The sequence below is a fragment of the Rhinoraja longicauda genome, chromosome 14 (assembly GCF_053455715.1).
Source record: "Rhinoraja longicauda isolate Sanriku21f chromosome 14, sRhiLon1.1, whole genome shotgun sequence".
NCBI lineage: Eukaryota > Metazoa > Chordata > Chondrichthyes > Rajiformes > Arhynchobatidae > Rhinoraja > Rhinoraja longicauda.
In genome coordinates, this window is record NC_135966.1 from 38,194,421 (window position 1) to 38,463,281 (window position 268,861).

At 43.7% G+C, this 268,861-nt stretch overlaps 2 protein-coding genes across 4 annotated transcripts in view; both read left to right on the forward strand.

Annotated features, from left to right (window-relative positions):
* The first annotated feature begins 135,122 nt into the window (after window positions 1–135,122).
* On the forward strand, window positions 135,123–243,455 carry stard15 (StAR-related lipid transfer (START) domain containing 15). Of its 2 annotated transcripts, none has more exons than XM_078411735.1 (7): window positions 135,123–135,214; window positions 136,049–136,211; window positions 208,527–208,674; window positions 209,427–209,530; window positions 215,313–215,430; window positions 234,097–234,149; window positions 235,245–243,455. In XM_078411735.1, the coding sequence occupies exons 2-7, from the start codon at window positions 136,050–136,052 to the stop codon at window positions 235,473–235,475; spliced, it is 816 nt and encodes a 271-aa protein (XP_078267861.1). In that variant the 5' UTR covers window positions 135,123–135,214; window position 136,049; the 3' UTR covers window positions 235,476–243,455. The 2 variants fall into 2 exon arrangements, with proteins under 2 accessions (XP_078267861.1, XP_078267860.1); XM_078411734.1 differs by lacking the exon at window positions 135,123–135,214 and adding an exon at window positions 135,601–135,846.
* An 18,513-nt stretch (window positions 243,456–261,968) lies between these two features.
* LOC144600212 (arf-GAP with Rho-GAP domain, ANK repeat and PH domain-containing protein 3-like) overlaps window positions 261,969–268,861 on the forward strand; it is a 169,488-nt gene continuing 162,595 nt past the window's right edge. For both annotated transcript variants that reach the window (XM_078411736.1, XM_078411737.1), the window contains exon 1: window positions 261,969–262,173. The gene's annotated coding sequence lies outside the window, so the exon portion shown is untranslated. The remainder of the gene's footprint in view (window positions 262,174–268,861) is intronic.

Sequence of the window (268,861 nt, forward strand, 5' to 3'; positions counted from 1 at the left end):
AACCCACGCAGGTCACGGGGAGAACGTACAAACTCCTTACAGTGCAGCACCCATAGTCATTGTATTGTATTGTATTGTATTGTATTCTTTTATTGTCATTCGATACCGAGATACCGAGATACCGAACGAAATTACATTTTCCAGCAGTCACAGAACACACAAAAAAAAAGAACACAAGACACACGACCCCAACACAAACATCCATCACAGTGACTCCAAACACCCCCTCACTGTGATGGAAGGCAACAAAACTTCCCCTCTCTACCCCCATGCCCACGGACAGACAGCTCGACCCCTACCGAGGCGACCGACCCGCACAGCCCCCGCAAGGGGATGGAAGTCCCCGTGGCCGAGCCGCATGGAGCGCTGAAACATCCAGCGTCCGTACCGGGTGATTGAGGGCCCCGTGGCTGAGCCGTACCGGGTGATGGAAGGCCCCGCGGCCGAGCCGCACCGGCAATGTTAAGTCCAGCGGCCAAGCCGCGCCGGGCGATGGAAGGCCCCGCGGTCGAGCCGCCCCGGGCGATGTTAAGTCCCGCGGCCGAGCCGCGCCGGGCGATGTTAAGTCCCGCGGCCGAGCCGCCCCGGGCGATGTTAAGTCCTGCGGCTGATCCGCCCCGGGCGATGTTAAATCCCGTGGCCGAGCTACGCCGGCTGTTGGAAGGCCCCGCGGTCGAGCCTCACCCCGACCTAAAAAAAGAAAGGTTTCCCCCACCCCACCACCCCACCACCCCACACGCCCACACCCCCACACCCCCCACACATATACAGCCAAAAACAAAAACAAAAAAACCCACCCCAACACCAACACACAACCAAAAGGGAAAAAAGACAACAGACTGCCAGCTAGCCCGCAGCCGTTAGGCGCCACTCCCACTCCAACAAGGGTGTTTATTCTGCTCTAACAATAGACATGTGATGTTTTGTCCCATGCATGAATGACATTAAAATATTAACCATATGAATTATTTATATAACTCTACATAGGTACATGGAAGAAACAGGAGGCGAAGAGACAAGATTCAAGAGTGTTTCATTGTCATATGTATCAGAAAAGAACAATGAAATTCTTCGGGAAAAAAACCTGCAGATGCTGGTTTAAATGGAAGGTAGACACAAAATGCTGGAGTAACTCAGCGGGTCAGGCAGCTTCTAAGGAGAGAAGGAATGTGTGATGTTTCGGGTCGAGACCCTTCTTCAGAAATTCTTACTTGCAGCAGCGCAACAGGTTTGTAAACAAAAACAGAACTCAATAGATAATATAATAAACAAACCAAAAAAAAACAGATTCAATAAATGATGAACCCAATATAGTGCAAAGACAAAACAAAGCCCAAAGTCCCTAATGCAACGCAAGAAGTTCATAGTTTGGAATTTAGTTGGAAATCATGATGTTCAATAGGCTGATGGGAAGAAGCTGCTCCTGAACCTGGACGTTACAGTTTTCAGGCTCCTATACCTTCTTCCCAATGGCAGGGGTGAAATGAGAGCATGGCTACGTGGTGTGAATCCTTGGTGATGCTCTATGCTTTTTTAAGCTAGCACCTCCTATAGATCGCTTCGATGGTGGGGAGATCAGTAACTGGGATAGACCAGATAGTGTTCATTTGACCCCCCCCCTCTAGCTTGATCTATAATTCAATAATCATGATTGATTATAATAATCAGTTATAATATAATTATCATTGTTAATATACAATGATGTTATTATCATAATATATCATGGATAATCTATTTACTTCATCCAAATTTCTGCTCAATCTCAGAATGAATATAAGAAATGGGAGCATGAGGCACTTTGCAATGTTGCTTTTGTCGCGTGCGAAGTGCAAACTCACAGTGATTTTTCTTTCCTTACAAACAATCCAGTAGAGTATTGCCATGCCCAAGCACGTCCCTGATCAGCAAATTGTACAGAAATATTCCACTGATCCCGCATGCAAGAGCCGCCTTGTTTTGGCACCAAGTCCAGTCCGTGTTCTGGTTGTTATGAGCATTGCCCATTCCAGGCAAGAGCCGCCTTGTTTTGGCCCCAAGTCCAGTCCGTGTTCTGGTTGTTATGAGCATTGCCCGTTCCAGGCAAGCCCCAGGCTGCTGTGGGCCTCCATCCATCGCCTTCCCCTGGACGTTTGGATCGACCAGCAAACCGACATACTTCTCCTCGCTTGTCCACCTGTGTTCCCTGGGGCGCCTCCCACTGCCGACCTTGAGGGCGTGCGTTTCGGCAAACCCCGATCCCTCCCCCACCGGACTTGCTCCTTGCCCGTCGTGTCCATCGTCGCCGGCTCCATCCTCCTGTCCTCTAGTGTTCAGGGCACAAGCAGGAACCGGTTCAGCGGGCACCACCTTCCAGGCCGTGGTCCACTCAGTCTTGCATTCGGCCGTGGGGGACGCCCATTTTAAATTCTTCTAATCAATAACCTTATGCTTTTTCCACTCTATACGGCACCCGCCACTTTAAAAAAAATTATTTCACCAATTTAGTCACTTACTGAATCTCCCACTGCTGACATTGCCTACTTTCAGAAATGGTAGGATATTTCGAAGTTAGATGTTTATGTTGAAATTATGGTGATGGAATATGAATGGGAAATGTTCCTAGGAAACCTCAAGAGATCATCATCCAGAGTGTGGTCCAGACCTCCCATCTACCTCATTGGAGATCTTTGAACTATCTTTAATTGGACTTTGGCAGACTTTATCTTGCACTAAATGTCACACCCTTTATCCTTTATTCATGCACTGTGGACGGCTTGATTGTAATCATGCATAATCTTTTCTTTGACTTGATAACACACAAACAAAAGCTTTTCGCTGTATCTCTTGTACACGTGACAATAATAAACTAAACTGAACAAAACAATCATGTGGTTCTGGTTTTCACTTTTGGTCTCCTGATTTTGTAATATTATACTTCATGGACAGCTAACTTAATGTTTAACTCTAGAGCTTTTGTAACTTTGTCTCCGCCAAAACGTGGTGATGCTTGTGTACTGCCTAGGTGAAGTCTGCTACATGATTTTACCGGGTTGTATGCAAAAAAAAAGCATTTCACTGTACCCAGGTACATGTGACAATAAAGTATAATTGAATCTTTGAATAAAGCATAAAGACTGAATTAGCCTGAAGAAGGGTCCCGACCCGAAATGTCATCCATCCTTTCCCTCCCCAGCTGCTGAGTTACTCCAACATTTGCTCAAGATTCCAGCATCCTTGTGTTTTCTATGCATAGGAATTGGTTTCAAACAGAATTATTTTGTTTCCTCCCTCCATATGCAAAAAATCATGTAGTTGACCAAACATCAACCAGCGCCATCTGTTTCGTAACTAAATTCATAAGAAGAATAAGAAGAAATCACTTAAGTCTAAATGCAAGTTATTATTCAACAGCTTTGTCATAACCTATTCTCCCTGACGTATGTAGGAGTTATCAATGCTCATGTGAAAGAATAGGCTCAGGTGGTTATTGTTTGGAATTATTCAATCATCAACTCAATTTAAGTACAAAAAAATAAACTGCTGGAGGAACTCAGCAGGTCACACAGATATGAACTGACAACATTTTGGGTCGGGACCCTTCTTCAGTCTGAGCTGCTGAGTTCAGACTGCTCTCTCAATCTGAAGAAGGGTCTCAACCCGAAAACGTCACCTATTCCTTTTCTCTAGAGATGGTGTCTGACCCGCTGAGTTACTCCAGCATTTTGTGTTTATCTTCTCTGCTGAGTTTAGTTTAGTATATTTCAGTTTAGATTCGCCCCACTGAATCCATGCCGACCATCGATCGACCGTTCACATTAGTTCTACGTTATCCCACTTTCCCAACCACTTCTTACACATTAGGAGCAATTTACAGTGGCCAATTAATCTACGAACCCGCACTTCTTTGAGACATGGGAGGAAACCAGAGCACCTGGAGGAAACGCGCGCGGTCACAGAGAGAATGTGCACAGACAGCACCCGAAGTAAGGATCGAACCCAAATCTATGTCACTGGGAGGCAGTGGCTCGATGAGCTGCGCACCTCGCCGCTCCCAAGCAGAGTTCCGGCAGTTATCTGTTTGTTCCAAATTCCAGTATCTGCAGTCTCGTGTGTCTCATTTTAAGTACATTTGAGGCAAATCAAACTTAAGTCTGGTTTAAATAAAGAAATGCACAAAGATTCATTGAGGCTAGAGAACTAGTGTTACCAGTCCATTCAACCCCACAGACTGGGGTTTAGAGCACATTGTTTCCTTCAGAATGTCATTCTCTCCTATCGCAACTTTTAAGAAGCATTTAGACAGGTACATGGATAGGGCAGGTTTAGAGGGATATGGGCCAAGCACAAGCACAAACTAATGTAGATGGGACATGTTGGTCAATGTGAGCAAAGTGGACCAAAGGGCCTGTTTCCGCGCTGTCTGACTATGACTATGACTCCTCTCTCTTAATCTACAAATTGGATTCTGCTTCTCATCTTCTGCCAAATCAACAAGAACAACAGCAAGGTCAGAAGTGACAGTTTTGATGTTAATCCACACCCCCATACTCTTGGTAACTATTCTTTCACAATCCAATGCTGCAAAATTCCAAAATGCTCCGACCACTCCTCCTTTCTAATAACTTTATTCATCCATTTAGAGATAGATCCTGTGACAAGCTTCCTCCGTTTCCCTTTGTACCCTGATGTCAAATATAGATGGATGTGACAGGGTCATAAAGTCAGACAGTGTGGAAACAGGGGCTTTGGCCTAACTTGCCCATGCCGACCAAGATACTACATCTGCACTGGTCCAAAATGCCCATGCTTCGCCCATAGCCCTCTAAGCCATTCCTATCCATGCACCTGTCCAAATGTCTTTTAAATGTTATATTATAATAAGCATTTATTTTATATAGCGCTTTACCAGGTGCTCAAAGCGCTTTACAAAAACAATCATAACATAAAAACAAACAGACAAACTATCCTGACGGAGAAGCGGCGAACAAACAGCGCCAGCGTCCTCTCGCGTCAGGGTCCGGCAATAGACAACAAAAAGCACAGGACACACAGATACAATTTTAACACAAACAGCCATCACAGTGATTGCTCCAGGCACACCCTCACTGTGATGGAAGGCAAAGAAAAGTCATTATCTCCTCCTCATTCTTCTCCCATGGCGCCACGAGGCGATCGAGGCTCCCGACTTTTGAAGCCCCCACCGGGCAATGGAAAGTCCCAGGGCCGAGCCGAGCCGAGCAGGCCGATGAAGGTCCTGAGCCCCCACCGGGCGATGGAAAGTGCCGCGGCCAGGCCACGCAGGGCGATGAGGGGCCTGCGAGCGGGTCGATCGTACCTCGCGCTCCGGGGCGGTCGAAGCTGCTACGGTTGGAGCTCCCGAAAGCCGGTCGCCAGCTAGGGACCTGCGAACTCCAGATGTTGCGGTCTGCAGGGCCCACGGCCGAAGCCTCCGAGATGGTAAGTCTTCAAGGTCGATCCCAGCTGGAGGCCGCCAACTCCACGGTGTTAGGCCGTAGCGCGAACGGAGACACGACACGGTAAAGGTTGCATGTCCGTTGAGGAGGAGATTAGAAAAAAGGTTTCCCCCACCCCCCCCACCACCCCCCACATATACAGAGTTAAAAATAGAACAAAACGTACATTAAACGATGACAATAGACAAAAAAAACAAAAAAAAGACAGAGAGACTGCCGGTGAGCCGCAGCTGCAGAACGCAGCCACGCCCCCTTATTACCTGCCTTGACTACCTCTGGCAGCGCATCCCATATACCCACCACCCTCTGTGGGAAAACGTTGCTCCCCAGGTTCCTATTAAATCTTTCCTCTCTCACCTTAAACCTAAAATCTCTGTTTTTTGATTCCCCTATTCTGGGCAAAATATGCAGTGTATCTACCCTATCTCTTCCTATCTATGATGCTGAGATGTTTAGTGGGCGGTTTTGCTACCATAGAAATGCAATATAAATGCAAGAGGCTGTAGCTGTCGGCAACTTTCCTTCCATAGTCTAGAATATCTGAGCATTAGTAAAACCTAAAATGGTGGTCCAAAGATTGTAGTGTGAAAAGAATATAAAAACACAATAATGGAATGATCAAATGGGTTAGTGTTAAGAGTAAGTGCAATATTACATGGAAGCACGTCCAGGAATGGGATGTGAAAGGTTTGATTGGTACAGGAGTTTGACAACAGTGGGGAAGAAGCTGTTTTAAATTCTTCATGTCCAAGCTTTCAAGCTCCTGTATCTTCTCCCAGTAGATAGAAGAGAGAAAAATGAATGCCAAGTCTGGCAGCTATCCTTGATGAAACATCCAGCCTTCCTGATACAACACATCATGAAGATGGACTGGATGGAAGGAAGTGATGAGCCTGTGATGTCAAGTCAAGTCAAGTCAATTTTATTTGTATAGCACATTTAAAAACAACCCACGTTGACCAAAGTGCTGTACATCTGATTAGGTACTAAGGAAAAAAAATGAAACATACAGTAGCACGCAAACAGTTCACAGCGCCTCCTCAATGAGCCTCAAACGCTAGGGAGTAGAAATAGGTTTTGAGCCTGGACTTAAAGGAGTCGATGTACCGGGGCTGTGTTCACCACTCTCTGCAGGTTCAGATAGTCAAGAGCAGAGTGATTGCCGAACTCGGTTGTGATGCATCTCATCAGAAAGCTTCCTATCACACATCTGTAGAAGTTCGAGATAATCCTCATGGACATGCTGAATCTTCAAAGATACATAAGAAAGTAAATATGCTGATACGCTTCCTTGATCACCACCTTTATGTGAAGGAGCCAGGTGAGGTTGCTGGTGAAATGTAGAAACAAGGAATTCCAGCTGCTGGTTAACAAAAGAAGGTACAGAGTTTTGGAGTAGCTCAGCGGGTTGGCGACTGATCAGTCTGAAGAAAGGTCACAACCCAAAATGTCACCTCTCCATGTTCTCCTGAGATGTTGCCTGATCCTCTGAGCTACTCCAGCACTCTGTGTCTCCTTACACTGCTGGTGATATGGGTACCTAGGAACTTGAAGCGGTTGCCTATCTCTGTGGCAGCACCACTGAGAAAGGCAGGGTTGTGTTCACCCCCTCACTTCCTTATGCCAACAAACAAGGAACTGCAAATGCTGGTTTACACAAATGTGCTGGGGTAACTCAGCAGGTCAAGCAGCGTCACTGGAGAACATCGATAGGTGAAGATAGACACAAAAAGCTGGAGTAACGGTGAAGAATGGTCTCGACCCGAAACCTCACATATCCATGTTCTTCAGAGATGCTGCCTGACCCATTGAGTTACTCCAGCACTTTGTGTTCTTTTTACTGCCACAAAACTTATGTTGTTAATAAAACTGTTAAATTTAATTGAGCATTAAAAAAAAGTAAAAATGAGTAAGGTCTTTGTTTTAAATAATTGAATACAGAGCTGTAAATACAAATTATTTTATGAAAGTAACCTACCTCATAAATTTCATCTTGCAGCTGTATATTCACCGTGAGCTCAAAATCCTGCACCCAAGAACGGATGAGTTGATTCCCCTGCACCAGGTCCAGAGATTATCAGCTAATCCATACTCTACCATGACTGCCAGTGACCCGGGTTTGATCCTGACCACAGGTGCTGTCGGTATGGAGTTTGTACGTTCTCCCTGTGACCGCGTGGTTTTCTCCGGGTGCTCTGGTTTCCTCCCACACTCCAAAGAGGTGTCGGCTTTTAGATCAATCGCCTTCTGTAAATTGTTCCTCGTGTGAGGGTAGAATCAGTGTACAGGTGATACTGGTCAGCACGGACCTGGTGGGCCGAAGGGCCTGTTTCCAGGCTGTATCTCTAAACCAAGCTAAACCTGACTAAGTGACCAGTAGTGCCAGATTTGCAAGGGTCCAGTGAGACTATCAGGATAGCTTGCGTTTGAATACACACAGGCCAAAGTTCTCAGCTTGCTGACATTTACACAGACAAAGGTTGACAGTCTGCCATGGAATTACAAACAAAATCCAACGGTATATATAGTTGCAATGGCTTGATCAATTGCTTTGGTACTCTGCAACCTCGCATATGACAGATTTTTTTTATTAGTTGCTTAATGAAAGCAGTGCAGAAAATAATTAAGCTCCATATCCCAAAATTTCTATTAGAAATGCGTGGAGATGCATAATATTTAACGTCCTACAAATCATTGTTGACTGCACAACTATTAAAGGTAATGTTAAGTGTGGGTGTGGGCCAAGTATTACAGTAGATATTACGGTAATAAAACATAATTTCTCATGGCTCCGTTATGTGTGCTTATTGGGTACTGCAAATGATTCAGGTTGCCTGTAACTTAGTGTAATTTAAATTTCATTTAACGGCCTTTATATACAATGCTGCAAATGAGAGTTCAGAGCCTACAGTATTAGTCAATTCAACCTTGTTTGTCTCACATACTCAATCTTGGTATGTAAGTCAGGATATATATAATTATATGAAAATAACAACATAAATCATTGTAGTGACTCACCTGTTACAATAAGACATAATGTGTTTATGGGCTTGGCATATATTAATTGAGTTAAATCCCAGTGCTTCCTAGTCTTTATGGTTGGATGGTCTGGTATAAATCAGATTTTTCTTTGTTTTTCGCAGATAATTGCTCTATCTTTCGATGGATTTGAGAGATTTGGGATTAGACGTGGTCTATAAAATTTCACTGTGAATTTGATATCAAATGAGAACTCAGCTCCCATCCATTATCCTGGAGTGAATTTGGATTAAATTGAGCATTTCCCAATTAATTTTTATTTCACAGTGTCCAAGTTCTAAACCTGTTAAATGTGTTGACTTTTGCAGGCATAGGTGATGATTCTCAGTGAGGCTTTAACTAAAGACACTTATAAGGAGATTGAAGAGTCTTGGAGAGTCTACCAGATAATTGGAGTTGCCTTAGGGAGTATTGACTCATGCTAAGGAGCTAAGAGACCTGCCTTGCTTTATGTAAAACCCACTATAAATCATCTTTGTTCCTATTTCTTCCATTTTGTTTCCAAGACAATTTAAACTCTATGGTGCTTCACAGTGAATAAATTGGTAGGGTGCACAAAGAATATTAATCACATATTTCATGCCTTCGTGTGGCCAAACCATCAATAAAGGGCTTATGGGCTTGAGGTACAAATCAAGAGAAACACATCACTCCTACCAGTAAGAATATATTTTGCTTGGTATTATTTGTTCCCTCTGTAACACAAATTTAGTAAACTGACCGAATGCTATTAGAGTCATAGAGTCATAGAGTGATACAGTGTGGAAACAGGCCCTTCGGCCCAACTTGCCCAGACCGACCAACAAAATGTCCCAGCTACACTAGTCCCACTTCCCTGCGTTTGGTCCATATCCCTCCAAACCTGTGCTATCCATGTACCTGTCCAACTATATCTTAAACATTGGGATAGTCCCAGCCTCAACTACCTCCTCTGGCAGCTCGTTCCATTCACCTACCACCCTTTGTGTGAAAAAGTTAACCCTCAGATTACTATTAAATCTTTTCCCCTTCACCTTGAACCTATGTCTGTTGGGACCTGGACTCCCCTACTCTCAGCAAGAGACTCTGTGCATATACCCAATCTATTCCTCTCATGATTTTATACACCTCTATATGATCTCCCCTCAACCTCCTGCGCTCCAGGGAATAAAGTCACAGCCTACTCAACCTCTCCCTATAGCTCAGACCCTCTACTCCTGGCAACATCCTCGTAAATCTTCTCTGTACCCTTTCCAGCTTGACAACGTCTTTCCTATAACATGGTGCCCAGGTCTGAACACAATACTCAAAATGCGGTCTCACCAACATCTTATACAATTTCTATACTCAATACAATCTCCAATTATGACATGAACATTTTCTCTGGTAAGACCAGTTTAAAAATGAAGTCTATATTGGAAGAACTTCCCATTAGACTGCCTCAATAGGACTGCAAATGAATCAAATGCTTCTTACCATGCAGAAGCTTGATCTTTGTCCCAATGACACATGCCATTATTCTTGCATTCATCATTGTTCGTCCATTGCTTGGGCATTTCATTGTAAGATGCCATTGAACTGAAGGTAATTAGTCAAAAACAACAAACGTTTGCATTTAAAGAGCCTTAAGCACTCCAACAGAATCTGACAACGAGACACTAAGAAGGTCATTTACAGATTAATACTAATTGTAACTTCTCTGTATCTGCTGTTCAGTGATCCAAGCACACTCTCTGATAATTAGACTCAGAGAGTCATGCAGCACAGTTTAGTTTAGTTTATTGTTACATGTACTGAGGTACAGTGAAAAGCTTTTTTGTGCATGGTATCCGGTCAAAGAAAAGACTACACATTATTACAAGCAAACCGTCCACAGTGTACAGATACAGGATAAAGGGTACAACATTTAGTGCAAAATAAAGTCCGATTAAGTCAGATTAAAGATAGTTGAAAGGTCTCCAATGAGGTAGATGGGAGGTCAGCACCGCACTCTGGCTGGTGAGAGGAAGGTATAGTTGCCTGATAACAGTTGGGAAGAAACTATCCCAAAATCTGGAGGTTTTTCAAAACTTCTGTACCTCTCGTCTGATGGGTAAGAGGAAGGAGAGGTAGTGACCAGGGTGAGACTCATCCTTGATTTTGCTGGTGGGTTTGCCGAGGCAGCATCAAGTGTAGATGGAATCAATGAAAGGAAGATTGGCTTGCGTGATGGTCTGGGTTATGGCTCCAGAAATCGTGGACGCATTGGTGATCATTTTCCAATGTTCTGAAGATTCAGGATCAGTTCCTGTGGATTGGAGGGTAACTAATGTTATTCCACTTTTCAAGAAAGGAGCGAGAGAGAAAACGGGGAGTTATAGACCAGTTAGCCTGACATTGGTGGTGGGGAAGATGCTAGAGTCAATTATTAAAGAGGTAATAACGGCGCATTTGGTCCAAGTCAGCATGGATTTATGAAGGGGAAATTCTGCTTGACTAATCTTCTGGAATTTTTTGAGGATGTGGCAAGTAAAATGGATGAAGGAGAGCCAGTGGATTTAGTGCATCTAGACTTTCGGAAAACTTTTGATAATGTCCCACACGGGAGATTGGTGAGCAAAATTAGATAACATGGTATTGGGGGTAGGGTATTGACATGGATAGAGAATCGGTTGGTAGACAGGAAGCAAAGAATAGGAATAAACGGGTCCTTTTCAGAATGGCAGGTAGTGGCGAGTGGAGTGCCGCAAGGCTCGGTTCTGGGGCCGCGACTATTTACAATATATATTAATGATTTGGATGATGGAATTAGAAGTAACACTAGCAAGTTTGCAGATGACACAAAGCTGGGTGGCAGTGTGAACTGCAAAGAGGATGTTAGAAGGTTGCAGGGTGACTTGGACAGGTTGAGTGAGTGGGCAGATGCATGGCAGATGCAGTATAATGTAGATAAATGTGAGGTGGCAAAAACAAGGAGGCAGATTATTATCTCAATGGTGTCAGATTTGGTAAAGGGGAAATGCAATGAGACCTGGGTGTCCTTGTCAAGTCAAGTCAAGTTTATTTACATCAGTCACTGAAAGTAAGCGTGCAGGTACAGCAGGCAGTGAAGAAAGCTAATGGCATGTTGGCCTTCATAATGAGAGGATTTGAGTATAGGAGTAAAGAGGTCCTTCTGCAGTTGTATAGGGCCATGGTGAGGCCACATCTGGAATATTGTGTGCAGTTTTGGTCTCCTAATTTGAGGAAGGACATCCTTGCTATTGAGGCGTGGGTTCACGAGGTTAATCCCTGGGATGGCGGGACTGTCATATGAGGAAAGAATGGAAAGACTGGGCTTGTATTCACTGGAGTTTAGAAGGATGAGAGGGGATCTCATAGAAATGTATAAAATTATAAAAGGAGTGGACAAGCTAGATGCAAGAAAAATGTTCCCAATGTTGGGGGAGTCCAAATCCAGAGGCCACAGTCTAAGAATAAAGGGGAGGCCATTTAAAACTGAGGTGAGAAGAAACTTTTTCACCCAGAGAGTCGTGAATTTGTGGAATTCTCTGCCACAAAAGGCAGTGGAGGCCAATTCACTGGATGAATTTAAAAGAGAGTTAGATAGAGCTCTAGGGTCTAGTGGAATCAAGGGATTTGGGGAGAAGGCAGGCACAGGTTACTGATTGTGGATGATCAGCCATGATCACAATAAATGATGCTGCTGGCTCGAAGGGCCAAATGGCCTCCTCCTGCATCTATTTTCTATGTTTTCTATGTCCACAGCTCTTGCGGTCTTGGGTGGAGCTGTTCCCAAACCATGCTGTGATGCACCCTGATAACATGCTTTGTACGGCACAGCTGTAGAAGTTGGTCATGGTTCTTGGGGACATGCCAAACATCCTAAGTCTTGTGAGAAAGTAGAGGTCCTTTGGCCCAACTCATCCATGCCAATCCAGATCCCCCATCTAAGCTAGTCTCATTTATCCATGTTTGGTCCATATCCCTTTAAACCTTTCCTATCCATGTACCTGTCTAAATGCGTTTTTAATGTTTTTATTGTATCTGCCTCATCTACTTCCTCTGGCTGCTCATTACTATACCTACCACCCTCTCTGTGAACAGGTTGCCCCTCAGATTCCTCTGAAATAATTCTCCTACCTTAAACCTATGCCCTCTAGTTTTTGCTTCCCCTTCCCTGGGGAAAAAATACTCTGTTCCTTCAACCTTTCTACTCACCTCGTGATTTTATATTCTTCCAATGGGTTCTGCCAAAGGACACTCCATGGCGTCCTGAATGTAGAAACAAGGAACTGCAGATGTTGGTTTACAAAAAAAAGGCACAAAGTGTTGGAGTAATCAGCAGGTCAGGCAGCATGCCTGGAGAATATGGATAGCTGACCCTTCTTCAGTCTGTTTGTTAGGGGGGGGGAAGAAAGCTGGAAGAGTGGAGGGGCGGAACAAGGCATGGCAGCCAATAAGCAGAGTGTCGCAGTGGTAGAGTTAATGCCTTACAGCACCAGAGACCCCGGTCCGATCCTAACTACAGGTACTGTCTATACGTTTCTCCGGGTGCTCTGAGTTACTCCCTCACTCCAAAGACGTACAGGTTTGTAGTCAGGGGAAAGGATGACTCTCTGATTCTCAATCTAGAAGAAGGGTCTCGATCCGAAACATTCCTTTTCTCTTGAGATGCTGTTTGACCTGCTGAGTTACTCCACCTTTTTGTGTCTATCTTCGGTTTAAACTAGCATCTGCAGTTCCTTCCTACACACTAGGCTAGAAGGAGTATATGAGTAGATAGTCAGAACCTTTTTTTCCCCAGGGTGGAAATGTCAAAAGCGAGAGGGCATACATTTAAGGTGAGATAGGGCAAAGGTTACAGGAGATGTGTGGGGCAAGTTAGTTTACACAGAGTTTGGTGGTTGCCTGGAATGTATTGCCAAGGGTGGTGGTGGAGGTAGATACGACTGTGATATTTAAGAGGCTCTTATATGCACATCGATATGCAAGAAATAGAGGGATATGGATCATGTGCAGGCAGAAGAGATTTGTTTAACTTAACATCATGTTCTTCAGGCCATCTAAACCAGTCACATTTGCCCATGTTTAGCCCATATCCCTGAAAACCTTTCCTATTCATTTACCTGTCCATGTGTCTTTTAAAAATTGTTGGTGCACCTGCCTCAATAACAAGCAGGAAGATCAAAATATATATTCTGTAGATGTTTCAATGCAACATTAGTGACTGAGTTTGGCAAACTAATTTATGGAATTTTAAATGCACTGAGATGATTTAAAGGAAGGCGACAAAGCTCTTCGTAAATGCAAATAGCCCTTCCTTTCTGGAATGACACAACATCGAATATCTGAGATTTACTCCTACTTTCATCTAATCTTCTCTCTGAGCAAAATGAAGAATTGTGCAATTAGTCTTTAATTTCACAATTACAGAACTAAACATTTCACGACTGGGGAGGGGTGAAGTTCCTACCATTAAAAACTATTGTTTCCACTATATGGAGTAAATGCAAATTGTCCCACTTCAGTAGCTCTTAACACATATAGTCACATAAGCAAAATAACAGCAAATGAGCGTGTCAGAGAAGGATATTCACAGCAGAATTTATTATTCATCAGCTGCAAATAAATTGTTTCACGTTCTTGGAATAAGATTTACTTTCAGTGCATTCATGACAAAAATATAAAACTGGTGCTAATTATGCATAGCATTCCTACCAGAATTGCTGACTGTTTCTTCATAAAGCTTCTTGCTTCTATCAGCTACGCCAAAGGAACAAGTGGAAGAATCCACAATCTAGAATCAAGTGGCCGATGAGTCAGTTTTTTAACAATAAAGGACCATAATGTGCTGGAGTAGCTCAATGGGTCAGGCAGCTTCTCTGGAGAATATGGATAGGTGATGCTTTGGGTTGAGACCCTGCTTAAGACTGATTGTAGGGGGGTGGTGAAGAAAGCTGGAAAAGGGGAGAGGTAGGACTAGTGTGGCTAGTTAAGGATAGCGGAGTCAGGGGGTATGGGGAGAAGGCAGGAACGGGGTACTGATTGAAAATGATCAGCCATGATCACATTAAATGGTGGTGTTGGCTCAAAGGGCCGAATGGCCTCCTCCTGCACCTATTGTCTATTGTCTATTGTCTATTAACAAAGCGACAGAAGCAAGGGGTGGGGTTTGATAGGCAGATGGTTCGAACAATGGCCAGAGAAAAGAAAGGAAGGTGTGAGACAGGTCTGGAGAATGGTGGACTGTAAAGCCAGAGGGAGGAATTTAGGATTGAAGCAGGTGGGGGAGGACGGGAGTGCTGGGGTGGGGGGGGGGGGGGGGGAGTGAGTAGAGGAATGAGTCAGGAGTCCAGGTGGGGCACAGGCGATGGAAGGGGGGGTGAGGATTGGAGGGGTTGGGGTTTGTCTGATGTTTTCTAACATTGGAGAATCCAATGTTCTTACTTTTAGTGAGATACCCAAGCAGAATATGAGGTGCTCTTCCTCCAGTTTGGGTGTGATGTGGACATATTTCTAAAGCGCCCTTCACATCTCTTACACAGCAAAATGCTAGTCTGAAGAAGTGTCCCAACTCAAACCGTCATCTATCCGTATTCTCCAGAGATGCTGCCTGACCCATTGAGTTCGTCCAGCGCTTTGTCTATTTTTTATTCCAAAGTGCTTTGCAGCCACTAATATGCTACTAAAATGTTATTACAATTGTTACATAGGAAACAGTGATCATGTTTACGTAACAAATTCCCACATGTAGGGCAGACCTCATTGATACTTGCCGAATAATGAAAAGCCTGGATAGAGTGAACATGGAGAGGATGTTTCGACCAGTGAAAGAGTCTAAGGCCAGCGGGCACATGCTCATAATAAAAGGATGTACCTTCAGAAAGGATCTGAGGGGGAATTTCTGTAGACAGAGGGTGGTGAATCCGTGGAATTCATTGCCACAGACAGCTGTGGAGGCTGTCAATTGATATTTTTACGGCAAAGATGGATAGATCCCTGATTAGTATGGGTGTCAGGGGTTACGGGGAGAAGGCAGGAGAATGGGGTTGAGAGGGATAGGTCAGCCATGATTAAATGGCAGAGAATGGCCTAATTCTGCTCCGAAAAACTTATGAACTTAAACAACAATGTATAACATCAAATAATTTGTTTTTTATTAATGATTCAATGGGATTCATTTTGGTCAAGATGCCAGGCAAAACCTGCCATACTGTGTTCTAGGAACCATTTAACATCATTCTAAGAGAACAATTAGATCCGCTGTTTAATTATTCAACTAAAAGCCAGCATCCCTGCCTCCACTTCACTTTTCAATGAAAGCCTTTTTTTCTATACAAAATAAATATGTGGCATTCGACCACCGATTCTCCGGCATCCTTAGTCCCAGACGCTTCCTGCATTATCCATTTTGCTGGGCTACCAATGGTCACGGCCTTAATGTGCCGAGATACCGACCTGCAAAGTCAGCTGCAGATGTCAGCTGTGGGAATGGATCTGCCAGCTCCAGCCGGGCCAGAGTTCTAGAGTCCTGGCCGCAGGGGGCAAATTCAACCCGCCGATTGACACGGAAGTCCCAATGAGTTCGGGATCAGCTGCCTAGGCGCCTCATTTTCGGGGGGATTTTTGGGCTTGGCGGATGAGGGGGGGAATTTTGTCTGGATAAAAGGGCGGGTGGGGGGAGTGTAATTGACGGACACAACTAAGTCTTAACTCTGCAATTGCGGATATACAGCATCATTTGCTAGAAAATCAGTGATGGACCTATATTTGGAAGGGATTTCGAGCACTACTTACGTATATCCAGTGAGTAACACATCAGCACGCTAATAAGAAGACCTCAAACTTTACAGAAACATATTCTAAACTTTTCTCATTAAAAAAATTGAAGAAAGGGATATGGGTGATAATATGCCAAATGTCAATCAGAAGACATGGATGGTAGTGGGACTGGAACTAACTATCATTTCTCTTACTGTAAATAGCACACAACAGTATTGGTAATGTTCAGTGATCTCACCAGGAGATTGGATGGCATTGTAACTCAGCGGAAGAGTTGCTGCCTTATCATGCCGGAGACCCGGGTTCGATCCTGGATATGGGCACTGTCAGTTTGTACGTTCTCCCTGTGACTGGATGGGTTTTCTTCGGTTGCTCCGGTTTCCTCCCACATTCCAATGACGTACAGGGTTTGTAGGTTAAGTGACTTATGTAAACTGCCCCTCGTGTGTAGGTTACGGAACTGGAATAACGTAGAACTAGTGGATGGATGAACTTTGGTTGGTGCGGACTCGGTGGGCCGAAAGGCCTGGTTCCACGCAGTATTTCTAAACTAAACTAAGTCTGGAAAGGTGGCATGCTGGACCCCTCTCTCTCACTTACGCAACCAAGTCTCAACTCTGCATTTGCTGATAAACAGCACCAATAGTTGTGGGAACACCAATAAACCCGCTTGGACAGCGCATCAGTCACAAACTCCGCTCAAGGTATGCCTACTTTGAAGAAGTTCTCCTCATCTGAGCCTGAAGAAGGTTCCCTACCTGAACCATTGCCTATCCATGTCCTCTAGAGATGCTGCCTGACTCGTTGAGTTACTCCAGCACTTTGTGCTTTTCGCCGGATTCCAGCGTATGCATTTCCTTGTGTCTTCGTAAGTCTTTTCCTCTCTTTAAAAGCATTGATCTACCGCACCTCATGCTTCATCTGCCCAGTGGCACTTGACAAAAGCTCCTCAAATGTCAGCTATTAACTCAAAAGACAGATTGAAGTCACTTCCCATGAGGTGACCTTAAAACCTTTATGGAGGTTTGACATTCTTTCACTACTTGACATGAGAGATGTCGGCACCAGAACTCCTGTTATTGTGAGACCTACATATAGCATTTTATATTCACAGCCCTGCACTCAACTTTCCTACCTGCTCAGTCATACAGGGTATTGCTATGATGATCTCGAAGCACATGTTGAATATTGGGACATAATCTTACCCCACTGTCTTTGATTCACATCATGTTGATCTACAACTCAATATGCCTGCATCCATTCTTCCAGGCAATAGTGCTTAATCTTTCTTCAAGCACATTTTGAGAGTAACATTAAGGATGCTGCACTGTGTATTTCACAGTGAGACAGGGGGAAGGCTGATGAAATACAATCTTTTACCGGACTCTGATAAAAAAGACCAGAGCCGCTGTCACAACCTTATAAAATCAACCAGAGCAAAAGGCTTATTTTTGAAATGTACTTGCTGGTTTAATGTGGGCAATTCAGCAGCCACCTTGAGCACAGCAAGCTCCCAGAAAAGACAATGTGTTCAGCTGGTGGCAGAGTAGGATTGGGTGGTGGGACTAGGGGGAGGGGGTGACAAGCTGGGAGAGCACCTTTGCCTTTGGATGTTGACAGTAAGCCACTTCTGTTACATTCATCATCAATGGTTTCGGCTGGCTAGGCATATGCCAAAGCAAGCATCATCTCCACACTGCAGCTTGATGACTGAATATCGGATGACTTTTTGTTCTGCAATGTAGATGCAAATAGTTAGTTTCCCATGAGTTGTGATGTTTTGGGTGTCGGGGGTGCCGTACGATGGCTGCCTCGCCAACGGTCTGTCTCGCCTTTTTCCTTCTCTGTGTTTTTAGTTTGTCGTAAAATGTATGTTTTAGTTCATCTTTAGTTTTGTGTTACGTGGAGGGTGGTGGGGGGGGGGGTTGTGGGGTAAACATTTTTCATCTCTTTCCTCGATGGAGATGCGACTTTTTCCGTGTCGTTTCTCCGTCCACACTGTGGCCTAACATCGTGGAGCTAGCGGCCTCTTGCTGGGACCTTGGGAGTTCCAACCACGGGAGCCTGCGGACTTAACACCATGGAGCTTGTGATCCCTTTGTCAGGGATCGACTTCGGGAGCTCCAACCGCGGGAGCCTGCAGATTTTAACATCGTGGAGCTCGCGGTCCCTTGGTTAGGGACCGACTTCGGGAGTTCCAACCGCGGGAGCATCAACCGCCCCGATCGCGGAAGCTTCGATCGCCGGCTGCGGGAGCTTCGATCGTCCCGACTGCGGATGGTTCAACTCCCCCGACCGTGGGAGAAAAAGGAGGAAAGAAGATAAGACTTTATTGCCTTCCATCACAGTGAGGAAGATGGAGGAGCCGCTGTGGTGGATGTTTATGTCAAATTTTATGTAGTTGTGGGTCTTGTTGCTTTTTTAATGTGACTGTATGGCAAATCAAATTCCTCGTATGTTGCAAAACGTAATTGGCTAATAAATTATGATTATGATTATGATTCGCCCCAATCCCAAAGGAAATTTGTTGGAGGTGAAGTGTGATATAAAAGGGAAAGAGAGATCACCCATGATTGAATGACGACGTAAACTCCATGGGCCGAATGGTCTACTTCTGCTCCTCTGACTCATGAGGTTATGAAGAATGAAAACGTTTGTGCATAAGTGTTGGGCAGTGATATCGCCATAGTTGACACTAGTCTTTACTCAGATTGGGTCTGATTTAAACCCATTGATTAGTTTTGTGGCTTGAATGCTATTAAGGAACAAGAAATGTTGGCCAGCAGAGGGCGGCACAGTGGGACAGCTGGAATGTTGCCGCCCTACAGTGCCTAAGACACGGGTTCGATCCTGTCTACGGGTGCTCTCTGTACGGAGCTTGTACGTTCTCCCTGTGATTGCATGGGTTTTATCCGGGTGCTCTGGTTTCTTCTCACATTCCAAAGACGTGTGGATTTTGTAGGTTAATGGCTTCTGTAAATTGCCCCTCGTGTGTAGGATGCGAAACTGGGATAACAGAGAACCGGTGTACAGGTGATTGTTGGGCGTCACGGACTCGGTGGGCCGAGGGGCCTGTTTCCACGCTGTACCTCTAAAACTATAAAAGCTAAAACCTAAATGGAAAAATAGAAATGAATTTATGTGGCCCCAGCAGAGGATGGTGAGGATAGTCTCTCCTGATTGATACAATGCTCTTTGTGTTTCCCTTGGAGGTGGCCCCATTGAAGATCATGTCCACTGGTCCTCAAGAGGGACATAGTCCATGCTGAGATTCAGGAAGCACCTTCTCATACCCTCTTCTCCCCTCTCACATCAGGCAAGAGGTGCAGAAGTGAGAAAATGCACACCTCCTGATTCAAGGTCAGTTTCTTCCCATCTGTTATCAGCCAACTGAACCATCTGCCAACAACCAGAGAGCAGCCCTGAGCTACTATCTACCTCATTGGAGACCCTTGGACTAACTTTAATCGGACTTCACTGGACTTTATCTTGCACTAAACTTTATTTACGTTATTCCCTTTATCATGTATCTGTACACTGTGGATGGCTTGAGTGTAGTGTAGGAAGGTGAAGGGTCTCGACCCAATACGTCACCTATTCCTTCTCTTCAGAGATGCTGTCTGACCTGCTGAGGTACTCCAGTTTTTTGTGTCCATCTTTGGCTAGTAATTATGTATAGCTTGGTTAGCATGCAACAAAGCGTTTCACTGTACCTCGGTACACATGACAATAAACTATACTAAACTAAACTAAACTTAATTTAACTAAACTATAAACTAAATTAAACGAAACTAAGTTAAGTTAAGATAAAGATAGACTCAAAAAGCTGGAGTAACTCAGCGGGACAGGCAGCATCTCTGGAGAGAAGGAATGGGTGATGTTTTGGGTCGAGATCCTTCTTCAGACCTTCCTTCTCTCCAGAGATGCTGCCTGTCCCATTGAGTTACTCCAGGTTTTTGTGTCTATTTTCAGTTTAAACCAGTATCTGCCGTTCCTTCTTACACATTAAGTTAAGATGAACCTTGTAATGATTTTTCCTCTGCCAGACATCAGGGATACAGACACCTCTGAAGTTACTCCTGTTGGACCGTTCTTGAAGATTGTCACATCACGATTACAACAGAATAAACAAATCACTGCCAGCATCCTTTCCCAGGCCAACAACCCCAGCAGTGAGACCCTGCTTGGACTCAGTAGCCTATATTGGACTGACCACATGTTTTACGTGCCTGACACTCTATTCTGAGCTAAATAAGTATCTCTAAACTAATACATTTTCACTTGCTGCAGCATAACAGGTCTGTAGCACTCACACATAGATAATAAATAATAAACAAAGGAAACAATAAATTAATAACGCCAGTGCTAGAGCACCATAGAAGCCAAAAATCCTCAGTGCAACTCAGGACAGTCCATAGTTCATCAGTTAGTGCTGTGTTTGTGTTCAATATACTGATGGTGGTTGGGAAGAAGCTATTCCTGAATCTGGTGGTCACTGTTCACAGACCATCTTCCCCATGGTAGGAGTGAAATGAAGGCAACACATCCTCAAATTATTAAGGACCATTAGAGATAGACAAAAAATGTTGGTCATACTGGCACCAGAAAGAAATTATCTAAAAAAATAAGGCCAACAATGTCCCTTTGATTCTTTTGCCATTTATCTCTAGCCTATGAGCACATATTTGAGGCATGTTGGAAAACAGATTACCTGGTGGAAATACACATGGACACAGATAGATCATGCAAATTCCACATAAACAGCACCCAGGATGGAAACGAAGTCCTTGCATTAGTGGCGCAGTGCAACCAGTGGCTGGAACATGCAGCTAACTGTTCTGCCACCATGCCAGCCAAATCATTTTAGTTTAAAGCCAATTGGGTCCAGAGTGGAGAATGCAGAATGTCAACACAGCTGGTTGTTAGCAAAGTAAAATGTCCTAATGCCGTTCACATTTGACATCAATTTACATTGGGAGATGGAGGATAGACGACTAAAGGACATGAGAGGAATAGATCGGGTAAATGCCCAGAGTCTTTTGCCTAGAGTAGGGGAATAAAGAACTAGAGGACATTGATTTAAGGTGAGGGGGAAAGATTTAATAAGACCCTGAGGGGTAACCTTTTTACACAAAGGGTGGGGGGTGTATGGAACGAGCTGCTGGAGGAGGTAGTTGAGCCAAGTAGTATCGCAGCGTTTGAGAAAGATTTAGACAGGTACATAGATAGGATAGGTTTGGAAGGATATCAGGCAGGTGGGATTAGTGTAGATAGGACATGTTGGTCGATGCGGGCAAGATGGGCTGAAGGACCTGTTTCCATGCTGTATAACTGTGTGACTCTATGACATAAAGGGATAGTTCCAAAAGGACCTATCAAGACATCCAAGTCTTTTACAAACTAGAGATATATTTTTGAAATATGAATGAAGTTGTGAAATGAGAAAGGTAATTTCAACTTGTGAACAGCAAAATCCGAAGAAATTGAAAGTGGTACTGACGAGTACCACGAAAAATCATTTTTTCCCATGTTGACTGAGTCATAAATATGGGTCAGGGCTTTGGGAATAACGCCCTTGCTCTTCTTTGGAAAATATGCTATGTGATCTTTTGTAATTTATAAAAGTTTTGGTTGAAAGTTTTGGGTAATAAAGTCCAATAAAAATTAGAAAGAAGAGTCTAGAATCAGAAGGCACAGAGAATAAAATGACATATCTTTAGAATGGAGATGAGGATACATTTCTTTAGTCAGAGGGTGGTGAATCTGTGGAATTAATTGTGGGGGTCAAGTCAGTGGATATTTTTTAAATGAAGATCGATAGGTCCTTTATTAGTAAGGGTGTCAAAGGTGACAGGGAGAAGGCAGGGGAATGGGGTTGAGAGTGAAAAATAGATCAGCCTTGATTGAATGGCAGAGAATGCTCTGAATCGCATGGCCTAATTCTGCTCCTATGTCTCATGATAAAAGAAGCACCTCCAGCCATGCAGCACTCAGCCAAGTTTTAGTGAAAAACGTGACAGTGAAGGAGAGACACAGAGGTTTCTATTGGTTTTGTAAAAATGTCCTCTTCATTCTAATTGCCATACCTTCAAACTTGCTCTGCTGGATGTCCTACATATCCATTTTCAAGGAGAATGCCTTCTGATTCATTTGGTAAGAGAATGGGCCTCTTATTGCAAGCATGAATGTTTTTTTTTAAATGTAAATGCAGTTGTTAAATAAGAAAGGTGATGACACATTTTGGACAGCAAGCTCTAACAATGCCCCTTTGATTCTTTTATAGACAATAGACAATAGGTGCAGGAGTAGGCCATTCGGCCCTTCGAGCCAGCACCGCCATTCAATGTGATCATGGCTGATCTTTCTCTGTTCTTTCACTGTTTCCTATGTAACAATTGTAATAACATTTTAGTAGCATATTAGTGGCTGTAAAGCACTTTGGAATAAAAAATAGACAAAGGGCTGGACGAACAATGGGTCAGGCAGCATCTCTGGAGAATACGGATAGATGACGGTTTGAGTTGGGACACTTCTTCAGACTAGCATTTTACTGTGGAAGAGATGTGAAGGGCGCTTTAGAAATATGTCCACATCACACCCAAACTGGAGGAAGAGCACTTCATATTCTGCTTGGGTATCTCACTAAAAGTAAGAACATTGGATTCTCCAATAGACAATAGACAATAGACAATTGGTGCAGGAGTAGGCCATTCGGCCCTTCGAGCCAGCACCGCCATTCAATGTGATCATGGCTGATCATTCTCAATCAGTACCCCGTTCCTGCCTTCTCCCCATACCCCCTGACTCCGCTATCCTTAGGAGCTCTATCTAGCTCTCTCTTGAATGCATTCAGAGAATTGGCCTCCACTGCTTTCTGAGGCAGAGAATTCCACAGATTCACAACTCTCTGACTGAAAATGTTTTTCCTCATCTCCGTTCTAAATGGCCTACCCTTTATTCTTAAACTGATGCCCCTTGTACTGGACTCCCCCAACCTTGGGAACATGTTTCCTGCCTCTAACTTGTCCAACCCCTTAATAATCTTATACATTTCGAGAAGATCCCCTCTCATCCTTCTAAATTCCAGTGTATATAAGCCTAGTCGCTCCAGTCTTTCAACATATGACAGTCCCGCCATTCCGGGAATTAACCTAGTAAACCTACGCTGCACGCCCTCAATAGCAAGAATATCCTTCCTCAAATTTGGAGACCAAAACTGCACACAGTACTCCAGGTGCAGTCTCACTAGGGCCCTGTACAACTGCAGAAGGACCTCTTTGCTCCTATACTCAACTCCTCTTGTTATGAAGGCCAACATTCCATTGGCTTTCTTCACTGCCTGCTGTACCTGCATGCTTCCTTTCAGTGACTGATGCACTAGGACACCCAGATCTTGTTGTACGTCCCCTTTTCCTAACTTGACACCATTCAGATAATACTCTGCCTTCCTATTCTTACCACCAAAGTGGATAACCTCACACTTATCCACATTACACTGCATCTGCCATGCATCCGCCCACTCACACAACCTGTACAAGTCACCCTGCAACATAGCATTTTCCTCACAGTTCACACTACCACCCAGCTTTGTAACATCTGCAAATTTGCTAATGGTACTTTTAATCCCTTCATCCAAGTCATTCATGTATATTGTAAATAGCTGCGGTCCCAGCACCAAGCCTTGCGGTACCCCACTAGTCACTGCCTGCCATTCTGAAAGGGACCCATTTATCCCCACTCTTTGCTTTCTGTCTGTCAACCAGTTTTCTATCCATGTCAGTACCCTACCTCCAACACCATGTGCTCTAATTGTGCCCACTAATCTCCTATGTGGAACCTTGTCGAAGGCTTTCTGAAAGTCGAGGTACACCACTTATAATTATCACTTATAATTAACATATTAGGTGGGATCTCATGCAACAAAAAGCTTTTCACTGAACCTTGGTACATGTGACAACATACTGAACTAAACTCAATATCTTTGAAATATATTGGAATACAGATTACCTGGTGGAATTCCAAATGGACACAGAGAGATCATGCAAACTCCTTACAGACAGCAGCTTTGATGGAAAGTGGTATTGAGGAGGTAATCTTCAGTTCGCCAGTCCCCGAGGGAATTAATGTTTAGGATAAAAAGAGACACAAAGTGCTGGAGAAAATTAGCGGGTCAGGCAGCATCTCTGGAGAACATGGATAGGTACGTTTTGGGTCAGGATCCTTCTTCAGACTTCTTTAGGTTAGTTGTTTGGATGAAATTTAACTCTTGGTCATTTTCTATCTGCAGAATATTTTTGTTTATGTTGATGTAACATTATTGTCACCTGTACCCAGGTACACTGAAATTCCTTGTTTGTTGCATACATTCCAGCAAAATCATACTGTAGATAAGCACAATCATGGATAAGTACAAAAGTGCAAGGATTGTAGTGCAATTGTAGGCTTCACCAAGACAGTACACAAAAAGTTGCCATATTACTGGTGACAGGCTATAGAGTTTTAAAGTTAAGAGTGCAGTCTTACCTTGACTTTAAAGGCCTGTTGTCCTGGCAGCCCTGATCCTTATTTATCATTAGTATGTCCATTGTGAGCGAGAATATTTATTGTTAGTGATTGAAAAACTATATAAATATGTATTTCTTTTAGATCTCCCCACAATTGTGCTTATCGATTAATCTGAGCAGAGCCCTGGAAATGAATCAATTGACGGAACACTTTCGATGAACACGAATCTTACAAATGAATGCCAGGCAGACTTCAGGGTCCAAGGGAACTACTCCTCCTTGCCTTTCTTTTATTCTTGTCTGCTGACACATTGTTTAATGTTCTTCACTGACAACCCCTTTTCTTCCTAATGTCCATGCTTAACTTGAACAATTCTGAGAGTAAGCAACTAAGCCACAATCTTGTTTCTAGCTTCGTCACAAAGTTGAGCATTTACAGTAGTTTAGTTTTTAGTTGAGTTTAGAGATACAGCATGGAAACAGGCCCTTCAGTCCATCGAGTCTGTACCGACCAACGATTCCCGCACACTTACACTATCCTACACACTCTCAGGACAATTTACATTTATACCAAGCCAATTGGCCTATAAACCTGTACGTCTTTGGAGTGTGGGAAGAAACCAGAGCACCCGGAGAAAACCCACATGGTCACGGGGAGAACGTACAAACTCCATACAGACAGCACCCATTGTCAGGATTGAACCTGGGTCTCTGGCGCTGTAAGGCAGTAACTCTACCGATGCGCCCATAATCAGAAGCAAATCCAAAATGTCTTAATCACATGCGATTAGACCGAATCTTAATTCTAGGTTTTTGTACATAAGGATAGGGTAACTAATGACAGACTAATTATTTATTGATGTTTCAACGTTCTGCAACGTTCTGCCAGGGAAACAAACAAGACACGATGTCATTGTTCCACATTCCTGTCAACCTTGCGACTATGATAAATTAGTCAGGTCCAATGCCATGGCAGCTCTTAATTAGCACTGGTATCCCAGAGGCTCTTGAATTATAGCAATCTTCAATGGCTCATTGAGTTGGCGATACGCAAGTCACATTTATCAGTACTTTAGTTTGCTTTTCAATGGTGAGCGCAGTGGTCTCTCTCTGAGGAAAAATACATGGCACCTCACTGGGGACAAAGGCTATCCTGCACTTCGGACAAGTAAACCAGGGTTCAGTAAGTCTGACAGTGGTGGCCCAGTTTCAGAAAGGGGATGTTCAATGAGTAATAAGCTCCCTCGCACTGCTCTTATGTAACAGTTGGACGGATGCCTGCACTGCCTAGCAAAGGTCATTATATTGCGAAAATAGCATGATCTGCCTCCTGTTTTGCGCACTAAAATAGGAGCAATGATTGTCAGCTTCTACCCCTAGAGCGATGGAGAACTTTGGAACGAACGGCCAAGGGGAATCAAACAGGGCAAAAAACAAGCAAAAATGATGAATAGCTGAAAAACTGCCTAGGTTTCGTTTTATTTCCATCTTCTTACTTGTTCCATAATTTACTCAGTGGAGTAAAGTAAGATGATTGGTGTTATGGAGAGTTGAGGCAGAGATAAATATTCAGGTCGTTTTTAAATTCTTGAAGCACGGCTTGCATGTGAGATCATGAAAATCAATGCCAGCTTTCATTTATGAAACATTGTTGGAGCTAGCCCAGATAAAGTTACCCTAATGCTACATGCACTGAATTCTAAATGAAAGGTTTTCTCATCTGCTTTGCATTGTATGCCAGGATCTGATGCATGACATATTTTGTGTTGCTTGAGGATACTTTTCCTCTTGCGACTCGTTCTTCCTTTAAATTTGTTGGGGGCATATGAGTGTATGTGGCTTTCTTCCAGTACATTTTCCAATCGCAGTTTTGGCTAGTACTAAGAAAGCTTACAACCCAATGGTATGAGCATTGCATTCTCCAATTTTGAGTAACTCCTCAAAACCCCACCCCCTGCTATCCCCCTGCCCCCATCCCCTTTCTTCCCCACGCCTCCCCATGTACTCCTCCCCTCCCCGTGCCATTCCTTCCTATTTCCCCCCTGCTATCCCCCTGCCCCTCACTCCCCTTCCCTCCTCCTACATTCCTTCCGCTGGCTTCACAATTCGCAACGCGCACCTTCTGCTTTTATCTCTTCCCTTTGCTCCAATCATCTGCCTATCAAACAAAACCCTCACCCATATCCACCTATAACCTGCTGTGCTTGGTCCTGCCTCCCCTCTCTTCCAGCTTTCTTCCCACCTGCCCCCCCCCTCCCCCCCCCCCCCCCCCCACCTCCTCTACTGTCAGTCAAAGTAAGGGTCCAGACCCAAAACATCACCTATTCGTGTTCTCCAGAGATGCTGAGTTACTCCAGCACTTTGTGTCCTTTTAAGAAATTAGCAGCCTGATGTGATGGTCCTTTGTCACAGAGAAGGCATATTAGGATAAGCATCATTTCACTCATGGAATCACAGAGTCATATTGCGTGGAAACAGGCCTTTGGGTCCAACTTGCCCGTACCAACCAACATGTCCCATCTACACTAGTCCCACCTGGCTGCGTTTGGCCCATATACCTCTAAACCTCTACTTTCCATGTACCCACCCAAATGGTTTTTAAACATTGCAATATTACCCGCCTCAACTACCTCCTCCGACAGCTAGTTCCATACATCTACCACCCTCTATGTGAAAATGTTACCCCTCAAGTTCCTACTAAATCTTTCCTCCCTCAGCTTTAACCTATGTCCTCTGATTCTTGATTCCCCAACTTGGGGCAAGAGACTCAGTGCGTCTACCTGATCTATTCTTCTTAGTCTCTCAGACTCTCTTCTCCAGTCATCGTACATAGTTTAAAGTGTCTGAATAACTCACATCCCTTCCCTCTGCCAATAGACTTTGCACGCAGTCGCTGCAATATATTAGAACTCATGTGGAGCACAATCCGCTAAATTATTCATAACACATGGTCACAATTTGCTGCCTCCTGGCAGGATTTCTGATTACCCATTGCCAATCGAAGGGAACTGCACGCTGATAAACCTAATCATCAGCGGCCCTGGCATTTGTCTCCCTGCAAACTAGATGAAGCCAAACTCGGGAAGAAGTTTAAGGAGAGATTTATAATAAAAACCAAAACTGCAGGAGCTGGGAATCTAAAATACAACAGGAAAGACTGAAAACGCTCAGCAGGTCAGGCGGCGACCATGGAGAGTGAAACAGAGTCAACGTTTCTAGTCGAGGTCCCTTTGTCGGAACTGGGATAGAGATAAAAGAAGCTTGCTCAGCTGCGGGGAGAGTGGGTAACCAAAAAGTTAATTCTCTTTCTCTTCCTACAGGTGCAGCTCGAATGCCCAGGAGCAAAGAGGATTGCCAAAAGTGGTGAGCATTGTCCAGTCCATCACCGGTACTGACCACCCTGCCATCGAACGAATGTACAGGAGGCACTGCCTCAAAAAAGCAGCCAGCATCATCAGGAACGACCCTGGCCACCCACTCATTTCACCCCCGGCATCAGGAAGAAGGTATAGGAGCCTGAAAACTGCAACTTCCAGGCTACAGGGCAGCTGCTTCCCAACAACCATCAGGCTTTTGAACATTGCGAATTCCAAATAAACTCTGAACTATAAACTGTCTTGATTGCACAAGGGACTTGGGGAGTTGTTTTTGTCTTTGCGCTGTATTGTTTGACCATTTTTATCCATTTAACTTCTTTTTGTTGCTTGAAATGGTGTCTACTGAGTCCTATGTTTATATATCTGTTGTTGCTGCAAGTCAGAACTTAATTGTTCCTTTTCAGGACATATGAGAATAAAACAGCTGTGGAAGCCAAGTCATTGGATATTTTTAAGGCGCAGATTAACAGATTTTTGATAAGTAAGGGTGTCAGTGGTTACGGGGAGAAGGCAGGAGAATCGGCTTGAGAGGGAAAGATAAATCAGCCATGAATGAATGGCAGAGTAGACTTGATGGGCCAAATGGCCTAATTCTGCTCCAATCATTATTGAATTTATGAAAACTCTCTTGACTTGACTTGATCCGTTGAGTATTTCAAGCATTTTCTGAGATTTAGAATCCGACCATTGAGCAAATCACATTTAGAGTGAATTTCTTTCCCCATGTCCGATTGCATGTCATCTAAATAGATGGCTAGAATTTTAAAAAAACTCCACAGCCACGAATGAGGACATTCATCCCATCATCTCTGGACTGGCTCTTTAAAACTAAATCCAAACTGACCAGTAAGGTCTGCTCTTTTCTCATTAATTTGAAAAGTTTTTTTCTTTTCAAGACAATTTTTATATTGAAACTTGCAATAAAATCCATATATTCTTTCAGACCGGGATTGTAGATAAAAAATCTGAACTGCTTAAAAGTAACTCTCCTCATCGTGTCCATTTGTTAATTAACGTAAATGGACACGGCACCCTTTCCAACTTTACTTGTTCAGTTTTTTTGCTTGAATGTTTTGTCAGTATTTCACACCAGTGCAATAAATATTCAGGAGATTAATTAGAAAATGCTCATTGGAAGTGCCTAATCTTGAAGAGGGGACAAGAGTTACTCAGAGACTTTAACTCAGAGAATGTTCCCAATGTTGGGGGGAGTCCAGAACCAGGGGCCACAGTTTAAGAATAAGGGTAGGCCATTTAGAACGGAGATGAGGAAAAACTTTTTCAGTCAGAGTTGTGAATCTGTGGAATTCTCTGCCTCAGAAGGCAGTGGGGGCCAATTCTCTGAATGCATTCAAGAGAGAGCTAGATAGAGCTCTTAAGGATAGCGGAGTCAGGAGGTGTGGGGAGAAGGCAGGAACGGGGTACTGATTGAGAATGATCAGCCATGATCACATTGAATGGCGGTGCTGGCTCGAAGGGCCGAATGGCCTACTCCTGCACCTATTGTCTATTGTCTATTGTCTAACTCAACTCTAAGCAAAGGCTCCTGTGATGCGCCCAAACGGTGTGGCTTAAGGCTCCTGGGATGTACTGCAGAGCTGAACAAAGGCAGACCCAGTCGGCTACCCACAGTCAGTGCGGCGGCAGACCTGGCCCAGCCCACCACCATGAAGAGAGACCCAGCGGGCCAAGCTCAGCCCCGAAGACCGGAGAGTTGTGGATGACTTTTGAAAAATATAAAAGTGGATAAGTCTCCAGGTCCTGATAGGATATTCCCTAGGACATTGAGGGAAGTTAGTGCAGAAATAGCAGGGGCTATGACGGAAATATTTCAAACTTCATTAGAAACGGGGATGGTGCCGGAAGATTGGCGCATTGCGCATGTTGTGCCTTTGTTTAAAAAAGGTTCTAAAAGTAAAGCTAGCAATTATAGACCTGTTAGTTTGACGTCTGTGGTGGGAAAATTAATGGAAAAGATACTTAGGGACAATATATATAATTATTTGGATAAACAAGGCCTGATTAGAAACAGTCAACATGGATTTGTGCCTGGAAGGTCATGTTTGACTAATCTTCTTGAATTTTTTGAAGAGGTTACCAGGGAAATTGATAAGGGCAAGGCTGTGGATGTTGTCTATATGGACTTCAGTAAGGCATTTGACAAGGTTCCACATGGAAGGTTGATTAAGAAGGTTAAATCGTTGGGTATTAATAGTGAGGTTGCAAGATGGATTCAACAATGGCTGAATGGGAGATACCAGAGGGTAATGGTTGACAATTGTATGTCAGGTTGGAGGCCAGTGTCTAGTGGAGTACCCCAAGGATCTGTGTTGGGTCCACTGTTGTTTGTCATTTACATTAATGATCTGGATGATGGTGTGGCAAATTGGATTAGTAAATATGCAGATGATACTAAGATAGGTGGTGTAGTTAATAATGAAGTAGGGTTTCAAAGTCTACAGAGAGATTTGGGCCTTTTGGAAGGGTGGGCTGAAAGATGGCAGATGGAGTTTAATGCTGATAAGTGTGAGGTGCTGCATTTTGGTAGGACAAATCAAAATAGGACGTACAGGGTAAATGGTAGGGAATTGAGGAATGCAGTGGAACAGAGGGATCTGGGAATAACTGTGCATTGTTCCCTGAAGGTGGAATCTCATGTGGATAGGGTGGTGAAGAAGGCGTTTGGTATGCTTGCCTTTATAAATCAGAGCATCGAATATAGAAGTTGGGATGTAATGTTAAAATTGTACAGGGCATTGGTGAGGCTGAATCTGGAATATGGTGTGCAGTTCTGGTCGCCAAATTATAGGAAGGATGTCGACAAAATGGAGAGGGTACAGAGGAGATTTACTAGAATGTTGCCTGGGTTTCAGCACTTAAGCTACAGAGAGAGGTTGAACAGGTTGGGTCTTTATTCTTTGGAGCGTAGAAGGTTGAGGGGGGACTTGATAGAGGTTTTTAAAATTTTAAGAGGGACGGACAGAGTTGACGTGGGTAGGCTTTTCCCTTTGAGAGTGGGGAAGATTCTAACAAGGGGACATAGCTTCAGAATTGAGGGACAAAAGTTTAGGGGTAACATGAGGGGTAACTTCTTTACTCAGAGGGTGGTGGCTGTATGGAATGGGCTTCCGGTGGAAGTGGTGGAGGCAGGCTCGATTTTATTATTTAAGAGTAAATTGGATAGGTATATGGATAAGAGGGGATTAGAGGGTTATGGTCTGAAAGCAGGTAGATGAGACTAGGTCAGAGAGAGTGGTCGGCGTGGACTGGTAGGGCCGAATGGGCCTGTTTCCGTGCTGTAGTTGTTATATGGTTATATGGTTATATGAGGGAGCCGCTGGTGACGGTGGGCAAGAGGAGTGGACAGGTAGGAGAGGGAGCAGGGTATTGCCTCCAACACCCTCAAGGTCGCTGTAGGAGGCTCCATCGGGACACAGAGGTCGTCGGCGAGGGGAAGGACATTGGTGGGCCAAGCAGTTCGAGGGCGACAGAGGAGCTCCTCCAGCAACCTGGGGCTTATCTGGGCTTACCTTGATCGGGGGGCACTCCAGTACTTCCAGCACGTGGCCCGCACTTTGGACTTTGGACTTTAACTTTGTGTAAATGGCGCCAAATTATGTGCATGTGTAAGCTATGCAAAATTAATTTCACTGTTCAATGCATACGTGACAATAAAGAACCATCGAACCATCCTGCTCACTAGATTCTTGATTGCGTAGGACAGAGCTCCTGAGACCATCAGGCAAAGATATCTCCATTGGGTGCAGTGTAGCATTGCCCTTCTATGGCATCACTCCATCATATGGGACAGGTCACAGAACAAGCCCCAGCCACAAAGCATCTGAAGTTTAGGTAACCTCCAATTTTAGGTCATCGCTAAACCCACCCTCCTCCCCTTTCTCCCCCCCCCCCCCCCCCCCCATCACCATCCCACTCTCCTATGCCCCATCTGGACTGACACCGATTTCTCCACTTCCCTCTTCCCTTCCTCCCACATTCCTTCCTCGAGCTTTCTAATTCACAACTTCTCAAACCTTTTTGTCTCGCGCCTTCTATTTCTTCATCTCTGGCCTTGGTCCAACAATCTGCCTATCACCCCCCCCCCCCCACCCCCCCTTGCCTGTGTTCACCTATTACCTGCCATGCTTTGTCCTGCGCCTCCTCTGTGGAATTCTCTGCCTCAGAAGGCAGTGGAGGCCAATTCTCTGAATGCATTCAAGAGAGAGCTGGATAGAGCTCTTAAGGATAGCGGAGTCAGGGGGTATGGGGAGAAGGCAGGAATGGGGTACTGATTGAGAATGATCAGCCATGATCACATTGAATGGCGGTGCTGGCTCGAAGGACCGAATGGCCTCCTCCTGCACCTATTGTCTATTGTCTATTGTCCTCTCTTCCAGCTTTCTTCCCCAACCCCCTCCCCCCTCCACGTTACAATGAGTCTGAAGAAGGGTCCCGACCCAAAACGTCTTCTATCCATGTTCTCCAAGGACGCTGCCTTACCTGCTGAGTTACTCCAGCACTTTATTATTTCTTTGTAAACCTTCAATCCTTCTTTCTATATCTGAAAATAGTCCCCTCGGCTACTTCCTGACCTTTATTTCAACACCTTTTAAAGATGACAAAAAGCCGTGCAAGTTTCGCTATGTCCATGACATTAAGATACATTCAAAGACAATCAGAAACTATTAGGTGCTATTCAATTTAATGAGATATTGGGGTACAATCCTAACTTAGGGTACAGTCTGACCCCATAGGTTTCCTCCAGGTGCTCCGGTTTTCTCCCACATCCCAAAGATGTGTGAGTTTGCAGATTAATCGGCCTCTGTAAATTGTTCCTGGTGTGTAGGGGAGAGTGGATAAGAATGTGCAATAACTTTGATCTAGCATGAACAAATAATCGATGGTCGGCGTGGACTCAGCGGGATCAAAGGCCTGTGTCCATGGTGTATCTTCAACTAAACTAAAATGTCAAGGGTCTTACCATTCATTAGTCCTCCCAAAGTGCATTATCTTTCCTCGTTGGATGATTTTGTGATCTTGGCAAAACAATATCAGTCAGACTGTGGAGAAATGTATCCTGAATTGCAATGTGATTTTCCCAATCTGACATCTAATCTATTTGTGTCTAAAGAAGATGTATAAATGCGCTCCTTAGCAACAGTCCCTCTGTTAAGTCCAACCTTGTGCCGGTAGCTCAAACAGTCTCCACACCATTGGTGTTAAAAAATATCTACAGCTTAATTGCTGATCTCCAATAGTCCACCATGTGAAGGGAGTCCAGAAAAATACTGCAGACAATATGTCAGCAGTTGCCAGGACCCACGGACCTGAGCTATAGGGAGAGGTTAAACAGGCCAGACTATATTCCTTGGAGAGCAGGAAGATGGGCCACAATGTAAGATTAAAGGGGAGGCCATTTAAAACAGAGATGAGAAAAAACTTTGTGAATTTGTGGAGTTCTCTGCCGCAGAAGGCAGTAGAGGCCAATTCACTGTATGAATTTTAAAGAGAATTAGATCGAGCTCTAGGAGATAGTGGAATCAAGGGACATGGGGAGAAGGCAGGCACGGGTTACTGATTGTGGATGATCAGCCATGATCACAATGAATGGTGGCGCTGGCTTGAAGGTCCAAAGGACCTCCTCCTGCACCTATTTTCTGTTTCTATGAGGGTGATCTTATAGAGGTGTTTCAGATCATGAGAGGAATAGATGCACAGAGTATTTTGCCGAAAGTTGGGGAATCACAGACCAGAGGATGTAGGTTTAATGTGAGAGGTGAACGATTTAATAGGAACCTGAGGGGCAACCTTTTCACGCAAAGGGTGGTGGGTATATGGAACGATCTGCCAGAGGAGGTATTTGAGGCAGGGACTATCACAATGTTTAAAAGACAATTGGACAGATACATGGATAAGATAGGTTTAGAAGGATATGGACCAAACAGGCAGGTGGGACTAGTGTAGATGGGACATGTTGGGCAGTGTGGGCAAGTTGGGCCAAAGGATCTGTTTCCACGCTGTATGACTCCATGACTAATACACACAGAACTTCTTCCTTGCTGTGGAGATCTCAAGGTTCATGCCAGTTCTGCAGGGAGATGGCAGCAGCCAGAAGATCAATACTGATGTTTCCCTGCAGAATCTAGGAAGTTACTTTGAGACTATCTACCGCTTCATTTCCCCCCTGAAAAGTTTTTTTTCCTTCTTCCTGCTTGGCCTGTGAAAATATTCTTTATTTGTTTTTCTCCGATCAATTTAACTTCATTAGCATTTTTCTCATCTCTTGTGCACCTGCATCAAAATAAACCAGATTAAAGTTGAGCGAATATTGTGGTCTACTTGCTATAAATAATTAAAATCTGTTTTCCTTATAATGTTTTATTTAGGATCCCCTACTGCCTAGCAATCGCACCATGCCAGCTCCCCGTCCTTGTAATCTGAATGGTTCTCTGGGTGGTTTTTCCCAATACTTTTCCAAATGAAAATATTAATAACCTTCCCCAAATTATTGCCTGTGGGGTTTTTTTTAAGCAACTGAGTCATTGTTCTGTAATACATCTTTAAAAGAAATAGAAAATGAAGGGAGAATAGATTGCCACATTTACATTGGTAAATAAAGGTTATGGGGAGAAGGCAGGAGAATGGGGTGAGGAGGGACAGATGGATCAGCCATGATTGGATGGCGGAGTAGACTTGATGCGCCGAATGGCATAATTCTACTCCTATCACTTCTGAACTTATGATAACACAGTGGCACAGCAGTAGAGTTGCTGCCTTGCAGTGCCAGAGACCCGGCTTCAATCCTGACTACGGGTGCTGACTGTACGGAGTTTGCACATTCTCCCTGTGACCACGTGGGTTTTCTCCGGGTGCTCCGGTTTCCTCCCACATCCCAAAGACGTGCCGGTTTCTAAGTCAATTGACTTCTGTAAATTGTCCCTGCTGTGCTGGATAGCATTAGTGTACCGGTAATCGTTAGTTGGCGCGGAATCGATGGGCCTGTTTCCACACTGTACCTTAAAAATAAACTGAATGATATTTATTTTCTGCAAAAGTGAAGGGTGTTTTTGTTAAGCTTTTATGAGCAATTGTTTCCAGCATTCACAACTCACCCAGTGTTTTGCAAAGTTAAGTTACTTTCAAATGTATACAGCATGTTGAAGTGGAACATTTTGAAAACCTGCACTTTTAACTCAGCATCATTTAAATGGCTGTGCTTAAATTAACTTCAGTAATCATATTTTAGTCACGTATGCCACATGGTCATAATAATAATAATATATTCCTTTATTCGTCCCACACCGGGGAAATTTACAGATCTTGCTTTATACCTCCATACCCAAATCATGGATGCCAACTAAGATGCCCATCTAAGCTAGTGCACTTGCCCCTGTTTGGTCCATACCCCTCAAAACCTTTTCTGTCCATGTACCTGTCCAAGTGTCTTTTAAATCTGTCATAATACCACATTTGGCCCTTTTCCCTCTAAACCTATGTGATCCATGTACCTGTCCACATGGGTTTTAAATGTTGCCATGGTACCTGGCTCAACTACCTCCTCCAGAAGCTCATTCCATGAAACCACTACATTGTCTCTCAAGCTCCTATTAAATCTACCCCCCCCCCCCCCCCCCCCCCCGTCACTCCGCTGCATCAAACATTTTCCTCTGCCTGTTGATTCCCCTACCCTGGGTAAAAGGCTGTGCACTCACTCGCTATATTCCCTTCATGATTTTATAGACCTCTATCCTCAAATTTCTACAGAACCAGCACAAAGGCAGCACGGTGGCGCAGTGATAGAGTTGCCATCTTACAGCACCAGTGACCCAGATTTGATCCTGACTATGGGTGCTGGCTATATGGAGTTTGCACGTGCTCCCTTTGACCCTGTGGGCTTTCTCCGGGTGCTCTGGTTTCCTCCCACACTCCAAAGACGTGAAGGTTTGTAGGTCAATTGGCTTTGGTAAAATTGTCAAATTGTCCCAAATGTGTAAGGGGTGATCACTGGTTGGTGAGGACCTTGTGGGCTGAGGGGCCTATTTCTGCACTGTATCTCTAAAGTCTAAAGTCTAACTCTCAGACTTGCAAAGCAAACCAAACGTGGAGAACTCTCAGAATAGTAGAAAAGTTTCAAGGTCCAATTTTCCCATTTCAGTCATAGCAGGAGGCCGGAGTTGTCAGAAATCCATGGCAAAAAATGATGCAAATGCTATATTTCACAGCAACGAAATTTCCCATTAGAGAATCTTGGCCTGTGTGTGATGGCAGCAGTGAGACCTCACATAGAGACTCTATACTCTCGCCTTATGGAGCTGCATCTGAAAGATGCTGCTCATAATGTTTCTTCATTTCTCCAGACTTATTCCCATTGAAATGTTCTTTGGATGCCACAGAGTGGCACGGTGGCACAGCTGATAGACCTGCTGCCTCACAGTGCTAGAGACCGGGGATCGATCCTGACCTCAGGTGTCTGTGTGGAGTTTGCATGTTCTCCCTGTGTGATTGGATGGGTATCCTCCGGGTTCTCCGGTTTCCTCCCAAATTCCTAAAACGTGTAGGCTTGTAGATTAATTGGCCTCTGTAAAATTGACCCTTTGGTCTGTAGGGGGCAATATCAACATAGAACTAGTGTGAAGGACTGATCGATGGCCAGTGTGGACTCGGTGGGCCGCCGGGCCCGTTTCCATGCTGTATCTTTAAACTTAAACTAAAACTAAACAGAGCTGTAGCAACTTACCACATGAGATCAAAGGCATTTTAATAAACAGAAAACTGCTGATAATGGAAACCTGAACTAAAAACAGAAAATGATGAAAACACAGGTCATGCCACATCTGGAGAAAGAGAAACAGAGTTAACATTTCAGGTCAAAATTCATTCATCACAAATGGGAAAGAAAGAAAAGAAGTTTGTTTTAAATTGCCGAGAAGATGGGAGAAAGATGGATGGAATGCAGGATAATCTCTAACAGGACAAAGTCAGGGTTGCCATGGCAATAAACTGTTGATGAAGACTGCTGGTTTTATAGGTTGAAGGAATTTTGAAAGAATTACCACATTCTTGAAAATGTGTTAAAGAACTGAACTCCTGAATCTTTCCTTCTGTTATACAATTGGCATTTATGAGTATGGTTTTTTTCTTTACCAATCTAGATTTTCTGTCCGTTTCATAGTTTAGTGAAATACAGCGCAGAAACAGGCCCTTCAACCCATCGAGTCCATGCCGACCGTTCACACTAATTCTGTTATCACATTCGTTCCCTTCACACTGGGGGCAATTTACAGAGGCTAATTTATCTACAGGTCCACACATCTTTGCGATATGGGAGGAAACCGGAGCACCTGGAGGAAATGCACGCGGTCCAAGGTAGAACGTCCCAAATGGCCTGTTCCTGTGCTGTACTTTATGGTCAAACAATAAAACTGTTGTCAGGGAAGTGATGGACAACAAGCCTTTTCCCTGAGATCTTCTACTTCTTGGGCTATTGATAAACTGCACAGCATGGAAGCAAGCCTCCTATCTTACAGATGGTCAACCATTCAAAACACGTTAGTTTATGATTAAAATATTATATTTGCATTGAAATGGGTATATACTAGGAGGAACATGGGGCCAGACAGTGGTGCAAGACCAGAAACCGATTACTTAATCAATGTCTCTCTCCAAAACCCATTCATCTGATTGAACTCTATTGAACCTTTACGGGTTAATGAGAGATAGGTCTGGGGTGAAAATGAATTGGGGAAAATCATCGATGTTTAAATCCTAAAGAAGAGATTTGCTCTTTGCTGGTAAGTGGGTAGATTACTGGAAAAATTCAGTAAGCGCCTCAATGTGAAAGGTTGGGATAAATATATAAAGGTTTCTGTTCCAATCTGCCTCTTTCACCAAAGTGGTGCAGAGTTAGTGCTGCACCTCACAGGTCCAGGAACCTTGGTTCATAAGTCCATAAGTTATGGGAGCAGAATTAGGCCATTCTGCCTATCAATTCAACTCCGCAATTCAATCATGGCTGATCTATCTTTCTCTCTCAACCCCATTCCCTTGCCTTCTCCCCATAATCCCTGACGCCTATCCTGTTCAATCCTATCATTGGACACTGTCTGTGATGAGTATGTACAATCTCCCTGTGACCTTGTTGGTTTCTCTTGGGCGATCCAGTCTTCTCCCACCACAATAAAATGCGCTGACATGTTAATTAGCTTCTGAAAATTATTCCTTAATGTAGATTAATGACAGAGAGAATCAGAGTACCTCAGGGGCTTGTGAGAGAGAATAAATTGTGAGTTACATGGAACTAAATTGTGGGGGAGGGACTGGGATGGAGGGGGAGGAATAGGACTGATGAGATTTCTCGGGTCATAGCTATCATGGATTCAATGGGTAATAAAAAGGAACTGCAGATGCTGGTTTGTACCAAAGATAAACATAAACTGCTAGAGTAACTCAGTGGGTCAGACAGCATCTCTGGAGAAAATGAATCAGTGACATTTCAGACTCAAGAAGGATCTCGACCTGAAATGTCACCAATCCATATTCTCCAGAGATGTTGCCTGACCATTAAATCCATTAATTTCCTCAGTGCCCAATAGCATATTTATGGGTGTCTGGAACGAGCCGCCAGACGAGGTAGTTGAGGCAGGGACTATCACAAAGTCTAAGAAACAATTAGATAGATGCATGGATAGGAAAAGTTTAGAGGGATATGGGCCAAACACAGGCAGATAGGACTAGTGTAGATGGGACATGTTGGCCAGTGTGGGCAGGTTGAGCCGAAGGGCCTGTTTTCACACTATATGACTCTATGACTCTATGACATAAATGGATAATTCAAAAATGGACTATCAAGACATCCAAGCACTTTGCAAGCAAGAGATTTATTTTTGAAATATGAATGTAGGTGTTAAATAAGAAAGGTGATGTCAATTTGTGAACAGCAAAATCAGATGAAATTGAAATTGGTGACGAAGCGATGATTTTCTCATATTGACTATATTGACTGAGTCATAAATATTGGTGAGGAGTTTGGGAAATACACTGGTGTAGATGGGGCATGTTGGTCAGTGTGGGCAAGTTGGGCATGTTTCCCCAGCTCTATGAGTCTATGCCTCTGTGACTCATAAGATTGGCTGCACATCACAAAAATCAATTTAGTGAATCAACACTGCACTGCCTGCAAGACAAGTAAAATCCTTGGTAGGGATCTAAAGCTATGCATACTACTCCAAATATAATCTCAGTAAGGCCTTGTTTAATATCAGGTGGATTTGCTTTTTTTTTTTTGCACTCTAGTTTCTTTATAATAGAGAATTCATAACAATATCCCTTCTAATTGAGTTGCTATGAACTTCCTGCATCTGATGAATCAGAAAATCCAAATCCATCTGTTCAGAAGTGGCTGAATTATTACGGATTGTTCTGATGAACTCATTCACATGTATCTCCGCTCACAGTCTGAAATTCACTGCTTGTGAAAAGGTGCGCATCGTCAATTAGTTCCCCCTGCCGTTGCTATTGAGGGCGTGCAGCGTAGGTTTACTAGGTTAATTCCCGGAATGGCGGGACTGTCATATGTTGAAAGACTGGAGCGACTAGGTTTGTATACACTGGAATTTAGAAGGATGAGAGGGGATCTTATCGAAACGTATAAGATTATTAAGGGGTTGGACACGTTAGAGGCAGGAAACATGTTCCCAATGTTGGGGGAGTCCAGAACAAGGGGCCACAGTTTAAGAATAAGGGGTAGGCCATTTAGAACAGAGATGAGGAAAAACTTTTTTAGTCAGAGAGTTGTGAATCTGTGGAATTCTCTGCCTCAGAGGGCAGTGGAGGCCAATTCTCTGAATACATTCAAGAGAGAGCTAGATAGAGCTCTTAATGATAGCGGAGTCAGGGGGTATGGGGAGAAAGCAGGAACGGGGTACTGATTGAGAATGATCAGCCATGATCACATTGAATTGTGGTGCTGGCTCGAAGGGCCGAATGGCCTACTCCTGCACCTATTGTCTATTGTCTATTGACAGAGTTGGGTTAACTTTAGCGGAAGCTGCAACTTTTTCGACCTCATCCCACAGCTTGTTTCCCACAAGCATTAGTTTTACAGCCAATTAATTAAATGAATTATATCTGTTGATTCCAGGGGTTGAAACCCTCACCCAAAATCAGACACTGTTGTACAATTTATAACCATCATCTATTTTAACTTAGCAATACATGTTTGCCCAGCAGTCGCCTGCTTCCTAATTTATTACACTGCAGTGGAGCGAAGAGTTTCGAAAACCATTTTTTTTAAGATGTCTGGATCTGATTTGTAGCATATTTGTGCAGAAAAGAGAAAATGCCTCTTCACAAACGATACATCAACCACCCAAAGGAATTCACATGAAAATGGAGAATAATTTTCAGTACCACCTTTTGGCAATTAGTGCCATTCATCTAGACCACCACCATGGAAATAGTTAGGTGAGGCAGTGTAACACAGTGGTGCAATAGTAGAATTGCTGCCTTACAGCGACTGAGAACCGGGTTCAGTCCTCACCTCGTGTGCTGTCTGCACGAAGTTTGCAAGTTCTCCCTGTAACCACGTGGATTTTCTCCAGGGGCTCCGGTTTCCTCCCACATCCCAAATATGTGCAGGTGTTCAGGTTAATTGGTCACTGTAAATCGCCCCTAGTACGTAGGATGAAACTAGTGTGTGGGTGATCGTTGGTCAGCACAGACTCGATGGGCTGAAGGGCCTGTAAACGAAATGAAAACTGTGATCTAGCCATCTGAGCAGTATGATACTGAACTAACCAACAACAAATTGTATCAATATAAGCAAAGTTACATACAGGATTACATACATTAAACTAAATTTGAAATGAGACACTAAAGAGATATTAGCACAAAAACCTGGGCTGTGAGGTTGGTCTTAAAGATGGCAAGGCAGAGATTTTGTGGTGGAAATCTAAGGGCTTGGCCATTTCAGATAATAGCATGACTGCCGAAGATGAAATAATTAAATTCAGGTCTTTTTATTGATTGAAATATACAGCAGAAAAACGCATCCTTCAGCCCACAGTCCATGCTTAGCATCGATCACCCACACTAGTTCTATGTTGTCCTATTTTCTCATCCACTCCCTAGAGACTACAGTTTAACATTTCTTGTGGAGCTGATAAGTCGGCATGCATGGGGTATCAAGACAATATGGTCTAATATGTATTCGAGTCATATTGGAGAAATTTTGATGTAGGGATGGCTAGGGTCAATTTTATAGAGGCCAACTAAAGTACAAAATACCCACATCTGCCACAATGGGGAAGTGGCAGAAGCTCCCGGAGAACCATAGCCATACCTCGAATGCAGGTCTAGCACATCCGCCACGGAATCGGGAACCAACCTGGAGTCATCCTAGTCTCCTGATCGACCCTGAAGACAAGGAGAGGACCGGGGAGGAGGATGGAGGGAGTTGGCAAATGTGGCAGACGCTGGTCAAAGGGATGATTTGGCGGTGCATGGAGAAAAGCATCGTTGCTGCCAGGATAATGGGCCTTCAAGGCCGAGAGAACTGCACTCTTAAGAACTTTGAAACTATGTGGGCGCGAGAAACGTGGTAAATCTTTGTGTACTGTCTCGGTGAAGTCTACAATTAAACTGCAAACATTTCTCTTTTGTACTTATCTGTGATTGTGTATATCTACAGTATGATTTTACCAGATTGTCTGCAAAACAAAAAATAGCACTGTACCTGGGTACGTAGGTATATGTGATCATAAAGTATCAGTATCATCATCATCATCATCGTCTTTGAGATGTGGGAGGAAACCCAAGTAGCCCGAGGAAACTCATGCCATCACAGGGAAAAGGTTCAAACTCCACACAGACAACACCAAGGTCAGAATCGAACCCTGGTCTTTGGCACAGTGAGGCAGGCAGCAGCTCTACTAGTCGAGCCACTGTGCCGTCCTTGAGTAGGAAGCTTGTAGAGAGCTTGGTGGGTTGCAAGTTTGGAGGAGTTTTCAGTGATAGCAAAGGCTAAGGGCACAGCAGAGTTTGAAAACAAGAGGGAGGATTTTAACAGCAACACACATTTGTCTGGGGACTGACAAAACTCAAGGCATAGGGTGACTTGTGAATAAGGTCCAATGTGAATTGGGACACACGCAGCAGTGATTCTGATGACGGCACAGCTAATTGAAGTGGGTATGCTAGAGTAATCAAATTTAGATGTAACAAAGGCATGATCACCACAAGTTTCCAGGTCAATCCATTTAGACAAAGATGCTGATACAATTCCAATCCCTGTTGGCGATTGGGACTGACAGGAAGCATGCAATTGTGTTGCATCTAATCTCCAACACAAGGACTGCTGCATTAGATGAATCAGCACAACTAAATCCATCCTTTCTGAAGTGACTGATAGTTTATTATGGATTATTCCTATTAGCTAATTCACACTGGTTGCACAAAATGGTGAGTGTCTTCAATTAGTTTTCCGTGCCGTTGACAATCAGATTAACGCTAACATAAGCTATGATAGGTATGATAGTGGCATTTAAGCTTTAAGATAGGTACATGGATATGCAGGGAATGGAGAGATGTGGATCATGTGCAGGCAGATGAGATTAGTTTATCTTGGATCCATGATTAGCTCAGACATTGTGGACTGAAGGGCCTATTTCTGTGCTGTACATTGGTGCTGAAACGGAGAACTGCAGATAGACACATCATGCTGGAGTAAGTCAGCAGCTCTGGAGAAAAGGAATAGGTGATGTTTCGGGTCAGAACCCTTCTTCAGTCTGAAGAAGGGTTCTGACCCGAAACATCACCTTTTCCTTTTCTCCAGAGATGCTACAACACTCACTGAGTTGCTCCAGCATTTTGTGTCTATCTTTGGTATAAACTAGCATCTGCAGTTCCGTCCTACACAAAGAACTATAGATGCTGGCTTATACCATAAATAGACACAAGGTTCTGTTGTAACACAACAGGCCAGGCAGCATCTCTGGGGAAAAAGGATAGGTGACATTTCGGGTTGGGATCCTATCCTTTTTGTCTATTTGTGCCTATCTTCTATACATTTCTATGTTCTATCTTCTACAAACATCAAGTCATTTTACCTTAGGTGAAGGTTCAGTGTTTGAAGATCAGGATGAAGACTAAATTCAGATTAGCTCCAATAAATACCCCATCAAAAACAGTTTTCAATGATCATGGTGATGAATTAAGTCTGAACCAGTTATAGAACAATTGAACATTTTCCCTAGACTGATTCATTCTTTTCAACAGGTCAGGAACAGAAAGCATTGGGAAGGAACTGGAAACTCAACAAAACATTATATGAGATTAAGTCAAAAATCAAGCCCATAAAACCTCAAAGTATTGTGCATGACCAAATGCATTTTATTTATATTTATACATCAGTAAATAATAATTTAATAGGGAAGTCAAATATTCACTGCATAGGATATGCCTGACTCAGTAAAGAAAATTCAACGGAAAAAAAGACAGGATTAATTAAGGATGGTAATTTCTTGCAGATTGTCTGCAATAATTTGTTTAATGGGGAAATTATGTTTCCTCCTGGCCTTAATACTGTAAAAGGATTATCAAAATTTCATTTAATTTTTTTTCTCCCAAATATGTCATTTAAGCAGAGCACATAATGCAGGATGTCAAAATGGGCACTTAAACATTAAATTATTCACTCTGCTAAGTAATTAACTGCCAGGCAGAATGATGATGCTGCTACTTTCGATGTCACTTTTGTCAACAGTTCAAATGACTGAGACAATCATCTAGCTGATGCTCTATTCGGCCTGACTGCCATCCTCCAACCTACAAAACCAAACCCACCACCCTCTGAATTTTGCGCATGGTGACGCAATTACCTTGCTGCCACTCCCCTGGGTTTCATACCAGTTCTATGACCACAGCAGACTGATCAGCAAAGAGGTCCCAGGGAGCAGATTCTAGGAGTCTAGTGGCACAGTGGTAGAGTTGCTCCCTCACAGCGCCAAAGACCCAGGTTCGATCCTGACTATGGGTGCTGTCTGTGCACAGTTTGTACGTTCTCCCCGTGACCTGCGTGGGTTTTCACCGGCTGCTCCAGTGTCCTCCCACATTCCAAAGGCGTGCAGGTTTGTAGGTTAATAGGCTTCTGCAGTGTGTAGGGTGGGTGAGGGGAGGAGAGGGAGTGACCCTGGTTTTTGATTATGCGGGTGGCTTTGTCGAGGCAGCATTAAGTGTAGCAGTAGTCAATGGAAGGGAGGTCAGTTTGCATGATGGTCTGGGCTACGTCCATAACTTTCTGTAATGTCTTGCGGTCTTGGGTGGAACTGTTCCCAAAACAGGCTGTGATGTCCTTTATTCTGAAGCTATGCCCTATGGTCCTAGACTCTTCCACTCCTGGAAACATTCTCCCCGCATCCATTTTATCTCGGCCTTCCATTATTCGATAAGTTTCAATGAGATTGCACAGGGCCCTGGTGAGACCATGCCTGGAGTACTGTGTGCAGTTTTGGTCTCCAAATTTCAGGAAGGGCATTCTTGCTATTGAGGAAGTGCAGCGTAGGTTCACGAGGTTAATTCCTGGAATGGCGGGACTGTCATATGTTGAAAGACTGGAGCGACTGGGCTTGTATACTCTGGAATTTAGAAGGATGAGAGGGGATCATATTGAAACATATAAGGTTATTAAGGGATTGGACACGCTAGAGGAGGAAAACATGATCCCGATGTTGGCTGAGTCCAGAACCAGGGGTCACAGTTTAGGAATAAGGGGTAGGCCATTTAGAACGGAGATGAGGAAAAACATTTTCACCAAGAGAGTTGTGGATCTGTGGAATTCTCTGCCTCAGAAGGCAGTGGAGGCCAATTCTCTGGATGCTTTCAAGAGAGAGTTAGATAGAGCTCTTAAAGATAGCGGAGTCAAGGGATATGGGGACAAGGCAGGAATAGTGTACTGATTGTGGATGATCAGCCACGATCACAGTGAACGGCGGTGCTGGCTCGAAGGGCCTAATGGCCTACTCCAGCACCTATTGTCTATTGTCTATTATCCCATCTCATCCTTCAAAACTTCATACTCTAGCAAATACAGACTTAGAGCCATCAAACGGTCCTCATACATTAACCCAATCATCTCCGGAATCATAAACCTCCTCTAGACTCTCTCCATAGCCCGCACATCCTTCCTCAGATATGGGGCCCTAAAGTTGTGATTCTGATGAACATTCATTGATGAATCATTAACTATGTTTCCCTCCCCACAGGAGCTGCCTGTCTACGAGAGATGTATCCAGCAAATATAATTGTTATTTTTAGTATGCTAGATATGTGAGATAGTTTAGAACAGCCAATATTTTAAAATTAATTTTATGGCAACTCAGTAATTCCATGGTCACCATAAACCAACCTATTTTTTAAAATTTTATATCATAAGATCAGTTTAGTTTAATTTAGTTTAGAGATATCGCACAGCACGGTGGCACGGTGGCGCAGCGGTAGAGTTGCTGCCTTACAGCGAATGCAGCGCCTGAGACTCAGGTTCGATCCTGACTAAGGGCGCCGTCTGTACGGAGTTTGTAAGTTCTCCCCGTGACCTGCGTGGGTTTTCTCCGAGATCTTCGGTTCCCTCCCACACTCCAAAGACGGAAAGGGGGTATGTAGTTTAATTGACTGGGTAAAATGTAAAAAAATTGTCCCTACTGTGTGTAGGATAGTGTTAATGTGCGGGGATCGCTGGGCGGCGCAGACTCGGTGGGCCGAAGGGCCTGTTTACGCGCTGTATCTCTGAAATCTAAAAATCTAAACAGGCCCTTCGGCCACTGAATCCGCGCCGACCAGTGATCCCCGTACACTAGCACTACCCTACACACTAGGGACAATTTACAATTTTTACTGAAGCCACAAGAACCAACAATACTTGTACGTCTTTGGAAAGTGGGAGGAAACCGGAGCTCCCGGGGAAAACCCACACAGGTCACAGGGAGAATGTACAAACTCCGTACACTGGTAGTCAGGATCAAACTCGGGCCTCTGGCGCTACAAGGCAGCAACTCTACCGCTGTGACCATATCTGTATGCTGCATCTCTAAAAACTAAAACTTCACACTTCCAGCAGCATTAAAATGAGAAGCACATTTCCTTGGTTCTGGTGCCACACACAGGCCAAAGCAGCTTAAAGCAGCAACATACCTCAGGAAACAGCCTTCAGAAAATATTGATCTTGGTGAGCTTTTATGACATTCTCGTTGTTTCATGGTTATCGGTATTGACATTGGCTTTTTATTTCAGATGGCATTACCATCACCCTCACCTTCAGCATCCCCAGAGAGACATCATTGACCAGAAACTGAATACTGTGGCTACAAAGGCAGGCCAGGGGTGAGGTATTCTTGTATTTCATTATTCATCTCCTGAAACTTAAAGGACCTTGCACAAGCTGCAAGGCACAAATCAAGTGGCCTTTAAATTCCCCCACTTGTCCACATGTATAGAACTGCAGGAACTCTCAAGAAGCTTGGACAGCACAGTGGTGCAGTGGCAGAGCAGCTGCCTCACAGCGCCAGAGTCCCGGGTTCAATCCTGACCTTGGGTGCTGTCTGTGTGGAGTTTGTACGTTCTCCCTGTGACCCGAGTGGGTTTCCTCCGGGCGCTCCCACTTCTTCTCACATCCCAAAGACGTGCAGGTTTGTAGGTTAAGTGGCCTCTGTAAAATGCCCCCAGTGTGCAAGGATTGGATGAGAAAGTGGGATAACATAGACCTAATGTGAATGGGTGATGAATAGTTGGCGTGGACTTGGTGAGCAGAAGGGATTATATCCATGCGATATCTTTCAATCAAGTAATCAAAACCATCCATGACAAGGCAGCTCAATTGAATGGTTTCCTGCCTATCCCCCTTCTCCCTACTACTAGCATACACTGGCAGAGATTACTACCCTTACACAATCCACCAGCATTTCCAATTCTGCGATGCCGCCTTTGTAATGAGCAAGTCCCCTTCTAAGTTACTGAATATCCTATCTTGGAAATACATTCATTAGCGGATGGCACAGTGGTGAAGCGGTAGAGTTGCTGCCTAACAGCGGCAGAGATCCCCTGGTTCAATCCTGACTATGGTCACTGTCTGTACGGAGTTTGTACGTTCTCACTGTTTTTGTCCGAGTGTACTCTAAACACGTGCGGGTTTATAGGTTAATTGGCTTGGAAAAATTGTAAATTGTGTCCAGTGTGTATCATTGTGCTCATGTAAGGGGTGATTGCTGGTCAGTGCGGACTCAGGGGGCCAAAGGGTCTGCTTCCCTGCTGTATCTCTAAAGTGTAAAGTCTAATATTCCATTAATGTCATTCATCCAAATCCTAGAATTCCCTCCTCAGCAGCATTATGTGAGTATTATCAGTGGAGGAACTGCAGCAATTTTAGACAGCAGATCACCACCCACCCACCCAAGGGCAATTTGGGAAATGCAACAAATGCTGGCCTTGTCAAAAACACCCAAATCAAAAATGAAATCGTAATTTAGTTAAATGAAGTGGAATTTCCCAGCTATCAAAGTGCTGCCCCTTGAGGCGGTACAGTGGAGCATCTGGTAGAGCTGCTTCCTCACAACGTCAGGGACCCAGGTTCGATCCTGACCTCAGGAGGTGTCTGTGTGGAGTTTGCACGTTCTCTCTGTCATCGCGTGGTGTTCCGTTTTCTTCCCACATCCCAGAGATGTGCGGGTTTGCAAATTGTAAATTGCCCCTAGTGTGTAGGGAGCGGATGTGAAAGTGGGATGACTTAGAACTAGTGTGAAGGGGCAATTGATGGTCAGCATGGACTTGGTGGGTAACCACGACTGTTTCCATGCTGTAGCTCTAAACTAAACCAAGTACCTGCATTCAATCCACACACAAGAGTGCTGAATCTGCGGTATTCTGGCTTCCTTCACGAGTGCCAGTTTCCACCCACATCCCAAGGATGTGCTGGTACGTTCATTGAAATCAATCCTCAGTGTAAGTTAATGTCAAAATATTCAGCATGGAATTAATAGGCATGTGTGTGGAAGAATGTAATAGTGACTGAGGGAGGGCGAGGGAGTGGTAAATGGGACGGCATGTTGCCCATGGGGCAAATGACCTCCTTCTACTTTGTTGGAAGATAGAGTTGCGTTTGAAGTTACATAGAACATACTGTAAAACATATCAAGTTACAGCACAGGAACGGATGGTTGCCACTAAATGTCTGTGCCAAACATGATGCCAAGGTAATCTCTGCCTGCACGTGATCCCTATCCCTCCTTTCTCTACATGTCCATGTGCCAACCTAAATGCCTCCTATCTTAAACACCACTATTGCATCTGCCTCCACCACCACCACTCCAGGCACCCACCCACCATCCTCTGTGATCAAAAAGCTTGCCCCGCATATCTCCTTGAAACTTTGCCCCTTTCACCTTACATGGTGAATTCATTGGATTAGGCCTCTGGATTACTGGTCCAGAGGCATAGTAACCATATCTATTCTCCACAGATTATTGAGCTGTTTGTGCAGCAATGATTGAATAGCTTCAGTAATTAATTTTGAAAGTTGATTGAAGTAAGCAAGTAAATAGCAGATCGGATTTGCTTTATAACGTGTAAGCAGTGTGATTATTCTTGTTTTTGCAATGTGCCTTGGATAGTTTCAGTTGACTCATGCATAATGCACTGTTCGGAAGCACTTTTATTGATCCTTCTGATATCAGTGCTGTGATTTCTTACTTAAACCTCTCGGGAAGCGAACTGCTGCCCCATGGTCCTATCGATAGCTGCATGTCGAACTGTAACTTAAGATCAGAAAAGGTTTCTGTCTGAGTCAGTCAGTTTCCTATGATGGACACGAGGAAGTGCAGATGCTGAAATCTTGTGTGGAATGCAAAGTGCTGGAGGAACTCCGCGGGTCAGGCCGCATCTCTGGAGGACAGGGATAGGTGATAGGTTTCGGGTCGGGATCCTTTCTAAGACTGATTGTAATAGGGGAGAGGAAGCTGGAAAAGAAGTGGGGGGTGGGACAAAGCTCGTCGAGTGATAGGTGGATACAGGCGAGAGGGCCTTTTGATTTGCCTGTGGTAAAGTGAATGCATTTGTAATGGTTGTGTAATGCAAACAGGCATGGATAGGGTATTGTGTGTGTGTGTGTGTGTGTGTGTGTGTGTGTGTGTGTGCGCAATGGGATAGAGTGGTATTACTCTTCCTGAGTTATTGTCTCTTTGAGTCTTTTATTAAGTTGATGGAGCAGAGTAAATCAGGCAACTGAACTATCATTAACTAGAGAGCGGTCCTGACCTTCCATCTACCTTACTGGATACCTTCAAGCTATCTTTAATCCTGCTTTACTGATTTTTATCTAAACATGATTCCCTTTACCCCGTATCTGTAGACCGTGGACACCTTGATTGTAATCATGTATGGTCTCTCAGCTGACTGGATAGCACGCAATTAAAAAAACTCTCCACTCGACCTTTGAAAACTTGACAATAAACTAAACTAAATTGAACTAAACAGTATCTACAACAGTGCACTCAAACTGATTTTTAGTTTAGTTTAGGTTAGAGATACAGCACCTGCAACAGGCCCTTCAGCCCACTGAGTCCGCACCGACCAGGGATCCCTGTACACTAGCACTATCCTACACATTCGGGACAATATACAATCTTTACTGAAGCCAGTTAACCTACAAACCTGTACGTCTTTGGAATATGGGGGTAACCGCAGCACGCAGAATGTGGGAGGAAAACCCACAAAGGTCACGGGGAGAACTTACAAACTCCAGAGAGGCAGCACCCATAGTTAGGATCGAAATGGGTCTCTGTCGCTGTAAGGCAGCAATTCTACCGCTGCACCACTGTGCTGTCCGTAATCATGTCGTCGTCGTGGCTATCCCTCGAGGTCGAGGATGATGGTCTACGTTCCGATGTCGGATCGAAGACGCCTGTGCGTGTGTTTGTTTAACCTGTACTTGATGTTGCACTCCAAGAAGCACACGGTCCTTCATAAATCATTCAACCAATTCCAATGGCAAGGGAACCAAGATGATTGGAGCTGATAGATTTGTTGCAGCCTTAATCCGCCTTCACAGGTGTTGAGTTCAAGATAACTTAATCCGCCTGGTCTGCCATTTATGTCTCATACGTTGGATCGTACAGACAGCCCCCTTAGTCAGGATCGAACCCAGGTCTCATGTATAGTCTTTCCGCTGACTGGATACTCAGAAAAAGGTACAATAAACTAAACTAAACTAAACTAAACTAATTTAAACTAAACTTAACTAAATTAAACTAAACTAAACTAAATTAAACAGTGTCCAAAACAATGGATTTAAATGAAGACAAATGTAGGTCCCTTACAGTCAGAGACAGGTGAATTTATAATGGGAAGTTAAATGAGTACTTTGGTTCTGTCTTCACTAAGGAAGACACAAATAATCTCCCAGAAATACTAAGAGGATCTAGTGGGAGGGAGGAACTGAAGTAAATCCACTTCAGTCAGGAAATGGTGTTAGGTAAACTGTTGGGACTGAAGGCAGATAAATCCCCAGGGCCTGATGGTCTGCATCTCAAAGTACTCAAGGAGATGGCCCTAGAAATCGTGGATGCATTGGTGATCATTTTCCAATGTTCTCTCGACTCTGGATCAGTTCTGTGGACTGCAGGGTAGCCAATGTAACTCCACTTTTTAGGAAAGGAGGGAGAGAGAAAACAGGGAATTATAGACCAGTTAGCCTTACATCGATAGTGGGGAAGATGCTTGAGTCGATTATTAAAGATGTTATAGCAGCGCATTTCAAGGTTCAAGGTCAGTTTATTGTCTCATGTACCAATTAAGATACAGTGAAATTTGAGTTTCCATACAGCCATACTAAGTGAAAAGCAACAAGATACACAAACCACATAAAACTTAACATTAGCATCCACCACAGTGGATTCCACATTCCTCACTGTGATGGAAGGCAATAAAGTTTCATCTACTTCCTCTTTGTTCTCCCGCGGTCGGGGCAAGTCAAACCATCCGCCGTCGGGGCGATCAAAGCCCCCGCAACCGATGATCAAAGCCCCCGTTGGGGAGATTGAAACTCCCGCGTCGGGGCAGTCGAAACTCTCTCCGTGGCATGGAGCTCCCGAATCGGCCTCTTCTTACCAGAGACCGCGGGCTTCACGATGTTAAAGTCCACAGGCCCCGCGGTTGGAGCTTCGATCCCCGACAAAGGGATCGCAAGCTCCGCTATATTAACGTCCCGCAGACTCCCGCGGCTTGGAGAGCCTGTCTGTCTCCAGGAAAGGCCGCCAACTCCACAATGTTAGGCCGCAATGCGGACGGAGATACGGTACGGAAAAATATCGCATCTCCGTCGAGGTAAGAGATTATTTTTTAAATTCACCCAACCCCCCCCCCCCCCCGCCCCAACCCCCCACATAAAACAAACCAAAGAACATTAAAACATACTTTGAACACATACTAAAAATAACAAAAAAAAGAAGAAAGGACAGACAGACTGTTGGCGAGACAGCCACTGCTGGTGGCGCCACCCGGTGTATCACTTGGATACCATCCAAGGCCATCATTTGGAAAGCAGTGACAGGATTGGTCAAAGTCAGCATGGATTTATGAAGGGAAGGTCATGCTTGTCTAATCTTCTGGAATTTTCTGAGGATGTAACAAGTATTTTTCTATGTTTCTAAATTGATTTTTAATGTAGAATATCATCCAACGCCATTTTTAGGATTACTTGCAAAACAATATTTGATACCAAACTATATACTAAGGGAAACCCATGTCTTAATGGAAGAAAGACATATGGAGCTGCAGTGAGCTGGGAAGTATAGGTCGCAGTACAAGGTCCTCCTGATATTTGGACACGAGGACAACACATTGAGAGAAGGGTCTGACAGAAAGAGAGAATTCTTGTGGCATTAGATTCAGGCTGAAACAAATCACAATGAAGACATGTCCCAGATAAGACAATGTTTCCTTGCCTCAGACAGAGCATGGTATAATTGTGGGAAGATTGTGCTCAATATCCTGTAAATAATTCCAGAGTTACTCCCCATTGCTTTGTTAGCAAATACTGTGCTCAATTTGGCACCAAGATCCACGATAAAATGAGCTTGTAATTCATTGTTTGGTGCATGGTTTATAGAATCATAGACATTTACATCATGGAAGGCCATCATTTGGCCCACAGCTCCCAAGCCAAGTCCTATTTGCCTGCATTTGGCCTATATCCCTATAAACCTTTCCTATCCATTAACCTTTAGATTTTGGACTTTAGAGATAGGCTTTACAGTCCACTCGATCAGTGATCACCCCGAACGCTAACACTATCCTACATGCTCGGGACAATTTACAATTTTACCGAAGCCAATTAACCTACAAATCTGTACATCTTTGGAGTGTGTGAGGAAACTGGAGCACCTGGAGAAATCCCATGCAATCATAGAGAGAACATACATATTCTGTACAGACAACATCCATAGTCAGGATCGAACCCAGGTCTCTGGCGCTGTCAGGCAGCAGCTCAATGGCTGCGCTACTTTGCTGCCACACTGAACCTGTCCAAATGTAATTGAAATGTTGTAAATTGTACCTGCCTCTACCACTTCCACATTTGATACTTCAATCAAAAGTTATCTTTTCAGACTCAGTATATTTCTATTCATTTCAAATGTTTCCAATAAATATTTCATTAAGTCGCTAAAGGTTCGATTTCTGTGAGTAAACTGCTCATTGGTACAATTATGTGGCATATTGGAAGCCTAGAGCCAAGGACTGAGTAATGCATGAAATTGTATTTTTGGTTCACACCTCATAGTCAGTATTTTAATAATTGGTCATAAAACTAAAAGGCTACCCAGTTGCAAATCTGCTGTGTCCTACACTGCTGTTGGACACTTGCTGAGCAATATTCGCAAAGTCTTTCATGGTTAAAACAGAAAACATTGAGCGGTTGGATCAGAACACTGAGTTACAATAAGCAGCTACTTTTAGAGAAAAAAATATGTTGAGATAACAAGGGTCATGTGCGCCTTTGTATGTCAAATGGCTACCAGACACACAACCACACAATCTACTCTGATGTCTTAGTGTGCTGTCAGATGAGACGTCAAACTCTGTCCATGTTTTTTTTATCAGATGGTTGCAAAATATATTGTGGCTCTACCGTGAAGCAGTCGAGTGCCCCCTGGTGCACATGTCAATAATTATCACTTAAAAAACTACTCTTCCAATGAACACAGTGGTGTTGCTGCCTTATAACACTTTTTACATATCTTTCATTCAATTGTTCTATATCTCTCCATATCACCATCTATATCTCTCTTTTCCCTTTCCACTGACTCAGTCTGAGGAAGGGCCTCGACCCGAAACTTCACATATTCCTTTTCGCCAGAGATGCTGCACTGAGTTACTCCAGCTTTTTATGTCTAAAAAAGCTTGGATGGTAGTTATGCCACATGCCAGTGTTGGATGGCAGGACAATAAGGGGAGGTGATGGGCAAGTGGGGGACGATGGTTTGCTGTGGAGGAATGGGTCAGAGAGGTTGCTCCGAGAGCCAAACATAGATTGTAGTGGTTTGCATGGCCATCTTGTATGGTCAGAGGTAAACACATGACCATGGGGTTACTGACGTTATTTTGATGCAAGCTGAGAGTGTTGAACATAATTTTGCAATTTAAAAAAAAAATTATTGTGAACGGGGTGACACAGTGGTGCAGCGGTAGTGTTGCATCCTTTTAGCACCAGAGACCTGTGTTCAATCCTGACTGTGGGTGCTGTCTGTACGGAGTTTGTACGTTCTCCCTGTGACCCCTTGGGCGTTCGCCGGGTGCTCCAGTTTCCTCCCAATCTCCAAAGACGTACAGGTTTGTAGGTTAATTGGCTTCTCCTGGCTTAGAATGTAAATTATTCCTAGTGTGGAGGGTATTGCTAGTGTAGCTGGTCGGCGTGGACTCGATGGGCTAAAGGGTCTGTTTCTAAACTGTATCTCTGCATCTATATGTAACATATGAAATGTTATTAATGCACAGTAAATGTCAATTAAAATAATCTTGGAAGATATATTGACTTTCACAGATATGCACCTTTCTACGAAATGGTCCTTCTGCACTTACGGTTCTGGCTATAGAACTGCGGTTTAGCCTTTAGATATTCCATTATCAACAGTTCCAATTACATGCCCTTGCTAATCAAGTTACACATATATTTTTAATTAACTTTTTTCTCCAGAGATGACTGAGTAATGCCATTCAGTGAGAAGGTTGTCTTTTCAATTCTGGGACTTGGGATTTGAATCAAATCCAATTCTGGCAGGAAGCAAATCTAATTTTTCTGGTTAGAAGGGAAAATGAGGTTTGGGCAGTCTCTGGCGAGTTCCTGGAGGGTACTGGACATAGAACACAAAAGTTGGCTGGAAACCTTTCCAGATGGTGAATTCTTCCCTGGGCCAGAACTGCTCTCGTCAGTGGAATAAACGGAATTAGATGTTGGAACTGCACAAATTCACAAATGTGGATTAGGAAATTCAATCCTTCTCTCCCCCTCTCCCTCGCTCTCACTCTCGCTCTATTTTTTCTCTCTATCGATCGTTCTATATCTCTATCTTGCTCTATATTTTCACCTCTATTCCTCTGTCTCAATCTCTATCTCTCTGTGTCTCTCTTTATTTCTACCATTATCTCTCTATCTCCCAATCTTTATATCCCTTTCTATCCATCTCTATTTATCTCTAACTCTCTTTATCTCTCTATCGCACTCCCTACCTCTGCCTGTCTCTCTCCTGATCCTCTCTGTATGTTTATTTTTCTCCCTAACTGTACATCTATCTCTTTCTATCTCTCTCTCTCTCTCTCTACCTCTATCTATCTCAATTGCTATCTTTCATTTTCTCTATTTCTTTCTATGTCTATCTCCCTCTATTACCATCTCCATTTCCATCACTGTATCTCTATCTCTCTCTATATCCCTATCTCCCTCTGTTGCTCTCTCTCTCTTCCTCTCTTCCTCTCTTCCTCTCTTCCTCTCTTCCTCTCTCTCTCTCTCTCTCTCTCTCTCTCTCTCTCTCTCTCTCTCTCTCTCTCTCTCTCTCTCTCTCTCTCTCTCTCTCTCTCTCTCTCTCTCTCTCTCTCTCTCTCTCTCTCTCTCTCTCTCTCTCTTTCTCTCTCTCTCTCTCTCTCTCTCTCTCTCTCTCTCTCTCTCTCTCTCTCCCTCTCCCTCTCTACCTCTCTACCTCTCTACCTCTCTACCTCTCGACCACTACCTCTCTACCTCTCTACCTCTCTACCTCTCGACCACTACCTCTCTACCTCCCTACCTCTCTCCTTCTCTCTCTCTTAATACCTATGTTTCGTCTCTCTATCTCTATCCATCTCTCCCCTTCTTTCTACTTATATCTATCTCCCCCTGTACACGTTATATACATCTCTTTAACTCTCTCTATCTCTTTTCTAATGCTGGAAGGAGCAATGTGGGATACATGAAATAACCTGCTAATTCATCGGTAACGAGCAAGCGTGATTCCTGTTGGGCCACTCCTCATGACTTTGCAGACCAGTAAAATACAGGCTGCAGAAGCCAGTATTTTACAAACTGAAGCTTGAAGAAGGGTCTCGACCCGAAACCTCAACCATTCATTCTCTCCCTCTGAGTTACTCCAGCATTTTGTGTCTACCTTCGCTTTATGAATGAAAACGCATGTGCATTGTTTTCCACTCCATCTTACACATGCATCAAGTTATGTGCTGCCCTTATCCCTGATCTTCAGGAATGACTACAGTACAGATCCCATCAGTAGGGTGTGTATAGCCCTTGCACCTATTGTCTAAGTTCACCCTGATCCAAACTAATTCGGTAAAACTAGCCAAGGCTTACAGAGCCAGAACTCGTCTCAACTCTTCTTTATTAACCTGATTAAATGTTAGAAATACAACAAAAAAATCGATAGGGACTGCATATAATATCACAGTTAATTTTACAAGATACTACTGAAGATTATTTCGTATAATTTAATATTTTATGGAGAGAAATAATAATAATAGTTTTATATTTTATATAACCTTCAGTCATACCGAATAAAATAAACTGTGATATTATAAAACAGTAATACCATAAAATGATATAATACAGTAACATGATCTCTGGACACAGCTTTAAGGTTTGACTGTAACCTCAACTTCTCTCCAACATTGACTTTGAGCAACACTCATTCAAGGTTTCAAGGTCAGTTTTTTGTCACATGTACAAATTAAGGTACAGTGAAATTTGAGTTACCATACAGCCATACGAAGTGAAAAGCAACAAGACACACAGCCACATAAAATAAAAGTTAACATAAACATCCACCACTGTGGCTCCCCACATTCCTCACTGTGATGGAAGGTAATAAAGTACAATTTTCTCCCTCCATCTGTACAGGTCACCTTTCTTGTGCGCAGTTCTCCAGCAGGCTGTCCTTCCCTTTAAATATTTCTCAAATGTATGCTCCGCTTTAACTCCAAACACGGCTTACCCTGACAATCACTCGGAGGACTCCTTTCCCATATGTACAAGGAACCCATATTACAAGCTGCTCAAGGTTGCCCTGAGCTCACCCTTAGAATATAGAACATAGAAAAGTCCAGTGCAAAACCTTCGGCCCAACACCAGCATGTTATTTTTAAATGTGCAGTGTCTGATAAAAAAGTTGCACTCAAGAGAGCTGGTCAGTGCTCCACCCAGTAGACTCCTGTTGATTTCATTCAGATTGGCTTTGAGGTTTTCATGGAGAAGTAGGCAAGAGTAGGTGGGTACATAGAGCATAGAACAGTACAGCACAGAAATAGGCCCTTTGGCCCACAATATCTGTGTCGAATGAGATGCCAAGATAATCTAATCTCATCTGCCCACTCGTAGTCCCTATCCTTCCATTCCCTGCATGTGCATGTGCCTATCTAAAAGCCTCTTCAATGCCACTATCGTATTTGCCTCCACCACCATCCCTGGCAGCACATTCCAGGCACCCACCACTTTCCGTGTAAAAAGCTAGCCTAGCACATCTCCTTTAAACCTTGCTTCTCTCACCTTAAGGCTACGTCCTCTAGTTGTTAACATTTCCTTCTTGGGGAAAATGTACTGAGTGTTTACCCTATCTATGCCATTCATAATCTTACATACTTAATATACATACTTACATATATAATCTTACACCGTGTTTCCCCCCCCCCCCAACCCCCACCTCCAGTGTTCCAGAGTAAACAATCCATGTTTGTCCAATCTTTCCTTGTAGCTAGTACCACCTAATCATCACCTGTCTATATCCTCCACAGATGCTGCCTGACCTGCTGAGCAATTTGTGCTCAAAAATTCCCAAATAGTCCTGTAAAGAAAACACCTTACCTGTGTGTCACCTCACCTCACCTCACATCCATCTTACTGCCCCAGCTTTGTCTCTACCCCAGTTCTCTTCTCCAGCTTTCTCTCCCTTAATACAATCATTTTGATTGTAGTAGGGGATTCAATACCAAAACTTCACCTATCCATGTCCCCAGGGAATCTGTCTGACCCGCTAAATTCAGCATTTGGTGTTGTTTTCTTGTGCAATATATATACTGCTGTGACAAAAGTGGAAAGATGGGTAATATTGAATGCATCATCTACTGGCTATGTGATTTTACTTCCTTTGTGGGTATATTGTACTTCAGTTCCACTTATATAATTAACTAGCTTGAAATTATACAAGTTTCAGGGTTATGGGAAGAGATCAGGATACTGGGACTAGGTGGATTATTGTTATGCAGAGCCAGGATGGACCCGAGGGGTCAAATGGTCTCTTTTGTTGCTACGGCCATTTTGTGATCAATGAAGATCTGAAATTCTGAGAAATCTCATAGACATGGCAATGCAGTGCAATCCTTAATTGACACTGCCATCTACTGGAAATGTCCTAGATTGCTAATTGCGAAAAAAAACTTTTTTTTTGTTAGCTATATAATTTGCAACTTGCAATTGTATTGTGTCTCCATCGACACATTGCATGGTTTGTCATCGTTGTTTTAAAAGACAAAAATTTTGAATAAGGCTACGTTTCAGAACATGCAACAAAGGTCTTGGTGGAAGCTCTATCTTCTAAATAACTGTGCAAAGCAGCAGACAACTGAAAAGGCAGATAGGTGAAGTTTTTTTAGTTTATTATTGTCACGTGTACTGAGTGAGGTACAGTAATTACGGTTAAGCGTACTATCCAGTCAAATAAAAGACTATGTGTGCAGATAAAGGATCAAGAGAACAACATTTAGTGAAGAAATGCTGCTGCTGAAATAAAGATTTAAAAGAGTGGGACGATTGGAATGGATGACAGCAGATCCTCTTCTGAAAACAGCATGCAAAGGCTTGCCACCCTTTGCCGCCATCTTGAATCCTAATAATGGAATGGAGGCGATGAAATTCCAAAGTATAAGTTCCAGTAACAAAGGTAAGTGTATCAACGGCAAGACAATGGAAATAAGGGATATGAATGAGTCTGGGAAATAAGAACACAGAGAATTGTAGGCTGGAAAGAGGTTTAGAAAGTAGACAGGAGCAAGTCAACAAGAATGATGCTGGGAGGTATGAAGGACAGGAAATAAGCATTTATATGGTACTTTTCGCACTCTCAGGGTGTCCCATGGCACTTTATATGTTTTATGGGCATAGCTAGTAAGGTTCATAGTTAGGCCTATCCCTAATTACATTTGAAACAGTACAGATTTGTCTCATTTGAAAGAAGTGGCCACATGAAAGAGGGCGAAGGCGTTCTTAGACTAAACCCCCATAGAAAGAACAATAAAGAAAGACATAAAATTAGCTCAACCTTGCCATGTTTCTGACAAAGGGCCTTTGACCTGAAACATTAACTCTATTCCTCTTGCCATAGATGCAACCTGGTCATATTTCTCTGTGTTTTTTTTAATATTTTAAATCAACCACAGGAATGGGTTACTTGGAATATGAGGCCAGAGCACTAAAATAGTTTATAAAAATAAAGATTTTAATGGAAAAGGCAGTATGGATGATATCAAATAAATTGAAGAGCCTTGTTCTTCCTTGCCTATTATAAAGCAGTCTTACTATAAAGCATGCTTACTATGACTCAGGCCATTCAGCCCATCAGGCCCATGCTAGCTGCAGAGATATCTCATCTGTCCTATTCCCCCACTCTGTATTTCCCTCAGCCCTGTAACATTCTCACTTGCACCCCTTTGATTCTTTTGTATGTAACGACTGTCATTGACTTACCCCTCTCGGGGCCTGCAACCTCTATCACGTGTGAGAGGAAACAACAATCTGGAGAAGAATATGCGTGCTCCATGCATACGGCACCCGAGGTCTAGATTGTACCGGCTCCCTCAATTGTGAGGCATCACAGTAACCATGGTTTCTCATGCACCCCTGATTTCAGTCACCCCATCTTGTGACCTCAGACCTTCAAGTGTCTAGGCTCCAAGATCTGGAATTACCTCCTAAAACCTCTTTATCTTTCTCAGGTCAGGACTCTCAGTCTGAAGTCGGGTCTCGACCCAAAACATCGCTAATTCATTCTCCCCAGAGATGCCGCCTGTCCCGCCGAGTTACTCCAGCATTTTGTGTCTGTCTTCCCTTTATCCTTTTACCTCTCCATCTTTACTGACATGCATTTTAAAACCTACCTCTTTGATTAAACATTTGGTCGCTGCCCTATTATTAACTTGTGTGGCTCTGTGCGACATTTTATTCAAAATGGTCCTGTGAATCAGCCTAAGAGTTTCATTATATTAGAAGTACAGTTTGTTATTGGTTTAATTTAGATTAGTTTAGTTTAGAGATACAGTGCAGAAACAGGCCCTTCGGCCCACCGGGTCCGCGCTGACCAGTGATCCCTGCACACTAACACTATCCAACACAAACTAAGGATAATTTACAATTTTTACCAAGCCAATTAACCAGTACGTCTTTGGAGTATCGGGAGGAAACCGGAGATCCCGGAGAAAACCCATGCAGGTCACGAGGAGAACGTACAAACTCCGTACAGACAGCACCCATAGTCAGGATCGAAGTGGGTCTCTGGCACTGTAAGGCAGCAACTCTACTATAGACAATAGACAATAGACAATAGGTGCAGGAGGAGGCCATTTGGCCCTTCGAGCCAGCACCGCCATTCAATGTGATCATGGCTGATCATTCTCAATCAGTACCCCGTTCCTGCCTTCTCCTCATACCCCCTGATTAATAACTGTTTAACTGTTTAATAACTTTTTAAATACTGTTTAATAACTTCTTAGGCTGGGTACTGGAGATTCAAAGGTTCTGTCGAACTGAAACCAAAGTGTCACCCATGAGAGAAAACAAAAAGTAATGATGGAGAAATTCATAAAACAAAGGTATTCTCTGGAATATCGAGATACATGGAGCCAAAGTGGAAATGGTTAAGAGCTTCAAGTTGCTTGGTGCTATTATTACCAATGATCTCTCATGGATCAATGACATTGATGTAACAGCTAGGAAGGCACATCAATGTCTTTACTTCCTGAGGAAATTTGAGATGTCTCCAATGATTCTTATAAACATAGTTTAGTTAGTTTAGAGATCGTTTAAAGATGGCATAGTGGTAGAGTTGCTGCCATACAGCGCTAGAGACCTGGGTTCGATACCAACTATGGGTGCTGTCTGTACGGAGTTTGTACGTTCTCCCCGTGAGCTGCGTGGATTTTCTCTGGGATCATTGGTTTCATCCCACACTCCAAAGACGTACATGATGTAAGTTAATTGGCTTGGTATAAATGTAAAATTGTCCCTAGTATGTGTAGTGTGGTGTTAATGTGCGGGGATCGCTGGTCAGTGTGGACTCGGTGGGCCAAATGGCCTGTTTCCATACTGTATCTTTGAAAAAAAAGATACAGCGTTGAAACAGGTGTTTCGGCCCACAGAGTCCATACCGACCGACGATCTCCCGTACACTAGTTCTATTTTACCCTAGTTTCATTTCCTACACACTCGGGGCAATTTTACAGAAGCCAATTACAAACCTGCACATCTTTAGAACTTCTACAGATGCATAGATGGAAAGCCCACTGCTGGATTGCATCATAGTTTGGTTTGGGAACAGTTCTGCCCAGGACAGTAAGAAATTGCAGTGTCGTGTAGATATAGTCAAGTTCACGATGTATTGTAGATATAGTCAAGTCCACTACACCGACCAGACTTCCCATTATTGACTCCATCTACATCATACTATCTCTGAAAAGCAGCCAACGTAATCAAAGACTTGTTCCACCCCTGTCATTCCTTCTTCTCCCTGCTCCCCCATACTCAATAAAAGCTTCTTCCTCTCTATTATTAGGTTTCTGAGCAATCCTTCTATAAATAAATTGTCCGATTCACCTCTACCCCAATGTGGATATTGGGCCTCAACAACTGATGTATTTCAATGCGAAAAAATATATTCTGCACTCTGTATCTCTCCCTCTACTCTACCTATTACACTTGAGTTGGACTTGATTGTATGATATATGATATAGTTGATTTATGTGTGATATATCTGTCCTATTGGGATAGCATGCAAATCCAAGCTTTCCACTGTACAGCTGAATACATGATGATAATAAATCTAAACCTACAACAGTAAGCTCAAACATCATAATAATTAAACCTGTGCTTGGGAATTTTAAAAACTACGTTGAAATTTATCAGAGAGTTTGATTTCTGCACAAATCTTGTTTGGAAGTGTAATATTTTGGGGGATAATTCAATCAAATCACAACATTTTAACAATATAAATATACCTCTGAAATATATTAACACTTGACTATGTTCCCAATATCTTTTATAGATAGAAGAGAAGTAACACAGATTGAATTTTAATTAATGGTATGCAGGAACAACTATTCACAGTGTAGTTATGTGCTACAAGTGTAATTTTATAATGTTTGCAAATTGAATTCCACTTCTGAAATTTACTTCAACGGAACATGAATTCCAACTTAGATTCAGTAAAGATATGTTCCCACATCGCGTTTAATACAATAAAGTTTCTAACACCAATATTATATCATTATATTGTCACCAATGGTGAGATCACACTGGGTAGATCTTGTTCAGTTTCCTTAATAACAAAACCAACCACAACTTCAACGAATATTGTAATTGACTCGTAAATGCTTTGAGATGTTTTCACCTTTTAAGGTGAAAGGGGCAAAGTTAAAAGGAGATACATGGAGCAAGTTTTTTTAACATTGAGCGGGGGGTAAGTGCCTTGGATTTGCTTTCAGGGGTGGTGGGGGCAGATACGATTGTGGAGTTTAAGAGGCTTTGAGAGAGACACATCAATATGCAGGGAGTGGAGGAGTATGGATCACGTGCAGGCAGATGAGATTAGTTTTGCTTTACATCACAGAATGCACAGTGGTGCAGCAGTAAAGTTGCTGCCTTAGAGCGCCAGAGACCCGGGTTCGGAGATCCTGAGTATGGGTGCTGTCTATATGGAGTTTGTACATGTGACCACATGGGGTTTCTCCAGGTGCTCCGATTTCCCCTCAGACTCCAAAGACAAACAGGATGAAGGATAATTGGTGCCTGTAAATTGTAAAACTGTCCCTGGTGTGTAGGATACTGTTAATGTAAAGGGGTGATCGCTGATCGATCAGCGTGGACTCGGTGGGCCAAAGGGTCTGTATCACCAAAGTCTAAAGTAAAGCATTATGTTATGTACTTTTCTATGTTCTATATTCAGATGTTTTCAAAGATGATATTTAAATACCATCCTTTTTTTGTTTTTTCTCCTCATTGTAACCAGTCTAATAAGTTATTCTTCCTTGTCTTCTTGGTGTCAATAGCAGATTTGTAATCTAGATTGGGGCTTTTGATATTAAATTATAATTCAACACAAGCCTAAAATCTGTGTCATTACAAACCACACTGCCGGGCAGCAAAAATTCAGTGTCATTGCTAAGTTATAAGAGATGCTGCAAATGAGATTTTCACAATTGATTATAGAAACTGCTGGAGAAACAGAAAGCAACAGTACTGAAGCCTGACTTAAAAATTCTCCCCTGAACAAGAAAAGATATGTGCTTCTGGTCAGAAAATAGACACACTTGCCTTAATCAAACATCTTTTCACTTTTGCTCTGTCTCTCAGCTTGAGATACCTTGTTCATCAGAACTGGTTTACAAGAGTAAACGTCCAATGAATTATTTATGAATCAGGCTGTGGTTTCGTACAGTGGTGTGACACTCTAGATTTGAATCAGCTGGTTTAATTAGTTCTGGAACATTCTGGCACTAACTCTGATCTTATATCTGTCTGATCTTATTTCTCTGATCAACACTATTAATTTTGTAGAGGTGTACAAAATCATAAGAGGAATAGATCAGGTAGGCACACAGAGACTCATGCCCAGTGCAGGGGAACCAAGAACAAGAGGACATAGGTTTAAGGTGAGGGAGGGAAGGTTTAAAAGGAACTTGAGGGGTAACTTTTTCACACAAAGGGTGGAAGGTGTATGGAACGAGATGCCAGAGGAGGGAATTGAGGTAGGTCCTATCACAACGTTTAATTAAAATTTAGGCAGTTACATGGATAAGACAGGTTTAGAGGGAACTTTTTCAGTCAGAGAGTTGTAAATCTGTGGAATTTTCTGCCTCATAAGGCAGTGGAGGCCAATGAATGCATTCAAGATAGAGCTACATAGAGCTCTTAAGGATAGTGGAGTCAGGGGGTATGGGGAGAAGGCAGGAACGGGGTACTGATTGAGAACGATCAGCCATGATCACATTGAATGGTGGTGCTGGCCGAATGGCCTACTCCTGCACCTATTGTCTATTGTCTATTGATATGGGCCAAATGCAGACTAGTGTAGATGGGACTTGTTGGCCGGTGTGGGCAAGTTGGGCCGAAGGGCCTGTTTTTCAATGCTGTATGACTCTATGACTCTATAACTTTCACCCTCTGATTCTGATAATCTTAAAATTTCCCACTGGACATCAGTGTAAGTACCTATTTTGAGATACACCACAGTAATTCAACAATGTGACTCACTAGCACCTTCTCACAGGTAGAACACAAAGTGCTGGAATACCTCAGTGGGCCAGACAGCATATCTAGAGAACATGTCCTCCACAGATGCTGCCTGACCCACTGAGTAACTCCAGCACTGTGTTTTACACAAGATTCCAGCATCTGCAGTTGTATCTTTCCCTTTCTCAAAGGCAGATGATATTGGGTGTTGCCAACATCCTTACCAGAGACTCTTACAATCCATGGATGAAGAAATGAAATTATTGTAGATGTCCACCGTCGACTAAGGATTGGGAGTCACATCAGTGGAATTAAGTCTCCCAAAGAAAAGGATATCTGCTATTTGGTACAATGGTTCCTCATGATGGTGGAAAAATAATCTATCTTAATTGCATGCTGCCATTAGTGGATCGTTAGCTGGGCTAGGCTGGAGATCATATGTGTGCATATTGTTTTGGTCTCATACATACAGATTCATGGAAACATGTTTCTCTGATATCTCGACATAAATCACGATGATAGACAGGACTCTGAATATTTATTACTGGTGTGAAATTTGCTGCCTGTAAGATTGATGGAAATCAGTGCCTCTGAAAAGAAATTGGATGGACACTTGTAAGAGATGATTTCCATGATCACAGGGAAAGGGCAAAGGAGTTTAGTTTAGTTTAGTTTAATTTATTGTCACGTGTACCGAGATACTGTGAAAAGCTTTTGTTGCATGCTAACCAGTTAGCAAAAAGAAAATACATGATTACAATCGAGCCATTCATAGTGTACAAATACATGATAAAGGGAATAATGTGAGTAACATTTAGAAACATAGAAACATAGAAAATAGGTGCAGGAGTAGGCCATTTGGCCCTTCGAGCCTGCACCGCCATTCAATATGATCATGGCTGATCATCCAGTTCAGTAACCTGTACCTGCCTTCTCTCCATACCCCCTGATCCCTTTCGCCACAAGGGCCACATCTAACTCCCTCTTAAATATAGCCAATGAACTGGCCTCAACTACCTTCTGTGGCAGAGAATTCCACAGACTCACCACTCTCTGTGTGAAGAAATGTTTTCTCATCTCGGTCCTAAAAGACTTCCCCCTTATCCTTAAGCTGTGACCCCTGGTTCTGGACTTACATTTAGTTCAGTTTAGTTTATAATCACTTGTACCGAGACACTTGTAAGAGATAATTTCCATGATCACAGGGAAAGGGCAAAAAGGAGTTTAGTTTAGTTTAGTTTAATTTATTGTCACGTGTACCGAGATACAGTGAAAAGCTTTTGTTGCTTGCTACCCAATCAACAGAAAGACAATACATGATTACAATCGATCCATTTACAGTATATAGATACATGATAAGGGAATAATGTTTAGTGCAAGATAACACCAGTTAAGTCTGATAAAGATAAGGTAGACACAAAATGCCGGAGTAACTCAGCGGGTCAGGCAGCATCTCTGGAGAGAAGGAATGGGTGACGTTTCGGGTCGAGATACTTCTTCAGACATAAAGATAACTTTGGATGTTGTAGTGATTCTGCTGGAAGCTGGTTTGGCACAATGGATTGAAAGATCTTCTTTGCTATGGTAATTCTGGTTCGATATCTACTGTTTGCAGGATAATGGAAACATATCTCCAAAGACGTACAGGTATGTAGGTTAATTGGCGGGTAAAATGTAAAAATTGTCCCTAGTGGGTGTAGGATAGTGTTAATGTACGGGGATGACTGGGCGGCACGGGCTTGGAGGGCCGAAAAGGCCTGTTTCCGGCTGTATATATATGATATGATGATATGATATTCAAAACTATCGTAATGGAATTAGATAAAGTAAATATATATTTAGTGGTCTAGGTATTGGATTGGAATTAAGTTGATACCTTTTCTAAAGAGGCACTACACCAATTATCGGCCTGATTGCCACTTTCGGTGCTTCTGTGCTATTCTATAATGTCATGGTTTTTTTGTTACTTCAAGTGCAAAAATATTACCCAGTCACAGTAAACTATGTTACAGGATATGCGGATTGCTGCCTTCATCAACATTTGTTGGCCAAAAAGTCTTCAGTCAACTTTAGATCTCTTAAAAATGCAAATGAATTGATAAGGGGCAGCACAGTAGCGCAGTGGTAGAGTTGCTGCCAAACAGCGCCAGAGACTCAGGTTCGCTCCTGACTACGGGCACTGTCTGTATGGAGTTTGTACATTCTCCCGATGACCGCGTGGGTTTTCTCTGGGTGCTTCAATTTCAATAGATAATAGAAAATAGGTGCAGGAGTAGGCCATTCGGCCCTTCGAGCCAGCACCGCCAGTCAATGTGATCATGACTGATCATCCACAATCAGTACCCCATTCCTACCTTCTCCCCATAACCCCTGACTCCGCTATCCTTAAGAACTCTATCTAACTCTCTCTTGAAAGCATCCAGAGAATTGGCCTCCACTGCCTTCTGAGGCAGAGAATTCTGCAGATTTATAACTCTCTGAGTGAAAACGTTTTTCTCATCTCCGTTTCCTCCCACATTCCAAAGACATGCAGGTTTGTAGGTTAACACCATTAACACCATTGGTTTTTGTAAATTATCCCGAGTGTGTAGGATAGAACTAGTGTATGGGTGATTGCCGGTCAGTGCAGACTCAGCGGACCAAATGACCTTTTGCCATGCAATATCTCTAAACTAAGCTGAACTAAAGGGGAAGAGAGTACAGGAAACGTTACGAAAGACCCGAATTAATGGGACGGAAAGTTCAAGAAGGTATAAGAGAGGAAGGTCAGGTGAAATAGGAACCGGTGTGAGAGGGGAGGTGAATACCGAATTAAAAGTGTTATACATGAATGCGCGAAGTATAAGAAATAAAGTGGATGAGCTTGAGGCTCAGTTAGAATTTGGTAAGTATGATGTCGTAGGAATTACAGAGACATGGCTGCAAGAGGATCAGAGCTGGGAATGTTCAGGGGTTTACGTCCTACCGAAAAGACAAACAGGTGGGCAGAGGGGGTGGGGTAGCTCTGTTGGTAAGGAATGAAATTCAGTCCCTTGCGAGGGGTGACATAGAATCAGAAGATGTAGAGTCATTGTAGATAGAACTGAGAAATTGTAAGAGTGAAAAGACCCTAATGGGAGTTATCTCAGAGAGTGGTGAGTCTGTGGAATTCTCTGCCGCAGAAGGTAGTTGAGGCCAGTTCATTGGCTATATTTAAGAGGGAGTTAGATGTGGCCCTTTTTGCTAAAGGGATCAGGGGGTATGGAGAGAAGGCAGGTACAGGTTACTGAGCTGGATGATCAGCCATGATCATATTGAATGGCGGTGCAGGCTCGAAGGGCCGAATGGCCTACTCCTGCCCCTATTTTCTATGTTTCTATGTTTCTATGTTTCTATCTACAGGCCTCCAAACAGTAGCCTGGAGATAAGGTGCAAGTCGCATCAGGAGTTAAAATTGGCATGTAGCAAAGGTAATGCTACAGTGGTTATGGGAGACTTCGACATGCAGGTAGACAGGGAAAATGGAATTGTAGAGTGCCTCCGAGTTGGATTCTTAGAGCAGCTTGTATTGGAGCCTACCAGGGAGAAAGCAATTCTGGATTTAGTGTTGAGTAATGAACAGGATTTGATAAGGGAACTCAAGGTAAAGGAACCATTAGGAGGTAGTGACCATAATATGACGGTTTAATCTGCAATTTGGGAGGGAGAAGGTAAAATTGGAAGTGTCAGTATTGCAGTTGAACAAAGGGGACTGTGGAGGCATGAGGGAGGAGCTGGCCAAAGTTGACTGGAAAGGGACCCTAGCAGTGATGACGGTGGAACAGGAATGGCAGGTATTTCTGGGAATAATCCAGAAGATGCAGGATCATTTCATTCCAAAGTGGAAGAAAGATTATAAGGGGAGTAAGAGACGACTGTGGCTGACAAGGGAATTCAAGGACAGTATAAAAATAAAAGAGAAGATGTATAACATAGCAAATATGACCGGGACACCAGAGGATTGGTAAAATTTTAAAGATCAACAGAAGGTAACTAAAAAGGCAATACGGAAGAAAAGATGAAGTACGAAGGTAAGCTAGCCAAGAATTTAAAGGAGTGTAGTAAAAGCTTCTTTAGGTATGTAAAGAGGAAAAGTTTATTTAAGACAAATGTGGGTCCCTTGAAGACAGAAACAGGTGAATTTATTATGGAGAACAAGGAAATGGCAGACGAGTCAAACAGGTACTTTGGTTCTGGCTTCACTAAGGAAGACACAAACTATCTCCAAGATGTACTAGGACATAGAGGACCTAGGGTGACAGAGGAACTGTAGGAAATTCACATTAGTCAGGAAATGTGTTGGGTAGACTGATGGGACTGAAGGCTGATAAATCCCCAGGGCCTGATGGTCTGCATCCCAGGGTACTCAAGAAGGTGGCTCTAGAAATCGTGGACTCATTGGTGATCATTTTCCAATGTTCTATTGATTCTGGATCAGTTCCTGTGGATTGGAGGGTAGCTAATGTTATCCTACTTTTTAAGAAAGGAGGGAGAGAGAAAGCAGGGAATTTAGACCAGTTAGCCTGACATCGGTGGTGGGGAAGATGCTGGAGTGAATTATTAAAGATGTAATAGCAGTGCATTTGGATAGCAGTAACAGGATCGTTCCGAGTCAGCATGGATTTACGAAGGGGAAATCATGCTTGACTAATCTTCGGGAATTTTTTGAGGATGTAACAAGTAAAATGGACAAGGGAGAGTCAGTGGATGTAATGTACCTGTATTTACAGAAAGCCTTTGATAAGGTCCCACACAGGAGATTAGTGGGCAAAATTAGAGCACCTTATATTGGGGGTAAGGCATTGACATGGATCGAAAATTGGTTGGCAGACAGGAAACAAAGAGTAAGGATTAACGGGTACCTTTCAGAATGGCAGGCAGTGACTAGTGGGGTACCGCAAGGCTCGGTGCTGGGACCGCAGCTATTTACAATATACATTAATGAATTGGATGAAGGGATTAAAAGTACCATTAGCAAATTTGCAGATGATACAAAGCTGGGTGGTAGTGTGAGCTGTGAGGAAGATGTTATGAGGTTGCAGGGTAACTTGGACAGGTTGTGTGAGTGGGCGGATGCATGGCAGATGCATTTTAATGTGGATAAGTGTGAGGTTATCCACTTTGGTGGCAAGAACAGGAAGGCAGATTATTTTCTGAATGGTGTCAGGTTAGGAAAAGGGGAAGTACAACGAGACCTGGGTATCCTTGTACATCAGTCGCTAAAAGTAAGCATGCAGGTAGAGCAGGCAGTGAAGAAAGCTAATGGCATGTTGGCCTTCATAACGAGAGGAGTTGAGGAAAGGAGCAAAGAGGCCCTTCTGCAGTTGTACAGGGCCCTGGTAAGACCACACCTGGAGTACTGTGTACAGTTTTGGTCTCCAAATTTGAGGAAGGACATTCTTGCTATTGGGGGCGTGCAGCGTAGGTTGGAGGACTGGGCTTGTATTCACTGGAATATAGAAGGATGGGAGGGGATCTTATAGAAACATATAAAAGTATTCAGGGATTGGACACGCTACATGCTGGAAACATGTTCCCGATGTTGGGGGAGTCCAGAACCAGGGGTCACAGTTTAAGAATAAGGGGTAGGCAATTTAGAACTGAGATGAGGAAAAACTTTTTCACACAGAGAGTTGTGAATTTGTGGAATTCTCTGCCTCAGAAGACAGTGGAAGCCGATTCACTGGATGCATTCGAAAGAGAGTTAGATAGAGCTCTTAGGGCTAGTGGAATCAAGGGATATGGGGAGCAGGCAGGAATGGGATACTGATTGTGGATGATCAACCATGATCACATTGAATGGCGGTGCTGACTCGAAGGGCCAAATGGCTTACTCCTGCACCTATTGTCTATGTATCTATGTAACTAGGAGACTATCAACATCGGGATTAGATCCATTATCTATATTTCCATGTACAGATACATTGTCGGTTAATTGGCTTTAAGAAAATCATAAAATTGTCCCTAATTTGTAGGATTGTACTAGTATATTGGAGTAATCGCTGGTTAGCACACACTCAGTGGGCCGAAGGGCCTATTTATGCGCTGCATCAAAGTAAATCAAAGTACAAGCAACCTTTGCGCATTAAAAGTTACCACCTTCTTCCAGTCATGCACCTGATCAATACATCCTGTAAATAAATTGGATTAGTCAGTAATCTATTCAAAGGAGAGCCACATGTAACCTACTAAGTACAGAATCAAATTGAAATGTAAATTCAGCATGGGTGACATATATATTACATATTTCACATCTTATCAGATAATAGAAATCAATTTTACCAGGTGGTCATTTGGAGAATTTTTATTAATACATTCAAGCTCAACTCATAATTATTGATTAAAATGCCCAATTAGTTAGTTAATAGTAACTATTCCACAAGCAAACTAGTAATATAACTCATCAGCTTATTACTAAATGGGATAAAACACAGGTTGCTAATTACAAAGGAGAAAGGAAACCATGATGGGAAATTAAAGTGGGCATCAAGAGTTTCTCAGGTCACAAATCGAAGAAAGAGAAAAGTTAACATTTTGAACTCTGCCCTTTGCAGAACAATTTGTATGAGATTTCTGGCACATGCTTTCTTTTTTGAATTTTGCTGAAATCATAGACAAGCCCTTCGGTCCAACTCATCCACGCTAACAAAGATGCCCCATTTAATCTGGTCCCATTTGTTTGGCCCATATCCCTCTAAACCTTTCTTATCCATGTTTAAAGTATAGATAGAATAGAGAAAAGATCATTCCTCTTTGGAAGGCATTGAAGAGAGTATTGAAAGCCGTAGATATATAATAATGGCGAGCAAATTCAATGGGAAATTCAGGAAAAAAATTACCATGGTCCACTGGTGATTTTATCACTCTGGGCTTACACTCACCCCTGGAGCAACTGGATAGGAAGGACACCTACATCAGACTCCCATTCATGGACAACAGCTCTGCTTTCAACACCATTATCCCGGACAAGCTCATCTCCAAACTCATAGAACTTGGAGTCAGCACTCCCTTCTGTACAGAAAGTATTCAGATCCCTTCATTTTTTCCACATTTTGCTAAGTTGCAGCCTTATTTTAAAATGGATTTAATTCATTTTTTAATCATCAAACTACACACAATACCCCATAATAAAAAAGCGAAAACAGGTGTTTAGAAATTTCTGCAAAGTAATTAAAAAGAAATAACTGAAATATCACATTTACATAAGTATTCAGACCCTTTGCGATGACACTCAAAATTGAGCTTATGTTCATCCTGTTTCCATTGATTATCCTTGAGATGTTTCTACAACTTGATTGAAGTTCACCAGTGGTAAATTAAATTGATTGGACATGATTTGGAATGGCATCCACCTGCCTATATAAGGTCCCACAGTTGGCAGTGCATGTCAGAGCAAAATCCAAGCCATGAAGACGAAGGAATTGTCTGTAGACCTCCGAGACAGGATTGTATCGAGACACAGATCTGGGGAAGGGTATAAAACAATTTCTGCAGCATTGCAGGCCCCGAAGAGCACAGTGGCCTCCGTGATTCTTAAATGGAAGAACTTTGGAACCACGGGGACTCTTCATAGAGCTGGCCGTCTGGCCAAACTGAGCAATCAGGGGAGAAAGGCCTTGGTCAGGGAGGTGACCAAGAACCCAATGGTCACTCTGACAGAGCTCCAGAGTTCCTCTGTGAAGATGGGAGAACCTTCCAGAAGGACAACTATATCTGCAGCACTCCACCAATCAGGCCTTTATGGTAGAGTGGTCAGATGGAAGCCACTCCTCAGTAAAAGGCACATAGCAGCCCACTTAGTGTTTGCCAAAAGACACCTAAAGGACTCTCAGACCATGAGAAACAAGATTCTCTTGTCTGATGAAACCGAGATTGAACTCTTTGGCCTGAATGCCAAGCGGCACCACTCATCACCTGGCCAATACCATACCTAAGTTGAAGCATGGTGGTGGCAGCATCATGCTGTGGAGATGTTTTTTAGCAACAGGAACTGGGAGACTAGTCAGGATCGAGGGAAAGATGAATAGAGCAAAGTACAGAGAGATCCTTGATGAAAACCTGCTCCAGATCATTCTGGACCTCAGACTGAGGTGGAGGTTCACCTTCCAACAGGACTACGACCCTAAGCACACAGCCAAGACAATGCAGGAGTGGCTTTGTGACAATTCTGTGAATGTCCTTGAGTGGCCCAGCCAGAGCCTGGACTTGAACCTAATCGAACATCTCTGGAGGGACCTGAAAATTGCTGTGCATTGACACTCCCCATCCAACCTGACGGAGCTTGAGAGGATCTGCAGAGAAGATTGGGAGAAATTACCCAAATACAGGTGTGCCAAGCTTGTAGCGTCATACCCAAGAAGACTCGAGGCTGTAATCGCTGCCAAAGGTGCCTCAACAAAGTACTAAGTAAAGGGTCTGAATACTTATGTAAATGTGATATTTCAGTTATTTCTTTTTAATTACTTTGCAAAAATTTCTAAACACCTGTTTTTGCTTTTTTATTATGGGGGTATTGTGTGTAGATTGATGATTTAAAAAAAAGAATTTAATCAATTTTAAAATAAGGCTGTAATGTAGCAAAATGTGGAAAAAGTAAAGGGGTCTGAATACTTTCTGAATGCACTGTAACTGGATCATCGACTTCCTGACCAACAGACCACAATCAGTTAGGATAGGTGACAAATCATCCTCTATAATAATCCTCCACACTGGTGCCCTGTGTGGATGTGTTCTCACCCCCCTACTGTACCTCTTTTACACTCGTGGCTATGCAAATCCAAATACCAATCCAACACAATTTACAAGTTCGCAGATGACACCATCGTAGTAGGCTGGATATCAAATAATGACGAGACAGAGTACAGGAAGATGAATGAGGACCACGTTATCTGGTGCCAAAACACCAACCTTACCCACAATGTCCACAAGACAAAGGGGATAGTGATCGACTTTAGAAAGCAATGCTATACCCACACCTATAAGCATACACATGCATTGATGGTGCCGAAGTAGAGATGGTCAAAAGCTTCAAGTTCTGAGGAATAAATATTACCAGTAATTTGTTCTGGACCAGCCACAATTAAGCTATGGCCAAGAAAGCACACCAATGCCTCTACTTCTTTAGAAGTCTTACGAAGTTCGGCATGTCACCAACAACTCTCAACAACTTCTACAGATGCGGCTTAGAAAGCATTTTATCAGAATGCATCACAGCATTGTTTGGGAACAGTTCCTTCTAAGACTGCAAACATTTACAGAGTTGTGGACATAGCCCAGACCATCATACAAACCAACCTTCATTTGATTCCATCTACACTTCACGCTGCCTCGGCAAGGTCACCAGCATAATCAAAGACAAGTCTTACTCCTTCGTCTCCACTCGCCCAACAGGCAAAATGGCCAGGAGTTTGAAAACGCATACCTCCAGATTCAGGGGCAGTTTCTTTCCAGCTGTTATCAGGCAACTAAACCATCCTCTCACCAGCTTGAGTGTGGTCCTGACATCCCATGTACCTCATCGGTGAACTCTCTTTAATCAGACTTTACCTTCAACTAAATGTTATACCCTTCATCCTGTATCTGTACACTGTGCATGGCTTGATTATAATCTTTATAGATTTTTTTTACTGGACAGCAGGCAACAAAAGCTTTTCACTCTACCTCCACACATGTGACAACAATAAACTAATCTAAAACTACCCAGAGAGGGACTGGAAAGTGGGAATATGTAAAATGAATACCATAGTTTTCTTTTGTAGGGAATCCAGAAAGAAAGAAATAGAAAGCTTTGTTGATGGGGTTAAGGGTGGGAAGAGGTTGAGTGGAGTAAAAGCACAAATGAGAAGTTCTCTCTGTTGACCCAAATGAGCTGTTTGCTGTAAATTCTAAACTTTGCTTCTAAAAACTGTCATGAAATTGTGATGCAATTGACCTCACAATCATTTCTGGCATCATCAACCTCCAGGCTTCCAGATACACCGAACTATCTTACGGAAAGCTGGAGATAACAGAACAGGAAATGTTGAAGAATATCTCCAAACCGTGAGACTGTGAGAGTGACGGAATCTAGCGGCATCTCGGGTGACAATGGAAGAGTACTTTGTAAGGCAATAATATGAATTAGGACAAAGTAGGCAGTGATGTGATAAGCTCTGATGTTGTGTTCCTCTCCAGCAGATTGGTGTTAAGGGCTACATTAATTCACATGGGCAATTTCAAAGCACAAAGGAATTCTATTCACACATGCGTGCATTGAATGCATTAATCATCACTTGGCAATTTTATTTTCACAGTCGCACGGTTCGAGTGTTGAGGGACTGATGAAAGAGAAGGACTTAGCTGCTTCTTAAGACTTGGAGCAAATGGAATGGGAGACTGGTGATAATGAGCTTGTAATGTTCATTCTACTGAGGAGGGCTGTTGTGTAAGATATCTTGTGGTTCATATCAAACTGAGGGCACAGTTATGCTGTTGCTCTCCACACAGTGTGAAATTGATAACATAACTGATAAAAATACTGGATGTTTGGTGTGAGATTGTACATTGGATGAGCATGGAGTAACGGTAACTTTAATGAACAACCCATTTTACAATGGAGTGAATTAAGTAGGAAAATAACTGCAGATGCTGGTACAAATCGAAGGTATCACAAAATGCAGGAGTAACTCAGCGGGTCAGGCAGCATCACTGGAGAGAAGGAATGGGTGATGTTTCGGCCCGAGACCCTTCTTCAGACTGACGTCAGTCTGAAGAAGGTGTCTCGACCCGAAACATCACTCATTCCTTCTCTCCAGAGATGCTGCCTGACCAGCTGAGTTACTCCAGCATTTTGTGATACCATGGAGTGAATTAATGTTTTTTTTAATTTGTGAGGAAGTGGTTATACAGCCAGAATTGTTTTATAGTAGCCTTTGCTCCACCTATCATATTGGTCGTACAGGAATGTAAACCAGTTTAGTGTTGAGATACAGCATGGAACCAAGCCCACTGCCCAACAGAGTCCACGCCAAATATCAAACACCTGTTCACATACCAGTTCTCTGTTCCACTTTCGCGTCCATTCCCAACACACTAGGGGCAATTTACAGAGACCAATTAACCTACAAATCAGCATGTCTTTGGGATGTGGGAACAGACTGGAGCATGTGGAGGAAATCCACATGGTGATAAGGAGAACATGTAAACTTCACACAAATAGCACCCAAACGTAAGATTGAACCCAGGTCTCCAGCACTCCAAAGCAACAATTCTACCGGTGCACCACTGTAATTGATGGAATTTCAAGCTTAGGTTCAGGGAAGATGTCAGAGCAGAAGAACATCAGAACATAAGAAATAGGAGCAGGAGCAGGTGCTGGGAAAATAGTGTCCCACTCCTGCATCACATTCGAAAAGACCATAGGTGATCTGATTTTTGCCTCAAAATCCCATTTTCTGTTGATCCCTCAACCTCGTGCTAACAAAACCTCCTCCGATGTTCAACCATCAAATTCCACTCGCAATGATATTGGTGCATCACCACATTACTCTGATCACCACAGAAATGAGAGATCATTCTGTGATCTCTCCAGAAACTGCAGGTGCTGAAGGAACTGCAGATGCTGATTTACACAAAAGGACACCAAGTGCTGGAGTAACTCAGCGGGTCAGGCGGCATCTCTGGAGAATATGGATAGGTGACGCTTTGGGTCGGAATCCTTCCAAGTCTGAATGGATGCTGAACGTTTGATGCCTTTGGGCTCTACTCGCTGAAGTTTAGAAGGATGAGGGGGGGCCTCATTGAAACCTACTGAATAGTAAAGGACTGGGTAGAGTGAATGTAGAGAGAATGTTTCCACTAATTTAGTTTAGTTTAGTTTAGTTTAGTTTAATGTCACGTTTACTGAGGCACAATGAAAATGTTTTTGTTATGTGCTAACCAAGCTCTACTCCAGAAACCTAAGCTAAAAAGCATCTCAAATTCTATGGCAGTACTGAGGATTTGCTACCTAATGGGAGGCACTGAGCTTTGCAATGTTAAAGCAATGCAAGAGAGGGAAGACAGCCAATTGAGTAATACAGTGGAGAGGGATAAAAATCGGGGGCAATTTTAATTTATTAACATGAGATTATTGCAAAGGTGTGTCTCACAATCTCACAATTTCCACCATGAAAGTACCATGGGAGTCGAGGAACATTATCGGCTGCAGTTCTGTTGTGTTGATGGTCCCAGTTCACCACTGACTGGAACTACCACATAGCTGTACATTCAACAATAGTCTGGCACTGGTTTAAGTTCACAAAGTGCTGGAGTAACTCAGTGTATCATGCAACACCTCCGGAGAACATGGATCGGTGATGTTTCGGGTAGGGACCCTTCTTCAGGTTTTAGTTGGTTGTGAAAGCTAAACTCACTGTTAGCACGCACCTCCTGAGAAAGGACTTTACAGAATAAAGGCAGTGGCTCTGGAGAAAAAGGATGGGTGATATTTCGGGTCAGGACCCTTCTTCAGACTTCAGATCAGACAAACCTCTAGGTTGACTTGGCTGCTTTGGTCATTGCCTTTGCCTCCATGTGGAAATCAACAACATTGACAAAGGATGAGAAGATTGCTGGCAGCTACAGAATCGAACTGGTGGGAGAAGGGGAGTTAACAGTGTGGAAAAGCAGGGAAACAGCAGGCTGGATAAGCACAAGGCCTCTGAACAAATGAGGCAACCGTTCCAAATGGCCCTTCAGTGGTTCAGCTGCAGCTTAAGTGAACTTGTCACAAAAAGATTGCAGCCAATAGTTGGCCATATCCTTTCAGCTTCACTGAGGGGGTTTCAAAGGCAATCAGCTATCATGTGCTCTGCCTGGAAACAAACAAATTAACGAAAGACAACTTGATTAATGGCAGAAATATGTGTGAGGAGTCACACTTGGATTGCGAAGTTGCCAAGTATACTGGGGAGATAGTAAATTAGCCTAGATTGATTTTCTTTTTAAACTTGCAAATGAGTGCAGGGCTATTTAATTGGATGGGATTTAACAACTGGTAGAAATTTTACCTGCATCAGCTCGCATATTATCCTAAATATTAGCACGAGTGAGCGCCTCTCTCACTATGTATTACTGGCAGAAGCAATAAATAGTAAAAAGAACCAGTAACATAAAATATGCTAGAAGTTAATAAATAAAACAAAGTGATAAAATGGTTCAAAACCCATGGCCACAGCAGCACTGCATTTTAAGCGTGTGCTCGTAATTCAAAGCTATAAAATGATTCCCCTAAAGGGTGAAATGATTTCTGATGAAGATAGTTCTTCCATCCTTTGCATTTCATCGTAGAAGCCAACACTCATATTTAACTTTGATATGGTGATACGTTCCATGGCAATTTGTTTGGCGTTGTCGAACAAAATTTAACTCCAAACAACATAATGCAAGAGGATGAACAACAGGCTACTGAAAAAGATAGATTTTCAGGAGCGCCTTAAAGAGGAAGGGAGGGAGCATGAAGAGGGGAGGTGGTGGGTATGTCCACTTTGAAGAAGTTCTCCTCCTCTCTTCGACGAGAGTTTAGCAACATGCTCTCTCGCTGCTCCCCCTCTGTGATTTCTCCTGCCCTCCTAGTCTACGGACTTTAGATAGTTCCTCTGTCCCTCTCTTCCCCTCCCCTTCCCAGATCTCCCTCTATCTTCCTGTCTCCACCTATATCCTTCCTTTGTCCCGCCCCCCCTGACATCAGTCTGAAGAAGGGTCTCGACCCGAAACGTCGCCCATTCCTTCTCTCCTGAGATGCTGCCTGACCTGCTGAGTTACTCCAGCATTTTGTGAATAGATACGTGATATTTGGTGAGGGAACTTCAGTCTTTCTGGCTTTTGAAACTATCAACAACACAAGCCAATTGTGTCAACCATGTGCAAGAAGCCAGAATTGGAGGAATACAGAGATCCAAAGGGATCGTAGAGATGGGGAGGGTTTAAAGTAGGAACAGTGCAGATGATGAAAGGACTGATGAGAAGAATACAGAACCAAAGTCCAAAACAGACTGCAAACAGGAAAATGATGGAACTGTTCACGGCGTCAAATGTTCAAAACACAGGCAAATTGGTCTAGCTTAGATAGCACATTTTGGTTGGCAAGGACAAGTTGGGACGAAAGGCCTGTTTCCATGCTCTGTGACTCTATGACTATATCATGCAACATTTGAGGACAGAGTTGATGGTCCAGTAGGTGGTCTTGGCTCGTTCATAGTTCCCATGTCATCATTGTCTGTACTCTAGCAATGCAGCTAATAGTACAGAACATAGGAAAATCAGTTGCAACCACACCAAATATCTCCTTTGATCCCAATTTCCCCATTCAGTCCTGTGACACCCGGTAACTTTGAGCTATATTTCTACCCAAACACTTCATTTAGCCTTCCCAGCATGGCCCCATTTTTTTGGGAATAAGTTTGGTGACCCTCAATGAAAGGTTACATTTAGCTGTTTTTTCATTATTTTATTCTGTGTGTTAATTTAAAGTTGAATACATTTGTTAACTTTACAATTTTAGTTCTTAAATAATTTTTGTATCAATTTCAACAATTTTTCAATGCCCTTCAGATTTTTAGATTTTTTTAGATTTAGAGATACAGCGCGGAAACACGCCCTTCGGCCCACCGAGTCCGCGCCGCCCAGCGATTCCCGCACACTAACACTATCCTACACACACTAGGGACAATTTTTTTTAAACATTTTACCCAGTCAATTAACCTACATACCTGTACGTCTTTGGAGTGTGGGAGGAAACCGAAGATCTCGGAGAAAGCCCATGAAGGTCACGGGGAGAACGTACAAACTCCGTACAGGCGGCGCCCGTAGTCAGGATCGAACCTGAGTCTCAGGCGCTGCATTCGCTGTAAGGCAGCAACTCTACCGCTGCGCCACCGTGCCGCCACTTCAGGTATCAGAGGCACTTGAAAGTAGTGAAACAGGCCTTTGAAATCACAGAGAAAAATGTGAACTTTATCTACTGCATCGGGTGATCCCGGTGTGACCTCTACATTGGCGAGATCAAGCATAGACTCTGCAACTGTTTCAGCAAACACATGCTCAGTCTGCCAAGGCCTACTGATCTCCCATTTGCTAACCGTTTTATCTTCCCCTTCCCTATCCCCTATGAACCTTGTGTAGGAAGGAACTGCAGATGCTGGTTTAAACCGAAGATGGACACAAAAAGCTGGAGTAACTCAGCGGGACAGGCAAAATCTCTGGAGAGAAGGAATGCGTGATGTTTCAGGTCTACAGACCATATGATCCTTTCTGTCCTGGGCCTCCATTGCCAGAGTGAGGCCACAGGCAAACTGGAGGAACAGCACCTCATATTCCCCATAGGTAGCTTACAATCCAATGGTATAAATGCTAAATACTCCAATTCCAGATTACATACAAAACCTGCTTCTCCCCTCCCACTTTTCTTCCCCTCTCTTCCCTGTGCCCCACCTGGACTTGCTCCCATTTATTCCCTCCCCCTCCCCTTCTACCTACATTCCTTCCTCTGGCTTCACAATTCTCAAAACCCTTTTGTCCTTATCTCGTACCTTTAGTCTGTGTCTGGCTGTCCAACCATCAGTTGATCAAAACCCCCCTCAGCTATCTCCATCTCTCACTCGGTAGGCTTTGTCTTGCCCCTCCCCTCGTCCAGCTTTCTACTAATCTCCCTCCATAATTGGTCTGAAGACGGGTCCCGACCCAAATGGTCACCTATATATTTTCTCCAGAGATGCTGCCTAACTCGCTGAGTTACTCCAGCACCAAGTGTCTTTCTTCAGGTGTGTTATAATAGGCCACCAGGACAGTACTGAGGGCCAGGGGCTCGAGATCTGTCATTTATAAACCTGGCCATCAGGCACAGCACATTTCTTCATTGGAGAGTCAGAGAACCAAGGCCTCAGGATTTTCGGTGCAAAAGACGGTGTGGTCCTGTGGCCAGGACTGGTGGTGGGCAGTCAATGAAAATAGGCATTGGATCACATCAAGCACAATCCATCCAACTGCTCCAACGCTGCTTCTCTCTCCACGGATGCTGTCTGACTTGCTGTACGTTTCCACCACTTTTCATTTTGGCTTGGATATCTACTTGGGGTGGCACAGTAGTGCAGCAGTAGTGTTGCTGCCTCACAGCACCAGAGATCCTAACTGCGGGTGCTGTCTGCACTGGGTTTGTACTTTCTCCCTGTGGATTTTCTCTGCGTGCTCCAGTTTCCTCCCACATTCCAAAGACATACAGGCTTGCAGGTTAATTGGTGTCTGTAAATTGTAAATTTCCCTAGTGTTTAAGATAGTGCTAGTGTATGGGGTGATTGCTGGTCGTTATGGACAGTAGGCCAAAGGGCCTGATTCTGCGCTGTATCTCTCTAAAGTCTAAAGTCTTAATGCTCCTGTACCTGGAAGAAGTATTGACAAGATTTGTCATTCTGTACTGGAATGGATAGTCTCTGAGAGTGACCTTCCAGGAGAGGGTGGAATACTAATCGAAACCTGCCTGATGGTTTGTCCACATTATATGGGGTTCCCAAGAAGAACAACTCACTTTTGTTCAATGTTTCTCTCAAATCACACCGCACTACCTCAGTAAACGATTAGTGGCTTGTTCAAGACTTGGCAACTTGCACAGTCTCCAGTGAGTTAGTAAAAACAAACATCAGGCAATCTTTACCGGAGATTCCTCTCCATATGTCAGAATCACTGTCAGAGTGAGGCCAAACGTATCTAGAGGCTAACCATAAGACACACACCCAGGTCTGATCACCCTGTGGTGGGCCTGCCTCGACTGAGGTTGTCTTGTGATAAAAGGCCGAAACACCCAGTGACGTTGAGGTACACAACTGAAGATGTGTCTGAATGGTAGCAACATCACCTAGTGGTCACCCCCAAGAACAACACCAGTCAATTGTAGTGCAAACCTTAGGGATTGTAACATCTAGTCCTACTAATCAATCTGACAAACAGCACCTCATAATTTGCTTTGACGGTGTACAACCCAGCGGTATGAATATTGATTTCTTTAATTTTAAGTAACCCTTGTATTCCCTCTCTCTCTGTCCCTCCCCTATACTAGTCATCCTGCCAGTTTCACTGTTTCTACCTCCTCATTATCACCTCTTCCACAGCCAACAATGGACCATTGTGAGCTCTGTCTTTCCTTGATCATTTTTGCTGGCCTTGATTTGTTCTTTTCATACCTTTCATTCTTTTGTTCTCTGTGCCTTTTCATACCTCTAGTTTCCTGCTCCCCTGACTCTCAGTCCAAAGAAGGGTCTCGACCCTGAAACGTCACCTATTCCTTTTCTCCAGAAACACTACATGACCCGTTGAGTTATTCCAGAATGTTGTGTCCATCCTCTCCATATGAACCTGGTTGCAAACCTCGATCATCCAAATTCCTGCTCCTGTTCTGCCTGTCAAGTGGTACAGTCTACAGGAATCTGGTGAAGTGAGACTGTTTAAGTCAGGTATCACAAATGCAGTTTGATAATTAGTCTCAGACTAGGCACAAAACTTATATTCTTAATTTGGAACCTGATTACCATCCAGATACACAATGAGGTGGCCACAGACTGAAAGCTCAAAACCAAAGCAACACAGCAATATACAATGCATTCTAGGAAGGAATTGCAGATGCTGGTTTATACCGAAGATAGACACAAAGTGCTGGAGTAACTCAGCGGGTCAAGCAGCATCTCTGGAGAAAATAAATAGGTGACATTTTGGGTCGGATTCCTTCTTCATACTGCTATATACTATATGCTATATGCAGGGATTTGCAGGAAATTGAGGAATATGGATCAGGTGCAGACCGAGGAGATTATTTTAACTTGGCATCATGTTCTGCATGGACATTGTGGGCTGAAGGGCCTGTTCCTGTGCTGTACTGTTCTATGTTCTATGTTCTGTGACGTTAGCTGATCATTTTTGGAACTTGCTGAGAATGGGTTCGAATTTATTAGCGCTTCCCAGCAATTAGCTTGGAACTCGGGAAATACTAGGTGCTGATTCTCACAAGTTTATTAATTTGTTTTTACTTTGTCAACTTGTGTTTTGCCACATTCTCCTCGGCAATTGAAAGTTATTAAGAACTATTATACCTTGTATTTAACAGTTGTAATGCCTTTTACCACAAATTCTCTGATTATTCCTGCTTTCAGTCAACCACATTTGGTTGCGATTTCAGCTCACAAACTATATGGCTGAAAATTTACATAAAGTTGTGCAGTGTTGCAAGTTGGACGTTTGGTTGCAATATTAATGTTTGAATTCCCTTTGAACACGCCAGCTTCTGCTCCTTTAGGTTATGTGCAAGACTGATATTCATGGGATTACAGGTACCTGGGATATTTGATTTCAGATAATCTTCTCGTCCAAAATTTAAAGAAATAGTCTGATTTATGGTGGCCGTGGAATTATTGGGTTGTCACAAAATGAAACAAATGATATCAGCTGTTCTAAACCATCTTACGTACCTAGCAAACTTAAAATAACAATTGTATTTGGTGGATTTATCTCTCGTAGTCAGATAGCTCCTGTGGAGAGGGAAACATAGTGAATGATTCAAGACAATAAATGTTCATCAGAATGCTGAAGTTCTGTAAGGCGCTGGTCAGGCCGTATTCAGAGAACAGTGAGCAAATTTGGGCCCCATATCTGAGGAAGGATGTGCTGGCTCTGGAGAGGGTACAGAGGAGGTTTACAAGAATGATTCCAGGAATGACTGGGTTAGCATATGATGAGCGTTTAGACAATAGACAATAGACAATAGTTGCAGGAGTAGGCTATTCGGCCCTTCGAGCCAGCACCACCATTCAATGTAAGCATGGCTGATCATTCTCAATCAGTACCCCGTTCCTGCCTTCTCCCCATACCCCCTGACTCCGCTATCCTTAAGAGCTCTATGTAGCTCTCTCTTGAATGCATTCAGAGAATTGGCCTCCACTGCCTTCTGAGGCAGAGAATTCCACAGATTCACAACTCTCTGACTGAAAAAGTTTTTCCTCGTCTCTGTTCTAAATGGCCTACCCCTTATTCTTAAACTGTGGCCCCTGGTTCTGGACTCCCCCAACATTGGGAACATGTTTCCTGCCTCTAACGTGTCCAACCCCTTAATAATCTTATATGTTTCGATAAGATTCCCTCTCATCCTTCTAAATTTGACAGCACTGGGCCTCTACTCACTTGAGGTTGAGGGGAACCTCATTGAAACTTACAGCATAATGAAAGACATAGATAGAGTGGATGGGGAAAGGATGTTTCCACTGGTGGGAGAGTCAAGGACCAGAGGTCATAGCCTCAGAATTAAAGGGCGCTCTTTTAGAAAGGAGGTGAGGAGGAACTTCTTTAGTCAGAGGGTAGTTAATCTGTGGAAATCAGAGGGCTGTGGAGTGCAAGTTAGTGATATTTTTCAGGCAGAGATAGACAAATACGATTAGAATGGGTGTCAAGGGTTATGGGCAGGAAAATGGGATTAGGAGGTGGAGATTAAATGGCTGGAAGACTTGATGGGTCGAATGGCCTAATTATACTCTTATAACCTCTGCAACTTTAAGGCCCCATATCTGAGGAAGGATGTGCTGACGTCCCAGAGGTGCTCCCACATACTCTTAACTGAGCCTGAACTTATCCTGACCTGAAATGTCACCCACATGTGTTCTCCAGAGATGCTGCCTGACTTGCTGAGTTTCTTCAGCAATTTGACTCTTTTTTTTTGCATACCAGAATCTGCATTTCCTTGTTTCTACTCTTAACTTTACCTCGTTTGTTTATTCTGTTGTTGCCCTTTAGTACTTTTTGTTGCATGATTTCAGATTGAGTTTGAGTTTCGTTTATTATCACGTGTACTGAGGTACAGTGAAAAGATTTTCTTGCATGCCAACCAGTCAGCGGAAAGAAAATACATGATTACAATCAAGCCATCCACTGTGTACAGATTCATGATAGAGGGAATAATGTGAATAACGTTTAGTGCAAGATAAAGTCCAATAAAGTACGATCAAAGATAGTCTGCGGGTCTCCAATGAGGTGGATAGTAGTTCAGGACTGCTCTCTAGTTGTTGGTAGGATGGTTCAGTTGTCCGGTAACAGCTGGGAAGAAACTGTTCCTGAATCTGAAGGTATGCGTTTTCATACTTCTATAATTTGTATCTGATGTGAGAAGGGAGAAGGGGAAGTGGCCAGAGTGCAACTTGTCCTTGATAATGCTGGTGGCTTTACCAAGGCAGCGTGAGTTGTAAATGGAATCAATGGAGCGGAGGTTGGTTTGTGTGATGGTTTGGGCTGCGTCCACGATTCTCTGCAATTTCTTGCGGTCTTGGATGGAGCTGGTCCCAAACCAAACCATTACACTATAATCTTTGCACCATTCCTTTGTTTTGCATTCATCATAGTAGTTAGTGTATTCATCATTGCCATGTGACCTCTGTGACCTTCACATGAACTAGGAATTTCATTGACAATGGACGAATCTAAACCTGAGTTTCCCTAGTTCGGCGAACCAGACATCATAATTTAGTACTCCTGGTTTAATGAGTTTAATGATTCAATTGAATATCTCAGATTTATCATTTCCAGTTCCCACTTCAGGCAGTGGAGGATCATAAGTTCTGAATACTAAATGACTTCCATTTGTCCTAATACAATGACTACATTGAAAGGCATAAATCTGCAAGCTGCAAGTTGTAACTCCAAGAAAGTCCTTTCTTTAGACTTTAGAGATTTTGGAGATACAGCATGGAGACACGCCCTTTGGCCCACCAGTCCACGCTGACCAGCAATCACCAATTACACCAGCACTATCTTACACACTTGGGACAATTTACAATTTTTTGACCAAAGCCATTTCACCTACAAAACTGTACGTCTTTGAAATGTGGGAGGAAACTGGAGAATCCCAAGAAAACCCACGCGGTCACAGGGAGAACATATAAACTCCATGCAGAGAGCACGTGTAGTCAGGATCGAACCCGGGTCTCCGGCACTGTAAGGCAGCAACGCCACCGCTGTGCAATTGTGCTGCCCGTAACTCTTTTATGATGTGAACTTACAGTATGATGGTACTGCATACTTGCAAGCAAAGACATTCCTCCTCGTCATTGCTCAATAATTAAACAGCTTCAAGGGTATTTACTAGGTTAGTACCAGTACATTAACTGCTAACAATTCAGATCTTTAAAGCATCTGTGGACATAGCACTGTTTCTTCCAACTGCCCAATGAATTATTTTAATGATGGATCATTGGTTTATTCAGAGGTTAGTGGAAGATATTGTTGACATTGATTGTCGATAAGGTAAGCAACCGCTGTGCAGAGGAAAGCCCATCAAGGCAGTTATGCATGAGATGGCTGGCATCTTTAAGTCCACTTTCCACTTCAAGATATAAACCATGACATGCTGGAGATACACGGAAGTCCTTCCGTCACCGCTGGGTCAGAAAGCTTGAACTCCACTGCCCCACATAGATTACAAATTCTTCTTATTTTTCAACACTCAACTTGCTTTTATCACTTTTAGTACGCACTGAAACGAACATGGCTCAGCCAGGCCAGTAGTTGTTCAAAGAACAGAGGAAAACATGGCTCCAATTGCCTTGAACTTCTTCAATTTTAGGTAACTTCCTTCACCGCTGATGGGCGGAGTTTGTATGTTCTCCCCGTTTCAGCTTGGGTTTTCCCCGGGTGCTCCCCGCATTCCAAACACTAGAGGTTTGTAGGTTAATTGGCTTCAGTAAAGATTGTAAATTGTCCCTGGTGTGTAGGATTGTGCTTCTGCACAGGGAATTGGTCGCTGTGGACTCGATGGGTTGAAGGGCCTGTTTCCACACTGTATCTCTAAACTAAACTAAACTAAACTAAACTAAACTAAACTAAACTCTAACAACCCCCCTCCTCTCCCTCCCCTTTTCTCTTCACTTCCTTAATTTCTCCCCCCTCCCCCCTCTCCCCTCTGCCCCACCTGGAATCCTACTTATTTTCTGCTCCCCCACCCCCTCCTCCCACTTTCCTTCCTCCGGCTTCATAATTTGCAACTCTTCAATTCTGTCTCACACCTGCTTTTATCTCTGGCCTTTGTTTCAACAATATGCCTTTCAAAACCCTCCTTTGCCTGTGTCCTCATATACCTTCCAAGCTTCATCCTGGAAGAATGGGCTATCAAAAAACCCTCTCACCTGTATCCACCTATCACTTGCCAGGCTTTGTACCAACCCTCCTCTTATCCAGCTTTCTTTCCCCCCCCCACCCAACCCCACCCCACCCCTACTCTACAATCAGCCTGATGAGGTTCACGATCCAAAATGTCACCTATCCTTGTTCACCAGAGATGCTGCCTGTCCCACTGAGTTACTCCAGCACTTGGTGCCCTTTCATGTAAACCAGCATCCTGCCGTTAGCAACTTTGGAACATTTAAAATTAAGCCTCACATCACTCTTTTGTGAGTAAGAACTTGGCTAAAACCACTTCAGGCTGGTGCTGTAATGGTGGCTGTGTGGGCACAGGGATTTGAAGTTGCAAATCTTAGTTTAGTTTAGAGATACAGGGTGGAAACATGCCCTTAGGCCCACTGAGACCTCCGATCACCCGTGCACTAGTTCTACCCGACACACACTAGGGACTATTTACAGAGGGCCAATTATCCTACAAACCTGTAGATTTAGATTTTAGAGATACAGCGCGGAAACAGGCCCTTCGGGTCCGCGCCGCCCAGCGATCCCCGCACATTAACACTATCCTACACACACTAGGGACAATTTTTACATTTTACCCAATCAATTAACCTACATACCTGTACGTCTTTGGAGTACACCTTTGAAATGTGAGAGAAAACTGGAGAACCCGGAGAAAACCCACGCGGTCGCAGGAAGAACGTACAAACTCCATACAGATCACACTCTTAGTCAGGATTAAACACGGGTCCCTGGTGATGGAAGGCAGCAACTCTACCACTGCGTCACTGTGCCACCCTATGTCACAATACAAGCCGGGTGGAGAGTTAAGAAAGTGAGAACACCTTCATTCATCATCCTAAGCTGGGACTGAATGTGAGTCTGAGGCTGATCACCATCGGGGCCCAAATTCACATTGGATGCAATTACTCAGCATAAAGCTGCTCAGCATTCAGCACCAGTTAGTTCTAAATTGGCATTTTCACATGAATGGTGTACAATCTGCCGAGGCATGCAACTGACAAAATCCAATAAATCCAATTTCATTTGTTCTTGGGGAAAGTCTTAAAGAAAACCAAATTAAAATGTGGTGTGTTCACATCTAAGTATCCCTATTGGTAGATAAGGCAATTAAAAACGCATACCTCCAGATTTAGCGACACTTTCTTCTCAGCTGTTATCAGGCAACTGAACCACCCTATCTCCAAAGAGTGAGCGGCCCTGAGCTACAATCTACCTCATTGGAGACCAACGGACTATATTTAATCAGACTTTTCTGGACTTTGCACTAAAGGTTATTTCCTTCATCCTGTATCTGTACACTGTGGGCAGCTTGATTGTCATCCTGTCCAGTCTTTGCACTGACTGGATAAAACACAACAAAAATGTTTTTCCAGTACCTCTTCACATGGGATAATATACAAAACTAAAGTGAATGAGAGGGGGAATGTTAAATGGAGGTGTGCAGAGAAAGTTTTTTACACAGAGTAGTGGGGCCTGGAACGCATTCCATCATTGTGGTGGAAGCTGATACGATAGTGGCGTTTAAGAGGCTTTTAGATAGAAACATGGAAATGCAGAGATTAGAAGGCTACGGATTACTTGCAGACAGATAAGATCAGTTTAATTTGACATCACATTCGGCACAAACATTGTGGGCTGAAGGGCCCGTTCCCTTGCTGTACAGTTCCATGTTAAAAAGGCATAAAGTATATTTAGTTTAGTTTGGCAATACAACACAGAAACAGGTCCTTCGGCCCACCGAGTCCATACCGACCAGCAATCCAGGCACACTAACACTATCCTACACACAATAGGGACAATTTACTATTTTATCGATGCCAATTAACCTACAACCCTGTACATCTTTGGAGTGTGGGAGGAAACCGGAGCCCTTGGAGAAAAACCACGCAGGTCAGGGGGGGGGAACATACAAACTTTGTAGTTGAGGGAGGTACTATCACAACGTTTAAGAAACATTTAGACGTACATGGATAGGATAGGATTAAAGGGATATGGACCAATCGCAGGCAGGTGGGACGAGTGTAGATGAGGCTTGTTGGTCGGCTTGGGCAAATTGGACTGAAGGGCCTGTTTCCATGCTGTAAAACTCTATGACTCACTCCATGAATCTATGAACTGTGGTGAGTTTGGTTTGACTACTGCACAGGTTCAATAAGTCAAGTGGAGTTTATTGTACTAGTCTGGTGAGGTACAGGTACAACAAAACTATTACTTGCAGATTTAATATGGGCAAGAAACTATTGACCTTGCTGTTCTTCTCATAGTTTTTGTTTAGTCCTGGTACCTCTCAGATGAATCTATGCTATACCCCATTACACAACCAATGCATCATTTATGAGGAATGTCGAAACGTGGAAGATAGACCAGTACATAGAGGAATAGACCATTCAGTGAATGATATCCATAATGACCACATTGCAAATTTATACTAATGCCATTTGCCTGCAAGTGATATATATCTCAGTACATCCACCGGTGCCTAGCTAAAGATTGATAGTTTTGTTTTGTTATGTTTATTATTGTCAAATGCACCAAGATACAGTGAAATGATTTTTTTTGCATGCGATCCAGACAGTGAAAAGATCCTACATGATTACAATTGAGCCGTCCACAGCGTACAGATACAGCATACAGGGTATAAAGTTTAATGGAAGATAAGGTCCAATAAAGTCCGATTAAAGATAGTTTGAAGGTCTCCAATGAGGTGGATGGGAGGTCAGGACCATTCTCTAGCTGGTTAGAGGATGGTTGCTGGTTCAGTTGCCTGATAACAGCTGGGAAGACTGTCCCTGAATCTGGAGGTATGCATTTTCAAACTTCTGTGCCTCTTGCCTGATGGGAGAGCATAGAAGAGGGCGTGACCAGGGAGAAACGCACCCTTGATTATGCTGGTAGCCTTCCCTGGGCAATATGAAGTGTAGATGGAGTCAATGGAATGGAGGTTGATTTGTGTATTGGTCATTCTTCATTGCCATTACTTTGCAACCAAAAGTGCTGGTAAATCCAGCGGTTGTCTATCTTTTTCAAACTCAAGCTCCTTTTCCTTGCACTCTTCAGGACTTTTGTGAGCTGGATGGGGAATCGCTGAGGGAAAGGGATGACCATCAAGTTCTGAGAATGGAGATAGATAATATGATCTTCCCTCAAGCAGGTCTATCTTCCAATAAACTCAGCAACCTGCTTCTGATGATATGGTAGGTTCCGTTATTTATGTTCAACCTCGCTTGGTAATAATAATTAATAATAGCAAAATCGGGTCAGCACAAATGTAATAACACTCTCTTTGTCCTTTGATAAAGACTGCAGATCTCTGTTGTTGTTGTTGTCATCCCTGTGATAAGACTTTCCCACATTGGTTGAAGCGTGCCCGCCTCTTTCAAAAGGAAGACGGGTGACCGATACGGTGCCATTGTGATTAAGCAAGTGGGTGAAAAACAAGAAACCTGAACTATTGGTGCAGAGACAAGGTAACTGGGAATTCAAGTCATGAAATAAAGGGGGAGTTTAAAAAAAAAAAAGGCTAGCTTCAATAATCATAGCCATAGAACTATTGGATTGCTGCAAAGACTTATCTGGCTCACCAATACTCATACTGATCAGTTGCCAGAGACAAAAAAACAAGTAAAAATTAAATAGTCATTTCTGCAAAATCCCCCAGTGAGAGCAAACCAATTGTGCAGAGACAGAGAATAATAAAACCTGAAACTTATTTGCATTTATCAAAGGCAGCCAAAGATAGATTTCTTCACTGTTTTTTTCAGATATTTAGTTTAGAAATACAGCGTGGAAACAGGCCCATTGGCCCACCGAGTCCGTGCTGACCAATGATCACCCAAACACTAGTTCTATCCTACACACTAGGGGCGATTTACAGTAGCCAATTAACCTACAGACCTGTACGTCCTTGGAAAGTGGGGACAAAGTAGTCTGCAGTCTATAGTCAGGATCAAACCTGTGTATCTGGCTCTGTAAAGTAGCAACTCTACCTCTGGGCTACTGTGCCGCCCTTCAATGATACTTTATTGGTCCCATGTACTGAGGTACAGTTAACTTTCTTGAGGTATATATGTTGTTGGCAAAAGTGCAACTTATTGTCCATCCATAGTTACGTTTGAGAAAGTCAAATTATTTTAAAATCGTTAAAATGAACACATTCACACCCTGCTATTGGATAGGTATGGGTGTCAAGGGTTACGGGGAGAAGGCAGGCGAATGGGGTTAGGAGGGAGAGATAAATCAGCCATGATTAAATGGCAGAGTAGACTTGATGGGCTGAATGGCCTAACTCCGCTCCTATCACATGACCTTATGACCTTATATCTCACAAATTAACTGGTAATTATGAATCCCAATTGACGGGAATGCGGAGAGAATAAAACGGAATTAGTGAAGAGGATTAGTATAAATGATGGCCAGCATGGACTCAATGGGCTGAAGGTCCTGCTTCCTTGTTGTATCAATCCATGACATTGGCCTCGGGCCCTCTGAATGTGGTTAAAGGTAGAAAACAATGATGGGAATGATGTGCCTATTTGTGATATTTATTGATAGGATGGAAATGTCGCCGGCAATGCCAGCATTTAGCTTGCATCCCTAATTGCATCTCAGGTGAGTAAGCAGTTAAGAGTCACTGCATTATGGAGTTTGAAGACTCATAATGGCTAAACTGGATAAGGACAGTTGATTTCTCTCCCTGTAGGACGTCAGTGAACAAAGTGGGCGGCACAGTGAAGCTGCTGCTTCACAGCACCAGAGACCCAGGCTTGATCCTAACTTTGGGTGCTCTCTGTGTGAAGTTTGCACATTCTCACTGTGACCATGTAGGTTTCCTCTGGGTGCTCCCATTTCCTCCCACATCCCAAAGACAGTGGTTTATAGGTTATATGTAGGAAGGAATGGCCGAATTCTGCTCCTGTCACTTATGACCTTTTGAAGCTCGCAGAATTTTGACCCTCGCCCAGTAATATAACGTTCTGAAGGAGCTCAGCAAGTTACTGGGACCCTTCTTCAGACTGAAAGAGTAGCAGGGAAAATGTCAGAAAAGGGATGTGAGGTAAAGGCAAAGCTTGGCAAGCGATAGGTGAGGAAGGGGGTAACTGGTGGATGTGTGGAGATAGTGTCAAAGGCTAGAGGTGAAAAGGATGCCAGGTAAGGAAATAAGAAGAGTGAAAGCCAGAGGGAGGAATATAGGTGAAATGGAACACCTGCTCCATCAGTCTGCAGAAGGGTCCCGACCCAAAACTTTGTATACCCATTCCCTCCACAGATGCTGCCTGACCCATTGAGTTCCTCCAGCACTTTGCTTTTTGCTCAAGATTCCAGCATTTGCAGTTCCTTATTACCTTAGTGATTTAATCGACTGAAAAAGTTTCAATACCAGTTACATATTTTTCTCTCTTCCTTCAGGGACTTTATCTATGGTTCACAGAAGCAGAATAGAATTACAATTCTCGCCTACAATATGGTTATTGTGGGATGGGGTTATCCTATGTACATCTTTATGGTAAGTAGTGCAGTTAAATGGTTGAAAGTGTGGATGTGAGGCTGTGACCTACAGTGTAGAAAATCTGCAAAAAATCTGGAAAATAAATTGCGGAACAAATCAATTCTGGAAATGGGTTTGTTTGTTAGTTGACATGAAGCTTGGGCTGGAAGTTAAGGTGGAAGGAACATTAAAGGGTCTCTGAAAAATTCAAGGCCAAGCAATTGCTCTTGATTTCTTACCTGGATATAGTGTGTGGAGTCCAGGACTAGAGGGGACAGCCTGGGAATAAAAAGACGTACTTTTAGAATGGAGATGAGGAGGAAACAAACAACAAAGAGATCTACAAACAGCCAAGGCATCTAGCTCTGACTGAATGCCTGGAGAGAAATTTGCTGCAATGAGTGCTACGTATCTTTTACATTCACCTGAGAGGCTCAAATATGTCAGCAGAGCATAGCATATTTGATTTCATATGCATCTCTCTCTGCAGGTATAATTGTGGGCCCAGACACTACGCACAGTGTCTGCAACTCAGGAGGCAAATCGCTGAGCCAAGACAAATACCAAATAAAAATAGAATTTTATATATATACTAGACCAAGTGGACCCGTTGGGCCCATTCCTCGTACAGGGGGGACAGGGAAGGGGAGAGGGTGTGATTGAGTGAGCCCTGGACCCAAAGCCTCTCCTGTATTGTAGCACCCTCAACCCCCCCATTCAATCCCCTTATCCCCCCTCCTCCCCACTGACCCACTCCATCCCCCCTACCCATCCCCACTTGCCCCTCCCCTGCCCCCAACCCCATTTTCCCCTCCCCTACTCCCCACGGCCCTGCCTCCACCCCCATTTCCCCCTCCTCAAACCTATTCCCCCCTCCCCCCCCACTCGCCCCCACCTCCCTCCCCTCCCCTACCCCCAGTCCCTGCCCGCACCCCACTCTCCCCCACCCCCACTCTTCCCTTCTCCCCACCCCCACCCTGCCCTCCTCCCCACCCCCACTCGCTTTGCCCGCACCGCACTATTCCCCCACCCCCAATCTTCCCTCTCCCCACCCCCACTCTCCCCCACCCCCTCTTCCCTTCTCCCCACCCTGCCCTCCTCCCCATCCCCACTCTCCTCCACCCCCAACTCTCTCTTCCCCACCCTCTCCTCCCCCACTCTCTCCTCCCCAACCCCCTCCCCTTTCTCCCCTCTTCCCCACCCCCACTCTCCCCTGCCACGCACTGTCCCCCTTCCCCCCCACCCCCACTCTCTCTTATCCCGACACCCAACCCCCTCACCCCCACCCTCCCCTGCCCCCCACACCCACTGTCCCCCTTCCCCACACCTCTCCTCCCCCCACCCACTCTCCCCCACACCCTCCCTCCACTCTCATCCCCCACCCCTCCCCCTCCTCCCCCACTCTCTCCTTGCCCCCAACCCCACTCCCCTCCTACCCCCACCCTCCCCTCCACCCACTCGAACCCCCCTCCTGCGGGCCGACAATTCCGCTTAAAGCTCCTCCATGTGAGGGGGGGGGGAAGGAAAGGGGAGAGGATGGCACTGAGCGCGGCACTGCCGTCGGTCGGGTAGGTGGTGGAACGGGAGAGGCGACGACACCTCCCGGCAGTCAGCGCGGCCCTATCTGAGGAATGTCCAGCGCGAGGCATGCCGGGACGGGCGGCGGTACTCCCAGGGGGGGTGGAGCGCATTAGTTAAACGTCCGGGGGGCGAGAGCGAGATTTAAAATTTTAATTTTATATATATATCTTCTAAAAAAACTAAAAAGAACAAAAACCCATAAAAAATTATAAAATTAAAATAAAAAATACAGAAAGTAAAAAATATATAGATATTATAAAAATAATTTAACAAATGTGAAAATGTAAAATATACCCTGTCGAACAGCACGGCTCATACCAATACAACACTTTGCAACTACTCCTGGTGAGATAGCTTCACAACCAGCAACATGAAGTCCAGCAATTACACTTCAAGAGATAAATAGATGTTTTATTATTTATGGTGTTTAATTTATATTCTATTCAAGGCTTGTGCTTGGATGGAAACCAAGCTGCTTTTGTTGAATATCATAATTTTGGAATAACGCCTGATTTGATTTGTTATATGAAAAGAACAGATGGCATCTTTTGAACCTGGATCAACATGGTCACTAATTTAAATTACTAATGGCCAGATCAATGTAAATAACAGGTGTTTTCCTCTTTCAGAAGGAGATAGTGGTGTTCCTATTGTAAATTTCTGATCACAATATTTAATTGACCTTGACTGAATACTTGTTCGTGAATTATTCACCTCAGTAACAGCATTGTAACTTAGCAGAAGGATGAGTCCTTGGAATACAGTCAGATCCCACAGATACCTATTGGACTCTCTTCACCCTGGCCACGCTCTCATTTTGCTCCTGCTGTCGGGAAGGAGGACTGGGAGTCTGAAAACCATGATCTCCCGGTTCAGGAACAGCTTCTATCCACCAATCTTCAGGCTCTTGAACGCTACAAACACCAACTGAACTATGAACGATGAACTGTCTTTGTTGCACTGGGGACTTCAGTCTTTTTTTTTTTGCACTAATATTGTTTTATTTTAATTTATTGAACTTTTTTTTTGCTCTTTATTTTGTTATCTATATTTACATACCTGAAATGCTGCTACAAGTAGGGTTTCTGTTGTTACATTTTCAGTACATGTGGCAGGAACAGCACAATGGCTCAGCGGTAGAGTTGCTGCCTTTCAGCGCCAGAGACCCGGGTTCGATCCTGACCATGGGCGTTGTCTGTATGGAGTCTGTATGTTCTCCCAGTGACCACATGGATTTTTTCTGGGTGCTCCGGTTTCCTACTACATTCCAAGGATGTACAGGTTTGTAGGTCAATTGGCTTCTGTAAATTGTCCCCAGTGTGTAGGATGGAACTAGTGTACAGGCAATTGCTGGTCGGCGCGGACTCAGTGGGCCGAAGAGACTGTTTCCACGCTATATCTCTAAACTAAGCGAAAAGACAATTAAATACAGACTTGATTCTTGATTCTTTATTTGTATGTTGGAGATGATCATTGAATGTAAGAACCTTGAGTGCGCTGTGGCTAATGAAATTCCTATCTATCTTTGCCTGCTGTCATTCCTAAAGAGCACTTATCAAAGTCATTTGGGCCAACAACATGGTGCAGATAGTAAATCTGTTGCCTCACAGTGCCAACAGTTTAGTTTAGCCCGGAAACAGGCCCTTCGACCCTCCAAGTCTGCGCCAACCAGTGATCCCCGCACGCTAACACTATCCTACACACACTAGGGACAATTTACAATTTTTACCAAGCCAATTAGCCTACAAACTTGTACGTCTTTGGAGTGTGGGAAGAAACCCGAGTTCTCAGAGAAAACCCATGCAGTTCACAGGGAGAACGTACCAATGCCGTACAATTGAATGAGTCAGGTTTTGGCCTGGATTGAGTTGTGATAGTGTTGGAAACACACAAGTCAATTCAATGGAGACATAAGCAACTGCAGATGCTGGTTTACAATATGCTGGAGTAACTCAGTGGGTCAGGCGGCATCTCCAGGGAAGATGATGTTGCGGGTCGGGACTGATGGATATTGGTATGGATTCAAATGACTTTCTTCTTTCCAGTGAAACCTTCTGCATATTTTGAAACCAATTTATAGTTCATGTGTGTTGCTTCACCAGGTTGTCTCAATGGGCTGGAGGGAACACTGGGGCTACCACCTGCTCTTCATTCTTAGTAACCTTGCCATGTGGATTTACTATTTGAATGCTTCGCTCTCAGATCCAGGCAACCTGGTGCGATACACAGAGCAGTACGACCGCGCTGTGAGACAGGTGAGAAAACTTTTGCAGCCAACATCAGCCAAAGGCAGAACGTATATGGCATGATTTCTCAAGTTTGCAGATGACACCAAAGTGGGTGGTACTGTAGATAGTGAAGATGGTTGTCTAAAATTCTAGCAGGATCTTGATCGGTTGAGCAGGTGGGCTGAGGAATGGTTGAGGAATGGAGTTTAATACAGAGAAATGTGAGGTGTTGCATTTCGAGAGGTCTAACACGAGGAAGACCTACACAGTGAATGGCAGGGCTCTAGGGAGGGTTGTAGAGCAGAGGGATCAAGGAGTGCAGGTACATAGTTCCTTGAAAGTGGCATCACAGGTAGATAGGGTATAATCAAAAAGGCTTTCGGCACATTGACCTACATCAGTCAGAGTATTGAGAATAGAGGTTGGGATGTCATGCTGCAGTTGTATAAGACATTGGCGAGGCCACATTTCGAGTATTGGGTTCAGTTTCGGTTTATCTTTTGTACTATTCTATGTTCTGTGTTCCATGGGGGAGTGGTATGTGGGATGGACATCGTGGGGGGAAGTGCACTATGAACCAGTGCCTTCAGGGGAGCAGGGCTCAGTGAATGAGGTTCTAATCCTGCCAGTGCATCATTCCATCAGGGCCTTTATACTGCTCCTGTTTCAGATCATTAAGAGAAAGCGAGAGTCAGACCGACTGTTGGCAAAAAGTATTTGCCACACTTGTCAGCTCACCCGACCACTGCGAGCTCAACACTGCTGTGTTACAAAGCGTTGTGTGGCGCACTTTGATCACTACTGCTCTTTTATTTATAACGCCGTTGGCTACAAAAACAGGTTGGTGGCAGTTTTTGAAATCTATTGCTATTCCCTTTACACACTTTACTGGAATTTATGTGGCACTAAATGTTCTTCCTTTTATCGTGTCTCTGTACACTGTGGGTGGCTTGATTGTAATCTTGTATAGTCTTTTCTCTGACTGGATAGCGCGCAACAAAAAAGCTTTTCACTGTAGATTAGTTTAGTTCAGAGATGCAGCGTGGAAACAGGCCTTTCAGGCCAGCAATCCCCCCACATTAACACCATCCTACACATACTAGGGACAATTGGCACACATATACCAGCCAATTACCCACAAACCTGTACGTCTTTGGAGTGTGGGAGGAAACCGAAGATCTCGGAGAAAACCCACGCGGTCACGGGGGAGAACTCTGTACAAAATGCACCCGTAGTCGGGAACGAACCCAGGCCTCCGGCGCTGCAAGTGCTGTAAGGCAGCAACTCTACCGCTGTACCACCTTAGCTCGATACACGTGATAATAAATTAAACTAAACTAAAACTAAAATAAAATAAATTTAAATAAAAAAATAAAAAATAAACATCTAAACTGGTGGATCAATGGAAATTATTGCACGGAAGGCTATGGAGGCCAAGTCAGTGGATATTGTGAAGGTGGAGATTGACAGATTAGTAAAGTTGTCAGGGGTTATGGGGAGAGGGCAGGAGAATGAATAAAGAGGGGGAAAGATAGATCAGCCGTGATTAAATGGCAGATTAGACTTGATGGGTCGAATGGCCTAATTCTGCTCCTAGAACTTATGAAGTTATGAATTTATAAACTAACTAAACTAAACATAGAGACATACAAATTAGTAGCAGGAGAAAATGTTGCAGATTCTGAAGCCCTCTTCACCATTTGATAAGACCATAATTCATGTAATTGCACCTTCAACCTGTGTTCTCACTTGCACTTAGTAACCTTTTATCCGCTTGTTTAGCAAGTATCATCCACCTCTATTTTAAGAATATCCAAATACATTTTTACCACCGCCCATTGAGGCAATGTGTTGAAAGATTCACTAAATTCTGGGATTTAAAAAAAAAGTTTCATCCTTGTATTAAATGAGCAAATGTTTCATCAACAACGTATTACTAGCGCGATCTTCCCCTCATCCCATCAGAGCTGTTGCTTCTTCACCCAAAACTGCTTTCTCTATGTTCACAGTTCTGAAAAAGATTCTTTGACCTGAAACCTTAATTCAGCACCTCCTACTTCAATGGCTGCCTGACCTGCTGTGTGTTTCTGTTATTACACCTACTCCCTGTTTCCTGTTAGCCAGCCAATCTCCTATGCTCGCCAGTATGTTACATGATAAAGTAATAGAGTAATGGAGGCATACAGCACTGGAACAGGTCCTTCAGCCTAACACATCCATGCCAACCTTCAAAGCTAGTCCCACTTGCCCATGTTAGACCCATGTTCTTCAAAATCTTTCCTACCCGCAGTGGTATAGAGTTGCACCCTTACAGCGCCAGAGACCCTGGTTCGATCCTGACTAAGGGGACTGTCTGTATGGAGTTTATACATTCTCCCTGTGACCACGTGGGTTGTATCCAGGTGTTCTGGTTTCTCCCCACTTTCCAAAGACGTGCAGGTTTGTAGGTTAATTGGCTTCTGTAAATTATCCCTAGTGAGTACGATAGAACTAGTGTATGGCTGATCACTGTGGACTCGGTGGGCCGAAAAGCTGTTTCCACGCTAAACTAAACTAAACTAAACTAAACTAAACCCATGTACCAATCCTTCAACACCTTTCCTACCCATATCCTAGAGAGTGCTACAGTTAATAATGTACTTCTGAAAGTTAACTACATTTCTAATGAAGGAACCTACAGAAAGATCCCACATGTGAAGATGTCCAAATGTCTTTTAAAAGCTTTCACTGTACCTGCTTCTGCCACTTCCTCTTGCTGTTGTTCATAAACGTACCATTCTCTGTGTTAAAATGTTGCCCCTCAACTTCCCATTAAATCCTTCCCTTTTATCACCTTAAACCTGTCTTCTAGTTCTTGATTACTCAATCCTGGGAAAAAGACTGTGTGCCCTTCATCCTATCTTTGCCCCTCATAATTATATACACCTGCATAAGATACCTCTTAGGTGATCATCTCCTATGCTCCAAGGAATAAAGTCCCAGTTTGTCCAGCATCTACCTTGAACACAGTTCTTCACGCCATTCATTTTCATTTTCCATGATGACCTTGATGCAGCAGCTTTAAAAAAGAAGGGAACCTTGGCTAAGATAGACTTTACTTTTTGACATTATAGATACAGCACGTAAACAGTCTCTTTGGACCACTGAGGCCGTGTCGACCAGCGATCACCCCATACACTAATACTATCCTACATGCTCAGGACAATTTGTAATTTTACCGAACCCAATTAGCCTAGAAAACTGTACATCTTTGGAGTGTGGGAGGAATCTGGAGAAAACCCAGCAAGTCACAGGGAGAACATACAAACTCTGCACAGACAGCACACGTGGTTAGGATCGAACCCGGGTCTATGGTGCTGTAAGGCAGCTACTCTACCACTGTGTCACTGTGCCCCCCCCCCCCCCCCCCCCCCACCGTGACTTTAGATTCCCAACAGTAGCAATGGTTCCATTTGATGAGGGCATGATTGGTCAAATTGATCAAATATAATCACTTTGCTTTCGACCCTTCACTGTAGATCTGTGTTCTTCATCTTTCTGGCCCTCCTTGCACTTAATTGCTGGATGGCAACATTTATTGGAGCAGCATGGCTTCACAAGTTTGGATTCCACCTGCCAATGATGCTTGCTTTTCTCCTTCTGCTGGCTAGCACGCTTGTCGTGTCTCTGCGAGTATGCTTCACGGTGAGTTAAATGTAGAGACAAACTTAATTTCGAACATAGAACATAGGGGCGGCACAGTAGTGCACAGTAGTGCACAGTAGAGCTGCTGCCTTTCTATATGGAGTTTGTACTTTCTCTGCATGGGTTTTCTCCAGGTGCTCCGGTTTCCTCCCACATTCTGAAGATGTACATGTTTGTAGGTGAATTGGCTTTGGTAAGGTGTAAAATTGTCCCTAGTGTGTGTAGGGTAGTGCACGGGGTAGTCACTTGTTGTCGTGCACTTGATGGGCCAAAGGGCCTGTTTCCGCACTAAAGTCTAAAGTTTAACCACACAACCGTACAGCAAAGGAGCCAGCCCTTCTGCCCATAATGTCTGTGCTGAGCATGATACCAAGACCAGCTCTTATGAGCCTGCAAAACAATCCATACCCCTCCATTCCCTGCATATCCAAGTGCCTATCCAGAAGTCTCTTAATTCGTATCTGCCTCATACTCTTTACACTCTAAGAACATGTACCAAGAGTAAAAAGCCACCCTGGCCATTCAAAATCATTCTTCAAGATCATGTCCTTCAACAAGGCCTAAGGGAAGCTAGAGGGACTGCACCATCTTTGCCCTGGGCACCATTCAGCATTGCAGACACAAGTTGGAATTCATAGAAACATAGAAACATAGAAACATTAAAAATAGGTGCAGGAGTAGGCCATTCGGCCCTTCGAGTCTGCACCGCCATTCCATATGATCATGGCTGATCATCCAGCTCAGTAACCTGTACCTGCCTTCTCTCCATACCCCCTGATCCCTTTAGCCACAAGGGCCACATCTAACTCCCTCTTAAATATAGCCAATGAACTGGCCTCAACTACCTTCTGTGGCAGAGAATTCCACAGACTCACCACTCTCTGTGTGAAGAAATGTTTTCTCATCTCGGTCCTAAAAGACTTCCCCCTTATCCTTAAGCTGTGACCCCTTGTTCTGGACTTCACCAACATCGGGAACAATCTTCCCGCATCTAGCCTCTCCAACCCCTTAAGAATTTTATATGTTTCTATAAGATCCCCCCTCAGTCTTCTAAATTCCAGCGAGTATAAGCCTAGTCTATCCAGTCTTTCTTCATATGAAAGTTCTGCCATCTCAGGGATCAATCTGGTGAACCTTCTCTGTACTCCCTCTAAGGCTAGAATGTCTTTCCAATTCAATAGAATTTAATTTCTCTGTATTGGAAACAGCCATTTTGTAAGACATCCATCTGTGACATTGGCTCAGTTCTTTCACTTTTAGCACAAACTGACCTATTGGATGTGGTTCCACAGCCCCTCTATTTACAATACATTACACTTTTGTTTAGTTTAGATTAATTTAGAGATGCAGCATGTAAACAGCCCCTTCGGCCCACTGGGCCTGCACCGACCAGCAATCAACTGTACACTAGTACTATCCTACACACCAGGGACAATTTACAGAAGATCATTAAACTACAAACCTGCACGCCAATAGAATGTGGGAAGAAACAGGAGCCCCCAAAGAAAACGCATGTGGTCACACGGAGAACATACAAACTCCATAAAGATAGCACACGTAGTCACGATCGAACCCTGGTCACTAGAGCCTTAATGCAGCAAGTCTACTGCTGCGCCACTGTGCCGACCCTTTCGTTTTATCACGCAAAAGCTACAAAAAAGTATGAAAACTCCAATGCACTCTATTTAGATTAAGAATAGCACAAGGCCATACAATTCTTTATGTCCAATGGATGTACAGCACTCGTAAGCTGGGTTTCATGTTATCTATATACTAAAACTCTCGTCTGTTTGTTTATTTGTGATCGAACTACAGCAAAAACGGTACACGATAGCTTGACAATTTTAGGCCCACCTTCCTCAACGTCATCGCTTTAATAGTAAAGCAAGTAGTTTTATTGAAATTGGTGTTATATTTTTTAAATTATTCCATTTTAAAGTTTAAATCTATCTCCTAGGGAGGGAGGTGGGAGGGAGGGAGGGGGGGAGGAGGGAGGGAGGGGGGGAGGAGGGAGGGAGGGGGAGTAAGGTGGATAAGGGGGGTTGAGGGGAAAGGGGAAGTGGGGAGGGAAGGGGGAGGGAGAGGGGAGGGGGGTAGGAGAGGGTGCTGCACCAATGCAGGAGAGGTTTGGGCCCAACATGTCCACTTGGTCTAGTTTTTAATAAATGTGCAGATTGAACATAGACCGTACAACGTGGAACAGTCCAGCACAAACAGGTCCTTCGGCCCACAATGTCTGTGCCGATAATGCCAAGCAAAAGTAATTTATTCATAAAATGCTGGAGTAACTCAGCAGGTCAGGCAGCATCTCAGGAGAGAAGGAATGGGTGACGTTTAGGGTCGAGACCCTTCTTCAGACTAATCAGTCAATGCAGGAGTAACTCAGCAGGTCAGGTAGCATCTCAGGAGAGAAGGAATGGGTGAGATTTCGGGTCGAGACCCGAAACGTCACCCATTCCTTCTCTCCTGAGATGCTGCCTGACCTGCTGAGTTACTCCAGCATATTGTGAATAAATACCTTCGATTTGTACCAGCATCTGCAGTTATTTTCTTACACCAAGCGAAAGTAAGATCATTTCATAAGACGTGGGAGTAGGATTTGGCCATTCGGCCCATCAGGTTTACTCCACCATGGCTGATATATTTTTCCTTCACTAACCCATTTTCCTGCCGTCGCCTTGTATCCTTTGAGGCTCTTACTCATCAAGAACCTATCAATCTCCACCTTACAAATAGCCAACGAGTTGGCATCCATTGCTATCTGTGCAATAAATTTCTCAGATTCACCTAAAGAATTTCCTCCTCATCTCCATTCTAAAGGTATGTCCTTTTATTCTGAGGCTGTATCCTCTGGTCCTAGACCCTCCCACTACAGGAAACATCCTCTCCACATTAACTCTATCTAGAGCTAAACTAATCTCATCCGGCAGCACATGATCCATATCCTTCCATTCCCTGTATATCATGAGCCTTTCTAGAAACCTCTTAAATTCACTATCGTATCTGCCCCCACCACCACCCCTGGCACCACATTTCAGGCACCCCTACCCTCTGTGTAAAAGAACTCGCCTGTAAATCTCCTTCAAATATGGCCCTCGCACCTTAAAGCTATGCCCTTTCATTGACTATCCCAACGTTTAAGAAACAGCTGGACAGGGACATGGATAGGACAGGTTTGGAGGGATATGGACCAAGCGCAGGCAGGTGGGACTAGTGTAGCTGGGACATGTTGGCCGGTGTGGGCAAGTTGGGCCGAAGGGCCTGTTTCCACACTGTATGACTCTATCTCTAGTCTTTGACAATTCCACCATGGAAAAAAGGTTATGTCTACCCTATCTATATCTGTCGTCATTTAAATACTTCTGTCAGGACTCCCCTCAACCTAATGTATTCCAGTAAAGGCAATCCAATTTTGTCCAACCTCTCCTTGCAGCCGATATTTCCTAATCCAGGCTACTCTCTAGTAAAACTGGCATTTTGGTATTGTTACACCGATGCCACAAGAGCATTGTTCTCATGTTGAAGTCTCAGATTTGAATGATTAAGGTGACAAATAGTGAAAGGCCCGAATAGAGCCGATGTGGGGGGAAACGTTTCCACTAGTGGGAGAGTCTAGGACCAGAGGGCACAGCCTCAGAATAAAAGGACCTACCATTAGAAAAGAGATGAGGGTGGCACAGTAGCGCAGTGGTAGAGTTGCTGCCTTACAGCGCCAGAGACCCAGTTTCGATCCTGTCTACAGGTGCTGTCTGTACAGTTTTCTCTGGGTCCTCCTGCTACCTCCCACATGTCAAAAACCTGCAGGCTTGTCAGCTAATTGGCTTCTGTAAATTGTCCCTAGTGTGTAGGATAGTGCTAGAGTGCGGGGTGATCACTGGTCAGTGTAGACTTGCTGGGCCAAAGGGCATGTTTCCATGCAGTATCTCTAAACAAAAAGAAGGAATTTCTTTAATCAGAGGGTGGTGAATCCATGGAATTCATTGCCACGTGTGGCAGTGGAGGCCAAGTCTTTGGGTATTTTTAAAGCAGAGATTGACAGATTCTCGATTAGAAAGGGTGTTGAAGATTACGGGCAGGAGAACGGGGTTGTGAGGGAAAGATGCATATTCCATGATTGAATGGAGGAGTAGTCTCGATGGGCCGAATGGTCTAATTCCGCTCCCATGATTTATGGTCTTTTGAATGAGTGGGTGGCTGTTGATTCTTTGTTCTAGTTGACCCTGGCAATGATGAACCTGACAGCTTACGAGGTACGGCACTGTCGTGAACTAGGCTACCTGCAGAGAAGGTGCGGCAAGATTTACAATCCTTTCCACCAAGACATGAAGCTCAGTCTATTGGAGTTCTTCCACATCATTGACCCACTGAGTGACGGAGAGGTCCAGAAACACTTACAACAGCAGCTGGTGTGACCTCCGAGATCTCAATCCTTTTATTCTCTAAAATGTACTGTTCGTTACATTAAAACTTTCATATACCTGATCTTTGACACATTCATTTCTTCACATAAAAGGGTGGTGGGTGCATGGAGCGAGCTGCCAGAGGAGGTAGTTGAGGCGGGTACTATCGCAATGTTTAAGAAACAATTAGGCAGGTACATGGATAGGACAGGTTTGGAGGGATATGATTCAAATGCAGGCAGGTGAGACGGGTGTAGATGGGACATGTGAGGTAGGGTGGAAGGAGGTAGGATAAGGGGGGTTGAGGGGGATGGAGTGGGGAGGGAGGGGAATGGGGAGAGGAGGAGGGGGAGGAGGGAGAGGGAGGGGGGAGGAGAGGGTGCTGCACCAATGCAGGAGAGGTTTGGGCCCAACGGGTCCACTTGATCTAGTAGATTCAAAAACGTGGAAACACAGAAGATAGGATGGTGAAGAAGGCATTTAGCACACTTGCCCTCATTCAGGGTAATGAATATTGGGGTTGGGACATTATGTTGCAGCTGTAGAAGACATTGGTGAGGCCACATTTGGAGTACTAAGATCTTTTAAACTGGAATGATGCAAGTTGGTGCTGTAAATGTACCCACTATTTGTGCACTGCCTCAGTGATGTTTAATGTACTATTCTTACACTACAATCATTGCACCCTTGTAACTAGGTATGATTATGCCAATGTATAGTAAGATTTCAATCAATTGTAAACAAAGCTAAGACTTTCACTGCATCTAGGTACGAGTGATGTCAAAGTACCATTGAAGCATTAAGCATGCACAAGTGGGACTGATGGACTGACTAGCTGAGCGACACAGTGGTAGAGTTGTTGCCTTACAGCACCAGAAACCCAGTTTCGATCCTGACCACATGTGTGGTCTGAACGGAGTTTGTACGTTCTCTACGTGACCGCGTGGGTTTTGTCCAGGTGCTCTGGTTTCCACCCACACTCCAAAGATGTGCAGGTTTGCAGGTTGATTGGCTTCTGTAGACTGTTCCTCGTGTGTAGGATAGAACTAATGTATGGCGATTACTGGTTGGCATCGACCCGGTGGGCAGAAGGGCCTGTTTTCACACTGTATCTCTAAACTAAACTAAACTGATAGGCCTGTTTCCGTACTGTATAGCTCTATGATTCTAGATTTTGTTTTGTAGGACTGTGCTCCCACTTCAGTCCACAAGAGGGCAGTGAATGTCACAGTATTTCAGAGATGTGATTTGACCTACCGCGTCTTTCCACATCTTTAATTTAGTTTAGTTTAGTTTTAGTTTCAATTCACAGCAGCCAGTTAACCTACACACCTGCACGCCTTTGGAATGTGTGAGGAAACTGAACCACCCGGAGGAAACCCATGCGGTCACAGGAACAAACAAACTCCGTACAGTCAGGATCGAACCCAGGTATCAAGCACTGTAAGGCAGCAACTTTACCGCTGCACCATCGTGCTTTTAGACAATAGACAATAGACAATAGGTGCAGGAGGAGGCCATTCGGCCCTTCGAGCCAGCACCGCCATTCAATGTGATCATGGCTGATCATTCTCAATCAGTACCCCGTACCTGCCTTCTCCCCATACCCCCTGACTCCGCTATCCTTAAGAGCTCTATCCAGCTCTCTCTTGAATGCATTCAGAGAATTGGCCTCCACTGCCTTCTGAGGCAGAGAATTCCACAGATTCACAACTCTGACTGAAAAAGTTTTTCCTCATCTCAGGTCTAAATTACGCCTCTTTATCACCCCTCCTTTATTTCAGTTACTGACCATTCATTTTGAAGTTTGCTCTTTTTTCACCAATAATTCACCAATAATCGTATTTTGTTTCTCTTGTCATTTTTTAAGATGCTTGGTTTGTGGAAAATTTCTACATTTGTCAAGTTAGCAAGGGAAATCCACAGGAAAGTATGAAGGATTTCCTCAAGAAATTGCAGAGAACTGTGGACTCAGCCAAGACCATCACACAAACCAACCTCTCTTCCATTGACTCTATTTATATCTCATACTGCCTCGGCAAGGCCACCGGCATAATTAAGGATGTCTCACCCCAGTCACCCCCCCCCCTTCTCCCCTCTCCCATCAGGCAAGAGGTAGAGAAGTGTGAAAATGCACAACTCCAGACTCAGGGACAGTTTCTTCCCAGCTGTTATCAGGCAACTGAACCATCCTATCAAATAGTGAACCTGTTCTATCGAATAGTGAAAGGCTTGGATAGTGTGGATGTGGAGAGGATGTTTCCACTAGTGGGAGAGTTAGGACCAGAGGTAATTGCCTCAGAATGAAAGGACGTTCCTTTAAGAAGGAGATGGGGAGGAATTTCTTTAGTCAGAGGGTGGTGGATCTGTAAAATTCTTTGTCACAGAAGGCTATGGAGGCCAAGTCAATTGATATTTTTAAGGCAGAGATAGATAGATTCTTGATTAGTACGGGTGTCAGGGGTTATGGAGGGCAGGCAGGAGAATGGACGGAGAGATAGGTCAGCCAAGATTGAATGGCGGAAAAGACTTGATGGGCCGAATGGCCTAATTCTGCTCCTATCACTTATGACCTTATAATCAACAATTAGAGAGTGGTCCTGAGCTACTATCTACCTCATTGGAGACCCTCAGAATATCTTTGATCGGACTTTACTGGCTTCCTGGTTTGTTGGTAGAAGTATCATCTTTAAATATCGGCATGGACTCGGTGGGCTTAAGGGCCTGCTTCCACGCTGTATCTCTAAAGTCTAAAGTAAAGTCTAAACATTTTAATCTGAAAAGTAGAGTCAGATGGATTCTTAATAAGCAAAAGGATGAAAGGTTACTGCGGAGAGTTGAGAATGAGGAGTTTAGGTTACAATCATATTGGTCATGAGCTTATTAAATGGCAGGGCAGGCTTGAGGGGCCGAGTGGCCTACTCCTGCTCCTAATTCACATTGGCCACAATTAAAGTTCTCCTCATAACCTTTGACACCCTTACTAATCAAGAATCTGTCAATCTCCACCTTAAAAATATCCAGTGACGGCCTCCACAGCCACCATGGCAGTGAATTCCACAGATTCACCCCCCTCTGACCAAAGGAATTCCTCCTCATCTCCTTTTACTCTGGGGCTATGCCCTCTGGTACAAGACTCTCCCACTTTTGGAAACATCCTCTCCGCATCCATTCCATCCAGGCCGATTCGTTAACTTTCAAAGTGGTCCCCCCTCATCCTTCTAAACTCCAGCGAGTACAGGCCCAGTGTTAAACTTGAAGAGGAAACTGGCTCAGCAATGGAAACAATTCAGGCTGAACTTAGAACATAGAACAGAGAACAGTACAGCACAGGAACCGATCCTACATCTCATAATGGCCTTGCGTACATGATGCCAGGATAAACTAAACTCCTTTAACTCCGCAAGATCCATGTCCCTCTATTTCCCATATATCCATGTTCTTATCTTAAAGCCTCCTTTAGCCACTATTGCATTTTATTCGACCTCCTTCCTTGGCAGCGTGTTCCAGGCACCTGCCAATCTCTGTGTAAAAAACGTGCCCTGTACTTCTCCTTTAAACTTTGCCCCTATCACCTAACAGATTTGCCCACTAGTTGGACATTTCCATTCCAGGGAAAGTGTTCTGAATGCCGAGCGTATCAACCCCTCTCATAATTGTACGTACTTCTATCAGGTCTCCCTTCAATCTCCAACGCTCCATGGAAAATAATCCAAGTTTGTCCAACCTCTCCTTATATCAAATACTCTCTAAACCCCTCTACCAGGCAACAGTCTGGTAAACCTAAAAACAAGAAACTGCAGATGCTGGTTTACAAAAAAAGACACAAAGTGCTGAAGTAACTCAGTGGGTCAGGCAGCATCCCTGGAGAAGTTGGACAGGTGACAATTCATGTCACGACCCTTCTTCAAGACTGATGATGGGTCCCAACCTGAAATGTCACCTATTCATGTTCTCCAAAGATAGTACCTGACCCACTAAGTTACTCCAGCACTGTGTCTTTTTTGCCTGGTAAACCCCTCTCCAAAGCTTCCACATCCTTCCTGTAATGGGACTTCACTTAGCATAACAGAGTCATGTATTTAACTATCAGGTATTTAAGAGGTGGCTGGTCCTGACCAGATCTGCCTTCATCTCAGAGGATCTCGTCCAATTTATCAGCCCAATGACCTTCTATCAGAGAATTGTTCTGGTAATTATACGGCTGGCCACCAGATGGAGCTAATAGCTTCACTTTGCAATGACTCTCACCAATAATTCTCCCTCTCTGGAATCTGAATGGTACCGATGGCTTCTTTTACTACCACACAAAATATTATGGGATCTAAAATTGGAAGAAGGGAGAGCAAGAATGTTGAGTGCAACAGTCACACAGCCACTGGGTGCTGTCCGAATGCAGTTTGTATGGTTCTCCCTGTGATTGAGTGAGTTTTTTCCAAGGTGGTCCAAATCTTCTCCCACGGCCAAAGATGCTCAGGTCGGTAGGTTATTTGGTCACTGTAAATCGTTCCAGGTGTGTAGCAGAGTGCAAGGTTAAGGGAGAGTTATGGAGTCATAGAGCTGTACAGTTTGGAGACCCCAAATTTGGACACATTTGTCGGACAATTGGCTTTGGTAGCATTGTAAAATTATCCCTAGAGTGTGTAGGATAGTGTTAGTGTGTATTGGGATTGCTGATCGGCGTGGACTCGATGGGGCAAAGGGCCTGTTTCCGTGCTGTATATCTAAAGTCTAAAGTAAAGGCCTTGTCTATGCCGACCAAGATGCCCCATCCAAGCTATATTCATTTGCCCCTGTTTGGGCCAAATCCTTATAAAATGTTTAGTTTAGTTTATAGAAACAACGTGGAAACTGGCCCTTCGGCCAACCATGCCCATGCCTACCATCGATCACCTGTACACTAGTTCGATGTTATCCCAGTTTCACATCCTACACACTAGGGGCAATTTACAGAATTTACTGGCAATTAACCTGCAAATCTGCATGTATTTGGAGTGTGGGAGAAAGCCAGAGCACCCAGAAAAAACCTACAGAGCACCCACAGAAAACCTAGGTACAAGCACCCGTAGTCAGGATCGAACCTGGGTCTCTGGCACCGTAAGGCAGCAACTTTACCAACGAGCCACTGTGCACACGTTTCCCTTCTAAACCTTTCTGGTCATTCTTTCTAAATATCTTTCAAATGTTGCTATTGTACCTGCATCAACTACTACCACTGACTACCACTATGTGCCTACCGCCCTCTGTGAGAAATATATGTCAAACTTATTGACCAAAGGCTCCAAGAGTTTGTGACACCTGTTGCTGAAGGTAGGGTTAGTGGGGGAAAAAAAACTTAAGAAATCAGGTAGGAAAATTGAAATTTGCGTAAGAGGCATAGAGAGGAAAAAAAAATCAATGGGTGTCAGGGATTATGGGGAGAAGGTCGGAGAATGGGGTAAGGAGGGAGAGATAGATCAGCCATGATTAAATGGCGGTCTAGACTTGATAGGTCAAATGACCCAACACTGCTCCTATCACTTATGACCTTACACCTCACAAGTTAGTTGGTGATTATGAATTCCAATTGATGGGAATGTGGAGAGAATAAAATGCAATTAGTGAAGGGTCAGTGCAGGATTGGTATAAATGACGGCCAGCATGGACTCAATGGGCAGAAGGTCCTGCTTCCATGTTGTATCATTCCATGACATAAGCCTCTGAATGAGGTTAAAGGTAGAAAACAATGATGGGAATGATGTGCCAATTCTTGATATTTATTGATCGGATGGAAATGTCGCCGGCAATGCCAGCATTTAGCTTGCATCCCTAATTGCCTCTCAGGTGAGTAAGCATTATTGAGTTTGATGACTCATAATGGCTAAACTGGATAAGGACAGTTGATTTCTCTTTCTGCAGCACAGTGGTACAGCGATTGAGCTGCTGCTTCGCAGCGCCAGAGACCCAGGTTCAAACCTAACTTTGGGTCCTCTCTGTGTAGAGTTTACATATTCTCACTGTGTCATAGGTTTTCTCTGGGTGTTCCCGTTTTCTCCCACGTCCCAAAGACAGCGGTTTAGTCGGTTAATTGGCCTCTGTAAATCTCCCCTTATGCGTTGGGAGTGGGTGAGAAAATGGGACACCATAGAATTAGTATGAAAAGGTGATTGATTGTCAGTGTGGGTTCGATGGGCTGAAGGGCCTTTTTCTGTGCTGTACCTCTGAAATCAAAATAGGTTCTGCAGAAATCCTGTGGGTTTTATATTATTGTTACCGAGATTAGCTTTGATTAAAAAAACAAGATCTAGATTTCTCTATTTATTTGGATTTAAATTTCCCAATTGACATGAACCAAGTGAATGATCCAAAGCTTTGGCTACAAGGCCGATAACTCAACCATTTTGTCACAAATTCATACAGAGAATGGTGTGTACATGGAACGAGCTGCCTGAGGAAGTGGTTTAGGCAGATGCAACAGCATTTAATCTGGATTTGCAAATCTTTCTCCCCCCCCCCCCGACATTCCACCTATATTCCTTCCTCTGGCTTCACAATTCTCAACTCTTCTATCCTTAACTCACACCTTTCATCTCTGGCATTTGTCCACCAATCTGCCTATCAAAAGCCCCTACACCTGTATCTACCTATCACTTTCCAGACTTCATCCTGTCCCTCCGCTCTTCCAGCTTTCCTCCCCATCACAATCAGTCGGAAGAACTGTCCCATTCCAAAACACCACCAATCCTTGTTTTCCAGAGATGATGCCTGACCTGCTGAGGTACTCCAGCACTTTGTGTCTTTTTTTTGTTGTAAACCAGCATCTGCAGTTCCTTGTTTCCACATTTAAAAGACGTTTGGACAGCCACGAGGATAGGAAAGATTTCAGACTATTTGGGCTAAATGGGCGTAGCTTAGCTGGGACCTCTTGGTCAGGAGGCATGAGTACGGCCGAACAGTCTGCTTCCACGCGATCTGATGCCTTAACTCAATTAGCACCCCCATTTTGTAACAGAATCTCCCACAGCGGGAGACCACGAACAAACTGAAACCTGTTCAGCAGGAAAACCAACCGCATGGATAGAAAACTGGTTGCAGTGAAAATGCAAAGAGCTGCGTTTCCCTGGGGTTCAACAGGTGATATTAGCAGACAACAACAACAGACCTGAAGGAACATGAACCGTGGAAGTGAAGCAGATAGGGGCAAACCCGAAGAGAAACAGGGAAAACATGGCAGGTGAAATTTAAACTGCGTGACAGACCATTTGGGAGAGGGAATGGATGCCTGGTGTATTTTTTGTCAAGAATCCACACAACTGGCCATTCTCTCTTCTCGTTGCTACCATTTTGTAAGAGGCACAGAAGCCTGTAGTCACACACCACCTGGTTCAGGGACAGCTATTAAACCCGCACGGAAAGTATATGCCAGCTCACAGAGTAGACCTATCTGCCGCTAATGTTCTTCTTAACCTATTTAGACTTTTAGACTTTAGAGGTACTACATGGAAACAGGTCCTTCGGCCCACCAAGTCAATGTCAACCAGCGATCACTAACACTATGATACACACTAGGGACAATTTACAATTTTACCGAAGCCAATTGACCTACAAGCCTGTACATCTTTGGAGCGTAAAAGGAAACCCTAGCAGAGAAATGTAGGGAGAACGTACAAACTCCGTACAGAGAGCACCTGTAATCAGGATCGAACTCGGGTCTCTGACGCTGTAAGGCAGTGCCACTCTGATGCCCTCTAAAAGGTAAAACGTTCTTCCTACATTTCCATCAACTCCCTTCAGATCCTATCATTCACTAACACACTGGGGACAACGGCCAATTAACAATTTACAATGGCCAATTAACCTACCAACCCACAGGTTTCTAGGATGTGGTCACGTGGTCACAGGAAGAACATGCAAACACCACACAGAAAGCACTTGAGGTGAGGATTGCACCTGGGACACTGAGGCAGCAGCTCTTCTGACTGAACATTTCATCTCTGTTTCACAGACAGTAAGATGATCCAGGCCAGAATGTTCATTCAATATTAATTTGTTGGTGTTATCAAATTCCTCATTTACCACGGCGAATCAAATTCAGCGAGGCTTATTCGATTGAACTGCATTTGATCTTTTGATCTCTTTCCAGGATACCTGATCTAAGAGGCCCCAGAGACCAGCGGTCTCGATCGCATTACCATTGTCTGTTCCAGGCATCAGGCAGACGCAGGTATCCCGCCAGGTCTCGCTGCGAGTTTGTCTGACTCGAATCACCAGAGCTGCTGCAGATAAGAATGGAGCCTGCTTACGATGGCCCCCAAGCCTGGCGACTCTACGTGCTGGTCCCAGAGACGGATCTGCAATCATTCATTACAATCGCTCCACTCTTTTAAACTTCTACTCCAGCAGCAGCATTTATTACTCTCTCTATGCTCTTAACTATCCTATTGCCAGCTAGAGAGAGGTCCAGGCCTACCTTCTACCTTATTGGAGACCTTCAGACTACCTTTAGGGGCTTTATCTCACACAAAATGTTATATCCTTTATCCTGTATCTGTACACTTTGGACATCTTTATTGTAATCATGTATAGTCTTTCCACTGACTGGACAACACGCAACATAAAAGCTTTTTACTGTACCTTGGTACACATGACAAGAAACTAAACTAAACTAAACTAAACTAAACTAAACTAAACTAAACTAAACTCGCACAGGTGAGGCATGGGGGCATTTATTGCACAGCTCCTTACAGATGAGATGAGAAAACATTTCTTCACACAGAGAGTGGTGAGTCTGTGGAATTCTCTGCCACAGAAGGTAGTTGAGGCCAGTTCATTGGCTATATTTAAGAGGGAGTTAGATGTGGCCCTTTTTGCTAAAGGGATCAGGGGGTATGGAGAGAAGGCAGGTACGGGATACTGAGCTAGACGATCAGCCATGATCATATTGAATGCCGGTGCAGGCTCGAAGGGCCGAATGGCCTACTCCTGCACCTTTTTTCTATGTTTCTATGTTTCTATGCCATGATAAACAAACCCTCTCACTAATCCAGTGTGTTTTCACACATCTCTGTTGGCTCTTGGGTGTCCTGCTAAGACGTGGGCGAATATTTTTTTCGGCAGGCTTCTCTTCCAACCTTCTCCCCCTTGCTACAATCAAGTTTCATGCTCACCTGTTTCTCCCCATCCCTTTCCACCTACGCAGAACATAGGACCAGAGCAGGCCCTTTGGCCCACAGTGCCCTTGCTGAACATAATGCCAAGACTATCATGTATCTAGCTGCACATAACCATCTTCGTCATTGCTCACAATTTTCTCTGAATTGGACATAGAATAGGGGAATATTTTACTGGGCCCAACTCCCAATGCTAAAGCAACAGGTAAATCCGTGGTCCCGACTTGAATCGTCACCTATCCATGTTCTCCAGGGATATTGCCTGACCTGTTGAGTTACTCCAGCACTTTGTGTCTTTTTTTGTGGTAAACCAGCATCTGCAGTTCCCTGAGTCTAAGTAATCTGTTCACCAGTCACCTTACATTACCTCACCTATAATAAATACAAAGTGCTGGAGTAACTCAGCGGGTCAGGCAGTATCACTGGAGATAAAGGATAGGCTATCCTTTATCTCCAGAGCCGCTGTCTGACCCATTGAGTTACTCCAGCAGTCTGTGTCTGTCTTTGGTATAAGACAGCAACTGCAGTTCTTTCTTTTTACCATCTCATCTCATGATTGCCATGGATCTTTGCATCCATTTTGAACTAACGACAGAGATTGCACGAAGAGGTTAAACGTACCCTTTTTGTACACTAATTACAGTCAACATGCCATTCACGAGCTGACTTTCCAGGTATTACTAATTCATCAGCTATCAAATTCACCATCTGATCCTGAACTAAAATACCAGCCTGGAGCCTGAACGAAAACAAGTTCTTGAATCGGAGTTGCAAACAATCTGTGTACTTCCAACATTAGCCAAAAGAGACCAACGTAATTTTGAATTTGCAACACAATTCAATCAACCAGCTATATTTATGTTGAATTTTAAGAGGCATGGAGTCATAAAACGTGGGAACAGGCCATTTGACCCACGCCAACTAGTGCGCAAGGTTGTACGCCACCCATCTGTATTAATCCCATGTTCCAGTAGTTTAGTTTAGAGATACAGCGTGGAAACAGGCCCTTCGACCCACCGAGTCCACGCCGACTAACGCCGATCACCCCGTACACTAGCACTATCCTACAATTTACAATTTTTTCCAAACCCAAATTAACCTACAAACCTGCATGTCACTGTGCCGCCTTTATGTACCCTCTGCTGCAGAGATGACCAGGGTGGGACAAGTCTTTGATTATGTGTAGGAAAGAACTGCTGATGCTGGTTTAAATCGAAGGTAGACACAAAAGTCTGGAGTAACTCAGCGGGACAGGCAGCATCTCTGGAGAGAAAGAATGGGTGACGTTTCGGGTCGAGACCCTTCTTCAGAATGATAAAGACTGAAGAAGGGTCTTGACCTGAAACGTCACCCATTCCTTCTCTCCAGAGATGCTGCCTGTCCCTGCTGAGTTACTCCAGCATTTTGTGTCTACCTTCAAGACTTTGATCATGTTGGCTGCTTTTCCAAGAGACCATGCAGTGTAGTTGGATCAATTGTGGGGAGTCTGGTCTTGTGATGGACTGGGCTACATCCATAACTCCCTGCAATTTATTGCAGTCTTGAGCAGAGCTGTTCCCAAACCAAGCTGCGATGAAACCCGACAGTATGCTTTGTATGGTGTATCTGTCGAAGTTTGTGGTGTCACGGCAAAGATGCCGAATTTCCACAATCTCCTCATGAACTAGAGGCGTTCATGTGGCTTCTTGGCTGGCAGATTTTGCTGTGAGTAGATTAGGTGCCACATCACTGAGCTCAACATGGAGACTCTAGAAACATAATTCATTTTGAAGTGATTCTGATAATGATCAACAGAGTTTGATTTCCCATTTGGAACTTTGAAGATAATGCATGAACCCTCTCCTGGGGTTGTTAAAGGTGGTGTGCACCTCACACATAAAGTCTTCATTGGTCTAAAGCCAACATTGAACCTTGGTTATTTAAGAGGATGCTGCCACGACTCGAGGGCTTGAGCTATAGGGAGAGGTTGGGCAGGCTAAGACTCTGTTCCTTGGAGCACAGGAGGATGACGGGTGATCTTATAGAGGTATACAAAATCATGAGAGGAATAGACCGGGTAGGCGCACAGAGTATCTTGTCAATTGAGATCCAGGGGACATAGGTTTAAGGTGAGGAGGGGAAAAATTTAACAGGAAACTTGAATCACCTATGCATTGAAGGTCGCGAGAAATAAGACTAGTATTGGGACAGCACGGTGGCACAGTGGTAGAGTTGCTCCCTTACAGCGCCAAAGACTTGGGTTCAATCCTGACTATGGTTGCTGTCTGTACAAAGAAGGGAAAGCTTCTTCCCATTTGTTATCAGGCTTCTGAACGGTCGATTCCTTAACCTAGTGTACTGTCCAATTTAGCAAGGAATCTGAAAGGTAACTTTTTCACACAAATGGTGGTAGGTGTATGGAACGAGCTGACGGAGGTTATTGCAATGTTTAAGAAACATTTAGACAGGTACATGTCTAGGACAGGTTTAGGGTGATCTGGGTCAACAGATCACCTGGGCAGATAAGTGGGACTGGTGTAGATAGGACATGTTGGCTGGTGTGGGTAAGTTGTTCCGAAGGGCCTGTTTCCATGCTGTAAAACTCGATGACTCTATGGCTCAATGATGGAATCACACAATTGTAACGATCATAAGAGGCCATTTGGCCCATCAGAACCATGCTGGTTCCCTGTAAAGCAATCACCTTAATTCCATTCTCGCAATTTTATTTTTCTCTCTTGCCCTGTAATAAGTTCACAACATTATCCATTAATGTCAAATTCTTGGAGACTCCAATCATTTCCTGGAAGTTTGCTAATTCATCAAGGAATCTCAGTGTCTGCCTAAAACACTACACAGATAGCCAGAAGCTTTCTCGAGGGGAATAATACATGGTGGGAGGGGTTAGTTATCACTCCACTATAAACAGAAGTGGAATGAAATTTATATTTTACCTTCTTTATCTCATCGGAGGTCAGTATGATTATCGTCCTCTGTAAGTTCTGTGAGTTTTAAAGCAGATGATGGCTCACAACTGGCGGCACAGTGACGCAGTGGGTAGAGCTGCTACCTCATCGAGCCAGAGACCCTGGTTCACTCCTGACCTTGTGTGGTGTTTGTATAGAGTTTGCACATTCTCCCTGTGATGACATAGGATTCCTTCGGTTTCTTCCCAGATCCCAAATTTGTGCAGGTTTGTCGGTTAATTGGCCTCTATAAATTGCGCCTAAGGTTTTGGGCGGGTGGATACAAAAGTGGGATAACGTAGAACTCCTGTGAAAGGGAGGGCTTGGACTCAGTGGTCTGAAGAGCCTGATTCAATGCTGTATCTTTCAGTCCATAATGGCTAATGTATGACATGAAAGTTCTCCCTGAGACAGAGATAAAACACAAATAACATTATGAAAGGCATAATAGGGTAGACAGTCAGATTCATTTGTCCAGGATGGGAAAATCAAACACTGGGGGCATGGCTTTAAGGTGAGAGGAGAAAAGTTTAAAGGAGACTAGACCAAGTGAACCCGTTGGGCCCAAACCTCCCCTGCATTGGTGCAGCACCCTCCCCTTCCCCTCCCCTTCCCCTCCCCCTTCCCCTCCCCCGCCACTCCATCTCCCTCAACCTCCCTTATCCTCCCCCCTCCCTCCACCACCCTCCCTCCCTAGGAGATAGATTTAAACTCTAAAATGTGAATAACTTTAAAAATATAACACCAATTTCAATTAAACTTCTTCCATTAGCACCAAAGGGACGACGGTGAGTAAGGTGGGCCTAAATTGTCACGCTATCGTGTACCGTTTTGGCTGTAGTTCAGGAACAAACAAACAAACAAACGAGAGTTTTAGTGTATAGATGTGCAGAGCAATTTTTTTTACACTGAAGGTGGTAAGCACCTGGAACATGCTACCAGGGGTGGTGGTTGTGGCAGATATATTAGTTGCATAAATTTACATGACATGACATGAAATTTACATGATAGGCAAATGGATATACAGGGAATGGAGGAATTTAGTTTATGTGTAGATAGATGTGATGGCCCTGTTCTCACGTCCAGCACAGACATTTTGGGCTGAAGGGCCTGCTCCTGTGCTGTGCTGTACTGTTCTATGTTCTATGTTCTATGGGGTAGAACATACTCCAGGGGGAGGATGAGTGGTTGGTCACCTTCTTGCCTGATACTTCTTGCATGGCCTTGGTGTCCACTTGTTCCATTGGAGTGACCCAATGGGCTGAATGGCTTAATTCTGCTCCTATAACGTTTGAACTTGTAAGAATTCTCCTTTCCATTTGAACGGACTTGGTCCAGGGATTCCCAAGGGTCAGTGGAGAGGATATTTTTCTCAAGGAGATTAGTACAATGAAGTCAAGTAGAAGAAAAGAAACAGGCTGACTAATATTTTTCCAAATTAAATAAAAAATCTGGGTGGCATAGTGGTGCAGCTGGTAGAGCTGCTGCCTCACAGCGCCACAGACCCAGGTTCAATCCTGATCCTGTGTGGAATTTCCATGTTCTCCCTGTGACTGCATGAGTTTCCTCCGGGTGCTCCTGTTTCCTCCCACATCCCAAAGACATACGGGTTTATAGATTCATTGGCCTCTGTAAATCGCCCCGAGTGTGCACGGTGCATGAGAAAGTGGGATAATGTAAAACTAGTGTGAACGGGTGATCGATGGTTGTGGTGGACTGTGCGGACCAAAGGGCCTTGATTCCATGCTGCATCATTTTTTTAGAGATACAGCGTGGAAACAGACCCCTTTGGCCCACCGGGTCCATGCCGACCAGTGATCACCTGGCACACTAACACTATCCTACACACTAGGGACAACTTGCAATTTCACGAAAGCAGATTAACCTCCAAACCTGTATGTCTTTGGGGTGTGGGAGGAAACCGGAGCAACCGGAGAAAACGCATACGGTCATAGGGAGAACGTACAAACTTTGTACAGACAGCACCCATAGTCAGGATCGAACCCGGGTCTCTGGCGTTGTCAGGCAGCAACTCTACCGCTGCACCACTGTGCCGCCCTATCTCTAAAGTAATCTTCTGAGTTTGATCTTGCTCAGATTAAATGCTTCCGTGGCTGCACGTGTTTCTATCTCTTGAGGTCAAAGGTGAAATTCTAGTTTGGAGAAGGTAAACAAGATGATGTCAGCTTGTTTTCACCCAACAGAAGCATCCGCATCTGTCTTGGCAAGCTACCTAGTTATTAGCTGAACCTGGGGCCCCATTGATTTTGAATTCACTGTTGAGCATGAGCTTATTAGGGAAAAACACCATGGGACCAGACATCACTGTGACAGAACCAATTTTTTAAACCATTCCCCACCAACCATATCAGGGGAATCCAGGTCCAATGGACAGTTTTAAAGTGAGGTGGGGAAAGATTTAATAGTTGGTCAGCATGGACAAGTTGGGCTGAAGGGCCTGTTTCCATGATCTATATAATGGTATTCCTCCCCTTTCAGCTGCAATATATACTGATGTGTATAGACACATTTACACACACAAAAACAAACTAGCATCCAATGATAGTGCAAAAAGATAAAACTAATGTTCTGGTCTATAGTTCAGAGCTTATTTGGAGGTTGTAGTGTTCAATTGCCTGATGGTTGTAGGAAAGAACAGAGTGTGGCCAGGGTGGTGTGGGTTTCTGATGATGCTGGCTGCCTTCTTGCGATTCGAACTGTGAAATCATTGTAGGTGAATCTTGGATGTCCAGGTCTCTCCTGGAACGACCAAGAAAAGCTCGAGTTAGTAACATTTTCAAACTGAGTGAATGCTTGAAGACCAATCAATCCAAGATTCCAAGTTCAAGGAATTACAGTTAGAACAATGAAATTCTTATTCCTGTTAAAATGCAACAAAAAAGGTGTTCATTTTACTTATCCATATGACAATTGAACAATATTCACTCTCGACTCATAAGTGTCAGATTATGTTAAATGTACACTTTAGTAAGGTTGACATTTAAAGTTGATGTGGAATCACCCTTGAGGAAATGGCGGGCGACACTGTGAAACAGCGGTAGAGTTGCTGCCTTACAGTGCCAGAGACCCAGGTTCGATCCTGACTACGAGTGCTGTCTGCACAGAGTTTGTACATTCTCTTTGTGACCAGCATGGGTTTTCTCCAGGTGCTCTGATATCCTCCCACACTCCAAAGACGTACAGGTTTGTAGTTTAATTGGCTTGGTAAAATTGTAAATTGTCTCTGGGTGGGTGTAGGATAGTGTTAGTGTACAGGGATCACTGGTTGGTGCGGACTCGGGAGGTAAAAGGACCTGTTTCCGTGCTGTATCACCAAACTGAACTAAATTAAAATGGTGGCGTTTGTACAGATAAGAAAGATTTAGAGGGATATGGGCCAAATGCGGGCAGGTGGGACAAGCATCTTGGTCGGCATGGGAAAGTTAAGCTGAAAGGCTTCTTTCCGTGCTCTATGACTCTATGACTCTAAGATTGAGAGATTGGTGAAACAATGTCAGAAGTCAGGAGCTAATCACATTGTGGTGAATCTGGAGTCACAAGTAAAACTGAAGCATTGAAGATATTAGTGACTCAGCTGGGTCTTTACAGCAATCAGATGGTTTCATCGTCATCATTATCGATGCTATCTTTTGAAATTCCAGATTTTTTGTTCATTTAATGATTAATTTGAATTAAATTCCCCAGCTGCAGTGATGGTATTTGAAAACGCATCTCACAAACTTCATTCCAGTGCCCCTGAATATCTAGCAATTTAGTCACCAATGTGCCACCCCTGATACTGAACACAAGTTTCATTCCAGAGAGTGCTCAGCTATTCCAAGTGTTTGGTTTTTAGACTGGTGTTACACAGAAATCTGAGCAAAATTACAGGAACTGGCCATTCATCCCTTGTGTCTGTTCTACCCATCAATGAAATCAGAGGGTTAGTAATCTTCACAAAATGACTGATAAGGTTTATAGGAGACTAGTTTAGAGGCAAAAGATATAAAGTGACATAAACAGTTAAGAAACACATATAGTTAGAAAACAACAGACTGTAGGAAAATAAGTGCATGATGCAGAAGTGAAGAGCAAATGTGAGTTTTTACTGTACAGAATGGACACAACAGCAAGAAGAAACATATGAAGTGATGATAAGGTTTAGGTTTAGGTTTATTATTGTCACATGTGCCAAGGTACAGTGAAAAAAAATGTTTGTCATTCTATCCAATCAAATCAGTTAATACTGTACAGAAATACAATCAAGCCAGACTCAAGTGCAATAAGTAGGGCAGAGGATGGACACAATGTGCTGGAGTAACTTGGGGTGGGAGCTGCTTTATGTCCTCGTCGTCCACCCTGGGTAGATCTACGCAACTGGCAACATTTGCAGCAAAGCGTCAACTACGGTACTTGGAGCACCAATTGCCATTTGTGATTGTTGTAGTTGATGTACGAAAGAAGAGGAAGGAGTAACTCAGTGGGTCAGGCAGCATCTCTAGAGAAAAGAGCCTCGCCCATGGCTGTCCACGTTGCCCGCGTGGATTCCTTTTACAGTGGGCAGGTCAGTATCTGTGATGGACCAGGCAGTGTCTGAGACTCTCTGCAAACTCTTTCATTCCGGGCCATTCGAGTTAGAGAATCAGGCCAGTCATCTCTGTTGCGTCCAGCAGCAGCAGCAGGGAAAGTCAAATGTGTCAGCACTCGATCTCCAGTTCCTCTGACCTTCTGCCTCTCACTGAGGACACATGGAAGTTCAAAGCATGCAGGGGTCCAAAAGACTCATGGGTAATGATTTGGAAAGATGACCGAGATGATAAAGAAAGGTTCGATCAGATATTTATCAGAATTATGGATATAGGCAGACCTTAAAAAACTCCGGGAGAGAATGGAATTGTTAAGAACATATGAAAATATTCATTTATAAAGGAAGTATAGTCAAAGGCCAGGGAGGATGATGAGTTGGATTCTGATATTTTAAAAGGGAAAATGAAAAAATTCCTAGAAGTAGTTTAGTTTCGGTTAGTTTAGAGATACAGCATGGAAACAGGCCCTTCGGTCCACCGAGTCCATGCCGACCAGCGATCACCTGTACACTAGTTCTATCCTACACAGTAGGAAAAATTTACAGGAGCCAATTAACCTGCAAACTTGCACGTCTTTGGAATGTGGGAGGAAATCGGAGCACTCGGAGAAAGCCCATGCTGTCACAGGGAGAATGTACAAACTCCACCCAGCCAGCCCCCGAGGTCAGGATCGAACCTGGGTCTCTGGCGCTGTGAGGCAGCAAGTCTGTCACAGCGCCACAGTGTTGCCCACATGTACAGAATAATGAATTCAGAGCAGTGCCAGGAAAATTCATGGAATCCTGACTCAAATATGTAAAATAATTGAAGGTCAACTTCATTGGATTCTTTGAAGAAAGCATAGCAAGACCATTGCACTTAAATAATACAAATGGATTTTTTACATTTTTGAAAAGGTCTTCAAAAGGATAATGCTTAAGGTCAGGATATTGCTTCCAGGGTGAATCACAGGATGGATATTAATTTGACAGAAAACAGAAAGATCAAACAAGGTTTAGACATAGCTACATTTCAGCAAATGCTGCAAAGTTGTGTATTAATCTGTGCTTATGTTAATGTTGCTCACCTGATTTGGAGGAGATGTGTAGAAAGGAACTGCAGATGCTGGTTTATACCGTAGATGGCACAAAATGCTGGAGTAACTCAACTGGCCAGGCAGCATCTCTGGAGAAATGGAATAGTTGACATTTAGAGTCTGAAGAAGGGTCTCAACCTGAAATGTCACCCATTTCTTTTCTCCACAGAGATGCTGCCTGACATGCTGAGTTACCCCAGTTCTTTGTGTCGATCACCTGATTTGGGAACTGGAAATGTAATTTCAAATTTTATGATCGGGTTCAATTGGGAAGAAGGGATAGAAGTGTATCGGTGTAATGAATAGACAGAGCAACAATGGCAAAGCACAAAAAGGATAGAAGTGTGTCGGTGTTGTTGTTTTTGTTCGTCCTTCGGGTTCGAAGATGACCATGACTTCACTTTCAGTTGGAGGATTGGTGACTGTGGGTCCGGAAGTGACTGGTGAGGCCAATCCGGGCCCGGAAGGCACGCCCACACGTAGTAGGACACAAGTGGATGGGTGCTGCAGTGGAAGTGGAGGTAGCCCGGGCCTTGCGCGCGGTGCGTTTCCTCTGGGCCTCTACAGTGCGTCTGTTCTCTGCTGCACGGGCTCCTGTGGTGAGCTTGCTACACCAGGTTGGACGGTCCAGAGCAAGAGACTCCCAAGTGCTGAGGTTGATGTCCAAGTCTTTGAGGGACGCTTTGGACTAATGAATAGATGGCAAAACACAAAAGGGGTAGAAGTGTGTCGGTGTAATGAATAGATAGAGCAACAATGACAAAGCACAAAAAGCTTGCAGAATGGGTGTATTGTTGGCAAATTAGCCGAAATTGTTAAGTGTGAGCTGTTGTATTTTTGTGGAACAAAGAACTTGCGTGCAATTTGGGACTTGTGACAGTGAGTGCGGAGGAAGGAGCAAAGGGATACAGTGGTACTAATAAACAAACACTACAAAACAACAGTACGGGTTGACAAGAGGAAGAAAATCCAAAAATAGAATTACTGGCGTTCATTTGGAGAGGAATAAAATTTAAAATCTGAGTTGGTGGACCCATTTAGAGCTTTAGTTATCATATACTAATTTTTTACTATTTTTTTGTTACTAATTTACTTTCATTTACTTTAAAAGAATTGTATTGGGCAGTCAGCCAGTGTATAATGGAGAAATGCCCACATGCAGAATAAATATAACATTAAATATCGAATAGAGAGCAGTCCTGAGGTACTATCGACCTCATTGGAAACCCTCGGACTATCTTTAATCAGACTTTATTGGCATTATTTTGCACTAACTTCATTCATGTTATTCCCTTTATCACGTATCTGTACACTGATGGCTCCATTGTGATCATGTATCGATTGTGGGCTTTCCGCTGATTGGTTAGCATGCAACAAAAGCTTTTCACTGTACCTCGGAACATGTGACAATAAACTAAACTAAACTAAACTAAGCTAATCTAAACTAAACTAACTAAACAAAACAATCACCTTTTATCTGTGAAGGACAATAGGTCAAAACTGAATATTGAAGACATGGCCACAATGCCTTCTAGCTTTGAGGTTGCTCTTGTTTTATTGTCTGCAGACAGGTCCAAGTTGGATCATCAATAGTCAAATGATATCAGGATAGATGGGGCACCTTGGTCAGCAGAGATGGGTTGGGCCGCTGGGCATGTTTCTATGCTGTACGACTCTATGACTCTATTACTCTTTGAGGGAGAACTGTAAAAGGTTCCAGTCTCCATTTTTGTTAATGATGCGGAGACACGGAAGGGAGTCTAGAGTTTGACTTACAGGTGGTATATTGAGATGACTGGAATTATTTTCTCCAGCAAAGAGAGGAAATTATCTCTTTCTCAAAAGAGGCGTGAGAATATGGAACTCACTACCACAGGGGGTGGTTGGGGTGAAGGGTGTAGATTTCTTTCAGAGGAGGCTGGGCATGTACATTTGGGGAGAGGGAACAGAAGCCTTCAATGCACTTGAAAAAGTAGTTTTGAGCCAACATCAAAATGAATGGCTTGTGGAGTTATTTGAGAGGGCATTTTTCGGCGTAAAGCACTTAAGGTGGTCTGGAATCAAATATCATCAATGTCAGGTAAGAGGGGCAGATTCCTACAACTACAATGTTGTAGTGAACCAAGTGGTGTTCTATGAAGCAATCTGAGAACTTTTAAGGTCGTCATGGCTAATTATCGGAGGGAAAATAGATCAGACATGATTGAATGGTGGAGCAGACTTGATGGGCCAATTCGCTTAATTCTGCTCCCATGTCTTATGGTCTTATGGGCTAATCAACCTGAATTTAAATTCCAAAGCTGTCAATGTCAGATTTGAACTCAGAACTTTGAAGTATTAGGTCAGGCTTCTGGTTTATGAGTTAAGTTATTTCACTGCTATATTTTCTAGGTATATTTCCTATCCTCTTGCTTCCCTTCACCTTCCCATCCGCACCTCCAAAATAATGTAATGGTAACAACATGTGCCATAAGAAGAGAATATAAAGTGTTGGAGCAACTCAGTGAGTCAGGTGGAAACGGATAGGTATGTTTTGAGTCCCGACCCGAAACGTCGCCTAACCTTTTCCTCCAGAGATATTACTTAACCCACTGAGTTGCCCTGGCACTTTGTGTTCAATGCAAGATTCCAGCATCTGCCATTTGGTACATCTCAATCTCTGTGTGCTTCAAGAATTAGCAATTCGTTTTGGTAACCCACACATTTGCAAATTATTTAATCCCAGTTACATAATGACAATGCAAATGTCTTTCCTAATAGGACTTTAAACATACCTTGAAACAGTGGGATAGAAGAACATTTAATTCGGAACTGCCAGACCCGTTGTTACTCCAGCACTGTGTGTCTTTTTGTAAACTAGCATCTGCAGTTCTTTGTTCCTACTCTTTGCATTTATTTAGCCCTTTTTGCAGATTTATGATTTCCAAAAGTGTTTTACAGCCAGCAAGGTAACTTGAAATGTTGTTATTATTGTGCTGTTGGAGGAACAGCAGGCATGTTGTACATAACAAGTTCCCATATACAGCAATGAGATAATCTGCTTTATTGTCAATGCCTGTGGGACTGTGAGAAGCACTTATTCTACTCTCTGAGTAATGCTCAGGGAATTTCCAAACCCATCTGAGAAGACAGAGACTTCAGATGAAAGATAATGTGCCTTCTACTGTACAGTGTCTAGGTAACCAGTTCACTGAAGTACTAGCCTGGATTACAGATCCTGAATCTCTTAAATCTGACTCAGTGGTAAGGATGCTTCATTTATTATAAAACATTAAAGGGTAATTTGAGGATATGAAGCCTACCATAGCATGATTAAGTTATTGGAATATAGTGTAGTTAACCCAGTGACATTAGTTCCAATCCCACCATTATAATTGGGGAACGTTATAATAAAGTTTAGCTTAGTTTAGTTTAGAGATACCAGATGTTGGTGAGTCCACACTTAGAACATTGTGTTCAGTTTTCGTCACCCACCTATAGGAACGATACCATTAAGCTGGACAGAGTGCAGAAAAGATTTACGAGGATGTTGCCAGGACTCGAGGGACTGAGTTTAGTTTAATTTGGTTTAGAGACACAGTGTGGAAACAAGCCCCTTGGCTCAATGAGTTTGCGCCAACCAGCAATCACCCGTACCTATCTTCCGCACTAGGGGGACAATTTACAGAAGCCAATTAACCTACAAACCTGCACATCTTTGGAATGTGAAAGGAAACCCGGAGGAAACCCACGTGGTCACAGGGAGAACGTACAAACTCCGTACAGACAGCACCCATACTCAGGATCTTTGGCACTCTAAGGCAGCAACTCTACCGCTGCACTATTGTGCACTAAGTGATTATCTATATCTAGAATTAAAGCTAATGATAGTCACAATAGAACCACATAGTTGCTTTAAAAATCAACTTGAGTCAACAAGATATTTGGAGGAATAATAACCTGTCATCCTTACCCAATTTGTGATTCACGACCCTCAAGACTCTTTAACTTTAACTATGCCATCATTGCACGGGGCGGTAAGAATGGGTATATAAATGGTGGGATTTACAATCTTGTGAATGAATTTACTTCTTTTTCAGACTTTTGTTTGCTTTTTGTAGCTTGTCGGTATTTTCAGCTGGACAGCATTACAGGATTTGTCTACCAGGGGAATAGCATAGAGTGTCAAAGACAACATTAGATGAGGTATTATTTCCTTCTATAAAAAAACACAATGCATTGAACAAAAAAAAGAATCACCCTAGACTTTGCTTTTCCTTTAATAATTAATTTCGGTACCAGCTGTTGTGTTCCTGTGTTCGCTTGAAGTGACTGAAGATGCTATCAATAAATAATCTGCCAAATTTAAACTTCAAACCAGGCTAATGTGAACATTTCTGAGTCTTTTCACAAGGGGACATATCTTTTTGGAGAGGATATACTCGTATGCAGCTTGGTTGTGAAGTTGGTGGTTTGTTCGGCATGACCATTTTGTTTTAAGAATTATTGAAGAGTAAATAAAAATTCTACAAAAGAACTACAGCGGCTGTGATGGCATGCAACGTTCTGTGGGATGACTTTGGCGAAACACATAATGCATCAAACATAATGCAGAGAAGATTTACAAGGATGTTGCCAGGACACAAGGGCTGATCTACAGGGAGAAGTTGAGCAGGCTAGGACTCTATTCCTTGGAGCGCAGGAGAATGAGGGGTGATCTTCTAGAGGTGTATAAAATCATGAGAGGAATGGATCGGGTAATCGTACAGTGTTTTACCCAGAGTAGGGGAATCGATTTAGTTTTAAGGTGAGGGGGGAAAGATTTAATATGGTTACCTGAGAGGGAACTATTTTACACAAAGGGTGGTGGGTGTAAGGAACGAGCTGCCGGAGGAGGTAGTTGGGACAGGTATTATCACAATATTTATGAAACATTTAGGAGATACATGAATAGGATACATTTTCAGGGATATGTGCCAAACACAGGCAGATGGGGCTAGTGTAAATGGGACATGTTGGTTGGCGTGAGCAAGTTGAGCCGAAGGGCCAGTTTCCACTCTTTATGACTCTATGACTTTAATTTGATACAAAATTAAAATACCAGACACGCTCGGCAAGTCAGCCTGACCTGCTGTGTGTTTTCAGCAATGCAGTTTTTGTCAGTCATTGCAAAATTACATTTACACATATGATAACAAGTCTTTAGATATTGTCGATTTCCAATCGATACCTCTTTGGACGTTTTAAGCTCCATAGAATAGAAACGCAAATTGGTCCTGAAAAAATGCAGTTGTTGATGACGAATTGCTTCATTAAACCATCAGCCAGAAATAATCGATGGTGAATGTTTGTGTAAAGTAACTTTTTAAAGCAGTCTAATTTTTATCAAGAGTAAACTTTGTGTTATCATCGTCGTGGCTATCCCTCGAGGTCGAGGATGATGGTCTATGTTCCGATGTCAGAACAATAACGCCTGTGCGTGTGTTTGTTTAACGTGAACTTGATGTTGCACTCCAAGAAGCACACGGTCCTTCACAAATCAATCAACTAATTCCAGTGACAAGGGAACCAAGACGATTGGAACTGATAGATCTGTTGCAGCCTTCATCCGCCTTCACAGCCATTGGGTTCAAGATAACTTTGACAACCAGGTCTGCCTTTGAGATCTTGTACATTGGACTTTGTGCTGTAGAGCCCAGTGGAATACAATCTGTCACATTCCATCTTTGATTTTCTCTGTCGACTGGGTTCTATCTGTTAGGAAGAAGCATTATTTGAGAGCAAACATGAGAGAAAAATCCATCCTGTTGATGTGGGTAGAAAAGTGGAGAGGGTTTTTGTGAGGTCTATCAAAAGGAAACCCCGTGGAAATGTTCCTTTGCTCTGTACTGCTTGCTGTATATATATATATATTTGGTTTTGGTTTTGAATGATTTGTGACAACCTTTTTCCTCTCCTTAACGTCATCCCTGTCTGTTCGTCTGACACACGCCTCCTCTTTGCCAGCCGGCACATGCTGTTGAAGTGAAGTGTGCAACATTACAAAACAAGATCATATCCCGAGGATGATCCAAGGCTAGTTTGTGATCAATGTGATACTTCTGTTGAATACCAGTGTGTGTAGTTGTGTGGGACAAGTGTGACTTCCAATTGGTTTGCAAACACCACAGGAATTAAAGTTCAGCCTATGCGTTTTTTGTTTTCTTTTTGTTTTATTTTTAAGTTATTTTGTTGGAGCTACTTAGGAACATATGAGAACAAAGAGCAGAAGTGCAGGTTGTTCAGTCCCTGAGGCCTGCAATAAATGACTGTTTTTCTCTTCTTTTGTGTCCAACCACAACAACAGATTTATTTTTAATAGAGTCATAGAAACATAATAGAGCACAGAAGCAGGCCCTTCGGCCCAATTCACCCATGTTGACCAAATGCAGGCAAATGGCACTACTGTAGATGGGACATGTTGGCCAGTGTAGGCAAGTTGGGCCATTGGGCCTTTTTCACACTGTATCCGACCACACATCGACGCTGCTCTAGCTGAGGTTTGGAGCAAGCAGCCAACAACCAGGATGCATCACCCATGATCAGCTATGACCGAGCGGGGGGGGGGGGGGGGGGGGGCCTTAGATGACTCTAAAATGCCCAGCTAGTCTTATTTGTATGCATTTGATCTATATTCCTCTAAATGTTTCCAATCCATATACCTGTCCAACTGTCTCTTACATATCCTTATTGTACCTGACTCAACCACTTCCTTTGGCAACTTAATTCATATACCTCCCACACTCTGGGTGAAAAAGTATCCCCTCAGGTTATTCTTAAATCTCTCCCCTCTAAACTTAAACCTATCCTCTAATTTTTGATTCCCAACCCTGGGAAAAAGACTATTCACTTATCAATGCCAGTCACGATTTAATACACCTCTCTGTGATCACCTCTCAGTCTCTTGTGCTCCAAGCAATAAATTCCTAGCCAGCTCAGCCACTCCCTATAATGGACGGCATAGTGGCGCAGCAGCAGAGTTGCTTCTTGATAGCGTCAGAGACTTAGGTTTAATCTTGACCACGGGTGCTTGTCTGTATGGTGTTTGTACATTACCCCTGTGAGCATGTGGGTTTCTTCCGGGTGCTCCAGTTTCCTCTCACAACGACATACAGGTTTGTAGGTTAATTGGCCTCTGTAAATTATCCCTCGTGTCTAGGATAGAACTAGTGTATGGGTGATTGATGGCCAGCGTGGACTCGATGGGCCGAGGGCATGTTTCCTCACTGCATCTTTAAACTAAACTAAACTAAATTCAGATCCTTGAGTCCTGGCAACGTGCCCTGCTAATCTTTTCTGCACTCTTCCCTGCTTAATGGTACCTTTCCAATAGCCGAGTGAACAAATGGGAACAAAATGTGCTCTGAGGGCAGCCTCGCCAACATCTTGTAAAACTACAATAGAACATCCCAGTTTCAATACTGAACTTCTTTACTGATAAGGCCAGCGTGAAAACAGGCCTTTCGGCCCACCAAGTCCACACTCGGGACACCATTCTGCTTTAGTTAAACATTTTGTTCAAGAGGGCCGCGCCGTTGTGTTTGGCTGCCTGCCACTGTATGTTTCTTCTTTTTTTTTCCCGAAATCAGATGTGCAGCACTTTGGTCAACGTGGGTTGTTTTTAAATGTGCTATACAAATAAAATTGACTTGACTTGACTTGACCAGTGATCACCCGTGCATTCGTTCTATCCTACATAGTTGGGACCATTTACAGAAGCCAATTAACCTTCAAACCCTCATGTCTTTGGAATGTGGGAGGAAACCGGAGCACCCGGGGAAAACCTATGAGATATTTTTGTCTTTTTTTGTAAACCGCTATCACAGTGAGAATGTACAAACTCCGTACAGACAGCACCGTTAGTCAGGATAGATCCCAGGTCTCTGGCGCTGTCGGACAGCAACTCTACTGCTGCACCACTGTGCCATTACATTGCAGCAGTGACTAATCAAACTTTATTAATATTTTCTGAGCTGTAAAGTAAAATGTGTAATCGCAAGAGGGATGTGATAGTTACTCTATCAATGCTTGGATAGCATACAACCTAATGGTATGAACATTAAATTCTCCAATTTTAGGTAACTAATCAATTAACTCCCTCCTCTTCCCCCTTCCCCTTTTTCTCCATCTCTTCCCTGTACTGCACCTGGATGTGCAAACATTTCTCCCGTCCCCCCTATATTCCTTTCCCTGGCCTCACAATTATATCTCCGTATCTCACTCACCCTATCTGTTGCTTCATTCCTGGCCTTTGTGCAACCATCTGCCAATCAATAACCCCCCTCACCTGTATCCACCTATCACTTGCCAAATTTAGTTCTGTCCCCTCCTTTCTTCCAGCTAACTCCCCCACCCCCAACCACAATCAGTCTGTAGAACAGTCCTGACCCAAAACATTCCCTATCCATGTCCTCCAGAGATGCTGCCTCACCCGCTCAGTTACTCCAGCACTTTTGTCTTTTTTTGTAAACCACTATCGGCAGTTCCTTGTGTCTTTAAATGCAATTTATTCATGTTTATTCAGCTGCAATTCTATAAACAAAAGATAACATCCAATACATATCCCAGATTTGTATTGGTATTGGAGATAGACACAAAATGCTGGAGTAACTCAGCGGGACAGACAGCAACTCTGGATAGTAGGAATGGGTGATGTTTCGGGTCGAGACCCTTCTTCAGATTGAGGTATTGAGATGCTTTGGTCATGCCTACTGCAATACAGTGAAAACTCTGTGTGGTATCCAGTCAAATTATACAATACATAACAAATACAATGGCATACACAAGTACAACAGGAAAAGATAAAATACCAAAGTGGATGAAGTGTAGGTGGAGTTGATGAGGGGTGGGGGCAGTTAGCTGGAATGTGTGTCGAAAGGAACTGCAGATGCTTTTTTATACTGAGCAGAGAAACAAAGTGCTGGAGTAACTTAGTGGATCAGGGAGCATCCCAGGAGAAAAGGTGTAGAGGACATCTTGAGTTGGAACCCTTCTTCAGATGTATGTAGCTTACACTATATGCAGCAATGTAGCCTGTCTCCACCAGACAGTTCCATCTGTTCTAGATTATGAGCTGTTTTGCTTACCTGCTACCATTGGTTCTATAGGTAACTGCTAGCTCTCTGATTTTCAGAGAAACAAGAGTCAAGAATAGCTTATTTGAACCTTTGAACGTTCTTCACCATTCAATATTATCATGGCTAACCCTTGATCTTTTATTCCCACTCTCTTTTACATGTTGATGCCTTTCGTGCTTAGAAATCCATCTGATTCCATCTTCAATACATACTTTAATTTGGTTTCCACCACCTTTTATAATATAGAATCCCACACTCTGATTGATGATTTTTCTCCTCACCACAGTCTTAACTGATCTTTGTTGTAAAATGCTTAACCAAGATAAATATTCCCCCATATCTAATCCCTGTAGATTTGTAACTCAACTGACTTATTTAAGCCAATCTCTCCTCATACATCTTTGGACGTTAGACCTTAGGGTGGCACAGTGACGTAGTGGTAGAGTTGCTTGCCATGCTGCCCTTAGACTAAGCCTTTAGGAAAGATGACAATGGCACCCAGTGCTCCATGTGTGTGATGCAGTAAAGGTCCTGAGCTCAGTGAAGGTCAGCAAGCCAATGCCTTCTTAACTCCATGGCAGCCATGGTGGCGCTGCGGGAGAGTTGCTGCCTTACAGCGCTTGTAGCGCCAGAGTCCCGGGTTCGATCCAGACTACGGGTGCTGTCTGTATGGAGTTTGTATGTTCTCCCCATGACTGCGTGGGTTTTCTCCGAGATCCTCGGTTTCCTCCCACACTCTAAAGACGTACAGGTTTGTAGGTTAATTGGCTTGGTGTATGTGTAAATTGTCCCTAGTGTGTTAGGATCACTGGTCGGTGCGGACTCGGTGGGCCGAAGGGCCAGTTTCCGCGCTGTATCTCAGGGTCAAAGTTTCAAGGTCAGTATATCGTCACGCGTACCAATTAAGGTACAGTAAAATTCAGATTATTTGTATAAAATAACTGCTTCTTGATGTGTGGGTGACAACATCTGAGATGTTCCAGATATCTGGACTAAAGAGTTTTTATGAAAAACAATTAAAGTACATACAATTGCTTTGCACTTTGGACAAATGGGATAAATCTCTAGGCGGTAACTAGTGGCAACCTGTGGGGATCAGTGCTTGGGTCAAGCTCTTCACAATATATATCGGTGATATGGATGAGAGAACCAAATATAATATTACTAAGTTTGCTGACGACTTGAAATAGGATGTAATTGGGAGTTGTGGGAAGGATTCCAAGACGATTTCCACAACTCAATCAACAAATGCAATATAAGATGATAAAAAATGAAGTTATCGACCTCATTGGGGAGAAACAGAAAGGCAGAGTATTAGTTAAATGATGAGGGATCGGCAAATGTTGATGTAGAAGGGATCCAGGTGACCTTGCACATGGGTCACTGATGAGCATGGAGTCTGAAGAAGGGTCTCGACCCAAAACGTCACCCATTCCTTCTCTCCTGAGATGCTGCCTGACCTGCTGAGTTACTCCAGCATTTTGTGAATAAATACCTTCGATTTGTACCAGCATCTGCAGTTATTTTCTTACATGGAGTTTAGTTTAGTTTAGTTTGAACTTATTGTAGTTGTTATTTTAATATTTGTATTTCTCTGTTAGTATTTACATGTTTTCGATAAAATCTATTTTAGTTTAAAAATAATTCAACAGTAATGCAGCGCTAGAGTTGCTGCCTTACAATGCCAGAGACCCGGATTCGATTTTGACTGTGGATGCTGACTGTACGGAGTTTACATGTTCTCCCTGTGACCGCGTTCGCTTCCTCCAGGTACTCCGGTTTCCTCTCAAACTCCAAAGACATGCAGGTTTGGAGGTTTATTGGCTTCTGTAAATTGTCCCCAGAGTGGAGGATGATCTTTATTTACTGTATAGGTGGTCTTTGGTCGGCGTGGACGCAGTGGGCTGAAAGGCCTGTTTCCATGTTGTATCCCTAAATAAAGAGGTCCTTCTGCAGTCGTACAGGGCCCTAGTGAGACTGCACCTGGAGTACTGTGTGCAGTTTTGGTCTCCAAATTTGAGGAAGGATATTCTTGCTATTGAGGGCGTGCAGCGTAGGTTTACTAGGTTAATTCCCGGAATGGTGGGACTGTCATATGTTGAAAAACTGGAGCGACTAGGCTTGTATACACTGGAATTTAGAAGGATGAGAGGAGATCTTATCGAAACGTATAAGATTATTAAGGGGTTGGACACGTTAGAGGCAGGAAACATGTTCCCAATGTTGGGGGAGTCCAGAACAAGGGGCCACAGTTGAAGAATAAGGGGTAGGCCATTTAGAACTGAGATGAGGAAAAACTTTTTCAGTCAGAGAGTTGTGAATCTGTGGAATTCTCTGCCTCAGAAGGCAGTGGAGGCAAATTCTCTGAATGCATTCAAGAGAGAGCTGGATAGAGCTCTTAAGGATAGCAGAGTCAGGGGGTATGGGGAGAAGGCAGGAACGGGGTACTGATTGAGAATGATCAGCCATGATCACATTGAATGGCGGTGCTGGCTCGAAGGGCCGAATGGCCTCCTCCTGCACCTATTGTTTATTGTCTATTGTCTATAAACAAATTGTTTTATTTTTAAATCAATTTGAACAGTCATTTCAGTCAGATCTTTAACTACAGGAAATTAAATGCAAAGGCCTTTGACAGTGAGCTGTCAAAACCCATGAAGGGAATTTTGAGTGGTCAGTCCTCAGATCTATCTGCCATTAGTTGACTCCCTCTAGGAGAAGTAAATCAAATCAGTTGCAATTTGGGTCCTGGACAATCAAATTGATACTCAGAGAACTCACCTTATTTAGCTTCAAGTAGAAGTGAACTCTTGCAAGAAAACAGATGGACTCCATCTTAATATCACATTTGACAAAGATGCAAAATCCTCAGTGTCAGTGTAGAGAGTGGTCCTGACCTACCATCTACCTCATTGGAGACCCTCGGACTATCTTAAATCAGACTTTACTGGACTTTATAAATTCATAAGTTCATAAATTATGGGTGCAGAATTAGGCCATTCGGACCATCAAGTCTATTCCGCCATTCATTCATGGCTGATCTATCTTCCCTTCCCAACATCATTCGCCTACCTTCTCCCCATAACCCCTGATACCCCGTATTAATCAGGCACTTATCTTGCACTAAACATTATTTCCTTTATTATGTATCTGTACACTGCGGACGGCTTGATTGTAATCATGTGTAATATTTCCCCTGACTGCTTAGCACGCATCAAAAGCTGTTCACTGTACCTCAGTACACGTGACAATGAACTAAACTAAACCAGTGGTACATCTGTGAGTCTGAAGAAGGATCGTTACCTAAGACATTGTTTGTCCACTCCCCGCACAGATCCACAGATGCTGCCTGACACACTGAGTCACTCCAGCACTTTGTGTTTTGCTCATGATTCCAGCAGCTGCAGTTCCTTGTGTCTCAGTGATTTTGCTCTTCTCTCTTTGGATTGGGGCTTGAATGCACAACTTCTACCTACGTTCATGAACCTTGCTGACATTCCCCGGTGGAGTGTCATGTCTTCCTGATCATCTGATATTTTAAAAAAACAAGCTGGAATTAAGGTAAAACATTTCAGTGGATATTTTTAAGGCAGAGATAGACAAATTCTTGATTAGGATGGGTGTCAAGGGTTCTGGGGAGAAGGCAGGAAAATGGGATTAGGAGGCAGAGATCAGCCATGATTGAATGGCGGAGTAAACTCGATGGGCCGAATGGCCTAATTCTACTCCTATAACTTGTGAACGTGAATTATTCATCAATTCTCGTGCAGGATCGTTGATCATAAACATTAGCTCAGTGTCCATGTAGTAATTTTGCCTGATCTGATTAACATTTCCCATGTTATTTTTATTTTTAGAGTTCCAAACATTTGCATTTTTTATTTCCTTTTGAATTTGTCATGTGTCTTTTTCGACGTTGTGGTTTACTGAGTGCGATCAGCTATTTTCTAGGGGAACTTTTGTACCAGAGTTCGACCACCTGCAATATGACAACGTATTGAGCATAAGAGCACGGCTGTTACTATATGTATATTACCAGTACCCCAGGTATATTACTTTACTGTGGGCCAGTAAGTCAATTTGGTGAATACTCTAAGTTAAAAAAAGATAAATTAATCAGCCTTCCTGCTGGAAACGAAAGAAAATATACTTTAAAAAAAATGTTATTTGATAAATCAGCTGCATTTCCAGACTTTATGAACGGCAGGAGAGGAGAGAGAGAGAGGGAGAGAGAGCGAGGGGGGGAGGGGGAGGGGGAGAGGGAGAGAGGGAGGGGGAGAGGGAGGGAGAGAGAGGGAGAGAAAGAGAGAGAGGGAGGGAGAGAGGGAGGGAGGGAGAGAGGGAGGGAGGGAGAGAGGGAGGGAGGGGGAGGGAGGGAGGGAGGGAGGGAGGGAGGGAGGGAGGGAGGGAGGGAGGGAGGGAGGGAGGGAGGGAGGGAGGGAGGGAGGGAGGGAGGGAGGGAGGGAGGGAGGGAGGGAGGGAGGGAGGGAGGGAGGGAGGGAGGGAGGGAGGAGAGAGGGAGGAGAGAGGGAGGGAGGGAAATAAACTCTGGAGAGAGCTGTTCACCTCCTTCTAGCAGTGGGGACACAAACGCGGCTACTCAGGCTCTGACAGCGTCGCGTTAACACTGGGTGGGAGTTTGAAACAGACCTGATAGGTTTGTACGAATCTGAGTCGCTGTCAGTTTCCAGTTGCAGGGGAGGCTGGGCTTGTTCCATGCGGGGCGGGGACAGGGACAGGGACAGGAGGCTGGGACAGGGGCAGGGACAGGGGGTAGGGACAGGAGGCTGGGACAGGGGGTAGGGACCGGAGGCTGGGACAGGGACAGGAGGCTGGGACAGGGGCAGGGACAGGAGGCTGGGACAGGAGGCGGGGACAGGGGCAGGGGCAGGGACAGGAGGCTGGGGCAGGGGCGGGGACAGGGGCAGGGGCAGGGGCAGGGACAGGAGGCTGGGGCAGGGGCGGGGACAGGGGCAGGAGGCGGGGACAGGAGGCGGGGACAGGCTGGGAGTTTCAGTGCTCCTTCTCCGGGAGTTTCACTGCCCAGTTGTCTTTCAGCTGATCGGCGGCCGTTCAGTTTCCTCCTCTCTGGCTGCCTCCCACCCTGGGAGAGTTCGCATCGCCCATTCATTACACAGAGGTCTTCGTTCTCCCTCTCCCCCCCCCCCTTTCCCTTTTTGTTTTTCCACCCCACCCACCACCTTTTCCAGAAACACAAACTGATGCAGATTCACAGGCACGGCCGGCGCGGGACCAGGCGAGAGGGAAAGCTGAACTGAAGTGGGCAAGGTGATGGATTATAGGGCTGGTATTATACGCCTGGGGACGATGTTGATGTTGATGTTGAGACTGGAGTGAGACTCCTTCCTGGTGATCTTGCAGGGCGGGTTCGATGCATGTAATGAGTGTGTGCATGTATTTCACTGCGAGCTCTCTTTAGCTGATGGTTTGCCCCGGTTTTTTTTGGTTTTTTTACATTGTTTTCTTGCAGGATGTCCCGCGGAGAAATCGTCCAAGTCCCCGACGATGCGCATTTCGCCTCGTTCAGGGAGCAGTGCGAACGCCACGAAGGCTGGACGGTGCAATACAGCAAAGGGGTGACCACCGTGTGGAACCGCAGACCGGAGGAGAACAAAACCGTGCAGAAACTAAAGGTAAAGGGGACAGAAAAACTGCACCACCGGGGGAGGAAACGTTCAAGTGCCTTTTCCCAAATGAATGCCACGTATCAGGCCCCGAGGGCCTGGGCGACAGGGAGAGGTTGAGCAGGCTGGGACTCTCTACCTTGGAGCGCAGGAGGATGAGGGCTGATCTTATGGAGGTGGAAATAAGCATGAGATGAATGGATCGGGTAAACGTGCAGTTTCGTTTCTTGCCCAGAGTAGGGGGGATCAAGAACCAGAAGACATAGGTATAAGGTGAGGAGGAGGGGGGTAGAAATTTAAAAGGAACCTGAAGGGTAACTTTAAAAGGAACCTGAAAGGGGTAACTTTTTTAACACAGTGGTTGGTGGGTGTATGGAACAAGCTGCCGGAGGAGATCATTGAAGCAGGTACTATAAACAATGTTTAAGGAACATTTTGGACAGGTACGAGGATAGGATAAGATAGGTTTAGAGGATATGGGCGAAACGCTGGCAGGTTGGACTAGTGTATATGGGACATGCTGGTAGGTGTGGGAAAGTTGGGCAGAAGAGCCTGTTTCCACACTGTGTGACAATGATTATGTATTGCATCGCAATAGATGGAAGGGAGTTGTTCCTGGGTGTTGGCCAATATCCCTCCATCCCTCCATGTCAATCACGCCTGAGTCAGAAGATTCAGAGTTTAAGACTCCCCGCAGAGAGACGAAGTGCAGAGCTTGGCTGGATTTCGCTGAGGAGGTGTTATTTTGTTGCATTTCTGCCTTGAGGAGATAATGGAGAGTCAGGGTGGTGTTTTCTTTGGAGTGGAGGTGGCCGATGAGGGAACTGGTAGAAGCGTTTACAAAATTATTGGAGAGACAGATTGTAAGGAACTTTTCTTCAGTCTGGAGAAGAGTTCCGACCCGAAACGTCACCTATTCCATTTCGCCAGAGATGCTGTCTGACCCTCTGAGTTGCTCCATCATTTTGTGTTTATCTTCGGTACAAACCAGCATCAGCAGTTCTTTCCTACACAGTGAGGAACTTTTTTCCTTCGTGCGTGTGAGGGCACTGTAAAGGGTTTAGAGGGGATTTGTGAAACTGATCTTTCACTGAGGTATGAATATTGATTTCTCTCATTTCAAGTAACCCTTGCATTCACTTTCTCGCCATTCCTCCCGCACCCTGCTTTCGTATCCCTTAATTATCACTTCGTCCACAGCCAACAATGGACCATTGTGGGCTCTACCTTTCTGAAGCTATTGGAGCCGGCTCTGAATTGTTCTGTACCTTTGGCACAATAAAGTGGACCGAGGGCTCTGTTTCAAGTGTTGTCGGGCTCCGTGTAATGAAATGGTAAACTGGTCATCTTCCCACATCCCCAATGTGAACTTTAAAATGTAGAAAAAAAAATAAAAAATAAAAAATGTAGAAACAAGGAACCGCATGTGTTAGTTTCTAACAAAAAAGACACAAAGTGCTGGAGTAACTCATAGGGTCAGGCAGCATCACTGGGAACATGGATAGATGATGTTTCGGATCAGGAGCCTACTGAACAGAAGGGTCCTGACTCGAAACGTCACCCATCCATGTTCTCCACAGATGCTGACTGCAACATGCTGAGTTACTCCAGCACACTGTGAAATGTCACCTATCCATGTTCACCACAGATGCTGCCTGACCTACTGAATTACTTCAGTACATTGGGAACTTTAAAATTCCCATTCTACTATTTGGGAAAAGTGAACAGGTGTCTCTGGACAATATTCTAGCACAGAAACGTGCTTTTCATCACATTTAGTATGACCGTTTATGCTGAAACCTGCTGTTGCTTTGAGATAATGAGGAAGGCTTTATAGAAATGAATGTTTGCTTTGTAATTAACAGAGAAAAAGTGTTAACAGAAACTGTCTAGCAGGTACTATTGTGATGTTTAAGAAACATTTGGACAGGGTCAAGGATAGGGTAGGCTTAGAGGTATGTGGTCCAACAGCAGGCAGGTGGGTCCAGTGTAGCGCATGTTTGTTCGGCATTGGCAAGATGGGCCGAAGGGCCTGATTCCAGGCTGTATGACTCTAAACAGAAAATGATAGAAAAGGCTAGGCAAGTCAGACAGCATCTGCTGAAAGCAGTTTGACAGCCTTTCATTGGTTTGGTGTTTGTGTGAGATTACTGTACATGAATTAACTCCTGCAGTTCCTGTTATTCAACCGTGATCAGACTTCAATGCATCTGGAACACGAGTATTTTTGTTACTTGTAACAAACTGCAGAGTTATCTTTTGTATTTTAATAACTAGGGTTCACAAATGTTCATGCTAATTTAAAGTTGCTTGCATCAATAATCAGTTGAGTGGCTAATCCTGCAATTTTGCCAATGTCTTGTCTTCTGTGATGGAGAAAAAAACAAACATTCTTTAACATTTTTTAAACGTTAGAGAAAATAATATTTTTACTTGTGCAGAAAATGACTTTGGAATGTTAGGGTAAGATCACAAGACATTTCCTGTGGTGGTTTCTAGAAATGGACAGTCACCGTCTTGAAATAAAGTTGTCCACCCAGGTAAGACTTGAGAAAGCATCGTCTTTATCCAGTGAGTAGTGAATCTTAGGACTGCCCTGTACAGGAGGGGTGTGGGGCTGTAGCTTGGTGTATCCAACAAAGAGGTAAATAGATTTTTGGATGTTAAAGGAATCAGAGGATGTTGATCCAGCTTAGGAAAGTGACAGTGTTAAGAGGTAGATTCATAGAGAAAGTTAATCTGTGATCTTGGAGTATCTGGGATAGTGGAGTAAATGCAAAGGATAAAGTGGCTCAGTCCTGCTTCTAATTCTCGCCCATCTCTCCTCCCGAAGAAGGGACAGCACGGTGGTGCATTGGTAGAGTTACCGCCTTACAGCGCCAGAGACCCAAATTCCATCCTGACTACGGGTGCTGTCCCTACGGAGTTCGTAAGTTCCTTCTGTGACTGTGTGGGTTTTCTCCAGGTGCTCCGGTTTCCTCCTACACTCAATAGACATACATGTTTCTAGGTTAATTGGCTTTGTTAAAAAATTTAAATTGTCCCTAGTGTGTGTAGGATAGTGTTAGCGTGGGGGGAGCGCTGGTCAGTGTGGACTCGGTGGGCCTCTCGAAACTAAAAACTAAAGATGTATCTCTAAACCATAAGGATAAAAGGTCCTGCTTCTAGTTCTCGCCTCCAGCTCTTCACCTCCCCCACCACCCCCTACTTTCAGTCTGAAGAAGGATCCTGACCCAAAATGTCAGATGCTGCCTGACCCACTGTAACTCCAGTTCTTTGTGTCTATTTCTAGTACTTGTATTATTTTGATGATTGTTTTTAATATTGTCAAATGTAAAGCTGAAGTGCAATGTCTCAGTTGGAAAGATTATTGAAATCACTGCCACATACCGAGGATAGCAGTATAGTTCATGTTATGTTACATCCTTATAGGATCATGTCAAATCACTGAATGTAAATGCATTGTCGACGATGCAAAATGTATTTCATGTTTCATTGGACTGATAGGTTATTCCATGAAGAAAAATTGTCCAATCTCTCTAAAAATCAAGTAGGTAAATGGATAAAGATCCATATGATTATTGAACAGATTGACTGGGAATCCTTGGGCAAGGTGTCTTGACTTGAAAGGGAGACTGAACAAAGTATTTAAGGTTAAAAACAAGGTGCTGGTGGAACTCAGTGGGTCAGACAGCATCTGTAGAGAAATGGACAAGTGACGTTACTTCAGATGACATTACCTGTAACGTCACCTGTTCATTTCCTCCACAAATGCTGCCTGACCCGCTGAGTTTCTCCAGCACTTTGTGTTTTGCTCAAGATTCTGAGGAAGGGTCCCGACCTGAAACGTGACCCATCCTTTTGCTCCAGAGCTGCTGCCTGACCTGCTGACCTACTCCATAACTTTGTGTCTATCCGCAGTTTGTTGAGTCTCCCAAAATATTTAAGGTGGCCACCTCAGAACCCAGAAAACTGCAAGTCATCGTGGTCTCTAATAGATCTAGTTGGGAATTTGGGGAACCTTTACACACAGAGTGTTAAAATATGAACTTCTCAACTGCAAGGAGAAGTTGTGGTGTCTGAATGCATTTAAGGCAAATCTATAAAAAAAACATGTAAGGGGGTAAAGATTAGATGGATTTTCTTGATGAGATTTTCTGATGTTGATGTAGTTCAGTTGAAATCCGTTGCAGAGCAAAGGCCACTGTTGGGCTGAGTGACTGATTTCTGGTGTGTAGATTCTATTTTGCAACAAAGGTTGTAGATTTGCAAAAAAAAACTATCATGCCGTGGGTTTTCCCAGGTGCTCCAGTTTCCTCACATACTCCAAAGACGTATGAGTTTATAGGCTAATTGGCATGGTGAGATTGTGAAATGTTGCAGGTGTGTGAATGTTCATCGTACGTTTTATTGCACTGGTTTTTAAAACATACTTACAATAAAGCTTTTCACAGCTACATTTTCTTTCAATGTGACAATGATGAGAGAGAGGGAGAGGGGGAGAGAGAGAGAGAGGGAGAGAGAGAGAGATCTTCTGCTACAAAATGCTGAAGTTAAATAACCTCAATAGTCTACTTCCTGCAAAGTTAACTTAGATATGTAGTGTTGACACAAACCACAAGTCTAATGGACCGTTTGGTGCTTCATTTCCGCCCAAGCCTTCACCCAACAGTCAGCTCAATTCAATGGTTCAACGTGTAAGGAGGAACTGCAGATGCTGGTTTGATGCGGCTCTGAAGAAGAGCCTCGACCCAAAAAGCCACCTATTCCTTTTCTTCATAGATGCTGCCTGACGTGCTAAGTTACTCCAGCTGTTTGTGTCTATCTTCAATGGTTCAATGATAAACACAAAGTGCTGGATTAACAGCGGGTGAGGCAGCATCGATGGAGAAAAAGTATAGGTGACATTTCGGGTCGGAACCCTTCTTCTCACTCAATGGTTCTTTACCATCAAATGTACCGAGGTATGGTAAAATTCTTTTTTTTTTGCATACAATTCAGTAAATTTTCACAATACCTTAGCACCAACCCAGATCAAGTACAAAGTGTATAGAAATAGTCCATTGAGAACATCTACAAGAGTTACTAGGTTTTGGCGCCATTTTCACAGTCCAAGTCGCTTTAAGTGCGGATGGCCATAAAGGCCCATTGTCCTGGCGATGATGGCAGGCCAAGCAAAGTTGCGGACATCCTCCACCGTTGCTGCACCACTCTGTGCCACTTCAGGGCACGTCCAGTCTGTGCACCCCGTCCCTTGGTGCGGCGCCCGGTCAAGTTGAACCCAGGCTGCTGCAGGGACTCCACCTTGGTCTGGATCTTCACACCGGCTAGCGAACCATCATCCCTCTCCTAGCCCTTGCCACCATACATACATGTGAGGTCTGGGGACACCCTCCGCAGCCAACCTTGATGGCGCAGAAGGTAAGACATCAGGTTCCTCTTACCGGGCCTTTCATCTTGCGTCCGTAGTCGCCGACTCTCTCTATCCTCATCAACAGATCTCCGGTCCTTGGGGGGGGTGAGCAGGGGCCAAACTCAACTAGTTCCCCCTTCGGCCTAGGTTTCCCGGTTCCACGTCCCTCTGCGGCAGATGGGCCTCTTCCTGTGTTGTACTGATCTATGTTCTGTTGTACTTCTGTTACTTTAGTGATATAATCACAAATAATGTGCTGAGAGAACCGAAGATCAAAAAACCATAAACAGCAGTGAAACTAATCCAACTATAGATCCAGAAAAGTAAGAAGAACTACTTGTGCATACTTTTCCCAGGGTCCATAGACATCTGTCTCCATCACACAAAATGCCAACAAATGCAGCATTTTGAGCTAATTACCGAAGTATATGAGAAAGTAAATAGTTTGGTTTTATTACTTCATGGTGGCGCAGTGGTAGAATTGCTGCCTTACAACGCCAGGGGACGGATTTGATCCTGACTATGGGTGCTGTCTGTACGGAGTTTGTACGTTCTCCTCCTGTGTTTGTACGTCCTCCTCGTGAGTCCTCCTGCATGGGTTTTCTCCGGGATCCACGGTTTCTTCCCGCACTCCAAAGGCGTACAAGTTTGTGGGTTAATTGGCATGGTATAATTGTAAATTGTCCCGAGAGTGTAGGATAGTTTTAGTGTGCGGGGATCGCTGGACGGCATGGACTCGGTGGGCCGAAGGGCCTGTTTCCATGCTGTGTCTCTAAAAAAAGGCTAAAAGAAACATCCTATTCCGCGTTGAAGTCTTGCAGCAATCCTATTGATTTTAGAGCTCTGGCATTTAAAATGTAATGCCAAACATTAATTGGATTGACCTACCCACATAGTTTTCTGCAACACATTGCACAGACTTAGAGAATTACACCGCACAGAATGAGTCCACTGAGCTCATCTTGGTCTGGCTGTGTCTTTGATTCAGCTTTCACAGTAAGTCCTGAGCCCTTGATCTTTCCCGTGACATCAATGATTTCTAATTCAATATTTATCCAGTTCTCTTAAGTTATTACTGACTCCGTTCCCATCACCATTTAGATAGGACATTCCACAGCAAAGCAACTTGCTGCGTAAAATATTTCTACTTTTATATGTCTAATATAGTTCTTCTGCCAATTAGATTAAATCAGTATTCTCTGATTACTGACCTTTGAAGAGCAGCATAAAGAAGTCTTGCCTATTAAAAGCCTTCATGATTTTTTGAGCATTAAGTTATGAATATTGGCATGAAACTTATTTAGCAGCTTGGCATCTGAATTGAAATATGCTCCCACAAGAATTTATATATATATACGCACAATATTTGATGTATATATGCACAAAGGTTTTCTTCATTTTGGATAGTTTGCTTATTTTGGCCAGCCATTGAGAATTATATGCGAGACATAACCGGAGACTCAGGTTCGATCCTGACTACGGGTGCTGCACTGTAAGGAGTTTGTACGTCCTCCCCGTGACCTGCGTGGGGTTTCTCCGAGATCTTCGGTTTCCTCCCACACTCCAAAGACGTACAGGTATGTAGGTTAATTGACTGGGTAAATGTAAAAAATTGTCCCTAGTGGGTGTAGGATAGTGTTAATGTGTGGGAATCGTTGGGCGGCACGGACTTGGTGGGCCGAAAAGGCCTGTTTCCGCGCTGTATATATATGATATGATATGATTAAAGAGGCAAAACAGCTAATGGAACTCTGCATCCACTGCAAACAAAAATACCTCCAAGTTCCTAAGGAGGGTTAGGTATGGATTTATCCAACGTTGAGTAATGGAGATTCTTGGTATGCCGCACAGACAGAAACCTGTCAATTTATGTCTAAATTGCATTAAAGTGGTACAAATCTAAAGAGGCTTCAGACAGGCTCTGTGAATTTTGCATTAGCTGTCTGTGAAGTTCGACTTAATCCTATCAATGTCAGTTCACACTTGGGTGTGTGCTTGCATATAAAAAGATTAAAAAACCCATTAAGTATGGAAAGCTGAAACTGTTAGGTTCCATTATGTTGAAAATATATATTTTGGCAGCCCGTTGAGAGATGTTCATGAGCGCGATATAGACTATGAGGATGGTTGTACTCCTGTAATGTTATCTTCGACGCACTCCATCCCGCTCGAACCATGGTGTTTGGCCTTCTCTGATCACTGAAGCCCAATGCAGGCATCTCCTCTGCAGGAAGCTGTCTCTTATGTACTTATGATTTTTCCCTTTGGAACCCCTCTGTGGTTGGCAGAAATTCAGGGCCACAGAATAATGTGGGCAGCACAGTGCACAATCTGTGCCTTCATGGATATGAACCTATGTGACAGGAGATACAAGGACTGATGGTGCTTTGGGATTCTGCAGCTCACAGTTGACCTGCTGCAAAATGCAAGGAACTTTTGGCACTGGAAACCTATAAGAAAACCAGAAAATGCTGAAGATATTCGCATGGGCTGCACAGTGGCTCATCGGCAGAGTGGCTGCCTTGCAGCACCAGAGACCCGAGTTCAATCCTAACTAAGGGGGCTGTCTGTACGGAGTTTTACGTTTTCCCTGTGACCGCAGGGGTTTTCTCCGGGTGCTCTGGTTTCCTCCCACACTCCAAAGATTTGTAGGTTGTGTAGGAGTGAATTGCAGATGCTGGTTTACACTGAAGATAGACACTAAAATGCTGGAGTAACTCAAGGGGTCAGGTAGCATCTCTGGAGAAAAGGAATAGGTGATATTTTGGGTTGAAACCCTTCTTTAGAATGTCCAATCCAAAATGTCACCTATTCCTTTTCTCCAGAGATGCTGCCTGACCTGCGGAGTTACTCCAACATTTTGTGTCTATCTTAGGTTTGTAGGTTAATTGGCTTCTGTAAATTGCCCCTGGCGTGTCGGATAACAAAGGGTTATTGTACGGGTGATCGTTGGTCAGCGCCATTTGGTGGGCTGAATGGCCTGTTTCCAAGCTGTTTTTCTAAAATATATATATATTTTAAATACTCGGTAGGTAAAACAACATCTTTCCACATATGCTGCCAGTCCTGTGGAGTATCTCCAACACATTGTTTTTCTGTATGTGTTGTGAAACAAATGTTGTCACAGTCTTGTGAGGGGACTAATATCTACACTACCACCCGGAGCAGGAATCAGGTTTCTCTGGTCCTCATTATCCCCACCATTAACTCCCACCTCCCATATACCCCGCACAACATCCCTATCCAAAGAACCATCCTCGATAATTTCTGTCGCCTTCATTGGAATTCCACCACCAGACACGTCTTCCGTTTCTTTCCCCTCACACGTCTTGCTTCCCTCTTCCAACTCTGTCAATGGCTCCCCCTTTCTTTTAGTTTATTTAGAGATACAGCACGGAAACAGGCCCTTCAGACCGAGTCCGCACCGACCAGCGTTCCCCGTACATTAACACTATCCTACACTCGGGACAATTTTCACATATATGTACACCAAGCCAATGAACTCACAAACCTGTACATTTTGAAGTGTGGGAGGAAACCAAAGTTCTCGGAGAAAACCCACGGGAAGAACGTACAAACTCCGTACAGACAAGCACCCGTAGCCGGGATCGAACCCGGGTCTCTGGCGCTGTAAGCGTTGTAAGGCAGCAGACCTACTGCTGTGTCACCGCCTTCTCACAGCATTTTCCCCATACAACTGCAGGGAATGCATTCCTGGCCTTTACTTGTTCCCTGACCACCATCCAGGGACTCAAAGACTCCTGGGCGAAACAACAATTTGCCTGACCAACTTCCAATGTAGCATATTCCATTCAGTGCCCATGTGTGGTCTCCTGTACAATGGAAAGCCAATGCAGATTGGATGACGTGCATTGCAGAATAACTCTTTGCAATCGCAAGGGTGACCCTGAGACTGTCACTTTAATGCTCCAACTCACTTCCTCCCTAACATCTGTATTTGGCTTCACACTCTGTTTAATGAAACTCAATATAATCATCTCATTTTCTGACCAAGCACATTGCAGTCCTTGCATGCAACTTTGAATTCAAAAGTTTCAGAAGATGAGCAATTTTGATTCTGAGTCTTGTTCATCAACCTGTAATATTAACTCTATTCACCACCCTGGCCACAGTCTCATCTCACTGAGATGGTAGAAGAGCCTGAGAACCGTGACTTCTAAGTTCAAGAACAGTTTCATCCTATCAGCCATCAGGCTCCTGAACCACTGCACCACCCTAACCACAACCCTACCACAGCAATGAACCACTGTGGACTTTGTGTAAGGTTGCACTACATCCTGTCTTGCACTATCATGGACCGTCTGCTTACATAGAGCATCTGTCTAACAACTCATAGGAGCAGAATTAGGCCATTCAGCCCATCATGTCGGCTCTACCATTCATTCATGGCTGATCTATCTTTCCCTCTCAATCCCATTCTCCTGCCTTCTCCCCATAACCTTTGACACCCTTACTAAACAGGTACTTGTCAATCTCCGCTTTAAAAATACCCAAAGACTTGATGGTGAATTCCACAGATCTACCACCCTTAGCCAAAAGAAATTCCTCCTTATCTCCCCTCAAATGTTACGCCCTTTTATCCTGAGGCTGTGCCCTCTGGTACTAGACTCTCCCACAAGAGGAAACATCCTCTCCACATTCACTCTCTCCAGGCCTTTCACAATTCATATTCACATTTATGACTAATTGATGGCAGGCTTTTTTGTTGGTTTTTTTCCCGTTAATGTGCTAAAGCTACATTAAGTAAGGGCGTATATGACAATGAAATAATCTTGAAGACTCTTGACTCTTCTCATAGAAAAAAAAGACACAAAGTGCTGGAATAACTCAGCGGGTCAGGCAGCATCTCTGGAGTACATGGGCAGGTGACGTTTTGGATCGGGACCCTTTTTTAGCAGTGTTGCAGTGCTAATCTTTCAGGTGCCGGAGCTGTCATTGGTGCCAGAGTGGCTGCTGTTAAATTCCCCGCTAGTTAAAATTCCCCACTGTTTATTTATTTATTTTTTACAGAGGTGCTAGAGAGGCGCTCCGGTGAGAGGTGCTAGAGAGGCTCCGGTGAGAGGTGCTAGAGAGGCGCTCCGGTGAGAGGTGCTAGAGAGGCGCTCCGGTGAGAGGTGCTAGAGAGGCGCTCCGGTGAGAGGTGCTAGAGAGGCGCTCCGGTGAGAGGTGCTAGAGAGGCGCTCCGGTGAGAGGTGCTAGAGAGGCGCTCCGGTGAGAGGTGCTAGAGAGGCGCTCCGGTGAGAGGTGCTAGAGAGGCGCTCCGGTGAGACTGTTCTTCAGTCCGATTGTGGTGGGGTGAAGCGAAAGCTGGAGAGGCAGGGTAAAGCCTGTTGAGTGATAGGTGGAAACATGTGAGGTGGTGGGGGGGGGGTTGTTAGACAGATGGTTGGACTAAAGCCAGAGATGAAAAGATAAAAGGTGAGAGATAAGAATAGAAGAGATGCAAACTGTGAAGCTAGAAGAATGTATATACGTCGAAGAGGAAGGGGAGGGAAATGGTTGTGAGTCTAGGTAGGCAACAGAGAAGAGAGGGGTGGGGGAGGGGGCAGTTGGAGGTTGGTTACCTCAATGTAGAAGCTGTCTGACCTGCTGAGCAGTCTCTTTTGTTTCATTTTTTCAGCAACTACCACGCATTTAGTCGACCAGAGTAGCACTATTTATTTTCTTCTGTCTCGTCCATTCTTCACCCTCTGTTCACACCACCATTCTTCACCCTCTGTTCACCATTTGTTCATCACCAAAGCTTGTGATGAACAAGCTTTCACCACTCTCTGTCAAAGATCACCAGTACGACTTGTGTCATTCTATGCCTCTTGGTCTCCATCCTATCGTTGGCCTTATCCTTGTTTTCTATGACCCTCACCCTTCTCTGCAACTTGAAACGTAAAGAGTCGATCCGGGGTCTCTGACGCTGTGAGGCAGCAGCTCCACCAGCTGCAGCTCTACCAGCGACTTCCACTCATCCTCATCTAGATCTTCGAGCTGAAATGCAAAGTCTTTTGCTCTCTCCACAGCTGCCGACTGACTTGCTGAGTGTTTCCAGCGTTTTATAGGTTTTTTTTCAAATTTTCAATTCTCTCCATAATGTAGAAAGCAGAAATAGATTTCTTCAGCATTCTCTATCTTTTAAATTAAATTATTATGTAATGTGGATATTGTTGACAAGGCAAACATTTTATCCCTTGAACTGAGTGACATACTTGTTCTATTCAACCACTTTGTTGGGTATGGTTCACTTGGAAACCTGACTTGGCTCGAGTGCCGATTTAATTTCCTAAAAAGTATACAAGTTACTTTTTTCAAAAATAAAATCCACTGTTCAAATCATCATTTGTCATTTTTTTAGTTTTATGGATTTAGAGAAACATTGTGGAAATAGGCCCTTCGGCCCACAGAGTCCACATCGACCAACGATCACCCATTCATATTAGTTCTGCATTATCGCACTTTCTCATAAATTCCCTCTGCACTAGGGGCAATTTTTACAGAGGCCAGTTAACCTACAAACCCGCACGTCTTTGGGATATGGGAGGAAACCGGTGCACCCGGAGAAACCTCCATGGGTCACAGGGAGAACGTGCAGATTCCACATGCACAGCACCTGAGGTTAGGATCCAACCCAGGTCTCTGGTGTTGTGTGTTGGCAGGTCTACCAGCTACACCTCTGTTCCTTCTTTCCAAGACTTTATATTACAGTTTTATTTAATTGCTTGAATCTAAGTTCCCCAGTTGTGATAATGAAACTCAAATCCCCGTCAGTCGATCAATAGTCCACACACTGGTCTTCTTGCTGACTATAAGCACAATTCACAAATACTGAAAGTCTCGGGGCTTTATTCCAGTGTTCTGAATCTGGCCACATTGATTTTGTGTGAGTGCATTCAATAAAGTTCCTTGTTGCTCATCCACCTTTTCAGATCTTGCCCAGTACTGCATCAAAATCTTTATTTTGTAAAGTGATGATTTAGTGCATTATTACTTTCTTGAAATATACTTTTGGGGCGGCACAGTGGCACAGCGGTAGAGTTGCTGCCCCCCTTACAGCGCCAGAGACCCGGGTTAGATCTTGACTATGGGTGCTGTAAGAAAATAACTGCAGATGCTGGTACAAATCGAAAGTATTTATTCACAAAATGCTGGAGTAACTCAGCTGGTCAGGCACCATCTCAGGAGAGAAGGAATGGGTGACGTTTCAGGTGGAGACCCTTCTTCAGACTGAGGTCTTGACTATGGGTGCTATCTGTACGGAGTTGGTGCGTTCCTCGTGTGACCACGTGGGTTTTCTCCAGCTGCCCTGGTTTCCTCCCACATTCCAAAGATGTGCAGGTTTGTAGGTTAATTGGCTTCTTTAAATTACCCTGAGTGTGTAGGATAGCACCAGTGTACGGGGTGATTGCTGATCGGCCTGTTTCCACACTGTATCTCTAAAGTCTAAATTAATGAGAAACGTCAGCCCAGAATGCAATATATCTGGGGGAGTACAGGAAGACAGACAAGATTTTAAACAAATTATTTTAGGACAAACTTTTAATTTTCTAACATTCTCTTGAATTACAATATAGCAATATAGATTTTTGGATTACAACCTCCCCAATATCATACCTACTTTCCGGACGGATGGGTTTGATTGGTAGTTATTATCAACATTCAAGAACTCCTGTGCAAAGTTCTGTCAGGGATGTTTCTACGGTTTGCCTGAAACTTGTCAAGAGTGGTGGGTTGCCTGGAACATGCTGCCAGGAGTGGTGGTGAAGCAGATAGGATTGTGGAATTTAAGGGGCTTTTAGAAAGAAACATGAATATGCAGGGAATGGAGGGATATGGATCACATGGAGGGATATGGATCACATGGAGGGATATGGATCACATGGAGGGATATGGATCACATGGAGGGATATGGATCACATGGAGGGATATGGATCACATGCAGGCAGAGGAGATTAATTTAAACTGGCATGATGTTTGGTGTGGACAATGATTGTGGGTGAAGGACCTGTTCTTGTGCGTTACTATGTTCTAAAAATGTGCTTGGGAATAACATGCTACAAGGTTATGTCCATTGCATGGACATGTATAATGTGTTCCTATATTAATCACTTAGTATTAGGCAATAGAGGCTATACATTTGCAATATTGTCCTTCAGCAGTCAGAGTATTGAATATAAAAGTTGGGAGGTCATATTACGATACGATATGATAAAACTTTATTCATCCCCGGAGGGAAATTGGTCTGCCAACAGTCACAACACTAAACAAGGTATACGAAAACTTGAAATTAAAAGTGAAAACAAAAAGAAAAAGACAAGCGACTGTTGGCTGGCTGCCGTGTGCACAGTGCCTTAACCGGAACGAATGAATGAACAAACAAATGCAGACATCCCCTGGGCAGAGGATTCTAAACTAGAGTACCCCCCACATCGAGTCCCCATTTGTTCTCCCATTGTTCCTCACGGTGGTCCCCCCACTCCGGGTCCCCATTGTTCTTCATGGAGGTCCCCTCAGGCTGGGTCCCATTGTCTTCACCTCACCCCCCCCCTCACATTCATCGACTGCTGATCACGAGGCCCCACCGCAGCTGAGGCTCCCGTTGCCGCTGAGGCCCCACCACCGCCACTGAGGCTCCTATCGTCACCGCCGCTCCTTCGACCCAGGCAGCCCTCGCTGCCCGGCTTCACCGCAGCCCCCTGGAGGCATGTGGGGCGAGTCGGGCCTACAGGGGTGTGTTCCGGTCGGCAGCGCGATTGTTCAACAGGTGGATTGGTCCGTGACTCCCCGGGGATTGCAGTTATATAAGATGTTCGTGAGGCCACATTTGGAGTATTATGTTCAGTTTTGGTCACCATGTTACAGGAAAGAATTTGTCAAGCTGGAAAGGGTGCAGAGAAGATTTACGAGGATGTTGCCAGGACTCAGGACCTGAGCTATAGGGAGAGGTTGAGCAGCCTAGGACTCTATTCCTTCGAGCACAGCAGGATGAGGGGTGATCTTATACAGGCGTACAAATTCATGAGAGGAATAGATCAGGTAGACGCACAGTCTCTTGCCCTGAGTAGGGTGATCAAGAACCAGAGAACCTAGGTCTGCAGGAGGAGGTAGTTGAGGCAGGTACTGTCTCAATGGTTAAACATTTAGATAGGTATATGGATAAGATAGGTTTAGAAGGATATGGAGCAAACGCAGGCAGGGGGGACTAGTGTAGAAGGGGCATCTTGGTCGGTTTGGGCAAGTTAGTCCGAAGGGCCTTTTCCCACACTGTATAACTTTATGACTCTGACCTCTGACCTCTGACATTAGTGTTTTTGTTCTTTAACAATTAAATCATATGGGGTGATTCTACAATATGTATTGGTGTAACCAACACGATGGGCCAAATAGTTTTCTTCCATCTGTGGTTCTATTCTAAATGGTTCCTTGTGAAAAGTTTTTTTTAAAAAATTATTTGCAGAAGACTTCTCGCTAATTCTCTGAAATAATGAAATTTTCAGAAACTAAATTTAAATCAAAACTAGCAACTTCAGAGACACTTGGTTTAATGGAGAAACAATGAAATGCAGATGCTGGTTTACAAAACAAAAGTGCTGCAGTAACTCAGCGGGTCAGGCAGCATCTCTGGAGAACATGGAGAGGTGATGTTTTGGGTCGGGATCCAAATTGAGGCTGAGGTGATGAGGGGGGAAGAAAGCTGGAAGAGAGATGGGGCAGGACGAAGCCTTCAGGACTTGAAGGACTTTCCTTCAGGGTTAAATGTATGGAATTTATATTGTGATATTACTGTTGGTAGCAATATTCTGCTTTTGTTGAAGGACTCTTTTTGTCTTGGTTTGAAATTGATCCTAAATTTAGCCTGACATCTTGTAATTTACAACTTGCTTATAGATATAGGAATATCTAATAACTGACCCAATATAAATTGATAGAGTTAGTGGCGTGACTGTGTGTGCCTCGGTCACAAGATGCCCGTGGACAGTAATGTTGTCGGTTTTGAGGAAGCACAATAAGGATGGAATTCAATATCAAATGTTACATCTCCAACATAATAAGATGTTCGTGTTGTGTGCTGTGTGCCCACTGTGAATTTTCAAAACTCTTTTGAATTGTTCATATTGTGCATTGCCAAAGTATAATAGTGCTCTTAACATGAAGGAAATATTTTGCTATAAAATGAGATTAGCAGTTGAAAGAAGAACAATGTGGTGCAACAGTAGAGTTGCTGCCTTACAGCAGCAGAGACTGGATTTGATCCTGACTATGGGTGCTGTCTGTATGGAGTTTCTACGTTCTCCCTGTGACTGCATGGGCTTTCTCTGGGTGCTCCAGTTTCCACCTACGCTGCAAGGACGTACAGGTTTGTCGGTTTGATGGTTAATACAAACTCAGTAGTCCTAAGGCCTGTTGCCTTGATGTCTGATTCTATCACCTGTATGGTATCTGTGCTACATTTTATTGAGTTGAGCCTCCTGTGTAAAAGTGCTTGCTTCACAACTTTGGTTTTGTGCTCTCTATCATAATGAAAGTTATTGCGGATGCCTATCAAAGTCATGACAGAAAGATATATCCAATAATTATCAGTATAAGTTAAATTTGCTAATCACTGACAATCAAACCTATTGATTCAGCAACCCGACAGGATAATGAGTAGTTCATGCAGAAACTCCAATTGCAAAGGTTTGTTTTCATGGGGTACTACAACAAACTGCTCCTATTTGTAGTTTTGATGGAGTTACTAAGGTGAGAGAGGAAAGACGTAATAGGAACCTGAGGGGTAACATTTTTGCACGCAGGGTGGTGGGTAAATGGAATGAGCTTGTACATGAAGTAGTTGAGGCAGGTGTTATAACAGCATTTAAAAGACATAGACAGGTACTTAGATGGGAAAGGTTTAGGGTATGGGCCAAACGCAGGCAGGTGGGACAGGTATAGATGGAGCATCTTGGTTGGCGAGAGCAAGTTGGGCCAAAGGGCCTGTTTCCACGCTGTATAACTCTATTACTTTCATGAGAAGAATTTAGTTACATATACAATCTTAACCTAATTTCTTGGAGGTAGAGGAATTGTGAATAAGTACTAAGAAAACCTTCTTGCCTCTGTTGGTTGTGGTGCAGTTGGAAAGACCTGCACCTCTGAACCATATTTAGAGTTCAAGTTTTACTTGAGCTCCCTGAATCTAGAACTAACAGTGAAGAGCTGCCTCCAGAGGCAGCCACATGACTGAAATTGAGACATAAGGAACTGCAGATGCTGGAATCTTGAGCAAAGCACAAAGTGCTGGAGCGACTCAGTGGGTCAGGGAGCATCTGTCGAGGGAATGGACAGGGAACATTTTGGGTCGGGACTCTTCGCACATCACTGATGTGTTTAATGATTATTGTCCTAACTGGCCTGCAACTACACCTGTGTAGTGGTGACTGATGTCGGGCTGATGTTCGGACAATTTGTTGCACCAATCTCTCTCGGGAATGCGAAAAATCCCATTGAAGCAGAACAGAACAATTATTCGTGTGTCCCAGGAGCAACCTAATTTTTCCAACCAACATCAAAGAAATAGAGGAATAGGTAGGGTGAATGCCCAGAGTAGGAGAATCAAGAACCGGAGGACATGGGTTTAAGGTGAGATGGGAAAGATTTAATAGGAACATGAGAGACAACTTTTTCACTCAAATGGTGGTTGGTGTATGGAATGACCTGCCAGGTGAGGTGGTTGAGGCAGGTACTATAACAAAATTTGAAAGTAATTTAGGCGAAATCATTTAGATTTGGAGGGAGTAAAATACAATGAGCTCAAGAGGAACTCAACAGGTCAGGCAGCATCTCTGGAGGACATGGATGACTGACGTTTCAGCTCAGGATCCTTCTACAGAATGGTTGAGGGGGGGGGGGTGACAATGGTGGAAAAAAGATGGTGGTGGTGGTGGATCAAGCCCAGGCAATTGAAAGGTAGGTAGGTGCATGTGAGAAGGGTTTTGGTTGGCAGATGGATGGACAGAGATTACAAATAAAAAATACACAAAATGTTGTAAGATTAGTGAAACATGAAGCAAGAGGAAGGGATATAGGTGACGGGGGAAGGGGAAAAGAGGCAGGATAGTGGGAGAAATAGTTGTGTACCTCAGTAGGCCACAGGGTAGACAAGGTTTGTTACTGGAAATTGGAGAACTCCATGTTTATTATATTGGTTCGAAAGCTACCCCAGCAGAATATGAGGTTCTGTTACTCCAGTTTGTGTGTGGCCTCGCTCTGGCAATGGAGGAGCCCCAGGATAGAAAGGTCGATATGGGAGGGGAGCTAAAACGTGTTAGCAACCAGCTGATCTAGCAGGCCTTGGCAGACCAAGTGCGAGTGTTTGGCGAAAACTAGTCTACACTTGGTCTCGCCGATATATAGGAGCTCGCATTGGGAGCACCAAATACAGCATAGATGAGTTTAGAGGAGGTGCATGTGAACCCCAGTCTCACCTGGCAGTAAATTTCTGAGATTGTGAAAAGTCTGCAGAAGATCAATATTCCAACCTTAAGATCATTATCCTGATTAACAGAAGCCTCCACAACTACATTCTTCCCTTCCCCTCTATCATTACCTGCAATAGTCAGTGCTACCCATCTCATAAACCGATCGCCATTTCAAACCTTGTGAGCCTGAGCACATCTTTGGTAGAGGCATTTTTATTCCTTCCCGATTTTTAGTTTAAAGATAGAATATGGAAACAGGCCCTTCAGCCCATCAAATCAATGATCTATGACTCTACAACAGTGGCGCAGCTGGTAGAGCTGCTACCTCACAGCGCTAAAAGCCCCGGTTCAATCTTGACCATCAATCATTCCTTCGCACTAGTTCTATGTTATTCCCACCTTCTCATCCACTCCCAGCACAATAGGAGCAATTTAACAGAGGGCAGTTAACCTCCAAATACGCACGTCTTTGGGATATGGGTGGAAACTGGAGCACCCGGGGGAAACCCATGCGAGAGTGGTTATGTTTTCCCTGTGACCGCGTGGGTTTCCTCCGGATGCTCTGTTCTCCTCCTGTGCTCCAAAGACGTACAGGTTTGTCAGTTAATTGGCCTTTTTAAATTGTACCTAGTGTGTAGGATAAAACTAGTGTCTGGGGTGATCGTTGGTTGGTGCGGACTGGGTGGGCCGTAGGGGCTGTTTCTATGCCGTACCTCTAAAGTCACATGACAAACATGCAAACGCCACATGGACAGCACCTGAGGTCAGGATTCAACCAGGGTTTCTGGCGCTGTGAGGTAGCAGCTCTACCAGCTGCATCACTGTTATAAAGTCATAGAATCCTACAGTGGACAAGCAGGCCCTTCAGACCAACTTGTCCATGACGAACAAGATGCACATTCTATGCTAGTCCCACCTGCCCTCAGTTGGCCCATATCTTTCTAAACCCTCCCTATCCATGTACCTGTCCAAATGGCTTTTAAACGTTGTTATTGTACCTGCCTCAACTACCCCCTCTGGCAGCTCGTTCCAGATACCCACCACTCTCCGTTGATGCAGAATAAGAATCAAGTTAGACCAGCCACACACATTGTGTGGTGCATCAATTTGAAGGCAAACAAAGCAGGTTATTAAGAATAGATTCACATTATAAAACTGACAGCAAATAGTTCAGCAACACTGCACTCTTGTTAATAAACACTTGCTTGTCTAAATTGGATATGGCTCAATATGCTTCCTGTCTTGTCACTTAAAACAGTCTTGGTTTCTCCTCTCTTCATCGGATCATATCTCTGTCTCTTCTGCATGCACTTTCCAGCCCTGCTCCTTCCAGCTACGTGAGTGCATGATCATAGACACACATGCACTAGCAAGCACACGTGCACAGTGGTGATTCCTTCATCAGACAACAGTGCAGAACTGGAAGTTTAACTGCTGATAAATCAATGAACTGCAGGTGCATGCTTACAAAGAAAAAACAAAGTACCGGTGTAACTGGGTCAGGCAGCGTCTCTGGAGAACATGGACAGATGACATTTAGGGCCAGGACCTGTCTTCAGATTGATTGTGAGGGGAGGGGAAGATACAGGGGACAAAGAAGGAAGAGAGAACCGGCAGGGTAAAGCTTAGTGAGTGATAGGTGGAAACAAGGAATCACAGATGCTGGTTTACCAAAGAATGGCACAAAACGCTGGAGTAACTCAGCAGGTCAGGCAGCATGCCTGGAATACATGGATAGGGTGATGTTTTGGGTGAAAAGTCAAAAGAAGAGTCCTGATCCAAAATGTCATCTACCCATTTTCTCCAGAGATGCTGCCTGACCCGCTGAGTTATTCCAATATTTTGTGTCTTTGAGTGGTCGGTGGATATTGGTGAGGGAGGGCGAGGGGAATTGATAAGTAGATGGTTGGACGACGGCCAGAGATGAAAAGGCAAAAGGTGTTAGAGCAGGATAAAACAGGTGTGAATTGGCAAGTTTCTGGCTCTGAGATGTTGAGCTTGTCCAGAACTTTGTGTCTTTTTAAGTATGACGACTGGTTGTTCATTGTGTTCAGCTACTACAAGCCAGTAGCTGCGATATTGTTCTGCATTCAGCTGAACGAACAGCAGTAGGTTTATCACCTGCACTATCAGCAAAATTGCTTACGAAATGGCAGCACCTGCATCTACGGGTGTCTGCTTGCTGCTTTTAATTTTAGCCGTTGGTAATTAATGTCTTGCACGTGGTCCCTTTCCTGAAATACATTGCCGGCGATTCAGCATGCTTCACGCTGAAAAAAACTACACTCACACTTCCAGTGTCATTTCCTCTTTCTTGGTGTACAAAGTCAGAGAAAGGAGCATTGACTTTAAAGGCAAAAGGACACAAAGTGCTGGAGTAACTCGACAGCTCAAGCAGCTTATCTGGCGAACATAGATAGGTGACGTTTCGGGTCAGGACTGAAGAAGGATCTACCCTTATCTCAAACCTTTTGTCTTTTCATCTCTGGCCTTTGGCCAACCTTCTGCCAATCACACCCCCTGCCCCCAGCCCCCAACCCCCTCACCCCTCCCTCCCCTATTTACCTATCATTCAAAGAAAAAACACCAAATGCTGGAGTAACTCAATGTGTCAGGCAGCATCACTGGAGAACATGGATATGTGACGTTTTGGGTTGGGACTCTTCTTCGTACTCTTGACCCGAGACAACCCCCTATCCATGTTCTCCAGAGATGCTACTTTACCCGCTCAGTTACTCCAGCATTTATCTTTCTTTGGTAAACCAGCATCTGCAGTTCCTTGCTTCCACCAATCACTGGCTAGGCTTTGGCCTGTCCCTTCTCTCTTGCTGTCTGACCTGCTGAGTTACAACAGCACATTGTGTCCTTTTGCGTATTAACCAGCATCGGCAGTTCCTTGTTTCGACATTTGCTTTAAAGACTTGCATTCAGTTATCTTGCAGGCACAAAATGTAACAGGTTAGGTAATGCCTCAGTGTTTGCATTATTCACAAATGGCACGTAGCTGCTTAAACACATGGTACGGGGCAATGTCACACAGTCACCTACTAATTCACTTGTAACAATGTTAGGATCAATTGCCTTTAGGCTGATTTCATGTAATTGCACTGCCTCAGATGTATATGGGAGTGACTTTTAGCAGTGACAGCTGAAGGTAATCCTCTTTCTGCAGTTCAACAACTCGCTGTTACATGAATTAAAAGAAAATGGTGGTGAGCAAATCCTTCTGCATTGTCTCCTTCCTCTACCATTTAGTCAATTTTCGGCTTGCTCTTTCGGATACATTATGGGCAATTGTATCTAATCGCACACAGAAATTCACAATGAATCAATGATTTGTGCATTTCTTGCACCTTTCATCTCGCAGAAATTTAGAATTTCAGGTGACGCAGTGGTAGAGTTGCTGCCTTACAGCGCCAGAGACCCGGGTTCGATCCTGACTCCGGGTGCTGTCTTGCTGTTGAGGGCGTGCAGCGTAGGTTTACTAGGTTAATTCCCGGAATGGCGGGACTATCATATGTTGAAAGACTGGAGCGACTAGGCTTGTATACACTGGAATTTAGAAGGATGAGAGGAGATCTTATCGAAACGTATATGATTATTAAGGGGTTGGACACGTTAGAGGCAGGAAACATGTTCCCAATGTTGGGGGAGCCCAGAACCAGGGGCCACAGTTTAAGAATAAGGGGTAGGCCATTTAGAACTGAGATGAGGAAAAACTTTTTCAGTCAGAGAGTTGTGAATCTGTGGAATTCTCTGCCTCAGAGGGCAGTGGAGGCCATTTCTCTGAATGCATTCAAGAGAGAGCTGGATAGAGCTCTTAAGGATAGCGGAGTCAGGGGGTATGGGGAGAAGGCAGGAACGGGGTACTGATTGTGAATGATCAGCCGTGATCACATTGAATGGCAGTGCTGGCTCGAAGAGCCGAATAGCCTCCTCCTGCACCTATTGTCTATTGTCTGTATGGAGTTTGGGCTGAAGGGCCCATTCTTGTGCTGTACCTTTCTATGTTATAAACAGATCCTGCAAACCACCACCTACCTACTGTAATTCTTATGTTTCAATATTGATGTCTATTCCAACGCAATGTGCTGAAGGAGCTCAGCAGGTCAGGCAGCATCTGCGGAGAGAATGGACTGGCAACGATTCGGGTCGGGTCCCGAAACATTGCCTGTCCATTCTCTCCACAGATGCTGCCTGACACGCTGAGTCCCTCCAGCACTGTTTTACTCAAGATTCCAGCATCTGCGGTTTCGAGTGACTTGATGCATGAGGGAGATTGATGGCTGAATTGGTGGGTGCGAGAATGTTATCTGTTCTCTGGTACAGGACCTAGAGATTCCATGCTGACAATTATCAGGTCAGCCATAGTATCAGTTTCACATCCCCTTTAATTTGTTGGAAGTGACAAGCCACACTGTGTGCTCTATTACATAGATCAGGACTTAAACTGCCTTCTAACCAGAGGGGAGACTGCAGTCAAGCAAACCACATCTTATATATGGGAATTCAACTTCCAAAGTCTTTACTGGTATCTTAAGAACCCCTTGCAGTAACTTTAGAGATCCAGCGCAGAAACAGGCCCTTCAGCCCACCAAGTCCGTGCCGACCAACAATCACTCCCCTACGCTAGCACTATCCTACACACTAGAAGACATAGGTATAAGGTGAAGTGGAAAATATTTAATAGGAATCTGACGGGTAACTTTTTCACACAAAGAGTAGTGGATGTTGCGAATGAGTTGCTGCAGGAGGTAGTTGAGGCAGGGGCTATCGTAATGTTTAAGAAACAATTAGACAGGTACATGGATTGGACAGGTTTAGAGGGATATGGACCAAATGCAGGCTGGTTAGACTAGTGTAGATGGGACATGTTGGTCGGTGTGGGGAAGTTGGGCTGAAGGGCCTGTTTCCATGCTCTATGTTTCTATGACATGAGTGAATTTCCAATTTTACAGAAAACAATTAACTGATGAACCCATACAGACAGCACCGTAGTCTCAGGCGCTGTAAGGCAGCAACTCTACCGCTGCAATACTGTGCTGCCCAATTTGCTCGCCATTTGATTGCACTGGTTTCAGTTAACAATTGACACTAATCCATCCACTGACCTCATTTTCACTTTACTTCATTTCTACATGACCTTATTAAGAATGAATTAATCCAACGTGAACGTGATCCAACAAGGTTTATGATTACAACGCTCAGTTTCAGCATGTGTATCGAATACGATCAGGTTGCCAACTTAATGCACACGGTGAAATTTGCTTTCCTGGAGGCTTTCTTTATTGAAAAAAGCCTTTGATTTTACAATGCATTTTGTTCCAGGTTTTGCTACCAATTATCTGAATGTGTCTTCTGGCCAGTTATTTCTTTTAATTTATTCATTTCTGTGACATTGGTAAGGCCAGTATTTATTACACATCCTTCATTGACCTTGAGAAGGTGACGGTGAACCACCTTTGTGAATTGCTGCATTTCATAAGAAGAAGATACTCCAACGTTGTTATTGGGGGTGGCACTGGGTTTAGATTTAGCAAGAATGAAGGATCTCTAATATATTTCCAAGTTAAAAATGGTGTACATCGTTGCTTTTGAAGGGATGCCTGAATGAGATGGAAATGAAGGATGAGAAGACAAAATGGAGTGCAGATGCTGGAATCCTGAGTGCAAAACAAATGCTAGACAAACTCAGTGGATCAGGCAGCATCTGCAGAGGGAAATAGACAGATGGTATTTCGGGTCAGAACCCTTCTTCAGACTGTCGTCTTGAAAACAGAGAAAGAGTACCAACCCAAAGTATTGCCTGTCCATTTACCTCCACAGGTGGTGTCTGACCCATTGAGTTTCTCCAGCAATTTGTTTCTTGCTCAGGAAAATGTGGCAAGGTGGGAAGAGATAGTTCGAATCCAAATAAACTGCAGATTCTGAAATTCTGAGATAAAATTGGAAAATGCTGGAAACACTCAGCACGTCCGGCAGCATCTGTGGGAACTGGGTTATTGTTTCAGGTTGAACGTCCTCAGACATGAGATGGAGAGAAAACAAAATAGTTTTTACGTTGGAGAGAGGAAGGAAGGGAGATGCATGGGCAAAGGGAATGACACTGATAGGGTGTGACCAGTCTGAAGAAGGGTCCTGAACCAAGACATCACTTATCCATGATCTCCAGAGATGCTGCGACCTGCTGAGTTACTCCAGCACCTTGTGCCTTTTTGTGACTAGAGTTATCTTGATGATAGCTTGCTGATGAAGATTGATAGACTAATGAGGGAAATTCATGAGAGAAAAATCAAACAGAAACAAAAGTGGTGAAATGAAAATAGACACAAAAAGCTGGAGTCGTTCAACGGGTCAGACAGCATCTCTGTAGAAAAGGAATAGGTGACGTTTCGGGTCGAGACCCTTCTTCGGACTGAGAGTCAGGGGAAAGGGAAACAAGAGATATAGATGGTGAAATAGAGAGATATAGAACAAATGAATGAAAGATTTGCAAAAAAGTGACGATAAATGAAACAGGCTATTGATAGCTGAGGGCTAGGTGAAAACGAGTTACAGACAATGAGAAACAACATGACTATGAAGCTAGTACAACGACTTGCGACGAGAGGGGATGCAAGCGTTTCTTAAAGTTAGAGAAATCAATATGCATACCACCGGGTTGTAAGCTGCCCAAGCGAAATATGAGGTGCTGTTCCTCCAATTTGCATTTGGTCAGAACCATAGGAATTGCCCTGCATCAGTGTAGCTAATGGAGAGAAATGGGATGAGTATGGAGACAGAAGGAATTGCAGATGCCAGAATCCTGAGCAATACACAAAGTGCTGGAGGAATTTAGCAGATCAGACAGCATCAGTGGAGGGAATGGACAGGCAAAGTTTCGTTTTTGGGAACTGTCATCAGATTGGGATGAGTATGGATGGGTGCAGCAGTTACCGTGTAAGTGCTGGGCTGAAGGACCTGGTTCTGAAAATAAACCAGAGCAAAAAAGAGACTACAGATTTTGGTTATTGAGTAGAACTATCACTCGTGGTAAAAAAGCTGTTTTTATGTCTGGCTGTGGCTGCTTTGACAGTCCGGGGTCGCCTTCCAGAGGGAAGTGCTTCAAATAGTTTGTGGCCAGGGTGAGAGGGGTCAGAGATGATCTTGCCCGCTCGCTTCCTGGCCCTTGCAGTGTACAGTTCGTCAATGGCGAACGATCCGTTGCAGCCTCCGAATGTCGTGCTTAGCGGCTGAGCCAAACTAGACAATGATGGAGAAGGTGAGGACGGAAGATAAGAGGGGAAACATTGTAAGGAGATCCGAGGAGTATGTTTTTCACGCAGAACAACGTCTGGATTGAGCTGCCAGAGGAGATCATGGAGACAGATGCTAAGACAACATTAAATAGGCATTTGGACAGATACTCACATTGGAAAAGGCTAGGGATGGGGTAAATGGGATTAGCATAGTTGGTTATCATGGGCAACATGGATGAGGTGAGCATTAAGTGTCTATTTCTGTGCTGTATTTTTCAATGATTTTATGCACTGGAAGCTCAGTTGACTATTGTAAAGTACAAATTCACATAGGTGGGTGGCAAAGTAATCCAAGAGGAGTTGATGGGCTTCTAAGAAAATAGATTGTCAATCTTCAGGGAAATAAAGGAGAGTAATGCATCTGATGGGATCACTCTGTAGGGAGCCAGTATGGGCTAAGTGGCCTCCTGTGTTCTAATAAGAAAGATCAATAGACATAGTCTTTAGAGTATTGATATCAATATTTAAGTTAGAGGAGCAGAATTAGGCCATTTGGTCCATCAAGTCTACTCCGCCAATCATCTTGGCTGATCTACCTTTCCCTCTCAACCCCATTCTCCTGTCTTCTCCCCATAATCCCTGACACCCTTACTAATCACGAATCTGTCAATCTCCGCCTTAAAAATATCCATTGACCTAGCCCCACACCCATCTGTGGCAATGAATTCCACAGATTCGCCACCCTCCATAAAAGGATGTACGTTTAGAAAGGAGATAAGGAGGAATTTCTTTAGACAAAGAAATTCCTCCTTATCTCCTTTCTAAATGTACATCCTTTTATTCTGAGGCTATGGTCTCTGGTCCAAGACTCTCCCACTAGTGGAAAAATCCTCTCCACCTCCTCTATCCAGGCCTGAAAAATAATTTCTCTGGGACAGTACTGTATATGGGCAATGTCTTTAAGAAACCTACAGTAAGTATTGATATTTGAACTCTTTAAAAACTACGTCTGAAGGACGGCAAACAGTCAACATCTCTTATTCCTTCAGCAAGTCTGAAACGTGTTAAAGGTGACATTAAACTAAAATGTCAGGACAATTGCCTCTGTGACCAGCCAACTGTGAAGAAGCTAAACTTGTAATTGATATAATATAACACATTGGCATAAGGATTTTCACAGTGGGAAGGTTGACTGCATCAGCAATAAATAGGACTGCCTTCTCATGGCTCTCTGATGTGTGGTAAATGAGCTTGTTCTAATAATAGCTTATTACATGTAAGAAATTGCTGTGTTGGGAGCCCGATGGATAATGGATGGAATAGCCTCAGTAATTGCTTTTGATAATTGTTCCCTCATCCAAGGCTGTGGCCATTATCTATCATGGGAGGCCTGACCTACACTGGCTTATCAAAAGCAGTCAGTCTACTGCACCTGTAACTGCGATAAAGATACGGTTTTGAGATTAGAGGTGTGAAGGGAGCTCGGAGGAAGCTGCCAGGCACAGGGTAGTTTAAATGAATCACCATACAAAATACTTTGAAGAATCTCACTTTATATCAACACAAAACCAAAATGTGGTGTGATTCGAGTGTGTCATAGAATCGTAGAGCCATACTGTGTGGACCTAGGCCTTTCGGTCCAACTTACCCACACTGACCAACATGTCCCACCTGCCTCGGTTTGCCCCATATCCCTCTAAATCTGTCCTATCCATGCACCCCTCCTCCAGCAGCTCATTCCATACACCCAGCATCCTCTGTGTAAAAAAACGTTATCTCTTGGGTTCCTATAACTTTCAGTGACTGATGTACAAGGATACCTAAGTAAGCATGCAGGTACAGCAGGCAGTGAAGAAAACTAATGACATGTTGGCCTTTATAACGAGAGGATTTGAGTATTGGAGCAAGGAGGTCCTACTGCATTTGTACAGTGCCCTGGTGAGACTGCACCTGGAGTATTGTGTGCAGTTTTGGTCTCCTAATTTGAGGAAGGATATTCTTGCTATTGAAGGAGTGCAGCATCCCGGGATGGCAGGACTGACATATGATGAAAGAATGGATCGACTGGGCTTGTATTCACTGAAATTTAGATGGATGAGAGGGGATCTTATAGAAACATATACAATTCTTAAGGGATTGTTGTTAAGCTGGAAAGGGTGCAGAGAAAACTTACGAGGATATTGCCAGGACTCGAGGGCCTGAACTATAGGGAGAGTTTGAGCAGGCTAGGACTCTATTCCTTAGAACGCAAGAAATTAAAGGGTGATCTTATGGAGGCATACAAAATCATGAGAGGAATAGATTGGGGCAAACGCACAGAGTCTTTTGCCCAGAGTAGGGGAATTGAGAACCAGAGCACATAGGTTTAAATTGAGGGGGGGAGATTTAATAGGCACCTCCCCTTTTCCTAATCTGACACCATTCAAAGTTTCAAGGTCAAGGTCAGTTTATTGTCACATGTACCAATTAAGGTGCAGTGAAATTTGAGTTACCATACAGCCATACCAAATGAAAAGCAACAAGACACACAACCACATAAAAGTTAACATAAGCATCCATCACAGTGGATTCCACATTCCTCACTGTAATGGAAGGCAATAAACTGCAATCTCCTTCCTCTTTGTTCTCCCATGGTCAGGGCAGTCACACCATCTGCAGTCGGGGCGATCAAAGCCCCCGCAGCCGGTGATCGAAGCCCCCTTCGGGGTGATTGAAACTCCCCGCGTCAGGGTGGTTGAAACTCTCTCCGCGGCATGGAGCTCCCGAATCGGCCTCTTCTTACCAGAGACCGCGGGCTTCACGATGTTAAAGTCCACAGGCCCCGCGGTTGGAGCTTTGATCCCTGGCAAAGGGATTGCAAGCTCCGTGATGTTAAAGTCCCGCAGACTCCCGCAGCTTGGAGCGCCCGTCGGTCTCCAGGAAAAGCCGCCAACTCCGCGATGTTGGGCCGCAGTGCGGACGGAGATGCGATACGGAAAAAATTGCTTCTCTGTTGAGGTAAGAGATTGAAATAAGTTTCCCCCGAACCCACCCCCCAACCCCGCACATAAAACAAACCAATGAACATTAAAACATACGTTTAACACATACTAAAAATAACAAAAAGAAGAAAGGACAGACAGACTGTTGGCGAGGCTGGCACTGCTGGTGGCACCTCCTGGTGCTACTAATCTGTTGATAATAATCTGCCGCCTTGCCACCAAAGTGGATAACCTCACATTTATCCACATTATACTGCATCTGCCCGCTCACCCAACCTATCCAAGTCACCCTGCAGCCCCATAGCATCCTCCTCGCATCTCAAACTGCCACCCAGCTTTGTGTCATCCGCAAACCAGTGTAGGGGTGATCGTTGTTCTGCACGGACTCAGTGGGCCGAAGGGCTTGTTTCCACACTGTATCTCTAATACTCTAAAACAAAAACTCTGAAATTTGCAGTGTTGGAGGAAGATGCTGGGACTGAGAGAGACGGGATTTGTCTGTTGTGAGCTTGTTTGTAAGATGTGTCGGCCTTTCTGTGTCCTCTGTCGCATAATCAATGGTCTGCCTCTGAATCTATATTCCAATTGCTGTACCACATTAATTAAATCGAGAAGGAAGGCATTAATGTTCTGTTTCTGATTATCCACTGATTCAAGCATAGCACAATAGTGCAGCGGTAGAACTGCTACCTTGCAGCGCCAGAGACCTGTGTTCGATCCTGAGTGTGGGTGCTGTCTGTGCAACGTTTGTACATTCTCCCTGTGACTGTGTGGGTTTTCTCCAGGTACTCTGGTTTCCTCCCACATCCCAAAGATGTGCAGGTTATGAAGGTTAATTGCCCCTAGTCCATAGTGTCATGATGATGAGTCATGATGTTGATATGCAAATATGGTGATGTGTGTATCAGGTGACCGGAGAGCGGGAGAGTGTGCTTGCTGTGTGTGCTGAGGGCTGCAAGGCCTGGAAGGTCGCAGTCGGGAGAAACAATAAACATAGAAACTAAGTAATGTAATCACAGGAGGATTGTGTCTGCTTCATTATTACACATCTGAGACACAGATGTGACACATAGGAAGTGGGATAACATAGAACTAATGGGAATGGCTGATCGATGGGCCAAAGGGCCTGTTTCTAGGCTGTATCTCTAAACTAAACTAAACACTGCTTTAGCATTCTCAGCTTAGCAACCCATCTGTTATGGGTCTGCAGGTCTTAAACCTGTTCCTGCTTCAGCAACTTCCATGCACTTAGCATTGCTTTTTTCACCACTTGAATTGACACCATGTTAATGCTGAGTTAGTACACGGTATAATTGAAAAGGTAAAACAATTGCAGGCAGATGCAAGACACCTGAAATAAAAATAGAGAATTCTGGGAAGGTCCAGCAGGTCAGGCAGCATCTGCAGGTTGGGAAAAGTAATAAATGTTCAATGATTTTCATCACTTTTTTAATGAAAAATCATCAACTTGAAATGTCCTCTTCTCTTTGCCCAATGTTGCCTGACCAGCTGAGAAGTTCCACCATTCTGCATTTTTATAACACACCGTGCAGTTGCTTTAACAATCTTCTAAACACTGTTTGTGAACAGTAGAAACAAAGAACTGTAGGTGCTGGTTAATATATAAAAGTACACAAAGTGCTGGAGTAACTCGGCTGGTCAGGCTGAAGAACTTGGATAGGTCCATGTGCTCCAGAGATGCTGCCTGACCTGCTGAGACAGCAGCAATTTGTGTCCCTTTGTTCATTTATAGTAATGGCATTGACACCAGGACATTGCATAAAAAGACACAAAGTGCCGGAGTAACTCAGCGGGTCAGGCAGCATCTCTAGAGAACTCAGAGAGATCCATGTTCTACTGAGATGCTGCCTGACCTGTGTGTAGGAAGAAACTGCAGATGCTGGTTTATACCAAAGATAGACATAAGGTGCTGGAGAGACTTAGCAGGTCAGGCAGCATCTCTGGGGAAAATGTCCGATGAAGGGTTCTGACCTGAAATGTCACCCATTCTTTCTCTCCATTGCATATGTGACGTTTCGGGTCGTGACCCTTCTTCAGACATTGCAGAAACATCTTTAAGTTACTTTATGCATTTCAAACACTACTACTTGTTTAAACTGTGTGTTACAACGTGAAGTGTTTCTTTTAAAAGGGATGAGTATTTCTGCCTTCACCTGTCTTCTAGGCAGTGAGTTCCAGACCCTGGTTTAATGTCACATCCAAATTCTAGTGGCTACTGAAAGACTGATGTATGCATTTTCATCACAGTATGTGCATTAACAGCTTTACTCAGAAAATTATCTTCTTTATAGATATTAGTTTAGTATAGAGATACAGTGTTGAAAAAGCCACCGAGTCCCTGCCAACCAGCAATCCCCGCACAGTCCATGCCAACCAGCAAACCCCGCACAGTCCGTCTCAACCAACAATCCCTGCACACTCCATGCCAACCCAACAAACCCCGCACAGTCCGTGCCAACAACCAAACCCCGCACAATGGCACTATCCTACACACTATGGTATAATTTCCATTTACAGAAGCCAATTAACCTACAAACCTGTCCGTCTTTGAGAAAAAGCCCGCGGTTACGGGGAGAACATACAAACTCCATACAGATAGCACCCAGAGGATTGAACCTGGGTCTCTGGTGCTGTAAGGCAGCAACTCTACCGCTGTACCACTATGCCGTGGGTTTTGGGTTAATTGGCTTCTATAAAATTGCCCTTAAGATGGAGGCAGTGGGATAGCATAGATGGATTGATGGGTGATCAAAGGTAGTAGTTGCTACCTTTAAATATTATTGGCTGCAGGGATGTTTTAGACCATTTTATTTTGCATCATGGATTTACTAATGACACTCTAGTGGCATCAGTGAAAAATATGAATGTCATCTGCAAATTCATATGTATCAGGGCTGCGTGCTTGCCACCACATTAGCTACTCACCTACTCAGTACTCCAACAGTTTGATTTTTTTTTGCTCCAGATTCCAGCATCTGCCGTCTCTTGTGTATACAAAGCTAATGTTTTGTGACCTTGATATTATTAAAACTGATTACAGGAGTTTTAACATGTTGCCGTATTACTGGAATCTACTGAGAGGGCACGATTTTATCAATTTGCCTGTCACGCAATCTTAATAGGATAGGATGTTAAATTATTTTCATCATTAACATTACAGATTGGCAAGAAAGTCTGAGGTGAGATAATATATATTTGGTTTAATGCAATGAGCTGTTATGATCACTAATTCTCTGCCAGAAAGGAACGTAGAAAGAGATTCAAAAGTAACCTCTAAAATGAAACTGGAAGCGTAATTGACGGCTGAAAATTAAATGGCACTAATGTGTTTGCTGTAGCTAACTATCCCCTTTGGATAAGAATCTCTAAATTAAGCCCTACTTTGGAAAAAATATATAGTTCAGTATAAAACAATATAGAAATATTTTTGTTACTTTATGCATTTCAAACACTATTATTTGTTTAAACTATGTCTTGCAATGTGAAGAGGGTTTCTTCTGACTATTAGGGGCATCGCAGTGGTGCAGTTGGTAGAGCCACTGTCCCAGAGTGCAAGAGACCTGGGTTTAATCCTGTCCTAGGGTGCCTATGTGGCGTTTGTACGTTCTCGCTGTGACCGTGTGGGTTTCCTCCGGGTCCTCTGGTTTCCTCCCACACCCCAAAGTCGTGTGGGCTTGCAGGTTAATTTGTCTCTGTAAATTGCCCCTAGTGTTGAGTGAGTGTATGAGAAACTCTGATAAAGTAGAACAAGTGCGAATAGATGATGGAAGATTGTAGGCCAAAGAGACTGATTCCATGGTGTATCTCTAAACTAAACTCAATGAAATGGGATTAGATGGCTTCTATAAATTGCTCCTAATGTGAGGCAGTGGGATAGCATAGAACTAGTGTTGATGGGTGAGCAAAGGTCAGTCTGGTGGGCCGAAGGACCTGATTCCATGCTATATGTCTAGACTAAACTAAATATTCAGAGACCTGCTTTGTTATGACATGATAGAGTGGTAAAGAGGCATACAGAGGTCGGGACAATGAGTCCAGTTGTCATTATGCAGCTTTATAACCCTCTGGTTAGGCTACGTTTGGAATATTACCTGCAGGTTTGGTCATCCAGTTACAGGAAGGATGTGGAGACTTTAGAAAGGGTGCAGAGAGGTTTACCAGAATGACGCCTGGATTAAGGGGTACTAGCTGCAAAGAGAGATTGGACAGACTTGGATTTTTTTTCTCTAGAATGCCAGAGATTACAAGAAGACCTGATAGAAGTATATTGAATTATGAGAGGTGTAGATAGTCAGAGTCTTTTTTCCCCAGGATGGAAAAATCAAATACTAGAGGGTATTGCTTTAAGGTGAGAGGGCAAAGTGTAAAGGAGATGTGCGGATCACAAAGTGTTCGTGATGGAAGCAGATACAATGGTAGCATTTAAGAGGCTTTTGGATAGGCATATGGATATGCAGGGAGTGGAGGGATATTGATTATGCGCAGGTATTGTGGGCCTGTGGGCCTGTTTTTGTGTTGTATTGTTCTGTGATCCACATCTCACCACACCCTCCCTTTCTTGTATATCTTGTCCTCTTTTGATGAAAAAATTAATTGCTGTGACCTTATTTAATTAAAAACAAACATCTTTAATGCTTCTATTTTTTTTTTAAATCTTGATGATTTGTTTTGTTTGTAAATGTTTTACTCTGCGAAAAGCAAGTTATTTTATATTTTTTAGTTAGTGGGTATTAATCTGGGGTTCACTCGTTAACTGCTGAAATGTCAAATTTCAATATCATTACATATTCACAGTAAAACAGCCTGGGCTTACCTGTGCATTCAAAACAATAATGACCAATCAAACCAGTGAACATTATGTACACTTAGCTTTTCTTGGAGGATGGAAAGCACTGGTGTGCAATACATGAAATGATTCCTTTTTCCCCCATAATCATCACTTTATGGTGCCTGAATAAATTCATCACCATATTTCCAATGTGGGATTTTGCCTTGTTTTATACTGATGTTTTAATGATTAACAATTATTTTTGGGGGGGTTTAATCGATGAAAATCAAATTAACCATTTTGCATTCTTGGGACCTAATAGACTTTTTTCTTTAGAGATACAGCATAGAAACAACAGGCTCTTCGACCCACCGTCTTTGTGCCGACCAGCAATCTGCCCCTAGACAAGTATTATCTTACACCCTGGGGGGGGTACAATTTGTAGAAGCCAATTAACCTACAAACCTTTGAAGGAAACCAGACCACTCCAAGAAAACCCATGCGATCACTGGATAACACATAAATTATGTACAAACAACACCTGGAGTCAGGATCGAACCCGGGTCTCTGGCGCTGTAAGGCAGCAACTCTACCACTGTGCCACTGGGCCTCCTCTTTGAATGTTGCTTTAGAATTGACGATGCTTATGGGGACTCGAGTGACTTTGAGGGAAAAGAGTGGATCTTTAAAGTATTGTGATCCGGTTCTGGAGAGATTTACATTAAGGGTAATCCATCTGATGCAGTTTGCTCAGGGAAGATATATTCTGCAAAAATTCTGCCAAACACTGATCCCCAGAAAGATATATTCTGCGAAAGGTTGTACAGTGTAACAATCGGTAACAATAGACCGTGGCTGCTGGAACTCTGAAAATGCAAAGAGAAAAATATTCCAGGAACACTTGGCAGTTCAGATAGGAATGAGAAACAGTTCATTATTTAGGTTCAGGGAACTCTAGTTCATTCTCTGCCCAAGGGAAGAAGTTGCAGAAAATTGTGCATTCAACGGATCAATTTTCTGCCAACTCCAACATGATTCCACCAGAAGACACACTTCCCTTCCCTTTCATCCTTTCGAAGGGACTACTCCAGACATTTACTGGTCTTCTCTTCCATAACCACCTGCCATTCTCCATCTTATGGCACTTACCCGTGCAGCCAGTGGTATTAATAAGGCTGTCAGGGGTTATGGAGAGAAGGCAGGCAAATGGAGTTGTGAGGGAAAGATAGACCAGCCATGATTGAATGGCAGAGTGGGCTTGATGGGCCAAATGGCCTAATTCGGCTCCTAGAACCTATGAACGTATGAACTGCAGTAGATGACGCACCGTTTGCCTCTCCTCTCCCCACCAAATAAAGAATCAAACAGTCCTTCTCTATGTAGTGGCAATTTACTTGTCCTTCAGTCGAGTGCAGGGGACTCCAAACTTTTCAGCATGAGGGCCACATTATATATTTGGCACATTTTTGCGGGCCGTAGGAAAAAATAAAGAAGTGTGAGTTTTATAAATTTAATGAACTCAAAAAGGTTTAGACTAAGTTGCGTTAGATTAGATTAGGAATGGTTAAACTAGGTTAGGTTAGTTGACATTAGGTTTATATGGCAACAAATAAATAATATTCAATTTTTAAAAGGAGCTTGTAATATTGGAATATAATATACAATTATTTATAAAACAGAAAAAATACAGTGACCACCACTGGGGGGGGGGGGGGGGGGGGGAGAGAGAGAGAGAGAGAGAGAGTGGGGGGAGGTGGGTGAGAGAGAGTGGGAGGGGGGAGAGAGAGTCGGGGTAGAGGGAGCAGCGGGTGAGAGCGGGAGCGCGGGGAGGGGGAGGGTGTCGGAAGGTCCGCTGCCACTTGCGGGGGCTGCTCCCTCTCTTCCCTCTCCCTCTCTCCCCTCTCCCTCTCTCTCTCTCTCCTCTCCCTCTCTCCCAGAGCCAGCGAGATCTGCGCCGCTCCTCCACTCTCCTCCCCGGCCCCGTCTCCCTCTAACACAGCAAAATAAGGACAAACACAAGTGCAGATGTTGTTCGGAAGCCCTGCATCCCCGGGGTGAGCGGCGGCAGCGAGGAGGAGGGAAGTTTCACTTGTGTTTGTTCTTTATTCACTGCGTTAGAGGGAGACGGGGTCGGAGAAGAGAGTGGAGGAGCGGCGCAGATCTCGCTGGCTCTGGGAGAGAGGGAGTGGGGAATGGGAGGGAGAGAGAGAGGGAGGGAGCAGCCCCCGCAGGTGGTGGCGCTCCTTCACCGGACCCTCTGACACCCGCCCCCGTGCTCCCGCTCTCACCCGCTGCTCCCTCTACTCCGACTCTCTTCCCCCCCCGCCTCTCTCTGTCCCCGGGGTGAGCTGTAGCGGTGGCGGCGGCGAGGAGGGAAGTTTCCTTGAGTTTGTTGTTTGCGAGGCTCCGGGTCGGTGGCGATCCGCTCTCCGGCCAAAATTCGGCGGCAGCTTCTGCCTCCAGTCCCCGTCGCCTAAGAGCTTGCTGCAGGCCGGATAAAATCTCGTGGCGGGCCCGATATGGCCCGCGGGCCATAGTTTGGAGAGCCCTGGTCTAGTGCATGCATTCAGAGCTCACAATGTGGTCTCCTCTACGCTGGAGAAACCGAATGAAGAACTGGCGATTTGTTTTGCAGAGCACCTGGTTCCAGTTGCCCACCTCGTAGTCCACTCCCACTCCGCTCTCTGCATACCCCTGTACCTTCATCAAAGCCCAATGCATTGCTTGAGGAACAGCATCTCACTTTCCATCTGGGAAAGTGAGGTGGTCTTCTGCATCCTTCAGGACTAGACATCGAATTTTCCAAATTTGGGTAGCTCACACGTTTTCCTGTGGAAACAAGGAACTGCAGGTGGTGATTTACCAAAAAAAACACACAAAGTGCTGGAGTAACTCTGCAGATCAGGCAGCATCTTTATCTGGTATTAAATCATCATGCATTCCAATTCAAGGAAGAGTTCTTTCCAGAATGTGTATGTAAATAACCAAGAGGGCCATGAAAGGTACATACATTTGGAAAGGAGACAAGGAGAGATTTATTTAGTCAGAGTGGTGAATTTGTGAAAATCATTGCCACAGATGGCTGTGGAGGCCAAGTCAATGGATCTTTTTAAGGTGGAGATTAATAGATTCTTGATTAGTAAGGGTGTTAGGAGTTATGGGGAGAAGGCTGGAGAATGGGGTTGAGGAGGAAAGATAGATCAGCCATGAATGAAAGGCAGAGTAGACTTGATGGGTTGTATGGCCTAATTCTGCATCTATAACTTATGAAGCAACCATTATTATTCTTAATATTCTTTCACTTGTTTGGCAGAGAGATCCATGTGTTAGTTCTGGTTGCTGCATTACACAAAGGATATGGAAGCCTTGAAATACTGCCTGACCTGCAGAGTTACTCCAGCACTTTGTGTCACGCTTTTTTTCGGTCACTTCTGCCTATAATTCTTGATCAAATGTTATGGGGAGAAAACAGGAGAATAGGGTTGAGAAGGAAAAATAGATCAGCCATAATTGAATGGCAGAGTAGACTCGATGGACTGAATGCCTAATTCTGCTCCTATGTCTTATGGTCTTACAATCATTTTGGCTCAGTTTTTCCTTATTTTATTTGTATATCTTTCACTTGCTTAGGATATCCCACAGATTTATACAGACAACAACGCACAGTGATCGTTCCTCTTTCCACAGATACTGCCTGACCTTCTGTGTGTTTCCATCATTGGAAGGACTTGCATTTATTCCCTCATAAATACTAGATCTCTCAGACACATCCCCAAATAATGAAATATTTTAATTTCCGGTGTAGATTTGTGCATTTTTCTGAACAGTTCCTAGTCATGTGTTGCAATCATAGACTTCATTCCATTTTCAATTGATTTTGCATCCACTCAGGTAAGGTTTTTGAATTCTGAGTTGGAGTCAGAGGTCAGCTTGACAGAAAAGTGTTCCACTGATCAATTTTTATTTAATTTTCATAGACTGAGGACCTGAGGGTTCACCAACTTCCTGATTAAAATTGCCAATTCCAAAATCATGCTATGTCATGAACCTTGGTTCATGGAGGAGATCAGAAGGGCATACATTTACAAAATGCCTGACTTGTTTCATAGATATCCCTAGGCAGGAGCAGTGCTGACAAAAGTTTGGCCCTCACTTTACCCCTTACCCTAGTGTTAAATCAGCACACATACAATTTAAGGAAGTGTTCTGAAGGAGAGACCTGACATGAAACATCACCTATCTATATTCTGCAGCGATGCTGCCTGACCAACTGAATTACTCCAGCATTTTGTGTGTTACCTTGTGTGAACCAGCATCTGCAGTTCCTTGTTTCTACAAGAGTTCTTTCCCGACTGTCTATGAAAGCAACCGAGGCCTCATGAACCATAGACATAGTCATCCAGCGTGGAAGCAGCCTCTTTGGCTCAACTTGCCCACTCCGACCAACATGTCCCATCTACACTGGTTCCACCTGCTTGCGTTTGGTCCATATCCCTCTAAACTTGTCCCATCCATGTATCTGTCTTAATGTTTCTGAAATGTTGCGATAGTACCTGCCTCATCGACTTCCTCCGGCAGCTCATTCCATGCAGCTCATTTGTGTGATAAATGTTACCCTTCAGGTACCTATTAAATCTTTCTCCCCTCACCATAAACCTATATCCTCTGGTTCTCGATTTCCCCAACTCTGGCAAGAAACTCTGTGCGTCTACTCGATCTATTCCTCTCAAGATTTTGTACACCTCTAATAAGATCACCCCTCGCTCTCCTGCGCTCCAAGGAATAGAGTCCCAACCTGCTCGACATCTCCGTATAACCATTATAATCAGCTTTGTTAACTTCAGTTCATTATTTAGGTATTCATTATTTGATATCCTTTTACTTGATCTGCTTAGCGATCCATCTGTGTAGTTCTGGTTGGTGCATTACAGGAAGGTGGGCATTACTGTGCGGCAAGGTGGCGCAGTGGTAGAGTTGCTGCCTTACAGCGAATGCAGCGCCAGAGACTCAGGTTCGATCCTGACTACGGGCGCCGTCTGTACGGAGTTTGTACGTTCTCCCTGTGACTTGCGTGGGTTTTCTCCGAGATCTTCGGTTTCCTCCCACACTCCAAAGACGTACAGATATGTAGGTTAATTGACTGGATAAATGTAAAAAATTGTCCCTAGTGTGTGAAGGATAGTGTTAATGTGCGGGGATCGCTGGGCGGCGCGGACTCGGTGGGCCGAAGGGCCTGTTTCCGCGCTGTATCTCTAAATCTAAATCTAAAAAATCTAAGAAGTGGAAGCAGGCTTTGGAGAGGATACAGAAGCAGTTCATCTGATGTTGCCTGGGATTTGAGAGTATTGGATAAACCTATGAAATGTGGAGATGGGATGGATAGTCTTTTTCTCCCATGGTGTAAAAGTCAAGGTGAGGCTGGAAAAATGAAGCGATTTTACGAGGCAAGTATTTTGCGCCAAGAGTGGCAAGTGCCTGGAATGTGCTGCCAGAAGAAATGGTAGGAGGAGGTACGATAGCAACTCTTAAAAGTCAGACGCATGAACAGGCAGCGAATCGATGGATACAGATCATGTGCAAGCAGATGGGATTAGTTAATATTTACATCAAGTCTGGCACAGACATCATGAGGTAAAGGGCCTGTTCCTGTACTGTTCTACGTTCTATGTCAAGAGTGTCTTATTGTCATATGCTACGAAACGGAACAATGAAAATCTTACTTACAGCAGCACAACAGGTCTGTAAACATAGTACTCTGTAAACTCCAGAATAAACAACCAAAACATTCAATATATATATATATATATTTTTAATATTTATTTTTTATTGAAGGAAAGATACAATATGATTGACGTAATGCATTACATTCCCCTCCATTTTGTTTTTTATATATAACACCAAAAATAACCCTCATGCACCCTCCCTGGACACCCCTTTGCAGCTGATGTGTTCACAATACATCATATCACAAATACAAATGCACAATTTGACAGCAATATATATATATTTTTAAAACAATGATGTTGCAAAGACAAATACAATGCCCCCAAGTCGATGTAGTTCGGAGCTTATTTGGAGGTTGTTGTGTTTAACAGCCTAATGGTTGCAGGGAAGAAGCTGTTCCTAAACTGCAAACTGTGTCACAGTTGTCCTTTACCTTCTTCTCACTGGCAAGAGTGAAATGAGAGAGTGGCCAGGGTAGTGTGGATCTCTGATGATGCTGGCTGCCCTTTTGAGGCAACAACTCCTGCAGACCCCTTCGATAGTGAGGAGCTCCGTATCCATGTCGGACTGGGCAGTGTCCACCACATTTTGCAATCTTCTTCATTCCTGGGTGTTGAGTTGCAGAATCAGGCTGTGATGCAACCAGTCAATATGTTCTCCACTGTACATCTGTAGAAGTTCAAAAAAGTATTTGTTGACATACCAAGTCTCCTCAATCTTCTAAAGAAGTAGATGCATTGATGGGCCTTCTTCTGTACATATGTTGCCATAATCTAACTCCTCTCTTGCTCATGGTAGATTGCTACTTGTAGATGTCATACAGGCAATCTATAAATCTTGTCTAAAGTGTAGAATGGAAATACGTTGTGAAAATCTACACGTTTAAAATAAGAATAGGAAATGCCACCAACACTCAGGAAGTTGGATAGCATCTGTTCAATGTGAAACAGAGTTAAAGCCAGAATAAGGGTCTTCAACCTGCAATATTAATGCTATTAGTCCTTTCTGATCTGCTGAATGTTTCAGCAATTTCTATTTTTGAATTGTGAATTCTATTGTAAAGATGCATTAATCCTCTATAACCTTTATTCTAAAAACATGAAGATCGACTGTTATAAACAATTTGTGAAAAAAATCATTTTTGGTGCTCCACCAATAGTGAACCAGGGTCACTGCTCTAACACAGGAAGCAGCTACATGATAGATGACGATAGAACAAAAACTGATGGAGGAACTCAGCGGGTCAGGCAGCATCTCTCTCTCTCTTGGGAAATGGACAAATGGCATTTTCAGGCCAAGACACTTCTTCGGACTGAAGAATGTTTGTAATGTTCAGACCGAAGAAGGGTCCCAGCCCGAAATGTTGTCTCTTCTTTTTCCTCCTCAGCAGTTTGTATTTTTGCTCAAGGTTCCAGTACCTGTAGCCTCTTGTGTCTCCACAATGATTTGATAATTTGTTTTAGTGTTGTAGGTTAAGGGATACCATTGGCAAAGACACCCCAGGGTAATCTATCCACTCTTTTACAAATTAGTATCATGGGATATTTACATTCAAGTGAAAGGTCACATGTTCTCTTCAATCTTTTATCTGAAAATCAACACCTCTCTTATCATTATAATTGTGTGCCAGCCTATGCTTTGTGGTGTGTGATCCAACGATCTTCAAACTGCAGAGAGATAATTACTCCCACTGTCACCGAGCTTCAAGAGTCTTTATTTGTCATATGCAGCTGATATTAACCAGAGCGTTGAAATTCTTACTAGCTGCATCTTTATGAGCACATCAGATACAACGTCAAATTGTATCCCAGGATCCCGATAAATTCTCAGTTATTCTAAATAAATTAAATCGTGATAGTGCAAAAACCTAAGTACATCGAACTGCTGCCTCAGTGACCCAGATTCGCTCCTGACTCCTGCTGAGTTTGTATGTTCTCCCTATGACCACATGGGTTTTTTTTTGGGTGCTCCGGTTTCCTCCCACATTCCAACGACGTGCAGTGTGTAGGGTAATTGACTTCTGTAAGTTGCCCCTTGTGTGTTGGATGCGAATGTGGGATAACATTGAATTAGTGTACGGGTGCTCAATGGTCGACATGGACTCGGTGGGTCGAAGGGCCTGTGTTCACGCTGTATCTCTAAACTAAATCTAAAAAAACATAGACATGTAAAGTCCATGGTGGTTTGGTGCTGAATCATACAGCATGGAAACAAGCCCATTGGCCCAATTTCCCCACACCAACCAACATGCCCCATCTACACTAATCTCACCTGTCTGCATTTGGTCCCTATCCCTCTAAACCTATCCTATCCATGTACTTGACTAAATGTTTTTTTAAACGTCGTGATAGTCCCTGCTTCAACCACCTCCTCTGTTAGCTCGTTCCATATACCTACCACCCTTTGTGTAAAAAAAATTTGCTCCTCAGATTCTTATTAAATTCTTCCACCTTCTCACCTTACCCTCCACAGTGCCCTCCACAATGTTTGGGACAAAGACCCATCATTTATTTATTTGCCTCTGTACTCTACAATTTGAGATTTGTAATGGAAAAAAATCACATGTGGTTAAAGTGCACAATGTCAGATTTTATTAAAGGATATTTTTATACAATTTGGTTTCACCATGTAGAAATTACAGCTCTGTTAAAACATAGTCTCCCCATTTCAGGGCACCATAATGTTTGGGACACATGGCTTCACGGGTGTTTGTGATTGCTCAGGTGTGTTTAATTGCCTCCTGAATGCTGGTAAAAGAGAGCTTTCAGCACCTAGTCTTTCCTCCAGTCTTTCCATCACCTTTGGAAACTTTTGTTGCTGTTTATCAACACGAGGACCAACGTTGTGCCAATGAAAGTCAAAGAAGCCATTATGAGACTGAGAAACAAGAATAAAACTGTTAGAGACATCAGCCAAACCTTAGGCTTACCATAATCAACTGTTTGGAACATCATTAAGAAGAAAGAGAACACTGGGTGAGCTTCCTAATCACAAAGGGACTGGCAGGCCAAGGAAACCCTCCACAGCTGATGACAGAAGAATTCTCTCTATAATAAAGAAAGATCCCCAAACACCTGTCCGACAGATCAGAAACACTCTTCAAGAGTCAGGTGTGGATTTGTCAATGACCACTGTCTGCAGAAGACTTAATGAACAGAAATACAGAGGCTATACTGCAAGATGCAAACCACTGGTTCGCCACAAAAATAGGATAGCCAGATTACAGTTTGCCAAGAAGTACTTAAAAGAGCAACCACAGTTCTCGAGAAAGCTCTTGCGGACAGATGAGACGAAGATTAACTTATATCAGAGTGATGGCAAGAGCAAAGTATGGAGGAGGGAAGGAACTGCCCAAGATCCAAAGCAAACCACCTCATCTGTGAAACACGGTGGTGGGGGTGTTATGGCCTGGGCATGTATGGCTGCTGAAGGTACTGGCTCACTTATCTTCATTGATGATACAACTGCTGATGGTAGTAGCATAACGAATTCTGAAGTGTATAGGCGTATCCTATCTGCTCAAGTTCAAACAAATGCCTCAAAACTCATTGGCCGGCGATCACTGTATGTCCTCTGCTTCTTGATTCCCCTTGTCTGGGTAAAAGGTTCTATGTCTCTATGGTATCTCAAGGTTCAAGATCAAGGTCAGTTTATTGTCACATGTACCAATTAAGGTACAGTGACATTTGAGTTACCATACAGCCATACTAAGTGAAAAGTAACAAGACACACAACCACATAAAAATTAACATAAACATCCATCACAGTGGATTCCACATACATCACTGTGATGGAAGGCAATAAAGTTCAATCAACTTCCTCTTTGTTCTACCGCTGTCGGGGCAGTCAAACATCCGCAGTCGGGGCAATCAAAGCCCCCGCAGCCCGACGATCAAAGCTCCTGTTGGGGTGATCGAAACTCCCGCTTCAGGGCGGTTGAGCTCTCTCCGCGGCATGGTGCTCCCGAGTTGGTCTCTTCTTACCAGAGACCGCGGGCTTCACGATGTTAAAGTCCACAGGCCCCGCGGTTGGAGCTTCGATCCCCGGCAAAGGGATCACAAGCCCCGTGATGTTAAAGTCCCGCAGACTCCCGAGACTTGACGCGCCCATCAGTCACCAGGAAAGGCCGCCAACTCCGCGATGTTGGGCCGCAGTGGGGACGGAGATGCGATACGGAAAACAATCACATCTCCGTCGAGGTAAGAGTTTAAAAAAAAGTCTCCCCCAACCCCCCCACCCCTACATAAAACAAACCAAGGAACACCGAAATATACTTTTTAACGCATACCAAAAATAACAAAAAGAAGAAAGGACAGACAGACTGTTGGCGAGGCAGCACCTTCATGATCTTATTCACCTCTTTAAGATCACCCCTCATCTTCCTGTGCTCCAAGGAATTAAGTCTTAGCCTGCTCACCCCGTAGCTCAGGCCCTAGAGTCCTGGCCACATTCTCGTAAAGGGTTGTGGTTGGGGTTGTGCAGGGTGGTTTAAGAACTGGTGGTTGATGCATTCAACTAATGCAAACCTCTGTTATATTCTTTCACTGGATATTTTTGGTTCATAACATCCATGCTGCTGAGAAGTAAAATGAATTTTCACTGCTTAAATTGCAATAATTGCCCACATAATATGTGGTGTATAAAATGTTCACTCCCTCTGTTTTGTGAATGAGAAATGTTAATGGTCTGAGACAGCTTGTGAAGAAATGCCACACGTTCCACTTTACATCCTCTCTCTCTTTTAAAACCTATTTTAAAACTCTCAATTGCTTAACTTCCTGTCTGCTGATTACCCATTAATAAGATGTTTGCAATATTTTCTGATATAGGATCAATTTTTTTTTTGCTGCAAATGCTAAGTGTACAATTTAGTAATGTCTGCATTCCACTTCTGAAATTCATTTCCATTAACTTCAATTGAATAAACTGAGTTCAACAGATCTACTTCATGCATAGATAGACATGAAATACTGGAGTAATTCAGCAGGTCAGGCAGCATCTCTGGAGAAAAGGAATAGGTGACGTTTCGGATGGGAAACCCTTTTTCAGACTCCGACCTTCATGCTTCGGAGTCTGAAGAAGGGTTCTGACCCGAAACATCGCCCATTCCTTAGGTGGAAGAGAATGCTGCCTGACCCGCTGAGTTGCTCCAGCATTTTGTGTCTTTCTTTGATATAAACCAGCATCTGTAGTTCCTCCCTGTACATAATGCATAGGTTGTTTAAGACTATTTAAGTGGAGAAATGTCTCAGAAATGTCTCAGAGGGCTGTGAGCCATTGGAATTTGCCAGTAAATTTGCTGGAAATCTGAAACAAAGGCAAAATGGGGAAGAAAATGGGCCACTGTAATATTTCTGTTCAATTTTTCTTCTTGATTTGCTGAGTTTTTTAATTTAATTATGGATTTCCCCAGCCAAGGGGGATCCTTGGTCATTGTGTTCATTCAAAAGAACACAATGTGCCAATGTTGCCAGGACTTGAGGTGCTGGGCTAGATGGAGCAGCTGGACAGGCTAGGACTTTATACCTTGGAGTGCAGGAGGATAAGGGTTGATCTTGCAGAGTGTCTAAGAGGGGAATAGATAGGGTGAATGTTCCGAGTCTTTTATCCAGAGTTGGGGAATCAAGAACCAGAGGACATAGGATTAAAGTGAGGGGAGAAATATTTAATAGCAACCTGAGGGACAACTTTTCACACAGAGGGTGGTGATAATATATGGAACAAGCCAGAGGATGCAGTGGCAGCAAGTACTATGTCAACATTTAAAAGATATTTGGACAGTTACATGGAAAGAAAAGGTTCAGAGCGAAATGGCCAAACGTACGCAGTTGGGGCTGGTGTAGATGAGGTGCCTTGGTCGACATGGGCAAGTTGAGCCGAAGGGCTTGTTTCCGTGCTGTATGACTATGATTCTACAACTCTATACTCTAAAAGAGATAGGGGAAAGATTTCCATTCATCAATGGATAAGGGGAACGTGCAGGAGAATTACACTGTGGAAAATAAGCCATTATTTTTATGAATGGTAGAGCAGGTTGGAAGAATGGATGGTTTACACAAGACACTGCAAATGCTCAAATGTGCTGGAGAAACTCAGTGGGTCAGACAACATCTGGGGAGGAAATGGATAGACGATGCTTCGAGTCAGGACCCTTCTTCAGACTGATTCAATTGAATGGATTGATGGATCATTTATCCGTTCAGTCTTCAGGTTCAGATTACAACACTGCCAATTAAACAAATACAATAGAGAGTGAAATCTGACCTCACGTGAATTAGACTGCACAAGCTCAAGCAGATTTCAAATGTCTATGAAAAGTTTAATGTTCTCTTTAGTTAGGTTAAACACATTTAGACTCCCGCTAATGTAGTGTGCTCCTGAGTCATACAGATGTGAAAAGCCCCCAATTTAACTTTGTGATCCCAAATGAAGAACTAATATAGTTGTAGACCACAAGGTGTTGAAAAACTCAGCAGGTCAGCCTGCTGGAGAACAAGGATAGGTGAAGTTCCATGTCGGGGCATTTCTTCAGACTGAAGAAGGGTCCCGACTCGAAACATCACCTATCTTTATTCTCCAGAGATGCTGCCTGACCTGCTGAGTTACTCCAGCTATTTGTGTCTATCTTTGTTAAAAACCAGCATCTGCAGTTCTTTCCTACATACTTCTTCACATTGAACTGCAGGAGGTAATACAAACAGGTGACATTTCACTGCCACCTTCTCAAAAGCCGTTGGGGATGGGCAATAAATGGCAGTTCATGAGGTTGACACCAAGATGTTTCCTTCAGTTAAGTAGTTAAATTGTAGCACAAATTCTGGAACATCTTCTGAAAATGCCTTCTGGCAGGAGAAATTAACTAATTCATCCAATCCAATCTTTGTTTCCTTTCAAAATACCCAGGACTTAACACAGTAGGAACAAATTACCCGTCACACTTCACAACAGATGATTCTAATTTGACCCCTGGAAGAGATGAGAAGCTTCTGACAAGTCAAACAAAAGAAAAACAATGGGCCTCTATTGTTGTTTTTTTGGAATGAGACGCATTTTCATTAATGAATATTTCAGCCCCCTATTGAATGCAGAAGAGAGATGTTGTAAACCTTTCCATTTATTAACTGTTGCTAAGTCACGTTGGGTTATTCAGATGCCTCATCAATGATACATTCTCCCATTGTGTCACAATATCATGCCTTGTTCTAGAGTTTCATGAACATTGTGCCCATTCAATGTTACTGAAAACCAATCTGCCCAGCTCAGTGACAATTGAGGTCAGGCACAACTGACGTACTGCCGGAAACTTGTTTGAATTTTAATGCAAATGAAATAAACCTTCAAAGGGATTTTTTATTCTTGCTGTTAGCAAGAGACAGATGCATCTATTATTAATCGGCATTGCCTGCATCTTTAGCGCATACTGTGTGCAGTTTCATGTGCTTGGAGAATGAGCCTTAAAGAGCAACACCAAACAACAGTTGTTTTTGTACTCCTATTTCAGGTTTGTGTACCATACAATTGTAAGTGACTTACTGTCAGATCAGCACATCTTGTGTTCCACGGTACAGGTCCACCACTGAATCTTCAGCACCCTTGAATCCAGAGTCTTGCCGGATTGTCCGTTTTGCCAGATTAACGGAGGTCACGGCCTCTTGGGAGGAGTTAAATGGTACCGGAACGGTCCTCCTAGGCCACCGGGGGGGCTGAGAAAACGGCCCGCAAAGTCGGCCTCAGAAGTCAGCTATGGGAACGGATCTACTGGCTTCGGCTGGGCCGGAGTTCCAGAGCCCCAGCCACAGCCGGCAAAATTGACCCGCCGATCGGAAGTCTGGCCTTGGACATCCTGATGAAATCGAGAGTGGATGCCTCACGTGGCCTAGGTGCCATGTTTTCGGGCAGACATCCACGGGAGTTTTCATGCGTGCTTTCGTAAACTTGTCCAGGTTAAAGGAGGTGCCGGACCATCAGTTGTTGGAAAATCGGTGGATGATCTGTACTCCAGTGAGTTACCTTTGGGTAAACTCAGGTATGCAAATTACAGATCCCATCACGAATCATCCTTGGCATTGAGTTCCAAACCAAATACTCGTCTGTCCAACAATGTTGTCTCACCTGCTGAGTTCCTCTAGAACTTTGTTTTTGGCTCAAGATGTCAGCATTTGCAGTCTTGTCTCTCCGCGATGTTTACACTGTAGTTTGTATAATAATGTAGGACTTCTATTTAAAAAGAGGGGGGAAATAGCTAAGGTATTGGATTAAACTGCAATAATCCAGCATCTGAATGTTCAAAAATCTTGACTGTCTGGATAGACACAAAGTGCTGGAGTAACTCAGCAGGTCAGGCAGCATCTCTGGAGAATGCAGATGGGTGACGTTTCAGTCTGAAGAAAGATCCCGACCCGAAACGTCACCTATCCTTTTTCTCCAGAGATGCTGCCTGACTTACTGAGTTACTCTAGCACTTTGTGTCTACCTTTGGTATAAACCAGCATCTGCAGTTCTTTGTTTCTACATCTTGACTGTCTGGCATCTGGTTCACATGCTAATCCAGAATGTGAACAGGGGATCTGGAGTGGAAGCTGGATGACTAACCGAGCCGTGCCGGGCCGGGCCAGGGGCAAGGCAGAGGGCTGACTCAGCAGCCAGACCTAGATTTTAGAGCCATATAGTCATACAGCGTAGAAATATGCCCTTCGGCCCAACTTGCCCACACCAACCAACATTGCCCCATCTACACTCGTCCCACCTGCCTGCTTTTGACCCATATCCCTCAAAATCTATCCCATCCATGTACCTGTCTAAATGTTTCTTAAACATTGCAATAGTACCTGCCTCAACTATTTCCTCCAGCAGTTCATTCCATACATCCACCACCCTTTGTGTAAAGAAAATTACCCCTTAGGTTGCTATTACATCTTTTCCCCCCCTCACCTTAAACCTATGGGCTCTGGTTTTCCAATCCCCTACTCTGGGCAAGAGACTCTGTGTTTAGCCGATCTGTTCCTCTCATGATTTTGTACACCTCTATAAGATATCCCTCACCCTCCTGCGCTCCAAGGAATAGAGTCCGAGCCTGATTAACCTCTCCCTATAGCTCAGGCAATATCCTCGTAAATCTTGTCTGCACCCTTTCCTAGCTTGACAACATCTTTCCTATAACATGGTGGCCAAAACTGAACACCATACTCTAAATTGGCCTCACCAACGTCTTATACAACTGCAACATGACCTCCCAGCTGCTATACTCAATACTCTGACTGATGAAGGCCAATGTGCCAAAAGCCTTTTGAGCACCTGTGATGCCTCTTTCAAGGGTTGGGGTCAAATATGGGTAAATGTGTAAATTAATGTGGGTAGCTTTATGGCTGGAGTTTGTAGTCTGAAACTTGTTTTATGTCCTCTCTTTAAATTCATCAGAATCATTAGAAAAATATATATTTTCATTGTACACCTCCATAAGATCACCACCCACAGCTTTAAGGTGAGAGGGGTAAAGTTTAAAGGAGATGTGCAAGTCAACTTTTTTTACATAGAGGGTGGTGAGTGCCGAGAATGCACTGTCAGGTTTGGTGGTGGAGGCAGATACGACAGTGGCATTTAAGAGGCTTTTGGATAGGCATATGGATATGGTGAGATGTGGATAATGCACAGGTTGATGAGAGATGGTCTTGGCATCATGTTCAGCACAGCCATAGTAGGCTGAAGGCCCTGTTCTTGTGCTGTACTGTTCTGAGTTCTTTGAAAGAACAGAGTGCTATTATTGTGCAAGAACAGAGTGCTATTCCCATGGCACAGTAGAGAAGAATCTTACTTTTGGCATGTTTTCAGCTCACAGTTGTAAACACTGACATTGTTGTAATTACCCACAGCAGATAATGGAAATTGGCAGATAATTCAACAGCCCTCAAACATTGGCATAGAGATCAACACAGAGCACGTAAAATAGGAAGAAAAGCATGTACAGCACAACTTAAAATGAAAAGTCCATGTTTGTTAGTGCTGTGTTAAACTGCCATTATTTGTTTAGTTTAGTTGTGAGATACAGCAGGGAAACAGGTCTTTCAGTCTACTGAGTCCAGGCTGTCCACTGATCACCCATTCACACTAGTTCTATGTTGTCCCAGCTTCTCATCCACTTCTGACATGTTAGGGGCAATTTAAAGTGGCCAATTAGCCAACAAATTTGCACTCACCTTACTGTGAAAATGACTTTTGAAATCCTGGGCATTCATGGTTACAAAAACCAGAAGTTGCTGTCATGTATATAGAGTCATACAGCAGGGAAACAGGCCCTTTGGCCAAATTTGCCCACACCGACCAACATGTCCCATCTACACTCGTCCCACCTGTCTACTTTTGACACATATCCCTCTGAACCTATCCTATCCATGTACCTGTCTAATTGTTTCTTAAACGTTGCAATAGTCCTTGTCCCAACTACCTCCCCTGGAAGCTTGTTCCATACACCCACCACCCTTTGTGTGAAAAAGTTTCCCCTCAGATTTCTCTGAAGATTGCGTTGCTGAAATTCCCACACTTGCACTCTTCTCATTTTGAAAACCTGTGAAAATGACACATTAAAAGTGGTGCAGCTTGTCTGAAAACCTAATTGTACATGTGGCGTCCAAATCCCTCCTTCAAGTGATTAAGAATACTTATTTTTAAAATTACCTTAGGAGATTGAAACACCCTCCTGAATTAGATGGAATGAGCTGCCAGAAGGGATAGTTGAGGCAGGTACTATAACAACATTTAAAAGACATTTGGACAGGTACATGGATAACAAATGTTTAGAAGGATATGGGCCAAACATCGACAGGCAGGACTGGTGTAGATGGGGCATCTTGGTTGGCATGGATAAGTTAGGCCGAAGGGCCATTTTCTGTGCTGCATGATTCTATGACATACGTATGCATCGGTCTTTATTTGACTGATATTTGTTTAAAAATGCAAAGTGCTGGAGGAACTCAGCAGGTTGGGCAGAATCTTTGATGGAAATGGACAGGTGAAGTTTTGGGTTGGGATCTTTCTTCAGGCTGATTGTAGTAGGGGGGAGAAAGCTGGAAAAGAGAGCTGGGTGGATGGGACAAAGCCTGGCAAGTGATAGGTGGATACAAGTGAGGGGGGGAGGCTGGATTGGCAGATGGGTGAATAAGTGACAAAGAAGTAAAGAGGGTGTCAAATAAGGAGAGAAGACAAGTGAAATATAAAGCCAGAGGGAGGGATAAGGGTGGCTTTCACCCCCCCGCACCCCCACTGTATTTAGTCAGAAGAAAAGTCCAACCTGAAACATCACTTGCCCATTCCCTCCGCAGATACTGCCTAACCCGCTGAGTTCCTCCAATACTTTGAATTTTTAAACAAATATCAAAGTCAAAGGCTGTGTCACAATGTCATACAGCACAGAAACAGTCCCTCTGCCCCAAATTGTCCATGCTGACCAAGATACCCCATCTAAACAAGTCCCACCTTCCAATGTTTGCCCCATACCCCTCTAAACCATTCCTATCCATGTACCGAGTTCTTCCAGCACTTTGCGTTTTGCTCAAGATTCCAGCATCTGTAGTTGCTTGTGTCTCGATTTTGTTTGGAAATTGTGTTAAGGTTTTCTGTTCCTGAGAGTGTCTCATTGTTTTTGGCTTGTTAGGTTCCTTGGTGAATTTTCTGCTGGAAGGTGCAGAGATTCTCTTGAGTTGAATGAAATTAGTAATGGACATCCGCAGACTAGAAATTGCTGAAACGTTGTGGGTACCTCCCTTCAAGTTCGATGTCCCATCTCAACAACTCTAAGCACTCAGAATTGCAACTCATTTCCTGAACTGCTTTTGAAGAACTGAGTAGGGCAGAGAGGAATTTTCCAGAGCTACTGCTTTTTTGCCCCTATATTGAGTGTGCGGGACAAGCTTATGAGGGGAGCACAGTCACAGCCAGTAAACCTACTGCCTCACAGCACCAGAGACCCGGGTTCAATCCTAATCAGGTACTGTCGTATGCAGTTTGCGCTTTCTACCTTTAACCACGCAGGTTTCGTCCAGTGCTCTGGTTTCCCCCTACATCCCAAAGGCATGCATGTTTGTAGGTTAATTGGTCCATGTTAATTGACCCAAGTGTGTAGGGAGTGGATGTGAATGTGGGGTAACATAGAACTAGTGTGAATGGGTGATCAATGGTCGGTGGGCCAAAGGGCCTGTTTCCATGTTGTATCTTTCAATCAAGACAGTTTCTTACCATTTTGACTCTTGAAAAATGATTAAAAAATCAAAGCAGAGAAATGTGTGGGATGAGGAAGTATCTTGCATAGCCCCTGCTTTGTGGAAAAATCTGTGAGGTTAATAATTAAGAACAATATCAATCTAAGGACTATTATTCAGTGCTTCAGACATGAATGTTTCAATTCAATGGTGATATTATTATTCAGCAAAATCAGGTCATTTCGCCCGTGTTACAAATGCTTCATTTCACAGATGCTTCAAGCTTCAGTCCCTGTGAGTCAAAATCAATAATGACAATTAAAATGACAGAATATTTCAACCTTCTTCATAATTCTTCCACAAAATATTTCAGGTGTTGCATCTCCTGCGGTTGCAGGGGAAAGTGCCCGGGGATGGGGTGGTTTGGGTAGGAAGGGACGAGTGGACCAGGGAGTTACGGAGGGAACGGTCTCGGCCGAACACAGAAAGGGGAGGGGATGGGAAGATGTGGCCAGTAGTGGGGTCTCGTTGGAGGTGACGGAAATGTTGGAGGATGATTTGTTGGATACGCTGGCTGATGGGGTGGAAGGTGAGAATGAGGGGGATTCTGTCCTTGTTACGAATGGGGGGGAGGGGGAGCAAGAGCAGAACTGTGGGATATAGAAGAGGCCCTAGTGAGAGCCTCGTCTATAATGGAAGAGGGGAAGCCCCGTTTCCTGAAGAATGAGGACATCTCGGATGCCCTAGTGTGAAACAACTCATCCCGGGCGCAGATGCAGCGTAGACGGAGGATTTGGGAGTAGGGGATAGACTTTTTGCAGGCTCCCCCCTCAACTCCATCCAGGGACCCAAACAGTCTTTCCAGGTGAGACGGAGGTTCACCTGCACCTTCTCAACCTCATCTATTGTATCCACTGCTCTAGATGTCAACTTCTTTACATCGACGAAACCAAACGCAGGCTCAGCGATCGTTTCACTCAACACCTTCGCTCAGTCCGCCTTAACCTGCCTGATCTCCCGGTGGCTGAGCACTTCAACTCCCACTCCCAGTCTGACCTTTCGGTCATGGGCCTCCTCCAGTGCCATAGCGAGGCTCACCAGAAATTGGAGGAACAGCACCTCATATTTCGCTTGGGCAGCTTGCAGCCCAGTGGTATGAACATTGACTTCTCTAACTTTAGATAGTTCCTCTGTCACTCTCTTCCCCTCCCCTTCCCAGTTCTCCCTTTATCTTCCCATCTCCACCTATATCCTTCCTTGTCCCACCCCCCGACATCAGTCTGAAGAAGGGTCTCAACCCGAAAAGTCACCCATTCCTTCTCTCCTGATATGCTGCCTGACCTGCTGAGTTACTCCAGCATTTTGTGATACCTGTGAGTTTTCTTTTATCATTTAGTTAATATAGCAACTTTTATGCCCTGACATTGGTTCTTTATGGACAAGTTAATAACTACATGTATATCATCTTGGCCTTGAATCTTGATAAATAGTGCCAAAAAGTGGCAGCTCGTATACTGTCTCACTGAACTATTTCCATACACTAGTACTTAACTATGATTGTGCTTATGTACAGTAATACTTTTACTGAACTGTATGCAATAAAGAAATTTCATTTTACCTCGGTGCATGGAACAATAAAATACTAGTGAAGAGTGGCACAGTGGTAGAGTTGCTGCCTTGGAGCGCCAGAGACCCATGTTTGATCCCGACTACAGGTGCTGTCTGTGCGGAGTTTGTACGTTCTCCCTGTGACCATATCAGTTTTCTCCGGGTGCTCCGGTTTCCTCCCACATTCCAAAGATGTGCAGGTTTGTAGGTTAATTGGCTTCTGTAAATTACCCCTAATGTGTAGATTGTCGATAAATGTGAGGTTATCCACTTTGGCGGCAAAAACAAGGAGGCAGGTTAGTGTGTAGGATGCAAAAGTGGGATAATTTAAGGTGATCGATGGTCGGCGTAGACTCAAAGGTCTGAAGGGCATGTTTCCATGCTGTATCTCTAAACTATTGCTGAATATTCTGTTCAGCTGTTTCAGTTGTTCCGTTTTGGGACATATGACAATAAAATACTCTTGACCCTTTTGAAGAGTTAATTACATGTATTTTGCATTGAAGTCTACTGCACAGGTCAAGAAGATATGGTTGATAAATTTCAGATGGCACAATTCTTATTTTGTACTTTGGAGATGAAGTGAACAAGCCATGTGTGATTTTTTGTAAACAGGTTTTCAAAAAATATATAAATAAATAGCCAAGCTATTTACACAGAATTGCCATTGTTGATCCATGCAACAAGGAAGTTATTTACAAGATACAACTCACTGCAGAAGCAGTGACTTTGAGAAGTATGTCAAAGTCATGCTGTTCCAAAAATAATTCACTGGCTAAAATGCTTGTACGTTCGTGCTCTGGTAATGGCTACACGCTCTTATGATTTAATTTGGTCTAATGCACTCTTGTCAACGTGGAAGCAGAACACAAAGCACTGGGAGAGTGCTGGGAGAGCACTGGGAGAGTGTAAATCAAATGGAAACTAACATTTTGACGTCAAGTTTTGTCGCGTGGAACTGATTGAATTTTTGGTTGAGAAGTAACAAAAGATGTGGATTTTCAAGACCTCTGGGGTCAAAATGTTTTACGACCGAGGTGCAGTGGGCATGATCTGCAATGCATAATAACTCCAATTTATTGGAGAAATGTAGAGCATCCTGAGCTATACAAAGCCCTTTCACTGATTTTCATTGATCCAATTAAAAAAGACACTTCAACTAGTACGTGGGTTGGAAAGGTTTAGATGGATACTAGACCAGGTGGACCCATTGGGCCCAAATCTATCCTGCATTGCTGCAGCACCCACTCCTCCCCCTCTCCCACATCCCCTCTCCCCTCTCCCTACCCCACTTCCCCCTCCCCTCCCCTCCCCACTCCATCCCCCTCAACCCCCCTTATCCTCTCTCCACCCCCACTCCCCCTTCCCCCCTTCCCCTCCCCTTTCCTCTCCCCCCCAATCCATCCCCCTCAACCTCCCCTTATCTTCCCTCTTTACTCCCCCCCCCCCCCCAGGAGATAGATTTAAACTTTAAAATGTGAATAGCTTTAAAAATGTAACACCAATTTTAATGAAACTTCTTCCATTAGCACCAAAGGGACGACGGTGAGTAAGGTGGGCCTAAAATTGTTGTGCTATCGTGTACCGCTTTGGCTGTAGTTCAGGAACAAACAAACAAACAAATGAGAGTTATAGTGTATAGATGGACCAAATGCAGGCAAATGGGGCTGGATTAGATGTGGCACCTTGGATGAGTTGGGCCAAAGGGCCTGTTCTGTGTTGATTGACTCTATAAATTGGTGGGTCTGTTGAATACCCTCCTAAAATTTGGCTGCACATGCAAATTCATTTCCATGTCACAGTTACCCTGTGACAACACTTGTGCCAAGCCAACACACGAATCTTGGTAAGCATTGCTGTCAAGCAAGGCCGTGTCAATTCCCAACAACTTTCCCAATCTTTCTCGCCTCATTTTTCAGGGTGGCACGGTGGTGCAGCGCAAGAGTTGCTGCCTTATAGCGCCCACATACACAGGTTTGATTCTGACTGCAGGTACTATCTGAACGGAGTCTGTACATCCTCCCTGTGACCCCGTGGGTTTTCTCCGGGTGCCCCGGTTTCCTCCCACATTCCACAGACGTACAGGTTTAATTCGCTTCTGGTGTATACGATAGAACTAATGTGTGGGTGATTGTGGTTGGTGGAGACTCAGTGGGCCGAAGGGCCTGTTTACACGCTGTATCTCCTAAACTAAACTAAAACAATGTTATATCTCAGTTCCAACGAATGTGCCGAGTGAAACAAACCAGAACTGCTCACCCCTACCGTAACCTCTCTCCAGGTTGCCTGAACATCAGTAGTTGAGCTGCTGTGTGCAGATAATGGCAGCGTTTGCACTTGCTCAGAATGCCGCCATCCACTCATTCAGTGAAGCCTATGGGAGGATGGGCCTTACACTCAAGATCGACAAGACAAACATCTTCCACCAACCCATCCACTCTGCCCCACACTGCCAACTGAAAACAAAGTTTCACTGTGACTCCCTAGAAACATTTGAACATTTTCTATACACCTTGGGAACTACCTCTCCATTCACCATCACCTTCAAATCACGGGGAGAACGTACAAACTCCGTAATGACAAGCAACCATTGTCAGGATTGAACCCGGGTCTCTGGCTCTGTAAGGCAGTTGCCCTACCGCTACGCCACCGTGCCGCCCATTTGAAAATTTGAAAATTACCCCTAGAGTAACTACACAATTTGAAAATTAAATCCTCAAATCTGACCAAAACTTACTGGCAACTGGGCAGGAGAGATCTCAGCCTTTCTAAATGCATCTGAGAACTGGTCTATTTATACCAGACATCTTGAGGCACTGAACAGATACCATAAATGTTGTTAGATTTATTATTGTCACGTGTGCCAAGTTTCAGTGAAAGCCTTTGTTTGAGGGCTATCAAATTAACTCAGATAATACACATGAATTATCAAGCCAATCAGATACAAAAATTATATCGAAGAGAAAGATACCAAAATGTAGATTATAGTTCTCAGCATTGTAGCATAACATTTCTAGAGAAAATATCCAATGTTCGCAATGAGGTAGGTTGGAAAATCCGAACTGTACCCCAGCTTTGCTAACCCTAGCTACCCCGTTCAGATTTTTCATTCTGGATAGTTAGTCTTGCTTGGATGGAGCGCAACATTCAAGATGGCTATCAACTCTCCTGTTCGTTCTACGTATGAATTTCCAATCATTGAGTTAAAAAGAAAATGCAGCTTGAGACAAAAGATGCCCTTGCTTGGTTAATGGAAGGGTCAGGCTCCTTGTGAATTAACATTGTGAGAAGACGTTGGGAACAAAAATCTTTTGGAGACTGAACGTAATTGCTGCAAAGGCAGAAATAACTGCTGACTTTGAAGAAATATCTATAACGTTGTTGGCAGTCAGTGGATCGATGCAGCAGTTTGTGTTGGGCTCAGTGATATCTGATGCGCAGGTTCAATGCACAGTTTGTGCACAGATTTGTGGACAGATTTCAGACCGGGGAGTCTTGTGGTTGCAATAGATAGGCCAGACCAGAGGGATTAAGCAGTGTGGCTTTTATTTCCTGATCACTCGTCTCCAGTGTTTTCGACCAGACCAAATTCAGAAACCCTAACCAAGCAAGGTCAAACTAGACAAGGCAGTTCCGCATCGCCCTCTCTCACTGCTCCCCCTCTGTGATTCCTACTGCTCTCAGGCCATGTTTTAATCCAGACTCACCACCACCACTGCGCAAGCTTCTCAAGTTATGCCTACTTTGAAGACGTTTTCCTCGTCTCTCCGATGGAAGGTCTGCAACACCCTCTCTCACTGCTCCCCCTCTGTGATTCGTACTACTCTTCAACCACGTTTTAACCTGGACTCGCCCCCACAGCCAGGAAGATGGGTTACAACTCGAAACGTCACCTATTCCTTTTCTCCAGAGATGGTCTCTGACCCGCTGAGTTACTCCAGCATTTTGTGTCTATGTAAGGTCAAGATAGATACAATGCTTTCTGTAATTAAATAATTCATTCAATGGTTAATTCAATAGTTTGGTGAGAATTATTATTCCAAATATACAAAACGGGATTAGAATGACATTGATTCTCTTGGATCATGCAGGGATGTAATGCTGAGGCTTAATAAGACACTGGTTAGACCCCACTTGGAGTATTGTGAGCAGTTTTGGGCCCCATATCTGAGGAAGGATGTGCTGGCGTTGGAGAGGGTCCAAAGAAGGTTTACAAAATAATCCCATGAATGGTTGGGTTAACATATGATGAGAGTTTTACAGCACTGGGCCTTGAGTTTCGAAGTTTGAGGGAGGACCTCATTGAAACTTACCGAATAGTAAAAGGCCTGGATAGAGTGAATGTGAAGAGAATGTTTCCACCAGTGGGTGAGTCTAGGACCAGAGTCCATAGCCTCAGAATAAAAGGACGTACCTTTAGAAAGATGAGAAGGAATTTATTTGGTCAGAGGGTGGTGAATCTGTGGAATTCATTGCTACAGATGGCTGTGGAGGCTAAGTAATTGTGTATTTTCAAGGCGCAGATTCTTGGTTAGTAACGGTGACAAGGGTTATGGGGAGAAAGCAGGAGGATGGGGTTGAGAGGGATAGATAGATCACCCATGATCAGATGGCAGAGTAGACCTATGGTCCAAGTGGCCTAATTCTGCACCTATATCTTATAAACTTATGAACAAATCCTGTTACTGACCATCAGGTTGTTACTTTCACAGGGGCTAACAGCTGGATAGACTAGACACGCAAGAGATTGCAGATGCTGGAACCTTGAGCAAACTGCAAAGTGCTGGAGAAGCTCAGTGGGTCAGGCAGCATCTATTCAAGGAATGGACAGACAATGTTTCAGGTCTGAAGAAAGGTTCTGTCACAAAATGCCGTTTATCCATTCCCTCCACAGATGCTGCCTGACCTGCTGAGTTCCTCCAGTACTTTGTATACAGCTGGATAGATAGTCTGAATTAAACCTTCACCATTTGCAGATCTAAGTTCTCCAAGACATGTAGCACCCAGGTTGCAACGTGGCCCATGCAGTGCCTTGCCAATTTCAGCTTTAACTTTTAGACTTTACTTTTTTTACTTGAGACTTAAAGATACAGTGTCGAAACAGGCCTTTCACCCTCTCTGAATCCACGCTGACTGGTGGTCACCCATATACCAGGTCTATCCTACACATGAGGGACAATTTACAAAAGACAATTAACCTACAAACGTTTAGCAACCTACAAACCTGTACGTCTTTGGAGTTTGGGAGGAAACTGGAGCTCCCGGAGAAAACCCATGCAAATCACAGGGAGAACGTACAAACTCCACACAGACAGCACCGTAGGCAGGATCGAACCTGAGTATCTGGCGCTGTAAAGCAGCAACTCTACGTTGTGCTACTGTGCCACCCTTCGATGAATTTAAAGATTGATTTAATTTTTACAGATTGGATATAGTAGGAATACTCTCCCAGTCTTTGCACAAAAACCAAGTGTGCTGTCACTGTGGGTAAGCCAATCCCCCATTACTTGTCCAACTCCTATGTCACACTGTGTAGGAAGGAACTCCAGCAATTTGCTTGTTTGCTTGCTTGTTTGAACCGTAGACACAAAATGCTGGAGTAGCTCAGCGGGACAGGCAGCGTCTCTGGAGAGAAGGAATGGGTGACTTTTCGGGTTGGGACCCTCTTCAGGCCCAGACTCTTGACCTGAAATGTCACCCATTCCTTCTCCCCAGAGATGCTGCCTGTCCTGCTGAGTTTCTCCAGCATTTTGTGTCTACCCAATGTCACACTGACAGGCAGGACTACCAGGCATTTGGACAGTGACATGGATAAGAAAGGTTTTAGAGGGATATGGGCCAAATGCTGGCAGGTGGGACTAGTGTAGATGTGGCATCTTGACTGGCATGGGCAAGTTGGGCCGAATGGCTTCGTTCCATGCTGCGTGACTCAATGACTACCCACTACTCTGGAAGCCTGAGGTAAGCGTGCTGATGTAAGACATTCTGAAAATTATAAAAAGTTAAGTAGTTTGTAGTATGTTTAACCCAAGAGCTTTCATACTCTTAGGGAAGTATGATGGAAAAAGAGGCCAACAGAGTGAAGGGAACTTAAGGATGTTAGGAGAGGCAATAAGTAGATTTATGATGTGTTTAGATTCTAAGACATAGTTAAAATAAACCTTGGGGGTTGTACACCAGACTGAGGGCAATAAAACTGATCAGGAAATAGAGGTGTTTTTATTGCACCCATTTCTTTGACCAATGGGAGAATAGTTTTCTAAATAACAGGAAATAGAAGATTAAAAATAACTCTGGGGAAAACAAAGATGCAAGTTTACAGAGACATTGATCATTGATCAATGATGAATTATTTCAAAAATGCAGAATCCACAAGTAGCTATTGATTCATGAGAATATAAAAATGCAGTGGGTGCTGTGAATCTTTGAAATACTTTGGAATCTCTCAGTGTGTTTCCCAGTGTGTACTGTTGAGGCCTTGAATAAACCAACTGGTTTGAGAAATTCACCACTGCTCTACGAGAGACTGTATGCTTTGTGTCTATTACAGCATCAGATGCATCAAAGAACAAAGTTGAACATTGGACTGGGTCAGGAATTTTTGATGAGTGAGGTCAAATGCATGCAAGTTGCCTGAAAGTGGCAAATGTTAGGCAACGTGTATCTCCAAAGCCACCTCTTTCAAAACTTTAGCATTATCAGTCATCATCTCCTGGGCATTCATTGGCATTCGGTCCCATTAATTTTCACTATTTCCTTTGTAATAAATACCAATTTCTTTAAACTCCTCATTCATTCTAGGCCTGTTGCACTTCACTACTTCAAGTAGGTTCCTGTGCCTTCCAGCCACAACATATGTTGAATTTCTCAGCTTTTTTCTTATTTTGCAAAATAATCTTCCCTGTTTCACTCACATTAATTATTGCTTTCCATTCCTCCCAACCCTGGAAGCTTTTGTTGTCTCTTTATGGGTTTTCTCTGGTTTATTCTCATTATCTTTTTTATCAAAGTTTTAATCACCCTCTGAGTTGTGAAGTGCATTCAGAAGTACTGCTATTTCTAGCGATTTTATAAGCCCCTTCCTTGGATTTATTACTGTCTTTAATTCCGTCCTACAGTTACAGTCAGGCCCTTTTTCCAACTTTTTCTTGTCTTAAAGGGATTATATATGTTTTGCATGTAATTTATGTACTTTTTAAATACTAGCTATTGCATTTTCCTGTGATGCCTTTAATGTAGTTTCTCAATCTTTCACTATCAAATCATACCTCCCGCCTCCATAATCTACTTTAGTTACAGTAGATTTAAAATCTTGGTTTCAGATTGAATTAAATCAACCTTAATATTAAATTCTTCCATCAGATCACTATTACCTAAATACCACAGCTCCAGATTATTAATTATCCCTTTATCATTGGACAATACTTGATCTAAAATAACTTGTTCCCTTGATAGTTTTTCAACAAAACCATCTGTTATATACGCTCCTGAATTCATCCTCCATGGTATTACTACTAATTTAGTTGCCTAATTTATACTTTAAGTCCCCAATGATTATTGTGCTAATCTTGTTATATGTGACTCGGATTTCCTTATTTATCCTATACCTTACATTGCTTGAGTATAGAAGTTGGGAGGTCATGTTGCAGTTGTATAAGACATTTGGTGAGACTGCATTTAGTAATGTGTTCAATTCTGGGCACATGTTACAGGAAAGATGGTGTCAAGCTTGAAAGGGTTCAGAGAAGATTTACAAGGATGTTGCCAGGACACGAAGGTCTGAGCTATAGGGAGAGATTGAGTAGGCTGGGTATCACAAAATGCTGGAGTAACTCAGCAGGTCAGGCAGCATCTTGGAGAGAAGGAATGGGTGACATTTCGGGTCAAGACCCTTCTTCATACTGAAGGATCAGTCTGAAGAAGGGTCTCGACCCGAAACGTCACCCATTCCTTCTCTCCAAGATGCTGCTTGACCTGCTGAGTTACCTTCGATTTGTACCAGCATCTGCAGTTATTTTCCTACACAACTTGAGTAGGCCGGGTCTCTATTTCTTCGAGCGCAGGAGGATGAGGGGTGATCTTATAGAGGCATATAAAATCATGAGAGGAATAAATCGGGTAGATGCACAGAATCTCTTGCCCAGAGTAGGGGAATTGAGGACCAGAGGACATAGATTCAAGGTGAAAAGATTTAATAGGAATCTGAGGGGTAACTTTTTCACACAAAAGGTGGTGGGTGTATGGAACAAGCTGCCAGAGGACGTAGTTGAGGCTGGGACTATCCTAACAATTAAAAAACAGTTAGACAGGTACATGAATTGGACAAGTTTGGAGGGATATGGACCAAACGCAGGCAGATGGGACTCATGTAGCTGAGACATTTTGGCCGGTGTGGCCAAGTTGGACAGAAGGGCCTGATTCCACACTATATCACTCTATGACACCACTCTTTGGAGTCCCAGGCAACTAGAATTTTTTTTTTGCCCATTTTACTATTCTTTCAGCTCAACACAAACTGATTATACTTAACACTTAATAATATGAGCCATGACCCATTTTCTCTACTAAATTATCCCATTCTTTATCTCCTTTTTACTTCAATTTGTTCCATCAATTTGTCAAGCTCCTCTTGAATATAGCCTGCATGCACCGAAAGAGCCCTAAATATTGTTTCATCGTTTTCAGTCCTCCAAATCTAATTGAAGCTATTTTCCAAAGATACACACAAACTGCTGGAGGAACTCAGTGGGTCAGGTAGCATCACTGGAGAAAAGGAATAGGTGACGTTTCGGGTCGAGACCCTTCTTCAGACTGAGAGTCAGGGGAGAAGGAAAATAGACATATGGAAAAGTTCAGAACAAATCAAAGCCTGTACCGATGACCAAGGAAAGGTGGAGCAGGCCGACAATTGGTCAATTGTTGGCTCAGGAATAGGTGTTAACTTAGGGATATATGGATGTGAACACTGAAACTAGCTGTTTATTCACAAAATGCTGGAGTAACTCAGCAGGTCAGGCAGCATCGCTGAGTTACTCCAGCATTTTGTGTGACCTGCTGAGTTACTCCAGCATTTTGTGTTCTCTCCTGAGATGCTGCCTGACCTGCTGAGTTACTCCAGCATTTTGTGAATAAATACCTTCGATTTGTACCAGCATCTGCAGTTATTTTCTTATACTAACTGAAACTAGCTGGATGACAAGGTTGGGGAGAGATGGAAAGAGAAGGAATGCAAGGGTTACTTGAATTTAGAGAAATCGATATTCATACCACTGGGTTTATCTGCTCAAGCAAAATATGAGGTGCTGCCTTGCAATATTTTTTGTCATTTCTCTTGAAATTTCTAGGTGTCTCCTCATCACAACTCTCCTTACCACTATTTGATTTAAAGCCTTATCTGCACCCCTTACTATTCTATTGCCGAGGATACTGGTTGTAATACAAATGAAGCCCATTTCTCTTTCCCTCCAGTCAAAAGAGATGTAATGCTGAGGCTCTATAAGGCACTGGTCAGTACTGCGGAATACTGTGGGCAAATCTGAGCCCCATATCTGAGGAAGGATGTGCTGGTTCTGGAGAGGGTCCACAGGAGGTTTACAAGAATGATTCCAGGAATGAGTGGGTTAGCATATGATGAGCATTTGGCAGCACTGGGCCTGTACTCGCTGGAGTTTAGAAGGGTGTGGGGGGACCTCATTGAAACTTACAGAATAATAAAAGGCATAGATAGAGTGGTCGTGGATAGGATGTTTCCACTGGTGGGCGAGTCTGGAACCAGAGGTCATAGCCTCAGAATTAAAGGACCCTCTTTTAGAAAGGAGGTGAGTCGGAACTTCTTTAGTCAAAGGGTAGTTAATCTGTGGAACTCATTGTCAAGAGGGCTGTGGAGGCCAAGTGTGGAGGATATTTTTAAGGCAGAGATGGACAAATTCCTGATTAGAATGGGTGTCAAGGGTTATGGGGAGAAGGCAGGAAAATGGGATTGGGAGGCAGAGATCAGCTATGATTGAATGGCGGAGTAGACTTGATGAGCCGAATGGTGGAGAAGTGTTTAATTTTCCATTTGTGCATCAATGATCCATATCTCCTATGTAACGTGTGATGTGGAACGGAAATACCCATAATCTACAGTATGTAGATGATCAGTACTGAACCTGTGGGAGCATTTGATGGCTCTGGGCCTGTACCCGCTGGGGTTTAGAATGATGATGGTGATCTCATTGAAATCTACTGAATAAAGAAAGGCCTGGATAGAATGGAAGATGTTTCCAGCAATGGGAGAGTCTCGGACCAGAGGGCACGGACTCTGAATGAAAGGACATACCTTTAGATTGGAGATGAGGAGAAATTTCTTTAGCCAGAGGGTGGTGAATCTGTGGAATTCATTGGCACAGATAGCTGTGGAGGCCAAGTCATTGGGTATTTTTAAAGTGGAGATTAATAAGTCCTTGATTAGTTAGGGCATCAAGGATTCCAGGGAGAAGGCCGTAGAATGGGATTGAGATGGAAAAATTGATCAGCCATGATTGAGGGCGGAGAAGACTCGATATGCCAAATGGCATAATTCTGCTCCTATGCCTTATGGCTTTATGATCAGGAACTTGCTGCATCATTTGACTTTCCAGACATTAGGTTTGAAATAACCTTGCTGGCTGTTAAATGCATGGATCTAGTTCACCCTATGTGACTTCATCTTTATAGTGTTTCGAAGAGATGCTGATAGATTAAGCTCATCAAAAGGTGATGGATGGAGCGACTGGGAAATGGAAAGAAAAGAGGCTTGTCTCTGCCATATTTACCGATCAACTTCATATTTACTGCCTCATCCTTCATTGGAGAATATAGAAACAAGGAACCTCAGATGCTGGTTTACAAACAAAAGACGCTAAGTGCTGGAGTAACTCAATGGGTCAGGCAACATCCCTGGAGAACATGGATAGGAGAGTTTTCGGGTCCGGACCTTTCTTCAGAAACGTCACTTATCTAGTTTACTAGGTTCATTCCCAGAATGAGGGGACTGTCATATGTTGAAAGACTGGAGCGACTAGGCTTGTACACACTGGAATTTAGAAGGATGAGAGGGGATCTTATCGAAACGTATAAGATTATTAAGGGGTTGGACACATTAGAGGCAGGAAACATGTTCCCAACGTTGGGGGAGTCCAGAACAAGGGACCACTGTTTAAGAATAAGGGGTAGGCAATTTAGAACGGCGATTAGGAAAATCTTTTTCAGTCAGAGAGTTGTGAATCTGCGGAATTCTCTGCCTCAGAAGGCAGTGGCGGCCAATTCTCAGAATGCATTCAAGAGAGAGCTAGATAGAGCTCTTAAGGATAGTGGAGTCAGGGGGTATGGGGAGAAGGCAGGAACGGGTTACTGATTGAGAATGATCAGCCATGATCACATTGAATGGCGGTGCTGGCTCGAAGGGCCGAATGGCCTCCTCCTGCACCTATTGTCTATTGTCCATTATCCATGTTCTCCAGGGATGTTGCCTGACCCGTTGAGTTACTCCAGCACTTGTTGTCTCTTCATTGTGGAATGCTCGTTAAAACAATTTCTCTATTGTTATGTTACACGACTGGTAAAAAGGTGAAAATAACACAAAAAATATAAAGTAAGCAAGTGATAGAAAGAATTAAAAGGGTTATAATTGGTTAGTTTTCCCCATTCTTGCAATAGTAAACCAGGTGACATGACACGGTGGCGCAGTGGTAGAGTTGCTGCCTTACAGTGCCAGAGACCCAGGTTCAATCCTGACTATGGGTGATGTCTGTATGGAGTTTATACGTTCTCCCTGTGTGGGTTTTCCCCAGGTGCTCCAGTTTCCTTCCACATTCCAAAACATTTGTACGTTTGTAGATTAAATGCCTTTAGTAAATTGCCCTTAGTGTGTAAGATGCGAATGTGGGATAACATGGAATTAGTGTACGAATGCTTAATGGTCGGCAAGGACTCAGTGGGTCATGTAAACTCCATGGTGCTTTGGTGCACAGTCACAGTCAGACAGCGTGAAAACAGCCCCCTCAGCCCATTGCCCACACCGAGCAACATGCCCCATTTACACTAGTCCCACCTGCCTGCATTTAGCTCTCTAAATCTACCCTATACATGTACATGTCCAAATGTTTTTTTAAACATTGTGATAGTACCTGCTTCAACTACCTCCTCTGGCAGCTCGTTCCATATGCCGACCACCCTTTATCTATATACTAAAACTCTCGTTTGTTATCTTGTTTGTGACTGAACTTCAGCCAAAATGGTACATGATAGCGCGACAATTTTAGGCCCACCTTACTCACCATTGTCACTTTAGTGATAATGCAAGTAGTTTTATTGAAATCGGTCTTATATTTTTTAAGTTATTCACATTTTTAAGCTTAAAAGGAGGGGAGGGGAGGAGGGAGGGAGGGGGGAAGGGGGGAGTGGGGGAGAAGGGAGAGGGGAATTCAGGAGAGAGGGGAGGGGGGGAGGGCAGGGTGCTGCACCAATGCAGGAGAGGTTTGGGCCCAACGGGTCCACTTGGTCTAGTGTTAAATAAAGTTGCCCTTTACATTCTTATTAAATTCCAAAATGTATGTTAATTGGCTTCATTCTGTAAATTGTCCCTAGGATGTAGTATAAAACCAATGTATGGGCAATCAGTGAGCTAAAGGGCCTGTTTCCACGCTGTATCTCTAAACTAAACTAACAAAAGACAGTATAGTGCATAATCGTTTTAAAATTTGTATCAGATTTGCACTGAAAGAGTCGCCACAGGTGGTGTGAGCTGTGCAATCTATGAGCGGCCAGCTGTAGCTAGTTTGCTTGTGCATTGCAGCTCAGCTGCCTGCCCTGTCCATCCACCCACTGTGCATGTTGACAGCTTCCCCAAAGGGCGGCATGTTCCCTATAATCTGAGCAGTGAGGAGTTAATTACTGCCGTCACTCTGCAAACATAAAGCTGCCTAGGTTTCCGTCAGGTTTATTGAAGGGCAATTCCCACCTCCTCCTCCTTCTCCTCCTCCTCAGTTGTCACCCTGAGCTCTTGCTTCAACCCAGCAGCGCACTCACTGGCACACGTTAAACAGATCGACTTCCAGCCGGGATCGTGCAGTAATGCAGGGTCAAGGAACTGCAGATGCTGGCATACCAAGGAAAGACGCACAATGGTGCAGCAACTCAGTAGGTCAGGCAGCATTCCTGGAGAACATGGATGGGTGATGTTTTGTATCGGTGCCCTTCTGCAGATTGATTGCAGGAGTAGGGGGATAGAAAGCTGGAAGAGTGGAGGAGCAGGACAAAGCATGGCAGGTCATTGTCGAACGCATGCAAGGGTTTTTTTGGATAGGCAGATTTTAGTTTACAATAGACAATAGACAATAGACAATAGGTGCAGGAGTAGGCCATTCGGCCCTTCGAGCCAACACCGCCATTCAATGTGATCATGGCTGATCATTCTCAATCAGTACCCCGTTCCTGCTTTCTCCCCATACCCTCTGACTCCGCTATCCTTAAGAGCTCTATCTAGCTCTCTCTTGAATGTATTCAGAGAATTGGCCTCCACTGCCCTCTGAGGCAGAGAATTCCACAGATTCACAACTCTCTGACTAAAAATGTTCTAAATGGCCTACCCCTTATTCTTAAACTGTGGCCCCTGGTTCTGGACTCCCCCAACATTGGGAACATGTTTCCTGCCTCTAACATGTCCAACCTCTTAATAATCTTATACGTTTCGATAAGATCCCCTCTCATCCTTCTAAATTCCAGTGTATACAAACCTAGTCGCTCCAGTCTTTCAACATATGACAGTCCCGCCATTCCGGGAATTAACCTAGTAAACCTACGCTGCACGTCCTCAATAGCAAAAATATCCTTCCTCAAATTTGGAGACCAAAACTGCACATAGTACTCCAGGTGCTGTCTCACTAGGGCCCTGTACAACTGCAGAAGGACCTCTTTGCTCCTATACTCAACTCCTCTTGTTATGAAGGCCAACATTCCATTGGATTTCTTCACTGCCTGCTGTACCTGCATGCTTCCTTTCAGTGACTGATGCACTAAGACACCCAGATCACGTTGTACGTCCCCTTTTCCTAACTTGACACCATTCAAATAATAATCTGCCTTCCTATTCATACCACCAAAGTGGATAACCTCACACTTATCCACATTAAACTGCATCTGCCATGCATCCGCCCACTCACACAACCTGTCCAAGTCACCCTGCAACCTCATAGCATCTTCCTCACAGTAATGCAGGGTCAAGGAACTGCAGATGCTGGCATACCAAGGAAAGACAGTTTAGAGATAGATCTCTAGTTTAGAGATACAGCGCAGAAACAGGCCATTCGCCCCAGAGTCCACGCCGACCAGCGATTCCCGCACACTAACACTATCCTACATACACTAGGACAAATTAACAATTAAACCAAGCCAATTAGCCTACAAACCTGTACGTCTGGAAGATGGGATGAAACCGGAGCACACCGGAGAAAACCCACACAGGTCACCGGGAGAGCGTACAAACTCTGTACAGACAAGCACCCGTGGTCAGGATCGAACCCGGGTCTCTGGCGCTGTAAGGCAGCAAATCTACCACAGAGTTTTTTACCCAGGATAGGGGTATCAAAAAGCAGAGGATAACCGGAGGGGGCAGTGATTTGTTTGACACCCTCTTCTCACTTACATTTTTTTCCCCCGCTCTCCCCAACAATTAATCTGAAGAAGGATTCCGATCCGAAACATCGCCTATCCATGTTCAGCCCTAAACGCCACATATCTATGTTCTCCAGAAATGCTGTCTAACCCGCTGAGTTGCTCCAGCATTTTGTGTCAGGATTAGTGTGGAATTAGTTCAAGTGCGTGTTCAATGGTTGGCATGAACTTCAAGCTCCTGCCTGTGATGTATGACTCCATGACTCCTTCGCCTGCCCTTCCACTTTATTCAGTGAAGGCAATGATTGGCATGTGTGAATCTTAGTCTCATCACCACTTTAGACTTTAGTGAAACCGCGTGGAAATAGCCCCCTCGACCCACCGAGTCCACACTGACCAGCGATCACCCTGTACACCAACACTATCCTGCACACTAGGGATAATTTACAATTTTACCAAAACCAATTAACCTACAAACCTGTACGTTTTTAGAATGTGGGAAGAAACCGGAGCACCCGGAGAAAACCCACATGGTCATAGGGAGAACGTACAAACTCCATACAGACAGCACCTGTCGTCAGGATCAAACCTGAGTCTCTGGAGCTGTAAGGCAGCAGCTCTACCACTACGCCACAGTGCCACCCCATAGGGGTTCTCCATGCCAATGTTATCTAATTATTGAAGAATACTTTTGCAGTTACTTGCACTTTGCTCAATACTGATTATAAACCTGATCAAGGCAAGGTTTCACCTGAGCAAACTCCAATTATTGTATTAACTATTAATTATATTTCATGATGGAAGTCTCAACTCATGTTCCAGAGATGAAGTGCTAGCTGTATATCAACAGAGAGACTCATTATCTAAAGTTGCTCAGCTATGCTTCGAATCAGACCGTTGTTTGTATTATTAATGGCAGGAACATGTTAGTAACTCCCAGCTTACATGAACTGAACTTGCTAACTCAAGTGTTTTATTTTAATAGGACAATAAAATGGCTTTATTTCAGTTGAATTTGATTGAATTTCGGAAGAATAACAGCCATTTTAGTTTTAATTTTTTTAATAAAATAATTTTTGCGGTCAAGACGGCTTTCAGCACATTGGCCTTCATCAGTTATTGAGTATGGAGGTTGGGATGTTATGTGTTACGGTTGCATAAGAAAATAGTGAGGCCACATTTGGAGTATTGTGTTCAGTTTTGGTTGCCCTGTTATACGAAAGATGTTAACTTGGAAAGAGTGCACAGATGTTTTAAGAGGATGTTGCCAGGACTTGAGAACCTGAGCTACAGGGAAAGGTTGAGCAGGCTAGGACTTTACCTTTGGAGCGCAGGAGGATGAGGGGTGATCTTATAGAGGTGTACAAGATCATGAGAGGATTAAATTACATGCACTTAATTTTTTAGATTTAGCCCAAGAGAGGGAATCAAGCACTAGAGGACAGGTTTAAGATGAGGGGGAAAAAAATTGATCGGAACCCGAAAGGTAACTTTTTCACACAAAAGGTGGTGGGTATATGGATAAAGCTGCCAGAGGAGGTAGTTGAGGCAGGTATGATCACAACATTTAAGAGACATTTGGACAGGTACATGAACAGGAAAGGTTTAGAAGACTATGAGCCAAACACAAGCAGGTGGGTCTACTAGATTGGGCAACTTGGTCAGCATTGGCAAGTTGGGCCGAAGGATCTGTTTCCATGCAGTATGACTCTATGACTATAATCTGATTTTGAAAATTAATGGAAGACATTGTAAGTTTAAACATATTTGCTGAAGAATATCTCACTGATAAAATCATAACGATCTAACCGTGAAATATCACTAATTAGTTCCATTGGGAAAGGCAACCTGTTAACTCAAATGTTGTTTTTTTTAACCATGTTGGCAACAATTTTTGAGTCTGAGTCATTGAGTCACAGAGCATGGAAACAGGCCCTTCGGCCCAACTCCTTTATGCCGACCAAGGTGTCCATCTAAACTAGTCCCATTTACCTGCAATTGGATTATATTCTACTAAACCTTTCCTATCCATGTACCTGTCCAAATGTCTTTTAATTGTTGTTATTTTACCAAATGCCAGGACTTTATTTCTCAACCTCAGATTCTTGGTTCGGTCATTCAAATTGTTATGTCACAGGCAAAATAATGGCCATGAGAAGAACTGCCATGTGAATATTCTTCTATTATGTTTCCGTCTCGAATACCTATTGTTCATTGTGGCTTATAGCTGGTAAAGGTTTATACAGTGTTCGTCAGATTATATTAAAAATTACTACAGACTCAACTATCCTAAGAGTACACACTTCCATAAAATATGTCCTACAATTTAGTTTCAACTGTGGTTTACTTTATATTAAAGTTCAAAAATAAACTTGAATTCAAAAATAAAGTGCAGCACCGAGGGATTGCTGCATTAATGGATATGCTATCCTTCCATTCACAAATGTCCACAGTGCTCTTTATAAGACCATAGGACATAGGAACAGAATTAGAACATTCAACCCATCGAGTCCACTCCACTACTCAGTTGTGGCTGATCTATTTTTTCCTCTCAACCCCAATCCCCTGCCTTCTGCCTGTAACCTTTGAAGTGAACATAAAAGATCTCTTTGGACTACCTTGCAGGAGAAGTGTGGAATTTCCCGTGTCTTGACCAATACTAAATCCGCAGTCGCCATTGCAAAAAGTGTATCTGACTGCTATTACATTGCACTTTGTGAGAGCTGGCCATGTTTTCTGCATTTTCCAACAGGCTTCACATTGCCTGTTGGAAAATGCTTTGAAGCAAGTCTGTACAGAGTCTGCACGTTCTCCCTGTGACCACGTGGGTTTTCTCCAGTTTCTGGTTTCCTCCCACATTCCAAAGTTGTGCAGATCTGTAGCTCAATTTACTTCTGGAAATTGCCTCTAGTGTGTAGGATGCAAAACTGGGATAACTTAGAACTAGTTTACCAATGATCATTGGTCAACATGGGCTTAGTTGGCCAAAGGGCCTGTTTCCATGCAGTATCGAAAGTGAACACAAAAGATCACATTGGGTATAAGAAAATAACTGCAGATGCTGGTACAAATCGATTTATTCACAAAATGCTGGAGTAACTCAGCAGATCAGGCAGCATCTCGGGAGAGAAGGAATGGGTGACGTTTCGGGTCGAGACCCTGAAGGGGTCTGAAGAAGGGTCTGAAGAAGGGTCTGAAGAAGGGTCTCGACCCGAAACATAGATCAGTCTGAAGAAGGGTCTCGACCCAAAACGTCACCCATTCCTTCTCTCCCGAGATGCTGCCTGATCTGCTGAGTTACTCCAGCATTTTGTGAATAAAAAGATCACATTGGACTCACTTGCTGGAGAAGAGCGGAACATCTGGTGTCTTGACTAATACTAAACCACAGTCAGCATTGCAAAGAGTGTACCTGACTACTATTGCACTGAACTTGTCTGACAACTGAACTCGAGACCATGGAATTTGGAGCATAGTACAAGTTGTTATTTATGGTTTGTGTAAGAAGGAACTGTAGATGCTGGTTTACACCAAAGATAGACACAAACTGCTGGAGTAACTCAGCGGGTCAGGCAGCATCTCTGGGAAAAGGAATAGGTGACGTTTTGGGTTGAGACCCTTTATCAGACTCAGAGTCAGGGAGGGGAAACGAGAGGTATGAGCAGGTAAAGAACAAAGCAGAGCTGGCAACGATGCCTCAGTAAAGGGAAGCCCAGAATGGTTCATTATTGGCTGGGACAAGGTGATCGCAAAGGAATACGAACAAAGAAATTAGCAAGACGACTAGAGTGGGGAAGGGACTGAGAGAGAGGGAGTACATGGGTTTCTTGAAGTCAGAGAAATCAATATTCATGCCGCTGGGCTGTATTATTTGCCTAGTTTGATGTTAGTTTTCGAAACATGCCCACCGCTCCCAACCCTTCCGAATTTGGCGGAAAGTTTCCGCTTTCTTATTTCATTTCGGCCATTCCGATTTCGCCTCACATTTTTCCGCAAAACAGTCAGTAATTACAATTTGTCAATTCGGCCACTAGAGGTTACTAGGGGTTCCGCGAGAAATCCCCCAACCTGGAAGCCTCCCCAAAAATCTGGCACCTAGGCTGGGCAAGGGAGCCAATCTCGACATCGTCAGGACTTCCACGGCCGATCGGTGGGTTGAATTTGCAACCTGCGGCCGGGGCTCTGGAACTCCAGCCCAGCTGGAGCCAGCAAACCTATCCCTATAGCTGACTTCCTTGGCCGGCTGGATAAACCAGCAAAGCTCTGGAACCAAGAATGCCAGAAAATCAGTGGTGGAACTGTAATGAGTAAATATTAAATTTAAGTGCAAGATTATATAACTAAATTAATTAAAATAATTAAAATGTTATTGGTATACAGTGACATATTCACATTATTTTGTAATGTCCGTTTTTACTTTGAAATGCACTAAAAGAGGCTTGAAACTGGTAATTTTGTGTGTAAATTTCAATTATTTTCCTCTGCTCTTTTCCTCTTTTTTTTACCTCACTCACATGCCTGATAAGTATAATAATCATGGGGAATACATTTAGCGACGTCTATATGGCGCCAGTGTGAAACGACCTTTAGTTCTCAGTGGACAGGAGTTGTACGTGACAAATTTTTATGTCGGGTTTCCCTGAGACATGAAAATTATTTCAAGGGTTCTGCAAGGGTAAAAAGGTTGAGAAACGCTGTGCCAGATGGTATGGGCGTGATCGAAATTGCCGTCTGTTTTCGGATGGTCAATATCGATGCATTGTATGGCGATCCTTGTTAGCACGGTCACAGACTTGCGCTATGAAATCCTTCCGTATGCTTAGTCGAGTCGCATATATCAACTCTTTCTTCATAAATTAGTCATACATTTTATGACCATTGTTCTTTTATTCAATACCAAGAGAATTGGGATGTGTACGGAAAAAGCAAAATAGAAAAAAAAACAATTTTTTCTTTGTGTTGCAAAAAGTATCTCTGTTATTGAACCTTTCTATAAATACCAGAATATACTCATGATAGGCCTGACATTGTACATGTAGTTTAAGAACTACACACTGTTGGAAACGATAGTCATTTTTCACACATGAATGTAGCGCAACGCGTATGCATGCGCATTTAACGTACTTTTTTTGTACTGAAAAGTTGCATTACGCGCCATATTATGAATTTTGATGTAAAGTTCTGAATTTTGGACATGAAAATTATGAATTTGTAAAATCACATTTTGGGAGGTCTGCATGCCATACATCTTGTTAATCTGTCAATATTTCTTGTTCTAGATGAGAATTAACTGCAGGGATGTTCCGGCAGAGACCCTGTATGATGTTCTTCATGACACGCACTACAGAAAGAAATGGGATACGAATATGATTGAGACTTACGATATTGGCCGACTGACCGTGAATGCAGATGTTGGGTATTACTCCTGTGAGTAATCACCAGAGATTATGTAACCGCTATCTTGAGGAAACATTCGGACAAACTGGCATGTGAAATAGTTCATCACTAGCCCTCTGTAAAAAGATGCCTGGAGTAGGGACTAAATATAATCTGCAAACCCGTGGGAATATAATACGGAAAATACGTACATGAGAACGTCTCTGGAATGTCGGAGGTCGAGGGGGGACTTGGTACAAGTAGATAAAATTATGAGAGACAGATGGGGTAGACAGTGAGAACCTTTTTCCCCAGGGTGGAATTGTCCAACACAAGAGGGCGTAGCTATAAAGTGAGAGGGGGACGGTTTAATGGAGATGTGTGGGGCAAGTCTTTTTACATGGAGAATGGAAACATAACGTGGAAAACAGGTGCAGGAGTAGGCCATTCGGCCCTTTAAGCTCTCACCGCCATTCAACATGATCATGACTGATCATCCAAAAACAGTACCCCATTCGTGCTTTTTCCCCATATCCCTTGATTCCATTAGCCCTTAGACCTATATCTAACTCTCTCTTGAATACATCGCTTCTGCTCGCATCAGCGAACCAGGTCTGCCACAGGTGCTTCCCCCCCCCCCCCCAACAGCCAGGCCCTCCTTTAAATCTTGACGGCCCCCCGCCGGGTCCACCCATCGGCGACCCCCCCCAGGCCAGGTGGCTCTCAGCGGCGCGGGTCCCCCTACACTCTCTACGGTCCACCTCGCTGATATTAATGAGCTGTGTGCTTTTCCTCTCTGTTAGGGAGGTGTCCAAGTCCATTGAAGAACCGAGACTTTGTCACCCTGCGATCTTGGCTTCCCCTCGGCAACGACTACATGATTGTGAACTACTCGGTGAAGCACCCGGTGAGTATCAGTTTGTGTGGAGGTAAACCTGGCATCGCGAAAGATGAAGTGATTATTGATTTGGAAACAACTCGTACATGACAATAACAAATGGAAAACTCAATAACACTAGTTTATGATACACAATTAGATGGGATTGAAAGTAAGGAGGAAGATGTAAAGATGCTTCAAGTGAGTACAGGGAAGCTCAATGGGCAAGAACATGACAGATGCAATACAATGTGGGTAAAATATGAGGTTATCAATCTTAGCATTCAAAATTGAAAAGCAGTGTGTTTTTTTGGGATGATGAGAGTGATTGGGTAATGTTGATGTTCAAAGAGACTGGGGTATTTAGGTGCACAAATCACCAAAAGCCAACATGTTGGTGAAACAAACTATTAGAAAGGCAAATGGTATATTGCCCTTTGTTACCAGAGGATTTAACCATAGGGGTAAAGATGTATTGCTGTAAACCACGACATCAAGTTCAAGAATGAAGAACTGGGGCAGCATAGTGACGCAGCGGTAGAGTTGCTGCCTTACAGCGCCAGAGGCCTGGGTTCGATCCTGACCGTGGTCGCTGTCTATACGGCGTTTGTAAGTTCTCCATGCGTGGGTTTTCTCTGTGTGCTCTGTTTTCCTCCCACACTCCAAAGACATAAAGTTTGTAGGTTAATTGGCTTTGGTAAATTGTAAATTGTCCCTAGTGTGTAGGAATGTGCTAGTGTATGGGGTGATTGCTGGTCAGTGCGGATTCAATGGGCCAAAGGGCCTGCTTCCACACTGTATCTCTAAACTAAAAATAGTGAACAAAACTAAACTCCCCATAACCATCAGACCCTTGAACATGTCACAACACTTACCTGAATAGTTATGAACTTTGGAATATTCTCAGCTGCACTAAGGGCTCTGGTTTTTACTCTACTATTACGGTAATTGATTTGACATTTAAAAAAGTACTTTACATTATCTGTGTGCATGGCATTTGCATGTGCTCCTGTTAATGTGCTCCATGTAAGAATGTCGTCGTTCTGTTGTCGGCACGGGTGACAGTGAAACACTTTCGATATTTTACTGCCATTATTTTGGCCCTTGATGCGACCATACCCAGAGGTAATGCACACAGTGTGTGGGAAAGAACTACAGATGCTGGTTTAAATCAAAGACACAAAATGCTGGAGTAACTCAGCAGGACAGGCAGCATCTCTGGAGAGAAGGAATGGGTGACATTTCGGGTCGAGACCCTTCTTCAGACTGATGACTGATGTCAGTAATGCACACAGTCCTGATCTTCTTATGTAAAATCTCTCACTGCAGCCCCCCCCCCCCCCCCCCCCCCACACTTTCCCTGGGATGATGGTCTTGCTGCATTAGTGGGGATTGAATAGGTGAGTTGTGTAATCAACAGAGTTTAAAAGAATGAAAGGAGACCTGATTGAAACTTGAAAAGTTCGAACAGAGTTTAACAGGCTGGAAGAAAAACGGATGAGACTTCTGGCTGATGAGTCTGGGCCAGAGGACACAGTCTTAGAGTGATGGGTAGACCATTTAGGACAGAGATTTAGACTTTAGAGATACAGCGCAGAAACAGGCCCTTCAGCCCACCGAGCCTGCGTCAAGCAGCCATCACCCCATACACTAGGGACAATTTACAATTTTTACTGAAGCCAATTAACCTACAAACCTGTATGTTTTTGGAGTGTGGGAGGAAACCGGATCACCCAGAGAAATCCCATGTGGACACAGGGAGAACGTACAGATTCCGTACAGACAGCACCCATAGTCAGGATCGAACATGGGTGTCCAGTGTCGTAAGGCAGCAACTCTACTGCTGCACTACCATGCCACCCAAAGAGATGAAGAGATGTTTCTTCAGGGAGAGGAAGATGAATCTTTGGCAGTCTCTATAACATATAACAACATATAACAACTACAGCATGGAAACAGGCCTGTCCGGCCCTACCAGTCCACGCCGACCATTCTCCCTGACCTAGTCTCATCTACCTGCACTCAGACCATAACCCTCCAATCCCCTCCTATCCATATACCTATCCAATTTACTCTTAAATAATAAAATCGAGCCAGCCTCCACCACTTCCACTGGAAGCCCATTCCATACAGCCACAACCCTCTGAGTAAAGAAGTTCCCCCTCATGTTACCCCTAAACCTTTGTCCCTCAATTCTGAAGCTATGTCCCCTTGTTGGAATCTTCCCCACTCTCAAAGGGAAAAGCCTACCCACGTCAACTCTGTCCGTCCCTCTCATAATTTAAAAAACCTCTATCAAGTCCCCCCTCAACCTTCTACGCTCCAAAGAATAAAGACCCAACCTGTTCAACCTCTCTCTGTAGCCTAAGTGCTGAAACCCAGGCAACATTCTAGTAAATCTCCTCTGTACCCTCTCCATTCTCTATCTTGGGAGGTTGTCGAGGCACAGATCTCGAGTTCTTTAAAAGCAGTGATTGATAGACATGCGAATCAGGAAATATGACAGGAAAATGGCTTTGGGATAGAAGATTAGCCTTGGTCTTCACAGAGCAGGCTCGAATTGAAACTTTGCATCTATTTCCTCTGACTATCTTCAGCCCTGGAATATTTTACAGTAGGTAAACCATGAACAATTAAACATCAGTGCAATTAAACTATAAATATCTTTAATGTTTCACAGGCTGAAAACTGGTCATGGACATATGAAATCATGGAATCATTATGACTCTGATGGAAGTAATTTGGCTCATCAAATCCACACCCTTATTGAGCAATATATTCAGTCCAATTCCTCCAATTCTATTCCATGTCCTTGCACACTATTTTTATCTCAAGTGATTGTTCAGTTCCTTTTTAAAAGCCCCGAGAAAAGTGGTGGAAACAAAATCGGAAAGTTCTAGATGGAAACCATTTTGCCGAAGCAATGTTTTTCCCCTCACCACGCCCTTGTTTAATTTAGTGTGGAAACAGACCCTTTGGCCCACTGAGTCTGTGCTGACCAGCGACCAATCCATACGCTAGTTCTGTATACACACTGCGACAAATTACAGAGGCCAATTAACTTACAAATCTGCACGTCTTTGGGACATACGAGAAAACCCGAGCACCCAGAGAAAACCCATGCAGTCACAGGAGAACTCATAAAGGATAGGAGCAGAATTAAGCCATTCAGCCCATCAAGTCTACACCACCATTCAATCATGGCTGATCTATCTTGCCCTCCCACCCCTATTCTGGGAGTGAAGTTGGATTCATTGGAAGTAGTCTCAGAAAGGAGGATGCTCCTCAAACTGTGAAGCATCCTGGACAATACATCTCACCCCCTCCATGACACACTGGTCAACCTGAGGAGCACCTTCAGCAAAAAGACTGGTCCCATCAAAGTGGAGCATAGAACGCCACACGAGATCCTTTTTGCCTGCATCTATCAAACTGTACAATTCCTCCCACTTTTGTCGTGGGGTAGACTGACTCCCCCCATCCCTGATCCTGGACTTTTCCACTCGCTAACTTAATTTCATGTTTGTGCAATATTTCATATGTGCTGTGCAATAACTGGTCACTTAAACTTCATTATTACTGTTATTTTTATGCACATGACACTTTCAATGCCTTGTAATTGGATCTTTTGGCAGACCAATTTCCCTCATGGATAAATAAAGTGGTATCATATCGTATCGTATTCTCCTGCCTTCTTCCCCATAACCCCTAACACCCGCACAAATCAAGAATCTATCTATTTCTGCCTTAAAAATATCAATTTACTTGGCCTCGACAGCCTCCTGTGCCGGTGAATTCCACGGATACACCACCACTCTTTAACATCTGTCGGTTTTCTTTGACAGACTGTGGTCCACCAAGCTTTCGGGTCCTCCGGGCGGGTTCCCAGTTCCACGGCTGCAGGACCCCAGCAACGCTTTTGCCCGTGACACTGAAGAAAGGCTGGCATTGGAATCATAAACGTAGGGAGAATAAAGATTAGTGCAGCTGGATGCTGGATGGATACATTGGGTCTTGTTGTATGAGTCTATGCCTCCATGTTTCAGGAGCAAGATACATGATGTTGGTTGAGGCCTGACTAAACTCGATTCTCTTATTATGATTTTAAAGTGTGGGGTTGACGAAGAGTCAGTAAGCAAATGACTGATTTTGTGCAGTAATATGGCTGTGTAATGAATAAAAGATGTCCCGTATTAATAGAGAGTAACTCAGCAGGTCATGCAGCATCTCTGATATGGATAGGTGGTGTTACGGGGTTGGAACTCGTCTTCAGACTGATTGTAGCAGAGGGTAGAAAGCTGGAAGGAAGGTGAGGGCAGGACAAAACCTGGTCTCTCACATCCTGCCAATGGCAGATAAAGTACCTTCAGTACATGACGTCATTGCTGTTTGGGTCACATCTCAGTCAGGCCCCAGCACACACTTTGTAATTAAAGGCATGACCAAATCAGAATTATTTTTCAGCACACTTCTTTCCTTCAGATTTCCAACAATTGTTCACATTTCCAGAACTATTTTTTATAAGGAACACATTATTTGCTCATTATCACAGTGTTGGGAGTTTTCTGTCTATAAGATAAGCCTCGTCAAGTCAAGTCAAGTTTATTTGTCACATACACACACACGATGTGCAGTGAAATGAAAGTGGCAATGCCTGCGGATTGTGCACAAAAAAGAATTACAGTTACAGCATATAAATAAAGTTAATAAGTTAATAAAGAGAAGACAAAATTGTTCCCCTCATTGTAAGAAATAAGTCACTAGCCACATGAGTAGCAACAGGTTTTTCCCCTCTCAGGGTAGGAGAGTGTAGAAATAGAGGGCAGAGGTTTAAGGCGAAAGAGGAAAGACTTAAAAGGAACTAGCGTGGCAACTCCTTGACACAGAGGGTGGTGCATGTATGGAACGAGCATTTTAAAGCGACATTTTAAAAACACTGGGAGAGGTGATCAATAGAAAAGATTTGAAGAGATATGGGGCAGGTGCAAGCAAATGAGATCCGCTCAAAAAAAAGGCACAAAGTGTTGGAGTAACTCAGTGAGTCGGGCAACATCCCTGGACCTTTCGGGTCAGTACTTGTGTTCAGTTCTGGGCACCATTTTATCGGAAAGATTATGTCACGATGGAAATGGTACAGAGAAGATTTACAAGGGTCTGAGCTATAGGGAGAGGTTCAGCATGCTGGGACACCATTCACTGGAGAGCAAGGATGAGGTGTGATCTTATAGAGGTGTATAAAATCATGAGAGGAATAGATCTGGTAGACACACAGAGTCTCTTGCCCAGAGTAAGGGAATCAAGAACAAGAGGGCATAAGTTTATGGTGAAGGGGGAAAGATTGTAAAGGAATCTGAGGGGAAACTTTCTCATACAAAGGGTGGTGGGTGTATGGAACGAGCTGCCAGAGGAGGTAGTTGAGGTAGGGACTATCGCAACATTTAAGAAGCAGCAATTAGACAGGTACATGGAGGAGACAGGTTTAGTGGGTTATGGGCCAAACGCAAGCAAGTGGGACTTAGATGGGACATGTTGGGCAGTGTGAGCAAGATGGGTCGAAAGGCCTGTTTCCACACTGTATGACTGACTCTGACCCTACATTGAGACTAGCTGATCTCAACAAGTTGGGCCGAAGGACCTTTTTTCCACGCTGTTTACCTCTATGACACTTCTGTACTGTTTCTCTACAACATAATTGGCTGTAAATACTTCAGGGGAATTCTGAAAGGATGCAAAAAGTATTACAGAAAATGCAAGTCATGCTGTTTAAGAGTGGTTTTTTTAACTCGAATTGTTCCTGCTCTTTCATTTGCAGAAATATCCCCCAAAGAAGGACATAGTTCGAGCTGTCTCACTGCAGACTGGATATTTCATTAAATCTAATGGAGCCAACAGCTGTACCTTGTACTACCTGACTCAAGTGGACCCACGAGGTTAGTTCAGCAACTTTTCAAAACCGTGTAGCCAGATCTCTCTTGAGATTTTTGCATTAATCTATCATTGTACTATTAATGCATAGAATACTATGTTAATGCTGACTAGTATAAATCATGGTTCTGTAGCGACCATGGAGAATGGTCTAGGTCGTCGAACCCTCGGATTGGCCAGCGAGGTCACGTGGGAACGCGACCATGGGGATTGGTCCAGGGAAGGACATCGCTGATTGGTCAGCGATGTCATGGGTGCGTTTGGCGCCCGATTTAGTTAGTTCGTCTGAGTCTTCAAGGAAGACAGTAAGTTTATATTGGTTGTCCTGCGACTTGTTGTTTTGATTCTGTATTCGTGTATTGCGGTTGCAATAAACTTCATCTACAACTACAAGTCTCGGACTCGCCATATTGGTGACCCCGAACGTGATCTGGACGATCACCGACTGAGAAAAACCCGACGCCTCGTTGACGATGACTGAGCAGGGCACACCGGAGTCAAGCGCGGCGGACGTTCATCTTCCGTTATTTTGGACGTACGCACCGCAAGCTTGGTTTATCCACGCCGAGGCCCAATTCCATATAAAGAAGGTGTCGGATGATTCCACGAAGTATTTCTACCTCGTCAGCGCACTATCGCCGGACACAACCAAGCGCGTGATGCGGTTCATAATAAATTCACCTGCGGAAGACAAGTATGAAACCATGAAGAAGGTATTACTGCGGACCTTCGGGTTAAAAAAGCATGGTGGTGCGGCAAAACTTCTGCACCTACCGGAGCTTGGAGACAAACTGCCTTCCGTCCTCATGGCCGAAATGATGGTGCTAGCCGGTGAGCATACGGATTGCCCGATGTTTGAGCAGGCATTCCGCGAAAAACTCCCCGAGGATGTCCGATTGCTGCTTACGGATTGTTCTTTTAAGGACCCCGAAGCATATGCAGCGAAAGCGGACGCGCTCATAGCAGGAAAAAACAAGGCAGGGGATTCCATCAACAAAGTCTCGACATCGGTGACCACGCCACAGCGACGACAAGATGGCGCCACGTCTCCCGCCAATTCTCCGAAAGCCCGCCAAAAAGATCCGCACAAGCGCGGCTGGTGCTATTATCACCCCCAGGCAAATGGTCTCGTGGAGAGGTTCCACCGCCAACTTAAGGCGTCCCTCAGTGCAAGGCTTGAAGGCCCGGACTGGGTAGACCAACTCCCTTGGGTTCTTTTGGGCATCCGGACGGCTCCAAAGCCAGATCTCGGTGCGTCGTCCGCAGAGCTGGTATATGGCTCGACCCTTCGAGTACCTGGAGATCTGTTTCCGGACACTTCAGCACTGCTCCCTACAGTCCCAGCAGCGTTAGCAGCTCTCCGGGAACGGGTGGGCTCCCTGGCTCCAGTGCCGACTTCACGTCATGGGTGTCCCATGGTACATGAACCGTCTTCCCTGAAGGACTGTGAGTTCGTTTTTTTGCGTAAAGATGCCCATCGCGCCCCGTTGCAGAGGGTCTATCAAGGGCCGTTTCGGGTTTTACGTAAGGGAACGGCTACTTTCACCTTAGACATGGGCGGCAAGAGTGAGCTCGTCTCGGTGTCCCGGCTCAAACCTGCCCATTTGGACCCGGATCAACCAGTCCTGGTCGGTCAAACCCCTAGAAGAGGCCGACCTCCGTTAGTTCCGCCCAGTCCACAAACCCCCATTCCGACAGTTCCTCCGGGACCCCCAGTTTCGGCAGTCCCCCTAGGACCCCCCGTTCCGGCAGTTCCTCCAGGACCCCCCGTTCCGGCAGTTCCTCCAGGACCCCCCGTTCCGGTAGTTCCTCCAGAACCTCCCGTTCCGGCTGTCCCACCAAGTCCGGAACCTCCGGCTCCTGTGGTTCAGGCTGTCCCTCTCCGTACTCGTTATGGTCGCGAAATCAGGCTCCCAGCTAGGTTCCGCACCTCGGGTTCTGGGGGGGGTCATGTAGCGACCATGGAGAATGGTCTAGGTCGTCGAACCCTCGGATTGGCCAGCGAGGTCACGTGGGAACGCGACCATGGGGATTGGTCCAGGGAAGGACATCGCTGATTGGTCAGCGATGTCATGGGTGCGTTTGGCGCCCGATTTAGTTAGTTCGTCTGAGTCTTCAAGGAAGACAGTAAGTTTATATTGGTTGTCCTGCGACTTGTTGTTTTGATTCTGTATTCGTGTATTGCGGTTGCAATAAACTTCATCTACAACTACAAGTCTCGGACTCGCCATAGTTCAGTCATAACTCTGCACAGTTATTTTATGAAATGGTTGTGAGTCTGTCATGTTTAGCTCTTTAGTTTAGAGATACTGCATGGAAACAGGCCATTCAGCCCACCGAGTCCATGCTGTCCATGCTGATCACCTGTACACTGGTTCTGTTATCCCACTCACACGCAAGAGGCAGATTACAGAGGCTGATTAACTTACAAGCCCACATACCTTCGGGAGGTGGGAAGAAACCAGAGCATTGGGAGGAATCCCATGCGGTCACATAGGAAACGTACAAACTCTTGATTGGTACGGGTGTCGGGTTACGGGGAGAAGGCAGGAGAATGGGGTTGAGAGCAAAAATACTAGATGGACCACTCTGTTGAAATTGTCTATACTGAAGTGTAGTACGCAAAGGAGCGTAACGTCCGCCATTTTAGTAGGCAAAACTCGCCGTTCGCAGTGTAATCAATGTTTTGGGGGAACAGTATGTGTGATGATACCATTAAAATGCAGAATATATCTCATTTTTCAATTCACAGATTTTTATTATTTTTATTTTAAAATGTTTCTGCAAGTTTCTGCCTACTAAAATGGCACCGTGACACACTGCGGTTTTTAGGGTCGGGTGGTCTATCTTGCTCTGCTCTATTATCTTTGGTTGAGAGGGAAAGATAAGTCAGCCATGATTGAATGGTGGAGTAGACTTGATGGGCCAAATGAGCTAATTCTGCTCCTTTAACTTATGAACTCATGGGCTCCACATGGACATCACCCAAGGCCAGGATCAAACCCAACAGCAGCTCTACCAGGGCTTCCTGAGGAACGGCAATGGAGTCAGTGAAGTCCCCTAGTCTAGATTGTCGCTGGAGCTGAGCATTCACCCCATCCATTGAACCCAATGCCATACTCTGCTCCTTGATCATAGGACTGTGGGGCAGCCTAGAGACACTGCCTTACAAAATTGGGGTCATTCAACTGTATAGGTCATGCCCAAAACCTGAATTTACTTTTCTTTCCTTTACACGTGGTTATGGCACATGGTACAGCACAGTGGAGCAGCAGCACCAGAGACCCATGTTTGATCCTGACCTCAGGTGCTGACTGTGTGGAGTTTGTACATTCTCCCTGTGACCCCATGGGTTTCCTCCGGGTGCTCCGGTTTCCTCCTACATCCCAGAGACGTGTATCTATAGATTAGATGAGTTAATTGGCCCCAGTGTGCAGGGAGTTGATGCGAAAAGTGAGATAACATAAAACTAGTGTGAACAGGTAATCGATGGTCAGCATGGGCTCGGTGTGCCGAAGTGCCTGTTTCCATGCTGTATATCTAAATTAAAAAACTGAACATGACAGACTCAAAATCACTTTACAAAATAACTGTGCAGATTTATGGCACTGAATCATAATTTATACCTGTCAGCTTCAATATCTTCTCTGCATTAATCTAATGCATCGTGAGGATGGTCTGTCTACAACAATGCCATGGTTGTTCACAATCAACGTGTGGGTCATTGACACTGGAAGAAGATGCATGGAAGTGACAATGGGGTGGACAAGGTACCAGAAGGAGATTCATGTGGAGAATTCTCAATGTTGCATGGAGAGGCCATTCATGTTTTGCGTGGGGGTTACGGGCTTGAAAAACAGAGCGTAAATCAAAAAGCTCATAAATAAAACACATGCCAATCACCGCACACGACTGTTGCCAATTGAAATAAATTAGGGTAAATCACATCATACGGCATTATAAAGTTCTCCTTCACATCTGCACAATGCTTTATGGATCCTGGCTGTGGGTGCTGTCTGTATGGAGTTTGTATGTTCTCCCTGCGACCGCATGGGTTTTCTCCGGGTGCTCCGGTTTCCTCCCTCATTCCAAAGATGTGCGGGTTTGTAGGTTAATTGGCTTCTGTAAATTGTCTCTGGTGTGTAAACTGGTACTAGTGTATGGGTGATTGATGGTTGGCGTGGACTCGGTGGGCTGAAGGGCACATTTCCTTGCTGTATCTCCAAACTAAACAAAAGCTTTACATGAAAAGCATTATCCTAACTGTCAGAGCATTTAAACATATAGCCCATTGCTGCAGGTAGTCGAGTTTACTTTCTGTTAAGCAAAACTGAACTTACAAGATAACTTTGAAAGCTGATGTGTAAGTTGGACAGGCATAACTTTGAGCACGTTATTCTGAAAATAGGAGCACGTAAATTAAACTTTGGTAGTAATTATTATTGCAAAACTGCATAAATCAAGCATGTGTAAAACGTGAGCTGCATGTACTTGCTTTCAGCTAGGTGTCTGGGAATTGTGTTTGGAAGATGACCAGTGCCTAGCAGGTACTCAGTACCCGATGACAAGGGAAGAAATGGGGTCTGGGGTATTTTTGCTGCTGTTCCCAAATGATTAGCAGATTATCTTGACTCGCAGGTTTGACCTTTGTTAGGTTGACCATCACACCACCAGCCGACATTCCTTACCAACGACGTCAAAGCCTGGTTTGATATGCACCCATCCTGATTTATTAGCCAGCCTTTATTTAGAGGACCAGACATCTGTTTTGAAATAATACCTGATGTAATTATATCACACAATAATCATAAGATCATAAGACATAGGAGCAGAATTCGGCCATTCAGTCCATCGAATCTGCTCCACCATTTGATCATGGCTGGTCTAGTTTTCCCTCACAACCCCACTCTCCTGCCTTCTCTCCATAAACTTCGACACTCTTACTAATCAAGAACCTATCAATCACTGTTTTAAAAGTACTCAACAAATAGGCCTCCACAGCCGGCTGTGGCAATGAATTCCACAGATGCACCACCCTCTGGCTAAAGAAATTCCACATCTCCATTTTAAAGGTACGTTTTTTTAAATTTGAGGCTCAGCCTTCTAGTCCTGCACTCTCCCACTGCTGGAAACATCCTCTCTGCATCCACTCTTGCTGGTGGAATTAAAACATACAACTCTTCAGGCACTTCAGCCCTTACTAAAATAAAGATTCCTGCATGGTCCTAAACCATAAACACCTTTATCAGATGAGTTAAACGGACTTTCCTTTTACCAGTCCATCCCGTCCAAGTTAATTGAAGGGAGACATTAACTCCATTAAATGGTTCAAACCTGGGGAAAATGCAAAACATAATACATCGCACCAAATGAGTTGCACAGTAGCTAGGTTATTTCTTTTTTGTTTATTTAACTAATTGGTTATACTTCTTTAATCGAGAGTTCCCTTCCTGTGTCATCTTTTTATAGCTTCTCAAACACACTTGCATGTTAAAACCACGCATTTCCGTTTACGAAGGTTTGCATACGAACTTACAGAAGTATGATTTTAGGATAAAGAACTGGTGTGTAAACAAGCTTAAAAAACCCAAAGTTTAATCACTTTTAAAATGCTATTGCTGTACTCTTCCTGTAGTTAATGTAGTCCTGCCTTAATCATTGCAGATGGGCTTCTAATCTGGAATTGAAGACCTGTTAAAACAAATATTACTGTCCTTTGAGGCAGTGCATAGTTAACCCACCAGCCAGTAAACTAAATGCTGATTAATCAAGAACACACTCTATCTCTTACCATCTGTTTACTTGTGTGCCGGTCTCAACAACTGTCACACCCTGGCAACCCTCGTACAGGACAAACAGTGCAGCCATAATTTACATTTAACAGAAACAATACAGCAACCCTAAATGACTTACCAGGGAGGTGCTGGAACTGTTTTATTCATAGATTCATAGAGAGTCATACAGCATGGAAACAGGCCCTTCGGCCCAACTTGCCCGCGCCGACCAAGATGTCCCATCTACACTAGTCCCACCTGCCTGTGTTTCAGGTTGGGACCCTCCTTCACATACAAAGCCCTAAACAAGCTTGCCCCCCCCCCCCCCCCCATATCAAAAATCTTCTAACCCACCACTCTATCTCCAGGTCCCTCAGGTCAGCCGATTTGGGGCTACTCACTATCCCGCGGTCTAGGCTTAAGCTCAGGGGTGACCGCGCTTTTGCGGTTGCAGCTCCGAGACTGTGGAACAGCATCCCTCTCCCCATCAGAACTGCCCCCTCCATCGACTCCTTTAAGTCCAGGCTCAAAACCTATTTCTACCCCCTAGCATTTGAGGCCCTCTGAGGGGGTGCTGTGAACTGTTTATGTATGTGCTGTTATGTTTGTGTGCTATTGTATGCTTGTTTCTTAGTACCTGAACTGATGTACAGCACTTTGGTCAACGTGGGTTGTTTTTAAATGTGCTATACAAATAAAATTGACTTGACTTGACTTGACTTGACTTCAGACATTGTAATTGTTTTTTTCTGATTGTGCGGCATTTATGGGAAACTCTCATCATGAGTCGTACAGTGTGATTAAAAATGGAAATTTGTAGGCGGTACACCTACTGTTTATCTGATATACACAGGTGGTAGCAAAGACACAGTCCTAGTAATTGTGTCTTTTTTATTTTCTAACTCAAATCAATAAATATTAATAACAATGAATAAATGAAAAAGGGAAGTGCAAATTAAATATTTTTTGATTTGCACCGTGGGGCGGCTGGTGGAGCCGCTGTCTCACAGCGCCAGAGACCCAGGTTCGATTCTGACCTCGGGTGCTGTCTGTGCGGAGATTTCACATTCTCCCTGTGACTGCGTGGGTTTCCTCTCGGCGCTCCATTTCCCTCCCACATCCCAAAGACATGAAAGTTTGTAGGTTAATTGCCTTAGTGTGCAGGGAGTGGATAAGAAAGTGGGATAGCAAAGAACGAGTGTGAATGGATGATCGATGGTCGGTGTGGACTCGGTGGCCTGAAGGGCCTGTTTCCATACTTAGTTTAGTTTAGTTTAGAGAAACAGTGCAGAAACAGGCCCTTCGGCCCTCCGAGTCCATGCCGACCAGTGATCCTCGCACACTAACACTGTCATACACACGCAAGGGACAATTTACAATATTACCAAGCCAATTAAAATCTGTATGTCTTTGGAGTGCAGGAGTAAACTGGAGCACCTAGAGAAAACCCACACAAGTCACGGGGAGAACCTACAAACTTTGTACAGACAGCACCCATAGTTAGGATCGAACCCAGGTCTCTGGCGCTGCAAGGCAGCAGCTCTACCACTATGCCACCGAGGCAGGAAGTTAGAATACCATCCGTTCACCAATTACCCTTCTTGGTGGTAAAGGTAGCAGGTTTGTGCTGTGCTCGACAAGACATGCCGTTAAACCCTGTCCTGCCATCACGCTGACAATCACCCCAACTTATATCATGAGGTGCAGATGGAAATTCACTTCTCACTTTCCCGCAACCAATGCCACACTGCCTAAATCTGGTGGACTGCAGTTGGAAATACCATATTTTTATATTTACAAATACTTTTTGTCCATTAAAGTTTACCTCCCTCTTTTACTCATACAAGGCTGCTTCGTTGGCAATTACTTTATCTTTCCTGCATCCCAACCTCCCAGCTCCCTTAACCCCATTGAGATTGTGTGTTTTCAATCTGCAGAAACTAGGAACTGCAGATGCTGGTTTACAAAGAAGGACACAAAGTGCTGGAGTAACTCAGTAGGCCAGGCAGCATGCCTGGAGAATATGGATGGGTGGCGTTTCAGGTCCGTAACTCAACGGGTCAGGCAGAATCCTTGGAGGAAATGTATATGTAACGTTTCAGATCGAGACCCTTCTTGAAACATTGCTTATACATGCTCCCCAAGGATTCTGCCTGGCCCGTTGAGTTACTCCAGCACTCCATGTGCTTCTTGGTTATCTATTTGCTTACCTCTAGGTGGAGCTAGAAGCGTTTTTGCTCTCAAGGTGAATGTCCAGATGTGATGCACATTTGGAACTGACTTCATTGAGCTGAATTCAGTTAATTAAACTTGTTGACTGGATTTAGGACAATTCAGTTTTAAAGATACAACGTGGGAACAGGCCATTCGGCCCACCCAATCCACACCAACCATGGACCACCCGTTCACACTAATTCTGTGATATCCCACTTTCTAATCCACTCCCTACACACTAGGGGCAACTTTACGGAGGTCAATTAACTGACATACCCACACGTATTCAGAATGTGGGAGGAAACCAGGGCACCTGGCGGAAACCCACGTGGTCATATGTAGAATGTGCAAACTCTACACAGTCAGCACCCGAGGTCAGGATCATACCGGGTTCTCCAGCAGTAGAGGGCAGCAGCTGTTCAACTGGTGCTACTGTGCGACTGTCCTTGTGACTGATAGACAATAGACAATAGGTGCAGGTGTAGGCCATTCGGCCCTTCGAGCCAGCACCGCCATTCAATGTGATCATGGCTGATCATTCTCAATCAGTACCCCGTTCCTGCCTTCTCCCCATACCCCCTGACTCCGCTATCCTTAAGAGCTCTATCTAGCTCTCTCTTGAATGCATTCAGAGAATTGGCCTCCACTGCCTTCTGAGGCAGAGAATTCCACAGATTCACAACTCTCTGACTGAAAAAGTTTTTCCTCATCTCCGTTCTAAATGGCCCACCCCTTATTCTTAAACTGTGGCCCCTGGTTCTGGACTCCCCCAACATTGGGAACATTGGGACGATGAAGCATTGATAATTGCGCACGAGACAATGAAATAGAGGTACAATTGAGATCTAGACAATTATGAGGGTCTTGGATAGAGGGAGCAGGTTGGGTGCATTTATCTTGGCATAGTTGACAATAACTGAGGGGACATATGCTGGAGTTGAGGATGCAAGGAACCTTGGAATGCAGGAATCTTGAGCAAAGCACAACATAACTCAGCGAGTCAGGCAGCAACTGTGGAGGCAATGGATTGTGATGTTTTGGGTCGGGCCCTTTCTTCAGAATAATTTATATTAACTTCAGACTTAAGTTAGTTCATAGAAGGAGTTGAGCTAAACGAATTTCATCCAAAGTTGAGTGGGGGTGTGGAATACCCTCTGAGAGGGAAAATGGAGACGGTGACCTTTAACACGTTTAGAAAGTTCTGTAGGAGGAACTGGAGGAACACAACGGGTCGGGCAGCATGTGGGGAGGGAATGGATTGGCGATGTTCTGGGCTAGGACTATTCTTTGGACTGATGGAAAAGGGGGCGGGGAGGGGGGTTAGAAGCTGGAACTGAAAGGCCACAAGGAGGTAGATTGGGAGATGGAGAATAGATTCTTAGCAGATGAAATTCATCCTGAGCATATAATATTAATTGCTAGCATATTATATTTCGGTCTCAATTATCCTTCACTGTACAATCCAGGCTAACGAATGAGCACAGGGCAGAGGGAACAGGAGACACTGTCCATCAAAGGAGTTGGAGAGTGTAGAAACAAGGAACTTCAGTTGCTGGTACACAAACAAAAGACACAAAGTGCTTGAGTAACTCAGCAGGTTAGGCAGCATCTCTGTAGATGCTGGATAAGCGACTTTTCAGGTTGGGACCCTTCTTTAGACCTGACCACAAAACATACCTGATCCATGTTCTCCACAGATGCTGCTAAGCTACAGTATTCCATTACATGTGCAAGATTTTAGCATCTGCACTTTTTTTGTGTCTGCTTGCTGCTATATTAATAGAAATGCCTTGGGCTGAATGGCCTTTTCACATTCACAACTTGTATTCTGGTTTATGACATTGCATGGGGTGCAACAAACCAGGCTGGAATCTCGGCTTCATAAACATCTCTGGAGAACATGGATGGGCGACGTTTCGGATCGGGACCCTTCTTCAACCTGATTGTGGTGGGGGGGAAGAAAGCTGTAGGAGAGGTGGGGGCAGTAGAAAGTCTGGCAAGTGATAGGTAGATACAGGTGAGGTTTTGGCAGATGGTTGGACAAAAGACAGAAATGAAAAGACAGAAAGCATGAGATAAGGATAGCAGAGGTGTGATCCAGAGGAAGGCATATAGGTGGACGGGGACAGAGGGAAGGGGCAATGGAGAAATGGTTGCATATCCATGTGGGGTACAGGGAAGGGTGGGGGAATAGGGGATTTATTAGGCTGATCTCACCTCTTTGTGGAAGATCAAGGTAGCGGGTTTTACAGAACACCTGGCCAGCAATCTGCATCGACCAAACACCAGCCAAAAATAAATTAATTGGTCTTTCATCTTTTTTTAATGGAAACTTGGCATTCTGCCAGCTGTTGGTGCTGCTCTGCATAACTGTTGTTGCTTTTTCAAAGTGATTCATTGTTCATGCTGTGAACAAAGCAGCAGGCAGTGCAAAATGAGAACTTTTCCCATTGGAGTATTTCTCCTATGGTTTAATAAATATCAAAGTAAAGGTTTCAGTTCCACAGTTAATGATCTTTGGCCTGGCGTCGGCTTCTCTGAGACTTTCAATTTATAAGTTTGGGTGAGTCTACTCTGTTAAATTGAAATGTAATAGACAGAAAGCTTCGGTAGAACAGTACAGCACTGGAATAGACCCTTTGGCACACATTGTTTCCGCCAAACATGAGGCCTAGTTATACTGATCTCACCTGCCTGATCACGTTCCATATCCCTCTATTCCCTTCACTTCAATGTGCCTATCTAAAAGCCTCTTAAATGTCTCTATTGTATCTGCCGCCACCCTCACAGCTGGCAGTGCATCCCAGGCCCCCACCACTCTCTGTATAAAATACAGGTCTTGCACATCTCCATTAAACTTTCCCCCCTCACATCTGCATTAAACTTTCCCCCCTCACATCTGCATTAAACCTTCCCCCTCACATCTCCATTAAACTTTCCCCCCTCACATCTGCATTAAACCTTCCCCCTCACATCTCCATTAAACTTTCCCCCTTACATCTGCATTAAACTTTCCCCTCTCACATCTGCATTAAACTTTCCCCCTCACATCTGCAGTAAACTTTCCCCCTCACATCTGCAGTAAACTTTCCCCCCTCACATCTGCATTAAACTTTTCCCCCTTACATCTGCATTAAACTTTCCCCCCTCACATCTGCATTAAACTTTCCCCCATCACATCTGCATTAAACTTTCCCCCCTCACATCTGCATTAAACTTTCCCCCATCACATCTGCATTAAACTTTCCCCCTTATAGCCATGCCCTTGAGTGTTGGACATTCCTGCCCTGGGGGAAAAGGTTTTGACTGTCAACCCAATCTATGCCTCTCATATTTTTATACACTTCTATCAAGTCTCCCCTCAACCTGCGACATTCGAGAATAAACAATCCAAGTCCTCAACTTGTCCAGGGACCCCAACAGTCCTTTCTGGTGAGGCAGAGCTTCACTTGCGCCTCCTCCAACCTCATCTACTGTATCTGCTGTTCAAGGTATGGACTCCCATGTATTGGAGAGACCAAGCGCAGAAGGGGCGATCGTTTCGTTGAACGCCTTCGCCCAGTCCACCTCAGTCTATGCAATCTCCCAGTGTCCAAACTCTTTAACTCCCCTCTACATTCCCATACTGACCTCTCTGTCCTGGGCCTCTTCCACTGTCAGAGTGAGGCCAAATACAAATTGGAGGAACGGTATCTCCTATTTCACTTGGGCAGCTTACAACCAGTGAGTCTCTACAACTTCAAATAACCCTTTCATTCCCTCTCTCTCCATCGCTCCCCCACCGTAGTCATTGAACTCGTTATCACCTTCTCCACAGCCAACAATGGACCATTGTGGGCTCCACCTTTCCTGCATTATCATTGCTGGCTTTGATTTATTTTCATACCTTTCATTCTTTTGTTCTTTGTACCTTTTCATATCTCTAGTTCCCCTCTCCCCTGACTCTCAGTGTGAAGAAGGGTCTCGACCCGATACGTCACCTATTCCTTTTCTCCAGTGATGCTGCCTGAACTGCTGAGTTACTCAAGCATTTTGTGTCTAACTTCAAAGTGTATCCAACCACTCCCTATAGTTGAAATCTAACACATTCATAAAGTACAACAGTGTGGAGGTTGTGGTACAATTATTTCATCCATCAAGCCTGTTGCCCACATTAATATACATGATGAGGATTCACTTTGTGGACAGAATTCACATTCCCCAGTTAACTGGTTCTTTTTACTGCAGGATTTATCTTGCTTTACAGAGAGAAGTTAGAAACATAGAATATAGGTGTAGGAGGAAGCCATTTGGCCCTTCGAGTCAGCACCACCATTCATTGTGATCATGGCTGATCCTCCACAATCAATAACCTGTGCCTGCCTGCCTTCTCCCCATATCTCTTGATTTCACTAGCCCCTAGACCTCTATCTAACTCTCTTTTAAATTCATCCAGTGAATTGGCCTCCACTGCCTTCTGTGGCAGAGAATTCCACAAATTAACAACTCTGGGTGAATTATTTTTTTCTTACCTCAATTTTAAATGGCCTCCCCTTTATTCTTAGACTGTGGCCCCTGGTTCTGGACTCCCCCAACATTGAGAACATATTTCCTGTATCTAGCTTGTCCAGTCCTTTTATAATTTTATACGTCTCGATAAGATCCCCTCATCTTTCTAAACTCTAGTGAATACAAGCCCAGTCTTTCCAATCTTTCCTCATATGACAGTCCCGCCAACCCGGGGATTAACCTCGTGAATTTACGCTGCACTGCCTCAATTGCAAGGATGTCCTTCCTCAAATTAGGAGACCAAAACTGCAATCAATACTCCTGGTGTGGTCTCACCACAACCTTGTACAACTGCAGAAGGACCTCTTTACTCCTATACTCAAATCCTCTCGTTATGAAGGCCAACATGCCATTAGTTTTCTTCACTGCCTGCTGTACCTGCACCCTTACTTTCAGTGACTGGTGAACAAGGATACCCAGGTCTCTTTACACTTTCCCTTTACCTAATCTGACACCAATGAGATAATAATCTGCCTCCTTGTTTTTGCCGCCAAAGTGGATAACCTCACATTTATCTACATTATACTGCATCTGCCATGCATCTGCCCACTCACTCAACCTGTCCAAGTCTCCCTGCAACCACCTAACATCCTCTTCGCAGTTCACACTGCCACCCAACTTTGTGTCATCTGCAAACTTGCTAGTGTTACTTCTAATTCCATCATCAAAATCATTAATATATATTGTAAATAGCTTCGGCCCCAGCACTGAGCCTTGCGGCACTCCACACGCCACTGCCTGCCATTCTGAAAAGGACCCGTTTATTCCTATTCTTTGCTTCCTGTCTGCCAACCAATTCTCTATCCATGTCAATACCCTACCCCCAATACCATGTGCTCTAATTTTGCCCACCAATCTCCCGTGTGTGACATTATCAAAGACTTTCCGAAAGTCTAGATACACCACATCCACTGGCTCTCCTTCATCCATTTTACTTGTCACATCTTCAAAAAAGTCGAGAAGATTAGTCAAGCAGGATTTCCCCTTCATAAATCCATGTTGACTTGGACCAATCCTTTTATTCACAAAATGCTGGAGTAACTCAGCAGGTCAGGCAGCATCTCGGGAGAGAAGGAATTCTTTCTCTCCCGAGGTGCTGCCTAACCTGCTGAGTTACTCCAGCATTTTGTGAATAAATCGATTTGTACCAGCATCTGCAGTTATTTTCTTATATGGACCAATCCTTTTACTGCTATCCAAATGCGCCGTTATTACCTCTTTAATAATTGACTCCAGCATCTTCCCCACCACCGAAGTCAGGCTAACTGGTCAATAATTCCCAGTTTTCTCTCTCGTTCCTTTCTTGAAAAATTAGATAACATTAGCTACCCTCCATTCCACAGGAACTGATCCTGAATCTATAGAACATTGGAAAATGATCACCAATGCGTCCACGATTTCTAGAGTCACCTCCATGAGTACTCTGGGATGCAGTCCATCAGGCCCTAGGGATTTATCAGCCTTCAGTCCCATCAGTCTACCCAATACTATTTCTCGCTTAATGAAAATTTATTTCAGTTCCTCTGCTCCCTAGATCCTCTGTCCTCTAGTACATCTGTGAGATTGTTTGTGTCTTCCTTAGTGAAGACATATCTGAAGTACCTGTTCAACTCTTCTGCCATTTCCTTGTTACCCATAATAATTTCACCCATTTCTGCCTTCAAGGGACCCACATTTGTCTTTACTAATCTTTTTATCTTAACATACCTAAAGAAGCTTTTGCTATCCTTCTTTATATTCTTGGCTAGCTTACCCTCGTACTTCATCTTTTCAGCCCGTATTACCCTTTTTGTTACCTTCTATTGTCCTTTGAAAGTTTCCCAATCCTCTGGCTTTCTGCTATTCTTTGCTATGTTATACATCTTATCTTTTAGTTTTATTCCATCCCTAACTTCCCTTGTCAGCCACGGTTGCCTCTTTCTTCCCGTAGAATTTTTCTTCCTCTTTGGAATGAAATGATTCTGCATCTTCTAGATTATGCCCAAAAATTCATGCCATTGCTGTTCCACCATCATTCCTGCTAGGATCCTTTTCCAGTCGACCTTGGCCAGCTCCTCTCTCATGCCTTCATAGTCCCCTTTGTTCAACTGCAACACTGACACTTCTGATTTAACCTTCTCCCTCTCAAATTGCAGATTAAAACTAATCATATTATGGTCACTACACCTAGTGGTTCCTTTACCTTGAGTTCCCTTATTAAATCTGGTTCATTGGATCACTAAATCCAGAATTGCCTGCTCTCTGGTAGGCTCCAGTACAAGCTGCTCTAAGAATCCATCTCGGAGGCACTCTATAAACACCCTTTCTTGGGGTCCAGAACCAACCTGATTTTCCCAGTCTACCTGCATATTGAAATCCCCCATAACCACAGTGGCATTACCTTTGTCACATGCCAGTTTTAACTCCTGCTGTAACTTACACCCTATATCCAGGCTACTGTTTGGGGACCTGCAGATAACTTCCATTAGTGTCTTCTTCCCTTTACAATTCCTCAATTCTATCCGCAGTGATTCCACATCGTCAGTCCCTATGTCACCCATCGCAAAGGGCTGAACTTCATCTCTCACCAACAGAGCTACCCCACCTCCTCTGCCCACCTACCTGTCCTTTCAATAGGACGTATAACCCTGAATATTCAGTTCCCAGTCCCGATCCTCCTGCAGCCATGTCTCTGTAATCCCCACAATTTCCTATCTACCAATCTCTAACTGAGCCTCAAGCTCATCCACTTTATTTCTTATACTTCGCATTCATATATAATACTTTTAATCCATTACTCACCTCACCTTTCACATCGATTCCTATTGCACTTGGCCATACTCTCCTATCCCTTCGTGAGCTTTCTGTCCCGTTAACTCTGGAGTCTTTCTTAACTTTTCCTATACTCTCGTTCCCTTCAACTCCATCCTTATCTATCCCATTTGTCACCCCCCCCCCACACACATTATTTAGTTTAAACCCACCCGTGTAGCAGTGGCAAATCCACCTGCCAGAATGCTGGTCCCCACCTGTGGGGTGGAGTAGGGTTGGGGGGGACATGGACCATTGTGATTTGCTGTTGAAGTCCACTGGAGAAAGTATGTCTTCAATTAAATTAGGTATGTGCAGTTTCTTAAATGAAACTCTTTCTTCATAATTTAGTCATACATTTTATGACCATTGTTCTTTTATTCAATACCAAGAGAATTGGGATGTGTAAGGAAAAAGCAAAATAGAAAAAGCATAACAAAACAATTTTTTCTTTGTTGTAAAAAGGATTTCTGTGCAATAACCTTTCTATAATAGTAGAATATACTCATGATAGGCCTGACATTGTACATGTAGTCCAAGGACTACAGACTGTTTGAAATAATAGTCGTTTTTCACACGTGAATGTAGCGCAATGCGTACGCACATTTGGCATGCATACTTTTTTTTTGCTGAGAAGTTGCATTATGCTCCATATTATGAATTTTGATGTAAAATTCTGAATTTTGGTCATCAAAATTCTGAATTTGAAAAAACAAATGTTGGGAGGTCTGACTTAAGTACAAGGGTGTTGGAATGGTAGATCACAGAGACAATACGCCATATACAAAAAACGCCGCATTAGGCAAGCACAGTGTCGCAGCGATAGAGTTGCTGCCTTACAGTGCCAGAGACTCGGGTTTGATCCTGGCTATAGGTGCTGTCTGTGTGGAGTTTGCATGTTCTCCCTGTGATCACGTGGGTTTTCTCTGATTGCTCTGATTTCTTCCCACACTCCAAAGACATACAGGTTTGTAGGTTAATTGGCTTCAGTAAAGTTGTAAATTGTCCCTAGTGTGTTGGGTAGTGCAAGTGTACGGGGTGATCGCTGGTCAGAGGAGACTCGGTGGGCCAGAAAGGCCTGCTGACACACTGTATCTCTAAACTAAACTAAATTTCCGGCACCATTTTGGATGATTGACGTCCAACGTTGTTAGAAATGTGCAGTATGATTGATGTCCAACGTCGTTAAAAATGTGTAGAGTCTTCCCGTGGCCATAGAAGTCCATTGTCCTGGTGGTGCCACTGGGTGGGAGTTGCAGGATCAACCTGGCCAGGCGTTGTTGTACAGTGAACTGTCGCCCACTCTGTTATATATCCAAACACAAGGAACTGCAGGTGTTGGAATCTTGAACAAAGCACAGGGTACTGGAGGAACTCATCGGGTCAGGCATCATCTGTTGAGGAAATGGACAGATGACATTTTGGGTTGGGACCCTACAGAGTTCCTCCAGCACTTTGTCTTTTGCTGTTGTATATCAATCCTCTCTTCAATTCATCAGCAGACGTGAAGATGTCACTGACCACGTGTCAGTCATAGACCCAATCCCAACTGCAATTCATTGGCCACACAGTGGTATGGTTCTTCGTCTTCTTCTTGCGTAAGGCGTGCACAGCCTAAAGTTGTAGGTCAAGGGTAGACATCCAGGCCAGGGCAGCAGTTGCTGGGTGGTTGGCCTTGATGCCACCAGGGAAAAGCCTCAGTGAGCAGTCATTCACCATGTGTGGGATGGTCTGGTCTGGATATCCGCGGTCGCAAGCAGGGCTGTAGCACGGTGGCGCAGCAGTAAAGACGTTGCCTTACAGCACCAGGGACCCGGGTTCGATCCTGACTACCGATGCTGTCTGTATGGAGTTTATACTTTATTCCCGTGACCTTGTGGGTTTTCTACGGGTGCTCCGGTTTCCTCCCACACTTCAAAGACATACAGGTTTGTAGGTTATTGGCTTTGGTAAAAATTGTAAATTGTCCCCAGTGTGTAGGATAGTGCTAGTATACAGGGGTCGTTGGTCAGCGAGGATTCGGATGGGCCGAAGGGCCTTTTTCCACGCACTATCTCGAAACTAAACTAAAAACACATCGTTCTCAGTGGATCCGCTGTTATTTGAAGTACTGCCCACCAGGCAGTTTTAGTTTTAGAAATGCAGCATGAAAAAGGCCCTTTGGCCCGGGGAGTCAGTGCTGACCGTGATCACCTACACACCAGGGACAATTTACAGAAGCCAATTAACCTACAAGCCCACTTGTCTTTAGAATGTGGAAGGAAAGCAGAGCACCCGGAGAAAATCCACGCACTCAAAGGTAGAACATGCAAACTCCGCACAGACAGCACCCATGGTCAGGATCGAACCCGGGACTAGGACACTGTGAGGCAGCAACTCTACCGCTGCGCCACTGTGCCTCCCAACCAACCAATTATCCAATCTACCAAAGGAGTGAAGCACCCTTTGATTACGTATCATTCATATCCACCTGACTGAGAGACATTCAAAATTGAAACTGATCGCCAAGTTTCAAACCTTGTAATGCAACGTTTGTAAGGCAAACCTTTGCCTCCCACATTTTGTTTTGCAGTCTCCCCACAAAGAAAAGTCTTTCCATTTCCCTCTAAAGATGATGCCTGACCCGCAATTTTTCCAGCAGTTTGTATTTTGAAACATGTTTGTTAATCCAGACAAACAGGTTTGTTAATCCAGACAACCTTCATCTTGTTGAATAACTAATAGAGAAACACAAAACTGTCCCTTTCCACACAATTCTCATATGTCAGAGGTTACATTTTTGAGACGGACTGACCAACATCAGAAGACACGAAATGCTGGAGTGACTCAGCGGGTCAGTCAGCAACCCTGGAGACTATAGACAGGTGACGTTTCAAGTTGAAATCCTTGGTACTGACCCAATACGTCACCTATCCATGTTCTCCAGAGATTATGCCTGATCCGTTCAGTTACTCCAGCAATTTGTGTCTTTTTTTTCAGGACCCAGCATCAGCAGTTCCATGCGTCTGCATGTGCAGTTCCTTGTTTCATACTGAGCAATATCAGAACTGGTATTATTGTTTAATAATCTGTTGTGTTCTTTTTTCTTGCAGATAGTTGGCCTTTTTTTATATTTCTACTTTATGCCCACAACTAAATCAAAGTGCAGGGAAGGCGTACAGATTTTAATTACAATTTCCAACTTATTGCTTTTCTAATTCAATTTTCCACAATTATTTTGCCAGCAGGTTAATTTCATTTCGGACATGAGCATGTGGAACGTATTTGAGATTGCTGCTGTGAATTGTCACTGGATGATTAAATTCACCATCTTGTTTCTACTAAATGGTGCTCTATGTTTTTCAGGGTCGTTACCAAAATGGGTTGTGAATAGAGTTTCACAGTTAGTAGCTCCTAAGGTACGTAATGTATCTATTTTAAACTTGCGGTATACTTTATGGTGATTCCTTCTGCTGAACTGATCTGGAGACACTTTGAAATTCAACAAGATGAAACCAGTATTCATTTCCAAAATAACAAAAGGATAAATGTAATAACAAGGAGCAGCAGATCCTGGAATATATCATAGACAGACACAAAGTGCTGGAGTAACTCAGCGGGTTAAGCAGCATTCCTGGAGGACACAAAATGCTAGCGACACTCAACGGGTTAGGCAGCAGACAACTTCAGGAACCCACTGAGTTACTTCACAGTTTGTGTCTATCTTTAACAAAAGGATAATTCGTGTTCTTGTGAGATGTTGTCTTACCCGCTGAGTTACTCCAGAATTTCGTGTCTATCTTTAACAAAAGGATAACACATGTTCGCTAGAGATGCAATCTGACCTGCTAAATTACTCCAGCACTTTGTGTCTTTTTTGGTCAACCATCATCTGCAGTTCCGAGTTTCTGTAACAAAAGGAGGCTTTGATTTGTCTCAACGTCACCATCTGCAGAACAGAACTATTTATTACATCACTATTCACCTTGAGCTGCTGCTTTTAAATGTTTTTAAATGCAAAAGATTCAGATCAGAAAACAGCAACTTTCAATCATATACCACCTATGGTTGTTTTAGTTTAGTTTAGAAATACAACGCAGAAACAGGCCCTTCGAAAACAGTCCACACCGACCAGCAATCCCCACACATTAACACTATCCTACACACACTAACGACAGTTTTTTGCATTTATACCAAGCCAATTAACCTACAAACCTGTACTTCTTTGGAGTGTGGGAGGAAACCGAAGATCTCGTAGAAAACCCACGTGGTCACGGGGAGAACTTATAAACTCCCTAGACAGCACCCATAATCGGGATCGAACCCAGGTTTCTGGCACTGTAAGCGCTGTAAGGCAGCAACTCTACCGCTACACCACCGAGTATGGGGTGATCACTGGTCAGAGTGGACTTGGTGGGCCGAAGGGCCTGGTTCCATGCTGTATCTCCAAAGTCTAAAGTAAAGTTTAATTTCCATCAACCGTGCGTTAAAAGTTTTGTCTCTGTGTCATTTAGGCCATGAAACGGATTTATAAAGCATGTCTGAAGTATCCTGAATGGAAGCAAAAACACAACCCACACTTCAAGCCCTGGATCTACCCGGAGCAGAACACCCTGCCCAGCCTCAGCCTGTCAGACCTATTGCTGCAGCACGCCTCCTCACTGGAGAACATCGACGAGAGTGGTCTATCAGAGGAGAAAGTTCACATCAGCGACGAGGAAGATAGCTACTCCAAGGAATCATAATGGACACGGAAGCGTGTGGGAAATAGAGGAATGATAATTTACACAAGGGGTTTAATGACTCGGCAGCCCTTTCACACACCTTGATGAAACCTGTAGGAAGTAGCAATTCAGTCTCACTAAATGGCATAATCCAAAGAAATAAGAGCAGGGGTAGGCCATTCAACCCTTGAGCCGTCCCTGCCGTTCAATAAGATCACCCATCAGCTCAAATTCCTTCATCACCAGTATCTGTAAACAGTTTTCCAGTGTCTTTCTTTTCTTAAATTGTAACATTGCTTTCAGGACACTTGTTGCTAAACAGGTTCGTAGGGGTGGCAAATGGAAAGGAGCAATGCTCGCCTGAGTTTGCTCAGGTGTCTCTTTGACGATGTCTGTGGATGGATTAGCAAGAGTGGACAGATTAGCGTGTGCTTTTGCTATGTTTCCATGCTTGACTTTATAATTCTAGTCACCAAAATAGATACTACCCCCTCCCCACCCCACCCCGATCCTTTGCTGAATTTGGGTGGTGTCTTTATTACAAACCATTGCAAAGAACACCTGCATTTGGAGGATTCAGTGTAGAAAGGGATCTTGATCGTCTTGCTTTGGTTTAAATGTAAACAAATAATATTATCTATGTAAGCAATCTGACCCCCATATTATATCTCAATGAATAACTCCATACTGCCTTTTAATTTAAGAAATGCAGGCACTTCTTTGACATACTTTGGGTAGTATTTCTAAATTCCAGGTACAGACTTGATACACTTGATTGCAAACGTCCTTCTAACCTTAAGAAACAATTGGACAATGTTAATAGTTCTCAAGTGGTCGATGAGATCGTTTTATTTTAAATAATGGACGTCAACTTTATTGAGATCAGCCCATCAAAAAGTGAAATTGGTGGGAGCAGTTTACAATGTTATTATTAGCAATTCAAGGTAGAGCTTCATTGGGACCCCATTTCACCTGATGGTTCCATTCACAATGTAAATTCCTTTAACTGTTAGGGATTGTGATGAAGATTTGAGTCCTTAAAATATTGAAAGGATTTGATACGGTAGATACAGGAAAATTATTTTCCTTGGAAGGAGATCATTGGCAATCGAGGGTTTGTAATCATAAACTCAGTCGCTTACGTACCAAATCAAGAAATGTTACAAAACACGTTAAATATCTCTACCACAAACACTGTTCCGTCGAAATACATCTCTGGTCAGTCACACTATAGAGAAATGACAGCACTTTACACACCGCGTCATAAGTTCAGTTCTGCTGAAGGAGAGATGGGAAAAATAGGCAATAAAATTTATTGCTGGAGTTATATCAGTTACTCAAACCCCACTTTAAAGGGGGAATTGGATGGCAGCTCAGCACTAAAGTTTATAAATATGAGTAAGGATAAAAGTTCTGGAGTTACAGTATATTTAGAAATAAAATTGAAATAGGGAAGATTTCCACTCAGGAGAGGGATTCGGTGAATTCAATATCATGAGCTGGTGAGTGTATTGTGAATAAGACTAAATAGTCTTATTTCAATGTATCTCAAACTTCTTTCCCATCGCCACTGTTCAGCCCATTTACTTTATTAGTCAGGAATGGATTCCCAAGACAATGACAAAATTTAAGACTGAAATGAGTAGGCTTTGGTTCGAATTGGAAATCAAGTGATACAAGACCAAAACAAGGCAAGTCTATTTATGGTGCAAATGAGTGCAGTTATGATGCGATCATGATGTGTAGAGTTGGGTTGCCTTAACAAACGAGCCCCATTTTTGTTGCTGATCCATTGAAAACCACTACCTAGGCAAACAATGATAGAAAATACATAGCCGTGATTGAATGGAATAGAGTCTAGTAAAGAACAAATGACCTGCGGTAATTGGATGGACCTAATAGCCACAAGTAATTATTTCTCAGGTTGCTTTCCAAGTAGTGCAATGATACATGTGGACTGAATATTGGGACTGTATTGATTTGGTGCCCAGATCATTTTGTTTGAGTTGATTTGTTTTTTGATTTTGATAATCCTCATTCTAAAACATTGCAAATTGAAAACAACAGGTTCTCCAATAAATGACCGTCATCAACAGTAAGATATTCTGAAACGATATCAACAACTAAATGGGAGATTACCGAGCAGTGGGTTGAGGAGAGAGACTTTCACTGACAATGCAAAAAATGTTTATGTTAGACTTATCGAAACCCCAGAATAATGATTTTTTGGGGGGGGAGGGAATAAATAAGTATGTTGACCTTGGAAAATCCATTCTGATTCTTTCCAGTTTTGAGACTGGCAAGGAAATAAGACAACTGTATTTCCAAACTGAATTTACAGCAATTAAACATGCAGGCTACATATTTTTTTAGTGGATCAAATTTCTTCTTCGTGAAATTTTAATGAAAATTAATGAAGTTTGAACATTATTTTAATGAAAAAAATACCATGTACAAAATATAGCTTAGTAAATTATAAAATAAGAGGCTAGAATCTTGACAATCTTTTGCTTGTTTTGTGCACATTATTAGAATGTACAACATTTTGTGTTTTAAGGAACATTAGCGTTTGATTGCATGCTGCTAGTTTAATTTCCTTTCAAAGAAATGATATTTAGATTGTACAAGAATTCAATGAAAAACACCAAGGATTTATTGAGGAGACCATTATCAATATTAACGGACTGGCCATTGTCAAGACTGATAAGACAAAATTAAAATGCCTTTCAACACATGTCATGCATCATATGTACTTTCTGAGTGAACTAATGTTGAGTGTTATCACTCAATGATAAAACTAAAAAAGCCCAATAGCAATATGTTGTGAATGACATGTTGAATATGAATAGATCATGTGGCCCATAAGATTATGTTAGTCCTTGTCAAACAAAGGCTAACTCTAAAGTTGCACTGTAGTAAACACAACAAGAAATAGGAACAGCATCAGGCCATTCAGTCCTTTGATTCTATGAGCAGGGAAGAGTAACTTGCGGTAATACCTCTGGGGAAATCTGCCATAAGGGAGAATGATTCATTCGTATGGAGTCCTCGTGGTTGTGAGTGATGTTACAAATGCAGTCAGTGGTTTGAATTGTACATGGATAGGAAAGGTTTAGAGGGAGATGGGACCAATGCAGATGGAGCAGTAGAGCTACAGGTTGGTAGGTTCATTGGCTTCAGTAAAAATTGTAAATTGTCCCTAGTGTATCGGATAGCGCTATTGTACGGGGTGATCACTGGTCGGCGCAGACTCGGTTGGCTGAAGGAACTGTTTCCACGCTGTATCTCAAATGTCTAAATCAATCTTCAATTGCATAAATAATGCTATCTGATTAAATTATGAGTAAGCGAAAGAGAAGAGAGGACTACTTACTCAGGGAGAAAAAGATGTTCTTCAATTTATAATATCACATAATTGAGAAACTTATTGCAGTACCTTAGAAGTGGAGAATTAATTGCTTTAAATATGGTGAATCTGTGATCCAGCAATGGGTGACTGTGATACTTGGCAACTTAATATGTAGAGTGCACTTGTGTTGTAAATATCTTTTGTGATGAAACCCAATGGATGGGATCAGCCTTGAAGATGATTCATGCAACTGAGAGGGTTGTTTCAAATTTCTGCAGCAGTTAAGCAAACAGTTGCAGATTTACGGGTGGCACGGTGGCGCAGCGGTAGAGTTTCTGCCTTACAGTGCCAGAGACCCGCGTTTGATCTTGAATACGGGTGCTGTCTATGCGGAGTTGGTACACTCTCTCCTTGACCTGTGTAGGTTTTCTCTGAGATCTTCACTTACATCCCCGACTCCAAAGACGTACAGGTTTGTAGGTTAATTGGCTTAGTATAAATGTGAAAAAATTGTCCCTAATGTGTGTAGGATAACGCTAATGTGCAGGGATCGCTGGTCATCACGGGCTCAGTGGGCCGAAGGGCCTGTTTCCGCACTGTATCTCTAAACTAAATTTTGTCCAATGATAGTTGATCTTCCCTGCCACATCCATTAATATGTTCAGGTTCAGTCAGCTCTCAGCAAAATAACAAATGGCAGGGCACGTCTCAGCAATATTCTAGTAGAAATGAACTCCACATCCAAAAGACGAGTTGGCTTTTAGGTTAATTCGCCTCTGTAAATTGCCCCTTGTGTGTAGTAGGATAACTAGTGTGAACAGTTTTGGATTCTGTGGGCCTGTGCCTATTCCCATTCTGCATCTCCAAACTAAACTAAATTAAACTAGTTTTTCCTGGAGTGTTATTTTAGCAATCCGGCATGGAAACAGGCCCGTCAGGCCACCACGTTCACACCAATCATCAGTCACCTGTTCATGCTAGTTCTATGTCATCCCACTTCCTCATCCAATCCCAACATAATAGGGGCAATTTTACAGAGGATATATGACTTTCAAACCCACATGTCCTTGACATGTGGGAGGAAACCCAAGTGGTCACAAGGGGAACATATGAACTCCGCACAGGCAACACCCGGGGTCAGGATCGAACCTGGGCCTCTGGCACTGTGAGGCAGAAACTCTACCAGCTGTGGCATTATTCTTATAACTGATCACAATGAAGCATTGATAATGTATGTCCAATTTATTTCAATGGCTGATTTAAATCTACTCACCATATAAGAATGAAAACCAGAAGTAATTCCTCCTGCTTGTGTTATCTTGCATACTCTTCCCAGCCAACAAATGATAGAGACTTTAATGCATCGTGTTCAGATGAAGATTCCCTGAAGATGATGGACTCCAATAAACAATTATTTATTTTTAGAAATGCATTCACCTGATGATAAATAAGTCTCCGTATAGACAGAAATAGGTTTCGATTGCTGCAAGGGAACTAAATTATTCATTTGTGCTTTCATAATGCCCCGGTCAATCATATGGAAAGTTTAATTTTCTTTATTGCTGATATGCATGGAAGCCAATCTTTTCCCTTGATGTCGATTTAGGATAATTTTAAATGAGGTTTGATACTTGAGCATCTTTGTGAAACAAATATGTCAGTTCAGAGCCATTATGTTGATCAGCACGAATAATATGCCGTTTAGAGGCCTTTTCAGAGTGCACAGTAAGAAAGATTTTAAGAATTGACACAGCAGTAGAGTTGCTGCCTTACAGCTCCAGAGACCTGGGGTTGATACTGTCTACGGGTGCGGTCTACAAGGAGTTTGTTTGTTCTCCCTGTGACTGCGTGGGTTTTCTCCGGGTGCTCCGGTCTCCTGGCACTTTCCAAAGACATGCGTGTTTGTAGGTTAATTGGCTTCTGTTAATTGTAAATTGTCCCTTGTGTGTGTAGGATAGTGCTAGTGTATGGGATGATCACTGGTTGGCACGGATTTGGTGGACCAAAGGCCTGTTTCTATGCTGTATCCCTAAAGTCTAAAGTAAAGAGATGCTTGATGATGGATTTATACAGAACCTGTCGAGCAAGTCTAAGTCAGGAGGTGGGCCTGAATTCAGATAGTCACAGCGGTGAATGTCCCACATGAGAGTTCTATCGAGCAAAAAATATTTTTTGCCAATTTAAAACCAGAACATTGGAAAGCGGAACTGGATATCTCAGCCTTTATTTTCAAAAGCAAAGTTCTGGAAACTTGACTTTAACACAGGAACTGGTGGGAGCCCTCAGCAGTTCAGGTACAGTGTGGAACAAGGGACAGAGTTTTCTCTCTCCACACTGCTCAGTAGCTTTCTGCGTTCTTCATTATACTTTCCATTCTTTGACTGGGTCAGAATGGCAGATTTCCATTCCAAAGCACACAAAATGCTAGAGTAAACTGAGCAGGTCAGGCAGCATCTCTGGAGAACATAGATAGGTGATCCTGCCATGCTTGGCCCTGCCTCTCATCCCTCCCAGCTTTCTTCCCCCGCAGTTACTCCAGCACTTTGTGTCCTTTTGTGTAAACCAGCATCTTGCAGTTCCTTGTTTCTCCAATCTAAAGCACATTCCTGAACTGAACGGAATTTTACCCAAATCAGGTAATTGAGGTACGATTGGCCGTGATCTTTTGAGTAGTGAAGCGAATTCAAGAGGCTAAACACCCTACTTCTGCTCCTTTTTCTCATGTTCCCAAATTGACAACATGTCCATTGTTACTGTCTAAACAACAAGCACACACAAACTAGTCTTTATAATGAGTACATAATCCTCCCCTGACACAAATTGTTGCTCATGAACAAATGAGTCCTAAATCCTGCCTACACTAGCTACCCACACCGTCACCAATCTCCCAAATCTCTCCTCAGGTTGTAGTTATTACATTAGGTCAGTAAGTTAAAAATAAATAATATGGGCACATTTTATGAGTCTCTGTGTTTTGTGCTAAGAGCTTGCTGCTGTGCTTTGTATTTAATTATGTGAATTGCTGTGTTAATGCTCTCTGCCCACTTTGTTTTCCTACATGTGTTTGTTTTAAAGGAGATGGCATTGCTGGGAAAACATTAATTATTGAATGATTTATCCTGCTAGCATAGTAAATCCTTACCATGAGAAAGGGGATGTGAATAGCAAACAGTAAGATCATGGTCAATGTCATTTGAGCAGGGGAATGGATCTGATGGGAATGCTCTATGAGCAGCTGCCAGACACTCTGTGGGCCGAATGGCCTACGGAACTGTAATAATTCAGTTGTAATTTTTAATTTCTAAACGTTCTTTTCAAACTAAATATGTTGTGAGTCGGTATTTGGAACAAAACACATAATGTGATCTCATGCTTTATAACCAATGTAAACACTCGCAAGGAAAGGTGTCAGGGGATATGGGGAGATGGCAGGAGAATGAGGTTAGGAAGGAGAGATAGATCAACCATGATTAAATGGCAGAGTAGTCTTGATGGGCCGAATGGCCTAATTCTGCTCCTATCACATGACTATATGAAAGGAAAATATATTTTGAACCACATTCAGTCTCTCATGAGAACAATGTACCATTGCTTAAGATGAGGGGAAAATGTCACATTCTTACGTTACTAAAGCTCCCAAGATGCATTTGCAGGATATCGATTGTACCTGGGTGATTTTTAAACCTAAGATAGACACAAAGTGCTGGAGTAACTCAACAGGTGAGGCAGCATCTTTGGGGAAAAATAATAGGTGACATTTCTGGTCGGGAACCCTTCTTCAGACTTCTGAAGAAGGGTCCCTACCTGAACCATCACCTATCATCTCCAGAGATGCTGCCTGACCAGTTGAGTTACTCCAGCACTTTGTGTCTATGTTCGGTATAAACCTGCATCTGCAGTTCCTTGTTTATGGTTATTCAAAGCCAGTTCTGTACCACGTGGCAGTAAAAATAAATCACTTAATCCAGTCACAACAGTTCTCACCGGTTTACCTGTGACATGTATGAATTTCTTCATGACGATTCACCTCAAATTCAAAACTTTCAATGGCATCCCTTCTAAAAGCAATGCAGTGTCCTGGCTAACATTTATGCCTAATCTAGAATGAATGATAATCTGGCCATTACCTGTCACTGTATGTGGGACATGTTATGCGCAAATTGGCTGCAGATTTTCCCACATTAAATTAATGACTGCATTTCAAAATGCTTATTGGTTATAAACCATTTTGATCATTTGGAAAGCAGTTCAGAGAACCCATTATCTTTCGTTGAAATGCACTCTGTTTACAAAATGAAACGGGTTTTGTCTCTCTGTTCTGCCCTCTATCTACGGTGCAAGAAACTTGCAGTGGATTTATCTTTAAGAGGTTGCTTATAAACAGTCTTAAGAACTGCATTGTCAGGTGATCTCTTCCGAGAAAAATGAACTGGCCTCTTTATTGGTTCACCCCGTGTAATCTTTCACAAAAGCCAAAAACGTTAGTGCATGCATCATATTTCTGGTGAAAAACACTTTACTGAATGAAATAAACCATTAAAGATTTACCTTTCAGGTTGATTATTTTGATCAAATGGAATCAGTCTGATGACTAACCATTGATGTTGATGTTCCATGATTGAAATGACTGATTTCAGTTTTATTTATTCCATGCTCCACTTATGTTTGTCATATTTTGTGAAATTTTAAATAAAATAACATTTCATTGGATACTTTCAACTTCTGTTTTCTAGTTGATATCAATTTTTCATCAACACCATTCTTTCTTTGAAAGTGGCATCACAGGTAGATAGGGTGGTCAAGAAGGCTTTCAGCACATTGGACGTCATCAGTCAGAGTAATGAGTATAGAAGTTGGGAGGTCATATTAAAGTTTTATAAGACATTGGTGAGGCCACGTTTAGAGTATTGTGTTCAGTTTTGACCACCATGTTACAGGAAAGATGTTGTCAAGGGTATTTGGAAAGGGTGCAGAGAAGATTTACGAGGATGTTGCCAGGACTCGAGAGCCTGACCTACAGTGAGAGGTTGAGTAGGCTAGGACTCTATTCCTTGGAGCACAGGAAGATGTGGGATAATCTTATAGAGGTGACCAAGATCATGAGGAATAGATCGGGTCTTTTCCCCAGAGTTGGGGAATCGAGAACAAGAGAACATAGGTTTAAGGTGAGGGGGGGAAAATGTAATCGGAGCCTGAGGGGTAACTTTTATACACAAGGATGGTGGGTATATGGAATGAGCTGCCAGAGTAGGTAGTTGGGTTAGGTACTATTGTTGAGTTTTGGACAGATACATAAATAGGACAGGTTTAGAGGGTCAAGCGCAGGCAGGTGGGAGTAGAGTAGATGGGACATGTTGGTCAATGTGTGCGCAAGTTGGGCCGAAGGGCCTGTTTCCACGCTGTATCACTATGAATCAAAGTGAAGAGGTATACATATCATGGAAGAATTGATCAGGCTTTAGCTCTTTTCTTTGAAAAATACTTCTCGTGTTCTTATGCTTCCTTATTAAATAGCTATTTGGTCGAGTCAAGTTTATTGTCATATGCACTTGTATGATAAGGAACAGGTGCAATTAAAATCTTAGAGTAGAAACAAGGAACTGCAGATGCTGGTCCACCAAGGAAAGAAACAAAATGTTGGATTAACTTAGTAGATTGGGCAGCATCCCTGGAGAACATGGATAGGTGATGTTTCGGCTCAGGACCCTTCTTCAGACTGCAAAAGGGGCCCGACCCGAGACATCAGCTATCCATGGTGTTCCAGGATACTGCCTGACCCGCTGAGTTACTCCAGCATTCTGTGTCTTTCCACAGTGAAAATCTTGCTTGCAGCAGCATCATAGACTCAGAGAACACACATAAACATAAATTATAGTTGCAGCAGGCACAAGAACAACATTTAAGAGACATTTGGACAGGTAAATGGATAGGAAAGGTTTGGAAGGATATAGGCCACATGGCGAGCAGGTGGGACTAGTGTTGATGGGGCATTTTGGACAGCACAAGCAAGTTGGGCCAAAAAGGCCTGTTTACATGCTGCATGACTCTATGGCTATACATAAATTCAGTAACCAGCTCGTTAGCACATTCTGTACAAAGATGCCATCTAAAATGGATTGCAACCTGGATGCAATAACTGGTGGTGGAGCCTTCACCTGCTGTCTATGTCAAAATAAGAAGGCTAAATATTTGATAGGAATTGTCATAAACAGACATCAAGTGCGTGAAATCACCAACAGACATCTCAAAATGCAATACAGACGCACGCTGATTGACGTAAGGATTATGTCCCGTGGACCGTGTGTAAGTCAGATGTTACGTACATCAGAAACGGAAGTGCTACTGCGCACGTGTATATTTACTATTTGACGTGGAGACCACGTGGGAAGATCCAACGGTGGGGACCACGGGGACCTTCGATGTGGAGACCATGTGGGAGCATCTGTGAGAACAGCTGACTGGCTTGGGGAAACAGCCGCATGCAACGGCAGTGGAGCATTGCTACCAAAATGCGCAACGTGGAAATACAGTAGTGGGCTGGGAGAATTGCTTAGGTAAGTGCAAGTTTTCATAAATTGCCTATTACGCACATCGGGGGGGGGGGGGGGGGGGGGCCTGTATTGTAATCTTGATATCTCGAAATCTGTATAATCACAATAATCATCTATGAAAATCTGAGCTGTCTCTGTCTAGCAACATGTTTATGGATCTAGAACGCAGCTGGTGGCAACACACAGTATAATGGATAATAAGCTCATTTATTAAATGAGGTTTGCCAAGCTGGTCATTTATACTCAAGTCCCCGACCAATGTTCTTTATTCTTTTATGATCCCGGATGCTAAAGTGGACCAATTTGCAAAAAGGTTGTGGAATCACCATTGGATGCTTATTTTATTAAATGTTTACACATAATTTATGGCACAGAGCCAGGGTATTAAGGAAGAAGTTCTTAGTTCCCTCTTAGAATTCCAAGCAGCAGAGAGAGTTTGGAATTAGAATGTGCTCTGTGATTTTAGACTTTAGACTCTAGAGATGCAGCACAGAAACCGGCCCTTCGGCCCAGCAAGTCTGCACCGACCAGCGATCACCCTGTACACCACCAGCACTATCCGACACACTAGAGACCATTTACAATGTTTACCAAAGCTAATTAACCAACAAACCAGTACGTCTTTGGAGTGTGGGAGAATACCGGAGCACCCGGAGAAAACCCACATGGTCACAGGGAGAACGTACAAACTCCGTACAGACAGCACCCGTAGTCAGGATCGAACCCGGGTCTCTGGCGCTGAAAGGCAGTAACTCTACTGCTGCGCCACCGTGCTGGCCCAGATGAATGTGATTGATTTTGGCGCGGAGAATTATTTGAGTTTCTATATCACACTTTGTCTCAGTTGCAAGCCACGATAATCAGCTAGTGAGTAGCCAGGCTGTTCCCTTTGGTTGGTGCATGTAGGCCCGAAGAGGAACTGAATTAGATCATGCGATTTTTATTGACTTGCATTGCTATGGTTTCTGTGTTTCAATGTACCACGGTTAAGCACTCTGTAGATCATTAAACTTATCCGCTCCATAAATTCCTATCAGGTCTTGCTGGCATTCGGGGCAGTGCTGATACAGGATTTAGTAGCAGCTGTTGCTCAGCTATATGTGTTCCTTCCGAATATTTTGAACTGGAGCCAGGGAAATAGCTTGAGATGCACAAGATTGTTTTGTTCACTTGAAAATTAAATCAAATTGCCAAAATGCTGTGATTTTTTAAATCAATGAACAGTACAGTAAACCCTTGTTATAACAGACCATGGGGGGAGGGGGGGGGAGGGATTGATGTCCATTATTGCCGATTGTCCGCTATATCCAAGTAAGGCTTTATCATTGTATATGTAGACTCAAGGAGTCATAGAGTTATACAACATGGAAACAACTAGCCCACACTGACCAATATGTCCCATCTACACTAGTCCCGCCTGCCTGCGTTTGGTCCATATCTGTCTAAACCTGTCCTAAATCTTTCTTAAATGTTGCAATAGTACCTGCCTCAACTCCCCCCTCTGGCAGCTCGTTTCATACCTCCACCACCCTTTGTGTGAAAAAGTTACCCCTCAGGTTCCTATTAAATCTTCCCCCCCTCATATTAAACCTATGTCTTCTGGATCTCGATTCCCCTACTCTGGGCAAGAGACCCTGTGCACCTACCTGATCTATTCCTCTCATGATGTAGTAGAAGCAAACACGCAAGGACACAAAGTGCTGGAGTAACTCAGCAGGTCAGGCAGCATCTCTGGAGAACATGGATAGGTGACGCTTCGAGTTGAGACCCTTCTTCAGACTCTGGGGGCAGCCGGGGATTGCTGCAAGTGGCCGGGGAGGTGGTCTTAGCCAAGGGTGGCTTGGGCAGCCATCGGTAGGTCTGTCCACTGTAACCAAAATCCATTATAAAGAGATCCATTAAAACGAGTGTTTACTGTATAAACAACGACCAAGTAATGAGATTTTCCTGTGCTCAATATCCAGCATAAAAATCGCTGGACCGTATGTTCTAAACATTGCACACAAGACATAAACATGCTGCATTATTGGATTGGCCTCTCTCCTACAAAGTAGCTGGTCAGTAAAGTTACAAGGCGTCTTGTTGGGGCAGCACAGTGGCACAACGGTAGAGTTACTGTCTTACAGCACTAGAGACCCAGGTTTGACCCTGAATGGAGTTTGAATGGAGTTTGTACATTCTCTCTGTGACTGTGCGGGTTTTATCTGGGTGCTTCGGTTTCCTCCTGCACTCCAAAGGCATACAGGTTTGTAGGTTAATTGCCTTCCGTAAATTGTAAAATTGTCCCTAAAGTGCGTAGGTTAGTGAACGGGGTGATCGCTGGTTGGCGCCAATGGGGCCTGTTTCTGCGCTGTATTTCTGAAGCCTAAAGGTTAAAGGGCCGGCCTCCTGCACCTTGCAGAGGCTCAATGCCTCTATCCTGATAATAAAATCCTTTGTTAATCCTCTGTGAAACCACCAACCTACCACATGGTTGTATTATTCTGGCTGTGTGGACTGCACTGGGTCCAGGCAGTGCCTCACCACCACTTATGGATGGGCAATAAATGACTGCAGCAACAGGTCACACAAGCAAAACAAAAATATATTGGAAGAAACCAGGGACTGCAGATTCTGGTTAATACACAAAAGGACACAAAGTGTTTTGTTCAGTTTAGAGACACAGCATGGAAACAGGCCCTTCAGCTCACGGAGTCCACGCTGACCACAATCACCTACAGACTGGTTCTATTCTACACATTAGAGACAATTTACAGTAGCCAATTAACTTACAAACTAACCTACAAATTGGGTGGCATAGTGGCGCAGCGGTAGAGCTGCTGCCTTACTGCGCCAGAGACCCAGGTTCAATCCTAACTACGGGTGCTGTCTGTACGGAGTTTGCACGTTTTCCCGGTAACCGTGTGGATTTCGTCCGGGTGCTCCAGTTTCCTCCCACATTTCAAAGACGTGCAGGTTTGTAGGTTAATTGGTTTCTATAAATTGTCCCTATTGTCTAGGATAGAACAAATGTATGAGTGTTTGCTGGTCGGCATGGACTCGGTGGGGTGAATGGCTGTACCTCTAAAACTACAATCCTGCATTTCTTTGCAATGTATGAGGAAACCAGGGCACCCAGAGAAAACCCACGTGGTCACATGGAGAACGTACAAACTCCATACAGACAGCACCCATAGTCAGGATCAAACCCAGGTCTCTGGTGCTGTGAGACAACAACTCTATTGCCGTGCTACTTTGCAGTCCTGCTCAATCATTCAGTTAATCTTTTACATCAGACTCACTTTTCCTGAACTGACCATACTCCAGTCTCTTTATGCCCAAGCCTGTGTAGTTTACACGAAAAGTGTCATTTCATACGAAGCTTGCGATTTTCAATACAAACGCAAGCGAACCCAATTTCAAGGCATTTGTGCTTATACTGAAAATCACAAGCATAGTATAAATTAAAACTTTTCCGCTGAAAACATTTAGTTTCATTGAAGCAAACTTGAAGAGTCTCCAGCAGATGCATGTGTTTTACTTTTTGGAAAAGAGACACAGCCATTCATTTATTTCCTTGCAACTACTGTATTTACAATACGCTTCTCTGTTTTACGTAATTGAGCTGAGTTGTGGCACTGGTCATGTGCAAATGGAAGAATCTGGTTGCAGCTCAGTAGAATATAAGTTCTTTATGTATCCTCAAAAAAGTCATTGGTGTGCTGCACATGACTACAGAGAGACAAAACTAAATAGCAATGGCACTCACGCGTTATTTTAGACTTTAGAGATGCAGTGTGGAAACAGGCCCTTCAGCCCACCAAGTCCGCGACGCCCAGCGATCACCCCGTACACTAACACTATGCTACACAGTAGGGACAATTAACAATTTACAGAAGCCAATTGATCTACAAACCTGTATGTCTTTGGAGTGTGGGAGGAAACCGGAGCAACCGGAGAAAACCCATGAAGACACAGGGAGAACGAGTAAACTCTGTACAGACAGCATGAACCCAGACCCAAGATCGAGCCCGAGTCTCTCTGAAAACACTTAGCTTCCAGATATCAGCCAGCCAAACAGCATCTCCACGCTGTGATGTTAAGTTCTAAAAAAAAAAAAAATTATAATTGATGTTATAAATTATTTATCATCCAAATGATTATTTTCCAAGCACAGCCCAAAATATTGGCAGTAATCTGACAACGAATTATGGTGGGAGGGAAGAAGAAAATTGAAGGTAGTTCGCTGTGAACTTCTGCATGGTAAGACAGCTACACACTGGGGTGTGAAGAAAGAAGCTTTTATCCAGAAACACAGAAGCCAGCCAAAGTTAGAGCATGGTAACCCAGAGGTATTTTACTCCACATAACTGCCCAAGTGATTATTTAAATGAATGAGGAAGGAGAAATGACTAAATGAACCCATTATAGTATTATACAGCAGAGCGTTGGAACAAGCTGGCTCCTACTCATTTGCACTCAAATCATTGCTGCCTTCATTTGTATTGTTGTTCATTACAAACTTCCAAATTTTACAGATGTTGCTTTGCAAATTTAGTTTAGTTTAGAAATATGGCGTGGAAACAGGCCCTTCGGCCCACTGAGTCCGCGCCGTCCTACGATCGGCTGTTCACACTAGTTCTATCCTACACACTAGGGGAAAAAGTACAGAAGCCAATTAATCTACAAACCTGCATGTCTTTGGAATGTGCGAGGAAACTGCAGCCCCCGGGGAAAACCCACATAGTCACATGGAGAATGTACGAAATCCGTACAGACAGCACCAATAGTCAGTATCACAAAATGCTGGAGTAACTCAGCAGGTCAGGCAATAAATGGGTGACGTTTTGGGTCGAGACCCTTCTTCAGACCCTGAAGAAGGGTCTCCTTCTTCTTCTGAAGAAGGGTCTCGACCCGAAACATCACCCATTCACTCTCTCCTAGATGCTGCCTGACCTGCTGAGTTACTCCAGCCTTTTGTGATACCTTCGATTTGTACCAGCATCTGCAGTTATTTTCCTGCACCCATAGTCAGGATCGAACCCGGGTCTCGGGCACTGAACGGTAAATCTACTGCTGCGCCACCGTGCCACAACAAATATCAAAATCAATTTTCTATTTGATTTCTAAAATGGTTATTCCCTTTGAAGATAGAAAAAAAAATGTTTGACGAGGATATACTTGCTATGCAAAACCTGTGTTGATTCCAATTTAGTTTTGATGAATCATCATTGAAACCAAACTTGCTCTCTCCACAATGCAGCTTAGCTTGTTGACTACTTCGAACATTCTCTGCTTTTGTTCGGATTCCTGAAGCAAAAGTGGAAATAGGTCTCTCTATCTTGAACAAAAATGGGATAAAATCCTTAGAATTAGGTAAATAAATACTGGGGTGGCACAGTGCCACTCTTGGTAGTGTTGCTGCCTCACATTGCCAGAGACCTGGTTTAGACCATGACTTTAGATGCTGTCTGTGTGAAGTTTGCACATTCTCCCTGTGACCACGTGGGTTTCCTCCGGGTGCTCTGGTTCCCTGCGACATCTCAAAAATGTGCGGGTTTGTAGGCTATTTAGCCTCTGTAAAATTGTACTTAATAAGTCCATAAGTTCTTGGAGCAGAATGAGGCCATTCAGCTCATTGAGTCTACTCTCCCATTCAATCATGGCCAATCTATCTTTCTTTTATTTATTGAAGGTTCCTCATGTGTTGGGATTGGATGAGACAGTGGGATAACATAGAACTGGTGTGATTGGCCTGCACTCGATGGGCTGAAGGGCTTGCTTCCATGCTTTATCTCTAAAAGCTAAATTCACATTGACCCCTTATGAGAATATGTTAAAACGTTAACAAAGGTAATTTTGGAAACATTTCCTAATGTTTATTCTGTAAGCATACTGCCTTTGGCAAATCAAGCCTCTACATGCACAGATCAAGATATTTATGAGGTCCTTTTCTCGAGTTGGCAAATTATCAGCAATAGCTTAGATACGTGTTAATTGCAGAGGCAATAAAATCAGAAAATACAGCATAGGCTCAGGGCAAAGAGAGGGAACAAGAGTTAATGTTTCTGATTTTGTAAAAGTAAATGAGAATATAAAATGTACTAAAAACATTCAGCAAGCTAAGGTATAAGTTCATAAATTCATAAATTATAAAAATGGAATTAGGCCATTCGGCCCATCAAGACTAATGGACACATCTATTATAAACCCACTGACTCGCACAGCTATCTGGATTACACTTCTTCCCACCCGGTCTCCTGCAAAAAGTCTATCCCCTACTCCCAATTCCTCCGTCTACGCCGCATCTGTGCCCGGGATGAGGTGTTTCACACTAGGGCATCAGAGATGTCCTCATTCTTCAGGAAACGGGGCTTCCCCTCCTCCATTATAGATGAGGCTCTCACTAGGGTCTCTTCTACATCCCGCAGCTCAGCTCTTGCTCCCCCTCCCCCCACTCGTAACAAGGACAGAATCCCCCTCGTTCTCACCTTCCACCCCACCAGCCAGCGTATCCAACAAGTCATCCGCCAACATTTCCTACCCAAACCACCCCATCCCCGGGCACTTTTCCCTGCAACCGCACGAGATGCAACACCTGTCCCTTTACCTACCCCCTCAACTCCATCCAAGGATCCAAACAGTCTTTCCAGGTGAGACAGAGGTTCACCTGCATCTCCTCCAAACTCATCTATTGCATCCGCTGCTCCAGATGTCAAATTATTTACATCGGCTAAACCAAACGCAGGCTCGGCGATCACTTCGCTCAATACCTGCGCTCGGTCCGCGTTAAACAAACTGATCTCCCGGTGGCCGAGCACTTCAACTCCCCCTCCCACTCCCAGTCTGACCTTTCTGTCATGGGCCTCCTCCAGTGCCATAGTGAGGCCCACCAGAAATTGGAGGAACAGCACCTCATATTTCGCCTGGGCAGCTTGCAGCCCAGTGGTATGAACATCGACTTCTCCAACTTTAGATAGTTCCTCTGTCCCTCTCTTCCCCTCCCCCTTCCCAGATCTCCCTCTATCTTCCTGTCTCCACCTATATCCTTCCTTTGTCCCGCCCCCTGACATCAGTCTGAAGAAGGGTCTCGACCCGAAACGTCACCCATTCCTTCTCTCCCGAGATGCTGCCTGACCTGCTGAGTTACTCCAGCATTTTGTGAAAAAAGACTAATCGACTAATCATGGCTGATCTATCTTCCCCTCGCAACCTCATTCTCCTGCCTTCTCCCCATAACCCTGACACCTGCACTAACCAATGTGCAGAAAAAGAGGTGTTGTGATTTAAGCCATGACGTTTACCTAATGAGTCACACGCAGGGCCCAAGAACATATGTTCTTAGGGCATAAGAACATAAGAAAATAACAAAATGTTGGAGTAACTCAGCAGATCAGGCAGATTCCTTGGAGCATAAGGATAGGTAGCGTTTCAGGTCAGGGCCCTTCTTGAGTCTGAAGGAGGGTCTGGACCCGAAACGTCATAATTTTCCAGTGATGCTGCCTAGCACTTTGTGTCTTTCCTTGGTAAACTAGCATCTGCAGTTCCTTGTTTCTATATAAGATTATAAGAGAAAGAATATAACCATTCAAAAAGACAAAGCCTGATCTGATCTTGATCTTACATAGAAACATAGAAAATAGGTGCAGGAGGAGGCCATTTGGCCCTTCAAGCCAGCACCGCCATTCATTGTGATGATGGCTGATCATCTACAATCAGTAACCCGTGCCTGCCTTCTCCCCATATCCCTTGATTCCACTAGCCCCTAGAGCTCTATCTAACTCTCTTTTAAATTCATCCAGTGAATTGCCTCCACTGCCTTCTGTGGCAGAGAATTTCACAAATTCACAACTCTCTGGGTGAAAACATTTCTTCTCACAGTTTTAAATGGCCTCCCCTTTATTCTTAGACTGTGTCCCCTGGTTCTTAGCTCTACATTTCTGCCGATTTCACATAATAGTTGATTTTCTTATTTCAAAAATTTATCTCAGCCCTGAATATATTCAGCAAATACACCAAAGGTTTCTGAGGTAGAGAATTCCAAAGATTTGCCTTCTCTGAGAATGTTTTTTTTAAACTCCCATGCTGCCAGAGGTGTAGTTGAGGAAGGTTCTATCACAATGTTTAAAAGACTTTTGGACAGGAACACGGCAGGATAGGTATAGGAAGATATGGGCCAAATGCAGGTTGGTGAAACTAGTGTTGATGGGGCATCTTGTGTTGGCGTGGGCAAAATGGGCTGAAGGTCCCTTTTCCACGCTGTATGACTCTATGACCCGAACTCTGTTTGCTTGGATAATATCTTATTGTGAATCAATGCCCTTTGATTCCAGATACCCTCGTGAAAAACAACATCCTCTCAAATGGTTGTCCACCCATCTGTCAACCTGTAGTTGTATCCATCCATTACTTGCCAGGTTTTGTCCTGTCCTCACCTCTCTTCCAACTTTCTTCCCCTTACTACAATCGGTATCAAAAAAGGGTCCAAACCTGAAATATCGCCTTTTTATGTCCTTCAGAGATGCTGATTGGCCCGCTGAGTTACTCCAGCATTTTCTGTCTTTTTTGTAAACCAGCATCTTTAGTCCCTTGTCTCCATCTTCTCATCATCTACTCTACTGAGGCTACTCAGAATCTTTTTGCTAAGGTCACCTCTCATTCTTGTAACTTTGATTTTGAGCAACCTTATCAACCTCGTTAACCTTTCCTCATAAACTAACCTCTTTGTCCTTAACAAGCAAACCAGGAACATTTCTGAACTGCCTCCAATACAAGCAAAAAATGTGAAGATAAATATCATACACAATACTTCAGTGTCCTGATGCAGGGTCTCAACCTTGAAAATAGATTAAAAACTGCTGGAGTAACTCAGTGGGTCAGGCTGCATCTCGGATTTTCTTGTGTGCTCCGGTTTCCTCCCACATTCTAAAGATGTACATGTTTGTAGGTAAAATTGTAAATTGTCACTAGTATGTAGGATAGCGTTAGTTAGTGTATGGAGAGATTGCTGGTCGGAGCAGACTTGGTGAGCTGAAAGGCCTGTTTCCACGCTGTATCTCTAAAGTCTAAATCTGTACAATGCTATAATGCTGCATTAATAATGCAAAAATTCATATGATATAATTGACTTTGAGTAAACTATTCCACTGTGTACATTTTTTTCTTTATTGTAGTGTTAAAATGAAAGCTTATACATGGCTGCATTCCCAAAACACACACCCTTGGGATGGTGTGTTAATTGGCCCGTGGTGAACTATAAACATCAATGTTTTTCCTTTCTTTACAAGTCTTTCCTAACTTGATTAATGTTTTTAAAGTTGGTCGGTTTTGTTTCTGATTTTCACAGAATTTTCAACGCAGCTGAAAAAGAAACAAATCTCAAGTGTCTGTATTCCCATAACTAAATCAGTAGGTTCAAAGCACATTCTGGACTCCCTCTCGTGTAATACTGTGTGTGTTCATCTTGGGTTACAGAGCTATGCAGTAGGGAAAAAGACTCCTCAGCCCAACTTGTCCACTCTGCCCACTTGCCTGCATCCAGCCCAAGGGCTGAGAGCCCTTACAAACCTTCATCTTCTCCACTTTGATGGGGTTTTTTTTTGCAATTAAACAACACTAAAGTGGTAAGTTGCAGTAGTTAATGAAACTACCAATATTTATGGTGAAGAGAAGCAATCTTCAATTATTTAGTTTGGAGATACAGCACGGAAACAAGCCCTTCGACCTGCCGAGTCCACATAAACTATTGATGACCCATTCACACTCATTCTATGCTATCCCCATTTCTAATCCACGCCTTACACACACTTGGGGTAATTTTACAGAGGCCAATTTAACCTACAAAACCACATGTCCTTGGGATGTGGGAGGAAACCGGAGCACCCAGAGGAAATCCTCGCATCACGGTGAGAACAAGAAACTCCACACATGCAGCACCCAAGGTCAGAATTGAACCTGGGTCTCTGGCGCTGTAAGGCAGCAGGTCTACCAGCTGTGCCATTGTGCTGCCACCTATGTCAAATAAGCTGCGTAAAAAAAGCAATGTATGAAAGCATATTCTCCCTTATACATCCTCATCTCCTCCTCTTTGATTTTTTAATTGCCACTAACCTATACTAAAGTGACAAATTAAAGTAACCAATGATCCTACCATGGCCCACGGTGAAAGGAAGCAACCCTCAATGATTTAATGAAAACAAGTTGAATTGTAGCAAATCCTTCATTAAAATTGTTCATTCCTAATCTTTTCAAAGAACCCTTTAATGCTTTTAGTACACCTATCATCGCTGTACCAAATAACTTGCATGTTACATGACTGTGGGAATTAGCATTTTAGAACTGAAAGCCTACTTTCGCCATCTTCAGTCCAAATAGATCACATTTGCAGGCAGTGCACAGTTTATAAGCTGTGGGTTATTTTCTATGTCTCCATTGTTATTCGAATCAGACTTTACAACACTTCCTGTGAGAATGATTTAGGATTATCATGCTGGAACCCAATGGGTCACTTCTTTATCTCCCTTAGTCAGCCAGATCCTGTTTCCTCTGCACTGGCTGACAGCTGGCTCCAATCCCCGTACACCATGTTCAGAACCACAATGGTTTAACAGCTTTCTTTGCCAGTGGTTGCCAGTTTCGTCAAATAAGCTGTATTAAAAAGCAGCGCTGCATCAAAGCAGCGAAGAGAAAATCTGACCACTTTCAATCATTTTATCAGGGTGCAGCAGTTAATAATGAAAGAGTGGACATGGAGAGGATACTTCCAGTAATGGGAGAGTCCAGGATCTGAGGGCACAGCCTCAGGGCATAACTTTAGACTGGAGATGAGGAGGAATTGTTTCAGTCAGAGAGTGGTGAATCTGTGGAATTCATTGCCACTGACAGCTGTGAAGGCCAATACATTGGGTATTTTAAAAGCAGAGTTTGATAGGTTCTTGATTAGTAAGGGCATTAAAAGTTACGGGGAGAAGGCAGGAAAATGGGGTTGACATGGAAAAATAGACCGGCCATGATTGAACAGCATTTAATTTGGGGATCCAAAGCAGGCCCTTCGAGGCCAAGTTAACCTCTCAAAACCGTCCATCTTTTGGATGTGGGAGTAAACCGGTACGCCTGGAGGAAACCCACACAGTCACAGTGAGAACAGGAAAACTCCACACAGACAGCACCCGAGGTCTGGATCGAACCCTGGTCCCTGGCGATGTGAGGCAGCAGGTCTACCAGCTGTGCCACTGTGCTGCCACCAATGTCAAATAAGCTGTGTAAAAAAGCAATGTACAAAAGCATACTCCCCCTGGCACATCCTCATCTCCTCCCTTTGATTTTTTTATTGCCACTAACTACACTGAAGTGGTAAGTTACAGAAACCAATGATCCTACCATAGTCCACAGTGAAAGGAAGTAATCCTTAATGTTTTCATGAAACAAATTGAATTATAGACAATAGACAATAGGTGCAGGAGGAGGCCATTCGGCCCTTCGTGCCCCTTATTCTTAAACTGTGGCCCCTTGTTCTGGACTCCCCCAACATTGGGAACATGTTTCCTGCCTCTAACGTGTCCAACCCCTTAATAATCTTATACGTTTCAATAAGATCTCCTCTCATCCTTCTAAATTCCAGTGTATACAAGCCTAGTCGCTCCAGTCTTTCAACATATGATAGTCCCGCCATTCCGGGAATTAACCTAGTAAACCTACGCTGCACGCCCTCAATAGCAAGAATATCCTTCCTCAAATTTGGAGACCAAAACTGCACACAGTACTCCATGTGCGGTCTCACTAGGGCCCTGTACAACTGCAGAAGGACCTCTTTGCTCCTATAATTATAGCAAATCCTTCATTTAAATTGTTCATTCCTAATCTTTTCGAAGAACCCGTTAAACCTTTCAGTGTATCTTTCACTGCTGCACCAAATAACTTGCATTTGTTGCATGACTGTGGGAATTAGCTTAATAGAATTCAAAGGCTTTTTTCACCATCTTCAGTCCATTTAGTCTAGTTTAAGTTTAGTTTAGAGATGCAGCATGGAACCAGGCCCTTTGGCCCACCGAATCCACGCTGGCCAGCAATCACCCCGTACACTAGTTCTATCCTACGCACTAGCGACAATTTAGAGAATCTACAAACCTTCACATCTTTGGAATGTGGGAGGAAGCCGGAGCACCTGGTGGAACCCCACATGGTCACAGGATGAACGTACAAACTCTGTACAGACAACACCCATAGTCAGAATTGAACCCGTGTCTCAGGCACTGTAAGGCAGCAACTCTACTGCTGCGCCACTGTGGAAAGATGTTACCCCTCAGATTCCTATTAAATCTTTCCCCCCTCACCTGAGATCTATATCCACGTTCTCGATTCCCCTACTCTGGACCCAAAAACTCTGTGCATTTACCTGATCGATTCCTCTCATGATCTTGCACACCTCTATAAGATCACCCTTCGCCCTCTTGCGCTCCAAGGAATAAAGTCCTAGACTGCTCAACCTCGACCTGTAGCTCAGGCCCTTGAGTCCTGGCATCATCCTCGTAAATCTTCTCTGCACCCTTTCCAGCTTGACAACATCTTTCCTTTAACACGGTGACCAAAACGGAAAACAATACTCTAAATGTGGCCTCACCGATGTCTTACACAACTGTAGCATCATCTATCAACCTCCAGACTCAGTACTCTGACTGTAAGTAAGGAAATAGAGAAAGTAATTAATTTAACAATTGAACTGTAAGATTGACTTGATTTTCCATACAATAAATGCATCAGGGCATTGGAGATAAAGTCAGCCCCAATTTTTGTTGTACGTTGGAACAAAAATATCCATCAGTCAAATTCTTAAAGTATGACTGTTGGTAACCTTTTAGTTTTGTCCCCAGTAAACTAATCAAGGTCCAGAATCTACACAATGAATAATGAGATAGCAGTTCAGGCCACAGGAAGAAGGAAACTAAGCTGTACAATGCAGATCTTTTCTAAAAGTTTCCCTTCTTGCCTATTTCACTGCCGTCTCTATAGACTACAAAATCAGCAATTATTCTTAAAATAATGAACACAGCCCGAAAGTGAGTTTTACAATCAAATTTGGATATTCTGTTGTAAATGCTCTTATGGGTTCTGGTAGCATTGAATAATTGTATTACACACTTTTAAAACACGTTTGATTTAATTATAGAGTTGGAATTGGAACGCCTCGCCCGTTGGCTGACCCAACATCTTGCTTACATTTATTTGGATAGTGCAGCAGACTATCATCCATATAAATATCATCCATTTTAACAAACTCTCTCCAAATAACTATTCAAACAGGCCAGTGTTCCCAAACAGGGTTGATTGTTATTGAACCATCCAAACACCGTGGCACTAATTGATCACATCTGTGGTGACCATGGAATGATATGTTGTGCCTATTGTATCTTTTACTCAGTTATTGAGCAGTATATGGTTCTCTTGGTGGGAACAGTCTGTAGATCCAGTAGTGTGCAACTGTTTGAGGCAAACCCCAACAAGTTTCCACTACATTTTATTCTGGACTTTCTTGCAAATGCACAGTTCACAAAATGTGGGCAATTGCCTCTTCCCACTGGAGCCACCTCAAGGGATGGAGCTGGGCATGGAGGGTCAGTAGGATCTATGAAGTGTCTTGGTGATCTTTAAAACTCAGAATCATCTCCACAGTCAAGTTATCTGGAGATAGAGAAAACCCTAATGTCTAAAAGAGGGGCTTACACTTCATTATTAGGTTGTCATCAATGTGATTTTCATACCTGTACTAAATCAAAGTGACACTAGTGGAAAAAAAGACGTATGCAGTTAAAAGAGACAGAAGATGTTAGAATCTGAAACAATAAATAAAATGCTGGTGGAACTCAATGGGCCAAGCAGCATCTGTGGAGTCAGGGAGCTGATCGACATTTGGGGTCGAGATCCTGTATCAGGAAATGGGTGCCAATCCTTAAGCACCCATTAAAATGATTTGTCGAGTTGAGTGGAAAGAGCAGGGAATGGAACTGATAGTGTTGTTCTGTGAAAAACCAGCATTGAGGGAACGGTTTGAATGTACTCCAGCTATGAAACTAGCTCTGAGGTAAAGCTCAAAGGCACAATGCAATTGTTAAGTCCTCACGGTGCCAGAGACCTGGGTTGATCCTGACCTCAGGTGCCATGTGTGGAGTTTGCATGTTCTCCCTGTGACCGCATGAGTTTTCTCCAGGTGCTCCAATTTCCTCCCACAATCCAAAAACAAGCAGGTTTGTAGGCCTCTGCAAATTGCCACTAACACTGCCTGGTCCATCACAAGTACTGACCTCCCCACCATCGAAGGAGGCGCTCCCTCAAAAAGGCAGCCGGCATCATCTCGGACACACACCACCCTGGCCATGCTCTCATTTCATTCCAGCCATCGGGAAGAAGATATAGGAATCTGAAAACTGTAATGTCCAGGTTCAGGAACAGCTTCCTCCCCACAACCATCAGGCTATTAATCACCATGAACTCCAACTGAACAATGAACTGTTACTCCAGCATTTTGTGAATAAATACCTTCGATTTGTACCAGCATCTGCAGTTATTTTCTTAAACTACAAACTGCATTGGCTGCACGAAGGACTTCGAACTTTGTTTTGTTTTGTACTATATTGTTTTTTTTATTTATTGAACTTCTTTTTATTCTTTATTATGGTGTTTACAGAGTACTATATTTACATATCTGTTGTGCTGCTGCAAGTAAAAATGTTTAGTTTAGAGATATAGTGTGGAAACATGTCCTTCGGCCCACCAAGTCCATGCCAACTAACGATCAGCTATACACTAGTTCCATTCTACACATTAGGGACAATTTACAGAAGCCAATTAACCTACAAACCTGCTCATCTGTGGAATGTGGGAGGAAACCAGAGCAAACTCTGTACAGACAGCACCCGTAGTCAGGATCAAGCCCGGGTCTCTGGCACTATAAGGGAGCAACTCAGGAACGGGGATAATCAGCCAATGATTACATTGAATGGCGGTGCTGGCTCGAAGGGCCGAATGGCCTACTCCTGCACTTATTGTCCATTGTCTATTGTCTTATGCCTACTGCTGTGCTAATTTTATTGTTCTAATTCGGAATATATGACAACAAAACACTTTTGACTCGCTTATGAATGTGTAAATAGGATAACAGAGAACATTGGTGTTTATAAGGGCATGCTATCCGAGCATAATTAGGCCATTCAGCCCATCAAGTCTACTGCCATTCAATCATGGCTGATTTATCTTTCCATCTCCATTCCATTCTCCTGCCATCTCCCCATAACACCTGACACCTGTATTAATCAAGACGATCAATCTCCACCTTAAAAATATCGATTGACTTGGCCTCCACAGCCTTCTTTGGCAATGAATTCCACAGATTCACCAAAGTCTGACGAAACAAATTCCTCCTTACCTCTTTCCTTTCATTCTGAGATAATGAATGGACTTTGGTCCTGGACTCTCCCACTGGTGGAAACATCCTCTCCATTTCCAGAAGATAGACACAAAATGCTGGAGTAACTTAGCGGTGTAGTCAGCATCTCCGGAGAAAAGGAATAGGTGACATTTCAAGGTCGAGACCATTCTTCAGAGAAATATCTCGACCTGTTCCTTTTCTCCAGAGATGCTGCCCAACCCGCTGAGTCACTCCGGCTCTTTGTGTGTATTATCAGTGCAAACCAGCATCCACAGTTCCTTCCTACACACTTTCCACATCCAGTGTGTGTGTACTCAGTGGTCTTAAGAGCTTGATTCCAAGTTGAATCTTTCAATCAATCAGTAAAGTCTTTGAATCCGCGCAGATCAGATCAGCTAATCTGGTCACACACACACACATTTAGTTTAAGATGGATGAGTGGACAATGGGTCAAGGCTTTTCAAAGATAAAATTGCAGGAAGTCACACAGGAAACGACAGAGGAAGAAAGACGTTAGTGTATTTTGAAGCTGTAACGTCAGACCCGTTAAATCCAACCCTTCCTATTCCTGTGTCAGATACCCCACTTCTTAATTTCTTGACGTTGCCCGAGAATTTGGGTGCAGCTAATACAAAGAAAGCAGCGACGTCCAATCCCCAGTGTGAGGGAAAAAAAGCCAGCTGTCACTTTAATTCTCCACCGCTCAAGGTTTGACCACTTTGGACAAGCGTCGCTGCGAGGTGCGAGGTGAACTTGTACAACACCCGCCTCATCTTCCCACCGAACTCATCACATCACAACACAACACCGGATCAAACAGCAAACAGATGGCTCCCATTTACACCCCCGCTCATCCCATTTTTTCCCTTTCACCTCTTCTTCCATAAGCACCTTTCTTAGGCTGCCACCTGTTTCGTTATTTCGTTACTTAGTTCGTTATTCAACGTCTGCAATGTATTTATCATTGACATTTCCTTTTCATGTTTTCTCCTCCCACTCACATCTATTCTCCGCCCCTCGAGAGTTGTCCCCACCCACTATTCTCCAACGCTCTAACACCCTCCACTGCTGTAGCCTTTATTCCTGCAGATTTTGACATGTTTTGCAAACATTCGTTGACTTTTTTCACTGCTTGGAGGCCAGTGGAAGATTTAATTAAAAAAAACAAAACAGGGTGCATTGGGAGTGGGTTGGGACTTTCTGCCTGGGTTGGATGTTCTGTCACCAGCCTCTGCTCCTCCTCCTTACAGCAGCTGATCTCAGACCAGACTCGCCTCGCCGGGACAAGTCGCACACTTGCCGACTATTCAAGTCACACGAACTGCACAGAGTGAGGGAGACGTCCCGCAGCACAGAGGAGAAAATAAGTAAGGAGTTTCCAACGCCTCCTCCAGGAACTGCAGGGAAAGTGTACAGAAGGTATGGCAATTCCTAAATAACTTTGATTCTTTAAACAAAAACAAAAATCTTTCATTGAGAGTGGTTTTCAGACACGGGAACCTGAATTGGAGGAAAGATGTGACCATTCAGTTCGGCTCACCTTGTTTATAAATCAAGCACACGTTAACTTATTACAACTTGGGCTTTCGATAACACTGTGCAATTGAGAGTGGTGCGCCAAGACTGTGTTTCAGGCCAGGACGTGTTCATTCTAAAGTGATTGAGAGTTCAAATCTCGCTGCTGGCTATTGGGAACTTGAGGTTGTCTGATTAGAAACAAAGTGCAGTGTTCACAGCCTATCTCTCGTTCATCGTTTTTGACTGGTCTCCTTGTGTTTAGGAATATGACACATAATGGACTGGTTGTGCCTTTGGGGGTTTATGTACTTCTGCCCATTAGGCTTAACTGGGATGTGTCCCCAAGTTATCGAGTTTCTTCATACGGCGACCAAGAAGGGCTGCATTGAAGGAATGGTTTAGGTTTATAATTGGCACATGTACCAAAATACAGGGAAAAGCTTTGTTTTGCATGCTACCCAAACAGATCAGATGTACCACACATAGATACAATCAGTGCAACGCACAACAGGCAGAGCAAAGGGGTAGGTACAGAGTGCAGAATATAGTTTACAGCATTGTAGTGCATTGTAGCACAACAGTTCCTTAGAAAAAGTCCAATGTCCACAATTGGGTAGAGGTGAATTGAACAGTACCCTAGTTTATGGAAAGACCTTCCAGAAGCTTGGTAACAGAGCGGAGGAAGCTGTTCCTGAGTCTGGCGGTGTACAGTTTCTAGTTTCTATGTCTTCTGCTGGATGGGAGCAGGGAGAAAAAAGAATGACTGGGAGTGGACCAAGTCTTTGATTATGTTGGCTGCGTTTCCGAGATAGCGTGAAGTGTCGATGGAGTCAAAGCGAGTTGTCTGGTCTGTGTGATGAAGTGGGCTACATCGACAACTCTTTGCAATGTTGTACAGTCTTGGGCCGAGCTGTTCCCAAACCAAGCTGTGACGCAACTCAATAGTTTGCTTTCTATAAGATAGACACAAAAGGCTGTAATAACTCGGGGGAAAAGGGAGTGGGTTTGTGGTGGAGGAAGGGAGGCGGCTGATTGAGCCTTGTACACTACCATGCTTCCTGAAGCAAATAACTAGCTCCATTGTCTTGCTGACATTGAGGGAGAGGTTATTGTCTTGACACCATGTCACTAAGTTCTCTATCTCCTTCTTGTACTTCACTTTGTCACAGATCATGAGTCCTCAACACAGTGGTGTTGTATGCAAATGTTTAGATGGAATTAGAGCTGAATTTAGCTGTGCAGTCGTAAGTGTAAAGGGCAGTGCAGAAGGGCACTGTGGTCCATTGGTGAAACAAGGCTTTGGAGATCTGTACTAATGTCAAGGATAGCATGTGATAGAACTGGAAACTTGTGTGTGTGTGTGTGTGTGTGCTGTTATGTTCCAGAGTTTGTTTGGGACATTTTTGGTTTAGTTTATAGAAACAGCATGGAAAAAAGGCACCTCAGCCCATCACATCCAGGCCGATCATTGATCACCCATCTATGTTGTCTCCCCCATCCCTCTCTCCCATCCCTCTCTCCCATCCCTCTCTCCCATCCCTCTCTCCCATCCCCCTCTCCCATCCCCCTCTCCCATCCCCCTCTCCCATCCCCCTCTCCCATCCCCCTCTCCCATCCCCCTCTCCCATCCCCCCTCTCCCATCCCCCTCTCCCACCCCCCTCCCCACCCCCCTCCCCCACCCCCCTCTTCCCCCACCCCTCTCCCTCTCCCCCCCCCCTCCTCCCCCTCTCCCCCTCCCTCTCCCCCTCCCTCTCCCCCCACCCCTCTCCCTCTCCCCCCCTCCCAGGTATTAAGTGCCCCATGATGAGAAGCATCCACTTTTCCCTCCATTTGGAGAAATGACTGTACATCACTACTGTTTCCTGTGACTTCACTAGTTTTCTATCTATGCTTCTGCTTACATTTTATACTGCGGCCCTCAATCAAATTCAGCATGAAACAACTCTCTTGCATGTGTTTAGAAGAAAAAAAAAGAGATAAAGTGCTGGAGTAACTCAGCAGGTCAGGCAGCTTCTCTGGAGGACATGGATAGATGACATTTCAGGTCAGGACTCTTCTTCAGAAAGGTCTCTTGTGTGTAAGTAGCTCTCTCTGTGGTACCGTGTGTAAAAGCACTGAGATACAGTAACAGGACTGACAATGCACTGCTTTAAGTTAAATGATCTTGGCTGGTCTTTCTTGCTGCATTCTTGTACAATGCTCTAGGGTAGGAGGTGGAATACCAAATTGAGCACCAAGGAACGTTTAACCATATTAAGATGCTGTGTAAATTTGTTGTGGTTGCAGTGTGGTCCAGCCCAAGTCAAGTCATCCGGGCAAGTTATACCATGTGGTGCAAAAAATAGAATGGAAACAGAGTGCAGAATATAGTGTTACAGCTGCAGAGAAAGTGCAGATTTTTTTTAAAGTGCAAGGTATGCAACAAGGTAGATTGGAAGGTTGGGAACTCCCCCTTGGCACATGACAGGTCCATTCAAGAGTCTGCTAACAGCAAGGAAGAAGTTTTCGTGAATCTGGCGGTATGCATTATTTTCTTTTCAAAGTGTATGCATGTGTTTTTTTGGCAATACTTTCTAGCAGATCAGGTTCATTTGTTTTGTAAAACAGCCACAAGCCAATGGTGAGCCTCTTGTTCCGCTTTTGTCCCATGAGTCATTTTTCAGCGAGTTTTAACAAAAAATATTTAACGCTGCCATTGGCATTGCAACAGAAGCAATATGGAACCGTGTGGGAACTCGGCCTCCAAATCCATGTATGAAACAAAACATGTATCAACAGGGGCATTAATAAATGCCAAGGGAAAACGAATTTTAAATAACCATGGTGTGAAATTTACGGTCGAGTACAACCCTTTCATTCAAAATCTTGCACGAAGAGCAAACACATTAACCCAAACTTAAGGGGTTAGTAAAACAGGAACCAGCCTTGGAGAGCATCACCCTTGCAATAGCTTGAAAGAAGAACTGTAGGATCTGCAGAGAAAACTGAACCAGAGAGAAAGAATTGCTGTCTGGCTTCTGCAATTACATTTTTCATTGAAGAATGACAATTTTTAGCTGGTTGTGATACTTTTTCAGAGCTATAGATAGCCTGGCAGACATTACTGTTCAATTCAGGATTGGATGAATTTTGATCAGAGAGGTAGTGGAAAATCAACTGTTTTGATCCAAAGCTGAGAATTATTAGCAATTGACTGATTTTTGATTGGCAATGTTTGACGGTGGTGTTAACTGACCAAGGCAGGTGTTGCAAGTTATATTGCGTGCAGTTTAAAGTCAGCCCAAGTCGTTGTCTGTCCATTTCCCTTCACAGATGCTCTCTCGTCCACTGGGTTCCTACAGTTTCTGTACTTTGTTTCTACTTTGTTTTCACTTGAGGTAGAAGACAGCTAGCTACCCACATAATTTGCCGGTCATAAAAGAAGTTTTGAAAAGCCCAAGGAGTAATGTCTTCACTTTTAATGAGACTGTACTGGATCTTTTAATTGTGCTCTGGAGCAAAGAAATTTGAAAAGAGATTTAACAGAAGTGAAAAAGCTCGCAACAAGGTAAACTGTGAGAAGTATTTCCATGAGAGGACACAGAGAACAGAGACCTAGAGTGGTGGACAGTGAGAGAGGAAGGATGTGAAGGATAAGCAGCAAACTTTGGTGGTCTGGAACTCAGTGGAAACAGTCAGCCAGGGCTTTAAAAAATAAAATAAATTGAATGGGCACTTGAAGGAAAATAATTCACAGAAACGAGAGAAAGAAGAGTGTGAGTGGATATCTTCACGAGGAGCCAGTGTGGACTCTAGTCCTTCTGTGAATCTGATGCCATGCAGATTTATCACCATTTCCTTTTGCAGAATTTCTGACAAAACATGATATTCGGTTTACTGAAAAGGGATGGACTTGTGGCAGGGCTGTTTTTACAGCATTATGGGCCCCCGGGCAAAGCAGTGTACTGGGGCCCCTACCGTTACTCTCCCCCACCCCCCTTTCCCTACCAGCCCCCCCCTGTCGTGCCGACGAAAAGCACTTACCGAAAAGCAGTTAGCGATGGACTTGGGGTGCTACATTGTTGCGAAAAGCACTTACAGATCGCTGTGAGAAGCACTTAGTGACCAAAAATGTTGCGAAAAAAGCACTTATTGAACCTACATTTTTAAAGTAGTATTTATTTATTGCAAGTCATTTAACATACACAGATCAGCATGGGGCCCCTATGCTCGTGGGCCCCCGGGCAAGTGCCCATCAGGCCCATGCGTTAAGACGGCCCTGACTTGTGGGAGGCTAGGTCAGTGCTCATGAGAAAGAGAGAGAAGGCTGATTTATGACTACACGGCAGTCACTTAGCTTGTATTGCAGTGACAGATATAGCAAAGTGTATGAAGTGGAGAAGCCATGGTATTTCGTTTTGAACTGGTAACTCGGGGTAAATCTGTATTAGTTTAGTTTTATTTTATAGAGATACAGTGCGAAATCATATCATATCATATCATATATATACAGCTGGAAACAGGCCTTTTCGGCCCACCAAGTCCGTGCCGCCCAGCGATCCCCGCACATTAACACTATCCTACACCCACTAGGGACAATTTTTACATTTACCCAGCCAATTAACCTACATACCTGTACGTCTTTGGAGTGTGGGAGGAAACCGAAGATCTCGGAGAAAACCCACGCAGGTCACGGGGAGAACGTACAAACTCCTTACAGTGCAGCACCCGTAGTCAGGATCGAACCTGAGTCTCCGGCGCTGCATTCGCTGTAAAGCAGCAACTCTAAATCAGGCCCATTGACCTGCCAAGTCCGTGCCAACCTGTGATCCCCGCACACCAACACTATCCTATGCGCAAGGGACAATTTTACAAAGCCAACTAGCCGACAAACCTGTAGGTCTTTGGAGAGTGGAAGAAACCGGAGCATCCGGAGAAAACCCTCGCAAGTCACTGGGAGAATGTACAAATGCCATACAGACAGCACCTGCAGTCAGGATCGATCGAGCCCAAGTCTCTGGCGCTGTCAGGCAGCACTCTACCACTGCCCTATTTTTGTTAAAATCCAAAATTGTTAACTTTGGTCTTCCCACTCCAATGTGACTGCATACTTTGTCGCATGTAACTTTAAGGAAGTAGATAACTTTTGTCCTATTCATTACTTAGTGTTGATTGTAGCAATTTTGCATCTCTGTCGGGTTGAATTGGCTGAATTCCATCTGGCTTTGTTCCCATAATTGAGTTTTGTGAAACTATCGGCACGCCCTCTTTTCACCTCCCACACAAGAGGCACCCAACGATGAAACAGCAAAATGTGTCAAGCATTTTGTCAGTGAGACTTCACTATTCTGTGCTACCATTAACAGTTGCAAAATAATTTATGAAATTATATTTTATTCTTCAATACTGGGTCTGGAGGAACGAACAATCAGGGACAGTACTTTTGCTGGAGTTTGCAACAGTAGGAAGAGGCCTTCAATACTGGTCTGGAGGAACTAACAATCAAGGACAGTGTTTGCAACAGTAGGAAGAGGTTTTAAAATGAATATTGATGCAAATGCACCTTCTAATATCAAATGGATTTAAATAACGCAAACATTTTACCTTTGCTAATTTGTTATCTTGTAACCCATCGAGCTAGTCATTTTTAGTTATTTTGAGACTGGAAAGATAAGAATCTGCAAGGAGTTAACATGAAACAAAATTGCTGGCATGGGGTTATCTGTTGTTATGACTGTGATCACAGCTTTGTGGTATTTGGTGTTGTGTTTAGAACTTAGCTGAGATGGCTAGCACTGGCAGCTAATACATTTGCAAATTTAAAAGTTTGTAAGTTATAGAAGCAAAATTAGGCCTTTTGCCTATCAAGTCAATTCCGCCATTCAATCAAGGCTAATCTATGATTTCCTCTCAACCCCATTCTCCTGCCTTCTCCCCAAAACCCTGACACCTTGTATAAGATGTTGGCATTTAGAATATTGTGTTCAGTTCTGGGCACCATGTTATAGGAAAGATATTGTCAAGCTTGAAAGGGTTCAGAGAATATTTAGGAGGATGTTGCCAGGACTAGAGGGTCTGAGCTATAGGGAGAGGTTGCCTAGATCTGGGTCTCTATTCCTTGGAGTGCAGGAGGATGAGGGATGATCTTATAGAGGTGTATAAAATCATGAGAGGAATAGATCGGATAAATGCACAGAATCTCTTGCCCAGAGTAGGGGAATCGAGGGCCAGAGGAGATCGGTTCACGGTGAAGGGGAAAAGATTTAATAGGAATCTGAGGGGTGATTAGCGATCATAATAACTTGCTTTATAAATCCAAAGGACACAAATTGTAATACAATAAGACTTTGATCCCAATAAATTTAGAGTTTAGTTTAGTTTAGAGTAGGGGCCTCCAAACTTTTCAGCATGAGGGCCACATTATATATTTGGCACATTGTTTGTGGGCCGTAGATAAAAAATAAAGAAGTGTGAATTTTATAAATTTAATGAACTCAAAAAAGTTTAGACTAGGTTACGTTAGATTAGATTAGGAAAGGTTAAACTAGGTTAGGTTAGATTAGTTTACATTATGTTTATATGGCCTAAATATAAATAATATTCACTTTT

What these genes read in the sequence shown, in the direction of transcription:
- stard15 (XM_078411735.1), top strand. Translation starts at nt 136,050, where the DNA reads ATGTCCCGCGGAGAAATCGTCCAAGTCCCCGACGATGCGCATTTCGCC. An exon ending in AAACCGTGCAGAAACTAAAG is followed by an intron (nt 136,212 to 208,526) that starts GTAAAGGGGACA and finishes TTCTTGTTCTAG; the next exon opens with ATGAGAATTAACTGCAGGGA. An exon ending in CACAGTTAGTAGCTCCTAAG is followed by an intron (nt 234,150 to 235,244) that starts GTACGTAATGTA and finishes TGTGTCATTTAG; the next exon opens with GCCATGAAACGGATTTATAA.